The 241300-nt window shown below is 43.2% G+C and overlaps 1 protein-coding gene and 2 pseudogenes across 6 annotated transcripts; 2 read left to right on the top strand and 1 right to left on the bottom strand.

Annotated features, from left to right (window-relative positions):
* The first annotated feature begins 61227 nt into the window (after positions 1-61227).
* Positions 61228-195716, top strand: AMOTL1 (angiomotin like 1). 6 transcript variants are annotated; one of them, XM_019737546.2, is made up of 14 exons: positions 61228-61359; positions 71695-71745; positions 123760-123909; positions 127792-128719; positions 142093-142384; positions 149761-149905; positions 151095-151184; positions 170655-170800; positions 174526-174675; positions 179928-180118; positions 184731-184856; positions 185477-185703; positions 188572-188835; positions 189778-195716. In XM_019737546.2, the coding sequence occupies exons 1-14, from the start codon at positions 61275-61277 to the stop codon at positions 189882-189884; spliced, it is 2952 nt and encodes a 983-aa protein (XP_019593105.1). In that variant the 5' UTR covers positions 61228-61274; the 3' UTR covers positions 189885-195716. The 6 variants fall into 6 exon arrangements, with proteins under 6 accessions (XP_019593105.1, XP_074191686.1, XP_074191685.1 ...); XM_074335584.1 differs by having other exon boundaries at positions 61251-61355; XM_074335585.1 differs by lacking the exon at positions 71695-71745 and having other exon boundaries at positions 61249-61359.
* LOC109450308 (small nuclear ribonucleoprotein E) lies at positions 84554-84841 on the top strand (annotated as a pseudogene).
* Positions 195717-224548: 28832 nt separating the features above from the next.
* Positions 224549-224896, bottom strand: LOC109450326 (testis-expressed protein 30; annotated as a pseudogene).
* Between the last annotated feature and the right edge of the window lie 16404 nt (positions 224897-241300).

Raw genomic sequence — 241300 nt, 5'->3', positions numbered from 1 at the left:
GCGTAAGCATACACAGGCACACACACCAGGAGCTCAGCAAATGCAACACGCAGCAGATAGAATTTTGAGATTGCCTCTGCGATTCCTATTTTTGGTTTCCATGCTTTAGTGTAATCCTCTCCCTTTGAGCTGTGGGGGGGCCGGGGGGGGGGAACTGTGACTTGCTTCTGACCCATAGAATATAATACAATGAAGGGAGTTTGCAGTCCCTAATCAGTTGACTTTAAGTTAATCAAAGAAGTGATTATTCTGGGCTGGTCCAACCTAGTCAGGTGAGCCTTTAAAAGAGGGTCTAGAGGTCAGAGACTCATTCTTTCCTGCTGGCCTTGAAGAAACGTGATGCATGAGTTCTGCAGTTGCAAATAACTGAATTCTGCCAACAACCACACGAGCTTGGAAGAGGACCCCAAGCCTCAAGATGAGCCCCAGGCCTGGGTGACATGTCGATTACATCTTCATGAGGTCCTGAGCAGAGGACTCAGTTATACCATGCCCGGACTTCTGATATACGGAAACTTTTAAGTTTTAAGCTATTAGGTCTGTGGTTATTTGTTACGCAACGATGGAAAACTAGTACAGAAGGTGAGACTGGCTATTCAATTCCCTATTCAAGTCCTTCTCTGCCCACCTTTCTCCTTTGAATGACAACCAGCACTGTCTTTCAGATCTGATCTGTAATGACACGAATCCAATTGTCTAGACGGATCCAAAGAGGTCAGTTACCTATATTCCTACTTCTTACTTTTCATCCTTGAGCCTTTTACTTCAATGCAAATTTATGAAAATCATTACTCAGCTCTTCTTGTCATGGAATTGGTAGCTTGTCATAAAGAATATCTCAGCCACTAGCAGCAGTGAGGAGAGAGGTGGGAGAGGAAGATATTTAGGACTGCCTGGTCCCAAGGATTAAAACCCATGTGAAATTATACTGGCCCTGACACAGAACGTGAGCATAAGACTTACTGATGGGACTTTCCTCATCGCTTCATAGACAGGAAATTAGACGAAGATTCTGCTTTGGCAGGAAGAACCCTGGCTCACTGCCACACCTCTTTACCCAGGTCACTCCCCCACTGGCCAGAGTCCAGCAGGTTCCTGGCCATTCGGCACTTTTCTGGAAAACCTGAAGGCTAAGAGGCTTAAGATTTGGGTGTTAGGCCTGTTGAATCCTCTAGTATCCAGCCCAGTTGTAAAAGACTATTAATATATGACACCCACCTACCATTTTACAGTTTCCAAATTGCTTTAAGCTCCATTTATCATTTGGTTCTCTCAACAGCCCTGGAAACAGCGCAGTTGTCAACCCCATTTACAAATGAGAAAACCGAGGCTCAGAGAAGCTAAATGACCTGCCCAAGATCACACAGCTCAGTGAGACATGCCCCAGGTCGCCCAGGTGCCAGGCACTGTGCTGTGCTCTGGAGATGCGGCAGTGAACAGGGCAGGCATGGCCCCGAGCCATCAAATAAACAGCCACAGAAATAATTAGTTAGTTCAAATGTGATTACGGAGGAAACATGCAAAGTTCTGTGCGAGTTTATTAGAGGAATCTCTAACCTAGTTTCGAGAGCTGGGAACATTTCTTCTGAGGGATAACATTTCAGCTAAGATTTGAAAGCCAAAAGTTGTAACCAGAAGAAGATTGGCAGTGGTGATAGCATTCCAGGCAGAAGGCATAGCCTGGCACCTTCATGGAAGATAACAATCTATTAATACGGCTGAAGGGTAGGAAAAGGGAGGCGTGGGACAAGAAGAGGCTGGGAAGGCAGGCAGGGGCCAGACCACGAAGTGCTTTGAAGTTCTGGTTCAAGATTTTTGCCGTGATTCAAAGAGCAATGGGAAGCCTTGATGGTGTTTAGCCAGGGAAGTCACATATTCAGATTGTATTTTTTAAATATCACACCGCCTGCCATGCAGGAAATAGATTGCAGGTCAAGGAGGGGAGGAGTGGAAACGGAGACAAATGAGGAGCTACTGCCATAGTCCAAGCAAAGGATATGGTTAGTGTAACAGCAATGGACATGCAGGGAAGAGGATGGCTATGGTGGTGGCGAGGGAGAAACAGAGATCAAAGGTTTCCCTCGTTCCATGGTGTTCATTACCTCCCAGGCTTAGGCTTCTTGTGTTTGCTTTCCTTCTTACAGAACAAAGGCAACACCGGGCCCTTCCACATAGAAGCTGGAACACAAAGGAAACACAGCCAGGCCTCAACTTAGTCAAAAGCTCTTAGAAATCAATTCAACTTTATTTTTTTATTAAAAAAAATTTTTTTTTTCAACTCAACTTTAAAAGCTCCTCAAATATCCCATTGTTAAGGATTCCCACAGTATCAGGAAAGCAGGCAGAATGTTTCCACTTGATGCTCACCTGTTTGATCAGACTCTGAAGAAGACGTTGAACTTCTCCCCGGGCAGGAAAAATAAATAACTTGTTAGATAACAAGAATGGATAAATGTCATGTTACATAAAATGCTCAAAATACTATGTTGAGGTTAAGCCTTTTGGTTTTACCAGTTTCTGAAGCCCAAGGCTGCTGCTCTTGACAGTGATAAGAGAATTATTTAGAATTTTTAAAAAGTTGTTCTTAACTTTTCTCCTCAAAATTCTGGGGAAGACAGAGTTTGTAAATAAAAAGTCAGGACAATCTTAAGAGTGACAGACTAGAAAGAAAGGAATTAGGAATTCAATTCATGTCTGCTGTCTTGTCAGGTCTTGAAGAGTGATATAGTAAAAAAATACATGGGCTTTGGAATCTGAGATGGGCTCAGATCCTGCTTCTTTCATTTCTTCGGTGCACGATGTTGAGTATCTGAGTCAACCTTTCAGTGGCAGAACTGATAAAAACCGGTAGAATCCTTTACTTCACGGGTTATAATGAAAAGTAAGACGATGCATTCAAAACCAACATAGTACCTGGCACAGAGTAAAAGTTCAACAAATGGTAACAACAATGTTGTCAGTAGGCTTATCCTCAAAGGAAACCATGCTTTTTGGTACGGTTTGACTCTTTGGTGATGAAAGGAAAATTAGTAGCAATAACGGAAAAAATAATTCCAATGTGAAATTGAGGGCTCATAAAATAAGAGGCTTGGTTTTAAAAAAATCAACAAACATTGATTGAATATCTGCTATGTGCTAATCATTTTGCACGGTGATGTGAGAGACCTAAAGAGACACATACAGACGAGTGGGTGGGACATAAAGTAAAGACCTAGAGAAGAAGCCCAGTTGAATCTAAGTCGGCTAAGTTGCCGGGGAGGATGGAGAAGGTGGGTGATCTCATAAATGAGATTGCTATTGGGCAGGGGTGGCCAGGCTGGGACAATGGCTGGCAGGGTCGAAATGACAAGACCCACTCTCCCCATGTCTGAATGCAATCCCTAACTGCTAGTTCAGAAAAAAAAAAATTTTAAAAAAATGGAAGAACATTTTTTTTCTGAGCAATTAAGAGTTGTTTTGGAATGGGTCAGAATAAACTATGGCAGCTTTAGGATATGTGAGATTACTGCTTTGACATGTACTTGCAAAGCCAGAGTCATTTGTCCTATATCTAAAAAGTATAACTCAATGAGTTTTCAACAATAAAGAAAATCTGCTTTAGAAATAGCCGCCAGAGAAACTCAGCTTGAACAGACCCCACTGTGAGAGATTTGAGGGTTCCAACCAATTTTCAATTCAACTTAAAGTCACGAGTACTTTCTGAATATCAACTCTGTGCCTGTAGGTTACGATGCTCTGTTGTTGAAAATCTCATGGGCTGTGGAGGGGACAGGCGTGTGAACAAAATTAATTATGTGAACAAACAAATTGGGAAACAGAGCCAGAGTACAGCATCAAGATGTGTTTTAGGTTCAGAGGTCGTATAGAGGAGGGGTGATGTTGGAGGAGGGGGAGAGGGGTGTCAGAGGCGGGTTTGAAGGCAGAACAGTAGGATTCAACAAAAGGATGGGGAACATGGACGTATGAAATGACATTCAGGAACTTATAAGCAGTGGGAAAGCTTTTTAGTTTGATATAGTCCCACTCATTTATTTTAGCTTTTACATCCCTTGCCTTTGAGGTCAAATGCATAAAATCTTCTTTGAACCCACGATCTGTAAGTTTAATAGCTATGCTTTCTTCTATGCAGTTTATTGTTTCAGGTCTTATGTTTAGGTCTTCGATCCATTTTGAGGTAATTTTGGTACATGGTGACAGATACCATTCTAGTTTCATTCTTTTGCACATGGCTTTCCAATTTTTCCAGCACCATTTATTAAAGGGGATTTCTTTTCTCCATTGCATGTTTTTGGCTCCTTTGTCAAAAATTATCTGTCCATATTTATATGGGTTTATTTCTGGGTTTTCAATTCCATCCCGTTGGTCTGTGAGTCTGGGAAAGATGAAATACTGCCATTTGCGACAACCTGGATGAATCTTGAGATTATTGTGCTAAGCGAAATAGTTGAAAAAGTTGAGAAATAGACAGAAAAAGTTGAGAATCATATGACTTCACTGATATGTGGGATATAAAACTGAAAGCAACTAGGGAACAAGACAAACAAATAAATAAAAACTCATAGACACAGGCAACAGTTTGGTGGTTACCAGAGGGTAAGGGGGAGGACGGATGGTAGAAGAGGGTAAAGGGGATCAAATATATGGTGATGGAAGGAGAACTGACTCTGGGTGGTGAGCACACAACGTGATATATATATAGATGATGTAATACAGAATTGTACACTTGAAACCTATGTGATGTTACTAACCATTATGACCCCAATAAATTTAATTAAAAAAATAAAATTATAAGCAGTGGGGAACTCAAAATGGGCCTAACCTTAGGGCTGACCCAGCTCACATGTGGAGAAAGCCATGGCCAACCACCACGATTTCTGATTTACAGGACATTGAGCCAATTCTGTCCCAAATACCTCCTCACCATTACTCAGTGCATCTACTTTGAGCTCAAAGTTTTGATCCTTCTCCAAAAAACAGACACATATTTTAGATCGTTGCCACTCATTCACACTTGAGTGAGGGTGAGTTCCATGTGTTTTATCAAGAGAAGGTTTAAGATATTTAAAGAACAAGAATGTCCGAGTCCCCAACTAGAAACGTTGTTATGTTCAGCTCCTCCCTCTCTCTCACTCCCATTAACTTGAAAAATGTTGCTCCGTAAGGCCAGCTACTCATAATCACTCACATATTTGAAAATTTTCAAAGCTGCTGGCTTTTTTAATGATGCTAACTTGGCTATATTTGGTGTCAATTACATTTTATTTTTCTAGGACACATTAGTAAGAACCTCTGGCAAATATCAAAATGAATTGCCTAATCTGAATATTAGCCAGAGTTGGCCTTTAGCTGCAATCTGTTTCTTTCTTTCAGAAACAGCATTCTGAGAAAGACAAAGAAAAAGACTGTGTCTTCTTTCTTCACTTAAAAAAAATTAAATGTACCTGGAAACGCATAAACTGGGCTCCAATTCTTACCGTGTCTCAGGTACAGATTCTCAGAGGAGATTGTGTGCCTATCTCTATTAATTGCTTATTGTTACTATGTGAGTTCTCCTCCATGCCAATACACATTCTGTGACTCGCCAGGTATTGTATGTTATTGTTCTTGGCAAAATACTTTGTTCCATTACTCTCCTGCCCCGAGGCGGAGAGGACAGAAGGATTTCTAGAAGGACCTGGCAATTGAATTACTCCATATAAGTGTGGAAGGTTCTGGGAATAGGAAAAGCATGAAATGGAGGTAGCCCTTCCGTAAGATGTTCAGTGGAACCAAATATTGAAGTTTTGGGGAGACAGGAGCTTTGGGAAGTACAAAATCTCAGCAAGCTTGATCGTGTCTGAGAAGTGGCTGCTGGCGTTATTGCCAGCTTCAGAGAGGGTCTCAGAGAAGGGACTATAAGCTGGCTATAGGTGCCTCTGGAGATGGCCATGCATTTGTCTAATTATGAAAGAGAACATACTGAGATATGGTAGAATGAGTGTCAGGGCAAGAATGAGAGGAACTGATTTTCAATAGCAGATCCAGAGGGTCTAAAGCTATCAGGCCAAGGAAGGTGCCTCCTGGTTTTCAATAGTGGCATGCTGAGGAAAGGGCAGCAGGAGCAGGCTGAGAGAAGCAGCTGTGTTTCTCTCTGGGACTAAGGGAAGGTAGCAGGATGCACAGACAAAAGGGCAGGGCCTCGAAGCAGTCACACACTTGACTCTAATGCTGCTGCTATTTGCATCCTGTAAAACCTCATTCTGGGAGGAAATATCTCAAGATGATTATACACTTCAAACCCCAAAAAGAATCCCTTTGAGGAACTTGATCCTCACCCAGGGGTCCTAGTGACAGGGACATCATATATAGAAGATGGGGTGTTGGTGGGGAAAAGGCATCCATCATGTGCTTTATTACTCCAGGTGGCATCACTGACTTTAGAGAAACTCCCACAATTGTTCAGGACTTAAGGGAAAATCACTGGGATTCTAATGGATAAGGTTAAGGAAATCCTTCAGGATGATCTCAGTGGTCTCAGGGGTACCTGGCAGGAACGGGGACAACATAGTTGAAAGAGAATAGAGTGATGACATTGGAAACTAAGATATTTTTTCAAGTATATAAATAATAAAAGAAAGTTTGCACAATGTCCACGGAGAGTGAAGAGGAATGGAATATGTCACACAGAAGGAACCGGAAAAAATAGCAGCAGCTTTTGGTCCCACTGTCCTCTCCTTTCTAGACCATCTTACACTCTGCCATCCAAGTGATAGCCCTAAGATACACATCTGGCCATGCCACTTCCTACAAAAGGCTATTCAATGGCTCTAGTCATTCCCGTTCAGGAAAGTTTACCCTCCTAGCATAACCTGTGGGCCCTCACTGATGAGATCCCTGCCTTCTTTTCCAGCCTGAACTCCTTACTTATTACCCACTGACCCACCCCCACCATGACCCTTTTACCCTTTGCTCTGTTCTTACTGAACTGTTTACCTCCAAAATCCAGGCTCTTTAAAGACTCTTCTCTTGGCCTGGAATATCTTCTTTTTTTTTTTTTTTTTTTTTTCAAGTCATCAAGACTAAATGCAAGAGCCTTCCAGGAAGACTCACTCAAGGAGAATGAATTACTACACCCCTGTCCCTACTTGCTCCTTCTACGCAACCACTCTACCCAGTAAAGCTGATGCTTATTAGTAATTGCGGATTTAAATTTCATGGGTTTAAATGCAATCCAGCAATTGGAATATCCATGACATATCAGAACTTGCTCATTTTGCTGAGGCACCAGTTTGTATTCTACAGGCTGGGAGGCAGGTTTCTACAAGGTGGTTCCTTACCTAGTGAGGCAATCTAGTCAGCCACCTAGAATTACCTCTCAAAGTGACTTGTCCTCCCTGCTTATCGTCATGTGGGCAATCATCTCCTGGGGAGATAGAAAACTGTGTTTACCCCAACCTTACACGTATGCCATCCCTGTCCCAGAGAATCCTGCCCCTCCTTCCTCGCCTGGATTATTCCTGGTTACTCATCAAGGCTTGGCTCAAGTATTCATTCCTCTTTGGGCCTTTTCTGACCCCCCAACCCTTAGCCTCCCAGGCCAGGTGGGGGCCTCTCCTGTGTCCCTTAGCTTTCACAATCACTGCCCTTATCATACAAATTGATTTATAGAGCTTTCTCTCCACTCAATAGCAAGTTTCTTTGGGGCAGGAAATAGCCAGGTGGAAGAAAAATCCTAAGAACTTGCTCCTTTTTACATTTAACAAAGGAGGATTCTAAATTACTCGCGGTTCTGTAATTTGTACATAACTCTTACGGTCACATTCATCACCGATCATTATTAATTTTTCTTGCCCTTATTTTTGTACTTATTTACTAAGGTTTATTGGATTTTATTCTGATTATAAACATAATTCATACTCCTGGTTTGAAAACTGGAAAGCATTCACAATTACATAGATACAGTAAAATTCCCACAGAATCACCAATGAAGGCCTGCTATTGACGTGATTCCTCAATTAATCAAACACTTAACTGAGCACCTATCATAGGCCACTTAGTGTCAGAACACCTAGGTCCAAACCAGCCCTTGACCTCTGTGTCCTCACTTTCTTTATTTGTAAAATGTTCATTCTCACAACTATTCCATGAAGTATTATTATTCTTATATGAGCAAACTGGGACTCAGATGTTTCTTAGCTTGTAAGTGCCAGGTCCTGGGATTAGCACCAAGGTCAAAGCCGATGCCTGCTGGCCCCACCCACTCTCAGAGTCTTTACCTTCTATCACCTCTTATTTCTGGCACTCCCGACTCCCCCAATTTAGCCCCTATGAACTGCTACTCTGCTGGGGTGGAAGATAATTCTTCCAGCTCTTCCCCTGACCAGTTCCTATTCAGCAGTTGCCTCTTCCAAGAAGCCTGCCCTGATCCTCAGAATGAGTGTCCTTGCTTTGAGTTTTCATAGCTTCCTTATCCATACTTCTCTCCAAGCAATGATCAGTTGGCTATTTTCTTAGCCGTCTCAGTAATTCTCTCAGTGCCACCTCCAACAGAGACCCCTGACGGCATCACTCCACTGCTACTAGTAAAACCCGTGGTCAAGCTGTCACCATCTCTGCTTTTGCTCTCCTATAGTCAGTCCATTCTCTACTTGGCAGTCAGAAGAAGCTTTCTAGGTGTAAATGAGAGTAGATCACTCTGCTGCTTAAAACCCTCTATTGCAGGGTCATGCAAACTATAATAAGTGGGCCAATCTGGCCCTTCTTGTGCTTTTATAAGTAAAGTTTTATTGAAACACAGCCATACTCATTTATCTGTGTATTATCAATGACTGCTTTTGTACCGCAGCAGCAGAGTTGAGTAGTTGCCACAGAGACCCTTTGACCTGCAAGGACCACAGTATTTACTATCTAGCTCTTTACAGAAAAACTCTGCCAACCCCTGTTCTATTGGCATCTCATTTGTTTGGGCTATCTATCGTTACATAACAACCCTTCCCCCCCAAACTTAGTGGCTGGAAACAACAACAATCCCTTATTTTGCTCATGAATCTATGATTTGGGTATGACTCACAGGAACAATACTTCTCTGTTCCACGGAGGGTCAGCTAGGTGGCTTGACTGGGGTGAAGGATCCACTTCTTGAATGGCCCACTCACATGGCTGACATGTTGATACTGCCCATTGTCTGGGAGCTCAGCTGGGGCTCTTGCTCTAGAACCTCTGTTCCTCTCTATGTGGGCCTCTCCGTGGGGGCTGTTTGGATTTCCTCATAGCATGGGTTCCAAGAGTAAGTATTCTAAGAGACAGGAAGTAGAAGCTGCCAGTCTCTTGAGATCTGGGTGCAGACACTGGCACAGCATCACGTCTGCTGAATTCTACTGGTCAAGGAGCCACAGATTCAAGAGGAGGAGATATAGATGCCTGGCTTCTCAATGGAATCATATATAGATTAAATCAAAGCTCTCCATGAGCTGACCACTGCCTCCCATTCTAATATCATCTCTGTACACTCCCCCTTTACTCACTTTGCTCCAGCCACACTGGTCTTCTTGCTGCCCCTCAAACATGTGGAACAGGTTACATCTTGGCCTTTGTCCTGGGTCTCCCTTCAGGTTAATCCCGCTGGTATCCTCCTGTCGGCTCCTTCTCATCACTCAGCGCTCAGCTCTATTGTCATCTCCTCAGAGCTGCCTTCTTCCACCTTCTTATCTAACAGTCCTACCCCAGTTGCTCTCTCTTGAACGTATTACCTTGTTTTTTCTTCTTAATACTTATTAATATCTGAAGTTCTCTTGTTTCTTACCATGTGTTATTTGTTTATATGCTTACTGTCAGCTTTCCCACTCCCACAATAAAATGTAGAGGCCCTCAAGGCAGAGAGCCTGCGGTGTGTTTTGCTGTATCCCCGTCACCCAGAACAGTCTGGTTCAAAGGATGCACTCGACAAAAATGTGTTGACACAATGATTGTCTCCCTGACTATATTGTGAACCCCTTAAGAGCAGGGGCCATGAAGTCTGATGCAGTCCTTGACATACCGTGGGTGATCATGAAGTGACTGTTGAATGAATCCCTGAGGCTTGAGTGTCCTTGAACCAGAAATGGGACATTCAGAGCTATGTATCAACTCCCCCTTACAGATTAAGCTGTAGAAACAGGCTTCAAAGAGTCTCTCTGCCACTTGCTCAAATATTGTAGCTCACAGCACACCCTCTCTCCACCTTCCGTCTCTCCCTTCTTAGCTTTCCCTACCTCCATCTCTTAATCTTGAATGGCTCTGAGGCTCCTCGGAGGCCATGGATCTAACCTAGAGCCTCACTACGTGCTGAAGCTCAGGGTGGGCAACAGGCTTTTGTTAGAGCCCATGAGACTTTCAGGTACCTCAGTTGGTCCTGAGCACTTTCTGAGCATTTGGGTCTGCTTCAGGTGGTCCCAAGATGAGCTTGTAACTTAGACCTCTGACTAAGGCCAGAAATGGGGCCCTAAGGCTTAGAAGGTGAGAGTTCCAGTGCTTAACAATGAGTAGCTATTCTCAACCAACATTTATTGAGTGCATGAGTGAATGCTAGGGACAACCCTGCCCCCACTCTGGTCACATTCTCTATTCTGAGGTTAAATGTAGAAGGTAGAGGCCTGGCCCCTGGTATGAGTCCTAGGCTAATGGCTGTTCCTCTTCTGCCTGGCCCTTGCAATGACAAGGCCTGGCCCCTCCTGTGTCTCCTCCTTTCCACCCTTAGACACAAGCACCCAGCCTTCTCCTCTCTATATTGCTCCTTGGGCTGGGGACAGTGAACTCTACTGCTGCACACCTCGGAAAAGAAAGACACCCACGCACATGTGCACATTCTGGAAAAAGAGACACAAAACGGGCCAGAAGATCACTCTAGCCTCTTGCTCCAAGAGAACAGTTTCTTTCTCCTTAGAAAAATGTACTTACTAAGGCATGAAGTAGAAGGAGCATGGCAATTCCATTTAAAATAAAACCCTTCTCAATTATCATATTTCAAATTGGAATCACGTCCTTCCCCACCCCCCGGTCCCCGAGTCCCTGCCCCGTTGCACTTTACTCTGTGTGAAGACGCAGTGGGGAAATGTGAATTCCACTGATTAAAAGGAGCCTGTGATGGGCCTGCCACCAGCTAGTTCTGAAAGGACACATCCAATTAAAACAGACAACATTTTCAAAGACCCCAGTCAGGCATTTCGTCTCCTCAGCACTTTCTCCAACATGTCAGTGTTACCTGCGGCAGTTCTTTCTTTTTTTTTTTTTCTCTCCCCTGATATAAAATTTAGGTCAGTAACTGCATAATCCACAAAAACATCCCTGGCTGCCTCCTCTCCCTCCTCCCACCTCTGGAGTTGTATGTTTGGAAATGACCCAAATGCTTCCCCCAGCTGACTTCAGTGTTTTGGGTGAGAACTCGGCCCAGGAATGCTGGGTGGCTGTGGGCTCACTGCATACAAGACATGTAATGAGAAAAGGGTCTGAAAGTTGGTTGTGTGATTCCATAATGAAATCAAGCCATGCTCCCAGCCAAGGGGTTAGCTGAGCTCTCTCATGGTGACATTAAATTCTATGCCCTACCCTGAAAAGCAATGATGTGGCCTCAGGAAAAGCATGGGCCTTCTCTGGGCCCTGTGTTTCATCCATATAAGGAGGCAAGATGGCTGGATGTCTACGCTGCCCCTTGTTGCTTTCATGCCCACACTTCTTCGCTTCCACAGAGCCTTTTGGAGACAGAAGCTCTCTCAAGGGTGCAGGTCCCTGCCACTAATCAGCTCAGTGTGAATCTGTGTCCACTTGTTTCTCTGGATGCCTCTGTGAGAATGTCCAGATGCCAGGGTGATGGAGAGATGGGTGTCTGAAAAGAGGAGCCCCACTCAGCCAAATGAGGCGAGTGAACTGGCTTCATTCCCGTGCTTTAGCTGGGATACGCATTGTGCTGGCTGTAGAGACAGCACTGTTTTCTGAAATCAGAAAGTAAACTCTGTGCTTGGAGAAGTGAGGGACCAGAAGGCTGGCCAGAGCAGGTCCAGGGGAAGAGGACCTAGAAATGTTTTCTCACACTCTGCCTGTCTCCGCCAGCCTGCCCCATACAAGAAACTTCTCGCATTTGCCAGGTGAGCTTGAGAAACTCTTTTCATTCTATATTTTTCCGTGGGAGAAAATAGGGAAGACAGACAGGAACAGCCAGCCTGATTTTGTCTCACAGGCCATCTGGCCTAGTACTGCAGCCTCTAGATGGCACATGGGGACACAGCGAGGTAGGCTATGGTCAGTTAATCCTCAGTTGGGTCACACACAGTTACAGGGACACGCAGCTACTGGAAAGATCTTAGGCATTATTTAGTTCATCCTCTCCATTTTGCAGATGAGAAAACTGAGGCCCAGACAGAGGAGGAGACTTTCCATGTTTATACAGAGAGTTGCTGGTAGAGTTGGTGGACCAGGGACTCCTAACTGCCAGACTCAATTAATCTCCATTATCTTATGGCCTTCATCCTCTCCTAGTTTTCATCTTCCCTGCTTGAAAATCAATTCAACCAGTGTTTATGGAACACCTGCCTTGTTCCAGTCACTGGGGAAGGCACTGGAGACACAGAACTGAATAAGCTATAGACTCTGACCTCAAGAAGTTCACTGTGTACGAGGGGACAGATTTCTGCAGAGAAGTAAGCACAGGTCAGCATGATAAAACTTTACCTGAGCTCCTGGAGCACATATACCTCCCTCAGTAATAGCACTGTCTACGTTGAATTATAAGTGACATCCACTCAATACTGAGATCTTGGAAGACAAACACTGATTTATTAATTTTGTATTTCCAATGCCCAAGACAGTCTAATACATGGTGGGTGCTTAATAATGAGTAAATGTTTCACTTAAACACAGTAATTTTGCAAGTTATTTAACATTCTTATGCCTCAGTTTCCTCACGTATAGAATAGGGATAAGTATTTTATTTTTCAACTCTGGTGAACTAGTTTGTGTTAGAATAATACAATCTCTTGCTAAAAATAACTATAAAAACAGAAATATGTATATATATTTAAGACATAATAAATATATGTACATATTTCTTAAAAGGTATTGGCAGGAACAAGGAAGAAAAGTAAAAAGAGAAGGTAGCCCAACATCTGCAGCCCATTTGCCCCTCAAGGTATTTGCTGATTTCTAAGTAGTAACAAAGAGGCCAAGAAGCTGAGCAGCAAATGATGGCTAAAGAGTGGAGCAGTTAAGCAGAGTTAAGTAGTCGTTCAGATTTGGGAAGTTAAAAATTGGAATCAAGGGCCCACCAGGGTGGAGAGACCCTGATAAACACACGGAAAGGTGACAAACACCCTAGGAGCAAAGATGAATTGGAAATGCCAGTCATGGCAGACAGAGGCGCTCTTTAAATCAGCTTAGTCTCAGAATCAATTAACCTGATCTGCTCTCCTAACTGCCTTCAGAATCTAAAGTAAACTCTCTCTGGAGAAAGATAATGTCATCCAGAACCTTGAAATATATCTACCATTTTCCATTCAGAGTTACTTGCATTCAATCCCAAATCATCAGACACACCAGGAATCAAGAACAAAAAAGGATCAAAACCAAGAGAAAAACTGACAAGAGAAACAGACCGGTAGGAGATCCAGCTGTTGGCATTAACAGACGTAGAGTTTAATATATAAAATGGGTGTAACAATAGTACCTACTAAAGGAATTAATACATGTTTGATGCTCGCAATAATGTGTGGTGCATAGTAAGCCTAAAATAAGTGCTTGTTAAATATAAGAGAAATATTTTGGGAATCATGGGGATTCTATTGGGGGGAATAGCAATCATTCTGTGACTTCTGTGAATACAAGTAAGGTGAGGCCCCTGGCTTCAAGACGCTCACCATTGGATGAAGACAGAAATTTCTCAATATAGGAGGATTTTTCAAGGTTATTCTCAAGAGGATAAAGAAAGAAAAAAAGAAAAACCATGATATCCTGGGCCAATGGATCTAAGTAGATAGAATAGAGTGGTAAATAACATGCAGGCACTGTGGCCAGGGAGAGGGCCAGCTGGAGTCTGAAGCGTCCCCAAAGTCTTTGGGGATTATTGGTAGGGATCATCTTCCATTTTTGAGGCAGCTATGACTGTTAACAGCATCCCCTCTTTTACAATAGAAAACAGGCCCAGAGAGGTTAAGGGAACCACCCTGGGTCAAAGTGGAGTTGGCGCTGGGATCAGGACAGCCTCCTGACTGCCATCGAGTGCTCTTCTCCCTTCTCCATTACGGCACTGGTCTTTCAGAATGTGGGACTCCATGCCAAGGTGAAGGAAGGACACATGTAACAAGAATCTCTCCAATTGTTTTTCTCTGTATCCTCCCTGGCATCCTAGACCCAGCTTCTAAAAGGCTGCAGACCGAGACTGCTTTCCATCTGAGGGTGAGCAGATGGGAGGAGCTCTGCCTGAGCCCCGTTTCCAAGCAGGAACTCGTCCAGAACAGGACACATGACTGTTCCAGAGGCTGGGTGTTATAGACATTGACCCTCTGCAGGCAACTTACTCCAGTTTCATAGGCTGTTCCCTCAGCCGTCTGTGGTAACACAGACCTGGGCCCTGGAGCTTTCCTCACTAGCTTGCTGCTTGCAGCAATGGACAGAACATTACTGCAGATTAAAGGTCCCCGAGGCCGGGAGTCTCCCCTCTTTCCTGGCCATTAGTTGTAACTGTCTCTATTTGCTCTTGGTTTGTTCACCTGGAAACAAAGCAAAAAGAATAAAGGCTCTGTTCAGGGAGCTGTGCCCCAAGGGAAGACAGGACAGCTCACCACAGTGCCATGGCGCCCCTGGCCAGGGTAAGAGCAATATGCCCCCAAATGGCGTTTGTAGGATGTGAAGCCTATTTTGAGTAGATGCCTACTGTATCTGTGAGATAATCTCCCTGTGGGGCGGCCAATCCCAAGTGCTTTTGGATGGTAAAATGTTAAGCAGAGGGCCGAGCTGGAGGCAGATCTCCTGGGATGGCAGGGGTGGGTGGCTTCAGGGTGGGCGGATGGAAAGGAAGAGTCATCCTGCCTCTATTTCTGAGATGCCAGTAATAGGAGACAGAGGAACATGAGAAATGCCATATGAGGTCACACACATGATCCACTCGTGCCAGACTCTCTCTGACATTTGTACCTAGGGACTTGCTGGCCATGAAGCCATCTCATGAGTCGATGGTGCTTTCCCACACAGTCTGGAAGAGGGGAAGGCCAGGCGAGGATTCTGGCTTTGAATCCCAGCCTCACTGCTTCCCTACTGTGTGCCGTGAACCTTAACCTCTGTGAGTTTCAACTTCCATCCTGTACCATGAGTATTATGATACTTGCCCTGCCGACCTCATAGAATTTTTTCTGAGGGGGAAAAAAATACTTGTGCAAAAGCATTTGGTAAACTGTAAACCCGTGGTGTGGTCTGCAGACCAGCTGCCTGTCTACAAACCATTTGTTACTAATTTCACAGAGAAGCTTGTGCCAGAATGTAAATCAATGGTCACTAAACACACAGTTTAATCCAGAGGAGAGCTTGTTTATAATAAGCCTCCCTTGTTGAAAGAAGCAGGGCTGGGGCAAGTTTCTTATCCCATTGCAGATCTGCACTCTGAGTAGCACTGCCGTAAACACTGTATCTCTCATCTTAAATACCTATGCCCCAGCTACTCTTCTCTCCCTCAGCCCCGCCAGCCTATCCACCTGTCGAACACCTACTCATTTCTCAAGATGCAGCCCAAGCATCTCTTACACGTATCCTTTCGTTAAAGCCGATCCCTTCCTCCTTGAGCCTCCACTGTACAGCAATGAGGAATGCAGTGTCTGTCCCCTGATGAAGCTGTGACATTCTTGAGGTCATATTCATCTCTGAGTCCAGAGACTGGCGTAGAGGAGATGCTCAGTGTGTATTTGTTGAATAAATGAAAGTTAAAAAATAAGAGGTGTTGCTACTTCTCTGCCTATTTCTTGGGTGGGTGCCGTGACATCTGTGAAAGAGTCTGAACAGGCTCCAGGTGAGGTGGTTGAGATGCAGTCCTCCCTCGAGGCTGGGAGATACATGAGGCAGTAACCTTTTGGGATTGAAAGATTCTATGGAGCTTTATTCGTTCAACACAATCATTAGTCACTTGCCCTGTGCCAGGCATGACATGAGGCGTTAGGGACACAAGTATGGATTAAATGCAGTACCTGCTCTCCAGAACCTGCAAGACATATGTTGATATTAGCTTACAGAACGTGGCGTAAGGCCTGTCTCTGATGCCTGGAGGTCCTCTACTGGTGCGTCCATCTCTTGATGTTGGGCTAGCTGAGTTCTTTGTTGTCTCGGTGTTAATAATAAGGAGTTGATCAATGTCTTGCTTTTTGAAGAATCCCTCAGGGCCTCACGTGTAGGTGAGGAAGACGATGCTATTTAGAAGGCAGAAGGAAGAGGTAAGGGTCCAGCAAAGGCAAAAAGAAAAAAAAAAAAGAAGGGATAGACAAGAGAGGCTCAGCCTAATTTTCAACCCAGACCATGCTCTCCCTGGATCTACGTGTCTGTCCCTGGTCCTATCTCTAGATGTAGTCCCTGCACTTGTTGGTCCCTCCCTCTTTTGGGCCACCTCCCTCTGTATACAGTTTATATCATTGTGGCACTTACTAAGCTCCTTTGTAATTATTTGTTTATATTTCTGCTTCTCTTCCTAGGCTGAGAGCTCCATGAGGCACAGACCAATTTCATACTTTTTATCTTTCACCTAGAATGTGTATTTCTTGAATACTTGAATAATTATCCATTTATACAAATGAAGACGCAGGTTCAGAAATACTGTGTCTCGCCTTCTGTCACAGGGAGAGCCAGGACACTAGCCACACCCAGGAGGACAGCCCTGAGGACTATAATTAGAAAGCCACTATTCTAAATCGACTTTCCTGTTCCGAGAAGTAGAAACTGAGGCCTCAAGGGTATGATGACCTAGGATGTGCAAGTTTGAAAATAATGGCAAAGTGGGGTCCTGCATCAAGTTTCCTAGTCTCTAGAAAACTGGAAGTCATTCTTGACATCTTCCCCTTCACGAGTCACCCTATATTCAAATGATTACTAAATCCAATGGATTCTGCTTCCTTAAAACCTTTCATTTCTCTCTATCGCCATTGTCGTTGAATCCATTCAGTCCCTCGACAGCCTTTTGTTTTGTTTTTCTTTATGTTTTCTTTTTGTTTGTTTGTTCTCATTTTTTCTCAGCAGCCTTTTAATGACTCATCTTACCCACTAATGTCCCCTGCCATTTATCCTCTATACTTCAGCCAGAGTGCTCTTTCTAGAATGCAAACCCAATCAGGCCCCTTCCCTTATTGAAATCTTCCTGTGGTTCCTAGTGTCCCAGGAATAAATCTAAAGCCTTAACTTAATGTCATTTTCATTTGACTCCTCACCTCTCCTGCTTCTTCTCACCATTCAACCCCCACACTCGGGCAGTTTCCCAGGCTGCCTTCTCTGTGCCCCACTCCAGCCTTTAAAACCCTCTCACTCTGCTCTGGAGTTCCTAATTTCAGTTCTGAGGACTTGAAACAAGATCTTTCTCTGACCAGTACCTTCAGTTTCATTAACCGGTTGCACATCTGCCTGGCTTTGGTTATTATTTCAGACTCACCCTGATGCCTCTGACAACCTCTATGGGTTGGTCCAACAGCCCCCCCCCACCCCTATTTTCATTCCCCCCCCACTTTGTGAGCTGCTCCGGCCCCCAAGTTGCCAGTCTGGAGCTGATCATTTCAGCTCCCACACTCCTAAAAAGGCGATCAGATAGAATGAGTGAGTGATGAATTAATGAATTTCCCTACTTTCTCTCCTACTTCCTGCTCAGTCACCCATGGTCCTCAACCTATGTTACGGTTCTTAGATAAGTCCTGCTGCAGCTCCCCTCACCCTAGGCCTCGTCTCCCTGAAGTGGTCCATTCTCCAAAATAATCTCAGCCTTTGTTCTCTATCTCCAAGTCAAAATTTCCCCCATCAGGGTGGCTGATATGGAGAAAGGATACAGGCAGGGGCCTCAAGAGGTGTGCAGTTTAGTTCCAGCCTTGTCCCTTAACTCCTGTGGAGCTAAAGTTTCTCTTTCCAGAGCTGTGTGAGGCTCACTAAGATTATAAACGTAATAGATAGCCATTTGTATAAAAGCTCAAGGCCCAGATGAATCAAGAGGCCAATATTGCAATATAGGTGGCACAGCATGATGGCTTGGATTGGTGAAGAGGCCTTGAAAGGGAACAGATAAGAAAGACATTTGAGAGTCAGACCTGGCTGATTGGCTTTGGTGAGTGAAGGTGAGGGAGGAGTCAGGGATGACACTTAGGTTTCTAGGTTGGGCAATTGGAGTAATTTTCTTATGACAAACAATTACAGTCTTGTGCCTTATCTGCTTTCTAGCATGAAAGCATCTTAGATCAAGAAATTCAGAATCACAAGAATTTACTGAATACTGGCTACGTGTCAGACAACTCCATATCCCATTCATTCCTCACAACAGTCCAAAGAGGTTAATACTATTCTCAGAGCAGGTGTTAATATCCCCATTTTATACCTAATGAAACCAAGCTCAAAACTTGTTCACGATCACAGAACTAAACGGCAGAACCAGATTCAATGCTAGGTTTCTTGAACCTAAAACTGTATTGCTGCTCCTTGTAGACCACGGCAATGTAACTGACCAGGGGCCCTGACCCCTTCACTGATTCCCTTTCTTTCTTCTACTTATTGGAATGCTGGGAACACAGAGATAGGCTCAGGGGCGTGGGACTTAAACCAAGGTGAGGAGAGCTGTCTTTGATAGAGACATAGACCTCACAAAAAGCTTTGGGGGCTCCCCCGGCAGGGAGCCAGCATGCCACTGTGTCTGAAGACAGAAATGAGCATCTTTCAAAAGGACACATAAGCTTTATCCAAATAAACATGCATGGGAAGGGAGCGGAGGGGAGCAGTCATTACCTCTAAAATGTGCTTCAGTTTGCCCATCATGCATTAGATTCCATTCAAACTCAATATAAAAAGTTCCTAGGGGTGAGAAAGATGGGCAGTTCCCAGCTTCCAGTCCTTTCTGTTGAGGTCACGTTGATGAGTGGCTTGTCGGCATGGCATTAGAGCATGACTGGCATTCCTCTTTTAGGCTAACGGGGAGGGGTCTAGACCTGTCCCAACAGCTATGGGTGAAGATTCTTAACCCTCTCACCTGCGGAAGAGACTGTGGCAGGCTTGTGCAGACAGATTCAGGCAGACCCCAGGCAGCTCCTGAAATGAGCCCTAGGTACCCAGGGGATGGCTCAGAAGTCCTCCTTTTCTAAGGAATCACCCACAGCACCGTCTCTCAGTCCCAGCTCCCTCCCACACACTCAACTCCCTGCAGCCCTTGAGAATCCCCCCACCCCCACCAGCTGGTCTCCTAGCTAGGAGTTCCTTAGCCTTTGCGAGCCTGTGTGCCCTGTCTTCATTTCCACTTGGTTCTAAAGGGATCCAGTGGTAGCAGCTCTAGCCCTGTAGCAGCCACGCACCAGCTTCACTTCACAGCTCCAGCCTCAGTTTCCTTAGCTGTAAACTAAGGGAAATGACAACGCCTACCCCGCCCATCTCACCGGCCTGTTGTGAAGACGCAATGAGATCATCTAAGTGAAAGTGTTTCGCAAATTCTAAGCTGTGGTTATGCTCATCATTATCAGTATTATTATGTTCACTGACTAGTTTGGGGCCAGAGATCCAGGGAACATATCCAGGTGGAGTCTGGAGACCATTTGCAGGAACTAACCCACAAGGGGCAGGGGGAGGCTGATCAAAATGTCCCTGACTGCCATTTCAAGGATAGAGAGAGAAGGGGGCTGCTGTACTTTCAGAGGAGTATATACAATGTAGCGTTTGTGTGCTGCTTCTGGAGGGAGAGCTGTAATAGAAACTCCGCTGTAATTAGTTCCCTGCCCACCCCATGCTGCTGAGTGAGGTTTATGTTCTGAGGAACAGCACCTGCACTCCCAGCTGACGCTAATTGGTTCTCAGCACAAGTTTGGCTCCTCAGTAGAAGCACTAAATGGCTGGGAAGAGCTCATATCTCCGAGGCTCCCAGAATGGGACCCACAAAGGAGAGAGGCTCAGAACAAGTCTCATGTCCCCAGAGTTCCTTTCTTAGGGCTGGCTCCACCTTAACCACTGGAAAAAGTTCCATCGATACAGCATGTAAGGTTCCCAGTATAAGAGGACTTAGAAATCCAACTAATTCCATAGTTTGTGGGGCCAGCTCTATGAGCCACACCAACTTGGGTAGATTTGAGAATCAATTCAAAGCAGCTTTATGTTCAAGTCCAAGCATGAGTCAGGTTCTAGGGTAAGACACACCTGGACTCAAATTCTAAGTCATCCACTTGTATATTGGAAAATTCTAAAACAGTTTTCTTTTTTGCCAAATGGTAAAAAAAAAAAGAATAGTGTTAACCTCTTTGGACTGTTGTGAGGAATGAATGGGATATAGAGTTGCCTGACACGTAGCCAGTATTCAGTAAATTCTTGTGATTCTGAATTTCTTGATCTAAGATGCTTTCATGCTAGAAGACAGATAAGGCACAAGACTGTAATTGTTTGTCATAAGAAAATTACTCCAATTGCCCAAGCTAGAAACCTAAATGTCATCCCTGACTCCTCCCTCACCTTCATTCACCAAAGCCAATCAGCCAGGTCTGACTCTCAAATGTCTTTCTTATCTGTTCCCTTTCAAGGCCTCTTCACCAATCCAAGCCATTATGCTGTGCCACCTATATTGCAATATTGGCCTCTTGATGGATCAGTTTATTCATCAAAGATATGCACACAATCAGACAGTTAGAGCTGATCATACGAGACAAGCAGTATTCCCAGAAGAAACAAAATGTGGTCCTGGGCAGCACTGCCCTAGGTCAGCATGCCATTTCAAATAGTCTTGAAACTGCTACACATGGCTTGGCTTCTGAACTTCTGGTGTAAGAGCCCCTTCATAATCTGGTTCCTGCCTTTCTCTCAGGCTTTCTTTCTTGATTCTCCCTCACATGGCACTTTGCACATCCATCAAACAGAATTGTTTGCTATTAGCTGGACAAGCCATGCTCTCTCTTTGCACATATACTCTTCCAACTGCTTTCCCTAGCTGTTTTATTGAGATATAATTGACGTATAGCACTATATAAGTTTAAGGTGTACAACATAATGATTTGACTTACATATATTGTGATATTATTACAATAACTTTCGTTAACATCCATCATTTCATATAGAGAAAAAGAAAAAAAAAAGATTTTTTTTCCCTTGTGATAAGAACTCTTAGGATCTACTCTCTTAACAGCTTCTCTTATTACCTTCCACCTTCTGTACCCACAAAAATCCTACTAGTCCTTTGGATTCAGCTGAGATTTTACTTCCTCTGGGAGTGAAAGCCCCTCTGGCTTCACCTACTCTCCTCCCCGACCCCACACCCCCACCTCAAAACCTCAAGGATAGATTAGGTTCTCTTCCCCTAAGCTTCCAGGATATCCTTTTCTTTCATAGCACTTGTTGAGGAGGCAAAAAAAGGTTAATAAAACCTGAAGGGGGACTGCCCAGGCTCATCCCCTAGAAATAAATCAAAGATGTCCAAACCTTCCTAAAAAAGGAGATAAGACCCTAACCAGAGTAATATGGTTTTGACATCTGCGCAAACTGTTGAAACCTGTCCATTACTTGAACTCTAGGCTCATTATAATACAATTAAAATAAAATGAATATTAAGGCTTGCCCCTCCCCTCCCCCATGGGTGTTTCTGTATGCATTCTGGGTAAGAGCATGAGCAGAAAGAAACTAGTTATATAACGAACACATGTCAATCAAATGACCTCAGTCTATATGTCACATCTCCTGCTGTAAGAACATTTACCTACCTTTTCCTATATAAGAAAAAGCTAACCTAAAGTTAGGTGCAATTGTCTGCCCCGGCAACTTCTATGCCGGCATCTTTCTTCTTGAATAAACTTCCTTGCTCTCCTCATTTTAGGCTGAGTTTGTGAATTTTTTCACTCTTTGTGAGTGACCAGGGGTTAATTCCAATGATACAACACTTGTCACACTCAGTGATCATCAATTTCTTTGCTTATTGGTCTTCTCCTGTAGATGGTGAGCCCTTTGAGGACAAGGAGAGACCTTTGTGGTCTTTGCATACCACCCTCAGAGTGGTGCCTAGCACAGGCACAGGTGCTGCTAACCGTGTCTCATGATACCACTGATCTTGGGGAAGAGCACAGTTCTAGAATTACTGCAAAGGGCTGCCTTCTTGAGCTGCCTTAGAGCTTCTGCTTATTTTTATAACCAGAGGTTAGTGGACCACAGTGACCTACTGTGAGTTTACAGCCCAAATTACTTCTCCAAGGCAGTCCCATCTGGCATTGGATGGGTTTGAGGCTGCATTTCAGTCTTTGTAACACAGGGTCTATTTTGAATTTGCCCCTGTATCTGGGGCATAGAGCTAAGGATTTTCCAAGGTTCCCTTCTCAAATTGGTGAGATTGCTGAAGTCTGCTTAAGGTCTCAGCCTCTTATCCAACACTTCCACTTGGCTGCTCGGCGACTTCATGCTACTTGTGAATGGACAAATACTTTGAGAAGAAAAGCATCTCAGATTGTCCCACTCACTCTTTTGTACTCTTTTTTTTTCCATCCCTTTATTCCTGGCTCTCTTTGGTCGTCCTAAACTTCAATTTTTGCCAAAAGTTTTACTTAGCCACCTCTTTTTGTTTGGCTTCTGGGTCTCTCATCCTAAACTGAATGAGTTGGCAAATTCGTGGAGAGGAAAAGCAACAGTGAATGTCAGGGTCACCTCAAGGAATTTCTTCTTTTCTTAGAGACATTGGCCCCTCAAATCCTGGCTTCCATGGTCACATTCTAATGCCTTCAGCCATTTTTAAAATCTGGCTTTTCTGTGGTTTGTTTGTCAGTGGGAAGTTTGGCCTGTTGCAAATTTGTCTGACGCAGCTCATACTGTTGAAAGCAGTCAGTTGGGGGCTGGCCTGGTGACTCAGGTGGTTGGAGTGCCTTGCTCCTAAGGCCGAGGTCACGGGTTCTATTCCCACATGGGCCAGTGAGCTATGCCCCCTACAGCTAAGCCTGTGAACAACAGCTCTTCCTGGAGCTGGACTGCCTTGAGCAGCCGGAGATCGTTGTGGGCGTTCGGCGAACCTGACTGCCTCAGCCATAGAGAGCACAAGGCTCATAATACCAGCATGGGCTAGGGAGCTGTGTCCTACACAACTAGACTGAGAAACAACGGCTTGAACCAGAGTGAGGGGGAAGGTGGAAGAAGGGAAAGAAAAAAAGAAAGTAATCTTTTATTTCTCCTTTTTATTATTATTTTTATTTCATTTAAAGGTGGTTTTCACCTAAAGAGAAATTCTAGATGGGTTTTAAGATGATAACAATTTATCTGAATTATTACATAATAAAGGTTTGTTATAAAGCAAATTCAACTATATGCACTTGAGGTTAGAAAGAGAAAACAATCATCTAAATGTTGTGGGCAATTCTGCTTAACAAACCATTCTACTTAATAAAGGTGTGCTCCAGAAGGAATGTGAGATGGGAGACATAAATCTCATGTTCCCTCAGTAACCTCCAGTGCAAGCTCCTTGCTGTACTGAATGTGATTTTTATAATAAAGACAGTACAACGTTTGTCTAAAAGCCAGCCAGCTGACTCAGCTGAATAAATGGCGGTTTACTTCTGTACAGGTTGCAACTGTCATGTTTGTTGGAATTTGAAAAGTAGTATTTCAGTCTCCAAAATGATACCTTAGAAGGGATTTTCTATGCTACTTTGAATTCTACTCAATTTTTACCTTGCTTGCTAACTCTCAAGGTATCTCTCTGTGTCAAATTTAACTCAACCCATGGGGCACCAATTTTTCTGCTCTAATTACCGCATGGGCCCAGTGCTGAAGAAAATAACCTTTATGGGAGAAGGGGTATCATGTCCTTCTAGAAGTTTGAGAGGTGGCAGCCGCCAAAGAAGACAAAAATCCAAAGGCACTTCCTGTTCCCATGTCAACATGGTCTCTGGAACCGAAGAAAAGCAGCTGAAATCTGTCATAATCTTAGTTCCCCATGTTTATCTTTTTCATATCTTCAGCATCTTTTCGTTGGGTGATTAAAATGAAAATGGCTTTTCTGGACCAGCGGAGAACCTCGAAGGTTGGGAAGTGGCCGTGCTAAAGCCCATGGGCAGGGTGCTGAAATGTCTGTGACCCACTGTAAGAGGGAGGGGAGGGAAAGAAGCTTCAGCGGGAAGCGTGGGACTCATCAAGTTTTTCCTTAAGATTTGTGGACATGTATTATAATTCTATAAAATTTTACTTAAATAATAGAATTTGATAAGTTGTTTCAGATGAGAGTGAGTCCCTTATGCATGATGCAAAATGAGGAAATTTGCTTTTCTTTGAGAAGGAGGTGGGAGAATAATGAGGGTGGGAAGGACAGGGGGTAACAGCCAGCAAGATGGAGAGAGGCTAGGACCAGGTAGGTGGTACTCCAAGCGAGAGATGCTGAAGGAGGTTTGAAGAAAGAAGTTTTGTAATGTCCCCTATAAAGCTCTTGTATTAATGTGCTAAGGCTGCCATAATAAAATACGACCACCTGGGTGGCTTAAACAACAGAATGTATTGTCTCACAGTTCTGAAGGCTAGAAGTTTGAGACTAAGGTATCAGTAGGGTTGGTTCCTTCTGAGGGCTGTGAAGAAGACTGTTCCATGCTTCTCCCCTAGCTTCTGGGGATTTGCTGGAAATCTTCGGCATGAAACCAAAGGTCTTTATGAATTTGATTAAATTTAGCTTTAAATCCTAGCTCTAGAAATCATATCTCTCTTTCTCACTATCTATCCTTCAGAGACCTAGTCTTTCCCTGATAAACAGCAACCCCTGAGGCAGCAGAAGACAGTAGCCCAGACCTGACTAATGGTTACTTGGTCCAGACCTGTGGCAGGCTAAAGATCTAAGTTATGCTTCAGTTCCTGAGCCCTAAGGTGGAACAACCCCCTGGCTACTTTCCCATAAAACCAGACAGAGGGACACTGGAACAAACCTCAGAACTGTCCTCAAGACCTGTAGAAATGAGTTAATCCCCTTACCAGCTCCCAGAATGACCCTGAACTCCCTAACCCACAGTGTCTTGTGATTTTGCCCTATGTAATCTATAACCTCCACACCATTGGGGAGTTTGGGCTTTTGGGTTTTTGAGCATTAGTTTCCCATTCTTCTGTAGGGCACCATTCACCAATAACATAGCCAGACTTTCTGCACGGCAGATCTTGGTGTTTAGTTACATTGGCTCTGCTGGCACCGGATGGATAAACTCTTTCTGTTCGTTCTTTGAATGATTAGATCCCCACAACAAAGCTTACTCTCATTAAAGTTGACCAGAAAATTGATTAGTTTTATCAGGAATGCTCACTTCTTCTCCAAAGTAGATTCCAAATTACATCAATCAAAAAGGTTTGGTCCTAGACCAGATTTAAAATGATTTTTTCGTGCTCGCTTCGGCAGCACATATACTAAAATGATTTTTTCCTTATATAGGGGTTTTCACCTATTTGGCCGGGGCTAACATCCGGGCTGCATCTCAATGGCACCCATTTCACAGGTACTTCTCCACCTCCTCTGCCCTCAGAGTCGGCCCGGTGCTTATATCTTTCATAGAGGCAGCTCCTGCCCAGAGATGGGAATTATTTTCCTCTCACAAAATTCAGACTTCTCGAGATCCTGTGCATTCCTGCCTCTTTCTCTTACCTTACCTCAGTCCATCTCCTTTTGTCTCACTCTTTTCCATCCACACTGACCTCCTTTCTGTTCTTCAAATCTGTGAAGCTCTTTGCTGTTTGGGGGTCTGTGCACTTGCTGTTCCCTGTGCCAACATCGTTCTGCAGAGCTGGCTCCTCCCCACTCAGGGCTCAGTTCCAATGACACCTCCTCACAGAAGCTGATCCTATCCAAATTCCCCTCCATCATTTACTCCTGTTTACTTTCTTCCCAGCACCTATTATCTGCCTTTACCTTTTCCTTTTCTCTTCTCTGTCTCCCCTACCAGATTGTTAGATGCATGTGGGCAAGAAACTTGTCTGTCCACTGCAGTATCCAAGGGTCTGGCACAAGAGATGATTGGTGAATGTTCAATAAATATGGTGGTGGATGTTGAACAAATATATGGAGAAGCTGTGGCTCAGAGTAGTTGAGTAATTTGCATAAGATAATGCAGCATTAAGTGGTGGAATCAGAAAACTAGTTTGACTCACTCCAAAGCCCCTACTCTTTACTACTCTTCTCTGTCTTCTTTATTTCTTAAGCTTGGGGGTCCTCAATACTACTTTGTTTTAAACATCTATGGGCCTGACCACGTAAGTGCTAATTTCTCTGGACCCAGAGGCCACAAGTTCCTTCTGCTGCTGTGTGTCCCTGGACAGCCCTTAAATGCCCAATTTTCTCTGAGCTGGTCCTTCCAAAGCACAAGATACTCAGGCCATCCCCAAAGCATCTCTTCTTCCCCACCTTAGTAGCCTTTCATTCCACACTCATGCAACAGTCATTCAACACCTACTCCGGGCCAGGCTGTTTTGGGAGCTGCTTCTTTCAATTAGGGCTTTCTGTTACTGCACTGCCTCAGCTTATTTCCTTCTCAGTTTCTCTAAAACAGAAATAAATCAATAACCTCTTCTATCTTTTCTCTCCATTAGCCTCTTCCCTGCGGGGTCTCAGGCCAGGGCCTGGTCCTGTCCCTGAGGTGGGTGCTAGCTAATAATCCACCCTAGCTCAGGAGAAGCATTAGCATTTCAAGAGTGCTGTGGTTACACCCACTCATCACAGCACCTGAGGCTCAAATCTGAATAGATTTTTGAGGTAAACGATTTCCTGTGTTATGTCTCCATATAAGGTGCCTGGCATGTTACAGACTCATAAACCCTGTGGCAAAATCTCCCCAATCTCTCTCTGTAAACTGAAACCCAGATATGAACGGGGGCAGATTGGACCTGCATTGCCTTGCCTTTACTCAGATGTTAGTCCAGGACAAATCTAAAATTAGCCCCACCCCCTCCTGGTGCTAAAACAGCTGGAGCAACATGGGGCCAGTTACTTTTAGAAACCATCCCTGTGGGGCTTAGAGCTAAGCAACAGAAACAGGTGATGGAAACTGGGCCCAGAACCTGCAAGGCAGGAAAGAAGAGCCGGGTCACATTCAGAAGCTGAGATCAGAATGCCAGATCCAGGGACCAGGGCTGCAAATCCAGACTGATGTTGTGGTCAGGGTCAGATCAAGGAGAATAAGCACAAAAGCAAGCTAGAGCTGCCCACAGCTCTATTGCAAGCTGAGGTAGGGTGGGCGTGTGGGGAGCAGGGAGGGAAGGGAGCGGATGTTTATTAGGTACACACTGTGTACCAGTTGCTTTATATATGGTGTCTCCTTGAGTCTCAGTGGTAGGTTCTATTCTTTTGCCTCTTTTACAGTTAACTAACTGGAATGTCAGAGATGTTCAGTAACTTAGCCCACGTCACACAGCCAGGAAATGGCAAAGCAGGGATTCAAACCATAGCCTATTTATCATAACACCTGGCACTTTCCTCTCTGCTGCTTCCAGAAATAGCAGAAGGGAGATTTCAAATCTAGCCACAGCCCATGAGGCTAGATGACCAAGTTGCCTCACCAATATTTCTTACCCTGAGTCATGTCCTAATTTCCTGGGGCACTTTGACAAAAATACCAATGCTTGAATATCATCACCCAGAGGTTCTGAGATAACTCTTCTGTGCAAGGCCTAAGAATAGGTATTTTACCTTCTGGGAGTTTCTGGTGTGTTCCCTGGGTCAAGAACTAGGCTCAGTGCTTTGTTGTTGATCAGTTCCCCTGGGGCAAGCTGGGGAAAGGGTGGTGACAAATGTTTATGCCCAACTCACCTGGGTTCCACACCAGCCAGGCAGGCCACCTGGCCAGCAACGGCACAGGTCTGCAGCCATTCTCTGGTGGAGGGTGGTCTTCTCAAATTCTGAAGTCAGGTAAAGAGTTCAAACAGCATTAAAATCACAGAGAGCAGAGGCCAGGATCCAGGGGACTCAGAAAAGCAGACATTTTCAAAGAAGTGAGGCATAGAATCAGCCTCATCTATCATTCTAAGGTGCCACTGTGCCCCTTTCTCCAACTTGCTATGGAAAACCAACTGGCAGGGCTGCACCAAGAAGCACGAAGTACAGGTGAGTCCACCTCTGATTGCACTCAGGTGTGTCTGTCCTGGCACACTTAACTCACAGCTTCTATGCAGTTTAATACTTGATTATGTATGTTCGGTGTCCTTTTAATTTCTAATTGTTTCATATTTAATTGCTTCAAATCCTGCTTTCTCTGAACTCTACTGGAGGGTAAGGGCTGTGTCATATAGAAGACAGAAGATGAAATCTGAAAAACCTGTGATAGTCCTGGTTGGGACATCTTATAGGTCCTCTTAACTGTACGCAGTTGACCCTTGAGCATCTTGGGGGTTAGGGGTGCTGACCCGTTGAGTCAAAAATCTGCATGTAACTTTCGACACTACAGCCATCCCTTAGCATCGGCGGATTCAATCAACCACAGATTGAAAAATGTACTTTCCATATGTGGTTGTGAATCCACGGTTGGGAAACTGAAGTTGGGAATGTGAAAATACTGGTTTTGACCCACGGTTGGTTGAATCTGTGCATGCAAAACCTGGGGATACGAAGGGCTGACTGTATTTATTGAAAAAAAAATCTGTGTATAAATGGACCTATACAATTCAAACCTGTGTTGTTCAAGGGTCAGTTGTATTGGCGTCATCTTGGGAATTTTAAAAAGTACTAATGCCTGGATCTCAATCCCTGAGAATGTGATTTAATTGGTCTGGGGTATGGTATGAACATCGTGACTTTACCAAGCTGCCCAGAAAATTCTAATATGCACCCAAGGTTGAAATTAAAAATTTGAAAGATAACAAAAAGGTACGTGAAAAAAATTGTAATAATGGTTATATTAGAATGGGGGGAAATGAGGTAATTTGATTTATTTTATTTTTGCTAATATGTGTTCTCTATTTGTTTCTCTAAATTGGTTACATAATTTTTAAAAGTAAAACTAAAACAAATATGAAACTCGATTAGATAGTTCTAAGTTGTCTACTTTTTCAGGGATAGACCACTGATGATAACATGTACCAAGTCTGATCAGACAGTATCCTCACTCACTTACCAAAGATTTTTGAGAGCATGCTGTATGCCACATAATAGACACTGGACATGTAAGAGACAGTTTCACAAACACAAACCTGGGTCTCATGAAGTTTTCATCTAATGGAGAAGATTAACCATCAAATAAGTGAATACAGTGCTCTGACTTCAAGAGATGTTCTATCCTGTTTCCCCGAAAATAAGACCTAGCCAGACAATCAGCTCTAATGCATCTTTTGGAGCAAAAATTAATATGACTCAGTCTAATTTTATAGTAAAATAATTTTATAGTAAAATAAGACTGTGTCTTTAATATAATATAATATAATATAATATAATATAATATAATAATAAATATAATAAATACCGGGTCTTATTTTACTATAATATAAGACTGTGTCAATATAATATAATATAATATAATATAATATAATATAATATAATATATACTGGGTCTTATATTAATTTTGGCTCCAAAAGACGCATTAGAGCTGATTGTCCGGCTAGGTCTTATTTTCAGGGAAATGGGGTAGAAGGTACGAACTGCTGAGTATTACACATTGTTATGTAAATAACTATAAGAGAAATTGCAAATATCTGGCTTACACTGCCCCTTCTGTGTCCAAGGCAGACATATGTGATAAAACAATATATGATTTTAAAAAGTTGCTTATTGATTATGTCACCCTTTTCTGTTGAAGCTCTGTACCCTTTTCAATATTACCAATCAATCTGAGGTGGCACTTGAAATGAAACTTATTTAGTATCCTAGGAAAGAGCTTGTTGAAGTTAAGTAGATGACTCGAAAGGTAATTGAATCTGGTATGGCCAAGTAGGTCCTATTGGACCATACCTCTTACAGATAGCAACTTTAAACTCTGGATAAAATACAAGAACGACTAGTTGAAGGTACTGGAGAGAGAAGAAAAACAGAAACCAGAAGAGACTGAAGCACTGGAAAAACAGACTGGCCTGGGTGAGTTTCCTGAGTTGCAGCTTTTAGCTTAAGAATAGGGCCCTGCCTGTGATATGCAGAGCAACTCTGCCCAGATCTCTGGCCAACTCCTGAACCACATATGCAAGAGGCCAATTTTAAGAAGCTTCAGTTAGAAGAGCTGAATTGAAATCCCAGCTGCTACAGGGGAGATAGGGTTTTGCAACTTGAGGTCAGCTACTTAAAAGGCCTGAATAAAGAAATGTCAGTACTCATCAGAAGAGCATAATAGAATCCAGACTTTCTACAACATATCATTCATAATCAGGATACAATTTATTCAACTTACAATGAAACAGGAAAACATGACTCATTTCAAAGAGAAAAAACAATCAACAGAGACCAAATCTGAAATCACCTAGATGATGGAATTAGCAGACAAGAATTTTAAAGAAGTTATAGATATACTCAAGTATGTAATGGAAAATATGTTCATAATGAAAATATAGAAAATCTTAGATGATAAATAAACTATAAAAAAGAACTAAATGAAAATATAAAAACTGAAAAACAAATAGCTGAAATAAAAATTCAGTGGACATATTTAAAAGCAGAAAGAGCAAAAAGTCAGTGAAAGTAGTCAACAGAAATGATCCAAACTGAGGAACAGAGATTTAATAAATGTACGGAGACTCATAGATCTTTGCAATACCAAAAAGTTTCATTATATACATATATATGTATATAATGAAACTGGAGTCCCAGAAGATTTTATATTATATACATATACACACAGAGGGTGCCAAAAAAATGTATACACATTTTAAGAAAGGAAAAAACTGTATGAAAATTGTAATACTCAATACCAATAACAAAAGATGAATACAAGTCACGTTTGACTTCTGAGAATACAAGAGGTGCTCCAAGTAGTTACCATCAGCATAATTTTAATACAGTCTTTTTCTTTCTTAAAATGTGTATACATATTTTTTGGCACCATGTGTGTGTGCGCGCGTGTGTATATACATACAGATATATGTATATATATATATATATCTGGAGTCCCAGAAGGTTAGGAGAAAGAGAAAGAATGACATAGAAAAGTATTTGACTAAATAATGGGTGAAAAGTTCATTCATTTGGTAAAAAATTTAAAGTCTAAACAGACTCTTAAACCTCAATAAAGCAAAATTAATATAGAAAACAAACAGGATAAAAGTAAAAGTATTTAGGCATATCAGTCTAACTGCTGAAAATCAATTACAAGGAAAATCAATAAAACAATGCTGAGAGAAGTTAAAGATGTATAAATAGAGAGATATACTAAATTAATGGATTGAAAGACTCAATGTTGTTGAGCTGTCAATTACAAAATTGATTTATAGATTCAGTACAATCCTAACCATACTCCTACTATGTTTTTTAGTCAAAATTGACAAGCTGATTCTAAAATTTCTATAGACATGCAAAGAATTTAGAATACTCAAGAAGTCTTGATAAAAGAACTCAAGTTTGTAGATTTACACTGTTTGACTTCAAGACTTACCCTAAAGCTACAATAATCAAGACAGTGTGGTACTGACAGAGGATTAACAGAGTGACAGAATAAAGAATCGAGAAATAGACCCACACTTACACATTTATTTTATTTTCGACAAAAGTGTCAAAGCAACCCAACTGGGAAAGGAAAGTCTTTTCAACAAATGGTGGTGAAATAACTACATATTTATATGGAAAAAAAATTAACCTTGCCCAATATCATACTATCCACAAAAATCAATTAGTGATGGACCATAGACCTGGAGAAAAGATCTAAAACTATAAAACTTCTAGAAGAAAACATGGGAGAATCTTTTCATGACTGAGGGAAGACAAAAACCAAAAAAGAAATTAGACTTACTCAAAATTAAACTTCTGGTCATCAGAAGAAACCTTATTAAGAAAATGTATAGGCAAGCCACAGGGCAGGAGAAAATACTTGCAAAATGTGTCTGACAAAGAACTGTATCCTAGATATACTAAAACTCCTAAAACCCATGAATAAAATGACAAACAACTCAACTTAAAAATGGCCAAAAGATTTGAACAGAAGATAGTAAATGAATGGTTGATAAGCACATGAAAAAACATTCAACAGCTTTAGTAATTAAGGATATGCAAATGATGAGATACCACATACATTATCTTCATGGATGGTATTAGGAGGACAACAGATGTTGGAACAATGTAAATCAACTAAAACTTTTAAACATTGTTGGTAGGAGGGGAAAATGGTATGAGAACATTGGAAACAATATTTGTAAACAAATACTGAACTCTGGTTAATAACATTGAAGTATTTAGGGGGAATGTATTAATATCTGCAGCTTACTTAAGAACACAATAAGAAAAGTAATTAAATGAGTTGCTGGATGGATAGAGGAATGGTTATAGAATCAATATATGATAAAGCAAATATAATAAAAAATGTCAACTGAAGAAATACATGAGTATATTGGTGTTCACTGTGAAATTCTTTCAATGCATCTCTTAAGTTTGAAAATTTTGTGATAGAATGTTGAAAACAAAAGATAATTGAAGGTACTTGGCAGATTGCCCATTACATGGAGTCTTGCCTTAGGAAAGGACATTAGGGTCTAGCTGATGTATAGGGGATCAGGGTAGGCAAAGGAGGCTTTCTGGGTGCAGAAACTGCTTTTCTTTGTTCTACTCTAACTTTGGCAAGGAACCTGGAGGCTGAGGCAAAGCAAAGAGCCAAGTTCCTCCTGCATTCCATAAGATTCGATGGCTGTGCTCTCTGTAATTGCCTTGTTTACCAGAGGGTGACTTTAAGAGTTCTCACCGGGGGCCGGCCCGGTGGCTCGGGCGGTTGGAGCTCCGTGCTCCTGACTCCGAGGGCTGCCGGTTGGATTCCCACATGGGCCAGTGGGCTCTCAGCCACGGGGTTGCCGGTTCAATTCCTCGAGTCCCGCAAGGGATGGTGGGCTCTGCCCCCTGCAACTAAGATTGAGCACGGCACCTTGAGCTGAGCTGCCATCTCAACCACAAGGTTGCCAGTTCAATTCCTCGAGTCCCGCAAGGGATGGTGGGCTCTGCCCCCTGCAACTAAGATTGAGCACGGCACCTTGAGCTGAGCTGCCATCTCAACCACAAGGTTGCCAGTTCAATTCCTCGAGTCCCGCAAGGGATGGTGGGCAGCGCCCCCTGCAACTAAAAAATTGAACACGGCACCTTGAGCTGAGCTGCCGCTGAGCTCCCGGATGGCTCAGTTTGTTGGAGCCTGTCCTCTCAACCACATGGTTGCCGGTTCGACTCCCGCAAGGGATGGTGGGCTGTGCCCCCTGCAACTAGCAACGGCAACTGGACGTGGAGCTGAGCTGCGTCCTCCACAACTGGGACTGAAGGGACAACAACTTGAAGCTGAACAGAGCCCCCTCAACTAAGATTGAAAGGACAACAATTTGACCATTGTTCCCCAATAAAGTCCTGTTCCCCTTCCCCAATTAAAAAAAAAAAAAAAAAAAAGTAACATTTAAAAAAAAAAAAAAGTTCTCACCATATCTGTTCTAGAAATTGAACAGCAAGAGGCTGCCTGCCACTGTTTACTCTACCTACTGAGCGCCTACTGTGGGCTACTCTCTGTGCTAGGCTTTGAGGATACTATGATGAAGTGAATAAAAATGGCCCCTGCTCTTTTATTGATCTTACTATTGATTAAACTTTGTTCCTCTTCTACTTTTATCATTATTTACACCCTGACCAGAAGACTTGCAAGTTCCTTTTATAAGCCATGTTGACATTTCTTAAATCTCTGAATTCAAAAACCCCCTTCTAATGTTGAAACTGCATACCTCTATCTAAACAGAAAGAGATGTTTTTTCTTGTTTGACTCTCTCTATTTGACACAAGAAGATCCCAAAGTCTCAAAACAGCTCAGCAAGAAACTGAACACATGCCTGTTGACCTAAAGTCCCCGTATACTCTGCTGAAGTAGAGGTGTGAGGGAAAGGGCGCTGGGTCACTAAGCTTGATGTCTGTCTGCCCCACTTTCAACAAAGGTCACACGCATTATCATTCTTTGCGCTGGCACCACAGCCAGAAATCCTGCCCAAAGTGTAGCCCAAGGTTGTGGCATTAGGGAGAGGTGCCTGGCTTCGTGGATAGCTTGACGTGACTTTGAATCCCTGGTTATAAATCCAATTGCTCCAGCCTCCCCTTTAACATACAAAAGAGAAAATTCCTTACTTAAACATCTCTTGTCCTAAAGCATCTTGGGAAAGGTGAGCATGTTTTGAGCTGATATGACATTAGCTCATAATATTATAAATGACCCCAAATTGGTTAAGTGGTACTTTTTATATTCAATAAAAAGAAAATAAAAATCAGTTGCCTTCTTAGAAAGGCTGTCACAATTTCTTTCCATACATTGACTGATCCCCTGTGCTTACCTGACTACCTTCTCTGCAAAGACTGTCACCTGTTTGTGACCTTTGTATGCTTATAAATCTACCAGCTCTGAAAAATTCTTAGCAAGGTGATCATTTTCAGCTTCTTATGCCCCTTGTCCAGACTGAAATAACTTTGCTTCTTTTCTCTTCCCCCTTCCTGCAAAAATTTATCTCTCAGGAATTTAAATACCTGTTTTCTCTCCCTAGAAGCTGTTTTTCAGACAGTTGGGATTCCTGGGAGACAATGATACGACTCAGGAACTAAGTCGTAAGTGGTTTTTCTACCCCGGTGCCGCCCGGTTCAGGCGATTGGTGCTTCAGGACTTTCTGAAGCTCTTTGAAAACAACAGGGCTAGTCAGATTCCAGTGATTTACCTTCTGGAGGCTGAGCGTGTCTGGGCAGCGGCTGCATAATTTGGATGGAGTCATCACTGATGAGGCAGAGTTGGCTCAGCAGGGGAGCACTCATTGCTCTTTTAAACTCCACAGCACTCAGGATGAAGTCACCTTTCTTCTTTTAAAACCAACAGATTTGCCCTCTGAGTCCCTGTCACTTCTGTTAGAAGTTGGTGTTTTTTTCCACTGCCGATCACTGGAACCTTCTCTCAGGTAAGGAAGCTCTTATTTAGTGGGTTTCCATCCAGGAAAGCTTGATTTGAGGGGGAGTTTTTTGGCATGTCTGGGTAAAGTTGGAGTCAGGTTAAGAGACAATCGATTGTCTGAGGAGTACGGCTGGTTCCCAGGCAGCTGATGTCTACCTGGTGGGCTGGCAGGACCTGGGCTGGGTGAGCAGGGCTCAGGGGCAGTGGCGAGTTCTCACAGTGGGCATGGAAACTGAATCTGGGCTTGGTTTCAAGTGCCTGTTCTAAGAGTTGTGTAACCAGCAAGTTGGTGAAGCACCTACAGGTGGTCTCCTCTGGGTTGGGGCTGTCTTACCCCTTTGTCTTCCTACCTACTGGCTTTGTGTTTTGGGTGGAATTCTCATAGGGTCTCATGACAAAAGTTGAGGTGCCGAAATGCAGTAGCTCTCCGGAGAGCCTTCGTGTGCTTATTTGCTGGCTTGAATACTTCCCGTCTTCCTCGGAGTATAGAAGGAGGCAATCTTGTCCTGACATGCAGGCACCTTGTGTAAACAATGGCTGTGCTGCTATGTGGGGCAGAAATGTGCAAACACGTCTTCGTGCCTGTCCATACAAGTTCTAAGAAAATGAACATGAGTTTGTATGTGTGTGTGTGTGCAGGCAGATCTGAGGTCCTAGGGATACCTCCCTGCAACGTTTTCTGTGAGTTATATGAGTCATGGTCGCCGATTGAATCATATATCTCTTATTAGCTTTGAAAAGCTCAATAAAGACATCTTGGTTATGACAGAGGGGCCTACGGGGTGATAAATGGCTTTTGGAGAGAGTTGAACCACTGTGAAGTGAAAACATTGAGAACTGTAAAGCCCTTTATTAGCTGACACAAAACCCTACTACATAGCATTCAGTTCGTTCATGCTTAACGTCTGAAGGGAGCAAGAATCTCATTAGACAAGAGATGCTTGTTTTGTTTTAAATGCAATTACATACTGCCTGCCAGCGTTTGTTGACACGTTCACCTCATACTTGGCTTGTCCAGAATTCATTCTTACCTGAAATCTGCTTCCCCCTTCTGTGTTCCTAGCTCAGTAAAAAGCACCTGGTTGTCAATAACAGATTTCTGGACTTCACCTTTGACCCCTCTTTTGTCCTCACATTCCCTCATCTAGTTTGGCAACACATCCCGCAGATTCTGCCTCTATGTTGTCTCTCAAATCCATGCATTCTCCCACTTCCATGGCTATTTTCCTAACTAAGTTCTTATCATCTTTTCCCAGGAGGTTTCCAGAAACCTCCCATCCAGGCTTCCTCTCTTCAGTCTTACTATCCTGGTGCAGCCAGGCGATTCCACAATGATTAATCAGCACCAGTAGAATCCAATCAATCACTCATCTGCTGATTCTGTCTTCTTCATATCCCTCAAATTTTTCACATCTATCCATCCCACAACTACTACCTTGGTCCAACCCACCAACACTCTTTGTTTGAGTTATTGCAATAGCCTTTTAGTTGACTTCTCTGCGACTAGGCTCACTCCCTTCCCAATATAAGATGTTTTGAGCTTCTTATCTTCCCAAGCTTTTAAAGGACTTTCTCTCTCTCTCTCTCTCTCTCTCTCTCTCTCTCTCTCTCTCCATTTTTTTTACAAGAGCAGAACTTGAAACACCTGTTTCCCTATCACGTTTAGAGGCATCAGCATTTTTACGACTTTTGTAGATACTTCAAGGAGGGAAGCAGAGAGAATGGGGGCTGGCAGGGGATGGGTATTGCAGTGGGAAGATGGCCTGAGGAATGCATGAAGTTCAGGCCTTGGAACCAGGCAGGTCTACATTTGAATCCCAGTTCCTCCACTTCCTAGTGTGGCCTTGACCAGATGGCTACACCGTCTGGAGACACATTTTCCTGAACTGTGAAATGGAAATAAGAATGTCTACTTTTCTGGGTGAAGACAAGAGTTAAATGAGAACATTTATGAAATGCTCTGAAACATAGCAATTAAGAATGCTTAGTTCCTCTCCTTCTTCCCTTTTTTTTTTTTTTAAGATTTTATTGGGGAAGGGGAACAGGACTTTATTAGAAAACAGTGTGTACTTCTTCCAGGACTTTTTTCCAAGTCAAGTTGTTGTCCTTTCAGTCTTAGTTGTGGAGGGTGCAGCTCAGCTCCAGGTTCAGTTGCCGTTTTCTAGTTGCAGGGGGCACAGCCCACCATCCCTTGCGGGAGTCGAACAGGCAACCTTGTGGTTGAGAGGACGCGTTCCAACCAACTGAGCCATCCAGGAGCTCAGCAGCAGCTCAGCTCAAGGTGCTGTGTTCAATTGTAGTTGCAGGGGGTGGAGCCCACCATCCCCTGTGAGACTCGAGACTTGAGTTGAACCGGCAACCTTGTGGTTGAGAGCCCACTGGCCCATATGGGAATCAAACCGGCAGCCTTCGGAGTTAGGAGCACAGAGCTCCAACCGCCTGAGCCACCGGGCTGGCCCCTTCCCTTCCCTTCCCTTCCCTTCCCTTCCCTTCCCTTCCCTTCCCTTCCCTTCCCTTCCCTTCCCTTCCCTTCTCTTTTAAGGCTTATAATCTCTAATCATCACATATCTTGTAAGTATATATGTGTGTATGTATAATTATCTGTTTTTGTCATGGTAGCAAGAAAGAGTGGCAAAAAAATACACAGAACTCTCTTAAGGAATTTGCAGTTTACTTAAGATGGTAAAGCAAACCCAAATAGTATATAAACACCTATAAAACAAGCATTGTGCCATTGTCATGTGGACAGTACCGCTGAGTACATAAGCAGGGAGGACTTGAGTAAACCGGTCTGCGAATACCTGCAGACAGAGTGTAAATAGATCTACATCAGGGAAATTCAGATTTAGGCTTTTTGAGGACTTAAAAATCATTGACCTCTCTGATGATGAAATAAAACTTCCCAGAAGGTTTTATACTTTTAGGGTGACTGAAGGACATACAGATTAGTGCTTATGTGAATTTACTCATTCATTCATTCATCAAGTATTTATTGATTACTGATTCTGTGCCAGGTCCTATATTATACAATTTCTTTACTATTCTTCCATGGGACATGGATGAGTTAATTCTCCTCCTCTTGAATTGGGGCTAGACTTAGGGACTTGTTTGACCAATAGAATAAGGACATTTGGGGACACCCAAATAAGTTCTAAGAAGCTTTGCTGCTTCCTCCTGAATTTCTTGGCCCACTTACTCTGGGGAAGCCAGGGAAAACAAAGAAACCCTGATTTGCAGTGTTTTCCCATTGTCATGGTAAAAATACTTCCTCTCATTATGGCTGATTTCAAGCTACCAAAGTGACAACACTGAACGCAGGTTGGCAAGAAATACAGAGAATCAGCTCTTACATGTTGGTACAAGCAAGCCCCAGCACATGACTGCCAATTACTCTGAGACCACCATACTGAGAGAAAGTCCAAGCTAGCTGGGTGGGGAGGCTGCATGGGGAGAAGACCAACCAGCCCCAGATTTTCCAGCATTCACATTTAGACTCCAGGAAAGAAGCCTTCAGATGACCCCAGACCCAGCCACTGACTGCACCTGTATGAGAGCCCCTGCGTGAGAACTGCTCAGCTCAGCCCTGTCAACCCACAGAACCCTGAGAGAGAATCACAATGTTTGGAGGTAGTTTGCTATGCAACAATAGATAACTGGAACAAGGTGGTGTCTGCTTTACTCAAAAGCCCATCTGGATCAAGCCCCCAGAGGGTTTGGAAGAGTAGAGGAATCTATCCAGACAGTTCTTAGTTCTTGCACATTTTCAGGCCTTAGACCACTAAGGAAGAAAATACTTTAGTTTAAACAGCCTGAGAAAGAGACTTGATTATGTTACTAATTTTACCCTTTTGAAGTCAGACAATTAAGTTTGCAACTCATCCTAGAAAAAGTGCTACGTACCTCATTGCTGAATATCACCACGGTCATCTTCAAAGTACTCCCCTTGGGAAACTGTTCACCAGCACCAGCACCTAGTCCATCCTTCAAAGCAATTTTGGAACTCTTTTTTGGAATGGCCATCAGAGCTGTCATCGTATTACCCTTGATGTCCTGAATGTCACTAAAATGTCTTCCTTTCAATATTTCCTTTATCTTCAGGTAAAGAAAGAAGTCATTGGGGCCAGGTCACATGAGTAGGGAGCGTGTTCCAATATAGTTATTTGTTTACTGGCTGAAAACTCCCTCACAGACAGTGCTGTGTGAGCTGGTGCATTGTTGTGCTGCAAGAGCCATAAATTGTTGGCAAAAAGTTCAGGTCGTCTAACTTTTTCACACAGCCTTTTCAGCACTTCCAAATAGTAAACTTGGTTAACTGTTTGTAAAGTTGGTACAAATTAATAATGAATAGTCCCTCTGATATAAAAAAATGTTAGCAACATCGTTGCAACAAGTTCACGAACTTAATTGTCAGACCTCGTAAGATTAAATCAGTGAAAAAATTCTCTTACATACACACACACACACACACACACACACACACACAAGCTCACGCTCTTCTCTCATCTGCCTCCCTCACCTATTCACGGAGCTGTATTCATGTAGAGCTCTACTGGAAGATCTTACCTGTTCTTTTTACCCTGCTTCCTCCTCCACATGGAATTTGTTGGGGAAAACAGGCAGAACAGAAAAAGTGTGAAGTCAAGGAAGTGCCCAGTGGAAAGCTACTGAGACCCCTAGGAAAGAGCCCCAAAGAGGAGGATTTAAAATAGCTTTAGGGAAGACACATGGATTAGCAGTTAGAGCACGAGTTTTGAAATCAGATGACCTGGGTTCCAATCTGGATTCTGACATTTTTTAGTTGGCTGACCTTCAAAAGTGTCTAGACATCTCTCTATTCAGTTTCTTCACCTTTAAAATCTGAATCACAATGCCATCTCACAAAGTTCTCATGAAGATTAAGTGAGATGATATTTGTTGAGTGCTTAACTTTGCGTAACTGCCCCCACAATCAAGATACAAAACTGTATCATCACCACAAGTCTTTCTTGTACTACCCCTTTGTATCTACCCCCATCCCTAACCCTTTGAAAGCATTAACTGTTGTCCATCTATATAATTTTATTTCAGGAGTGCTGTATAAATGGAATCATGCAGTATAAGATTGACTTTTTCCACTCAGCATAAGTATTTTGAGATCCATCCAAGTTGTTGCATGTATCAATACTTGGTTCTTTTTTACTGCTGAGTAATATTGCACAGTACCACAGTTTATTTAACTATTCACCCATTTACCTGTTGGAGGACATTTGGATAGTTTCCAGTTTGAGCACTTGTGTGCAAGTTTCTGCATGAACATCAATTATCATTTTTCTGGGATAAATGCTCAAAAGTGCAGTATCTAAGTTTTTATGGTAAGTCCGTTTCTGGTTTTAAAATGAACTGCCAAACTATTTTCCAGAGTGGCCGTAACCTTTTGCATTACAACCAGCAGTGTATGAATAATGGAGGGTCTCTGCATCCTTGTCAGAATGTGGTGTTATCACTGTTTTATTTTAGCCATTCTAATAGGCAGGTAGCAATATCTCATTGTGATTTTATAATAATTTGCATTCCCCTAATGGCTAATGGTGTTGAACATCTTTTCATATGCTTGTATGCCATCTGTATATTTTCTTCAGTGAAGTGTCTGTTAATGACTTTTGCCCATATTCTAATTGGATTGTTTGTTTTTTCACTGTTGAGTTTTGTGAGTTCTTTATATATTCTAGATAAACATCCTTTTTCAGATGTGTAGTTTACAAATATTATCTTGCGCTCTGTAAAGTTTTACTTTATCCTCTAAATAGGATCTTTCATGGAGCAAAAGTTTTACATTTTAATGAAGTCCAGTTTATCCATTTTTTCCCTTTATGGATTGTTCTTTTAGTGCAAAGTATGTTTTCCTTAGTCCTAGTTCTCAAAGATTTTCTTTTATTTTTTTCTAAAAGATTTACAGTTTTACATTTAAGTCTGTAATCCATTTTGAGATAATATTTGTATAAGGTATCAGGTTTAAGTCAAAGTTCTTTTTTTTTCCCCAGTTGCTGTAGTACCATTTGTTTAAAAGGCTATCTCTCCTTCACTGAATTGGTTTTGAACCTTTGTCAAAAATCAGTTGGGTGTGTTTATGTGATTCTATCTATGGGATTTCCATTCTATTCCATTGATCCATATGTCTCTGACTGACAATGCCACACCATCTAGATTACTATATCATACACTGTATAGCAGCTATACATTAAACTATACATCAGGCAGAGTGATTCCTCCCATGTTAGTGTTCTTTCTCAAAATTGCTTTGGTTATACTCAGGACTTTCACTTTCCATATACATTTTATAAAATGCTTGTCTATGTCTACAAAAACCTTGCTGGGATTTTGATATAAATCCTGTTAAACATGTAGTTTAATTTGAGAGACATGACATCTTTACGATGGAGTCTTCCAGTCCTTAAACATGAAAAATTTCTGCCATTATTCAAGTCTTCTTTAGTTTCTTTCATCAGCATGTTGTGATTTTCATCATGAAAGTTCTGTACATATTTTGTTAGATTTATAGCTAAGTATTTTATTTTCTTTGGAACAATTGAAAATGGTATGACATTATTAAATTTCATTTTTCATGTGTACATTTAGTACATAGAAATGCAATTTATTTCTTTTCTTTATTCCCCAGCTTTCTGGAGCTGTGATTGACAAATAAGCACTGTATATATTTACGGTGTACAACATGCTGTTTTGATATACATATACATTGTGAAATGGTTACCATAATCAAGCTAATTAACATATCCATCGGCTCACCATGTGTGTTTCGCATGTGATTGTGTGTGTTGAGAACATTTGCGAGAGCTTACTCAAGATCTTACTCTCTTAGCAAATTTCAAGTGTACAATGCATTATTATTAACTATAGTCACATGCTATACATTAGGTCTCCAGAATTCATTCATCTTATAACTAAAAATTTGTACCTTTTAATCAATCTCCCCAAAATGCAATTAATTTTTGTGTGTTGATGTTAAATTCTGCAATTGTGCTGAACGCATTTATTAGCTGCAGTTTTTCTTTTTTTAGATTTGTCAGAATTGTCTATATAATCATGTCATCTGAAAATGGAGATAATTTTAATTTTCCCTTTCCATCTTATGACTTTTATTTCTTTTTCTTGCCATATTGTGCTGGCTAGAACTTTCAGTACTATGTTGAGTAAGAGTGGTGAGAGCAGACATCTTTGCCTTATTCCCAGTCTTAGAGAATAAGTATTCAGGCTTTTTTTCACCATTAAGTAAGATAAGTGTAGATTTTTCACACATGATCTTGATCAAGTTGAGTAAATTTCTGTCTATACTTTATTTGCTGAAAATTTATATCATGAATGCATGTTGGGTCTTTTAAAATGTTTTTTCTGTATCCATTGATATGATCACATAATTTTTCATCTCTAGCTTATTGCTAAGGTGGATTACATTTGAGTGATTTTTAAATATCAAACAAACTTTGCATATCTGGACTAAATTCCACTTGGTCATGATATATTATTTTTAATAAAGTACTGCTGGATTCAATTTACTAATATTTTATTGAGAATTTTTACATCTCAGTTCGTAAGAGTTAATGATTTATAGTTCTCCCTTTTTTGTACTGTCTTTGTCTGATTTTGGGAGCAGGGTAATACTAGCCTCATAAAATGAGTTACAAAGTGATTCCTTGTCTTCTTTTTGGGGGAAAAGATTGTGTAAAATTCATATTAATTCTTCTTTAAATACTTGGTAAAATTCTCCGGTGAAATCACTTGGACCTAGAGATTTCTTTTTCAGGAGCTTTTTATTAGGTTGGTGCAAAGGTAATTGTGGTTTTTGCAATTATTTTTAACTTTTTAAACCACAATTACTTTTTCACCAACCTAATAATTATAAATTCAAACCCTTTAATGATTGTAAAACTATTCAGATTATCTCTTTCATCTTGGCTGAGTTTTCATTGTTTATGGTTTCAAGGCATTATTTCTTTGAAGTTAAATTTAACAGTAGAATGTTGTTCATAGATTTTCTTATTATCCTTTTAATGTCTACAGTATCTGTAACAATATCTCCAGTTTCATTCTTGATGTTAGTAATCAGTGTCTTCTTTCTTTTTATCTTTATCAATCTAGCTAGAGGTTTATTGATATCATTGAGTTTTTTTCCTATGACAACCAGCTCTTTGTTTCACTGATTTTCTCTATCATGTTCCTTTTTTCAGTTTCATTTATTTCTGCTGTTATGTTTTTTATTTCCTTCCTATCTGGTGAGTTGTTTTATTTCTGCTATTGTGTATTTAAACTTTATATTTTGCATCTGGTTCTTTTATATAACTTCTATTTTTGATGAGATTTTATATTTTTTCATTTGTTTCAAGAGAATTTGTAATTGTTTAAGTATTTTTAGAATGGCTGCTTTAAAATCCTTGTCAGATAATTCCAACATCTCATTCACCTCAGTGCTGGAATTGGTTAACTGTCTTTTCTCATGCAAGTTGTGTTTTTCCTGGTTCTTGGAATGATGAGTGCTTTCTAATTGTACTTTGGACATTTGGGATATCGTTAGGAGACTCCTGACCATACTTAAATATTTTATTTTTGTAGGCAGTCACAGTATTTAGATTTAGAGTGTCAGTCCTGGCCTACTTTTGTGAGCTATAGTTCCAGTGACAGTTTGTTTTCAGAGTTCTTGCAATACTAATATGGGGTTCCTGGTGCTATTTGGGTTCCTTCTTTGTTACTACAAGTGCTTCCTGGGATGCTTGGTGGGTATGGGGCAGGTAATGGATCCTCACCCAGGCTCTGCTGATACTATCCCTAAGGATGAATTGGCTCATCTGTTGTCTCAGGGACCCTTCTGATGATGGTGCAAATGGGGACCACTGCTATTCTATTCTGTATGGAGTGGGGATCCAGCTGATGTTGACATTGAGGAAGGTAAGTCTTGCCAACAGGTGTGGGGGCAGGGAATGAGTTAGGCTGCTCTACTGTTGTTCCTGCTGCAGGGAGATGGGTCTCTTGGTCCTATCACTGCCCTGCTTGGGGACCAGGGGATGTATCTACCCACTAGGTCTCTGCTGGGCTCACCTTTTCTCTGCCCTTTGTCCAAACAGAGAAAGCTGTTCTTGCTTGCTTTTTAAACATTCTATGCCTGTTGGTGGTGTCGGATTGTAGGCCTCTGTGGTTCCTAGTATGGGATATATGGAAGATAAAAAGAAAACCTAGGTATCTCAAGTCCTGAGGTCCCTAACCAGTCAGCCTTCGTCTCTCTACCTTTTAGGGGCCTTTTAGGATTTTCTATCAAGTTATTTCCAGGGTATTTAGTTAAATTTAGAGGATATGAACAGGGAGAAATGTGTCTATAATATCTTATCCAACAATAAACTTCTATAATTAAAAAATGGGAATATCCACACAACTTCTGGGGGGGGGGGCAGGGGAGAGAAGAAATGTGGGAAAGGAAGTCTAGCCATAGTAGATATTCAAGCATGTTCCAACGTACAATAATTAAAATACTGGTGCAACACTAGAGAGATCAATGGAAAAGCATAAACAGTCAAGAAATAGACACAACAAACATGGCAATGTAGCATTTCAACCTTGTGGCATTGGGAGAAGACTGCCATTTGGAGAGGAAAATAGAGCTGGATCCCTATCTCTAAATAAAATCCAGATTAATGAAAACATATATTAATATTCAACAATAAAAATAATTTTAAGTGAGTAAATTATTTAATAATCTTGAAGTAGGAAAGACCTTCCTAAGTATGGTACCAAACCCAGAAACTGTACAGAAAAAGACTATATAATAATTACATGAAATATTAAAACTATATGATAAAAACAGTATAAATGAAATCAAAACACAAATGACAAATGGAAAAAGTCATTACATTATCTATGTAACATAGCAAAATATATTTTGCTTAAAATTAAAATAATACACTCAATAAGAAAAAAAAATTAGTAAAAATAGGCCACGTACATGAACAGACTGTTCAGAAGGGAAAAAAAAAATAACCAATAAACATAAGAAAGAAAAATAAACTCACAATTTAAGAAGAATAAATTAAAAATGAGAGATCTTTCTTTTTATTATTGAAAACATTACAAACTTAATAAACATGCATTATAAAAATTGTATATATAAAGTACATGATGTTAAATGAATTTTTCCTTCATTTGAAATCATAGTCCTAAGCTTGAAATCTCCACTGTTTCTCTAGAAGTATCTCTATTAAAAGTCTGAGATTTCTTCAAGCCCTTTCTCTATATGATTAAAAGCGTGTGTGTGTATGTATGTGTGTGTGTGTGTGTGTCTGTGTGTCTACTTCTTTCTTTTACACCAATTGTATCCTAAAGAATGTATGAATTTTACATTAGAGAATATGCCAAATTGCCATTTAAAAGCTGTATCAATTTTTATTCTTCTACCAAAGAGTGAGACTACCTATTTCTTGAAAGAATCACTACTTCTTGATGTTAAGCAATCTTTTAAAACAATTTGGCAATATGATAAGTAAAAAAAAGTCAGCATTGTTTTTTTTTGTTTTGTTTTTTGTGTTTGTGTGTGTGTGTGTGTGTGTGTGTGTGTGTGTGTGTGTGTGTGTTTAATCAAAGTTTATTGGGGTGACAATTGTTAGTAAATTTACATAGATTTCAGGTGTGCAATTCTGTAATACATTATCTATATCTCACATTGTATGTTCACCACCCAGAGTCAGTTCTCTTTCCATCACCATATATTAGACTCCATTTACCCTCTTCTAGAGCCCCCCCCTTACCCTCTGGTAACCACTAGATTATTGTCTATGTCTACGAGTTTTTGTTTCTTCATTTGTTTGTCTTGTTCTTTTGTTGTTTTCAGTTTTATATACCACATATCAGTGAAATCATTTGGTTCTCTACTTTTTCTGCCTGACTTATTTTGCTTAGCATTATAATCTCAAGATCCATCCATGTTGTCACAAATGGTCCTGTTTCATCTTTTCTTACCGCCGAATAGTATTCCATTGTGTACATATGTCACAAATTCTTTATCCATTCATCTATCGAAGAACATTTTGGTTGTTTCCATGTCTTGGCCACCGTAAACAAAGCTGCAATGAACATTGGAGCACACATGTCTTTATCTCTAAATGTTTTCAGATTTTTGGGTAGATACCCAGGAGAGGGATTGCTGGGTCATATGGTAATTCTATTCATAATTTTTTGAGGAACCTCCACACTGCCTTCCATAGCAGCTGCACCAATCTGCATTCCCACCAACAGTGTATGAGGGTTCCCTTTTTTCCACAGCCTCTCCAACACTTGTTACTATTTGTCTTGTTGATAATAGCCATTCTAAGTGGGATGAGGTGACATCTCATTGTGGTTTTTATTTGCATTTCTCTGATGATTAGTGATGTTGAGCATTTCTTCATTTGTATATTTGCCATTTGTATGTCCTCTTTGCAGAAATGTCTCTTCAGGTCCTCTGCCCATTTTTCAATTGGGTTGTTTGTTTTTTGTTGTTGAGTTGTATGAGTTCCTTGTATATTTTGGATATTAGCCCCTTATTGGAGACATTCTTTGCAAAAATCTCCCATTCAGTTGGTTGCCTCTTTATTTTGTCGATGGTTTCTTTCGCTGTGCAGAAGCTTTTAAGTTTGATATAGTCCCATTCATTTATTTTAGCTTTTACTTCCATTGCCTTTGGAGTCAAATTCATAAAATGCTCTTTGAACCCAAGGTCCATAAGTTTAGTACCTATGTTTTCTTCTATGCAGTTTGTTGTTTCAGGTCTTATGCTTAGGTCTTTGATCCATTTTGAATTAATTTTGGTACATGGTGACAGATAGCAGTCCAGTTTCATTCTTTTGCACATGGCTTTCCAATTCTCCCATCATCATTTATTGAAGAGGCTGTCTTTTCTCCATTGTATGTGTTTTGCTTCTTTGTCAAAAATTATCTGTCCATATTTATGTGGGTTTATTTTTGGGTTCTCAATTCTATTCCATTGGTCTATGTGTCTGTTTTTCTGCCAATACCATGCTGTTTTGATTATTGTAGCCCTGTAGTACAAGCTAAAGTCAGGGAGTGTGATACATCCAGCATGTTCTTTTTTCTTAGGATTGCTTTGGTTATTTGGGGTCTTTTGTTGTTCCGTACAAATCTGATAATTTTTTGTTCTATTTCTTTAAAAAATGCCATTGGGACTTTGATGGGATTGCATTGAATCTGTATATTGCTTTGGGTAATATGGCCATTTTAACTATATTGATTCTTCCAATCCATGAGCACGGTATGTCTTTCCATTTCTTTGTGTCTTCTTCAATTTCTTTTAAAAATGTCTTATAGTTTCAGCATATAGATCTTTCACATCCTCGGTTAAGTTTATTCCTAGGTATTTTATTCTTTTTGTTACAATTGCAAAAGGAATTGGTTTTTTTAAATTTCTTTTTCTGAGATTTCATTGTCAGTATATAGGAATGCAATGGACTTTTGTACATTGATTTTGTAGCCAGCTACTTTACTGTATTCGTTGATTGTTTCTAATAGCTTTTTGGTGGAGTCTTTAGGGTTTTCTATGTATAGCATCATGTCATCTGCAAAGAGTGACAATTTAACTTCTTCATTCCCATTTGGATGCCTTTTATTTCTTTCTCTTGCCTGATTGCTCTGGCGAGGACTTCCAACACTATGTTGAAAAGCAGAGGTGATAGGGGACAGCCTTGTTGTGCTCCTGGACATAGAACAAAGGGCTTCAGTTTTTCACCATTAATTATGAGATTAGCTGAGGGTTTGTCACATATGGTCTTTATTATGTTAAGGTATTTTCCTTCTATGCCTATTTTATTAAGTGTTTTAATCATAAATGGATGTTGTCAAATGCTTTTTATTGATTGATTTATTTATTTTTTAAATTTATTGGGGTGACAATTGTTAGTAAAATTACATAGACTTCAGGTGTACAATTCTGTATTACATCATCTATAAATCCCATTGTGTGTTCACCACCCAGAGTCAGTTCTCCTTCCATCACCATATATTTGATCCCCCTTACCCTCATCTCCCACCCCCCACCCTGCTTACCCTCTGGTAACCACTAAACTATTGTCTGTGTGTATGAGTTTTTGTTTCTCATTTTTTTGTCTTGTTCTTTTGTCAAATGCTTTTTCTGCATCAATTGATATAATCATATGATTTTTGTATCACATTGATGGATTATATATACTGTGAAATAGGAAATCACTTTTAAAAAATAGCCAATTACCCAATACTATTTATGAATAGTCTATCCTTTAGTCCCAGTGACTTGAAATGCCAGTTTTTTCATATACTAAATGAATTTCATCGATTAGTTTTTGAACATTTGATTCTAATCAAGCAAATAATTTATTACAGCAACAAGATCACACTGTTTTAGTTACTTTGGTTTTATCATTTACTGTATTACCTGGGAAAGTAAGTACTCTCTCAAAACCTGCCACTATTTTTCTTTATCAAAAATTTCTAGGCTAATAACCAAGATACATTAGTAAGAGAAAAAGCCAACTACAGAAAAAAGAAAACATATGTGTGTGTTTGTGTATGTATGCGTGTGTGTTTTTGTGTATATTAATATACACATATAAATATATATGTGCATACACATGTATTTGTATATATAAATATATGTGCATATACAAATATATGTATATGCATAGTTGCATGTATATATATACATATATATATATATATGTATTTTTTTTTTTTTTTTGCATAGGCATAGACAATTTTGGAAGGGCATACAAGGAACTATAATAGTTACCTCTAGGGAGTGGGGCTGTTGGGGATTCTATGAGTAAGACTTACTTTTTACTTTAAATCTTTCCCTACTTTTTATATATTCTTTAAAAACAAATATGCATTTCTTTTTATCATTAAAAATAGTACATGATTTTCTCTGCCAGAAACCCAAAGCTGTACAAGGTCATCTCCTGTGTATCTGTGTTTCTCAATTGTGGCTGCACATTAGAATTACTTGAGATTTTAAGAAATTCAGATAGATGTCCAGGGACCTGCCTTCAGAGATTCTGATTTCATATGTCTGGGAGAGGGCATTGGCATCAACATATTTTAAATGTAATCCCAAGTGGCTGTAATGTGCAGTCATGGTTGAGAAGCACTGCTATAGATGACATAAGGCTTAAAAGAGTCCCCAGAAGGCCACTGTGATGAGGTCTTTTCAGAATAATTACTTGGGAATGCAATCCAAAATAATCCATCACTTCTCTGTCAGGCTAAGTGTTGGCATGAGACTGAGTGCAAACAAGTCCAGAGCAGAGTGGTGGAAAGAGCTTTGCTCACATGTGTGTGACAGCTTCTATCTCTGTGGTAGGCCTTATTGTTGAAAGGCATAGGCTCACTTCAGAACATACGGGATTCTTGTAAACTAGTCATGACCTAAGAGATACAAGAATCTCATGGAAAACCAAAACAGGCAAAGCAGCTGTGTCTCAGAAGCCCAGAATGTGGTTGGTACTGGAAGGTTCCAACAGAACTCCAGGAACCAACGTTATTTGGAGACCTTCCCATAGGAGGCTTTCAAAATTTTTTTCATCTGGAGAATTGCTTTGTTAAAATGAAATGGCAGGGCCGGCCCGGTGGCTCAGGCAGTTAGAGCTCCGTGCTCCTAACTCCGAAGGCTGCCGGTTCGATTCCCACATGGGCCAGTGGGCTCCCAACCACAAGGCTGCCAGTTCAATTCCTCGAGTCCAGCAAGGGATGGTGGGCTCTGCCCCCTGCAACTAAGATTGAACACGGCTCCCGGATGGCTCAGTTGGTTGGAATATGTCCTCTCCACCACAAGGTTGCCGGTTCGACTCCCGAAAGGGATGGTGGGCTGTGCCCCCTGCAACTAGAAAACGGCAACTGGACCTGGAGCTGAGCTGCACCCTCCACAACTAAGATTGAAAGGACAACAACTTGACTTGGAGAAAAGTCCTGAAAGTGCACACTGTTCCCCAATAAAGTCCTGTTCCCCTTCCCCAATAAAATCTAAAAAAAAAAAAAAAAAAAGAAATGGCTTTTGGAAGGCTGAGCTGGAAAACAGATTGAAGAGGAACCTAAAGACACCTGCAGATTGACCGGAAGGAAACCCAATATTTTTGTTGCTCTCTCTGCTTCTTTTGTGTCTTCTTCTGATGTTTCTCTTCATCAGCTGACTAATTCTGCCTCTATATTCCTGACAGGATCTGATTGGTCCAGCTGATCTGTCCCTGGATGGGTGGGATTCTCCACACAGGGTGACTACATAAAGGTATCAAATGATTCATAGAATCATATACCCACCCTTGGGCAGCTGGGCCAGAGAGACAGTGGGGAGCAGTAAGTGCATAAAGCTGCCTTGGGATTGCATGAGGAAGGTGTGGGCAAGGCATTTCCCATACAATGGGGTGGAAAGAACATCCACCATGATTAACCTGTCCGGCCAACCACTAAGTCAGCCCTGAATGAATTGGAGGATGGTTTGTAACGGGTTGTGAAACTGCTCAAATTCAAGCAAAGATGCTAAGGGAAAATCTGTCAGGAATATATACGTGGCTCTTGCACTCTGAACATCTCCAAAGATTTTCCCTGGCTCTATGAATTTGGGCTTTTAAAAAATATTAACAGTCAGTCAAGGAGTTCAAGTGAATGGGATTCATTTTCCTTTGAGATGTGATCTGTGCCAGATGTGACTATTAAGCACTTGAGGTACGGCTCGTACAAATTGACGTGTGCTGTGAGTGAAAATACACACCGGAGTTTGAAGCCTTGATGTAAAAAAAGAAATCTAACATTCTCATTACTAATTTTTATATTGATTACATGTTGAAATACTATTTTAGATATAGTGGAGTAAATAAAATATATTATTAAAATTAATTCCCCCGCATTACTTTTCTTAAAGGTGACTATTAGAAAATTTGAAATTATTTATGTGGCTCACATTATTTTTCTAATGGACAGCTGGGTTAGATGGTGACTCTGATATTTTCCCCTGCACAGGTGTGGCTGTAAGTATCTGTGTGTGACCTGTGGAGCCCACATCAGTATCCTATTCTTGGTTCATTATCATAGCTGTGGCAGTTTATCTTATTCTGGCTCTTCTCTTTGCCTCAGAGGCTGCAGCCCAATTCCTTTTCTCAAGTAGAACGACTTAATTCTCTCTTGTGGTTTTCCAGCATTCCACACCCAGGAGGCATTGTTTATGGCTCTGCCGCAACAAGTCCTTACAGAACTTTTCTTTGACTCTCTGACTCTGCTACTCTTTCCTGCCTAGTTTTATTTTTCCCTTCCATTCTAGGACTGACACACTGCAAATGTTTCACATGTGCAGTCTTACCCACTTTTCACACATCCTTTTCCAGGGAAGTGTGTTCTAGCCAGCAGCCTTCCTTTGGGGGACGAATGACTGCTTCCTAACACCTCATCAGAGTTCATCCTGTTTCCCCATGGAATGAAGTTTGCGGATGGGACTAAGGCACTTCCAGAAGTGTATCTGCTTCAAGAGTTAATAATGATGATAATAAAAACAACTGCTATTGCCATGTATTGAATTTTATTACTGGCCAGGATCTGTACTAGGTACATGACTGGTGTTTTCATTTAATCCTTACAGCAAGTCCACAAAAGCGTGTGCTTTGATCCCCTATTACAGATGGGAAAAATTAGGCTCAGCATTACATACATTGCTCACAGATCACTGCTAGGAAATTGTGGACCTGGGATTTAAATCTCAATCTGTCCCCAAAGTCCTTGCTCTTACCCACTCTGTTTATACTGTCTCCCATATGTTATGTCACCTCCCACACTGGTCAACTCCAAGTTGGAATTCAGTGCTACATGGCAAGGGATATCTATAAGCAAACTTGCTGAATGATGACAATGCTCTGCATTGTCCACTGTTTTGGTGATGCTCCAGTTGACATTTGGTAGTAACAAAACTCCATTAAAGATGGAATGATGGTCTTTATGAGCCCTATTTTACACACTAGGAAAATCTGAGCTTCAGGGAGATGAAGCGATTTGTCCAGGGTCACTAAATGAAGAAACTATTCCAAGCCAGGTGAGAACACAGTTTTTTTGAAATATTTATTTTCCTTTTTATTTGCTTATCCATGTGTACTTGGGTGTTGTGTTGCTGGGTGGCAGAATATAGTGACAAATGTTTTGTTATGATTGCTGATTTAACCCTGAGTTATGTGAAGAGTTTGCTGGTGCAGAGTCATTTGAGTTTTTCAGCTATAGGTATGTCAGTCTCATTCATTCCACAAGCATTGCTTAATCCCAAGTCTGGCTAGGCACTGTGTGGAAGGAAAGGGTGGATAAAATATGACTTTGTCAGGAGGAGACTACCTTCTAATGGACACAACAATCGTCTTGTAAAGAGAGTATTACCTTCCAATGGAAAAGCAGTGTCTTAAATTTCTGAGAAGCACAAAGGGAGCAAGAAATGATTCTGTCAGGGAAAGTTGCGTGTTGGACTTCTGAGCTTTGTCTCGATGGACTGACTTACAGATTAAAAGCCTGAGTCACTGAGAGTTCTGCGAAGGACCGAAGGACCTCGTAATTTTATAACTTCATTATGTTTCCTAAAAATGTGCTTGTTGCCACACTTTCTTAGAGTAGTAGCATGAATTACTTATTGGTATACTTAAAATAGTATCACCAATGAGTTCCACAGTAGCCAATTTGAAATAATGGTTTTCAAGTTCCTGAAATTTTCCAATGTTACAAAGCTGCTAGGAATTCTTTGAAAAAATAAGAAGCCCAGAATAATCATGTCAACTTTCTGAACATCAGCCATTTCAGTCAGAGGAAGACTCTGCCTCTAGCATTGCATGTCCTTCTGTTTATGTGACGAGGCATCTTCTTTTATGGTGGATACTTAGAGCATTCTACTCTTCTCTTTCAATCAAATTTAATAGTTTGATGTTTTAAGTGCTATGGAATTTTATCACTTGAATATTAAGAGCCCAGATGTATATTGTGATGTGTTAGGTGTTTGGACTATTTGGAGCTGGAAGGAAATGAACTTTCCAAGTTTAGAAATTGAAACTCATCAGAGCCAAACCCTTGGGGCAGCCCAAGAGGAGACTGTCTTCTCTTCTTCTGTGGTCCACAAGGTCACTGATAATTGGGTTTTTCTGATGACTGGTATTATCAGGCAAGACCTAGTGCAGTGGACTGAATGTTCGTGTTCCCTCAAAATTCATATGTTGAATTCTTAACCCCAATACAATGGTGTTATGAAGTGGGGCCTTTGGCAGGTAATTATGTCATGGGGAGGGGTGCTCATGAATGAGATTAGTATGCTAGTCAAAGGGACCCCAGAGCGCTTTCTAGCTCTCCTTCCATGTAATGATGCAATGAGAAGCCAGCAATCTCAACCCAGAGTTCTGGCCAGCATCTGACCATGCTGGCACCCTAATCTTGGACTTTCCAGCCTCAAGAACTGTGAAAATAAGTTTCTGTTGTTTATAAGCCACCCAGTCTGTGGTGCCTCCCAAATGGACAAAGACACCTAGAGCCTACATAACGTCGATCCTAGCCAGAAATTCCCAGTTGAGAAGGAAGATCCCTTCATGTTACCTCTTCCCTCTTGCGCTTCAATTTAGTTGTTTGGTTTGTTTCCTGGGTGTGATGAGATCGATTTACACTCTTGTAACCAAGATGGAATGTTCTTTTTGATTCCTTACTCACTGCAGAAGAAGGTCCTTATGTGCAAGTCTGGGAGAGTATCAGAAGTGGGGTAGAATCTTGATATTCCTGGAATAATATCTCTCTTTCAAGTAGCCTTTGAAGAACCGAACAAGGGGCAGGAGGCCCTGGAACAGTTTAGCAGCACTGAGGGTTGTTGGTGAACATCAATAATTTGTTGAGAATTTTAAATGAATTGCTTGACAGAAGTGTTCACAAATGTAATGGGCTGTCTGGGGAGAAAGTGAGCTCTTTCTCGCTGGTAGTATTTAAGTATAGGCTGTGTAGGCATATGCTGGGGAGTCATGTATGAATCAAGGGTTGGACTAAAGGACCTAAGATCCCTTCCAACTTCCCGATTCTATTATTTGCATATCCTTGGATTCCCTTGTGCATGCGTCGATTCTTGCACTTAATGCATTGTTCTGTCATGATATATCCAGATATGTGTCTCCCCCACAAGGTTGAAAACTCCTTCAAGGAAAGGCAATAATTATCCTTTTCTATACCCAGCAATTAGTACAGTGACTAGTGCATATGAGACAGCAGGTAACTATGTATCAAATGAATGAATGAATTCATTTTGTATATCTATGTCTCCCTATAGTTATATATATCTTGCTTTATAGTAGAAGTTTTCAGTGAATGGACTTGCTTGCTGTGAGAATATTCATATTCCTTAGAACTCATCGTTGCTTGAATACCTGAATGATGGCATATGCCATCTGATTCCTCAAACATGGCACTTCTAGTTCATTCCTTCCTTCTCTATAGTTGGAGTTATATCATGGCAGTTAAGGCAGAATCAAATTATGGCCAGGGTTCTTCTGAATTTAGATTCCTAGATCAAGGCCCCACTGCCAGAAATGAGCCTGGAGGTGCTGGTGTGTGACTCGGCTGCATTAGGTGGGCAGGTGTCTCCTGCGTAGCTTCATTCCAAGCTGGGAGAGGGATGCAGGTGTATGAGGACGGGGGTTCTAGTCGCATGCTGGGCAGAGGAACAGATATACAAACTGAAGTGGGAGTGTAAGTGGGAGAATCTCAGCAAGTTAGACTGGATGAGAAGGTCAGAATGGGGCCAGGAAGCAGAGGCAGATTGGGTGTGGCTTGTAGGTGGAGAAATTTCCAAAGAAGCAGAGAGGATGGGTGAGGTTGCAACAGAGAATACTTCCCAAAGGGACGGGCTAACCTGAAATATGCTTGTGCTAAACACCATCATTTACTCCTGTGTGCGTTTCTTCGACAAATGTATACGGAGTGCTTACCTTGTGACAGGCACTGTATGAATGCTAGGGATACAAATAAGTAGGATCTCTGCTCTTGAGAATATAAATTATGAACTAAACTCTAGAGACATATTAACACATAATCGCAGTACAGTGTGATACATGCTGTAATGGAGTAAGCACACGGAAATCTGCAGGGAGCATGTAGCCAAATCTAAGATGAGATGTGAAAGGAGAAGTTGTAGTTAGCACTGTGAGGCAGGAAGAACAATCTTGCTGGTGCTCAAGGCACGGCTGAATATACAAAAGACCAAACAGAGGCGCTTATTCAGGGATTGCAAATACTTTGCTATTGTTGGACCTTATATGCCTTGTTAAATGGTCCAGACTTTCTCCAGGGATTGATGAAGCACTGGAGTATTTTCATCAAGGAGTGACGTGATCAGATTTGCACTTTAAAAATATTAGTACTACAAGAAAACGTGGAGCATGGTTTGGAAGAAAGAGAGACCAAAGCCCCACTAAAGTCACTGCAGTATCTCAGTGAGAGAGGATAGTGGCTGAACTAAGACTGAGGCAATGACAACAGAGAGCAGTATATGCATTCTTGAGACATTTGGAAGTTAGAATGGATGAAGCTTGGTGATTGACTGGATGTGAGATGTAATCTCTCAATCAAGGAAGGCCAGTTTCTGGCACAGGTGGCCGGGGAGATGGCTCGCTCTAGAGGCAGCTCTGAAAAGAGAGGCGGATGTGTCAGTTTAAGGAGAGCTCCGGTCATCAGGTAGTCATAGAGCTAACCCTCCTGAAGTCCAGTGGAACATTCGGCTCACACCACTCTCTCAGGGTAGACAGGTTTCCTTTGGGAGCTTTATGATATCTAATATCTGACTAGGGTCCTTACCCAGCTGGTTATTATCACTTATTCATCCATTCAATCAACCAATATTTATTAAATATGAATTATGTATTCATAGTATCCTAGTATTCCATAGATCCCAGTGTCCAACTCTGCGAGTGGCTTAGTTCTCTCTCCCTCTCTCCCCCACCTTTTCTTTGCTATTTATTTTATTTTTCAGCTGTTGATGTATATTTGACAAATAATGTTGTATGATATTTAGAGTGTACATGGTGGATATATATATATATATATATATGTATATATATGTATACATATACATATATATGTACATACCATATACATATATGGTATATATATATATATATATATATATATATATATATATATATATATACCATATTTTGCCATGTATAATGCACACTTTTGTGTCCAAATTTGTGAGGGAAAAATAACGATGTGCATTATACATGGGTAGTATTAATTCTGTTTTGCTGAAAGTTTGGGCCAAAAACTTGGGTGTGCATTATACACAGGAACGCACTATAGATGGCAAAATAAGGTATGGGTACATTGTGAAATGATTCCTCTCATCTAGTTGGCACGTCCATCACCTCACATGTTTATCTTTTTTCTAGTAGAACTTATAAATTCTACATTTTAAACAAATTTCAATTACACAATGCAGCATTATCAACTGTAGTCATCCTATTATACATTAGATCCTCAGACCTTATTCACCTTACAATTGTAAGTTTGTACCCTTTTACCAATCTCCCTATTTCTCCCATGCCCCAGCCCCTGGAAACCACTTTTCCACTCTTCGTTTCTATGAGTTCTGCGAGCATGTTTTGTTCTAATGAAGCTCTGCCTCTAGCCTCAATCAGCCACCTCTCACATACTGAGGCTGATGTCTCAGTTTGCTAATAGATAAATATTGCAGATTTTTCAGCTCACTGATGTGGGTGGAGGGGTTGCCTTTGTGTGTAAAAGCATATTATTATAGGCTGCAAGTCGTGAAAGACCGAACAGGCCTTTGACAACATCTAGTCCCAATTCCTTCATCTAAAATTGAGGAAATTAAGCCCAGAGAGAGTAAAGTGGTTTGCCTGAAGTGACCTGGATAGTGCCAGAGTTCAAATCTGGATTTCTTGATAAATCCAGTGTTTTCACTTTGGCATTGTGCTATGTCCATTCTGATGTAGGGTTCTTCTAAAACTTTGGGGTACTTGGATTGAACACAAATCCCCGGTGAGCCAGTATGTGATAGAGTGCAGTACAATCTTTTTACCTCCTGGTATTTTACTAGAGATTTTTGATTGTTTGTTACAACTCCCAAGAGTACGAGACTTCTCTAGGCAGACAGCCAAAAAGTCAGTTTGCCATGTCTGCAGTCGGGCAGGCTGTGCAGGAGCCTGCGAGGCAACTTTGAACAGCATTCTGGAGACCAAATCCAGCCAGGTGCTCTGATTACAACAAATGATAATGGCTGCCCATCCTAATTAGGCAGACAGGATTTCTGCCATGTAGATGTTCCACTTGCTGTGTTTGCAGATTAGGTCCATCAGTCATGTTCAATTATTCAGCCACATTTAAGAACCTGCTACACGCAGAGCGTTAGGAAGACCTGCTTGTAATATGGGCAGAAGTTTAACCATGAGTTGTAATCTTCCCAGATACAGTTTATAGATAGACATTCTCCAGGCTGGACTTGGGGATAGCCAGTGAGTTGACCTTTTTAGGAGAGCCAAAGGCCCTTGGGACACATGACCTTTTATCACAGTTTTCAAGAGGAAATGAAAATTAGTTTCCATGGTCCTTATTGGCCCTGGAAGTTTCGTTTAAAATAATATTTATTATATACTTTTTTCAGACTATAAAAGGAATGTATGTGTATTGTGGAAAATGCAGGAAATTACAAAGAAAATTAAAAGCACTCATATTTCCAATACAATGGTAGCTACTTCAAACTTTTTAATTCAACGTTTTTCCAGTCTCTTTTTCGGGCATGTATAGTGTATATACCTATTTAAAGAAATTGAGATCCCACTGTATCCTACCCTGAAATTCTAGGAGTCTACAAAACATGCAGAACTAAACACAGTAAGTTCTTTGCTCAAAGCCTAGCATGTGATAGTTCCCCATAAACATTTGTTAATTGACGGAGAGGGAAACCATGGTTCCTGTACTTGAGCAGCCTCATTGGAAGATCTCTCACACACAGGCCATGCCTGAATCTTGACAACAATATTTGCATACTAAAGAAATATAATAAACTAGAAACTGACTACTTTCCTTCAAGGTAGCCTCCCCTTCCCAGGAGAGCATCAATAGTAATTCATCTCTATTGTTTGTGCTCGTATTTATTTTAGGAGGTTCCATTTGATCTGAGAGCTGCACATACAAGAGACTTGCTGGAAGCATGGACCTCAGTGAAAAATGGCCTTTGGAAGAAGGAGCCTGGTTGTCTCATGCTGGAATTCATCATTATGCCAACACCAGAGTGGGTATGGCTGCTTTTGATGTCCCTGATACACGTGGTACTCTTCAATCCCTGCACTCATTGTGTCAACCCAGCTGTACTCAGTAGATGCTCAGTGCCGTCTGTCATTTCAAAAGCAGGCGGTTAGAGAGGCGAGGGCATGGACGTTGGAATAAGGCAGACCTGGGGTCAGATCCTGAGTATCCTATTTTCAAGTTATGTGGCCTTGAGAAAATCTATTGTGTCTTCAGCTCTAAAGGAGAGTAAGAATGCCTACTTCGTAGGGTTGTGATAAGGACCATGAGTTAAGTTTTCAACAGGCTTTCCCACTCCTGCCAACCCCCCCCCATCATACATGTTATTGTTCGAGCTACCATGTATGGCTTTAGAAAAACTATTTCTCACTTCCTATTCCCATAGTTGCATTAATTTTTTTCTCTCTCTTTAGTTTCTTCTTCATGGACTTGGACTTTGATAGAATTTTGACTTGGATAAAAGTCAAACACATTATAGGAAATTCTGGATAAGTTGTTTGATATGGCCAGAAAATATTTTCTAGGCTCCAGAGTTTCATGAACAACTCTGGGCTTCCTGTGACTAAAGTGATGGTGTCAGAGTTTCAGTAACAGATGTGATTGATCAAAGTCTTCCTTGATATGCTTGTGTCTCATGCAATTTCATCTCACATTTCGTGCTTGTCCTTTCCAAGCTGAGGTGTGAAATTCAAGAGTCAGAAAAACTAGCAGGGTTTGCAGGTTGAAGTTAATAAAACACTCAACATGAACCTATGTCGTTCAGATTAATAAAATAAAATGCATGGATGTGAGAGCCTAACCTTACACATCCAGAAGATAACATCTTGCAAATCTGTTTCCTGGGAGCCAGTGGGGCCTAAGCCACTGGGCCAACATGGGGAATTTACTTTAAAAATTACTCTCTAATTAATCAGTAAAGCTCTATTTTTGTCAAACAAAGCTATAAGAATCTCTCACTCACTTCTCAAGGATACTATAGGATTCATTGAATGATTTTGAATGACCTATCTATTGTAAATAAATGTTGCTCTTTAAGGATGGAGTGTAATTGTTAATGTTATTTCATAATTGATGAAGACACAAGATGTTAAATATTTAATTAAATGATGATACCAATGTTATCATGTCCCAAGATTGGATTTCGATTCCAGAAATGCTTTTACTTTTGCACCAAGAGCATGTTTTGTTCTAATGAAGCTCTGCCTCTAGCCTCAATCAGCCACCTCTCACATACTGAGGCTGATGTCTCAGTTTGCTAATAGATAAATATTGCAGATTTTTCAGCTCACTGATGTGGGTGGAGGGGTTGCCTTTGTGTGTAAAAGCATATTATTATAGGCTGCAAGTCGTGAAAGACCGAACAGGCCTTTGACAACATCTAGTCCCAATTCCTTCATCTAAAATTGAGGAAATTAAGCCCAGAGAGAGTAAAGTGGTTTGCCTGAAGTGACCTGGATAGTGCCAGAGTCAGCGCTCAAATCTGGATTTCTTGATAAATCCAGTGTTTTCACTTTGGCATTGTGCTATGTCCATTCTGATGTAGGGTTCTTCTAAAACTTTGGGGTACTTGGATTGAACACAAATCCCCGGTGAGCCAGTATGTGATAGAGTGCAGTACAATCTTTTTACCTCCTGGTATTTTACTAGAGATTTTTGATTGTTTGTTACAACTCCCAAGAGTACGAGACTTCTCTAGGCAGACAGCCAAAAAGTCAGTTTGCCATGTCTGCAGTCGGGCAGGCTGTGCAGGAGCCTGCGAGGCAACTTTGAACAGCATTCTGGAGACCAAATCCAGCCAGGTGCTCTGATTACAACAAATGATAATGGCTGCCCATCCTAATTAGGCAGACAGGATTTCTGCCATGTAGATGTTCCACTTGCTGTGTTTGCAGATTAGGTCCATCAGTCATGTTCAATTATTCAGCCACATTTAAGAACCTGCTACACGCAGAGCGTTAGGAAGACCTGCTTGTAATATGGGCAGAAGTTTAACCATGAGTTGTAATCTTCCCAGATACAGTTTATAGATAGACATTCTCCAGGCTGGACTTGGGGATAGCCAGTGAGTTGACTTTTTTAGGAGAGCCAAAGGCCCTTGGGACACATGACCTTTTATCACAGTTTTCAAGAGGAAATGAAAATTAGTTTCCATGGTCCTTATTGGCCCTGGAAGTTTCGTTTAAAATAATATTTATTATATACTTTTTTCAGACTATAAAAGGAATGTATGTGTATTGTGGAAAATGCAGGAAATTACAAAGAAAATTAAAAGCACTCATATTTCCAATACAATGGTAGCTACTTCAAACTTTTTAATTCAACGTTTTTCCAGTCTCTTTTTCGGGCATGTATAGTGTATATACCTATTTATTTTTAAGAAATTGAGATCCCACTGTATCCTACCCTGAAATTCTAGGAGTCTACAAAACATGCAGAACTAAACACAGTAAGTTCTTTGCTCAAAGCCTAGCATGTGATAGTTCCCCATAAACATTTGTTAATTGACGGAGAGGGAAACCATGGTTCCTGTACTTGAGCAGCCTCATTGGAAGATCTCTCACACACAGGCCATGCCTGAATCTTGACAACAATATTTGCATACTAAAGAAATATAATAAACTAGAAACTGACTACTTTCCTTCAAGGTAGCCTCCCCTTCCCAGGAGAGCATCAATAGTAATTCATCTCTATTGTTTGTGCTCGTATTTATTTTAGGAGGTTCCATTTGATCTGAGAGCTGCACATACAAGAGACTTGCTGGAAGCATGGACCTCAGTGAAAAATGGCCTTTGGAAGAAGGAGCCTGGTTGTCTCATGCTGGAATTCATCATTATGCCAACACCAGAGTGGGTATGGCTGCTTTTGATGTCCCTGATACACGTGGTACTCTTCAATCCCTGCACTCATTGTGTCAACCCAGCTGTACTCAGTAGATGCCCAGTGCCGTCTGTCATTTCAAAAGCAGGCGGTTAGAGAGGCGAGGGCATGGACGTTGGAATAAGGCAGACCTGGGGTCAGATCCTGAGTATCCTATTTTCAAGTTATGTGGCCTTGAGAAAATCTATTGTGTCTTCAGCTCTAAAGGAGAGTAAGAATGCCTACTTCGTAGGGTTGTGATAAGGACCATGAGTAATGTAAGCTGTCATTTACTTAGCCCTTACTCTAGCCAGGGGGGAGGTTAGTCACATATCTTTGAGTACCTAACCTGTGTTAAGTACTGTGTTTCTGTTTATCTGGTCCCCTCCCCTCCCCTCTCCTTTCCTCTCCTCTCCTTTCCTCTCCACAGCCCTGCGAGGATTAAAGTTGAGGATAATGCAATCAATATAAACAGAGTAGGTCAGCTCACCTTCCCTTCTTTTTCTTTGTCCTAGCATCTGATTAATGCAACTCAGCATTAAATAGTGGGGATATTGTGACTGTCCTAGAGTGGAGCATAAATGTAAAAACTATAATCCTGACACACACCTATCCTGGTCTGAATGCGAGGTCCCTTCTCAGTGCTGCCACAGAACTTGCAGGTTCCCATGTCCCAGCACTTAGCACACTGTCCTGTGATTCTCTATGTCCTCGATGGCCTGTGAGAGTCTTGGGACAGATGTCTGGTTTTAGTCACTGTTGCATCCCTTACACAAATAGCCTGGCAAATACTTGATGTATATTTAATGGCTGGGTGACTTGATGAATGAATGAGTGGATGAATGAATGAATGAATCAGGGGAAGGACCACATCTTCTGCATCGCTCTGATTTCACTGAGTACATTTTTGGGCTGTGGCAACCCCAGTGGTCACACGACTGCTTTTGGCACCATAACCTAGGCGATAGAATCATCCATCATAGAATTCTAGAACTGAAAGAAGCCTTAGTGATCAGTGTGACAAAGGGGTGGCTAGAAACTGCTTATTGTGACCAGTTCCAAGCACTACCACATCCCTTCATGAGTTCACTGTCATGTCTCCACAATCTTTGGGGGCATGGCTGGCTAGTAGGAAGGGGACACAGACCTGTGTCTAGATCTGCCTAATGGGAGGACACTGCTCTTGGGTAAGTGATGAGCTCGTGGGGCTGATAGAGGAGCTTAGGTCTGGTAGGCAACAGATACCATGATATCTGGCCCCAGTTGAGACAATCAGTCTGTGATGATTGAGGTGTCAAAGAAAGAGTGGGTAGTGTTGCCATATGTGGGTGAAACACTAACACAAGGAGTCAATATGGCTGAAATTTGAAAATCCTGTGGGCAGCTGGTATTAGGATGGTTCTCAGAGGTCTGGGCCGGGGTTCAGGGAAAGGGCTCCAGTCCTAAGAGGATGTGGCAGTGTGCCCAAATGGGAACCTGGTGAAATCTTGAGTGAAATGAAGAAACCAGCCCTCAGAAATGAAGTAGAAGCCCTGCTGTGCCAGACCTAAGTCAGAATTGGATGAATTACAAAAAAATATTTGTAACCATTTATTAGGTAGATACATTATACTAGACATTATGCTAAGCCTTTTTTGTATAGATATAGATTGTCTCAATTCATTCTTATAACAAGCTTAATCTCATTTTGCGAAGAAATTGAGCCTGAAGAGGCTGAAAAACTTGTGCAAGGTCATTCAACTGGTAAATGGCCGAGTGGAAATTTGAACCTAGGTCTGCCTAACCCCAAGCTACCGTAGGCTGTTGCCCCTCAATTCATCCTCCAAAACTCCCTAGTCTGCCTTATCAGTTTAAGGCTCTGGTGGTCCAGTTACAGATTCTAATTGCTGGTTATTTCATTGTCATAGTAGAAAACAGAACTAGATCTGAGCAGGGTTGGAAAATAAACAGTGCTGTCGCAATGTGTGGATTATCATCCAAGACCCTCCTACGGCTTTAGCTAATGCCAAAGCCATGACCCACCTGCTTTCCTTCACACCCCACACCCGTGTCCCACCTCTCCCACCACTGGCTGGTACCAGCTGTACCATCTCTGAGGCCCAATGTGGGCTGATGGGGTTGACATTTCTAGTGAAGTCCCAGGGAAAGTCCTGGAAGTGTCCAGACCCCGGGGTTTTGTTCTTGGCTTCATGGAGTCCTCCGAGAACTGTGATATCTGCCAGGGAGGCTCAGTCATCCTGGTGAGTCACAGGCCTTGAGGCAGGGCCAGATCCCTGCAACATCTGCCTTTGTGTTGTCCTCAGAGCATCTCAGGCTGCTGTGAGTGTGGGACAGCCTCCAGGAAGCTGCCTGGGGAGAACCCAGGAGATCTGGGGGTGATATGGAGTTTCTGGAGGAAAGTCCCTCTGCCACTCCTGCTTCCTACACTCCCAAAAATACCCTCAAGGGCCTGGGCCAGTGGTTTTGCAAACGTATTTTTAAGGTCTGGAAAACATTTTTCAAGTAAAATTGTAGGCAGTGCCTGACACACAAAACTGGCCCGCGTTGGGCCAGAGCCCCATTTCTGATTGTCACTTTGCAAGCTGATGTGGCTGCTCCTTCGATTCACCAGCTGCCGCATCGTATGGGTGGGTATTGGTGCTGAAAGGGAGGCCTCCGCAGCCCTTCTCAGTGAATCCACAAAACACTTCTTTCTGTTACGGATGTGCTCACTCAGCTGTTTGGGAATCCTGCTGTCATCCACTCTTCCCAGGGGACTGAACCTGCTTAAGCTCCTCATTAGGGGAGAGGAGGGAAGTCTGGGAAACAACCTGGCGGTCGGGCCAGGTGCGTCTAGAAAGTCAGCGGTGCTGTTCAGAGTAAGGGTATAAAAACAGGAAGGAACAGATTTCCTTTCTGGTGACTCTCAAGGTCAGGGGGAGTTTTAAAACATCAGGAAGGAAGGAAGGACCTTTTTCTGAGAGCAGTCTGTGTGCCAAGCACTGCCATGGACATTATTTCATTTTATTCAAATCTTCATCGAAATCTTGTCAAGCAGTTATTATTATCTGCATTTTGCAGATGAGGAAACTGAGTCTTGGAATGGCAAAAGAACTAAGCCAAGCTCATTCAGCACAGGCCAGCAGAGCTCATGTTCAAACTCAGATTTTCATACCCCTCAGAACAAACTCAGAGCTATGCTCTGTCCATTTCAATCTCTGTCAGTTTAAAAAAAAAAAAAAGCAACATTTTGGCATCCACCTTCCTGTGAAGCTTGATTCTTTTTGTCTAGTTCTTTTGCATAAGGTATAGTGAAAAGGACTGATACAATGGAATCTGTTATCCATGATCTCCTATTGGCATTTTGTTTTAAACACGTTTCATTTTACAGAGGAGACCGCAGTCCGGGCAGGTTTGGAAACATATCAAAGATTAGTGGCAGAACTCAGGCTGGAACGCAGGCGTCTGCTTCTCCTTCCAGCATCTATATGCACTATGCTGACTGTTAAGGCCTTAGCTTCTCGGAAAAACCATTTTACTATGAAAGAAGAGAGGCCCCTATGCAGCCAAGAAGACTATTTGCAGTCCCCCAAAGAAGCGATTCCCTTTCAGGCCTCTGTCCAGGAAACTGGGGTGGAAAATTTGAGATCAGGGTAGTCTCTGCAACTCAGCAGAAACTCACATTTCATCCTATGGATTTCTTTTTTTAATAGTTCAGTCATAGATTTCAATTGCAGCTAATGTTTTTGCACTTAATCCTAACACAGGGTATTTTGTCTGATTTCACCCAGCAGATCCAGCCAAGTGTGAGTTGGAAGTGTATGATTTTCCTCTGCAGGGCCCTTTTTCTGTGTGTATTTTTGGAAACGGTTCTTTATTCTGACTCATATCCACATACACCTTCCAGTAGCTTCCTGGCTCAGCCAGAGTTTATTTCCTTTGATATGATGTTGAGTGAAGAGTCTTTTAAATCTTCATCTCTAGTCCATAGATGGGAACAGGAATTCTAGGGGGCTGGATGGATCCAATTTGTTTATAAAACACCTCGCTATTGTTAATAGCATGTACTGCATTGGCATTTGAATTTTTCAGAGAACACAGTCAGCATTTTTACCCAAATTAATCCTTGGCTTCCTGTCAAACTTAATATCATATCATCTCTTGGCCTGTATTGTTTCTGCTAAAGAAAATTATTTTTTTTTAGGTGATATGGTTAACTTTTCTTCCTATAGAGCCCATTTCTTTCTTCTGGAAGTTGTAAAAAAACTTAAAGCAGTTATCTGTGGCTTGATTTTTTTATTTAAGGGAAATCAAGCCGCTATGTTGTTTTGTTTCTCCCTTTCAACAAGGATTGTGAAAATGTAGGGTTGTGCTAAAATAAAAGAATATTAAACCCTAAGAGGAGCAGAAATGTTCTTTTGGCCAATTTAGCCCTGGAACTAATGTGACCAATTAAGTACAATTTCCTTTTTGATAAAACCATATGGATGGACATGCATTTGTCCTTGATGTCCTCTGCTGGCTTGTCCTAAGAGGAGGCAGATAAGAGACAAGGTAATAGAAAAGAGCCATGCTGTGCTCAGGCAGCCATGGCCCCACTCCTTCCTCCTATATCAGCCCTTCCTATGCTCCCCAGGGAGAGGAGGGGAGGAGGGGCAAGCACTGCTTCTCCACTTGCTCTGCTATTAACTAGCAGAGGGCCTCCAGTAGACAGGAGGCTACCTGCAGCGAAGCTGAACCAAGAGCAATGCCAGGAAGGAGAGGAAGGCAGAGGGAAGGCTCAGGACGCTTCTTTCTGTTTTTCATGCTTGAAATTGGTGACCTCCCAGGGGTTGGGGTTAGGAAGATTGTACACAGATCCTAGTGGCCTCTGGCTACCATTCTAACTTGTTATTATGGTGTCTGTGTAACTCTTTTTTATAAAGGGAATTGATAACATAACTTAGCTGAAAAAACAAAATGAAAAACTTCTCCCTATGTGGCTTTGAGCCCCTCTCCCATTCCTTGGAGGAAGAAGCCAAGAAAAGGACTCATCTCCTTCTCTTTTCTACTGACTAAGGAGCTGTGTATCCCCTGGGGACTCTGGAGTCCATAAAGGCTGGCTGGGGCCCAAAGCAGGGGCCCTCTGTGTGGCCTTTCTTCCAAGCAGAGCCTGCAGCCTTTGCAGTAGAGGCCGGCTAGGGGCTGAAGGCATGCCTGGACTCCTGCACTGGCCCACAGCAGTCCCTTCACATTAAGCAGAATATCAGTGATGGGGCTTGTACTAAGAATGCCTCTTCCAGCCTCCCCAGAAAGTATTTGGAGTGTGTTCTCAGTTCTAGAAATGGAGCAGAATGCCTTTGATCCTAGAGTTATACCCAATATTGCTATGTGACCGTACTTCAATTACCGAGGAACGGAGGTCCTGATTGAGTTTTCCAGATAACTGAAGCATAACCCTTGAAATGCCTAAATTTTGTTCCAAATTTTACCATTTTCTAATAGCTGATAAGACTTTTTCCCCCTATGGCTTTTTGTACATTTTTGCCCTACTGAACAGAAAATAGTCACATCCCAGCTTATGACTAAAGTTGGACCAACTTTTCATTTAGTAATGTATTGCCTTTAATTTGGAATCTGTAATAGGATGTCCAACTTGTTTAACCAATTCATAAACACATTTGAATATGCCTAAAGAAAACTCTGCCACGACCACATGAAGCTGTGCATGAGGTTTCAGTTTGGAGATGGAGACGGGGATAGGATGGGAAAGAGAATTTTCTGTTTTTTCCTTTACTTTGAATATATATTATTTGCTTATATAATAAAAATTAATTTAGAATTCTATATTAGATTACAATATAATAGATATAATTACACATAGTAATATATATATATATATATATATATATATATATATATATAAGCTAGGGGTTGGGTTCTCAGGCTAGCTTCCCCAAACCTGTTCAACTCATGATGTAGCAGGGCAATAGTAAAAGTGGACATTAGACATTAGCCCTCCCCTTCTCCCCCCCCCGCCCCCCCCCCCCCCGTGTTATCTGTTTCTATGGAAAACCTGAGCTCCAGGAATATTTCACCCTGAGCCCCAGAAATATTTCTTCCTTGCTGCTTTCTCCCCACATGTCCCACTCTCTAATAAAAACTGCCCTAGAAATAGGAGGAGGGACTTCCTTTTCCTGTCTGCAGGGGCCACGGCAGAAGGAGGCTCACTCTTTTCCGAGGGCAGTCAAAAGAGGGACTCAAGCCCTCTAAGTAGGAGAGAAAGGAACATATACTGAGCATGCGCTGTGTGCCAGGTACTGCACTTGGTCTGTTTCATCCTTTACCTGTGTTGCTTCTCCTGACAATCCAATGAGATAGGTATTATTGTCAGGAACTTGATGCTCTGAGAGTCTTAGTGACATACCTGAGTGTGCCTCTGATGACAGACAGAGCTGAGAGTCCAGCCTATACACTTGTGCACTGTCCTTTAAACTGAGTCTCCCTCCAACAGAACCATTTCTTTATAAGAGGGCTATTAAAGTTAAATATGGCTGGGCACTTTAGACATTGCCTAAGGGTCAGTAAGGACCTCTGTCATGCAATTCCTTATTAGAAGGTGAGCGCCTTGAGCGCAGCAACCTGTTCTGATTACCTATGTGTCTGCAGCGCCTAGCATCATCTTGGAAGCACGGGAAATCCTCCGTAAATACTTGTATGATTAACAGGAAATATTACTGTTTGCTCTGCTTGGCTTCCTAAGATAGAAAATTAGAATCATATATTTAAAACAATTTTCAGCAGCAAGTATTGAAACCAGAAAAATATTTTCTCATTGACCTTCAGTTGATTAGGAAATTCAAATAATGAAAGTGCTGTAAGGAAAGTTCCTGGCTTACCTGTCACCTATGTATGGGAACAAAGTGAAGGGGAGTCCACTGTGAGTGAGTTAGAAGAGCTGGGCAGGCTGCAGAACTAATCACCAGGTGGAACATTTGTAATGCTGTTCCTACGGGGGATATCTGGTGCCAGCTCCATATGACCAACTCATAGAACACAGACTGAAAGTCAGGGACAGTGTAACATTGCCCTTAACTTGAAGCATACTCTATGGTTAATGACTCCTTTGGCAACTCAAAGTTATTAAAGAAAAAAAGAGCCAATTTTCCCAGTTGTGAAAGGAGTGCACCATCCAATAATAACTAATACTTACTTGATCTTCTCAATGTGACAGCCTCTCTTCTAGGAGCTCTAAGTGGTTTAGTTCATTGCACTCTCATCATAATCTTAAGAGTTAGGTATGATTATTATCTCCATGTTTACATAAAATTGAGGCTGGCAGAAATTAAATTACTAGTTAATAGTGGAGCCGGTATTAGAATCAAGGTCTGGCTGACTCTAAAGCCCTCTGTAGACTGTCCAAAGGCTAGTTAGTTGCCTCTGAATGATGGGGAAATGAAAGAGACAGATCCTGCAGAAAGTGCATCTGAGCCCATCCACTCATGGGATCAGTGGGTCAAAAGCTGCTATCAGGACCAAGAACTGACTATTGGAATTGACAATGCCAAGGCCAAACCTTGACCTTGACAAGAGCTATTTTGGGTAAATGATGAGCTAGAAGCCTTTAAGAGCAAAAGGAACAAGTGGACACAATGAGTATAGACAATTCTTTTAATGAATTTTGTTGTAAAGGGCAGCTGGGAATTGAGAATGGTAGCTGGAGAGAGGTAGAATCAAGAAAGGAATTTTCTTTTAAAGACAGATACACAGTAGCATGGTATATACTGATGAGAATGATCTAGGAGAAGGAAAACATTAATTTAGGTTGCAAGGGGGAAAAGTCACTTGAGAGGGCATAGGATTTGATCCACATTGGAGGAGCTGACCTCAGATGGAGTACAGATAGTTCCATCCACAGTAACAGAAGAGCAGGAGAGTAAGTAAACCAGGCATACACAGAGCGATTGCTGCGCTGTCCTAAGCTCCAGTTAAGGTTAGTGGTCATGAATTGAAAATAAGACCAGGCCGCATGATGGTGTGCTTCTCCAATTGTGTTTAGCTGGGTGCTGGCAGAGAGAGAAGAACGTGAGAAATCATGAAGAACGATTTTATCAGGGGTATGGTTTTTCCAAGGATGTAACATGGAGAGAGAGGGGCACAGATCCGAGTAGATATATAAAAGAGAAATAATAATGATGAAGCTGGAAGCTAAGGTGGATATAGGAGGAAGGAAGATCATAAGGAGAGTAAGGAACAGAGAAAAGGTTATGGGATAAGTAAATTATAGGAACAGCTAGGGTCAAAGGGACATTGAATTAAGGTAATAGAGAGAATAAGCTGGAAAGTTAGGAGGCAGTGATTGGAGAGTGGAATGCTTGACATTGAGATTTTGGATGGTGTCACTATGAGAGCAGAGAGCTGAGGTAGCTAGAGGTCAAGGATGGGAAAGGATACTGAAGAGCTGAGAGACTACAGTATGAGAAGAGTCCATTAAGTAGATTCAGAAATAAGAATTGTCATGGGAATGGTATTGGGGAAAGTGACAGTGAGCCAGATACAATATCTTCAAGGAATGAGTAGAATAACCAAGGATCTGTAGACAAGGAGAGCCCGGGTTTGATCAGAGTAAGAAATTGAAAGAAACATTCAGACAAGAGGCTGAGGATAATGGGGATTTTGCTGGTGATGGTCATGAATTCCTGAAGACAAATGGGAGGGTTCTACGAGGTGGGAGGGGTGGTGTGATGCAAACATTCACCCAAGCACATTCGCTTCTTGAATTTAGGAGCTGGAGGGTGGGGGGGAGGGGAGGGCAGAGGTAGGTAGGGTAGGCAGCTCAAAAGTGGTTGCTTCAGTGGGGCAGGACAGCCCCACCCTGCTTCACCATGAGCTATGCTGTCTAGAGTGGCTTCTTTCTGTCCTCCAAGGTAATTTGTAAACCCAGAGATGGCTGAGTGTTTACAGAATTACAGCACTTTGGCACAGATCTGGGGGCCCTCAGGCTGCAGCAGCTGGTGATTTGATCACTTTGAGACTATAGATGGCCCCCAAGAGGTTGCCCAGACTGTTGACTCCAACTGTCGGTCTTCCAGGACAAGGATAGAGAAGGGACAACCATTTTCCATGTTTGCTCCTACATTCCTTTTACCTCTTCCTGGCATTAGTGTGGTTTCTGTCTCTGGAGCACATCCCAAAAGCCCAGGGCCCTCCCAGGCAGGGCAGTCAGTCAGTCCTGGGGGGAAATGCGTAATGCAACGGCCCAAGTTTTTCAGGCCACTGCCCCAGAGAGAGTCCCACATCGGACATGAATGACTTAGGACCGACAACTCCGACTCTCAGACCATAGCCTCTCTTTCTACATTATATGTTTGAAACTGCTTAACTCTTGACATAGTAGAAGGAGCAGAGCTCTGCTCTCCTCACACAGACAGACACCCCCCCTCATAGGGCTGAGCAGTCATCCATAAGTTACTTAGTTTCTGAGGCTCAGTTTCCTTGCCTGTGAAATGGAGACATTCCTTTCCCTGCTTGAACCAGGCCGTGTCTTAAGGGAAAGAAATATTGTTTGGACTGAAGTTAGAATTCAGGTTCATAAAGAAGGAGGGGGCTGAGGGCATTTGAGGATCGTCCTCCCCTGCTCTCTGCATTAAAGCTCTAAAAATCCTTCATCTCCCCATGAGAAACACAGAACAAATGATCTCCCCAGCATCCGAGTAGGACAGACGTAATACAAAAAAAGCAGGAATCGTTTTGTAACTGGTTATGCTCTGATTTTTAATAAATGGGGGTGGGAGAGGACACCCTCCAACCGGGAGTTGGGAGGCAGCGCGCGAGCCTCTGCCGAGCGTGACGGCCGCGGTCGCCTAGCAACTGGCGGCGGGGGATGAGCGCGGGGCGCCGGGCCGGGGAAGCGCGGGGAACTGGCCTCCGCCGCCGCCGCCGCGCACCCCCTGATGCCTCCTGGACCCGCCGGGAAACTTTGGGACTTCTCAGCGCTGGGCGTCGGCGCCAGGGCCGGCGGACGCAGCGATGCGCCCCGAGGGCTGAGGGCACAGGATGAGGTCGCAGCCCGCCGCGCTGGCCCGGGGAGCCGCAAGGTCGCACCTGGGGAAAGTTAGCGCGCACCTGCCCGCGCCCGAAAGACGCACGGTCCCTGGGCCGAATTGCCCCTGGGGTTTCTTGGACCATTCTTTATCCTCTGTGGGTCTGGCGCCCCGAACGCCCTGTGGCCCCGGGTTCACAGATGCTGATGGCTGGGAGAGAGAAACCCGCGCTTTTCTTAGGGACCTGCGCGGTCATTGACGCTTAATCGATTCGCCCTGAATGGTTGCGATTCTATTTTTTTTTTTTCTGTTTTTCTTCTTTCTCCAGACAGTGAGTTTGTGGAAGCCTCTCCCGCGCCCTATAACCCGGAGGAGTTAGGTAAGTCTGCCCCTTCGCCTATCTTCTCGAATTCCTCACGGAAACCGCGAGTTTTGGGGGGTGCCCAGACGAAATCAGCCGGAGGGGCGGAGGGAAAGAGCCAGAGGTCACTTCCCGGGCCGTACGTTCCCTTCCACGCGAAAACTGACTGGCCTTTTCTCGGAGCGTGTGCTCTGGAGTGGCGGGGAAAGTGTCAGTTGTGCAGCGAGAGGGGAGCGAGGTCGGCGGGCCAGGTCAGTGATACTGCTCCGAGGAGCGCGGCCCAGCAAACTTCCCAACCTGGGGCCTCGGTAAGCACTGAGACTCATCCTGCCTGGAGGATGCGGCGGTGGCTGGTTCTCCCGTGCCAAGTACTTTGCACGAAAAGGACATCGTATAGGTAGTCTTAACCTGAATTTAATGAAGTCAAGGACCAAAAAAACGGCGTCCCAGTAATTAAACTCCAAGACCTGGAAGCTGCATCCCTTCCTGGTTTCTATTCCTTGTTTATCCTGGGAACAGGGCATTTCATCCTCCCATGCTTGTGCTTCTAAGTGGAGATTTGTGGTCCGTGAACCACTGACACTTATCAAAGACAGACTTCCTTATGTGAGGAGAAGGAAATTTGCATTGTCAGGATCCCTTTAAGTATTTCTCACTTAGTGGGTTGTGGTTGGGTTAATTTCTTTCTTCTTCCTCTTTTTTCCCCCCTTTTTTCTCACTCTCTGATTTAGTTTAGCTGCTGACAGCCTGGGCTATCAAGTCTGCCCTTGCTGTTCTCTTATCATCAGCTTAAAAATCTTACCTTCCTACCACGAAGGACAGCTGTTTAAAAATGTTTATTCACGGTATCCTTCTCAGCCTTGGGTGCTTTGTTTCCGGTCAGCCTCTCGTCCTGGGAGGTATGTCTTCATCAAGTCCCATACCACCTGAAGTAAAATTCCACCTCAGCAACAACTTTCATTCATTTCCAGAGCACCCAAAATAGGTCTGGATTAAGGGTGGCATTCGAAAGTGGGGAAGAAGAGTACCTTGTTTATTCAGAAGATGTGTTTCTGGCAAGTTGTGAGGCATTCCCATCTCTGTAAATGGAATCATAAATGCATGAGCAAAACTAGCCTTTAAAGGCATGCTATGGTGAATCCTTTTATGAAATGGAAGTGACATCTAACCCATAGTTTTGCATGAAGTGATTTGTTAAGAGGGCAAATTCTTGGTGATCTGCTCCATGGGTGTATAATTGTATACAAACGACACCAGCATTGGCACTCCTCAGTGTGACAGAAGCTGTTTGGTCCTCGTAAATTACAGATAAGCATAAGCAGTGGCAGGATGAGGATTCCTTGCTCTGAGAAACCGTCTAACTACTAAAACATTTGCATTTACAGAATGATTTACGCACCAGAAGGGCCCAGGTTTTTGACCCTCTTCCATTCCCATCTCTCTCTGGGACTAACAGACAGGACTGCCCAGCTGAGGCACGGATAAATAGGGGGACCCCTTGTTCTCTTCAGCTCCTCTGGGTGAAAAGCCCAGTTTCTCATGAGAAGATGAAACTGTTATAGGAACCATGGGTCTCTAGGCTTCCAAGGTGATAGGGAATATAAAATACAAGTCTGAGAGTCTGAGACCAGGGGTCCAGCCCTCACTTCCTTAGTAGATGTTAACTAGCCTGTCTTCTCATCTTCAAGAAGCTGGATTGTGCCAGGTGACCTCTGAGGTGTTGTCCAGTTCTAGCCTCCTGAGATGCTGTGAGGGGCCCGAAACCAAAGGAGATCCATAGCTATTGGGTATTTATTATTTATATTCAAGTGCCATGCTGCTGGTTACACGATGTCTCCAAAGGGTTATTCTCTCAGACAGAGCAGCTAACTGGATGATACTGCATTGATTCCATGCTATTCAGGTCAAAGAGGGAACTGGCATTTCTCCCTTGGAAAGAATCATGATAGTTTTGGTGCTTTTCTTAGACACAGCAGGAAAAATGCCTCTTATAGCAGTGAATGAGCTTGTCAAGCAGTCATCCTTTCCGGAGCATAGATGAGCACAGATTCACTCCTCTAGCTAGAATATAAGGATAGAGGTAAGTCATAAAAACTTAGTTTGAATTCTATTACTGCACTTACTTGTGACCTTGGGCAGGTGACTAAAGTACTCTGAGTCTCATCAACCCATTTGGAGACCTTGCATAGATGTTGCAATGTGACATGTACAGTCTTAGCAGCATGTGTTGTATGTGCAAGTATTCAGGAAGTGCTTGTTGTTGTTATTGTATTATTATTATTATTTATTTAAAAGACATTTATTTCCTATGCATGAAGGATGGAATAGCTCTTATCAATTGTCCTACCTAGTAACCAAAGCCATCTTTATTTCTACAAATTTCTTTGCAATATATCTAGTCTCCAGAAACAGATGCTCGGGCATGATTATCCGGTCAATTGAATTATTTAGTGATTTATCCCTGGAGCAGCATATGGAATGGTTTTTCATCTGAGGTCTTTGGTGACAATCCCATTGCTTTTTTGTGGTATGATCGGTCGTTTGTTTCACCTCCAGATTTTCATATCAGTCTCCAGATGAACAATAACTGGCTCCTTAGGGAATTTATTCTTAGTGTTGCAGCAAGATCATGTAATGAAATTACGTTGCAAAAAAGGGGAGGGTTTGAAAAAGCAATAGAAAAAGGAGTGTGCCTTTGGATGAATGCTTCATTGAAGGCTGCCCATGACGGAGAGTTCAGAAAGGTACTGTCTCTTCTGTAGTAGTACCATTTTCTGAGGAGGCAAAGCCCACACCTCTCCATAGCCTTTCTGTAGTCCCATCCACAGTTAGATGTGAGGGCCGTCTGAGGAGGTAAGAGAGAATGCATGCAGAGTTGGGATAAACCCAGATGTGACCATGTCTGCCCCTGTCTAATAGTCTTTAACAACTCCCTGCTACCCAGAGGATAGATATTTGGTTTGGCATAGGAGAACCTCCATGATCTGTCTTATCCCCATCCACTATCACCTCCTACGTATGTTGAACTGTGAAGCAATCCTCTAAATTCAGCTCTGTTCCCTTTATCTGCAGACCCTTCCTCCCCTTTCTCACTTCCTCCTGCGCCTGGCTCTTACCCCTCCTTCAGTGCTAAGCCCATGGGTCACGTCCTGCTAATGGTTCTTCACCCTGCACACTAAAATCAGAAGAACTGTGAAAAGTCCTGGTACCAGTTCCTAATCCTGACCAACTACATCAGAATCCTTGGAGTGTGGTCCCAAGCATCAGTGTTTTGTTGTTGTTGTTGGTGGTGGTGTGTGTGTGTGTGTGTGTGTGTGTGTGTGTGTTTTAACTCACATCTCACGTGATTCCAATGGGTAGCCAGCGTTGTGAGCAACTGCCTTAGATTTGGCCCTCTCATTCTTCTTGGTCAATCCAACAGTCAGCACAGTGCGCTGTGCACGTAAATCTTCCATAAATGCTTGTTGTAGAAGTGAGTGAGGGAGGGAGTCACCCCAGGATGCTGTCTTGTCATAGTTATATATCTCTAAGATTGGCCTCTCTGCTTGTCGTGACAGTGCCTCGGGGACTGAATCCTTTGACCTGTGAGCGATATTCGTCTTCTTTGTTCATTCTTTGGGATTACCCAGTGTATTTTTTAATCTTCCTTAAAAATTGAAGTTTTAAAACCCTTTTTTAGGATAAGACAAGTACGTGCTTATTTTAGAAAATGTGGATATTAGAAAGAATGGGGGAAATGTCCACTCTCACCATCCAAAACCAGGCAGGTCCCTTGTTTCCTTAAGTTTTCCTAGTTTGTTGCCCTTTGGGGGTCGCTTGACCGCTGGCATGCTTCAGTGCGTTTAGTTGCTACTCTCTGTGCTCAGACCCTGTGACGTTTCCTCTGAGGGCTGGAAAGGAGCGCTCATGAGCATAGGATTCTTGGGGTTCACCAGAGCTAACTCTTGCAGGCCAGTATACCACGAGAAAGGGTTTTCTTGTGCTTTTCTTGCCTTCCTCATTCAAACAGGACATATTGGTTTTATTTAAATAAATGATCACATTTGTGTAACATCTTTAAAATAATAACTTAAGTGTTTGCCAGCTCATCCCCTTGCCCTCCTGAAATATGAGATGAGACGTCACACTGGATAATAGTATTTGTGTCTGTCAGAGTGCATCTGCTTGTAAATATAAAATCCATCAGGAGAGGCTAACTGCTATAACAAACAAATGCAAACATCAGTGACTTAACAAGATAAAGGCAGTGTGTCTTGCTTGTGTTATAGCTTAGTGCTCGGTTGTCAGAGGGCTCTGCTCCATGTGGTAACTGAGGGAACCAAGCTTCTTCTATCCTCTGGCTCCACTGTCTTCTAGAGCATCAGGATCTAGAATCTTCCTTCACTGGATGCTTTGCATCTATGTGGCAGAAAGGTGGATAAAGTGAGCCAGGAAAAGGTATGCTCACTCTTGGTTGTCTCAGCCTGAAGGTAACATACTCACTTACCCTCATATTCCAAAGGTGAGAACTAGTCACATAGCCTCAGCCAGATGGAAGGAGGCTGGGAAATATAGTCTAGCGATGTGCCAGGAAGAAGAGGAGAACACATACATTGGTGATGACTGGCAATCTTACAAGTCATATTTCTTTTATTGCTCAAACCACAATGACTGAACCTCATTCTGGCCATGTAGGAGATTGGTCTTTGTAATAATACCAGTTTGGCTGCTATAACAGAGGCCAAAACGACAGGGACTTAAAAAAGATATAAGTTAATTTCTCTCTGACTTAGATCATAAGCATGTCCAGTACTGGTTATTGGTGGCTTTGTGATGCTCTGATTTCCTCAAATACGGCTTCCACACAGTGGTCTAATGTAACTGCTTCAGATCCCAATGTCACAGCCATATTCTAGTCCATAGGAAAGAGAGAAGAAAAGTAGAGAGCACAACCTGAAAACTGTGCACATAATTTCTCGTATATTCCTTTGGCCTGAACTCAAGTCAGTCAGATGGCCATACCTAGCTTTAAGAAGGCTGGAGAATTTGGGTGGGGGTAAGTGGAGTCTGTTACCAGAAGAATGATTGGGTCGGGTGCAGGGAGAAAGAGATGCTTGATAACTAGTAATCTTCTTAACAAGTTATAAGAAGCATATCTTAGTGGTTAAGAGCGTGGACTCAGAGTCATACTATGTGGGTTTGAATTTTGGTCTACCTCTTACTTGCTTTCTGACCTTGGGCAAGTCACTTAAACCGTATCTCTGTTTACTAATCTATAAAATCATGTGCCAGCTATTTTCTGATACTCTTCCAGACCCACTCACCACCCTTCACCTGTCTGCTTAGTGCCTTGGAAAACATACTTTTGGGAACGTATCCTTTGGCTTCCAGTTGGATTTGGCCAGTAAGAGGCACTGGCAGGATATGGAAGAGTGGGAAGAGAGATGTCTCTGTGCTTATTCCCTTCCCTTCAGGCCGTGAGATAATATGGCTGTATTATCCGAGGCCACAGTTCTTCTAGAGTCGCCCCCTCTTATAACATCAGATCTTGCTGGATTCTGGAACCTCCCCTTCTGACTTAGGGGTGGTAGCAGCTCCCCACTGTGGCTAGCCCCAGGCGCTTCTCTATCTCTTGTTTTTTCTTTACCCCTGCCCTTCACAGTCTTGTCAGCAGTCCCTTCACCAGACTTTCTTTAGTCACTCCTTTTGAGCATGCCATCCATTTCCTGATAGAGCCGTGACTGATATGACTGGGATGGTAATAGTACCAGCTTCAGACCATGGTCAGGAGGAACAAATGCATTTTAGGAGGAGTGCGCAAATGAAATAGCCATGAAATGTTTACTATGTTTTCATGTTGCTAGGCAAGTGCTCTGATACCTTCAAACATGGTCAAAACCTGAGAGATTTAGTTTTTATATATAATAAGTTAAATAATATTGCCATTCATCTCCTCTTCCTCACTCCGTGTTGGGAGGATGTGTCAGTGTCAAGATTCAAGAGTTATGGACAAATCTGTTTTAAGTAAAATGTATCCTGCATCCAAAGTCTCTTTACTTCCATTACATAAGGATGATTAAGGAGAAAGGTTCTAGACCTAAAATTCACCTACTTGGTGCTGGGTACTTGACGTGTATAAACAGCCCACCCAGCTTCCCAGCTTGGCGTTTAAATCATGTCACCCCAAATACATTGATTTCCGAGGATGTGCCTGCCCATATTATTAAGAAATCAAGTCTTTCTTTAAGGCTTCTCTGTAATTTTACATCCAAGAAATCTCAGGGGTGGCCGTTTGCCTCCACAGCGTCCGTTCTGGCTGCTCTAGCCTTTTGCCAGGAGAGCTGGAATTCAGAGACACCTGACTGAGGCCAGTGGACAACAGGGTAACTACTCCAAGTCCTCTCTTCTCCAGAAACCGGTGACCACACGCTGCTGGCCCTCACTGCTGCTACCCTGCTCACACCAGAACCCGCAGGCTCAGCATTCGCTTGCTGGGGTCCTAACTGGTTTCCCAGTGTCCTGCCCTCTGCTGGTTGCAATGACTGAGAACACTATTTCCTGCATAGTCTTTCAGGCTCAGCGTGGACCCAGATCCTTCTAATTACCACACGAGTCTAGTACCACGGAGGATCTGGGATCAGGTTGGCTACCTGCCGAGCCCGGAGCCAGTTTCCAAACAGCCAGGGCCATGCACCCCACCCCTAGGTCCAGCCCAGATCTCTCCAGCCTTCAAAGCCTATCTTTCCTGCCTTCCTCCTCCCCCAGCCCCGAACAGACCTTCCGAGAGGAAAGGAGTTTTCACCCCAGTTTAACTTTTTCTCACGATGGTTGACAGTGGAAAATTCAATTCCCTCCACAGGAAACCTCACCCTGCTGCAGGGGTGTGGTCTGGTGTCCTGGCTGTAACAACACAATCACAGAATAGTTCACTATTGTTATAACTCCCTAAATCTGGGCGACTCAGTCTCTTCTATTATTGATATACCATGATGGGTATATCAGCTCCTTTCATCCTCAGAACAACTCAGTGAAGCAGAAGAAATTATTTTCACTTTATGAAGGACCAAATAGGCTCAGAGAGGTTAAACTATCTGTCCAGTGTCATACAGCTAGTTAGACGCAAAGCTTAGATTCAAAACATAATTTCTGGTTCCAGAGCCAATCTCAGTTTCCTGGGGAGGAGAACAGATAAGTTGCCCTCCTCCCAGGGAGATGTGGTTGTGGATTGAATAAAATAACATGTGAAAGTAGCTAACACAGAGCCCTGGCTGTTCAGTACATAGTTGTTGAATGAATGAATGAATGAATGAATGAATGAATGAGTGGTAGGTACTCAAAACCATATATGTAAAGATATACACATATATGTATATGTATGGTTTATTAAATTAGACCATCATGTAGTGATCAATACGCTCCAAAGGAGTTTTCTGTAACGGTATCTGAAGCAACAACCAGAAAAACTCCTCCTAGCTTCCTTTATTCACTTCCTGCTCTGTCCGCTCCGTGTTACACTGTGGAGTCCCTGGGGACAGTAAACCTCTTACGGTTTCCTGATGGCGGCGCAGACACTATTTCTAAAGGAAACTAAACCTTTGCAGCAGCATAATGTGGGCCAGGCCAGTGGAAGCCTGGAGAGAAATATGAAAGCATAGCTAAGAGCAGGTGAACTCAGGCTCACGTGTAAAATTTACCCCCAAATGTTTGTTTGCGAAGTGATACTACGAATTGCCCAGGAGGTGAAGTTTTATTTCGGGGAGAGAATGGAGTTGGGAGCGAGAAGGGAGTAGGAAAGGGAAAATGACAATAAATTCTGGGGGATAAGTGCTTATCTACTTCAGCTAAAACAAAGAAGAAAGAAGAAGGAAGGAGATATGGAATTGTGGGATAAAATACACATGCGCGCGCACACAGATATGCACACGAGACAATAGAAAGGGCATTTTCCTTGCCAATGAGATGTTTTCACTAGAAATATGTGTATAGGACTGTGTCAAGTTATTTCTGCATTAAACAGAAGCACCGCTGCCTAGAAATGATGATATTTCATCACTTGTTAAGGACTACTGGCGTCTAAAGAGTCTTAAATAACCAGCTTGATCTGTTCCAAAGTACTATGATTATGGTTTCTGGGTCACGTTCTTGCTGGATGGTCATTCTGGAATATGTCCTGTTTTTGTTTCTCTCACATCAGTTTATCTCAGGGTGGGCACATTAAAATGATCTCTCTCTCTCTCTCTCTCTCTCTCTCTCTCTCTCTCCCCCCCCCATCCCCTTCCGCTTTTGTCTTTCCCCTCCTCTTTTCCCTCCCTCTGTCTCTCTCCCCGCCCTATTTCTGTTTCCCTATGTCAGTGTTCTCCCCCTTCCTCCCCTTGCTCCCTCCTTGCTTTTCCCATCTTAAGTTGTAATATGGACAGAAAAGGCAGTGCTTGCCTTCCTTTCCGGCAGGGCTCTCAGCCAGAAAATGGAACAGGTCAAATTATAAAAGAGGATACAAAAATAAGGCTCTTTGGCAAAATGAGGAAACAGATGTCCAGGGGTGGTTTTGCTGTCTCTAGCTGTGTGCTAGCTGCTGAAACACTCTCCTTACAAGGTTGTTCGATATGGATGCTCCTCATCGTGGCACATATGTGTGGTTATTTTCATGTCCAACACGTGTATATATTTATCTCTGCTTAATTCTCCTCTCCCTGTGACCTTTGTACCCCCAAATCCGGAGTTGGCAAGATTACTGATCACCTGGTAGCAAGATTTATTTTCAACCTTTTCTCACAGGGTTTTTTTTTTTTTAAGACTACTGGGAAGAGTGGACATTGTAGCTGCTTTTGGGTCACTGTTTAGTAGTCAATAGTTTATGGAAACTTCAGGTTCTTAAGAAAATAGAGAAGGGACCTGTGTGTGCAGAACCTGGTCTGAAACGAACCCTATGGAAAGTTTGAGGTTGCAGGGGGGCGAATGAAGAAGGTCTGTTGCCGGAATTTCTAACCTGCCAGGGCCCCTTTCTTTCTGTTCCCCAAAGGTTTGCTATATACTGACTGTTGACCAAAAAGAAAGGTCAATGATTGTGGCCCTTGGGTTGACCAGCCAGAGAATTTAGACTATCTCCTTCTTAAAAAAACATATTTTTCTTTTGGCTCTAAAAGCCATTTTTCTCCCAAACTCAAAAGAGGGTTTCGAGATTCTGAACATTTGCTATGGACGAAGGGAATGTGGCAGGAGTTTTACTTCCCTGTCAGTGTGGGTTAACCTCCTGTGACCACCTGCCCCTTCCACCTCCAGTGGTTCCCCTTGTTGTGTAGGAGTGTACCAGGCATAAATGAGTTAGCACGTCTAAAGCACTTTGAACGGTGCCTGGCAGATGACCAGCATTTAATAAACATTATCCGTTCCTGCTTTCCTTTTTTCCTGTCTTCCCCCACTGCTTTATCACTCTCAAGTATGTCTTCCTTCCTTCCCTGAACTCATGGTATTTCTCCTCCTCTATTCTGTTCATCTAGTGACACCGAAAGAAGCAAAAAGGGAAAAGAAAATCAACCCCCAAAATAGAAAGCTAGAGTCACCACAAGCCCAGCTTAGAAAAAAGCATCTCCTCCAAGGGGATGAAGAGCAGAGACAGTGTTTCCAATTTAGTGAGTAGATAGATGCAAGCTAGATTGCAATCCCCATTTCCCCTGACTCATTTACTCTATCTGCCCAGCACTTTTGTGCAGGGAACAGCTTATACAACTGAACATGCTAGCCCTGATTCTCCATTCCCAGGAATTCATTCTCATGAATATTGCTTCCTTTTTCTGGGAACTCTTTCAGTGTTGTGCGAATACTGAAAAGGCTTAATTCTCCTATGATGAACTCTTTAAAAATAAATTCCCCCCCAATTTTTTTACATGATAAGGTTTATTCTCCCTAAGTTCTGATCTGAATAAAAACTATATCTAAAACGTGCAATACTTATGCCAATAGTTAAATAAAATTTACTTACTCCAGTTCAAAGGGCCTTATTAATTGCATCATAATAAAAAGAGCTAATATTTGTTGAGTGCTTTTCACGTATTAGTTATCTTGATAAGAACTTTGTTAGTCATCTCAAAACAATCTTGTGAGGTGTAGATACTCTCGTTTCCCTCACTTTACAGATGGGCAACTGAAGCTTAGACAAGTTAAATAACTTGCCAAGTCACACCTGGTTAGTGGTGGAGCCGGGACTTGAACCCAGCTCTGTCCTCTACTGCTAGGATTTTTAACCACAATTCTCAATTCCAGAGCGAGTTACCAGAACCCAAACTCCTGATTCTCAGTGGCAGATTCTTGGCAGAACCATAATTTACAAACAGGTCTATTTGACTATAAAACTATGGGCTGACCTGTTTACAATACTGCCTGCAATTTGCCACACATTGCAAGCTAGACTTGGGGAGGTGAGGGTGAATGAAACACAGTCCCTCCTTCAAAGAATTGTTAACCTAACTGGGGGATAAAGACCAACTAACAGAAAAATTTACAGTGTGGAGCTCTAGCACCTTCAGGCCGATGGGCACTTACTGACAGTGTGACCTTATGCAGGTTATCTAACCTCTCTGCCTTCAGTTTCCTCATCTGTGATATGGGAATGTAAATACTTGATAGGGTTATTGGAAAGGATTCAATGAGATAATGGAAGTAAAGTGTTTCACACATAGTTGGGACTCCATGAGTGGTTGCAATTATTATGGTGAGAGCTGTAAGGGAAGTATGCAAGGAGGGCATGGGACCCCAGAGAACAGGAAACTGACTCAATCATGGAGGTCGAGGGGAGGTCAGGCAGGCTTCCTGAGGGAGCGCCATCCTTCTCAGCCTGACCTGAAAGAGCAAAGGCACAGGGCATGAACAGCATCAGGTCTGCCTTAGAACACCTGGCAGCTGCCACAGTCAACTCCTTCTAGGGTCCGCCTAACTGAGGGCTGAATAATAGAGTGCGTGACGCCGAATCTCCTCCCTCATACCAGCCCACGTTTAGCATGGGTACTCTACAGAATGGGACTCTAACCTCATTATCTCCTTCCTCAAATGCTGCACATGTCCTCACGGCTCAAGGAGTCTGTCTCACTCTTAAAAGGCCCTGACATTTGGCTCAGTGGGGTTCGATGGGACAAAGCTGTTATACCACGCTCATTTGAATTTCACTCCTTTTTGCATTAGTGTCATCAGCATGGTTTGTATTAGTACCAGCTCCTTGGAGCTGACATTCCACACTGTTTACCAAATGAGAGACTGAGGAATCCTCTAAAGCAGGTATAGGGACATAACCCAATGTAGGCAAGTATTGTCAGAATTAGCAAACAAAAATAGAGGATACCCAGTTGTCACGCGGGTGGCATGTGGGGTCTCTGGTCCCGCTCCCCACATAAGAACGCAGGATGTGTTGAGGCCAAAAAGGAACACCCATGGAGCCATAGATAGGGGAGTCATACCACTATGGTCTCACTGGCGGCTGGGTTGGAGACACAGGAGGCAGGAGCCACACTATCCGCAACCTGTCATCCACTTCTCTCTGCCAACCAACCTCACTTGCTAGCAATCCGCTTCTCTGCAATCCACAATCCACACTCCGCCGCTTGCTAGCTCAGCTACCATCTTCTTGCTAGCCCCCATTTGCTGCTAGCGTAGCCACGGTGGTCACACCAGTGGCCAGTGGCTCACTGGTTACAGCTGACGGCCAACTAGCCACAGCTGATGGCCATGCAATCACAGTTGATGGCCATTCACTACCTGAGCCAGCACCTTTCCACGTGAGGCCGAGAGCCTGGAAACTGCACTCCTGGCTCTGTCCCCACACCAGTTACATTTGAATTTCAGGTTAAAAGCAAATGATTGTGTTTAGTATATGTGTGTCCCCTGCAACATTTGGGACATACTATACTGAAAAAATTTGTTGCTTAGCTAATCCAAATCCAGCTAGGTGTTTTACCTGGCAGCCCCAGGTGTGGGAGCAGCATCTGGGCATGCTCTGCTCTTTGCTTTGGATTTCAGCTTGCTCTGTTAGGAGGTGTGGCAAAGCACAGCTCTGTTCCTATCATCAGGTATTCATGCCCCATCGGACTCCATTTAGGTGCTCCAGGAGTTGAACCGGCAACCTGTGGTTGAGAGCCCACTGGCCCATGTGGGAATCGGACCGTCAGCCTTCGGAGTTAGGAGCATGGAGCTCTAACCGCCTGAGCCACCAGGCTGGCTCCTGATATTTTCTATTATGTTCTATTTTATTTATTTAAAATGCTGGTTAACCTGTTCAATTGATTTCCACTAATGGGTTGCCAACTACCATTTGAAAAACGATGCTCTAGAGTGTTATTCAACAAATATGGAATAAGTCTGTCTGTTCCTCCTTTCTTTCTGAAAGTTCCCGAAATATTTGAAGATGGCTATCAAATTGTGTCTTAATCGTCTCTTCTCCATGCTAGGTATCTTTCTTAATATGCTCTGGTGCCTCCATCTGTTCCCATCCTGCTCGATATCTGCTGAGTGCCTTACAGTTGAGGAAAGTTTCCCTTTAACCTGGCACTAAGAACTGAGCACACGACCTTACAGATAGCTTGACCAATACTTGGTGTAGTGGGGTCATCAGATCCTTTGATCTCAACCTCCCATCCAAGTGAATATCACTCCATGAATCAATACACATTGGGTGTGGTTATTTAATTATTTTAAATTTGCCTAAAATATCTAATCTAGTCCATCCCCGTTTTATCTATAAGAGTATCTGGAGATATTTTTCTTCATTGGGGCAGAGGAACTCAAATCAAGATGCCCATCATTCAGGAAGTAGCTTTCTGAGGTAGCATGTGGGTTAGTGCGGTCTTTGTCGGCTTCCACCATGGTGTACCGTGGCCAGGGCCAAAAAGTGCAGAAGGTGATGGTGCATTCCATCAACCTCATCTTCAGATACTTGCAAAATACGTCTCAGATTCAGGTGTGGTGTTATGAGCAAGTAAATATGCAAATAGAGGGCTGTATCATTGGTTTTGATGAGTATATGAACCTCGTATTAGGTGATGCAGAAGAGATTCATTCTAAAACAAAGTCAAGAAAACAGCTGGGTCAGATCATGCTAAAAGAAGATAGTATTACTCTGCTCCAAGTGTCTCCAACTAGAAATGACTAATGAAGTGAGAAATTGTTGAGAAGGCAATACAGTTTGTGTTTTTTAGGTGTCCTTTGTGGGGAGTCTAGTTCTTAAACATTTATTCATATTGCTTTGATTACCCTTATGTTATTACTAGATGACAATAAATGCTGTGGGATTATTTTTATTAAAAATTAAAAAGATGGCCATCATTCACGTTTCCTGGACCAATTAAATATTCCAAACTCAAGACACGTAAACGAAAAGAAACTGTGTCTAGCACAGCAATAATTAAAACTCCTCTAAAATGACTATATTTTGAAAGAAAATGGATAACAAGTGAGTGATCATAGGTAATAATTATGGAGTGTGTGCTGCATGCTAAGCCCTGTGCTGGGGGCTTTACATGCAATTTGACTCATGACTTTCTCACAACCCTTCGAGGTACATACTATTGTAACTACTACTTATTAAAAGAAAAGCCTTAGTAAAGTCAAGTAATTTAGCCAATCATATAACTACTGAGTGGCATAGGGGGAGTTGATTCCAGGTCCACCTGACTCCTTAGCCTGTGTTTTAAAATACTTCATTGTGCCTCACGGATTGGAAACCACCTCTTGTGGTTTAGAAAGAGGCAATGCATGTAACATGCCTAACATAGTGCCTTTGTGGGGGCTTAATAGATCTTACTCCCTGCCATCAGGGAAGGGAAGGACTTGGTAACAAGTTCAGGTTCCTAGCAGCCCCCAGGAGTCTGGAAACTGTCTCCATCCATCACTAACTGCACTAGGGTCAGGCCTCGGGAGGGCTTTGCAGCGGTGCTCTACGGTCTGGAGCCGGGGGAGCATTTCTCTTGTCCAGGCAAGCTGGGAGGGGGAACTGCTCACTTGGGAGGCACGGTAATGCAGTGGTTCAAAGCAAGAGCTCTGCTCTGAAAACAGGCTTGAATCCTGGCTCTGTCACTCATGAACCACATGATCTCGGGAAATTCACATAACCTCACCTAGACTCTTTTCCTCATGTATGAAACATGGATGATAATACCGACTTTGCAGGGTGATATGTACCGACGAAATGAGATAATGTATGAAATCAGCCGGCACAGAGCAGACACTATTCTGTACATGCTAGTTCAAGACTGAAAACTGGATTTTGATCATTCCTCTGCAATCTCTCTTGTGTGTTCCCTCATTTAGGTTGGGATTCGGAGTACATAGACATGTAGGTTCTCCAAATGTCCCACACCAGTGGTTCTCAAAGTGTGGTCTGTGGACCAGCGGCATCAACATCGTCTGGGAACTTGTTAGAAATGCAATTCTTGGGCCCCACCCTGACCTACTGAATCAGAAACTCTGGGGTGGGACCCAGCAGTCTGTTTTAACAAGCTCTTCAGATGCTGATGCAGCTCAAGTTTAAGAACATGGCCCTACTGGGTCTTCCCCTGTTCTAACTGAAGATCCTGGGTCCTCCCCTGTTCTCCATGGGACTCAGCTGAAGCTTCTGGAGAGATTGTATCTTTTGTGTAGATACTGTGACCAAATACATAGACTGTGGAGTTTACTTTCAGGTTGTTTTCTATTTGATCCTTTTATTTTACTTATTCCAAACTGGTCATTTTCCGATGTTCCTTTTCTCTTCCACTTGACTTGAAACTCATACTGTATATACCTTATGTTATGAAGGTTGACTAGAAAGGGACCATTCCTGGACACCACATAAGGGAGACCGGTAACATTCCTCAGGAACTCTTCCTGGGCCTGTCCTTGGACCCTCAGTACTGGATACCCGCAGGTCCTCTCCCTTTGCCTCCGTGAAGTTCCTTACACTCATTGAGCTCTTTCCTGCTTCAGGATATTTGCACGTGCTGTTTGCTCTGCTGAAATGCTCTTCTCCTTTTGCACTGCCTTGGAGAAGCCTTCCCTCCCCCGTCCCCCCAAGTAGCTACCGCTCTCCCTCATTAGTCTCTGTTATTGTACCGTTCCTTTGCTTCATCACATATAAACAAATTTGTAATTATAGATTTATTTATATACGTTTTAGTAAGACAGATCCCATACCAGGGTGTTCATGCACCTAGAGGAGTGTCTTGTCATTCAAGTAATCAATAATATTTTTTGAATGAACCATTGCAACACTCTCTTGGCTCTGCCTTCTTTCAAACTCTATTGTACTTTGAGTTAATCCTTTCAGTTAGTCCTTCTGTGTAAGACTTAGTTTTTTCTAGTTATTCCTAATTATTTCCCTCTACCCTAGACTTTGTGAAGACTCTGTTCTGCATCGTGTAATGCTGGCTCCATCACTGACACACAATAAATACTTTATGATTTCAGGATGGATAGCTAATCATTTAAGATGTGAATTTTTAACTCCTTCCCCCACTATGAGTTTATGCTGTAAAACAAATTTTTCTCTTGGATTGAACCATCCAAAACAGCTAAAGCAATTAGGAATGGTGAGAGCTTCCCCACTTCTCTGTCTTTGGCATTTAAAGTACAAGACATGCTGGTTTGGGTGCATTTTTAGAAAAAGAAGAACTAGAACCGATGTATAGGTTGTGGAGGGACCATTCTTCTCACTGTTCTTTCTAGCTATGGACAGAAAGGGCACATTTTCAGAATAAAATACCTAAGCATCCTTTTCAGAATAGCGACTATCAGGGATCTTAAGTATGAACATTCTGATCTAAGTTATCTCCAGTTATTGTGACGATCCTTGTTTTTAATAGTGATTTTATGTTGCCGTTATGTTAGAAACTCAGTATGATGCCAGTTTTAGAAAAAAACAAAAAAACGTGTCTATATCATCATTGGAAATAAGAGAGTTAAACATGATTAGTTTTTTGTTCATGAAAAGAGGAAAAGGAAGAAACTGCCATCGCATGATAGATATGCTGTAGGACAAGTAAAACTGAGACTACTTCCTATCAATATGCACTCGGTTTCACCTAACAACTCAATGGAATGGTCAATATGGTTACCATGTTTCCCCGAAAATAAGACCTAGCTGGACAATCAGCTCTAATGTGTCTTTTGGAGCAAAAATTAGTATAAGACTTGGTCTTATTTTACTATAAGACCGGGTATAATATAATATAATATAACATAATATAATACCAAGTCTTATATTAATTTTTGCTCCAAAAGATGCATTAGAGCTGATTGTCTGGCTAGGTCTTATTTTCCGAAAAACACCGTAGAAGCTTGGGAGTCTAAAAACTGGGAAACATCAATTACTCAACTCAGTGGTTCTTAACCAGGGGCAATTTTGACCCATAAGAGTTATTTGGCAGTGTCTGGAGGCGTAATCAGTTGCCACACTTGGGCTAGAGGTCGGCAAGGGTTGCAATCTGCAGTTGGTAGATAGAAGCCATCGATGTCGCTAAACATCCTCTGGTGAACAGAGCAGTCCCTCACAAGGATTGTCAGCCCTCAATGTCAGTAGTGCCAAGGCTGAGAACCCTTGAAATAATCAACCCCAAAGTATGAGATTGAAATACTCCGAAGGTTTTTGTAGTAAAAGTAGCAAATAATAATTAGAATGATTATCATTTATTAAATACCTGCTATATTCCAGGCTCTTTATATTCACAGCTACGCAGTGTCCCAGTCAGAATCTGACCTCAAATTTGTTTGGGGCCAATGTCTCTCCTCTTCCTCTTTAGCAATTTGATGTAGGTGCATTTTCCCTGGACCAAATCACATCTACTCTCTGTTTCTTATGTTTTATATAGATCGAATTATGTGTTTAGAGCATATTAGGCAATATGCTCACGGAGAAAGCCATGAGGCAAGAAGAGACTGGTGTGTCACTATGGGTGTGAAGCTAAAGGCATCCAGACAAACAGGCCTCCAGATCCATAACTTACTAATTGAGCCAAACGCCTGTGTAGGATGGTAGCACAGAGCCTGGCCCTTTTTAGGTTGTTAGGAAATTTTTTCATAATCAACCGAGTCTTTGGGTAAGCTTCAAATGGAGCAGGGTTTCTAGATAATCTATTCTAATACATTTAAATTCTCCTAGCAGCAGTTTCCTGATCTCTAAGGCACCAGAAATTTTCACTGCAGAGGTGTTATCTTCTACTTGACCTTCACAACTTCCTCCTCTTGCTTTTCACTCTTTCATTCTTAGTGTGGCCTGGCAAAGGCTCATCCCTTGCCCCCACCTCTCTTCACAGCTATATTCTCATGGCACCCTCTACGTTAGGTACTCCCACTATTCCCTGAATTATGCTCCTGTCAACGGTTTGCTGAATTAGGGCAGGACATGTGTCAGAATCTCCAGCAGAGGCATGTGTCATGTGAAAAAGCTTATTTGAGAACATGATTTCATATTTGGAAACGAGCAGGAAAAAAAATACAACTATTGTCTTTGTAAAACAGAGGACTGAAAGGAAAGCTTAGAAAAATCTTCTAGCCTGATGATAACATAGGGGTTTATCATATCTGGGGTTGGTGTGACCACTTTATGTTTATGAAAGAAGAGACTCAAGGAAAGGGTGTTGAGAAGCATGGCAATGTGTACTTTCTTTCTCGTGCCCACGCCTTTGCTAGTAATATCCTTCTCTCAGCACGTGGATTTCTTGGAACCTCCCCACTACCACCATGCAAAATCAGTCACTCCTCTGTGTTCCCACCATGCTTTAACCTCTAATATGTCAGCCATCAACCTTTACCTTTATCATATTAAGCTCTGATGTAATAAATGCTACTGAAAGAGACTTGCAAGAGCCCCGTACCCTCAGTGAGCCAGTTGGAGACCTTAGTCCGTGGCCTTCAAATGTCAGTGTGCCAGGGGTCACTTAGACTGGCTTCTAGGACTCCACCCTTAGAGATTCTGAACCTCTAGAATTTGGAGGTGGGGATATCAGGCATGTACCATTTTATGTGTTTTGGTTTATAAATCAATCTTTGGGAAACACTACAGAACTTGGGCTTAAAAAATATCCTCACATGTTCTAGAAGCAAAACAAACATTTTGATTAAGACGTTCTGGTCGCATTCAGTCATTGGTTTGTTCAGGCATTAATCAAGAACTACTACTTGCAGTGTGCCTCGTCCTGGGTGATGCTGTGCGGTAGCTATCCCTTTTGTGGCCGTGCCTGTCCATTCTCCTTTTGCCACTTGCTATTTCCTTCCTAGCAAACTCAGGCCCATTCTTAGGACTCATCCCAGTCAAAGGAGTAACTGATAAAAGGACTTTGAAGGTGTATTTGCTGGGTGCAGAGGAGAAGAGGCTAGGTCTTATTTTCGGGGAAACACAGTAAAAGCTTGGGAGTCTAAAAACTGGGAAACATCAATTACTCAACTCAGTGGGAAGGGGGGGGGAGAGGAAATTTGCATTTTTATAGAAATTTAAAATTCCTTGGTGTTTCAAATCATTGGAGGAGAAGGGAAGCATTTCTTTTGAATTTCTATTGTCTGCTCAGCACTTGACATATATTATTTAATCCTCACAATAAGTCAATGAGGTAAGTATAATTATTCCTATTTCACGGAGGAGGAAGCTGAGGCTCTTGTTAGGTTACTGTCCATAGTTGGAAATAGGTGGAACCAGGACTAGAACACAGGACTTACTCTAAAGGCCAAGCTCATTCTCCTCTATCTGGATGTCTGTTACCTCACTCTTCTGGCCTCTGTGCTTGTCTGGAATGTCCTGCATCGTGGTACCTGCCCTGTTTGGAGACAGTTCTCTGAGCTATCTCTAAAAGCACTGAAAGTCTTCTATCACCTTCTTAACTTTCCTAGGGGTGAGTAAAAGACAACCTGGGTCACTTTAGAAAGGATGCTGACCTTTAGAGTGACAATATAGATCCAAAGAAAACACAGATGCTGACTGTTTCACTACCTGGCTGCTAGTAAAGCTACATTCAGCTTCTATCATAAACATACCTCCTTTCTATTCAACCACATGTTGGAATCTCCACCCAAATATACTGTAAAGTGTTATTGATGATCTCTTGCTAGTCAAATCCAAAGTCTTTTTCTTAGGCCTTAGTTCCTGAACAATAGATTCAGATATATTTGATGTAGAAGATTATTCATTTTCCATATTTGATGTAGTGATGATTAATAGTGAAGAAAGTAAGGTACCGGGCCTCCAGCAGGTTTTTCTGCCTGTGCTGCCATGAATTTGACTCTTGTGTTATACTGTGGTACCAATTTGAAGAGTCTAGGATACGTTCGCCTGATTGAATCAGAAGATCCTTGAGCCCACAAACTGCACCTGTCCCTTCATCAGAAGTCTAGGGATCTGTAGCACTTGAAAGAGGGACCATCTTAAAACTTTCTCTGGCTTCCATGCCTTTAAACCTGCCCAGCTCTCTGCTCCTTCAGCCTCTTCTTCTTCTTCCTTCTTTCCCTAAGTTTTCTTTGTGGTTATTCTCCAGGTAAACTGATATCCACAGCTCCATCTCTTTTATTCTCTATACCTCTGTTTTCAACTTCTCACCCAGGCTGTTGTTTCTTGTTGCCTCTTGCCCAAAGGACATTAAGTGTCTCAACAGCTTTCTCAGGTTAGTTCTCCCTCTCAACTCCACTCTTCCATCATTGGTCCAATGACCCATTCTTCCTATGACCCGGCTTCAAAATCTGGGTGAACTTGGTTACTTTGTTCTTCCTCCCAGGATAGCCATCTAGTTAATAAAAAGAGTAAAATCTTGCTTCAAAGATTCGGTATCTTTTTTCATTGTATTCGGTATCTTCAAAGATTTGGTATCTACATGGTATCTCTTCCTTTCCACCTCCTTTGCCCCAACCTCACAAGGCATTGTTTCCTGCAACTATTAATAGTTCCCAGATTCTATCTTATAGGGCTATTGGAGGGTTGGTTGAAATAATAGCAAGTATATGTTGAGTGTTTGTATGCATTGTGTTAAGTATTCTACATTTGTTACTTTATTCAGTTCTTACAACCACCCTATGAGGTTTCCTGCTATTTTCATCATCTTGCAAATGAGGAAACTGAGATTTAGAGAAGTTAGATGGCTTGCCCAAGGTCACACAGCTAGTGAGTGGTTACTCAACTCATGCCTGTCTTTTTCCTGTGGATGCTTGTAACTGGTAAATTCTGCTGCCTCCTAGTATATATAGCATGATATCTAATAGAGGACAATTAATAAATGTTTCCTTCCTTCTTTCCCTCTTTTTTCTCTCCATTACCTCTTCCCCAGTCTATGCTGAAATGCTAGCTGTATCTGAGCTCCACCACCCTTCAGCCTCTCCTTTCTTCTGCAGCCACACCTTCTCTCCACCCTTAGAGATTCTGAACCTCTAGAATTTGGAGGTGGGGATATCAGGCATGTACCATTTTATGTGTTTTGGTTTATAAATCAATCTTTGGGAAGCGCTACATAACTTGGGCTTAAAAAATATCCTTACATGTTCTAGAAGCAAACCAAACATTTTGATTAAGACGTTCTGGTCGCATTCAGTCATTGGTTTGTTCAGGCATTAATCAAGAACTACTACTTGCAGTGTGCCTCGTCCTGGGTGATGCTGTGCGGTAGCTATCCCTTTTGTGGCCGCGCCTGTCCATTCTCCTTTTGCCACTTGCTATTTCCTTCCTAGCAAACTCAGGCCCATTCTTAGGGCTCATCCCAGTCAAAGGAGTAGCTGATAAAAGGACTTTGAATGTGTATTTGCTGGGTGCAGAGGAGAAGAGGCTAGGTCTTATTTTCGGAGAAACACGGTAGAAGCTTGGGAGTCTAAAAACTGGGAAACATCAATTACTCAACTCAGTGGGAAGGGGAGGGGGGAGAGGAAATTTGCATTTTTATAGAAATTTAAAATTCCTTGGTGTTTCAAATCATTGGAGGAGAAGGGAAGCATTTCTTTTGAATTTCTATTGTCTGCTCAGCACTTGACATATATTATTTAATCCTCACAATAAGTCAATGAGGTAAGTATAATTATTCCTATTTCACGGAGGAGGAAGCTGAGGCTCTTGTTAGGTTACTCTCCATAGTTGGAAATAGGTGGAACCAGGACTAGAACACAGGACTTACTCTAAAGGCCAAGCTCATTCTCCTCTATCTGGATGTCTGTTACCTCACTCTTCTGGCCTCTGTGCTTGTCTGGAATGTCCTGCATTGTGGTACCTGCCCTGTTTGGAGACAGTTCTCTGAGCTATCTCTAAAAGCACTGAAAGTCTTCTATCACCTTCTTAACTTTCCTAGGGGTGAGTAAAAGACAACCTGGGTCACTTTAGAAAGGATGCTGACCTTTAGAGTGAGAATATAGATCCAAAGAAAACACAGATGCTGACTGTTTCACTACCTGGCTGCTAGTAAAGCTACATTCAGCTTCTATCATAAACATACCTCCTTTCTATTCAACCACATGTTGGACTCTCCAACCAAATATACTGTAAAGTGTTATTGATGATCTCTTGCTAGTCAAATCCAAAGTCTTTTTCTTAGGCCTTAGTTCCTGAACAATAGATTCAGATATATTTGATGTAGAAGATTATTCATTTTCCATATTTGATGTAGTGATGATTAATAGTGAAGAAAGTAAGGTACCGGGCCTCCAGCAGGTTTTTCTGCCTGTGCTGCCATGAATTTGACTCTTGTGTTATACTGTGGTACCAATTTGAAGAGTCTAGGATAGGTTCGCCTGATTGAATCAGAAGATCCTTGAGCCCACAAACTGCACCTGTCCCTTCATCAGAAGTCTAGGGATCTGTAGCACTTGAAAGAGGGACCATCTTAAAACTTTCTCTGGCTTCCATGCCTTTAAACCTGCCCAGTTCTCTGCTCCTTCAGCCTCTTCTTCTTCTTCCTTCTTTCCCTAAGTTTTCTTTGTGGTTATTCTCCAGGTAAACTGATATCCACAACTTCATCTCTTTTATTCTCTACACCTCTGTTTTCAACTTCTCACCCAGCCTGTTGTTTCTTGTTGCCTCTTGCCCAAAGGACATTAAGTGTCTCAACAGCTTTCTCAGATTAGTTCTCCCTCTCAACTCCATTCTTCCATCATTGGTCCAATGACCCATTCTTCCTATGACCCGACTTCAAAATCTGGGTGAACTTGGTTACTTTGTTCTTCCTCCCAGGATAGCCATCTAGTTAATAAAAAGAGTAAAATCTTGCTTCAAAGATTCGGTATCTTTTTTCATTGTATTCGGTATCTTCAAAGATTTGGTATCTGCATGGTATCTCTTCCTTTCCACCTCCTTTGCCCCAACCTCACAAGGCATTGTTTCCTGCAACTATTAATATTTCCCAGATTCTATCTTATAGGGCTATTGGAGGGTTGGTTGAAATAATAGCAAGTATATGTTGAGTGTTTGTATGCATTGTGTTAAGTATTCTACATTTGTTACTTTATTCAGTTCTTACAACCACCCTATGAGGTTTCCTGCTATTTTCATCATCTTGCAAATGAGGAAACTGAGATTTAGAGAAGTTAGATGGCTTGCCCAAGGTCACATAGATAGTGAGTGGTTACTCAACTCATGCCTGTCTTTTTCCTGTGGATGCTTGTAACTGGTAAATTCTGCTGCCTCCTAGTATATATAGCATGATATCTAATAGAGGACAATTAATAAATGTTTCCTTCCTTCTTTCCCTCTTTTTTCTCTCCATTACCTCTTCCCCAGTCTATGCTGAAATGCTAGCTGTATCTGAGCTCCACCACCCTTCAGCCTCTCCTTTCTTCTGCAGCCACACCTTCTCTCCACCTTTTCCAGGCATCTCCAATACTTAGATCTCCCAAGTTGTTGCTTTCTTGTTTCGTTTGCATATCTTGTCTTCTTAACTAGATATTAGGTTAATGCAAAAGTAATTGCGGTTTTTGCAATTATTTTTAACCCTTTAAACTGCAATTACTTTTGTACCAACCTAATAATAAATCTTTGAAGGGCTCCTTAGCTGCTTCTTTTATGTGCTATCAAATACTAGGATACTTGACTTTAAATAGATTAGGTATTTGGTAAATAATTGTTAAATGACTGGATTTGAGCTTTATCTTGAGAAGAGAAGAATAGGCTGGAATTAGAAGGACACACAACCCACCAGGATTAAGTGGAGGGATAAAACTGCTGGCTGACTATTTAGGTAGTTGCCACACATTTGGTCCAGTGAAAATGCAAGGGTAGGAGAGAAGCACCAGAGGCCAGTATATACTGACTCTCCTATTAACATCTTCCACAGCAACTGCCCTATTGACCTGACCTTTCATCCTCTGAGCAGCAGAGCTGGCCGCTGAAAGCTAGGGAGAAATGTTATGGTGGGACAGTTCCTGGTCTCCAAATCAAGCCTCCGGAAGTCTGCCAAGTATAATTGAGTATAATGGAATGGGTGAATAGTGTTAGTGCAGCCTGATTTAAGAGGTGGGGAAGAACCAGCAATATTTTCCTAGAGTCACTTTCTTTTCCTACACTGGGGCAGGTAACGGCCTGGGGGTTTGTAGCCACAGGATGTACAGTTCTGCCAACACATTTAATAGCTGAGGCTGTAAGATCTGTTTCGGCCCTTCTGCCGGTCAACGGAGCACGTCGAGCAGTTTGTCATCCAATCCCAATGTGTGATGGAAGCTGGGCCCTGGGGAATGCAAAGAGAAAAATGTGGCCACTTTTCACCTGGAGATTCCACTCAAGAAAAATTCCGAAACAGAACATAATCTGGACCTAGAGGGTAGATTGGGAAACCGATTTCGTCGGGAGTTGGCCTGGTGGGAAGGAAGAGAATGTCGAAGAAAGGAGAACTGGTGAGTCTGACATTAATTAAACCACGGCAGGGGACAAAACAAGGGAGGCTATTGCCCTCCTAACTCTCAGAGACACGTCAGCGGGCTCCAGGCTATTTCAGCAGGCAAGCTCGCGGGCCGGGGGAGGGGTGGCGGGAGGCTGGAGACGGGCTCTAGGGCCCAGAGGCTGGGCGCCGGGGCGGGGGTGGAGTGTAGGGTTACAGTGACGAGCCCGGACGACCCTTCCCGACCTGCGCTCGGGGAGCGCGGGCGGCCGCGGGAGCTCGCGGGACGCTCTAGGACCCAGCAGCGGTTGTCGGGTTTGGGGTTGGAAGTGAAGCCCTGGCATTTCTCTTTTCCCTGTGTGAATGGGGCTGATTGTCGCGCGCCGCTTTCCCGCACTGCCCCACGCCATGCCCAACGCGCTGCCCGGCGGCCGCCTTCCCCAGCTGCGAAAGTGAACTAGCCATGATCGCCTCATGTGGAGGGCAAAGTTGCGTCGGGGAACTTGTGAGTCTGCGGTGAAAGGTAACCCACAGTCCCCGATCGGGGTGCAGGGGAGGACGCCTCCGAGTCTCCCAGATCTCCCAGGAGAAGGAGCCAGCCGTCTAGTGCGCCCGGGCCCCTGCTGCTCGGGGCAGGGGGCCCCTCTTCGGGGGCTCGGGCTGAGATCCGCCAAAGAGATCGGGAGAGACTAGGGCAGCGGGTTCCGCGCCAGGGACCGGGAGTGTCCGCAACCAGAATCTTGCTTTCTTACTCAGATTTCCGCCGCCTCCCCCCATTTTTTTTTAAAGAGCAGAGCTCTGTTCCCGCGCCACCCGGCAGGCCCCTTGTATCGGCGGGCCGCGTAACAGAGCTGCGCCGCTCGGCGTCCCATAGAAAACAAGTTGTGCCCTCCCGCCGGGCCCGCGGCCCCGGGGTGCGGGCGCGCCCCCGATGCTGGGGCTGGCCTTTCCGGAGGGGCGCTGCCATATGGCTGCACTCTCAGAGACGCGCCCGCGCGCGGGTCTCCCGATTGCCGAAGGAGGAGGCGGAAGAGGGTGGCGGGTGGCCGCTTCCCTCCGCGCGAGACAAAGGCGCGCACACCCGCCTGCTAGATGGGCTGTGGCGCTCCAGGCGGGACCCTTCCTGCTGGCGGGGGAGTCTCGGCTCTGGCGGGTAGGGCGACGAAGGGGTCGCGCCCGGGACCCCGAAGCTCGGATCGCGTTAGCTGCTACTCTTTCTTTGTTCTCCCTAGCCAAGTTTCTTTGACAGAAACCAGGGAGTTACATCTAGCTCTCCCTTGCCGTTAGTGCTGCCTTTAAAGAAATGAAAAAACATTAAACTTTCCAAGTGGAACTGTTTTTTCTTGGAATGTGACATTTGTGGCAGGAAGGAGATTGGCACGTCGGCCGATGACAGCCGAGCGGAGCCGGGGCCCTGCACTTGGGTAGGGGCCGGCCATAGTCAGCCCCGCTGGAGGACAAGGCGTTGGAACAGACGAACTCCGGCGCGCACCCACCTCGAGGGCCTCTGCCGCCTGGACTGAGCTCGCGGCGCTGAGGCCAAGTTTACCCCCTTGGAACCCCAGCCTGAGAATCCCTACTCCCCGCCCGCAGCTCCTGCGCCTTGCCACGCCCTACTCTCTGGTATCTTGATTGGTGGCTGGGAAGACTTTCCCTTTCCATTTTCGTTTGAAGGTTTTTGCCTTTTGGGCTTTGGTGTTGGTTTACTGTCTCCAAGTGGCAAATGCTTTGGAAAATGCCTGGCTTACGTGTGGATCACCTGGACTGGGGCTTCAGTAGACAGAGGCCCAGATTGTGTGGGCCTCCAGAGGCTTTGCGGTTTGGACCAACATTTTGCTCCCTTGCCATCCTGATACACGGTACTGCTTCTAAAGTCCTTAGTGGTGGTGGAGGGGTAGGCGTGGGTGGGTGTGGGGGTCCCGAGAGCCATTTATGATAGCTGGAGATGCTTTTGACCACTCCAAATAATATTACTTGCCATAAGGGAGTAAAACCAGAATAGAGGGATATTAATAGCTATATTCCAAAAAGTTTTCTTCCTTTTGGGAAAGTAAAAGTCAGGGTTTGAGATGTTGAACAGTCATGGCTCTTTGCTTTCAAAACTGGCCTGTGGGTCCCTGCCACACTGACTGAGATTTCCCCTGGCTGCCCACCACTCCTGGCTGCCCACTCCTGGACTCTGACAGCTCCCTGTGCAGGTCAGACCCAGGTTAATGGTTAGGAGTCTCTCTAGATTGCAACTTCTTGAAGAATCTAGACCAATGTGAAATTTATTTTCCATCACATTGCTCTGAGCATTATAGTGACACTACTATGACCGCTCTTTATGGGAATTATATGGGAACAATACTTAAATACACTTTGAACTGTTTTACAGAGGAGTAGAGGGTTGGAAATCACTAGTTTGACCAGAATGAAAAGGAGTAGGACAGAGAGTAGAGGCTTTAGAGATGCCGCTACTCTCCCTGGTGAGGTGTGGTGTGTGGGGGTGTTTAAGTTTTGGATGGATATGCTTTCGCTTTTGCGAGGTACATTTTTCAAGATAAATAAGGAAACCCTTGTAAACTACAAGTGGATAGGAGGGAGAGAAGGTGCTGCACTTACAACTACACTCGCTTCCCCCTTCTTTTTAAAATGCATCGAAGTCGTGGTCTTTTAGGTTCTGTGCAGATGGTGGAGGGTGAAGAATACTAATGTACAAAAGGGCATGTGGAGATCAAAGCATTTAAAAATACATCTTTTCATGGAAGCTAATGGAGAACTTTCAGTTTAAATGAAATTTTAAAGTGCTGTCGTTAAGAAAGCACATGAATGCAGAAATATGAGTGATTTTATGGGAAGGTACTCTGCTGATTAGACTGAGAGTGTCTGCCCTTGGCTAGTTAATCCGGAAGCTTCTGTGGGTAGAGCTCTGCTTTTTTTTTTTTTTTTTTTAACTGTCCACCCCTGTGGGGAAGTGTGGACCCAGAGCCTGGGGAAAGATGGCTGAACTAATTGAAATTAGATGGTAGTGTGGCTGGTTAAGAGTTCTGTTGAAAAGTACAGCCCCTAGGTACCAGTGCTGTGTTTCTTCATAGTAATTTGTGGAAGTGCTTTGAAAATGAGAAAGTATTACAGTACTCCCTTATCCTCCAGTGGATGCCTAAAACTTCAGATGCTACTGAACCCTATGTATACTATGTTTTATCCTATACGTACATATCTGTGATAAAGTTTAATTTATAAATGAGGCACAGTAAGAGATTAACAACAGTTAACTTATGAAATAGAACAATTATAACAATATAATATAATGAAAGTTGTGTGAATTGCTTTGAGGTCGTTATTAAGTAAAATAAGGGTGACTGGAACACAAGCACTGCAATACCAGGACAGTCCATCTGATAACTGAGCTAAGTGACTAATGGGCAGGTCGTGTATACACTGGACAAAGGGATGATTCACGTCCTGGGCAGGATGGAGTGGGATTGACTTGAGATTTTATCATGCTGATCAGAACAGCGGGAAATTTTAAACTTGTGAATTGTTTATTTCCAGAATTTTCTGTTTAATATTTTCAGAATGTGGTTGACCCAGGTTGACTGAAACTGCGGAAAGCAAACCCGCAGACTACTGTATATAACATAGGGCTTTTAAGAAAAAATAATGACTATGAAACAAGGGAATTGCTAGTGAAAATTGTAAAAATCTGACTTTCCAGGTCAGTAAATTAAAAGGAAATAGCTTTGTAAGACCTGTTAGTAGTTCTGATATTGCAAAATTCTCCCATAGTAGTCCCTCTCCCCAGTGTGGCTCTCTGCATTTTAAATGCATATGGAAGCTCAGGTAAGGAAGCTTTCTAGTGTTTTGAATAATTTTTCTCCTCCTATTTTTTCATTAATTTTGGTAGGTTCTTATGTCCCAGAATTTACTAAGCAATAGAATACTTGAAAAGCAAGGGGTAACTTGGAGGTCAAGTAAGAGGACATATTTGATTATAAGGTTTGTTGAAATAGTCTGAGGTTATTGAGGTTTTTGTTTGTTTGCTTAGCAATTAAAAAAAATTGTTGGTTTGATTTTGTTTTGTCTTGGAGGAAAGGCAAAATTTAAATCTGGGCCATTTGTGGGTAGGTCAGTGCATTGCTTTTGCTGACGGGAAACTATGCCTGGGCTTGTTTGTGTGTTGGCACCACGCTGAGTTCTCCAACTTGGGAGGCCCCTTGGCCTCAGTTCTTGTGAAACCTTAGGGTATATTCATTCCAGGCACTTAGGACAGGAATCCTGGACTCCGGAAGAGGCAAAGGGGCTCACACATTAGGCATTGTTTTTCCTTATATGAGGGGGTGGGGAAAATAACTCTAAGGTGTGATCAAACAATACATTGAATGTTTAAATTAAAAAACTTATTACAGTAAAAGACACATTGCCATTAATCCCCCTCAAAATACTCCCGCTTGTTTCGAACACACTTATCCCATTGCTCTTGCCACTTTCTGAAGCAGTTCTGGACGTCCCCTTTCGTGGATGTTTTTAGTTGAGCTGTTATGGCTGCCTCGATGTCCTGAAAAATTTTGACTTTGGGGAAGAGCCAGAAGTCGCAGAAGTCGCACGGTGCCACATCTGGTGAATAAGGTGGATGAGGACACACCGTAATGTTTTTATTTGACAGAAATTGCCATGTACCAGAAGCCATGTGTGACACGGAGCGTTGTCATGATGGAGGATGATTTACATCACACTTTAAAACACACCTCCCAACTGTGGTTCACACTTGACTGACTGCACTGAACAAGTTGCAACTTGTCACCCACTGTTACTAAGGTTTGATGCTCCATTTCCCATATTGAAGACCTCTGCCTTTCTGTTGAATGGCACTCAGCAGCACCATTCACTGTATTTTTTTATCGCACCATGTATAGCCCTGTTAAGACCCTGGAGAATTCGATTTAAGCTTTTAGAAAATGAAGTCGTATAGTCCTGCTGTGTATGTTTAAATTTGTGTTTGGGACCTTACTGGCCAGTACTGAAGCTATAGACACCTCTTTTTTGTTTGTTTTGTTTTAAGTAAAATGCCTATAGTGTGAGCTCTTTTCTTTTTTTAAATAAACTTTTTGTCTTAAAATGATAATTGCTTTATGTGAAGTTGCAAAAACAGTAGAGAGGTCCTGTGTTTTCTTTACCCCATAGGTAACATCTTATATTACCATATATTATACAATAATGGAACCAGGAAACTGACATTGGTACAATCCAGAGCATATTGAGATTTCACCAGTTTTACATGCACGCGTTTGTGTTTGTGCGTGTATACTTCTGTACAGTTATTTTTTCACGTGTAGATTCCTGTAGCCATCACCACAGTGAAAATACAGAACTACTCCAGCACCTCAAGGATCTCCCTTCTGGCACCCCTTTATAGTCACTTCTCTCTCTAAACCCTGGTAACCACTGATCTATTCTCTATCTCTGTAATTTTGAGAGTGTTACATAAGTAAAATTACATGTCGTATGTGACCTTTTGAGATTTTTTTCATTCAGCATAATACCCTTGAGATCCACCCAAGCTATTGCATTATTAATAGTTTAGTCTATGGTGTGAACGTACCACAGTGTGTTTAACCATCTGCCTATTGAAGGACATTTAGGTTTCTAGTTTTTGGCTCCTAAAATTAGAGAAGTGCCAAGAGTGTGATTACTGGATTTTGTATGGTAAGTGTATATTTAGTTTTTTAAGAAATTGCCAAACTGTTTTCCAGAGTGCCTGTAGTATTTTACGTTCCCACCACCAATGTATATGAGAGATCCATTTTCTCTGCATCCTCACCAGTGTTTATTATTCTAGCTGTTCCATTAAGTGTTTTAATTTGCATTCCCTAACGGCTAATGATGTTGAATATCTTTTCATGTGCTTATTTGCCATCTGTATATCCTCTTTGGTGAAATGTTTGCTTATGTCTTTTGCCCTTGTTCTAACTGGATATATATTTTTTTTACTATTGAGCTTTGAGACTTCTTTATATATTTTAGATACTAATCCTTTGTCAGATGTGTGGCTTCCACACATATTTTTTCAGTGTGTTATTTGTCTTTTCATCCTTATAACAGGATCTTTTACAGGAAAAAAGTTTTGAATTTTGATAAAAGTCTAATTTATTGATCTTTTTTTCCTTGTGGATTATGCTTTTGGTGTCACATCTAAGAACAGTTTGCCTAGGTCTATATCCCAAAGGTTTTGTCCTATATTTTCTTAGGAGTTTCTTAAAACTTTCTTACATTTTCATAGTTGTATGTTTTATAGTCAAATTGTAGTTCACTTTTACTGTCATAAGAATTTGTGTCTTGGTATTGATCTATTAGGTGTTTATTATGTGTTTAGTGCTATGGAAGCTCACAGATGAATCAGGCATAGTTCCTACTCTTAAGAGCACACTAATTAGTGGGGTCATGTGGATATTTCCATGTGTTAAGTGCCATAATAGAGACAGTGTGATGAACGCTGAGTAGAGAGGGCTTGCTTTGATCCAGGTGGTCAGGCCAGCCTTCCCTTGGCATGTTGCCTGAGCACAGCGGGAGTAAAATTGGTTCTTGCCTTTGATCCAGTATTTGGATATCTTTATTGCCACAAATTCTTCAGTGTGGGTTACCCTGGTTCAGCACATGCTGAAGGACTTGGGGTAAACTGAGTGGTTGAAGACTTTTTTAAAATAGCATGTGGCGTCATAGCTTGAATAATTGAAGATGCTATACTTAAAACTCAATAACATAAAGGGTATGAATACGATTGAATAGATTTACAGTTTGAATATGTATGAAAATGTAAAAGGAGATAGTATTTTGGATTCTTGAGGAACAAACAAACAGGGTTTGCTTCCTGGTCCCACCTCTTCCTTGCTGTGTAACCTCGTGGAATTAGACTTGCTGAAGCCTCAGGACTAAAATAGAGACAGTAATAGTTCTTACTTCGTGGAGTTACATGAGGGTGAAATGAAATATAGCCCTGAGCACAATGCTGGGCACACTGAAAACTTCAATAAATGCTGGTAATAATGATAATAATAATTTTTATTATTATTATTATTAAAATAGCAGAGAGACATGTTGTGTGTTTTCTCATATGTCTCCTTTCTCTGAGAAACTGGAATCCTAGTTCTTATTCATAGAAGATTACCTTTTCATACTTGGGAACACTGTATCATGTACCAAATTTTTCCTGAATGAGGTTAGAAGCCAGGATGATACTCTCTATTCACTGCCTATAAAATATACCTTTTTCCCCACTTATAAACCAAGATTTGCTGAATAAAGAACAATTTCCTCTCTACCCAGACCACAGGAGGTGGCAGGAAGTGTGTCTGCTGTTGTGAGCTAGTTCAGAGTTTATAGTGCTTCTTCCTGGAGGTACAGTAAGCTAGGACTGATGTCACCAGGACATGTCGCAAACTTCACAAGTGGCAGCTCCCTTTCCTTTCTCTTGACGACCAAGTTGTTTGTTTCGCAAGGGAAATGGATGTACAATTTTAGATCAGTGGTTCTCAAACGTTGGTGAGTGGCTGGGCTAGCAGCTTTGAATGCCTTCCAAACAGATGTTTTGGAGACACATTGATGTCTAGCTGTAATAATGACCAAAGAAGAGCTCGGGGCTAGAAAATCATTTGAGCAGATGCTGGGCTTTCGAGATTCAGCTCGTGGTAGTAGCTGAATCTATTTTATTTTATTTTTTTAAGTTCTAGGCCTGCTCTGTCCACAGTAACCACTAGCCACATGTGGCTATTTAAATTAAATAAAACTAAAAATTCAGGTTCCCTGTCATACTAGCCACAATCGAAGTACTTAAGAGCCATTTCCATCATTGCAGTAAGTTCCATTGGCCAGTGCTGTTCTAGAGAGAGACTAGCCCTGTTTGTCTGACAGCAACATTCCTGGGTTTCATATGATAGAACAGTGACACATTTCTTAGTGAAATATACCACTTCTCCCTTGGAAGTCTGGTGTGGACCTGATGGGGAGGAAATACCAAAGGGTGACGGCTCTATCAGCTCGTACCTCATTTTGCCACTTCTATTTTTAGAGGCTCATTGCATTTGGAAGGTGGGTGGGCAAGGCATCTGAGTTATGCTGGGGACGGAGCTCACCAGGTTAGCACGCTGTGATGAAGCAGTATTTACTGTTTCTAGGGATGTTTGAGGCTTTGGTTCCGTTCATGGGATTCTCCCGGGAATCTGGTCCTTGAGAGAAGCAAACAGAAATGCTAGGGTGGCTTTAGCACTAAGAGGCTCTTCCTGGCCTCCTGGAGCGGCTCTGAGGCCAGCCTGGACGCTTGCACTTGGGTGTTGTTCCACTGTTGAACCAGCCTTTGTCAAGGAGAGGCTGGCCTCGTTCGTCTCACCAGTTTAGGCTTGCTCAGATACCACTCCACACTGCATCATCTTAACTGTTGCCTCCTTTGAAAATATTCTGTGAACTGTAAAGTTCCTTTCTTTACGTCTCCCATATCCAGGCAGTCACCAGGTCCTTGTAGCTGACTTCCAAAATACTTGCATACTTTCCCTTCCATTGCATGTCTCTACAACCCAACTATTTTAAGCACTCATTACCTATCTCTGGACTATTATGATAGCCACAGAGCAGGTCTTCCCATTTCTGTTCTCTCATACCTCTTCTGATCTACTCCTTCCTTCTTCTTTTCCCCTCCTTCCCTCCTTCCCTCCACTCTTCTCAACAGGCAGAGCAAGACAAGGGTGGTAGATATCTTGTCTTCCCATCTTTGCTTCCTTTGTGGGAGGGGGGGCTTTGCACATCCTGTGTCCCTGCGCCAGGGGGGAAGGGAGGCATCTCACATTCAGCTGCTGCCTCTTAGCTGTAAGGGCTGCTCTATATGGTGTGACCTAGGAATGTGACGCCCGAAAGCAAGTGTAAGACAGGCCTGTCCCTTCCTGACATGAGCTGTACTCTAAAGGCTGAGAACCAAGTTTCTTGTTAGAAATCCCCTCTGTTTGGGGGATTTGGGGAGAGGAGAGAACATGCAATTCTCTTGGGAAGGTCCTGTGTCCTGAGGGACTAGTCCATAAATATCACTGTAACTAGGTTGATTGCTAACCCTGGTCATGTGGGAAAGGTTGAAAGATATAAGGGCAGACAAGATTGCCTCTCTGATCTGTTTTGAGGAATGGGGGAGAAAGAGGAAGAAAAACAGAAAAAGAGACTAAGAAACGTGCTTTTTCAGAATTATGGAAACTATTGGAGGTAGTACCTAGGGGACAGCAGTAAATTCATTGCAGAACACATGTAGCACCAATGTAGTTTCTGAAAAGAGAAATGGTCTAGTGTTCCTTTGCCTAGGAGAGTAAAAGGAAATGTATTCTGATATCACAACAAGATTAAACTAAGACACCTGGGGAAGTAGTGTCACCATCACAAAACCATTTGTACAAAGGTAGAAGATAGAGGGAGTGTCAGATAATAAGCAAGAGGTTTGTTACAGGACACAATCCTGTCCAATTTACCTTCCCATGGTCGTAACTGACCTGGTAGATCAAAAGTGAGTGCTGGTGACATGAAAGTGGTGAATATATTTACTTCAGCTTACTCTTAGACTTGATTCTGTAAGCTATTCATCAAAAAAATTAAGAATATAAGGTCTAAAAAAGTCTACTCTGAGATATGGATTATCTTAGTCTTGAGCATAAAGATAAAATTTCCAAAATTCTGAAGTTTCTTCCTTTTAACTTTCTCCAGGAATTGAAGGGAAAAACAAAACAAAACAACCCCCCCCAAAAAAAAACATATAAATACCGATATTTATATTTGAATAGCATTTATTAAGTAACTAAGATCACTTTATTAGTTTAGGAACATAAAATGGGTTATGTGTAATTAAGCTTGCTCATAAATGAACAGATTTTGTAGTATTAAATTTAATAGTTTACTTAGGCAGCAATCACAAATATTCTATTTGAATTTATTTGAAATATTTTCCATTTCTGTTGAAGACGGCACATGTTCAACATGAGGGAACGTGGCATTTCTTAGTTTTGGACAGAATATAAATCAGGCAAAAATTTGGGTACAGAAACAGTCACTGTTGAATGAGTAACTGGACTGTGCAAGTCAATACTGAGGTGGAGAATTTGGCAAGGATGCCATCAAAGGATACAGGTCCTCCATCTGACGTTTGAGGGTCTGGCACATGCCTGGCTCTGGACTAAATGTGTATCACTTAATGTGGTCCTGTCCATACATATCACTAAATGTACATCACTTAATATATATACATTGTATGCATATATCACTTAATGTGGTCCTGGCTGATGGTGGGACGTGGGCCTAACAGGCTAGTTGTGATGTGTTCATCTGTGGAGCTTTATAGTTAAGACACCAGAGCCGAAATGTGGATTCACTTTCCACCTGTGCCACTTACTGGCTTGATAATTTTGGGCAAATTACTTAACCTCTCTGTTAAGTAGTTTCCTTATAATGTTAAACAGGGATAATAATAACACCTATGTCATTAAGTCATTATAAGAAGTCACAAGTATTAAGTCAGTAAAAACATGGAAAGTGCTAAGCACAATCTCTGACACGCTGAAAGAGTTCTGTGGTAACTCTTTTCGTTGTTCCACTCACTGGTGCTGTGTAACAAATGGCCTCAAAGCCTAGTGGCTCCAAACAGCCATTTTATTATGCTAACAGATTCTGTCGGTCTGGACTTCAGGTAGGGCACAGTAGAGATGGCGTCTTTCTGCTCCACTGTGCCTGGGACTTCAGGTGAGAAGGGGACTGGGGGGGACTGGATGGTTTAGGATTGGATTACCTGGAGTCGTCTTCATTCCCATGTCTGGTACCAGGGCTGGGATGACTCGAAGGCTGGGTCTGGCAGACTGGACCACCTACCAGTGGCCTTTCCAGGCGGCTTGACTTCCTGACAGCATCAGGCTAGTCAGAATTCTTACATGGGGGCTCAGGGCCCCAGCTGGGAGTATTCCAGCAAACAAGATAGAAACTGCATCGCCTTTTATGATCTCAGCGTAGAAGTCACAGAGAGTTACTTCTGTCATTCTTTATTGGTCAATGGACTTAAAAGCCTGCCTAAATTCAAGGGGGGTCGTGGTGGTAGTGATGGAAACCCAGCTTTCTATAAGAGTGTCAATGAATTTGCAGACATGTACAGAGGGTGCCAAAAATATATGTATACATACTTTAAGAAAGAAGAAACCTGTATTAATTGTAATACTCAACATATACTGATAACAGAAGATGAATACAAGTCACGTTTGACTTCTTGCAATTACAAGAGCTGCTCAAAGTTGTTACTGTCAGCGTCCAGACACTTCTGATCACGGCGAACTACTGCTTGAGCATAGAAAAAACATCTCTTAAAATGTGTATACATTTTTTTGGCACCCCCAGTATTAAATTGCTGTAATCATCATCATCATCATGTTATTATTATTAAGATAAAGTATTAAAAATGTAGCACACAGTAAATCCTCAGCATATGGACCATCTAGAGAGTACATTGTTCTGGAGATGTGAATTTTCTAGTTAAAGGTAAATATTTTTGATAGGCAGTTTTTCTGCCAGATTGATTCTCCCCCACCACACACACGCCTCTTGCCTTGTGTAACTTTTTCTTGATGGTTTGGGATCATCCTTATAATTTTCAATTAATGTGATGTGTTCTTTGAGTTGGGGGTGGGAGAGAGAAGCTTGTAGGTAATATAAATATTTCCCGAGAGTGACTCGCTTTTTTGTGTAAGCACCACAGTTTTCTTCTAAGAGGATGCTTTTCTATCCATACCCAAGATTATGATTCTAAAATAGATAGTAACTGAAGGTACAAAATAATGATAGAAATCGTGTAGAAGTTCATTTGGATGCTCTGTGAGTGAGTGGTACTGGGTGATACACTTGAAAGCCTTATTATGTTTTTTGCATTTTCCATTCTGGAAAGATTTTGGGCTATGAGAACCCTGGCACTTGCTGGGTAGATGTGAGTCAGCACCCACAGAGTAGAGTCATCAGCACTGTAAAACAGCTCAGGCGATAGAAGCTGCTCTGGACTGAGTTCTCAAAAAGTCACCTTTTTTAAAAAAGGGTGTTCCAATTCACAGACTTCTTTTCATTGGTTGTATCTAGCCTTTTAATGCCCATAGCTTAATTTGCAGCCTTAATGACCTCCATGGAAAATACTTACATTTACAGTCCAGTTGATTATTTTGCTCATTAAAAAAAAACCAGCAGCCTTTTTGGCCAGAGTCTCTATCTTCCAGTAATTTGCCGAAATGACCAACACAGAGGGAAAGAGGAGAGGTTCCCGCTCCGTGTTCTCTAGGCCTTTTAGAAAACATGGAGTTGCTCCTTTGGCCACATACGTGCGAATCTACGAGAAAGGGGAATGGGGACTGTTCACAAAGGAATGCCCCACACACGTTACCATGGCAAAACTGGAAGAGTTTACAGTATTACCCAGCATGTGGTTGGCACTGTTGTAAACAAATAAGTTAAGGGCAAGATTCTTGCCAAGAGAATTAATGTACGTATTGAGCATATTAAGCACTCTTGAAGAGCCGGGACAGCTTCCTAAACGTGTGAAGGAAAATGATCAAAAATAGAAGAAACCCAAAGAGAAAAAGTTACCTGGTTTCAACTGAAGCACCAGCCTGCGGCACACAGAGAAATACACTCTGTGAGAACCAACGGAAAGGAGCCTGAGCTGCTGGAACCCAGTCCCTAGGAATTTATGGCACGATAAGTGTAAAAAAATACAAGACCTCTGTACTGTTAAAAATATTTCTCTTAATTGAGTAGAAGTATGGTGTCTCCTCCCCCAAAGAAACATTTCAAGAAAACTTTGTGTCCTGAAAACAAACAAACAAACAAACAAACAAACAAACACAATAGTAGCCTTTTACTTCAGCTCTTTTTCACTAAGAACTTGCTCTTAGAAAAATCTCAGCAGCTCAGAACTGTGGCATAAATCTAACAGCTGAGTCTGATAGGGTGGGTGAATCAGTATTGTACTGATCTATAAATACTGTCCTGTCACTTTTCTTTTGATTTTTCCTAATTTCTTTCTTTCCCTACCTCCCCCCCTTTTTTTAAAAAAATACTGTATTTTAAATCATAATTTAAAAGTCACAATCCTTGGCTTGTGGTGCACTGTCATTTTTGGTCTCTGGAGAAAGTGACAACCAGTCTGAGAACTGGAAGTGGGCAGGAACGATGCAGGTCTTAGCCCTAAAGGCTTCTCTATTTGTTGGAAAGGAGCATGGCGCCTGGGTGGAACTGCGGGAAGCTCGGGTGGCTGGAATTGCGACTGACGTGCCTGGCAAGGACCTGGTCAGATTCAGCAGGTTCTCCCATATGAGGGAGAAAAACCACCAAGTGGGGAGCATGTCAGGGGGTCATCTGATACATGTTCTGTGGTGACAGCGTGGGTTTTGTCTACATTAGCCTTTCAGTTTTCCCTTCGATTTGAGTGAGTTGTACAATCTGGAGAGAACAGGGAAAATTTCATGCTAATTATGCATTATTGTTTGCAAAGTCTGCCTTATTTAATCTTGTAGAAAAAAGGACTTAGAAATCTATGATCTGTTGTTTGCTCTTTCAGTTTAAGAAATTAAAAAAAAAACCTCAGACTCTTAACTTCGTTTATCAACTATGAATCTCCATCAGACAAAATGTAAGGCTCATCAGCATAGCAGATTTGGAACCGTTCACGTTGATGATCTTTGTGCTGATTTGGACCTGAGATTCAAATCTCCAGAAATATTACATTATGTACCGGTTACATTGATTCAAACTCCCCCCCCCCCCCCCAGTGAATTATTGTAAATCACTTTTGAAACTCTTGACTTGGAGGAATTAATTATTCAGTTATCGGCTGCAGTGAGTATTAGAGAAAATGTTATGATGGCTTCTTCTAGTCAACTGTTAGACTATATACCTTGAACTAAGGTCTGCCATTTTTATTCTTCTATTTTTCATCTTATTGGCCAGGCCATTATGAGACTCACTGTTTCGGGGATGAAAATAGCCGTTAAATTGCCCCACGTGTTATGATCCTGAGGGACTAGACTTTCTCTCACTTTGGTAGTACAGGGTCAGTTTTTCCTCCATTGTCAGTAAAAGGGATAGATTGCACCACAGGAGACTCAGAGAAGAGATTTAGAGTCCACACCTTGACCTCCATCCTATTATACCACAGGTGAAAGGAAAGTTATGGAACAAAGGTGCCAAGGAGAGGAGAGGCTGTTTCCTTATTTGTAATGCTTAGTACAGAAGGCAATTTTGCCTCTTCCCCCACTCCCAGTAGCTGCCCTATTGTCCTTCTGACTGAGTGTGGATCTTCCTCAGTAGCTGGGGGTATTCAGGTTAGAGTCCCAATACTTTCTCCAACTCCTCGTAGCCCTTGACCTACATGCCAAGGTAGCCAGACAAGTTAGGAATTTTGCAGAACCTTTGGATAACACCATGTATTTTTATTTTGTTTTTTGATGGTAGGACCAAGAACATTGAGCTTCTTATCAGAGAAACTTGTATTTTAAGACGATCCTTATTTCAAATTCTTGGAAAATAGAAAATGTAATTTTAGTTTAGTTTGTCAGTCAGCCAAACAGTCTGACCTAAAAAGCTCTAAAAGCCTTCATCTCTGATCTGCTTGAGAATCTTGCTGCTGTTTTTTAAAAGCTCACTAGTTTGCTGTTTTTTTTAAAAGCTCACTGATGCTCTCTTAAAAGTGAGTTTTACAACAGTGACTCGTGTTCCATTTCCCCATTCTCATAAAAAGAAGCTAGAATTTACTGAGCACTTCCTACGTGCTGGAACCCTTTATAGCCCTTCCTATGGTCTCTTAATCTTCATAATAGCCTTACGTCGTAGGTCCTAATATTACCCCCATTTACTGAGAAGGTAACGGGCACCAAGAAGTTAACTCGTTTGCTCAAGTTCACATAGCTAATAAATGGTAGCTATGGTAGAGCCTGGATTCTTACAGTGTTTTAAGAATCAGATTTGCCAAAACAGAACAAAAAAACCAAGGCACATCCTTTCTTTTCATTTAGCAGATATTTTCTCCGCTACCTTTTTTATTCTCTAAATCTTTCTAATATTCCAGGCTTTTAGCTTGACAACACCATTTTCTTTTCAGTCATCACATCTTAACATCCTTCCCTTTGTCCAAGGATGGCCTGACTTCCTGCTGGGCAAGTTATTTCAATTTCTTTTCTCCTCACCTCCTAAAAGTAGTCTCATGGAGCCTTTTTGCTAGTGAAATAGCAATTATAGATTTTATTCCCTTTTATAAAAATTTCTCAAGGTTAAGAAGATGCAATCAGTGCAGGTGTTGTCTGGAGGGACTACTATCTGTCTTCACATGCATTTTCTTTAATCAACGGGGTCCGTTCATCTGACAAATAGTGTTCAAACAATGCTTTACATCAAAGGACCTCTGTGTGCCTTCAAGTTTCACAGATTTCTGGGGACTGTGGGCATCGTACTTTGCCTGGACAGGGAGGTAACTCATCCTCAGTTATAACTGATTTGTAGCCATTTTCATCTTCAAGTTCTTAGGTTTTATAGCTTTTGCTCCCTTCCCCGTAGAAGAGGCTATGTCATATAGAGCAGTGTTTCTCAAAGTGTGGTCTGTGGAACCCTAGAGGTTTCTGAGCCCTAAAAACTGTCTTCATAAAAATACTAAGACATACGCACCTTTTTTACCACATGGACATTTTGTTGATAGTCTATACTTGAAATGTTTCCATGTATGGAAGATTTGCATAATTCAGAGAACCATTTTTTTCCAAATGACTAATATATGATGTTACAAAATCCTGCCTGGGTAACGAAAGCTCCCTTCAAAGTGAAAGATGGACTAATTGATTTTAATGTAGTAGGACGTGGAGGTGGACCCATGAAAAGGTCCCTGATAAAGTTTTGTATTTCACATTGCAACTGCCTCTAAGAAATTGCCACTTGTTGAGTTTTGGTGTAGTTTCAAAGAATAGTCACAATTATCTGAAATGGCTATTAAAATACTCTTCCTTTTTCCAACTACATATTTGAATGAGGCCAGATTTCCTTTCTCTACTTTAACTAAAAATCATATAGACTAGATTGTCAGCAGAAGCAAATATGAGAACCCAGCTGTCTTCTATTAATCCAGACATAAAGAAATTTGTAAAATTATAAAACAATACTCTTCTCACTGCTTTTTGTGTTAGAAATGAATTATTTTCTATAAAGATACTTTATGTAACTTATAATGGGTTTATTGTTATTTTTAAATGAATTAAAATATTTTTTGATGTTTTTCAATTTTAATTTCTAATACAGTAAATATTGATAGATATGGCCCACATGCTCATTTGGTCCTCAGTAATTTTTAGGGGTGTAAAGGGGTTCTATAACCAAAAATTTGAGCACTGTTGGTATAGTGGTAAAGCCCATAGACTCTGGAGTGAGAATAGCTTGAATCCTAGTTTTGCCCTTTACTAATTGTGTGACTTTAGGCAAGTTACTCTCAGTGCCTTAGTTTCCTCATCTGGAGAAATGAGGAAATCATCATAGGTTATTACGAGGATTAAATGAATTGATGTGAATTACTCAGAACAGTGCCCTTCACATAGAAAATTCTCAAGGCGTTTGGTTACTTTTATTTACCCCTTTCAAGGCCCCCAGCTGATTTTCCTCCAGAAAATTTTCTTTTGCAGCACATTTTCCTCTATTTTCCCTCTCAGCATCATGGTTGATTATAAATTAGGGGTTCTAACACTTATTTGTAGCGAACTCTATACAATTAGTGTTGTGCACTTTCTAGACCCAGGGAGAAGCTCTGTAGCTCATGACAGATTCTTTTAAAGGGTACCCATAATCCAAAATAAGCAGGCCGAAGAGGGCAAAGAGATAAATGTAACTCTTACACACAGTCCTAGAGCCAGGATGTGTGCTCCCGGATGAACAGGAACGCAAACACTGGTATCCCTGCTCGCCACTGCACGTGACCTTGAGCCTACCTGTGTCACTCCGTTTGTGCAGTTGGTCAGTGGTCTGCTGTAGACATCTACCTGCCTCACTAGCTTGTCAAATGTGGGTCCCTGTACCAGGCACTATCTTTTGCCTATCATTTGCCTGTGGCAGATGCTCGATGTCATGTATCTTTGTGGGATGACTGGAGGAATGGATGAATGAACGAATGAGTTTGCTGCTGATCACATTCACAGAACCATGACCCTTTGGAACTCGGAGGAGTTATGAGGAACCCAGACACTATCACACATATCTAGGTATTTAAAAATATCACTGGAATTCTGTGGGATGCTTTGGAATCGTCAAAATCTAGTTTGCATCTCAGCCTTACAGCCGTGAGCTGTGTGACCCAGGAGCAGGTCATTCCTGTTTTTGTTTAGGTGAACAGGAGATAAAGAAACCTAATTCTCAGAGATAAGAGGATTACCTGAGATAACGTTTGTATCATGTCCTGCTCAATAGTGTTACTTTCTATGCCTTCCTTTCCTATAATTAGCTTGCTGCTTATATGACGGGAGGGTAGTTAGCCGTGTCATTTTTGAGTTTCAGGTCTAGCAAGCATTGATCATTTCCGGTAGGCAGTCTCACAGGCTTTTTTCTTATCATGTTGAAGTAGACGTATTTTGGTATAATTGCGTTGCTTTTGTATCTTTATAACAATATTTTAGATGTAACAGGAGTAGCCATGTTCCCTTTATCAGTCATTCAGATTAGCAATTATGTCATGTAGGGCATTTAAAACTATTGCCTTCCAATTTGAATTGATTAAAGTCACTAATGTACACAAAGAATTGTTCATTTTATCAAGGGTCAGTGCAGGTTTGTTTGTCTTAGAAAAAGTGTCTCTTTTACTTATTCATCATTATTTGGATTCATCAAATCCAACGCATTTTGGCTAAAAATATGATTGATGTATGAAATTTCAGTTTACCACAACTTTTTAGGCGTGCCATTTAAGAGCTTAGGTGGCAGAGAAGTGCAAGCTTCCCAAACCGGACTCTGCATTCAAATCACCCATGAACTGTGGCCCCCCCGAATCCATGTCTGGTCCACACTGTGGAGAGCCTGATGTTACAGGTCTGACGTGGCTTGGAAGTGACATTTTTAACATATTCCACAAGTGACTGACACACCACAGGTTTGGGATTCATTATTAAAGTGGCGACACCATCCTGAAAATAGTATGCAGCCACATGGAAGGGAGGAGGGAGGGTGGCTTCATCAATCGCCTTGGGGTTCTGGTGATTGGCAGGGAGTGTGCTATGATTACTTTAAGCTTTTATAAGAAATGACACAAAATAGTTTTGGCTCCTTCTCTGCCTCATCTATGCAGGGAAGGAAACTTTTCCAGTATCTTTCCCCATTATCCACAAGCAACCAGATTTCATTAAAACTCCCCTAATGTTAATGTAAGAAATTCGGCAGGAAAAGAGGATTTAGGATTCTGTGTGTATTACTGAGGGACCTTCAGAAGGCAGAATGGCATAGTAAAAAGAACCTTCTTGTTAGAGGGGCTGTGCTACTGGCTAGTTCTGTGACTTTGGGCATCACTTAACCACTGTGAGCCTTGTATCCCTAGCTACAAAATGGAGATAGGGTGGTGATAATTAAAATCATGATAATTTTTATATCATCCCTGCATTTATAGGTCCTCAATAAATGGCAGCTCCTACCATTATTGATTACACTCTTATTAGTAAAGGGATGTTTAGATTCTTGGGAAATATTGGGGTTTTTTGAGCCAATCTTGACTTGCGGGCGAGTGTGATGAGAAGACATGTCCTCATCCCATGAGAATCCCAGTCCCTATGAGATGCTGCTGCCTGACAGACATCTCGCTGTCACCCAGCTGCAATAATATGCACTAATAAGACCTGGAAAGTTGCAGGAATAGGTGGCAGGCCAGAAGTGTCTGAACTGCTCTGCTCTTTCCTCAGTGTGGGTGAGAGAGGGAGCAGTGTGGGTGCATTCATGTTGTCATTTTATGTCTTGGTGCTTATTTGAAGGCTTTTCATCCTGTTTGTCTTCCTTTGTTCAAAAAACGTTGAGTGCTTACTGTCTGCATACAGTAATAGAAAGATGTTTAAGCACTGGAGCTTCAACACTAGTAATAACTGTTCTTTCTTAGTGGGAACATAATGTGTGCCAGGGCCACTCAGAAGAATACCTTTGTGGTCCTGAGATAGGTATAAACAAATGGGATATATTTAAAGATTATTTAAATTTCAATTATTTCATTAATATAGGGCTTATTTATCATAACTTGTCTGAGTAAGTTCTAGAGATCTATACAGCATAGAGCCTGTAGCTAACAATATTGTATTGTATACATAAAATGTGCTAAGATGGTAGATCTTATATTAAAGTGTTCTTACCACACACACACAAATAATAAACAGGATGGGAGGAAACTTTAGGATTTGGTGGCTATGTCGGTGGTCTTAATGGTGGTGATGGTTGCACGAGTTAATACTTATCCCCAGACTCATCGAGTCGTATACATTAAATATGTACAGCTTTTTACATGTCAATCATAAGCGGTTTAAAAAAATCTTATCTGAGAAAAAGAATCTCTGGAGTCTAGGTACTTCTAGTTTTAGATAACTTAAGTACCAAATGTATCAACATGAAATACGAACTTTGATTATTTTTTTGTACAATTTGAGTCAAGATACTAGGTTGGTACAAAAGTAATTGCGGTTTTTGCCATTATTTTTTACCTTTTAAGCCACAATTACTTTTGCACCAACCTAATATTTAAGTAACCCTGGGATTTTATGTTAAAATCCACATTTAAAAAATTATTACCTCTTTATAGGTACAGCCCTTTTTGTTACGGATACTCTCATTGTGGACTCCCTGTGACTCTGTGTGATAGGTAGGACTGGGATGGCTGCTTTTTATATTTTTATTTTTATTTTTTTTTAACGTGAGAGAGTGCATATCCTGAGAGGTGTCCAGGTTCTACTCCTGGAAGGAAGAGGGAGCCGAGGGCTGCACAGAGGGCACAGCCCTAGGGCTCAGGGCCCGCCTGCCTGGGCTGAGGAGGGGGAAAGAACACCTTTCTCTAAATGCGAGTTTGTGTTCAAGCTATAAAATCCCTGTGATGCCATTTCTAACATCGTGTACAAAGCCCCTGCAGGAACTGTATCATAGCACACCTGTAATTAGCCTCTTTTAGCAATAGGTGACTGTCTCTCTCAATCTCCCTTCTCCCCCGCCAGTAGCTTTTACCAGCTTCAGTCGCGGAAGTTTGAAAGAGACAAACTTGCCTTTTATTTAAGCTCTGTAGAGTTAAGAATGTGTTTGTCACTGGGTATTTAAAAATGAATCTTAATTCCGTTAACATATATTTATTGAGGGCTCATTTTGTGCTAGAAACTACTAGGTACTGTGAACCTATGCAGGTGGTTCATTGAGTCAATAAATATGTATTGAGTGCTCATTATGATCTTATTTCTGCTAGAAATGAGATACAAAGGTGAATAAGACATGGTCCCTGCTGTTAATCAACTTACGGGTTAATGGGGGAGGAAAACAACCTAAATGTGGAGGCAATTTAATATGTTGTAGCATGAATATGCATGGAATGAGGTGAGAGCGCAGATGAGTGGCATACATATAAAAAGGGGCGTGGCATATATGGAGGAGGGATAGATAACTTTCTGTCATAGAGCTTGAAGAAAAGATGTGCAGTCAGTGTACGTATTTTAACATTTAAGGTGTGCCAAAGTAAGAGTTTCCTCGATTCATAAGGGGAGAAAGGCCCCCAGATGGAGAACCTTTGGGGGAACTGCAAGTATTTCTCTAGGGTTTGTGCAAAGGCAGTAGATACGGGTTACTATAATTAAGAGCAGATTGTGCTAAGTCATGTAGTCCTTGATACAAACAATACTGTGTTCCTAAAATGGGGCTCAAACAATTAATTTTTTTGATGTCTCTGTGAGAACTGTCAGAAGTTCTTGATTGCAAGCAGCACAAAGTGACTTTGGTTAACTTAAGCAAAAAAAGCAATTTGTAGGAAGTATATTGGGCAGCTCACAAATTAATGGGAAGGCTCAAAAAATGGGCAGGGATTTAGGTGAAGAAGAAAGATATACCGGGAGCCCATTCAGGGGTATGGGCTTGTGTCAGGAGGACGGGGCCACCCTGGACACCACTGCTGTTGCTGGACTCCTGGTGATAGTGTTAGCACAGATAATGTACCAGTACCCTTTGTCTTTGTGTCATTTCCTCAAGATTCAGAGTCTTTGTTTGGAACATCCATTTGACTGAGCTTAATTAGGTCATCTTAATTGCCAGAACAGGGAGGGGACATTTTGGCTTCTGTAATGGGAGGTAGAACCTACCCCCAAGGCTTACATAATGAGTACAGGGTTCCCTAACGCTGAAGGTATTTAATTAGAGGCAAATGACTATCAGGAATATGGTGGGTAGTAGTTAGAAGCTGAACCACCCAATTTCTGTATTATTTTCCAGTTCTGTAGTGTTATGAAAATAGTGTGCTAATGCTTTTAAAAAGCTCTTGTAAATACTGGATTCTGGGTCTGTAGGAGCAGCTTTATCCTCCTCTTTACTGGTGCCCAAGCTACACTGAGCTCTCATTCCTTCATGGGAGGAAACACTTTCATGACTCAGTCCCTTTGCTTCTCCATTTCCATGTTGCACTGGTCTTTCCTCAGCAGCACCCTCCGCTCACCCCACAGCAGATTAACGTACATCCTCCTCACATGTCTCTTTTCTTCTCATCGTTTCAGCTCTGTATCACCTCCCTCAGTCAACAGGTAGTGATGAATTAACTCCTGAGCTTCAAAGCATTGCGTCTCTTTAATAGAGCACTTACTGTGCATTGAAATTTGGGTGCACATTCGTCTCCAGAACCAAATCTTAATATCGGAGGGCTAAGGACAGTCTTACTCATTTCTTCGTGTTTATAGCTCTTAGCACAGTGCCCTGTTGAACTCAATTGTTACTTTAAAGGTTAAGCATGCATTCTGCATTTTGGTTCACACTGATAATATCAGAGATATTTCTAAAAATAAACAATACAAAGTTGAACTTCACACAACTTTAGATAAAGTTATTCACCACAAGACGTTTGGAGAGCCGGCATTCCACTTTGAGAGAGTCTAAATTAAATAGGTATGTGTGTTATTTATTTTACTTGTTTTCTACTCTAGATGGATTAGTCCTGGGATTACAATTCAAGTTTGGGGTCCAGGAAGACCATACCATGTAGAGTTGGGAATCCTCGAAACCTCCCCTCACCCCACTCTTCCCCAGCTCCATCTTGGGTTTCACGTATTGGTTCCTTGGGGAAAGAGAGTGAGAAAGCACCTTCCAGTGTGTGTTCTCAGTTTAGTCGTAGAGCTTTCTGTTTCTTTTTTAAAAAATGTGTGTGTTGCATGCAGGTGTTCATAGAGGAGGGTGCCAAGACCTCTCTGCTTCACTCAGGTCTCAGCTTCCTGGAGTGTGAACTGTCTAACACATATGAGCTAGCTTGGTTTCACATGAGGACTTGGAAACAGACTAGCCCTTATTTTTCACATACTAGTCATGGAGTCTTCAGGCCCCTTCTAAACCTTGTTTCTAAGGCATCTGTCTCCCTGAGCAGAGTATTCCACTCTTTGGAAAACCCTGCCAGAATCAGAAGGCTTGGTTGGTTACATTTAACTTGGAGGTCACTGGCACACTCAGCAAATTCCTTAGCTCGTTGAAAGGGAAGGTAGAAGCCACAGAATTGTTTCTTGCTGTGGTTGAAATCTCTGTTATAAAGTTATAGGAGGTTATTCTAATCTAGACCATGAAATTGTTTTTAAATGCATCAGGAGGTTTTGGGTTACATGGAAAGAGCAGAAGGTTGTACACTTTGGTGAAGTAACACCTGAGAGTTGCTTTGCAGTTAATGGAGGCTTTGAGGAATGGGCCTCTGGCCTGTAGACCTCAGAGCACCACTGTCAGCTGCAAAAAGGAGAGTACATGCTCCCTCATCATTGGGAACAAGGAGCTGCAAGGAATCAGAGACTGGCTTTGTAGGGGTCTTTGACCTTTTCTTTGAACTAACTTGGTAGTGAGACCATCCCAGAGGACAATGCCATATGCTCCATCAGCCAGCAAGTAGTAAGAGAGTGTATACCATATATACTGCTTGCAGAAAGAAGCAAGGACACATATGGTGCCTGTCTTCAGGCTTTCCCAGGGCAGTCACACCAACCTATATGAAATGACTACTGCAAGATACTAGGCAGTTGATATGTGAGTGCTGAGTTGTATGCTTCAGATCATAATTGCAGTGGCAGTTGAGGGCAGGAAGGCCAATGTAGGGGGCATGTGTTGTAGAGGAAGTACTGAAGAGGAAAATTTACTTGAGTGAACTTGATAGTAGTTAGAGGGGACTGTGCAGCTAGAGGATGGCCTTCTTAGCTGGGATTTGGAGAATGAGGGTGATGTGTTCTCAGATGCTGAAGTGAGACTGACAACAGCTAAAGGACAGACCTAATTATAGACTGCCTTGAAAACCAAACAAAATTGGAACTCAAAACTATAGCCAAGATGGTTGTATGCAAGCGAGTGGCATGCTGGAAATGGAATTTAAGATCAGATGATTTCCCAGCTGTGTGCGTGTTGGATGATAGTGGGGTGACAGTTTGAATGTCCTCCAGTGTTTACACCTGAAGGAGACTTCTGAGCCTGTTACATTGGCCTGTTTATGGATTGAAGATCTGATCTTAGGGAAATATGAGGTGTCATCAAACAATACGGTGAATATTTAAATTAAAATTTATTATAGTAAAAGACACATTGCCATTAAGCCCTCTCAAAATATTCCCCCTCGCTTCAAACACATTTATCCCATCATCCTTGCCACTTTCATAAGCGGTTCTGGAATTCCTCTTTCAGGAGTATCTTTGGTTGTGCTGTCCATGACAAAGGAGCATTGTCATTATGGAAGATGATTTACATCACACTTTTAAACACACCTGCTCTCAACCGTAGCTCACACCCAACTGACTGCACTGAACAAGTCGAAACTTGTCACACACTGTTACTAAGTTTCAATTCACAGCTTCCCGTTATAAAGATCCCTGCCTTCCTGTTGGATGGCACTTGGCAGCAGCATTCACCGTACTTTTTGACCACAACAGAAAGGCTCTGTGTCACCTTCGCTTCTGGTATATGGCAATTTCTGTAAAATAAAAACATCAAAGTGTGTCCTCATCCACCTTATTTACTGGATCTGGCAACGTGTGACTTCTGGCTCTTTGCCAAAGTCAAAATGACCATGAAAGGTAAATGTTTTTAATTGATTCAGGACATTGAGGCAGCCATGACAGTGCAACTAAAGGCACAAAAGAGGACTTCCAGAACTGCTTCAGAAGGTGGTAAGAATGATGGGATAAGTGTGTTTGAAACGAAGGGGAGTATTTTGAGGGGGGTTAATGGCAATGTGTCTTTTACGGTAAGAATTTTTTAAAATTTAAACAGTCACCATATTTATTGATCACACCTCGTAACTAGTTACGGTGGAGGTGAAGCAGATGAACAGGGCATCTGCATTCTTGTGCCTCTTGTCTCCCCTAGAAAACTCACTTCATTTTGCCTTAATTCATTTTTCCTTCAATAATGAGGCCCTTTGTTACCCCTATTACTGAGGAAGGGGAATAAAAAGTCTTATTCAGGGTCACATTACCTAAAGGCCTCCGGACAGTTACAAAGAAAGTAACAGCATAAAACCATACTGGGAAGGAAGTTTTCTGTGCTTTAGAAGTTAGCCAAAAGCGGTCATGCTCATAGAGAGAGAAGCAAAGGATTCTTCTTGTTGACAAATGACACGCAGATTTCGTAAAGAAAAAGGAACCATTCTTGGTTTAATGGGTCATAGTCAACAGAAGGCAGGAATGTTGAACCCTCCCACTAAAATTTCACCCTTTGTCGAGTGCGGCCCAAACAGATCTCCAGCTTTGCTTCAGGGCTGGAGGCCTAGGAGCAGCAGTTGTCCTCCCCAGAGGGAGACTCTGCAGAGAGCTGACTCCTTTACGCTGACCTTAGCCTGTTTTCCATTGCTTTCGCCACTCTCCCCGTGCAGACCGAAGCTGTGTGAATGATCGTTCTCAGACAAGGCACTGGTTTGAAAGAAGCAGGTGATCAAAAGTTTACTAAGTCCAGAGAACCTTATTTGGAAATAATATTTTTGAAGCCCCAGAAGCAACTGCATGATGTATTACACACTGATGAGCCAGCAGAATCTTTGACTGGCGGTGGACTCCCCTAAAAACTGGACTGTTCCTCAACCCTCGGGCTGGAGCCAGGCCTGCAGGGGCAGCGGGGTGGGAATGGTGTTCTGAGACTCCAGTGATTTCTTCCCTCTCTTGCTCCCAGGGAAGGAGAACTGCTAACGGAGAAAACAGTACGCCCCTTATGTCATGTGTTTACTTCCAGTTTCTTATTTCAGGTGCCCTTGAGACCTTGTTGGTTAGACCAGGTACCCTGCATTTTGCATCAGAAAATAAACTCAATTTGTGCTAGACGTTCCTAGTGAAGATTCTGGGCTAAAATAGGAAAGGAAGAGTTATGGATGTGTGGGATTAGAGATAAGGCCTAGCTCACAGTTTTGCCCAGGAATCTGATGCAAACCGTGGGATACACATTGTCATGTTACCTTGACTTACAAGTGAGAAGGTAAAACGATTCCCTGAGGGTGTGTCAGTGCTGGGATAGCTCAGATGGTTGTCTCTTGGCTTAGTGGAGTGAATGATCCCCAGGCGTGTCTGTCTACAAGATCCATTCTGATCAAGTCTTCTCCGTTCTTTCTTCAGCTCTAAAGAGAATGGGAGCAGCAGTGAGAATGTCACTCTCAGTGAATGTGTGGGCCACCAGGTGTGTGCAAAAGAAGACATCTTAAGTGATTGTTGATGTGTAGTTGGGCATCTGTCCTTCAGTCTGCATGGGTGTGCGAATGCATGCGTGTGTGAGAGTGTGTGTGCGTGTGTGTGTGTGTGTGTGTGTGTGTGTGTAGTGCATTAGTTCTTTCAACATTATGAAAGGAGGCATATCGTTGGTGCCCTTTGTGCTCAGCCCCCCTTCAAGGACCGCTCTCTGTAAAGTGTTCTGTGACCTGGAGCCCTTGCACCTCCTCTCACTTGGCCGGCCACTGTATCGAGTGTGAAAAGGCGATTTATACCAGGGTTTGTAGTGACTAGGAATGGCTTAGTGCAGGGGTTCTTCACTGGGCTGCATATTGCAAGCATTTATCTACACACACACACACACACCCTCACACTCCTTTATATGTGTGTGCACATGCATGTATCTTTTCAGTTAGGCCTCAGTTTTGTTAGCGGTTCGCTCTCTGTTATCACTTAAAATTCTTAGTCATGTGACTAGAGCGTGTCTCCCAAAGTTGTCATATGCTGGATATTCCTGACCCCTGTAATATGCACATACCGTTCCTGAGCCAGACCTCCCGGAAGAAAGCACCACACTTTCTTTTCTTCAAGTGTATGGGTCCTCAACACCTCTCTGACTCTGATTTGGTGGGGAGCGGGACTCGTGGTGCACAAAGGTGTTTGTGTGTGTGTTTTCTTTTTTCCTATGTTCACTGGCTTAGGGCTTCTCACTGTGGCTGCACATGGGTGTCATTTGAGGAGCTTTATAAAGTATAGATGTTTGGACGCTATCCCTGGTGATCCAACTGAACAGCTCTGGGTAAGGCCTGGCTACTGGGATTTTAAATGTTCCCGGGTAACTCTAATGTATGGCCAAGGTTGCACCTAGCCCCTCTCCAATTTTCCATCAACATTTTCCACCTGCCTGAAGCAGAAGCCAGGTCAGGATTTGCCTTTGGATCTCAGCCATTACAATTCCTAATTTTAGCCTTAGACTTTCAGGTTTATAGATGTAGAGGGTGAGGCAAAGAAACGGACTGGGTTTCTTTCCAGGGTAGTCCTTTCAGGTTGGCCAAAAAGAGATCGCTGACAGATACTTGCCACACGGAACTGTAATTTTAGACTGGTCTTCATATAATATGTCATTCATACTTGGTTTATATTCATCTTTAAGATGAAAGTCACAACTACATTATTTATTCTAACTTTATAAGATAAAAAGTCCAGTCGTCAAAATCTTTTTTCTCTAGTCCAAACATGCCTATGACACATGACAGCCCACATACAAATACTATTTCATGTGTTGAGGTTAAAAAAAAAACAACTCAGAAAGACGATGAGTAAATTCCCATCTTAAGGCCTCTCAGAATAATTAGTTACTTACTGCTGGCCTATTCCTTGTGAGAAATGGGTAGATAACACACCTAGCAAGAAATTTCAAATCACTAATTTGATGTGATTGTGGCAAAACATTATTTTTCTTCTAATGGAATGATCTTTTGAGCAAGGATTTTGATTAAGAACAACAACACATGACTCTTTTCCCAGGGTAAACTAAGTTACTTTTGCCAAAAATAGCCTTAAACTGGGTCCCCACACAGAGAAATCAGTGCAGAGAGAGGAGACAGCCGGGCCCATCGTGCTGTGTGTTCCCACGATGTTGGGTGTGCGCTATCAATGTTGTGGTAGTGGTATCTCATGTTTGGTGACTGGGATTGAATATAGTGTCACGTTTAATTGGAGCAGGAAGCACACTCCGGTTTGTGTGAAGCAGATAAACTGGAGCCAAAAGGCCAGTGGTTGGCAGAGGGCCAGAACCCATGACCCTGGCTCCACGCTGCCACACAAGGCTCCGGAAGCCTTAGAGGGAGGCTGAGTGCTCTGTCCTGGGCTGGGACACACTCCTGCTAACAGATGGTCTGGCAAAATGACCACCCCTCTCTCGTATCTTTTATATATTCCAAGAGTCAGTTGCCCTTCCCATCTCAGTGTCCCTTTTCTGGCCTCTTCACTTCCCTCTTTTCTGTCCCTCTTCTTGCCTGTTCCGAACTTGATGACTTGTCCAGTTCTGCAGAGGACTTGATTTTTGTTGGTGGCCGTACTGTCCTTGGAACTGGGTTGTGTCAAAGCATCCATGCCTTTGCTCAGTGTGTCTTGAAGATTGTTATTTTGACCTCATGAGTCATTTTGGTGGGTGGCTAGAATGGTGGTGATGCTGAATAGTAGTGTTGGAATTTTATGAATCAAAAAGACAGAGCTCCCACAGCAAGTTGAAATGTGAGGGAATGCCTCGTGGGCCTATGTGAGTCAAATAGGGAGGAGGGAGTGGAAAACTTTTTTGGCGCTACTACACGCTTTGCTTTTTTTCCGCCCCACAGATCCCCCTCCTGCCTGCTACAGTCCCAGTAGTCCAGTCCAGATTCTAGAAGACCCCAATTACTTTTTCCCAGACTTTCCGCTCTATTCTGGGAGGCATGAAGCATCTGTTTTGACGGTGGAGGCAAACAGTACCATCAGGGAAAAAGTTGGTAAGTTCTTTTACTGGCACTTGTGTTGGAAAAGCAAAATGATCTTGTGTGTTTCATTTTTAGCTGTTTTGCATAATTTTTTTCTCTATCATTTTAAAAACCAGCATACGGGATTACTGGTTGTCTCTTTATTGAAAGGTACCTTATTTTTAATGTTTGTGCTATGGTGTTAATACACTGTTTCACTGTAATATGTGATTCTCAACAGAGAGAGTTCCTAGGTTATGTAGGAAGTTCAGAATTATACCATTTATTCCCTAACTTTTTTCTAATTCCTAAATGTGTTTTTGTACTCTCTCCCAGAATCTTTCATTTCTTTTTTCCTTCTCTACTTTATTTTAATCTTTTCTGGAAATAATTCAGAGGTTCAGAAGAAATTCAGAACTATAGTAGGGAGGGAATTCCTTCCGTTGTAAAGATTTCCTGCCTATTTTTGAGGGCATTTGAGATTGGTAAAACTGAGGAAATCTTTAAAACCACTTTAGGGAAGGATCTCAGGGAATGTGCTTATGAAAAGTGAATTTAATAGTTTTCATGATCGATGAGACCCCATTCCTTTTATTAGTCATCTAAAAAATTATTTTCCTTTGGAAATGTGTATTTATTTTATTTGTAGTTTTATTCAAAAAATGTTGGTTTTTATTTGAATTTGCTTGTTCATTAAGCCTTTCAGATCAGTTACCCTGAGAGTAAGGACTAGTCCTCTTTACTCTTCTTCTGCCATCACCTGTCATAGTCCCTGAATATAACAGGTTTTCAGTCAGTATTTGCAGAGTGCATGATGGCCCAGTTCAACCCACATTCATCTCTCTTTCCTTGAATTTGTTCATTGCTCATTACAATTATTTGGGAGTTCATCTTGTGTGGACTTGCAGTGATCTGTTTTTACTGTGTACAATTTTTTTCTGTGGAACTTTGGAGTTACATTCTCTAAAGGTAAGGAATAAGTCTGAATTTTCTCTACATGCATTCCTGTGAGGCAGATACGAAGTCTGTCCGTTTTACAGAGCAGAGAGGATCAGAGAAGCCAAGTAATTTACTTGCCTGAGGTCACAGAGGTATGGTTTTGGGGAGACAGGGAGAGCGATGTGATCAGAGTTGAGCTTCAGGAACCAGTCTGTAAAGTTCTTTAATTTACTCGACAATTACATCCTAAAGGCCTTCTGTGGTTCAGGGTTGTGTTGTAGGCACTAGGGCACAGTGTGTAAATGTAACAGATGAAACTCTCTGCCCTGTGGTTCTTGAATTCTAGTAGAGAAGACAGATAATAAAAACAGTGTGTATTGAAAGAAGACGCTGGAGGCAAGAGATACTAGGTGGCTTTTCAGGACATCTAAGCAACTGGTAAGGAGAGCTAGAACCAGAGGGTGGTGGGGAGCATGGATGCTAAGGCTGCAGTGTTTAAAAAAAAGACAGTAAACCTAATGACATGTGTCTATATATACATGTATATGGGTGAGTATGCGTATATTTATATATCTTGTAAGCATATCGCACCACCTTTATTTTTTCCTCATTTCACTGAGGACTGAGAAAAACTAGCTTGGCAGTTGATTAAATGTATGGAGCAAAGGAGACAAAAAGGTCAAAAGTGAATCTGAAATTTCTATCCGAATGACTCATGATGAGAATGCCATTTATATGGGGGAAAGGCAACCCTGGGGAAGAAAGACAGTTTGAGGTGTTCTATATCTATAATATATATGAAAACGCAGAGCCATCATTGCATGGAATTGAAGGCTGCTAAGAGGTGATCTAGTTCAGCTCCCTCAGTTTACAGGCGAGCAGATTGAGCTAGAAGAGAGCAAGTGATTTGCTTGAGATCATGCTGGTAGTAAGTGGTAGAATTTTTACTATTACAATGCTATATAGTATCCTCAGTACACTATTTGCTGGTACTGTTGTGAAATGGGGAAATTTTTATATTTCTTGGAGCTCATGTAGGTATTTTACTGGTTAAATCTTTGATCCCCCTCACTGGGCCGTGCACTAGGGAGACCCAGATAAGAAGGTATGATCCTTGCCTTTAAGGAGTTTAGAGTCTTGTGTAAATAAAGAATTGCCATCTATTGTGATAATTACTCTAATGAGATATGTACAAATGGAGGGGAGACATCGGAGAAGAAGGCTTAAGCCTGCTGGGCTGCAGCAGAATAGGTTTTACTCAGAAGGTAGCTTTGGGAGCTATCACGTGAAGATGTCCAGGCGTTTCCAGGAGGACATGGTGAGATGCATCTTTCTAGGCAGAGAGATGAATGCAAGCGAAGACCTAGAGGCCAGAGAGCAAGCATGTCTGGGAACTGTGTGTTCTTAGGTATTGCTGGAGCCTAAACTTTAAGGGGTTGCCATTGAGGGCAGGGTGTTGGTGGCATGAAGTGTTGCTGGCTGGTAAGGCAGTACCTGCTACACCTATAATTAATTACTGAGGGAGTTTGTGCAGAGGACTGATATGATTAGGTTTTCCTATTTGAACAATCTTTCAGGTTAATGTGGAAGATAGGTTGGGGGTCTGAGGGGTGGGCTTGGAAGTGGGAATGAGACTAGTGTCGGAGAAATAGATAAGGAGGCTGGGTATGAGGCATTGAGGGCTTGTAATAGCATGAGATGAACACAGATTTTGTTGTGGAATGAGTCAGATCCTGGCTCTCCCTCTTCCTACCTCTGTGACCTCTGTGATTTACCTTCTCTAAACCATTCTCCTTTATCTGTAAGATTAGGGGAATTAATATCTGCCTCATATGACTATATATGGAATAAATGAAATAATATATGGAGACAATTTAGTACAATGTCTGGCATATCATCTGCACCTCAGATATAGTTCTTGTGGTTTATTGTGGTTATTAATAATCAACCTTGGGATTGGCACGGGAATAAGGAGAGTTGGGAGAGATGTTTAAGAGGTAGAATTGATTACCGACTGGATGTTGGGTGTAAGGGAAAGGAAAGAATTTTGGGAAACTCCCAGGTTTCTGGCTTGGCAAAGTGTAGACAAGGCAGGTATATGGGGGTTGGTTGGGTGGGTAAGTGTTGAGGGTTTAGGAAGACACGTTGAGTTTGAAAAATTCGTGGGCCATCGGCTGACAGTTATAGATGTGTGGGTCATGGATCAGTAATTGAAAAAGAGCAGTGGATGTGATGCCCAGGAGATTCTGTTGAGTGAGGGTGGAAGAGCACTCAGGGCAGAGCTGTGGGAAACACCAGAATGTAAGGGCCAGGTGGAGAAAAGGGAGTCAGAAGGAGTGGACAGAGGCAGGAGCCAGACCCAGGACGGGGGTGACCTGGCTGCCAAAGTTAGGGGAACATTTCAAGAAGTGGGCAATCAACATGCCAAATGCCTCAGGAAGTAATGTGCAAGCTGGAACATTCTCACTGGGCTTGGTTACTAATCAGAGCAATAGGGAGGGCAGTGGATGGAGTGTTTGGAAAGTAGAGACTGCAGTGTAGATTGCTTACGGAGGATAATAAAAAGAGAAGGGAAGGAGAGAGGCAGGGTTGCAGTTGGAGGTATATGAAGGGCCATGAAAAAGTGGTTTATTTTTGTTTGGTTTTGGTTTTTGCTTGTATTTTTTTTTTTTTTTTAAATGGGAAAGACTTGGCATGTTTATATGAAGAGACGGTGTTAGTGGGAAGATTAAAGGAAAGGGAGGGGTTGAAGGACGGAGCAAGGCCTAGGAGGAAGCAGGAAGAGCAGTAGAGACACTTTGAATTGGAGAAACACTTCCATGAGAAACTGCCGGGTACGTGGTGGTGGTGGTGGTGTATTTGAAATCGTTTCTTTAAATGTGACCATAGTTAGAATGTTAATTATTCATCACGTACTTACAGACCTATATTCCTGGGGAACAGCCTGATACCTTTTCTCCTGTGCTTATCTTTCAGTTGAGGAGCCTCTTTGTAACTTCCACTCCCCAAACTTCCTGAGGATCTCAGAGGTGGAAATGAGAGGTTCCGAGGATGCGGCAGCTGGAACAGTATTACAGCGGCTGATCCAGGAACAACTGCGGTATGGCACCCCGACTGAGAACATGAACTTGCTGGCCATTCAGCACCAGGCCACAGGGAGTGCAGGTCCAGCCCACCCTACAAACAGCTTTTCTTCCACGGAAAACCTCACTCAAGAAGACCCACAAATGGTCTACCAGTCGGCACGCCAGGAACCGCAGGGTCAAGAACACCAGGTGGACAATACGGTGATGGAGAAACAGGTCCGGTCCACGCAGCCTCAGCAAAACAACGAGGAACTGCCCACTTATGAGGAGGCCAAAGCACAGTCCCAGTTCTTTAGGGGGCAGCAGCAGCAGCAACAGCCGCCGCCGCAGGGGGGCGTAAGTCATGGCTACTACATGACCGGGGGCACCAGTCAGAAGTCCCGGACTGAGGGGAGACCCACGGTGAACCGTGCCAATAGTGGACAAGCGCATAAGGACGAGGCCCTGAAAGAACTCAAGCAGGGCCACGTCCGCTCTCTCAGTGAGAGAATCATGCAGCTGTCACTGGAGAGGAATGGTGCTAAGCAACACCTCCCTGGCTCAGGGAATGGAAAGGGGTTCAAGACAGGAGGCGGGCCTTCCTCAGCCCAGCCTACAGGTAAAGTGCTGGACCCCCGTGGTCCTCCACCCGAGTACCCCTTCAAGACCAAGCAAATGATGTCCCCGGTCAGCAAGACCCAGGAGCATGGACTTTTCTACAGCGACCAGCACCCGGGGATGCTCCACGAGATGGTCAAGCCTTACCCTGCTCCCCAGCCTGCGAGGACAGAAGTGGCTGTCCTGAGGTACCAGCCACCCCCAGAGTATGGGGTAACGAGGTGATTATCGAACCTAGAGGTTTCATTTGGCTTTTTAAAATTCAGCAGTCATGTTTGTAGCACTGGTTGTTTTCAAGGCATGTTAGATTGTTGTCATCAGTGTTCTTTTTTTCTGTGCGTAATATTTAGTAAGCTACTTTTTGGCCAAAATATGTGGAGCGAAACGAAACAGAGGGCATTTGGGGATTTATGAGTTTAGGGGAGGAGCCTCAGTTGTTGGCTGTCCCTGGGAGCTCTGCCAAATGGCCAGGCAAAACAGCAGTTTTCCTGGCTGGCTTTGTGGAGAGCATCCAAACTCCTGGAACATATTATTACCACGGGATTTTATAGAGTCTTTCTTCATTGTAGATTTTAAAGGAAAATGTAGTCTGAATGCTAAAATGGAGGAGTTAAAGGGACTGTAGAAATCATACTGTCCCACCCCCTTATTCAACAGATGACAAGCTAAAGCCTGGAGAGATTAATAAATTTCCACAGTACATAACTCTGAGGCAGCTGGAACTTGGCTCAAGTATCCTGTCAAAATCTTTTCCCTCCGTTACCCTGATTTCTCTTCTGACTGATTGATAGACTCAGCACCACTTACTGAATATGTGTCCTATGCAGCCCTGTACCAGCTACAGTCCTTTCTCTTAAGGACAACCTTACAGCATTGTCTCCAGGGAAACCAGCGTATGCATACATCATTGCAGTACAGTGTGCTATTTTTGGATAGAAGTGCGCAGAGCGCTAGGGGACCAGACTGAGGATAGTATGACTCGCAACTGCAGGGACCAGGGAGAGCTTCGTAGAGGAGGTGACATTTGAGTTGGGTCTCCAAGAATAAACAAGAGTTGTGGGTTACAGCTGAAGTAGAAGGATGTACCGTGCAAAGGGAATGTCATTTGTTTAGATAAAAAGTTTAGGAGGTTTTGTCTGGAATGAGCTGCAGTAATGCGAAGCACTGACAGGATAGGATGTGGTAAGAAGTGGCAGAAGATGTGTTTGGACAGGAACGTTGAGACCAGTGCATGAAGGTCTTTGAGTGTCAGACTCAGGAGTTTAGACTTGATCCATCAACAGTTGGGAAAACCAGTGTTTCTAAGTAGAGACTGTTGATGTTTAACAGGCAGTGATGTTCAGTGGCAGTGAAGGAGGAACTGGAGGAAAGGGCGAGTGGAGGCTCCGAGGCCCTGGGCAGACTGAGTGGTCCAGGTAGAATGGGTGAGGGGGGCCTCGGTTTGAGGCCAGAGCGTAGGGGAGCATTACGTGCTAAGAGAGGAAGGGAAATAGAACTGACAGGATTTAGAGATTGATTAGATATGGAGGTTGAGGAATAGGGCAGTTAGAAATAAAGCAACTGGAAATCAAGCTCTCAAGAGAGAAATTGGGTCTGAAGGTACAAGTGTGGGATTTGCCAGCTTCGGGAGGTTTCCAAACTTGCCTGAGGAGAGCATGGAGCATGAGAAGAGAAGGCAAGTGGCCACTGCCTATTATTGGATATGTCTGCATTTGCACAAAGGGTGTTATTGATCTGTTTCTACATCGAATGAGCTGAGATTTCCCCGTGCAACCCCATGTGTGCAGGGCATATGTTGGTTTACCTCTTCTGAAAAAGAAGTGACTGGGCCTTGGCAGAGAGAGAGCTGACTGACACATGTCCCTCCATTAGGCTGGGAATGCCAGCACTGAAACCGTATACCATCATTCAGACCTCTGACAGGCAGTAGGACTCATTCTTCCCTGCGCATAGTCAGACCCCACTGGAGAATCCAAGATGGGGCCCCCGGGGCTCTTATTCTTACCCTTTTATGGTTCCGTAAGCCAAAGGAGAAATTTAAATTAAAAACTATTAGGCTTGAAGAGGGGAAAAAAAAAAGTCTTCAAATCTCTGGTATTTGTGCCACATTGATTAACCAGAATTGTTTCAAATAATCCATGCTGTTGATCCCAGAGTCATATCAGAGTTTGGTTTGTGATAATTCCTGTTTTTTCCTGAATGTTTAACTCAGCCTCTAGAGCTTGACAGAAGGTGAAAATATCCCCAAGTGAAGTCTCCATCCTTTTGACTTTACTGTTTGTTAAATGGCAATGCACAATGTGCATCATTTTGCTTTTTGTGCCTTGGCAGTAGGTGTGACATAAGGTAGGAGACATGGGAAGGGGAGGAGGGAAACACTTCTTGGAGGTTTGCTGAGTTATTTGTGGAAGGTGTCATTTGTCTCAAATTTGTGACGTCAAAAAGAAGAAATGTATGAGGGATGAGAGCCGATTGCCAGGTTTGGCAGCTGGATTGACGTGACACATCAAAACGTCCCAGGATACACAACAGACAGGCCATTGAGGCTGGGCCCCAGAACTATAAGGCCCCTTTGTGAGCCTGGCCATGACGAGCCAGCATGGCTCCCGCGGCACAGCCCGTGGCTGACAGGGTAAACAGAGTTGCATCCACACCAGCCCTGCTTCAGACATATTCCACGTGGCCTGAACGCCAAAGTTTGGATCTGAAACTCAGCAGTGTGTGTGACGTTCAAATTATCTTTGACCCAAAAGATGAGCAGGACTCTTTCCAATTTTACTGACACATTCCCGTGAGCTTAAAGGGTGATCTGTCATTAATAGTGAAGGTTTAGAAAGCTGCAGGCTGTTGGGTCTGTATATCATAGACTACTGGACGAGAAGGAGAGGCCTCTGAGTGAGTTCCCTGAGTCCATCTCCTTGCCTCGTGCTGCAAAAATGGACTCAGTATGTTGCAAATATTCAGTGGTTTGATCCAACCCATTATGTTGTTGAGACTTGCCTGCTTTTCGCCTAGAGACAGAAAGATCGAAAGAGACAAGCGAGACAGATCTTAGAGCTTAGGACAAGAGGAGTAAGAACTTGGAGTGCTTGCCTTCATTGCTGATTCACCATAGCGTACAAATTCTCTCACCTGCTCTGATCTGCTAAAGATGGAGATGTGTGGTGGATTGTTACAAAGCACGTTAGACTTCTTTCATGGGAAACCCCTCGGAGAGGCCATCAGTCAAGGCTTGCCCTTTGTCCTGGGTGAGTTAGTGAAGCTGGTGGAGATGCAGGGACTAAGGTGGGACTTACTGGGGTAGCTGGTGGGGCCCTCCAGGGAACATGAGCCAGCTGAGGATAAAGGCTCTGGTTTTGTTTCTGCTCCGTCTTCCTTTTCCTTCAAACTGAAATGGAGACGGGTAGAAATAGAAAAGGTGAGAATGGAACAAGTTGTTCCATGGAAAATTGTGCTTAAAAAAAAAAAAGACAAGCATTTGGATGTTAATTCTGACTCACTTCGTAAAAACAGAGTACTTCTGGAAGCCGCGACTTGGCTTAATGGAAGTGAATGCATGAATGAATACCGGTGGATGATCTGATTTTTATTAAAGCAGTTTGGAGTACATTAGTCAAGTACATGTTTGTTTTCCAAAGAAGTCTGTCCATGTTTCCAAAAGTGAGAACTAAAGATGCTATAAAATTACTTAAAATATCCTTTCTTAATGTAACCACTCTTAACAATTTTCCTATACAAATTAATTTTTTCACGTTATAGATTATATTCAGTTTAGTATCTTAGCTTTTATTAGATAGTGTTTTATCATGTTTTTTATACAATATTGGTTTCCATAACGATCCTTTTTACTGCTGCTTAATATTTCATGAAGTATATAATTTGCTTCACTTTATAAAGAATGTTATGAGCACCATCGTGCATGACAGATTTTCCATATTTTGGTTTAGTTCTTTAGGATCATTATTTAGAATTGAAATTATTGGGTAAATTGTAGTGAGCATTTCATGACTTCTGATACCAGATAACTTGGTAAAAATATTACAGTGCCTGTTTCACTGTTCTTTGATCAATGTAAGTCATTATAATCAGAAATTTTGCTAATTTAATAGGCAAATAGTGTTAACTTCTTATTTTAATTGTAGTTATTAGCTAGGTTAAATTCTGAGAGGGTATATTTTAGTGGTTAGATTTATTTGATCTTGAAAATTGGTTCTTTGTGTTTCCTGTTCATATGCTTTTTATATTTTAATGGATTCAGAGTAAACTAAAATCTGTTTTCACTAACACTTGCTCTGATTTTCCAGTTTCGAGAATTCCATTTTCACCCTTAGTGGGTGACAGTGGAGCAGAGGTGGGTGGTGGTGGTGGCAGTAGGACTACACTGTCTGGTGCCTACTGTGTGCCAGGCACTTGGTGTGGCTTATCCTCCTTCACAGCAGTCCTAAGGGGTACATACTGTTAACACCCCACTTTTATATATGATAAAAACTTTGGCTTGGAGAGAGAGAGAGGTTAAAGTAACTTAGTCACGGGCGCCAGCTGGGAAATGCAGAAGCCAGTGCACACCTGGGTCTCTTTGCCACACGTTGCACATCCCGTTCGGTCACACCGTGCGTCTGTGTGTCTGCTGTATATTACAGTGCAGCAAAGATTTACATTTTTACTCGGTGTCACTTTTCTGGTGAATTTCTAATCAGGTGTATATCTCTCACCTGGTGTACATACAGCCTATGCTCTGCTCACCTCTGTTGTTTTAGGACCAGAAGACTGAGTGAGTATTCCAGACTCTGGGAGGAGGATCCCGCAGATATCCTTTTTCTTCCATATCCTGGAAGACTATAGGAGCAGACTTAACCCTGCCGACAGCTCCAGGCTGTGAGCTTAGTCTGTCTTGGGTTTGCTTGCATTTGGAAGTGGGAACCTGGAAGAGTGTTGCCTTGGCCTGTTTTTAGCAGAATGTTTCAGTTATGGACGATAAGTGATGTTTTAATGATTAATTTTTATGCTTCTGGCAGCATCAGTTTGGAAAATGTGACTCTTGTTGGTGAAAAGAGCATTTTTTTCCACTCTCTGAGCCTGTCCACTGCCTTTTTGCCCTTTATCTTGGCGGAATCTTACCTGTTCAGCATAGGGGGTTTCATTTACCAGCTGACCGGAAGCAGAGAAGAGTGGAATTGTTTATTATTAATAGTTTATTCATCTATTAATACATGAATTTGATTTCTAGTATGTAGGTAGATACAAAGCATGATATGGTGGCGTTTGACCCAGCCCTTCTGTCCTAAGCTGATAAAAACATCATCTTCTAAGATGACGTCAGAGGAAGAGGTGCTATGGCTGTCTCTCCACAGAGCGTGCTCGCTCCCTTCTCTTCACGGGCAGCCAGCATCACCACCATCCTTCCCATCAGTGCAGGGGCCTTGCAGTTTCCTGCATTAACGGAAGGAGCCTATGGTGCGACCAATCCCCCAAATCGCTCACATTTTCCTTAAAAATATGCGCCGTGCATTTCCCCCGAGAAAACCTTTTGGATTGATTTTATTTAAGATAGAGTCAAAGTTACTGACATTCTCTTGAGAACAAATGACGGTGCAGGGAAGAGGGAGGGAGCAAAGTGGGGCAGAGCCCAAGAGCACATGTGGCAAATTAAAGAGCGAGAACGCCTCTCCCCAAGAAACCCATGTCAGTCCGACAGTGCAGCCAGAGTGCAGATTAAAACATGAGCCAGCATAAAGATATGTGCTAAAGAGCAGGTCGTAGTCTTGGTGGGCTTGAGGTTTGGAATGTGCCGTAGTACAAGAAAGAATGTTTGGTGGTCCCATCTTGCTTTGAGTTGGAAAAGGCTGGAGGAAAAAGGAGAATTTTTGGAGTAAGTGTATGTTTCCAAAATTGTGAATTATGATTTGCAGTTTATATAGTCGTGAAAATGAATTGCTGTGTGGGACCAAAAGGTAAGCCAGACCCACATCTATTGGATTAAAAAGTATGCGTGGTCCTAAACAAAAATGAGGTTGAGAGGCCTTATTTAAATTCCATCAGCTAAACATGTGTTTTGAATACCAGCATTAGATCTCCGGAGTTTCTCCAATTTTTAAGCTGAATTATGGCTGGATGAGCCAAGTAAAATGCCCTGTTTATCCTGAGAAACAACCCTGCTGTATGGGAATTTCAAAAGGCAAGGGTCAAGTTCAGGTTACTTTCTCAGGAAACCTAACACAATTCCAGCTGTAAGGCATTAAAATGAGTGACTTCTCCAAACAAGAGGATTATCTATATCCATCCTGCATAGTCATAATTATGACTTTAGTTTACCCAAGAGTGGAGTCTTAATTTGAACATTTGGGAGAGTCTTATGGTATCTGCACAACTAAAGGGGTCAAGTTGGGAAGGCAGTATGTTTAGGAAAAGATTTGAGGGGGGTTCGAATTCTGGCTTTTCCACATTGTGGCAAATTTTGTAAATTCTTTGAGCCTGACTTTCCTTATCTGCCACTTGTTATAGCTGAGTTTTCCTAAAACTGACTTGCTTCCTGACATAAATAAAACATGTGCATTGTAGACAATTTAGAAATATAGATAACTCCCACTCCCCCACCCCCTAAAAAAGAAAAAGAAGGAAAATAGAAATTACCCACAGTCCCATTACCCAAAGAAAACCACTGTTAGAACCACTGTTCACTATGTTGCTTTGCGGGTCAGAAAATTATAAGAAAATACTCTTAAGTTGGAAAGCTCTGTATAAATAGGAGGTACTTTTATTGGGCAAGAAATTGTAAAATTTGAACTTCTTCACAGCCAAGACGCCCTTTATTTCATCTCATTTTTCAATTGTTTTATTTCATTTTGTTTACTTTTTCTGATTATCAAAATAATAATGCTGATATTTTGCCTATCTTTATTTTTCAAATTTCCTATAATGTACATGTATTACTTAGATAATGAAATGTCTTTTTTTCTAAGTAGCTATATATATTTACTGTAGAAATTATATAAAAAACAGAAAAATATGAGGAGTAAAAAAAGGAAAAACCCATAAACCCATCACCTGCAGATAGTCACTCTGACCTTTCGTCATAGTTCCTTCTAGTCATTTTTCTCTGCATTGTTTTTCACACAGATGAAATCCTAATATGTGTCAGATCTTGAGAATTTAAAAAAAATCTTTGCCTAGGAGCTCAGTAAAAGCTTGTTGAACTGAATTGTTAATGTTGATAAACTGAAAAAAGTTGTTTTGATTTTATTTGTCTATTAATGTTTGCTTTGGGAAGTATATTTGGCTGCTTGCATTTTCTCTTTTGAATTACTTAATCACATCCTTTATCTATTTATCCATTGAGGTTTCTTTGCCCGTCATGTTTTGAAAAATTCTTGTCTATCACACAAGCCATATTTATTTAATGTTAGCATGATTGCCTAATTGTAGCTAGGCATATAGTTTAACATATTGAATATAGCGTGCTGTTCACCACTGATGCTTGGGGACATATGGACAACGGAGTAGGGACTGCTGGTCTGTTTGTCTGACTTGCTTTGATGCTCAGTGGATTCTGGAATTCTCTCCAAAATGAGGCCTTTTGGTGTTTCATGTATGAGCAATATGGTCTAGAGCAGTGCTGTCCAATAGAAATATAATGTGAACCACATGCCTAATTAAAAATTTTCTAGCAGCCACATTTTGAAAAAGTTAAAAGAAGCAGGTGAAAATAATTTTAAAACATTTTAGTTAATCCATTTAAAAACATTTTTAAAACATGTTTTAGTTAACCCATTATAATCAAAATTACCACTTCAATAGGTAATCAACATAAAAAACTATTAATGAGCTTTTAGTTCATTTAGTGGCTGTGGCTGCTGTTTTGGATAGCACAGGTCTAGAAGGAAGTGAGAATCTGTGTCCGAGAGAGAGTGTCCTGCCACATATGGACATCACCTTGTGCTCTTGTTCTGTTGCATTGTAAGAAAACTCTTCTGAACTGGAAGATTCTGTGGTGCTGGAGTATGCTTTGACTCCTCATCGAGGCTTTAAGATTAGGGACTGTGATTCTCACCCCATAGGGTTTGAAGCGTAAGGGACACCCAAGGATGGTGCTTCTTGCCTTTCTCATAACACTCATTAGCAGTGTGTGATCAAATAATAGAGGCTAACAGGTATTAAATACTTTCCTAAAGATAGACGCTATCTGTGTAATGCTTTATATGCATTATTTCATTAATGCTTACAACAACTCTGTGAGGGAGATACTATTACTATCACCATTTAAAAGTGAAGAAATTAAAAACTTGCCCATGGTTACATGGCTAGAAAGAAGCAGAACCAGAAAAAAGAGACCCCCATATTAAGGAACAGTGCTGGTGTGACCACACTCAGTGCTAGGCTCTGTATTGGGGCCATGGGATACAAATGATAATAATTATAGTAATTGTGATAACAGCTAACATTAGTCCAGTATTTACTTTGTGCCGGGTTCAAAGCCGTTTTTTTGTTTTTTGTTTCCCCACTTTGTAAAGACTGAGATCTCTGGTTTGTGAATCCTCTGAGCCTTAGCTTGCATACTTTAAAAATAGGATGATACATGGCATGAGAGCAGTGAATGCCCAAATTTGTGAGAATTAAATGACACAGTAGATGTAAAGAGCTACGTGGCACATTTACATACAGTTATAATGTAAATACATAAGTTAAAATAAGCATATATATTAAGTCTTGTTATATATAAAGAGGGGCAAATGGACCGTTGATTAGATGTCACCAATAACCTTCTTTCCCTATTCCGAATACCATCATCACTTTAGTTTTGAGCTGCATTTTGTGACCCCAAATACATAAGAAGAAGGCAGTGGCACAGAGCTTTGTTATTATATTGGCAACGTCATGATTTGAGATTCTACCTACCAGTATATTATCCAGAACAAATCTAAATACCAGAGGTCTCTTCCTTAATAATACAGTGTTGAAGGTTTAGCCTTTCTTTGAAAGTGCCTCTTCTAACTTGCTCTTGGGCTTAGGGGCCAAATCAATTAACAAAAATTTAATTAGTATTAACTTAGTATAAGTCATAATTTTCTACCCTCAAAAACCAGGCGTGCTAATAATTAGGGAGAAAAGACACACATGTTTGAAAAATGAAATAATATGACATTTAAATAAAATTCACGAGAACAAAACCCATGACATCAGGCAGTGGTGGTAGATTGTCAAGAATGTGATTCAGGCAAGGTTGTAAGTTCAGAGGAAAGAAATGGGTGCGAATTCTGTGGTTGGGCTATGCGCAGGCAGCATGGTCCAAGTCTCTGACAACGGAGGGCCAGCCTACAGAGCTTCTCTATATTACCCCTGTTTTGTCTCATAGATACGGCTCTTTAGATGCTTTGATTCCTGTTTTTAATACATCACTATGTACTTGGGGAGAAAAGGCTTTTTCAGTCCTTCTTTGATGCATTTAAATAACTGGTCAGTTTGATGGTAGATGGAAGAAAGGTTACTTTCTATGGTGTTCCAAGGCTCATTCGATCCCTTGAGCAAGGACCAGGACGTGTCGGTAGTACCTGCCTCGTTTTTTGTGAGGATTAAGCAAAGTGATGAAATGCGGTGTCTGGTAGGTAGCAGAGACCCTCAATAAATGTTAGTTAAAAATGCTTTCGGTAGATAAGACCTTCACCTGCGGAAGATAATAATGTTCAAAATAAGTAACAGTCCAAGAGAACAACTCAGGAAGTTTCCCGCCTTTACACTTCCCCTGAGGCTGCTCGAGCCTACAAAAAGTTCTGATACTTTTGTGTTAGGGTGTGAATCACGGACGTGGTGGTGGCTCAGACTGGGCCACACAGGAACCCAGGATCAGAGGACCAAAGGGCGCTGCCTTTCCTCCCTGCTTTCACTAGTACAGGAAAACAGTGACCTGCATGGACCCTGGAATCAAAAAGCCTGGGCTTAGAGCTCCTTTATGTTCCTATTGTCTCCGTTATATTTTGCAAGTTACTTACCATCCCATGCCTTTTTTTCTCATCTATCTAGAGAGACTGACAATGATACCTATTTTGTAAAACAATTATAAAGGTTAAAATGAGATGATGCATGCAGCAGTTCATATTGCTGCTGGAATGTAAAAAGTGCTCAATGGATGTTGACTGTAACAGAAAAATGTTATTGGACTTCTCATGAATGCCACACTCAGTACTAGGCTCTGTACTGGGACCCTGGGATACAAATGATAATAATTACAGTAATGGTGATAATAGCTAACATTAGTCCAGTGTTTCCTTTGTGCCAGGCTTTATACATATTAACTCCTAAGTCCTTAACGATGACCTAAGTGGCATATAGTCCCAGGAAACCGAGACACATGATATGGAATAAGGTAGCTCTCTGATTTCACAATCTAACACGGGAAATGGGCTCACAGATAGACAATTATGGCATAGAATGCTATTCGCAGGTAGTTTCTCAATAAACAATAGTTCCCATCCCTTTTCCCCTTTTCTCTGTATCTCCATTGCTATGAAGTATTTATCCTAATGATGGCCAGTCAGTAGCCTTCTCTTTGGAAGCTGAGGATAAGTTGTATCATAACACTCGTATGACCATATGTGAAATTTTTCTATTTTCTCCTAACACTCTTTCCCCCTCATTTACACTAAGCACAAATCTGGCTGTACAGATCTTAGAGCCCACCAACCCCACCTGGCTGAGTAGTGGGGCCCAGGAGTAGAGGTTTGCTGTTCTGCCTGCACCTCATCCATTGTAATGTGGTGTTGGTGTTTATTGAATATGTAACCGAGTTATTTGTGCGACCAGTGTTCTCTGTTTAATAGAAGACTTCCCGTTTTGAAAAGGCCTACTCTTTCTTGTCCCTTAAGCTTGGCGAACACCCTTGTCTTGCAGTGCCGCTCAGGTAGCTAGTCACCATCATGGATGACTTAGGCTGGCGTTAATAAGGCACTTCCTTTTTGCTATATAACGGAGAAGATGAGCTCATCATTGACCATAAGTGAGTTCCATATCCCAGAGTTCACTAGATATTAAAAGAAAGAAGCCCCAGCCCAAAGCTGCTTGGGTCAAAGGGAATCCCTTATGCTTTGGAAAACGGGACTGTAGGCTCCTGTGGACCCCTTAGCTCCGAGGAGACCATCACATCTATCCCTTGCTTTGAATGAAGTGTGAAGGGAGTATTTAGGAGGTGGGAATGGGTGTCTGCCTTTGAATTGAGGCAGTGTAATTTGTGGTATTTTGTCTCTTGCCAAGGTAATCTCTTTCCATGAAAAATGTACTGTAGGATTTAACCAGCCTGCAAGAATACACTTACTCAGTAACAGATCTGTGGTTCTTCTTGGGTCCATGCCTGCTAGGAGTACCAGTAATTGGGTGAAAGCTGGGCGTTGTGAATGGCACTCCGGGGCATTTCACTCTTGGGATAGAGTTGGACCTCATACACTCAGGATGACACATATTCACATACACTTCAGTATTGAAGGGGCCCAAATTCATCCAAGTACAGAAATGTTTAACTTCTAAAGAGATGCCCAGGTCATCATGTAATAGGTGTGGAGAGGGAGGGAGGAGAGATGGTTTTCACCTCCCCACTGACAGCATTTCTATCTGAAATCTGAGGATGGCTGGAAGGGGGAGCTCACTTAAGGAAAAAAGAATCACATTGAGCTCCATGGTTCTCCACCTTGCCTTGGGGAACTTAGATCTGGTTATTTTCACATGAAATGGAAGGGGCTTCTGGGTTGAAGGCATAAGGAAATCTAGTAGGGAAATATCTCCTAAGCTCAGATGGAGCCTCTGATATTAGCTACCAAAGCGAGGCCTGTGGTTAGTTATTCTGTTAGGTACTGCTGGGTTTATTCTGAGGTCATCTTTATGAATGTCTGTATATCCTTATAGGGAGGGCTAAGATGACCCTTGTCAAGTTGTCTTCTAGAGTTTGACATTTAACTGCCAGGAGTTGGCATTCAGAGGAATCCTGGCTACAAGAAATGCTTACGGAATGAGAGATGGAGGCTGACAGGGTCTAGAAACATGCCAGCAAGTATACTTAAAAGGAAAAATGTAAGGCGAAGCAACCTCCTGGGAAAAATGGGAGTAGCTCTGAAAGCTTTGACTATGGATGGTCATGAGTAATGGGAGGTGACACAGGTAACTTACAGATTAGAAGTAGCTGAATTTCTAGAGGACTTATTTAGCCCTTTGAGGCAGAATGTTGATGATTTGGGGGTTGCTGATAATTATTAGCACCCCAGTTCCCAGATTGAGACCTAAAGGCTGAGGGGGTCAACAAGGAAACTAGTTTTCCTAAGTCTGAAGAAGTGAGACAGCTGTGGTTGGAGAACTACATACCAAGACTATGTTTGCTGTCTTTACCTGTAGAAATTGTTCGGAGGCCTTGGCTTAGGCTGAAAGAAAATACATTGGTTCTTATAAAACTGGTTAACAGAATAGTGAGGAAGGAATTACTAGGGAGTGGAGGCAGGAGATGGAAATTCATAATTTAAATGTAGGAGCTACTACCTGGAATTTGAACCATCAAGTGACACTTGTATGTGTTCTTTGTAATGTGGCTAAAATCAGACTGATTTCCAGACCTCTTCACCCCAGCAAATCAAAACACAAAATATAAAAGTTCCTTCCCCAAGATTTTTCCCCTTTCTTTAAATGGTATCCCTGTTTATTTGTGATTTGTGTAGAACCCAAAATCGAAGAATAATTTTTAATTTTTCTCACTTTTCCCTTCCCCATCCGTAATATATACAAAACCTATCCCAAATCCATCTGTTATTTCTCTTCTGCTACGTCCCCGTGGACCTTCCTTAGTTCCCACCGAGACCACACGTAGGCCTTCTCACCGGTCACCTTTCTTCCATTCTTGCCACTGTATGTACCGTCTACATACATTAGTCAGGTAAAGGCAGCTTCTCCACTGGCCTCCGTTTACACCCTGAGGGAATGGCTTGGCTTACAAAGGCTTGGGCCATCTAGCTGTGACTGCTTTTGCTGGCTATGGTTTGTATCAGTTGGCTTTCTTCTGCTACTTGACCTTGCCCATGCTAAATCCTGATTCCCCTATCTGCATGCTTCTTTTTCCCACTTCTCTACTTTCTCCCCCCAATAAACAATAGTTCCCCCTCAATAAACAATAGTGAAACCCCTGGTTCCTTCTTGCCTGTCATTCAGACTTCAACATCTGCTTCTCAGAGACTCTTACCTTGACCTGTCAGCATGAACCTGCCCCTCAGTCATTCACTGTCACGTCTCTCTACTTTGTTCTTTGGAGAGTACTCATTGCTTTTCCATACCTGGCTTTGTTTGTTTCTTGTTTGATGGCTTGCCTGTCTCTCTCCCTAAGAATGTGAACTACATGAGAGCAGAGGCCCTGTCTGTCTTGTTCGCTCTACTCCAATGACCAGAACTGATTCAAAGGGAGACATTTAATGTCTGTGGACTGAGGCACTGAACCTGTCGTACTCAGCCCAGCATTGGAAAGTGCATTGATGACCTCTGGTAGTGGAAGCCATCGATAGTGGATATATCGCTGGGGCTTCCTTCCTTCTCCACCATTTCCCTGGGGTCTGATTACTGGTCTGTTTCCTTGCAGCCGCCCATGCCAACTGCCTTTCCCATCAACCGTGCAGCAGCACAGCCCGATGTCCTCCCAGAACTCCTCCGTCAGCGGGCCTCTGCATTCCACCTCCTTGCCGCTTCCACTTCCGGTGACCCTGGCAGCTCCACAGCCCCCACCTGCCGCCTCCCCCAGCCAGCAGCTTGGTCCAGATGCATTTGCAATTGTGGAGCGAGCCCAGCAGATGGTGGAGATACTAACAGAGGAGAACCGGGTGCTTCACCAGGAACTTCAGGGTTACTATGACAATGCTGACAAGCTCCACAAGGTATGTGACTTCCCTAGGGAAGAAGAGGGAGAAGGTTCTCTAGAACGGACAGAATTCTTTACCTTTTTGTGGGGGGCTTGAGTCACTGACTCACTCGCCAACATTTAACTAGACCCCTTGTTATGTCAGGTACTGCGTAAGGCCCTAAGGAGACAAAAATAAACATGACACAGTGCCCGCCTTGGAGGAGCTTACGGTCCCCAAGGGGAGAGTTGCCTATGCTGATACCTGCAATAGAATGTCGGGTGCTACAGGAGGTACAGCAGAGGTGGGCCTGAGAGTCAGAGCGTTGCCCCAGGTGGGCAGTGTGGAAGAGGGAACACCGAGAGTAACACAGTGGAATGAGTTGAGAGACAGGTTTTCCGTTAAATCTGGGAATCTCGGACAGGAACCTTATGACTGTCATGCTTGTTTCGTTAGCTGGTCTCTGCAAAAAGCAGTGTTGTCTCAATGCAGGGGAGAGTATAGTTACTGCGTGCTCTCTCCATGCTTGTGACTTATCAGGTGGGAAGATGCTGCGTAATTCCAGCCTGTGAAGTTATTATGGGAATATGAGGATGTATGGCAGCCATCATTCTTAGGGCTTTATGCTGAGAGCCAAAGTTGATAAGAAAACATCCAGCAAGAGTGAACTGTTGCGGGCAGTGATTTGATGATGACTCACACGTCAGCACCTGAAATGCGTCAGGTAGAATAGAAAAGGTGCGGGTGAGGGGGCAAAGGTAATAGGTGTTCTAAGGCCACAGGGCACTCGAGTTTCCTTTCTGGAGGCAAGGAGGCACGTGTGGTAGAAGGGATCTTATGAGTCTGATTGCCTGGTTCTGTCCTGGGCAATCAGGGGCGTTTGCCAAGAAGAAGGGTAGGAATATAAACCCTGCGTGACCACAGGAGCCTTGTCACTTGGTTCCTTATGACAGTTAATGCTCCTGGCTGGCCATTTAGTGTTCCCCATTAGTACTGCTCTCTCAGGTCAAGCCAAGTCTTTTTGCTGGTCAGAGTTTCAGAACAGTCGGCCCTCCTGCTTTCCTGAGGGCTGGCAATACATCGCTGGGAGCAGTGGTGTGATGGTAGGAATGTTCACAGAATCTGCCTGAGCACGTTTATGCAGAACTTTCACTGAAAAGGTCTGGAGCTCCCGGGAGTCAAGACCAGACTTGGCTCAGAGAGCTCTGGCTGCCTTTATTCGAGGGGGTGGGAATGATAGCCAGAAACAGACGGGCTGCCTAAAGATTGCAGACGCACTCCCACCCCAGTCACATCTTTATGATGTAGGTGATGTTGGATCTGCCGGCAGTTTCTGGGTGTGGGCTGGGATTGTATCTCGTGAAGCTGAAGAGTGGAAACACGGACCAGGGAGAGGCAAAAAGTTTTACAAAGAGGATAGTTTATTAGAGGCGGGAGAAGAGGTTGCAGCTCCCGAGCTGGAGGGGGTCCCGAATGGGGGGTGCCCCATGACTGAGGCAAAAGCTCTTAACTTTTTATACCTTCCCTTGCCTGCTTGGGGAAGGGGAGCTGTTTGAAGAAGGGAATTGACGCCTTCTAATGAAATTTGTCTACCAGGATTGTTCTGCTTGCCCATCCTAAAGGAATTAGCAAAGTAACCCACTCTTACCTATCAGATCTGTTCCATTTGTCAGGCCAAAACGAATTTTATGATTAATCTCAAGGCCTTGTCACATTATGTCCTGGAGCGAAGGAGTGATTTCAAAACCTGAAGTTTCGGGATATGGCTGTCTTTGTTTATTCCACCAGGGACCTCCCTGTCTACCTAGGGACATGTTAACTCTCCTGTATCATTTAGAAGTTGGGAAACAAGTGTGCTGTTTCCTGGCCTTGGCTGTAAGTCACTGCTCAGGCCCACGCTTGCCTTGGACACCTCCCCGGGCAGCTTCTTTCCAGGTATGGTCTGAAAATTGGAAAGGACCAACTCAGCACTTCTGGGAAATAAGTAGTTCTTTCTTCTCTCCCTAATGGAGCTCTGTGGCAGACATGTCCAGGGATTATGCAGACCACCCCCCTGAGGGCAGAGTTTGGTTCTGGGTCTTTTCCCATGGATGTTTTTGAATAGTTACATGGAGGGTGTAGAAATTGGGAGGTCTTGTTCTTCTCTATTGACTTAGTAACATATACTTTGTTGACCTGCCAGATGCATCTCTTTTTTTATGTTGACGCATATTTCTATTTTGATAAACAAAAATCAATCTCCCAGTGACTCATTTTCCCTGCACAAAGGAACGATTCTTAAAGTTTGTGGCCAAAAGGGTTTTGGTGACTTCTGAAGAAGGAGAAAAATGAAAAGCCGTTTGCCTTCTGGAACCCAAAACTCCTTCAGTCCCTTGAATATCATAGATGGTTCTATAGATAGTACATTTCGTTGATCTGTCGTATGTCACACTGGAATTGTCAATGTCAAAACTCCGATTTTTGGGCCGGCCCAGTGGCTCAGGCGGTTAGAGCTCCGTGCTCCTAACTCTGAAGGCTGCCGGTTCGATTCCCACATGGGCCAGTGGGCTCTCAACCACAAGGTTGCCAGTTCAATTTCTCGAGTCCCGCAAGGGATGGTGGGCTCTGCCCCCTGCAACTAAGATTGAACAGGGCACCTTGAGCTGAGCTGCCTGCCGGATGGCTCAGTTGTTGGTTGGAGCACGTCCTCTCAACCACAAGGTTTCCGGTTAGACTCCCGCAAGGGATGGTGGGCTGTGCCCCCTGCAACTAAAAACCGCAACTGGACCTGGAGCTGAGCTGCGCCCTCCACAACTAAGACTGAAAGGACAACAACTTGAAGCTGAACGTTCAGAACCCTCCACAACTAAGAGTCAAAGGACAACAATTTGACCATTGTTCCCCAATAAAGTCCTGTTCCCCTTCCCCAATAAAATCTTTAAAAAAACAATAAAAAACAAAAACTCCGATTTTGACGATTGCTTGCCATTCGCATCGCTCGTTCCGTAACCGTTCTCCACAACTAGGACCAGGAGACAGAAGAGCTGCACGAGCTCTGTGACTTAGCATTTCGTGGCTTGTGCTCCCGAGGTCATCCTAGTCCAAAGCCTTCCCTCAACGTCAGCCTCACTGCTCAGTTGTCTCCCAGCAGCTGCTTGAGCCTTAGGTCTGGGGAGAGGACTGTCGGGTGAGTGATGACTTTGCTTCTCAGGGATGAGGACCCCCACTTTGGGTGGAACCACTGTACTGCGTCATAGGATGTGGCTGCCCTGTGCCAGCAATAACATCCAATCTGGGATCCTCATGCCCTGGGACCACTCGCAGAGAACCAAAAATAGATGAGTTTTTAATTGCAGGGCTTCACTTGTGTGTACTGTGCCAGGGACACCGTAGAAAGAACGACTAACTCAGAGACCGCCAAAGCACAGCCTAGACAGCAAGACCCTGTTTCCAGAGGCAGGAGGTGGTGAATATCACTATTAGTGTTGGAATGAGGGTCAAGAACCCCCAGAAAGAGCGGTTGTTTTGCAGTATTTCCTTTTGGTCACTCATTTTGCTTCTCTTTCCTCCTAGTTTCCCTGAAACATAATTAATGGACAGAGTTTCCAGCAGGGCCAGACTGTGGGCTGTTGAGCGGGTTGGCCTCAGAAGCCATCCGAGCATAGGCGGACATTGGAAGGGAAAGGGCTTGAAGGCATTTGAAGGCGTTTACGGTTTCTGCTGGCTTGCTTTAGTGAAGACCCTCTTCTTTTGCCAGGACAACAGCGGTGGCTTTGATTGGGCAGTCTGTGACTTAGACAGCAGGCCTGTCGTTGGCCCTCTGGGTCCCTGAGTTATGCACAGGAAGGTGCTCAGGGAAACAAGCCAGCATCTAGAGCTTGGAATGGCTGAGATTGTCTCAGGGCTCTTCCCTGCCCATTTGCCCCAGGCGGCTGGGTTTTCCACTCTGCTCAGAGTTCTGCTTCTGGGACAGTGAGTGGTTCTCTGTGAGTTCAGGGGCTCTTAACGGCCTGGACTAGAGGGTTCTTGACACCTGGACTGGAATAGAGGACGGGCGCTGTGAAGGCAAACCTAGTATTCTCTTCATACACTCACACTCAGAGCCTGCACTGGCTCAGATGGTTTTCATGTCAAGGCCAGCCTGTCCAACCTTCTCTTCTTCTTAAAGATGCTCTGGACTTGGGCGGATAAGAAGAGGGTGTGGTTCTCATTCCGAAGGAGTGTGCAATCAGAAATCACAGAGCTTCGTGTCCTTGAATAGAGGTCATTCATTTCTTACTTGAATGCTTCCAGAGAAGAGAAGCTCGCCACTGGGCATACTGCATTCCTGGAAATTCCTAAGTTAGGAAATTCTTAAGTTGAATCAAAATCTGATCTCTTTAACTTCCTACATTTAGTCGTCGTTCTGTCCTCTGTCACCACACTGAAGGAAACTAGTCTGTCTCCATCATCACAGCTGTCATTTCTCATAGGAAATACCTTATCCTGAACTAAGACTCTTACCCTTTCTCTCTTAGTACCTATAAGCACATAACCACATCCCAATTCTTGTTTTAGTGTTTGAAATTGTAAACTACGCTGTCAGAGGGATCCTGCAGTTTCCTTTTATAGTGTGCAGAGGGAAGTTCTTTTAATGAAAGGAGAAAATCCAAGCTCAGGTGTGGTTTATCAGTTGAGGAAAGCGACCTAGTTGTTGTGGGCTTGAAGCTCTCTCTCACGGTGGATGGTGGATGCCTCAGGCTTTAGGGTCCTCTCAGCTTCCTAGCTACAAGGTGATGCCCTTCTGTCTTGTAGGAAGTGTCCCTGTGGCATGCCCATCTGTCTGAAAACAAAGGCCGCCTTTCATAGATGAAATTCGCATAGAAATGGGGGTATGTTTTGGAGCCATCTCTTTGAAAACAAAATTAAAAGGAAGGAACCTAATTTATGGTAGAAGTATGAACAGGTTTCAGGACATGCTGTTCTCTCTGCTGCCACATTACTGACAGTTCATAATCTCTTTTAAAGAAACAGAAAGGCCTTGTTGAACTGAAGGGACCGTGGAAGATCCCATCTGGTATTAGGATGCCTTGAAGATAGTAACGTGGTACCGACAGGAGCCTTGGTGTTCTCTGCTCTGCCCTGGTTGGCTGCTACTAAGCAGAAGCCCTGATGCTCTCCAGACTTTTCATTGGCCTCTTCTGAGACGTGTCTTGGCTCCATGGTAACCTCTGGAGGCACCGACCACGTTCTCTCTCCTTTTTTAAGTTTTTGGCTTCCTGGCTGTGGCGCCACTGGCTTCAGTCTCTCTCACTGGTTCTCCTGCCCCACCTTCTCCCACACTGTTGATGCCCCCCGTCCTTGGCCCTCTAATCTGTTGATCTCCCTAAGTGGTCTCCACTATGTGCCTTCATCTGTCATCTGTATGCAGTACCACAGCTGCGCTCCTGACTTTCAGACCTGTATCTCCACCTCCTAACTGGAAATCCTTGCCAAGATATTCGGTTGGCTCCTTAGACCACACTATCTCCGAAACCAAACTGGTTTTCTCTCTTTGGTAATCCCATTTCTCTTGTGTTCATCCATCTTGGTTAAGTCTTATTACTCCATCTTCTAAGCTTTGAGTGTCTATGTACTTTTCTTTCTTTCTCCCTTCACGTCCAGACCAGTCACTAAGACCTGTTGATTCTACTCTTCAGAGTCTTTGGAGTTTGTCCTTTTAGTTGTCCTAGTTCACACTGTTGTCACCTGTCACTGAATTGTTTACAGTAGTTTCTTACCTGGACTTCTTTTCTCCTGCCTTGTCTCCCCACCCACCACCCTCCAACCCCAGCCGTCAGTTTGATCTTTATAAAACCTCAGGTAAGCTCATGCTGCCCTTCTACTAATACGGTGGTATGTCCTGCCTGGCCCTCCCACCCCCGTGATTCTCCCTTGCCCATAAAGTCCCTCCTTTTGTTTCTAACCTCTGCCACTTGCGCCTTGCTTGCTCTCACCGCCTGGGCTACCTGTCGTGTCAGAGACACGCACTTTCTTTCATGGCTTTTTCTTGGCTCGTGCCCTAGCTTCTACCTAGGATGCCAAGGCCCTTTGGCCTTTTCTTTTCTGCTTGGCAAATTCCTGTTCACCCTTCGTTTTAAATGGAATTTTCTGTAAAGTTTTTGTTAAAGGAACTCCTTCTCACCCCTGAAAAATTACTTTGTCTCTAGGCTGTCAATAGCGTTACCACACCACACCCCTTGTCACATTGCGTTATAGAAGTGTATGTGTCTGGGTACAGGCCAACGCTAGACCACTTTCTGGTTTTTAGGAGCTCCTTACTTATTTCTGTATCCTTGGCACCCAGACAAATAGTAAGTGTACAATAGATATCTGTTAGGATATGTTTTATTTGTAGGAGTCTCAGCAGGAACTTTCTGATCTGGACAATTGGGTTTCAGGCAAATGGTGTGCCTGGCTCATGGTGACTCAGTCTCCTCTGAAGACCGAAAACATGGTGCAGTTCTCTTCGTGCCCAGTGCGGGGCGCTAGTGCTCTCAACGCTGCCCACTTTGCCTCTGATTCTGACTACTGGCTGCAGTTCATCAGGTTTCTATGTTTGCATACACTCTTTCTCCTTTCTCCTGCATTTATGTTGCACAGCAATATAATGGGATTTATCTACTTTGATATTTACTTCAAAAATACAATTATATTAGACTCCTGTTATCATGATTACAGCTACTTGTTATAGATTTATATATGCTGTAGTTTAAAGGCTCTCCCAGTTACAGCTCTTTATTTAGTGAAGTACAAAAAACAAAACAAAAAAAGAAACCCAAAAACAAAAAATGGTTTTAGTCCCACATCTTACCATTCCTTCATATAAAGAGGTTTTCTGTGGTACATTTGTTTACAATTAGATACAAGTCCGTTTGTCTTTTATAGGGATACTTTTATAGAAAAGGGGGTAAAAATGCACAAAGGTGCGTCTCCGTCAGTGGGTGTTTGTTTCTCTCGGGCTGGGTGGGAAGGTCTCTAGAGGAGCGCCAAGCGTGAGATCTGGAGATACGGATTCTAGTTGTGGGCCTTTAGTTTTTCTGTCCTTTTATATTTTCCCTTACGTTAACCAAGAATAATAATACTAGTTATAAAATACCAGACAGGATATAAGAGGTTTAAGTTGTATTCAAGTTCACCCCTTTCTGCTACTTCTACAGAGGAGTTTTTCCAAGGTGACATCAGATGATCCAGCCAGACGTGTGAGCCTGCTTAGCCCCTTAGAGGGCAAATGGAGGGAGGTTGGAGGTAGGGGGAGGGAATTGGTTACACGGTTTGGGAGACATGAAACTGAAGATGCAGAAAAGGCTGTATTGACAATATAACCGTCACACTTAGAATGTCAAAGAGTCAGTGTCACTAAAGTGCCGATGTAAATGCCAGAGGGCCACTTTCATGCCATTTCTTTGTTTTAGTTTGAAAAAGAACTTCAGAGAATTTCGGAAGCCTATGAGAGTCTGGTCAAGTCCACCACCAAGCGAGAGTCACTGGACAAGGCTATGAGAAACAGGCTAGAAGGCGAGATTCGAAGACTTCATGATTTCAACAGAGACCTCCGAGGCACGTCAGGTTCCATTCATGCTCTCTCTACCCCAGACTACCCGTGTAGCTCACAGCCTAACATCAGGTCCAGATTGTGGTGGATAATCTTGTAAATTCCAACCACCTGAGGAAAGGGCGCTCAAAGAACAGACTTGTTCTTTGCTGCCTTGTCGATTGTAGGTCGCAGCATTGAGCCTGAAAAGTGACAACCTCTGGGAGAAGTGAGGGCGTATGTGTGTAGCTCCTCTTTGCTTAAAAAGTACTTAACAGTGACTCGTGACTCTGTGAATGGGAATGTTTGAAAAGACCTGTGTTGGGTGCACAGCCCTTCCCACATCAAGCCGAGTCATTTGGTAGCATTCTTTGAAAGCCAACACTTAACACTTGCTAGGTGTTATATAGAAGACAAATGTAGACATATGTCTTTCTTAGGGAAAAACAAAGGCCCACAGTTGTGGAAAAAGTAGATAGATTCCCCGAAAGCTAGATGCCACCTGCTGCAGGATCTTGGCAACCTCCAACATGCAAAATGATTTAACCCATAAAATTTACCTTCACTTTCAGTCAGCCACGCCACTTTTCAGTTGCTTCATAGGTCAAAATACTCAATGTACTGATAATTTCCAGTAGTTAGATCCTACCTTTTCTGTTACTGCCAACCCTTTTGTATTGCAGTTTCTTATACTTTCAATAAAGACTTGTTAAGCTGAATTAGCTAATCAAATAAATGAAGATGAAGATTTACCAAGTGGTTTGAGCAACCACTAGAACTAACTAGAATCTTCATCAGTTGGGTCATTTTGACCTTTTTAAGGTACAGATAGTAGTCACTGGCTAAAGCAGAGGGCTGACGACCACGGTTAGGCTAGGACTGGGTCTGAGGCCAAAGAGACTCAACCACTTTGCAGGGACTTCAGATCAGAGGTTCACTGGGCTCGCAGGCAGCAAAGCGTGTTTTTCTTAGAACCTGTTCTTAGCTGCCTCCTGCTGGTACATGCCTTGGCATTCGGTTGCATAAAAGCACAGCGTGGCATCTCAGGACTCTTCTTGTGATATTTTGGAAGGTATTGTTCCTCTCCAAACGTTCAGTTGGGCTCCTGCCTGAACCTCTCTTTATACCCTGCTCTTGGCTCCCAGGTCATTTCTCACTTGATGATGACTTAGATCCATACGCATTTCTCTGTAATCTTTTCCTCTTTGTGCACAGATCGACTGGAGACGGCCAACAGACAGCTGTCCAGCAGGGAGTACGATGGGCACGACGACAGAGCGGCAGAGAGCCTTTATGCTTCTCAGAGTGAGTCTTCACGTTGATCCATCCCAAAGCTGGTATTTTTAAAAACTGGGGGCCTAGGAAAAGAATCGTGCTCATTTTAAGTAGGCTTTGTGCTGTGTGCTTTTTGTTTTTTAATTTACTGTGTAAGCTGTTGGGCCTCCTACATCTGCCTGAGACAAAGCCAAAGTTGATCCGTATTATTTCAGTAATGTTTATTCTGACCTTCTGACTCGTGTCACCTACATGATCACATATCTCCATATGTGATGCTTGGTTCCAAAAGCCATGGAGCCCATTTCAGCCAGGAATACAATGAAGAGTGGCTTCCTGTGCCTCAAGATTTATTGGGACAATATTATATTAATTTCACCAAAGGCAAATGATAGAATCAAATGGGTTTGGAAGAACCATTGGTGAAGGTTTGAATTTCTGAAAATTCATTGTGCAAGTCATAAATGTAAAACTCCAACGGTCTTTTTTTTAAGCTGTTCAGAAAATTGAATTCATTTCTATATCATCATTCTCAACAACATTGGGAGTTAATGTCTCACAAGCTAACGACAATGTGAACCACAAAAGGTCATTTATCGACACTGGCCATCCGTTGTATAATGGTGCTATTCTGATGCCTGGATCCCTCAGTACAGCCCTACGTTTTCAAGGCTGGGAAATAATTGCTTAAATTTTCAGTTTCCAATACTGTTCGGCTGGAGTGAAACTCCTTTGCTTCCCCCAAATTTACTCATGATTATACTCCAGTTATTAGTCACAGTTTCATTTTTTAAATTCTGTTTTGGCAAGTGGACACTAGCACTGTGTAGGCCTTTTGCCTCGGAGCCTTTGTGGTCTTGCAGTAGGTAAATTGGCCTGTGCTCCAGATTCACTTAAAAGGCTGTATCAGCATCTTGAATTATTTACTTTCCTAACAGAATTGATCTCTTCTTATGAGTGCAGGATTTACCATCTTGTCTGAGTTTTCGTTTGACAAATGACTCATCTGTACTATTTGCATTTAGAATTTTGACACCTGATTTTGGATGATTATTTGCCGAGGTAGAGTAAATATCTTTGTGGCAGTTATGTCAGCAGTGTCACTGCTGATTCTCTGCCTTCTTGTCAGGGCATATTGTTTTGTCACTTAGTTCAGGTCAAAATAGAAAAGCCAATTAGTTTAATCTGATGGGCATTTGTTCTAGCCTCCTAGCCCAGGCTGGGCTGATGGAATAATAGGGTTTGGTGTTGTGTGAGTTCAGAAATGTTTCTGAAGACTTCAGCCTTCTGGCTGAAAGCTAAAACATCAATAATGCAGGCAAAGAGGCCCTTCCAGCTTTACAGGCAATGATTTGTTCTGTGCGAACATGCTGCGTTGTGTTCCAAAGGCATAAATAAGAGAGTCCAGAGGCATTTTGCAACTGCTTATAGGTGTCTCAGTGTTGACATGTGATATAATTGAATCTAGGCAAATCATTTGAAGCAGGTTTCCTAACAGTAGTATTTTTCAGTACCTAGTGTTTACACGCTTTGTGCCTTCATCACGCTTTATAATTATTTGCATTAGCTTTTCCTCTCCTGGTGTGGCCAAGAGATGGATTTGAGATTTTTTTTTTAATTATAGTGTTTTTTTATTTTGCAGAAGATTTTTTAAAATTAACTATATTTATGCCTTTTTAGATTTTATATCATGCTTAGAAATGCTTTTTCCCACTCCAGGATTATAAAAGTATTCACCTATGTCTTCTTTGAAATATGTTTATGATTTCATTGTTTGCAAGGCTTATATTTTAGAAGCTAGTTAAGGAGGCACAGTGGAAGAGAAACTCATGAGGGACTAACCTGGAGGCAAGGAGACTAGTTAGCAGATACGTTATTATCTGGGCAAGAGAGGTCCAGGTCCTAAACTAAGACAGAAGTAGTAATGGAGAGTAGGGGACAGATAAGCAAATGGCAAATTAGGACTTGGTGACCAATTGAACAATGCAGTGAGAGAGAAAGGAGTGTGACTAGAGCAACTAGATGAAGGGTCACCCTTTACCAATAAAAAGCAGAAGGAGCAGGTTGGGATTCCATAATGAGGTAAAGTTTGAGCGTGTTGAGTCCTCTCGCACCACGGCCCATCGCTAAGTGAGCAGATGTAACAGAAGGTGCAGACATACCCAGAAGGCTAGCGGTGGATGGTGCTGTCAGGCTTTCATTTCAGCATGTGGGTACAGAATGGCAGGCATGAATTACTACCTGTCTTCGTAGTTATTAATGTGTTTCATTCTCTGTATATGCTTTTGAAACTCTATTATTGGAATACTTTTCAAATGCCTAGTCATCAGAATTCTAAGCATTGTGTACTCACGAGGAGCCATCCTTTTCAAATGAGTCTTTTGAGATTCTAGCATTTGGCTCAGGGAAAGGCAAGACTGCATAGCAGATAGTGCTGATTTCTCTGGATAATGCCTCCCACGGAGCTAAAGCTCAATTGGGAAGCCCCTGACAACCACCTTGACCAGTGGAAAAGTTAGAGGGAAGGGGAAAGGAGAGAATAACATGTCTGACTTGTTTGCTGGGTGCTCGTGTTGAAGCCAGGAGTCCAGGTCCAAGAACAGCCAATGCACTCTTGCAGTACGAGGCCTTCTGTAAAGCTATCTCCGTTGATGGAAAGGCAAGGTCCTTCCTGGCCTGATTGCTGAATGTTCCTGCTGCCCAGGGTAGTTTTCCTTTAAAGACTGAACTCTGCCCTTTAGTTGGAGCCCGATGAAGGCCTTGGTGGACTGCCTGGGCAGTGCCACTTAGCTCTACAGGTTGAGATGAATAATAAACAGGGTGACTATTATGCTCTTCTCGGTCATGAGATCAGTCTATATTAAAGAATCTCACTGAATTAAGTGAGAAAAGCTTAGGACTTTGATGACTGTGAGGAATTGTTTTCTCTATCCCATCACGGTGTTGTGTTGTTCTCATTGGGGGAATTGAGAGGTTTGTTTGTTGTTTTTCTGGTTTTGCTTGCTTATTTTTTCAAATGTTTTTGTAGCGAAATTGCTCCTGAAAAACAGGACATCTAGCCTATTCCTGTTTGGTCTGGCTGTGTGACACTGGGGCTTCTTTGTCCTTTAACTTTTTAACTCACTGAGATTTCTGGTGTTTCTATTCATTTATTTGTCTTGCACATGTACCCACAGATACACATGTGCACGTACATACATGAGTATACACACACACACACAACCGTTAGGCCACCATCTGCCAAAGGCAGAGCCCTGGGGACAACCGTCGTCATTCTTAGCTCTGTCCTCTCAGTAAGTGAAACTTTTAAATCATTTCTTTCTGAAAATAGATAGCCCTGCACAATTTCCATCATAATTAGGCCAGAAAGCCAAAAATAATATTAGATGTGGGGAAACTAGGTGGGCAGAGATGATCTTCTTACGTTGTTGGGCTAAGTGGGAGCCAATTAGCTCTGTATGCTGTGTTATTCCAGGATAAAACCAAGTTACGTTCTGGGATGCCCTAGAATTTATCTCCACCCCTCTGGGTTCTTTAGGCCCTGAGGGTTTAAGCCCATCAGGTTAAACTTCAGTCTATGTGAGTTAGCGTCTGGCCATTAAATGGTATCTCTCTCTAAGAAAAAAAGATTTTTTTAAACATTCAATTATTCGTTTAAATTGATGAGTAATGGATATCAATGAGTATATGGATTTGATTTCCCTTGTAATCCCCATGGGTTTAAAAATTGACAAAGATTTATTGGACCACCTGTTTTAAAAATAATAATCATTTACCATTTTCAGTGTGTCTTGTAATCATCACCTTACCCTGGAATCTTATTTTAGGTACTTTGATTTTCTCTTACAGAATGTAAAAGAGACTAAAATAATTTCCTTAAAAAAAAGTCCCGTTAGCTTCTGTCTTTCCTATAAGGGTTCGTGTGAAACACAAAGCAGAAGTTACAGTGATATAAACATTAATTCTGTTGACTCACACACAGCGTCAGATTGTTCTGAATCCTCGCTGGGTTTCATCACCTCATGCTGTGGGTTCCTGTCAGGCTTCGTTAGGAAGGACAGGTTAGATGTGGTCACGTAGGGGCACACTGGCTTACCTCCTCTGCGCCTGCCAGCGCTTGCAGCTCCTCCTGACTCAGTGCCAAACTCCTACTACACAGCTTTTTCTCTGTCTACATTCCGTACAGGCACCATTTATTTGCATGGATCTCCTCCACTAGAGGGGAGAACCATAGGCATTCTTTACCAATACACATCCCCAGCCATCACTAAAACCCCTGGACTCTTTAGGTAACTAGCATTCAATAAATGTTTGCTGAGGGAATGAATAAAAGTGGAAAGTCCTTGTTAAAATAGACTTGAAATCCTCCTTATGCAGCATCAGTATTAAAATATTCTTTTAGCCTAATGTCTCCCAGTCGTGTTGGGAGATAACCCAGGCTATCCTTGGTTATTTCAAGGTATTGAGCAAAATTATTAAAAGAAATACAGGTAACCCCTGTATAACACGGTTGTTAGGTTCCTAAAAAATGTCATGTTATGCAAATCTGTGTTATGCAAATCTGTTAAACAAAACAAAGAACTAGTACAAAAATGGGGGTTAGTTTCCAAAAATTTAGAAAACATACTATTATACTTTTATAATTAAGAGAAATAGCTTTATTAAAGCAATTTTCACCAAAAATATAACATATTAATATGTATTAAATAATGTTTTCTTCGTCGTCACTACTAAGCACCATTAATTGAGGGTGTTTTCTTTTTGACAAGATATCATCATCTGAACTTTCTTCAGCATTATCTGGACTTCTATTCTGTACTTTTTGCAAAAAAATCTGTTATTTTAGATTGCTTGCTTTTAGCTGAGAGATCTTTATAAATTTCGTTATATGGTGCTAAGCACTTGTGACATTCTCTCTTAAACTTTGTCCTTCTTTCAGTGGAAGGATCTTCATTTAGGAAATTCTGCAGTCAAATCTGATACGACATCCATGCTCGAATGACAAATTTCAAATGAGATATCTTTTGCTCTTAAAAGCTCTTATTATGTTCCGTGTTGTTCAGGGATTTCCCTAATTTCGAATGAGATATCTTTTGCTCTTAAAAGCTCTTATTGGGGCCGGCCCAGTGGCTCAGGCAGTTAGAGCTCCATGCTCCTAACTCGGAAGGCTGCCGGTCTGATTCCCACATGGGCCAGTGGGCTCTCAACCACAAGGCTGCCAGTTCAACTCCTCGGGTCCCGCAAGGGATGGTGGGCTCCGCCCCCTGCAACTAAGATTGAACACAGCACCTTGAGCTGAGCTGCCTCCCGAATGGCTCAGTTGGTTGGAGTGCATCCTCTCAACCACAAGGTTGCCAGTTCAATTCCTCGACTCCTGCAAGGGATGGTGGGCAGCACCCCCTGCAACTAAGATTGAACACGGCACCATGAGCTGAACTGCGGCTGAGCTCCCAGTGGCTCAGTTGGTTGGAGCGAGTCCTCTCAACCACAAGGTTGCCGGTTCGACTCCCGCAAGGGATGGTGGGCTGTGCCCCCTGCAACTAGCAACGGCAACTAGACCTGGAGCTGAGCTGCGCCCTCCACAACTAAGACTGAAAGGACAATAACTTGAAGCTGAACGGCACCCTCCACAACTAAGATTGAAAGGACAACAACTTGACTTGGAAAAAAGAAGTCCTGGAAGTACACACTGTTCCCCAATAAAGTCCTGTAAGAAAAAAAAAGCTCTTATTACGCGCCATGTTATTTGGGGATTTCTCTAATTCTCAAACCATGTTAGAGTGAAACGGTGTCCTAGGATGCTGTGTTGTGCGAGGGTTTCCCCAGTTCTCGAACCGTGTTATAGAAGTGCCGTGTTATACAGGGGTTACCTGTACTATCAGAATAGAAGCAACTTAATAATGCTTGATTTTTTTTTTTTTTTTTTGCCTACCTTGTTCCTTCCTTTCTTCCTTTTTTGTTTTTTGCTTGTTTGTTTGTTTTTTCCAAGTAGTTGGTTATCCAGGTAAAGGGAATCTTTCACTATTAGGAATCGTAGTATTTTTCATGAAAATTGGTATAGTTAATGTCTTGTTCCCTTGATGCCTTCCCTTTTACTCTGACATAGATAAGTTGGAGGTGACAGTTGGCTGTGGTATGTAAAGATTTTTGTAGCAATCGGCCAGATGCTCACACTGACCAATCCTTAGATGGTGCCAGACACCACAGACCAGCACCTGGGCAAAGGGGACGGAATTGCCCGTAAAGCCTGCCAAGGTGGCATCAATTAAATCAAGAAAATTTTCTTGCCCTAAATTAACTGATTCTCCTTAAAGGTGAACCCTACATTTCATAGGACTGTACAATTCTAAAAATATAAGGTTTTGTAGGCACAGCTTCAAACAAATAATTTTCGGTCAGTTGCTCCTTCTTCTAATTCCTGGGCTCGCACCAACATGCTCAGTGATTCTGAAGTTAGATGCCTAATCTCACTGCACCTCCATTTCCTCTAACGAAACAGGAATAAAGCCCTTAATTCAGCCAACAGAGCTCTGAGGAATAACCAATGATAGGAAGTGTGAAGAAGACTTTATAAAAGACATTTATTCTGCAACACTTCTTCCTGCCTCCCTCCATCCAGTTTAGCACACACCTTGCCTGGAAGGACCTGCCAGTACTCACGATGGGGGAATGGTCCATGCTCCTTCCCGCAGCGTGCCTGCGTGGCTCACGGAGCCTTGCTGAATTGGGGAAGCAGAGCATGTGAGTGCTTAAGTCACTTGATCAATCTTGACAGGCAGTACTGAGACACTTCAAACCTATGTGACAACCAGAAGTGCACCCAAGCTGTGGGCATCTGTTTATGTTCAATCAAATCTCCCCAAGTGTAAAAATTAGCATTACTCAACGGAGGCTGATTTTCTGTGCTTAAAGAACCAGAGCTGATTGAAGAACTGTCTCCTGGTTATGTGTTGATGTCTGGTCTCTAGCAGGTGAACGTGGGTTACAATTTATTTATTTGCTTGGTGTTCCTGTTTGGAGACTGAAAAGTCAAGTGTCCTAAACTTTATTACAGCCCACGTTTCTTGCATTACGCAGCCAGACGGATGGATGGACGGAATAAGCACAGGCTGAAAAACATACTGAAATCCATTTGCATTTCATGTGCCATCAGAGAGCCCTCACTTTCCCTGACATTTCAGAACCAGGAAATCCACATTGAGCTCAAATGAAATGGCAGTTGCTCAGAGAAATCTTGAGATAGGCTCAGGTCTTCCTATGATATAATCCCCCAACACCCTATACTTTTTCCTTTTTAAACACTCATTGCAACTGTATGTAAGTAACTGTTTGGTGATCATGTTTTGTCTTTCCTTACTAAACTGTATGCACCGTGAGGGCAGGGGCCCTGTCTGTCATCCTCACCTCTGTAGACCCAGGTCATTGTGTTTCCAGCACCTGGCACTTAAAGACATTTAATAAGTATTTGTTGGATTTTCAATGAAATGATGATCATTTATTCAAACAGTTATTGGCTACCTCCTGTGAACTAACTGTTCTAGGCCACGATTCCACAAAATTCGTCTGTAAAGAGCCACAACTAAACTCTGTCCCTGTAGTCGAAAGCCACCATAGATGATCTATAAACAAATGGGCGCGACTGAGTTCCAGTGAAACTATTTACGAAATCAGGCTGTGGGCTAGACTTGGCCTGTAGGCCATGGTTTGCTGACCTCTGTTCTCGGCAGTAGTCATGGGAGGGAAGAAAAAGAAAGAACCTCAGCAAAAGGGGGATGGTAAGTGAAGAACTCAAGAAGTATTCCCTAGATCGTACTGTGTAAATTGCCCTAATTTATAAATCAGGACGTAATTATTATTTTCCTTCCTGGTAGAGTTTTACAGTCATCACAACTCGCCTAATCAGGTGAGCATGATTATTTTCATGTCAGGTAAACAGCCACATACAAATGTAGTCACAGACCTTAGTTACCCAGCGGGATCTAAAATTAGCTCCTGACGGAGATGGTGCTGAGCAGGAGCAGCCCTGTGGTTAGCCATGGCAGTTAACTGCCTGGATAGTGCGGTGTCAGGGGTGCCTCCATCCCAGCAGTGCCGTACATCAACCTTAGGCATCTTCCTGTGAGATGAGGTCTGCAGATCTTAGGTCTCAGGGCTGGAGAGGACCTTCAAGGTCCCAAGTCTGGTCACCAGCAATGCATATGTCCTCTGAACTGGAGATCATTAAGAGGCCATCTGATTGCCATTGTGAGTGACAGTGTCTCCAGAGGCTTTGGATCTGATGGTTAAGTTTATCCTCAGGTGGAGTTGCATGTTTGTTCCCCTTCAGGTTCTGGTTCAGGCCAGCCTGGATGTGGTCATTTAACAACAGTAACAGCTGCCAACCCTAATCAAGTACTTACTGTGAGCCAAGCCCTATGCCAGCCTCTATAGGAGTATTGTCTCCTTAATCTTCCAAACAACCCTGTGAGGTGGATTCTGCAGGTACTTAACAGATGAGGACACTGAGGCACAGGCAGGTGAAGTAACTTGTCCTGGTCATACAAGCTGGTGAGTGGAGCAGACAGGTTTTGAACCCAGGGCCTTCTGACTCTGGAGCCTAAACTCATACTGAACAGCTGTTCAGAAGCCACTTCCTGTATATCGGAAGGTGGAGAGAGGTGACAGTGGTGGACTCCCCGGATTTTAGAGCTCATTTCGCGTGGCCTCCATGCTTCACTAACAAAGAAACTGCAACCAAGAGCAATCAAATGGTTTGCTCAAGGCCCCACAGATGTTCAGTGGTTAAACCACAATGAGAATTGGGACCTCCTTTTTCTTATTTTTCCCTTCCCCTTCTCTAAAAGTCATCTCTGTTGACTCTGCAGGTGATGAAAGATTTCACATTTTTACCCCAAGAAGAATACGGGATAGTGTGAACATAAATAATTCTTGTACTAGAAGTCTTCTTTGGTTGCAAATTATTAGCCCAGTACTGTGACTTAGTAATTATCCAGCTCTTCGCAAGTGTGTTCCAACTACTGGAATTCACATTCTGTGCTTCTGATTTCTGCATCTATTTTTGAACCAAAACCAATTATAATAAAAGGCCTTGTTTAATAATCCAGTATATCTCTTCAGGTGTAAAAATAAAAAAATGTTGAAACCAGAATAGAGCTTGGAGTATTAAAAAAAGTTTTTTCTCAAAATGTCTATGAAATTAAACCGTTTGTTCTCTGGATGATAAAAATAAAAAGTAAGCAAAATACAATGAGTAACTGTGGTGTAGTTTCTTACAGTTAGTTTTTGAAACTATTTTTGGTTCACGGATTGTAGTGGGAGGGGTTGCAGAAGTCAAAGGAAGGAAGAAAAATGTAATTGCAAAAAACACATTTCTTTCTCCCTGATCAATCCTGGAATGAACCACTTCTTTCCCCACATATAACAATTTCCCCAGGATAAACGTCCATCGTTGGGCGGGGTTGTGGTGTTAAGCCATATTTGCCATTCAAAAGACCCATTTTAAAAACATAGTTTTATATGTACATATTATAATGTTGCCTTAATGCCGTGATTAAAAAACAAACATAGGTGTCTAATAATATATATGCCTATAAATATCTAGGCATTTATGTAGGTATAAATACCTAAGATCATTTTTATACCTATATTTACAATAGCTATGTGTACAATATAAACAATATATACAATAAAACGTACACATTCTCAGTGTACAGTGTTATGAAATGTAACAGACTCCACAGTCAAGACATAGCACGGCAGAGCCTGTAGGTTTCTTCCTTTCCTCTCCAAGTGAGCTGGCACTCCCCACCACTGTCTGCCCACGTTCACTTTCACTACCTTCAGATCACTGCTCTTGGTATTATGTCCAGGTTTTGTGGTTGTTTCCTGCACAGGGAGCCAAATCATCTAGTAGGGACTTACTTCGTCATACCTGGAAATAGAAGTGTCTGTCATTCATCTTTTTATATTAAAAGTAAGCAGAAAAAGGACTTCCATTCTGTGGTGGTTATAGAAAACGTGAGTCTTTAGGTTTGGTTTATAATTGATTCACAAATATGTATATAGTCAAAATCAGATGCCCTGTGCCTCCCATATTTATGTGGCATTATTCATTCATTGCCTAATTTGTTATTAGGCTGTCGGCAGTGACAGAGAAGTAGCAGTACATTTTTATTTCAGGTAAAAAAATAATAATAAAGCAGAGGGTCAAACAGTATATATGGAAGATGAACTGGATGAATGGGTGTATATTTAGTCAAGCAAGTTTATAAGTTACGTATGTAATAAACTTAGGTAGGTTACAAAAAATACTATGAATTATACCAAAAAGTGCAAGTACAGTTTCTGGAATTAAAATGCAACAGAAACAATGACTAGATTAGAGAAAATTATATTTATGAGAGCTTAAGCTGGTATTCAAATATTTTACCAAATCATACCTGAGATATTGTACTTTTGGTGCTACACACTCACCTTGGGGCCTGAATACTAACGAGCAATAGGTAAACTCCATGGGTAACAAAAAATATAGTAAGTATGTGAAGACTGAAATGTATTGTTTTCCTCTACTAGACCAATAGAAGATTTTGTGGTTAGGATTTGTTCCTTTCCAGTGATAAGTATCTGAAAACTATCACTTTAAAATTTTATTTTAAAGATTGAGTTTGAGTTTGAACATGTATCAGTAGCATCGTCTTATTCAATAAACTGTTGCCTACACTTGTCATATCTCTTCACACATGAAACACTTCTGCTCGCTTAGATTCTTCAAATCCTACAGAGATAGAAGAGTTTAGACACATTATGAAGTAATCCCGTTAGGAAGGAGGAGACACAGTTCTCAGCCACTGTACTTGGAATACAAGACAGAATATGGCCAGGACTCATTACAGAACCACTGCCTCCCACCCCAGAGTATACTTGTATGTGCAGGTGCTCCCGTACAGGAGAGAGCTGTGGAGATCTCTTATTGAACGAGTCAGAAGAACTTCATGCAGTGTGTAGCCTGTAGGATGGGCCTTGAAAACTAATTAGTCTTTTAGAGTAATTTTGCTGCCATAGTATACTATGTAAAAGGAAAAATTTCTGTTTTCCTTTTAAATTTGGGCAACAAAAATTTGAATAAATCCTTCACACTTCAAGCATTGTCTCACTTTCTCATATTGATTCTTCTCTCCGAAAGATTTCTTCCCTACATTTGAACAACAGCCATTGCTATCAATCTTTGTCTGTAATGTCTGAACCAGTGCCTTTGAAACTCAGAACTCTCGTTTAAAAGATAGCTTACTTGGAAACCCAAAGTGTAAAATGCACGAAATTTGAAAAACATTTCTACTTGTGACAGGGGTGCATTTTTCAGCCCCACCCCCTTCCTATTTGGCCCCAACATCCCTTTTCCCCCTCCCCATCCTCTCTCTCTCCCCCAGGGTCCTGCAGAACAGAATGTGGTTTAAACTCCTGTTCTTAATTTTCCTTACTGCAGAATCCATTTAAAACCAGTTCACTCTCTCAGCCATTTAAGACAAGCCCTCATTGGAGTGTTCCTATGTGTTAAAAGACCTATTTGGCCGCCCACTCACAATCTCTGTCTCCGGTTGCTTGGTGGAACCATGGCAACCTGCAGTGGCTTACAGGGACTGCATAGGACTCAAGACCCTTTCCTGAAATAACAAGGCTAGTTACCTGAGGAACTTTATCAGAAAATTTTAAAAAGACAGGGAAAAGCCAGATCAGTGGCTTATGGGGTTAGTTTTGTATGTTACTTTTTCATTTCTGAATTAATGAGTGTGGCTTCTAACGGTAGATCATCTCTCTCACATTGTTTTGCAGCAAGTAAGCCACATGCGAGTAGATTATGTTTGTATGATGTAAACAGTGCTCTGTTTGGATTATATTTTGGGGGGTCTCTTTCTGAATTCATCAGTTTGACTTGTAAACTGGGGTGAGGGAGTAAGGGTAGATGTTAAGAATGAGCTGAGTAGAGAATATCTTTGAGGCAGAATAAATCTAAATCTAAATAGTTTTGCAAATAGTGAGGTAAATGAAATACCTTTCTATTATCTTCCCACTCCCACAACCTCAGAAAAAAGAAATTACTTTTGGTGTCAACAAGAGCTTCCAAACGGATCTGACTCTTCAGTTGCCCCATAGAGTGTAGCTGCCCCTTGGCATGGAATCCTCCCCAGCATTTGTTCTGTATTTCAGGATACAGTGACAGGGAACTCAGGGCCGAAGTATCCTTGAGGAAGAAGGAACAGGAGGAGAAATTTGGGTAGGGATAATATGGCAAATAAGACATCTTTGCATAAAAGGAGACCATTCATCAGCATTGTGGAGAAGTTTCTAGTTCCCAGAATTAATGCCATTCTTGTTGGTCACCATTGTCCTCAGGCATCGTCATTTTATTAGGTTGGTGCAAAAGTAATTGTGGTTTTAAAGGTTAAAAATAATTGCAAAAACCGTAATTACTTTTGAACCAACCTAATACCAAGTCTTCTTGAGGGAGAGGGAGTAGAGATGTAAGGAAAGATGAGTAAGTGTCTCAGTAATCTTTTTATTACAAAAAGAAAAACCTGCTTGAGCTAGCTTAAGCCCAAATATAAGGACTGTTTTTTAAGTACATATGTGTGTGGTAGAGCTCCCAGGCAGAACATGCAGGCCGGCCTCATAGGGCCAGGGGCCAGGGCTGGTGTGTCTGAGAATTAAGGTTTGGTTTGTGTTTAGGGGTCTGTCTGTCTGTCTGTGTGTCTCTGAAGCCCTCTCTCCTTTGTACCATACACTCTCATCCTCCTTTCTACATCCGTCTGCTTGATTCTTCATTTTCTACAGTACGGCTTTGTCTGTCTTTCCAGAGCACATACTGAAATATGGCTGCTGGCCTAAGAGCTACCCTGGAAAATAAGACCTAGCCAAACAATCAACTAATGCGTCTTTTGGAGCAAAAATTAATATAAGACCTTATATTATATTATGTTATATAAGACCAGGTCGTATATTATAGTAAAATAAGACTGGGTCTTATATTAATTTTTGCTCCAAAAGACGCATTAGAGCTGATTGTCCGGCTGGGTCTTATGTTTGGGGAAACACAGTAGGTGGCTGGCTTGACTGCATCCCTGCATCTCCCAGGTTCCTCAGACGGGAGACTCTGATTGGCCTAGCTTGGGTCACGTGGCCCTTCAGGTTTGATCCTGTCAAACTGGAGTGGTGGGCAGGGGCAGATGAGAAGGGCTTTGTAATCCAGACATGGCAAGCTGCCAGAACTTAGCTTTGTGGATGGAGGACTGTGGTAGACAGCTCTTCAAAACTGAGTCTTGTCTGAGTGGACACTCTGAAAGTTGTCTACTCCATAGAGAGTTCCAGGTTAGAAAGCACTTGCCTCTTGCAGGCCCTCTCCCAGTGAATCTCCTGTGCCGACATGGGGCCCCTGCTATAGCATGCAGACGGCCTGGGCACTGTCAGCCACATCCCTCTCACCCTCCTTCCTCAGCCTCTCCTTTGTCTGTGGCCTCTTCTCTAGTTACGACCTTTAAGCTCTCTTCACTCGGAGAGGCCCAGAGACTATACTCCTGAAATCAGTCTCATCGGTCAAAACGAGACTTCTAGTCATTGGCATTTTAGAGAAGGTTAACTGGATTGTGCCTGCCTCCTCTGCCTTTAACTCTGTCACCACCACTCCCTCCTCCCACACCAAGGCAATAAAGTACCCTCCTTGAGAAATGCCAGGGAAATAACTGCAGGATCAGATGCCAGAATGGGCTAGTTGTGCATTGCTATGTGAGCACATGGGATTTGGAACTTGAACAGAATTAGCTTGTTCTGTGTTTAGGTCTACACACACACACACACACACACACACACACAATCTAGGATAGATGTAAATCCCCAAAGAAACAGCCAGTTAGGGTGTCAAACCTTGGTTCCAGCTGAAAGAAGAGGGAGAGGAAGACCTATCGTTTTTACCTTCCAAGCATTCCAGTGAGTTAGTCACCACTTGGTCAAGCTGGCAGCAGCTGGACTCCTCTGCCCCTCCAGCAATACTGAGCTGAAGGAAAAACTCATCAAAAACCCATTAGACCACGAAAGGCCTAGAAATTCATTCCAACTTGAGAAGGGCCAGGTTACAGCTTTGCTCTCTTCATAAGCTCCAGCTTTAAGTTGGAACACTGAATTAAAAACTAGCAGCACAGCTCACGGTGCCCTGACATTCCCCCGTGAGACCCTACACACATGCCCAGCCCTCAGTATTTATTGACAGGTTACTAGGGTCAACATCCCATGATTCAGCCAGAAGTTAAGCTTAGTACTCAAATGGTAATTGCAGAAACAGTTTCAACAGACTGACCACTTTGGACCTTACCCAGAACTGGCAAAGGAAACAGTAAGATGCAAAGGGGGCATCTTTGAATTATTGGGCCCATTTCTAGTTTCCATCTACTTCTATTCTTTCTTTAAGCAAAGAGACTAACCCACTGCAACTACCATTTGATCTTGTACAAGTATCAGCTCATGGTGCTTCAGAATTATCAGTTGTCAGATCTCCATTTATGAATATTAAATGAAGTTCTGTTGTCAAGTCCAAGGCAGAGTACCTAGGACATGATAAGCCTCCAGTAATATGTGTTAGCTCTTGTTATTTAAGTGTCTGTTACGTGCCAAACACGGTGATAGGTATTTTACAGATAGTCATTCTAATCCTCAAAATATCATTGCAAAATCGATCGTTAGTTCCACTTGAGGAGATGAAGTCTCAGAGAGGTGAAGCCACGTGTCCGGGTGAACCAGTAGTGAAGGTGCCAGAATCAAACCAGGTCAGCCTGGCTACAAAGCCTGTGCCATCACTGTGCTTTCCAGAGTAAACAGTGTATGAGCAGACATCTCTGTGTAAATGGGACCGGAGCCATCAGGCTAAACAACTCCCTGCTCCACGCAGCCCAGGGTAATTCATATCCATTGAGTAAACACCATTCTGGGCAAGAGTTCCCTTGTGTCAACTTGCCTGTTCTAGGAATTCTCAGTATATACATTGGAGCCCAACCAAAAATTCATTGTGAGGCTGGTCTTTCTTGAGATCCCTCCCAAGCCTCCCAAGGGGCTTAGCTAATAAAACTGAAGGGACCTTCCTACGAGGTGGTTTCACTCAGGGGACTCTCCCTTGATATCTCCCAAGAGATGACTTGTTAGAATGGCTGTAGTATATGTCAGTCCCGAAGTCTCCAGGGAGTTACAGGGCACCGTTACCCCACCTTGTTGGCTCCCTGCTTTGACACCCCATCCTCCCTGCCCCCAGCCTGATTAGATGTCGTGTGTTCTCATAACGCCCCATGAAATCACCTGAGAGCAACTTGTCACATTGCCTTTACCTACCTACCTCCTTGCCTCTCTTCCAGCCCGGCTGAGAGCAGAATGCTACGTCCTGCTTGCTGTGTAGCCCCAGAATCTATCACACTTTTTGGGACAACAACGGTAACCACAGCGTTATCGTCATTGACATTTATTAGGTACTTACTCTGTGCATTTTGAAGTAGGTACTGTTGTGATCGTCACTTTAAAGGCAGGGAAACTGCAGCACAAAGAAGGGCTTTAGCTTCCCGAGTCACAAAACTGTAAGTGGTAGAGCTGGATATGAACCCAGGCAGCTTGATTCTAGATTCCCCCCCCCTTTTAACCAGTACTCTGTGCTGTTTCCACGTACTAGGAGATGCTTAATTAATTGACACTTGCAGATGGAGACATATGTGGGTATAATTGCTGTGTTTTGAGAAACGCGATATGACCCGTGACAAACTGAACTCTGCAATCAAGAGGTGTTACAGTGGAGCTCTTCTGTGCTTCCTGCTTCTGTTACTCTGCAGTTCCTCATCTCTCTGCTGCCTGCACAGGGGAGGCAGCGTACAGCTTGTGAGCGTGGGTTAGATGCAGATGCAAGTTCTGGTCCTACCATTGATGAACGCCACTTCTGGGGGCACATTATTTATGCCTCCTTAGTGTCAGTTTCCTCAGCTGGAAAATGAAATTAATAATGGTGCCCACCTCATACAGCAAACTTAAAGGACGTAGTAACATCGAGGGAATAATAGAACACACCATTTTGAAGCACAGTCATTCAGCAAACAGGTGTAGTTGTTATCACCATTGTCAGGAATGCCATTTAAAAAACTTTATTGAGAGCTCTACTTCCTATCAGTGGACAAGGAGATCTGAGCCAGGGTGGGCGATACTAAGTGATATGGCTGTAGCCTGAAGTCTAAGATCACAAAACTCAGGACAGATTTTGACCTATGAGTGCCAGAGGCCCGCAAAGTGTTGCAGAGCTGATGGAGTCTTCATCCGATACCCACATCTCACTTGTGTTCACTGTGAGGTTCCGGGAGCCTGGGCAGAGAAGGAAACTGGGGGTGTCCATGGTTGGTACCAGCCATCTGATGCCTGGTGGCCTCACGGGTGGAGTGGAGAGCTGTCAGGAGATCACGAGAATACCAAATACAGTAGTACCTCGGTTTTCGAACGTCTCTGCTGACAAACATTTCGGCTTACGAACGCCATAGATTTTATTGATCTATGGTATCATTAGATAGTAAAATTCATGCTAAATTTGCAGTTTTAGGGGTTGATTTTAAAGGTCTGGAATGGATTAATCCATTTTTGCATTACTTTCTATGGGGAAACCGCACCTCGGTTTTCGAATGTTTCAGAACTCGAACAGTCTTCCGGAACGGATTACGTTCCAAAACCAAGTACCACTGTACTATAATAACAGCGAAAAAGAGTTGCCATTTATTGCATAGTTGGCAATGAACTTCACACACTATAGAGATTCATTCATTCATTCAACAATATTCATTGAGCCAGGCAATATTATAGGCTCAGGGAATCAATAATGACTAAAACAGATGAAGTCCTAGATATGTAGGTCCTTTTGTTATACTTTATATGCATCAACAGTCATCAAAATAACACTGTGATGTAGATGTCAGCAGTCCCATTTGATGGATGAGGGAACTGAGGTTATATACCGCACCTCAGAGCTGGAAAGTGATGAACCTAGGATTTGAGTCCAATTCTTTCTGACGCCGAAGACCATTCTTACGCCACAATATGACACTGCCTATAGGAAATAGCAAACTCTGGACTCCTGTGTGAGTGTGTGTGTGTGTGTGTGTGTTGGAGGGGAGAGGTATTTGTTAATTCAGAAATCAAAATAGCTGTCGTAGTGATACATCAATATTTGTGAGCATCGATTTGCAAACTGCAAGAAACTGGTTGTGGCCTTTAGTCTTGAGCTCAGCCTATCATTTTACTGCTCCTGGTCAAAATCGATGTCCTTGGCTGCCCTCAACGAAGGCAAGAATTTTTACATTTAGGTTGATAAACAGGGAGAAGCTCTGAGATCCGGTGGTTCATTCCCAGACACGCCTGCTGAGTAACTCCTGGGTGCCCTCCAGAGCCTAGACAAGGCCAGTGGGCACCGTGCCCATTGAGATGTTGTCTAAGCCCAGGAAATTGGTGCTCAAATAGCAGTGACTCTGCACAGAAAGAGTGAAATGCACTGGTCCGTTCAGGGCTGTGGATCGTGGGGCCCAGAGCCAGTGGGCTGCTACTGACCCATTTGTTTAGGCCTTTCGCATGCCTGTTCCCCATGGACTGGTAAGGAAGTTTCAGGGGCAGCATTTCAAATGCCACCGAAATGGAGAAAGGGGGAGGGCAGTTGGACATGGCAGTGGGGCATAAAGAGCCCAAAAGTAATGCTCTGTTCTAGGTCGGGATCTTGGTGGCCTCATTTTGTTTCCAGGGGACGCCACTGTTTCCAGGCAACAGAGCCACTACTTAGCTTTACAAGGCTATTCATTCAGTTTGTCAGTTCTGAAGCTGTTCCATTGCAGTCCGATCCCATTGACATAAGCTCACAATTCAAGGGCAGTGCAGTCAAGCGGGAAGGATGTTGCAGTGGGACATCAGGAGACCCGGATTCTGGCCCTGGCTCTGCCCCAGCTGGCGGGGGGACATTGGACAACTGCCTTCGCTCCTGGGTTTTCCTTTCCTTTTCTCTAAAGCAAAGGGAGTGGAACTGGATGGTGACGTTTCCTATGATCTCTTCCGGCTCTACAATTGTGAGTTTGTTAACTGGGTATTTGCAGCCTCAAAGTGTCTTTTTTATTCTCATGCCCTGTTTTCAAAACCACATTTTCTGCTCCTTAAGCACAGCGTTCTTTCTATTGCTTCAGTGCCCATAGGGCTGGTCCTTACTATTTGATAGCTGTTGTTAACATTAATGAATGACTGCATGAGGAAGTCATGAATGAATGAAGCCACTGTCACATGCTGGTGTGGCTTCCAGACTTTGGTGCTCTGTGTTGTGAGGATTGTGCTAACCAAGTATGAGGCATTCGATGGTGTGAACACATAGAAATCAATTTCTAGCTATTGTTGCCGCTGCTCTTGTTTTAAGTATATGCCTTGTTTTCTAAAAATATAGAATAGTGCGCATAGGGTTTTGTAACCAACTACCTTTGGTCAATAATGAAGATTTTTTTCCTCATGTCACTAAAATTCACTTATTTAATTTTAACGGTGATATCCTATTCTATTGTAGAGCTTACAGTAGTTTATTCAACCAATCCCTTAGTCTTATAGATTAAGTCCACTCAAGTTTTTCCATATTATAAATAACACATCTAAATATTCTAATTTATTTATAAAATGAAATGTATTGCTTTTGTAAGAAGAAAAATGTTTTTGATAAATAGTACTGATCCCATGACACTATTGGCCCTGCCTGCTTAAGTAAAATGGCAGACGCATCGTAGGAAGGTAGTGTGGAAGCGCTGAGTACAAGGCAGCCTTTGTTTTCCACGTGCAACGAGACAGGATCACCGTCAGTTAAATTGTCATGGAATGAGAGGAAAGCAGTTTTCCTAAATCCAGAGCAATTTCCCTTCTTTTTCTTCAACAGAACTAGGGGAAAATGTGGGGCCGGGTCATATGGGAAGAGGATGCAGCCGGAAGTGGGAGGCCTGGGTGGAAGCTCCCGTCTGCTTCTGGTCTCAGACCAAGAGCTTAAACTTCTGGACCTTGGTGTATTTTTCTATGAATGAGAATATTAGTACTGTGGTTGGTATTGCCTGCCCTTTCATCACTGGCTTGGAAGATGGAAACATAAGGGTGGTTGTGAGCATAAAATGAACTCGTAGGTAAAAAGTTAATTTGAAGCATTAAAGTAAATGTCGTACAGAAGTGAGTTGTTGGAATAGGGGGCCACTGGTGCTCTGTGTACCATTCCTCTGTGGAACTGTGGCCTGGATGTCTCCAGAGTTCACAGTGATTTTTGAGAAATTCCTTACCTCACATGCCACCCCTGTTAAGAGGGAGCAAAAGCAGTAATTCAACCCTCTGCTCTTCGCGTGCTTTTTATTTTTAATCCTTGCCAGATGCAGCCTGGCAGTGAGCCCAGAGGGTGAGTGCTTTCTGATAGAGGTGGTTTTGTTCTCGTCTTCCTTCTAGACAAAGAATTCTTGAAGGAAAAGGAGAAGTTAGAAATGGAGTTAGCAGCAGTGAGGACGGCGAGTGAGGACCACAGGAGGCACATTGAGATCCTGGACCAGGCTTTGAGCAACGCCCAGGCCCGGGTCATCAAGCTGGAAGAGGAGGTGAGATGGAGGTGGGGGTGGGGGCGCGCGGGGCGGAGCCCTGAGGGCCCCCATGTCCGTTTCCTCACCTAGCAACTTGAACTGGAGCCAACGCCAAGGAGTTGTGTCAGGGGAAGGGAAGTAGGAGACCTCCCAAATAAAAAGTCATGAAAACAGACTTGCTTCAAGCCAGAGCCAGCCAGGCAAAGTATGAAAAGCATACGTGAATACCATCAACTAAGAGTTTACTTTTAGCCTAAAACCCAGCCTACAGCCCAATGGTTGGCCAGTGTGCAGGGCTAGAAAGAAATGGAAGGACTGGAAACCACTGGTACCTGTAGAGAAAAGAGACTGACAACGTAAAAAGAAATTGTTCAATTGCTCTGTCTTTGGGCTCTTAATTGAGTTAAAAAGTCAAAAGTCCTCTGATGGGGGTATGGTAGGGGTGGCGTTCAGCAAACCTGTCTCCAGTCGCTAGAAGTTGGCTCAGCCATGCAATGACCCTTCCCACCCAGGAAATTTTGATCCCACTCAAGTATTAATGGACTTAGTGATTTCTGATGAAATCAATCCTTGAAATTTTTTTGCGAGGTAGACTTTTCCTTTCAACCTGACTGTGAAAGTGGAATGACCACTTAAGAGGTCCAAGCTAGGGCATTCAGACTGTAGACAGTGTCAGAGCAGGAGGAAGAGATAGGCAGGAGCCACCTGGAAAGTAGAAATCCAAAGTCTGGAAGACACAGAACCCAGACAGTCTATACGAAACGCTTAGCTTGGTGCCTGACATGCAGAAAACAAGATTGTTATTAAGCCAGCTGTTGCTGCTATTGAAAATAAAAAGCTGTTTATTCCTTCAGAAAACTACCTGGATGCCAGGTAACTCAGTGTCCCAGCAAACTTCAAGTTCACGATTAAAGCAGCTAAAGGGGAGGATTGTTAAGTTGATAAGCGTCTTGTATCAAGAATCAAGACCCCTTATTACTGTTATAACTGAAATCGCTTACTGAAGCTCCTCCGTGTGTGGAGCAAAGGAAAATTATAATTTTTAAAATCTTTTTTGTTTCAATATTTCCATGAAAGTAAAAGTTGTGAACTCCTTGAAGATAGGTTCTTTATGATCACCATTATGGATCTTTTCTTGTCATTATGTTTATAGCAGATCTTGGTTTGATTGTGTCTCTCCAAAATGTCTCATGTGTTTGGCTTCTGGTATCACTCCTTGTTCTTAATTAAAGTTTCTCTTGAAGGGCCTTACTCAGTCTAAATGGCTCATATTATGTGTTTACCGTAACTTCCCATGAAAGAGCTTGGACACTAGACCCAGACTGGTGTGAGTTAGAATCCAGACCCCTGGACGGACCTATCAGCTCTGTGACCTTGAACAGTCATTTCACCTCTATAGTCCTCAGTTTCCCTTTTTACTATTATTGGGAGGATTACATGAGATACTGCGTGTAAAGCACAAAGCTTGGCCTGGCGGTGCTTCAAAATTAATTACTGTTATTATTAATCGTCCTCATCATAATATACTCCTTGCTAGACTTAAGGCTGATACAAAGGTGAATGAGAGAAATCCATGCCTTCAAGATTATTGTAGTTGATTAGAGATAATATTCATTCATTCAGCTAACAAATATTTATTGAGTACCTACTGAATGCCAGGTACTGTCCAGGTATTGGAGACACACTGTGCAATCTGCCCAACAGGGGCCAAAACAGACAAGTCTCGTGGCTTTTATACTCTAGTGGTTACACACTTAGAAAATTGTGTACAGCCTAGGATGTAGTAAGTGGTATACGAATGGTAGTCACAAAGTATTTGCTCAGATGAGGCTTTTAGCATAGGATCCTACAGTTAGTAGGTGCTCAAGTGTCTGTTAAACTGAATCAAACAATCAAAAGTACAGTGAATGAAAGGACCAGAAGAAAACTGACCCCAAGAGCAAGTATAAAAAAGGCTGTAAAGTTGCTGTTTCCCACCTCCACCTCCGATGAAAGATCAGAAGCACCTCCTCCATTGTAGTCCTGAGTTTTGGCTAGGATATAGGCATAGCTCATGGCAGCCTGCTTGCTGAGTCAGAAACCACCCTTCCCAGTAAGCTCCCACAGCACTCGTAAGTTCCAACAGTGCAATCGGGGGTTGAACTCGGGATCTGAGTCACCTGCAAGGCGTCTGCACACCGGGTGCAGGATGACAGGAAAGAGTATCTGGTGTCTTCTCACTTGGTACCAGAGAAGTAAATGCCTCAGCCTGATTTTTGGCACCAGCCAGTTCCCAGAAGGTTAGGAAGGTGCCTGGGATTCATGAACAAGGGCCAAACTCCTAATTGGGAGAAAACAAAGTCTGAGGGTCAGAATTAGCAGTTGTTGATCAGGATTCTCAGTCCTTACCTGATGTGACATTTACTTAAATCATTTTTACCTTAATTTCCACCTCCTCAGTTATTGTGTTGAGTGTTCCTGTCTCTTCAGGCCTGTCAACTACTCATCTAGAAAGGCTCTGAAGTCTTTAGGAGGAAGTTACTCTACAAATATCTATAATAAATTTTTATATTTACTTACACATATACAATGGGTATGCATATATAATACATACACAGTTCTCTAAATTAACAAATAATTTGTAGTTATAGAAAATTTGAAAAATATAGAAGAGAATAAAGAAAATGAGAAGCTACTATTCTGCCATACAGATAAACATAGTTAATGCTTTTAAGTATTTCAGTCTTTTTTCATAGATAGGTAAATAGATAGACAGATAGACAGACAGATATAGTTGTGATAATGTACGAGATCTGACAATTAAGTTTGCAAACTCATCCTAGAAAAAGTGTTACATACCTCACTGCTGAATATCACTAGAGTCACCTTCGAAGTACTCCCCTTGGGAAGCTATGCATTGATGCCAGTTCCTAGTCTACCTTTCAAAGTAATTTTGGAACTCTTTTTCTGGAATGGCCATCAGAGCTGTTGTCCATACTAGCCTTGATGTCCTGAATGTCATCAAAATGTCTTCCTTTCACTATTTCCTTTGTCTTCGGGTAAAGAAGGAAGTCACTGGGGGCCAGATCAGGTGAGTAGGGAGGGTGTTCCAATACAGTTATTTGTTCACTGGCTAAAAACTCCCTCACAGACAGTGCTGTGTGAGCTGGTGCAGTGTCGTGATGCAAGAGCCATGAATTGTTGGCGAAAAGTTCAGGTCGTCTAACTTTTTCATACAGCCTTTTCAGCACTTCCAAATAGTAAACTTGGTTAACTGTCCAGTTGGTACAAATTCTTAATGAATAATCCCTCTGATATCAAAAAAGTTTAGCAGCAACATTGCAACAAGTTCTCAAACTTAATTGTCAGACCTCGTATATAATTTTTTTTCTGGATTTTTCTGTTAACATTATAGAATAAGGATTTCCTCAAAACATTAGCAATAGGGATTTCCTTAAAGACTCTTAATCTCATTTCCAATGCCAGCAAATGCCATAATTGCTAAGCAATAACCAAGGATTGAGCTCAGCGCTATACATAACTGAAAGCAGGTGCCCCCAGTAAGGTCTTCAGTTCCAAGCATCCCAATGCTTTGGGTATAACTGGTGACCGTTGACTAAACCTTTTCTGTCCCAGCACATCTGAGTGATAGGGGTAGGGAGGGTATATGCACCAGTAGTTTAAGTAGGATCTCCAGGTAGTCTGACCCCCCACCTCCGCCCCAGCTTTGAGAATCACTGTGCTCCTTTTTCCTCTCTGCTCAGTTACGAGAGAAACAAGCCTATGTTGAGAAAGTTGAGAAGCTGCAGCAGGCCCTGACCCAGCTGCAGTCTGCATGTGAAAAGCGAGAGCAGATGGAGCGGAGACTGCGGACCTGGCTGGAGAGAGAGCTGGATGCACTGAGAACCCAGCAGGTGAGGGGCTGGGGGTGGGGCCGACAGAAGAATCCCACATGTTCCTTCAGCAAGCGTTCTGGAGCAGAGCACCTGCATGGCCCAGGCTGTCTGCTGAGGATGCAGAGGTAAATGAGAGCTCCCTGCCCTAGGGAAGCAGCACAGCAGCCAGTGGAGGGGCCAGGCAGTCCAATCACTGGAGTGACAGACATCCTTACAGAAAGTGGTGACCCCTGGGGGCTGGGCATCGGGGAATGTGGCTTTAGATGGCTTCACAGAGGAGGACATTGAGTTGGACTTTGAAAGATGAGTTTGCTGGGGGTTCCGGGGGGAAGCACATCAAAGGTAGAGGAAGAGACCGTGTAAAGGTGAAAGGCGTGACACGGCATGGCAGGTTCAGGACAGCTGGCTGTAGCTAGCTGGGGGACAATGCCCAGTGAGGTGCTGGGGCAGAGGAGAAGGCCCGTTTGTGGAAGACAGTTGGTCAAGTTGAGAGTGGACTTTTTCCTGTGGTCCCCAGAGCCAACGACTGGGAGTTTTACACTGGAGAGGAATGTGGAACAAAGGATTGGGGGAAGAGGCTTCTGGTGGTGTCAGGAGCATCTGGAGGGGTGGATGGTGAAGTCAGGGAGGCCGGCTTGAGGGCTGCTGGTATCATTGTGGGGGAGCTAGTAACGGGATGAAATTAGCAGGACATGATCAGCGGTGAGTTTTCAGAGGTAAAGCAAAGGAAGGAGTTCGGGACTATCCCTGGAATATAATATTGGCCATAAACTCCTAGTTCTCCTGTTTCTCCTTCTTTCTCCTGGTAACAGCTGTTAATGTAACTCAGCTACAAATAAGCTTGGGGTAAAACACCCCAGCCCAGGGTCCACGCGCACCTGGGCAAGGGGATAAGTCCTGCAGGACAGCTCTGCAGCCGGACTGGGCTCAGGCCAATCAAAAGCTCCTGGCTCCAGAGAGCTCCTAGGCTTTTGTGTCATCAACCAGGGAGGTGGGCAAAGCCCCCACTGCAGCTGATGAAGGGTGTGCCCTATGTTGGGAACCAGGCGAATTCCAGACAGGGCTCCATGGAATTATCTACTGGATAGGGCATAGTGGTTGTGGTTGAAACACTTGAAAACACTTGAAAGCGTCTACTCAGGCCAGCCCAGCCCTTTCTCATGGCAGGCGCACACAGTTCCCTCTGGGTATGTGTACTTGGCTGGAGAAGGAGGTGTTAGTGAGATTGCCCAGAAAATTAAGAAACCCACCCGGCCTCCCACCATCTTGGCTTGGTTGATGGCTCGTAAGGAAGGGTGAGTCTGTCTCTGGACTTTTGTACATTCCCTGGTTGATGACACAAGAGCCCACTTGTGGTCCACCCTTCAGCTGTTCTCTGTTGTGCAGTTATTGAGATCTGAACCTCTGCAGCCAGAGGGCAGGCTTCTCTGGTGCCTGGTACCATGCTCGCACCCGGTGGATACATAACAAATCTTTGCCTGACAAAATGGGCACATCTCAACACTTAGAGCCAAAAAGGTTTGTTTCCAGTTAATGTGTCACCCATATCCTATAGTAAGAATACTTATTTTGGGACCTTCTATTTTGAGTGCTATGAAACCGGACTCAATTCCATTATCCTTGTTTATCAGGAAAAAATGTGAAGTTAGAATTATTTGAATAATATCTCTATTGCCCCAGAGGACCACTCACAGTATACACACTCAGACCCATGCACATTCACACCCACTATTTCCTCAGATCGGCAAAAACAACATTCCTGCTATGCATAAAGGCCACTGGCAGATTTAAACATACCTGCGGAAGACAGAAGTTTCAGAATTGAGGCTCCGCTAGGAAAGTACTCGGCTTGCATTTTGAATTTGGTTTGGGGGCGCTGATAGCAGATCCCCAGCTGTTTAGGGCTGGCATGAGGCCAAAGAGAGGGGAGATCATCTTTAGAGTTACACAGAACTGTAACTCGGCATCGCTTTAAAAGTAGTATAGTTTTGTTTTGTTTTGTTTTGCTTTTTAATGTGTGTGATAATCCATCTCCTAGGATACGAAAGACACTTAGGAATTTCCCTGTCACTTTTGCCTACTCGTTAAAAAGATTAGTATTATTTTTATTTTTTCCCTTAATCCCTCTTTATCCTGTCATTTTACCAGTGAGCATACATTATTCGACACACAGAAAAGGTAAAGAATTTTACTACAAGTAAATCCACCCCAAAGCCTAGAGTTTCTGACTAGTTCCATGGGATAGATATTATAAAGTTTGGTCAGATTGCTGCCTGGAGTCCGTGGACTCGCGTGGTGAGCACAGCCCTGCCGGTCCTCAGCAGGGATGCCTGCAGCCACCTGTCGTGCACTCCAGAGGTGGGGTCACCCGAGAATGTCAGCCTTTCTGCGAAAGGTGTCAGGGGCCCCTCTGCCCAGCTTCCTCCTCATTCACTCTCTAGCAGCTCCTGCATTCGCCTGTCCTAGACGTGGCCAGTTCACACTGCACCCTGCTCCTCTCCTCTCCCAGGCATTGCTCTGACCCCTTTAGAAAGCACACTGAGGTCCCACTATAACAAAGCTCCTTGTCATCTCCTCCCACTCCAGAAAGCCGCTTTCCACAGGGAATTATCCTAAGGGACCACTGAGAGAGTAGCTTAGAGCACTGAGTAAGTCAGTACCCCACGCAAGGGCTTTCCCCTTAGACTGACACCAGGGCACAGCTGGACCGCTCCACCCACACCCTTCACCACACAGAGCCCCCAGGTGAGCTCCAGAGCGAGGTGCCCTGGAACCTTCCAGAAAGCGGGTAGACTGGAGGTGAGCAGAGTGACATGGAATCGTGAATGGATTCAGAGCATGGGCTCCAGGGTTAGATGAACCAGGGTTGAATCCTGCCTGCTCCTCCTGCTAGAAAAGTGACCTTGAGTAAGTAAGCTTTCTGAGCCTCAGCGCCCTTATCTCTAAATGAGGTCAAATAAGTGATACTGACCTTATACTTTTAAATGCAAATAAGGAAATGTGCACAAAGGGCTTACATAGTGCCTGGCACGTAGCAGTTGATTAAGGAAGAATACTATCATTGCTGTTCTTACTATCATCCTTGCCTTGAGTCGTTTGAAGGCTTAGGGCATTTGGTACCCTCTCCCAGATTCCTCCCTTACTCCAGCTTTTCTATTCTGCTGACAAACGTGACAGAAATGTGGCTGATTGAGAAGGGGGACACTAGGACCCTAGAAAAGAGCACCTTCTCATGAACAGGTGCTTGTTAGTGTGAGTCATCTCCCTCCACCTCGGGAGGTGAGGGAGTACTTATGTCTCAGAGGCTGGGGGAAGTGAAAGGGAAATAAAGGTAAGAGAGAGGGAAATTCACACTTAAGAACTCACAATTTTATCTGTCTTGCAAGGAGCTCAAAATAATTTTCACATCTTACTTGCACAGTAGTCCTATGAGGTAGAAGAGTGAAGGGGGGATGTCCTTGAAGAGGAAAAATGAGGCACAGGGCAGTCAGCCCAAGGTCATTAGCTAATTAGGACGTTCCTCCCAGGTAAACACATTGAGGGCAAGGATTTTACCTATACGTCTCACGGTGGTACCCCCAGCATATGGTACATGCTCAGTAAATATTTGTTGACAAGTGAAGAAGCAGCAGAAGCTGGCCGGTCTGATGCTCAGTCTGTTTTTCTGGCCGGCTTACTTACCTGTGAGACCGTGCCATGTCTGCATGCTTGAACGTTGAAATGCATGCATTTATTGAATAACCCTTAATGACCTGAATTAGCTGCTCTATGAAGCATTATCATGATCTCATTTGAGGTCAAGAGGATTCTGAAAAATTAAGCTAGTTGAGATGGCAACGTAAGGGATTTTGATAGAAACTGACTAACATAAATGGCAGCTTAGTGAGGCTGTGGGATCTTTTTCTTGGAAAATGTCTAAAACGGGAGCTTCTCATCTCAATGGACTGGTTTATTTGTCCACCTACTTGAAGCCAGTGCCTGGCCAGAGGGTGTGGGAGGGGTCAGTGATTTCCTGTGTAGTGGGATGGGGCCAGGTACATGCCTTCCGCTCTACTGTTGCTTAATGTTGCTCACTGACAAGACCCTAGAATAATTTGTATTTTTAGCTTTAAAAAATTGAATAGAAACATTTGGTTTACAAAAGTCCACGGGCCCATTTGCTTTTTTCTGTCTGGTCGGATTAGAGTCCATCAGAGCAGCTCAGATGCCCAGCTGTTGCTCTAGGTAATTTATGTGGTTTGGGGTAAAGCGTTCGGGTACCTCTCACCTTGTAACCAGCTCTGCATTTAAAATTTGTGATCCCTGGAAAACGTGAGGGGAATGTATTTCCCGGGACATAGAATAGCTGGGATGAAATCATTCTCCCCTAAAGTCAGAACTTCCTCCAAACGCCATCATCCTCAAAGTCATGCTGTTTAGAGGAAGTAGCATATACCTAAGTAAAAAGGGAAACAATCTGAAATGTGAGTATCCTTAGTTTGTAAGCAGTCGTGATAACACAACTACTTTATTTCCTATCTTAAGACATAGATGAAAAGACAGGGCTTAAAAATGAGCTTGATTTGCATTAGAGGATTTCTGGTAGCACTTTACTTTGTTTAGCCCTTTAAAATTTATTAAATGCTTTCATATGCATTATTTGATTCTCAGGCTTGTACGCAGGGCAGGTACTAATGTCTCAGTTTCCCAGATAAGAGCACTGCAGCCCATAGAGCACATGAAGGCATCTCACTGCCCCTTCCTTTGCCTTTACATCATATTTCCGAGCTTCGGGGGGAAACAAACAACTGGAATCACTTCCGTGAACACTGGAGAAAGTGCCCAAGACTTAGTTCCTATTGTTACGCTTGGTATACGTTAACTGCAGGACATTGAACAAGCCACTTCCTGTCACACAGAGCTGTATGGCCAGACAGACCCGCGTTTGAATCCTGACCCTACGACTGATTAGCTCAGAGACGTTGAATAGTTCATTTAACCTCCCAGAAGCTCAGTTTTTTCCCCTGTAAGAATGGGATGATATTATCTGTTTCATAGAGCTCCTTGAGACTTCAATGAGCTGGAGGAATTTGGTAGCGTGGAGTTAGGAGCCCCTGAATTTGGTCATCCCTGCAGGAGAGGGAGCAAAAGCGTGATGATAATGTGTGTGCCTGTGCTGATGGTGAAGCCTGTGTGCTGTCTGTGGGGAACTACGCAGACAGACACGGTTTATATGGTCTGCTTCAGAGCCCCATTTCAGCATCAGCTGTTAACTTCTCCTGCTTCTCCAGAAACATGGAAACGGCTCGCCAGCCAGCATGCCTGAATACAATGCCCCGGCCCTCATGGAACTTGTGAGGGAGAAGGAGGAGCGGATCCTGGCCCTGGAGGCCGACATGACCAAGTGGGAGCAGAAGTACCTGGAGGAGAGCACCATCCGCCACTTTGCCATGAATGCCGCAGCCACGGCCGCAGCAGAGAGGTGAGGCCGCAGCCGAGAGGCCCACAGGGGGATTCATTCTGTCACGTAAGGGACCTCCATCCACACAGTGGGAGTATGTGTTCTTCAAGAGTGATGTTGTGAACGTCTTTTTTATGCTCCTTTCTAACAGTGGGCATGTATCAGGGGCCAGACAAGAAGAATACATAATCCTCGTAACAGCCCTGAGAGGAAGAACTATTATTACCCTCATGTTGCAGGTGAAGAAATGAGGCTTAGAGAGGTGCAGTGGTTTATTCCCTGTCACCCTGGTAGTAAGTGGTGGGACCACATGTCAAAGTGAGATTTGTCTGACTTAAAGCCTGACCTCAGTTGCCTTGAAATTGTTTTCTGTTGCTGTCAGTTATTATCGCTATGGCTTTCTTTCCTTTCTGTAGGCACACAGCCTTATTCTTCCTTTAAAAATCAGCTCAGAATGCTCAGTCATTCCCAAAGTAATTCTGTGAAGCTATACTCTTGTCTGAGTAAGCAGATAGTCCCATTTGACCACTGGAGCTCACCTGCGTGCGTGACTGCTGCACTGGCTTGAGTGCCTGTGCGTTCTATCGGTCAAGTCTCTCACTGCCTCTCCCTTGCACCCCACATTCCACCAGTTTGCTTTTTGCCCATAAGCTATATTGGGCAGAGTTGTTTGGAATTCACTAAAATTTAGGGTCAGTATATTTGAAGGAGATCCTCAAATTTCAAAGGAGCATCTACTGTGTTTCCCCAAAAATAAGACCTAGCCGGACAATCAGCTCTAATGCGCCTTTTGGAGCAAAAATTAATATAAGACCTGGTCTTGTTTTACTATAATATAAGACCCAGTCTTACATAATGTAATATAAGACCGGGTCTTATATTAGTTTTTGTTCCAAAAGACGCATTACAGCTGATTGTCCGGCTAGGTCTTATTTTCGGAGAAACACAGTATGAAACTGGACTCAATAAGGGCTGTTGTTGTACCATTTGGGATTGTTGCACTTGATTCAGGTGAAAGGAGCAAACACTCAGGATGCACCCTAATCTTACAGTCTGCCCCACGTTTCCTTGGGATGGTTCTTCTTTAATGAGGAAGAGAAGGCCCATTGGGGTGGAGAGGGCATACTTCATAAGCCATTCATGGGCTCTCGTGCTCGTTACTCAAGCACAGAAGCACCGCTAGCAGCGCGCTCAGATGTTGCCTTCAGGAACTGGGAGAGAGAGCAGTGCCATGCATACAAGATGCTTCCACTGGGGGCCACAGCACATTCACACCTAGAGAGATCCGCGGACTCATGTGGGAAATGACCATTTTGAGGTCATTTCCTTGTGCTCAAATGTTATTTATGCATGTCTGTGCTGTGAGGGAAAACCACCCACAGTAGTCCATGTGAGTGAGCCCCCGGGAGTGGGAATAGGCATTTGAGATGTGCATTGTGTGGGGAAAGCTCCAGAGTCATGACGGAGAGGTGGAGGAGGTGGCAGCCTCCAGTTCAGCCCTTGCACTGTATGGGTGAGAACAGGGAAGCTCTTAGAAACATTTCTTGGTATTTGCATAATTGCGATGTTTTTATTTTCAGCTTTTTGTTTTGTGAGGTAATAAGTAAATCACCTCTCGATTCTGAGGAAGAGAACAAACCATCGTGAAGTTACAGAGGGATTTGGCTTTTTTTGCTAACTTTGGTTTGAGCCATAGCTGTCAGTGATGCCCTGGGAATTGTCACTCGTGTGGTTTATTAAGGGGGAGAACACTGCACAGGGAGGCAGGGCACCCACATTCAAGGCTTCTCCCGCTATCGCTGACTACAGACGTGTGATTCTGCAAACGCCTTTCTCAGTGTCACTACTTTCAGACATTTCTGAAACGGAAATTATAATTCTTGGCTGGTGACAACCAGGGAACCAGACCCTATTCCGCTGGCCGAGCCCACTGAAGCCCCAATAGCAATGTAAACATTTCACTTTGGAAGCATGACACGGGGGGCCTTCATGTGTCATTGTCGTCTCAGCTCCTATTGACTTATCAGATTAGATGCATATTTGGGATCCTGGGCCCTAAGAGGATGACTAGGCCTGGAATGTAAAATCAGAAGTGGGGGGGAATGAACATATCTGAAGTGCTAGACCCCTGTCGTGCGTACAGGAGGGGGATGGTGGGGGCATGGGAAGAACCAGCCAGCCCACACACCATCCATCACTCACACTACGCTAGCCCAGCCTTGTTTGTCATCCTTTGTGCAAGAGGAAACGTCTCTTGCCCTCAGAGAATAGTCCTGTGGGATTCACCTAGCCCTGTTCTCTTCCTCGGCCCTGTTTGGAGTCCTGTACGGACGGGTGAATGGAAGGGAAGGGAAAGGAAAGGGAAGGAAGGAAGGAAGGAAGGAAGGAAGGAAGGAAGGAAGGAAGGAAGGGGGCCCTTTCCAGCACTCCTCCTTTCCCCCCTTCTTCACTTCCACATGTATTTATTGAGCATCTAATAATTCTACGCGAACTACCTTCCCCCTTACTGACCACTCCTTCCCACAGTCTTGAGAAAAATCAGGGTTTTAGCTCCAATCTTAATGTTCTTTTCAAAGAAAACCTCTGTAATTTCAACATTGCTTTTCCGTTGATAGAAAGAGAGAAAAGGAAAATGAAGAATTTTTGAGAAAGGTCCAAATTCTGAGCTCTTGTCTAGATGCTAAATGGCTGCATGTGAATTGGTAAAAGTGAGTATCTCCAGCCATTAGTTTTATATCTTTTCAGCCACTACTGCTTACTTCACATTTATGAGCAATGATTTTTAAACAAAGAACATGATTTTTGTATACCAACTGACTGCCATTGTGGTGTGTTTGGGCACCATTGATCATTCTCTGAGAGGTTGGACCTATTTTTTATGGCTTAGAAACGTTGTACACATTTCAAAGCAATGTAGTACATATTTTTTCAGAGTCTCGTGTTTTTACTTTCTAAGTTGTTTTCACCTAATTGTGCCTGCTGTCCTTACGTGGCAGTATAAACATGAAATTTTACACTTGGTTTGGGCTCTGAAACGGAAATTATAATTCTTGGCTGGTGACAACCAGGGAACCAGACCCCATTCCACTGGCCGAGCACACTGAAGCCCCAGTAGCAATATAAACGTTACTTTTATGTTGTAAAAGTAAATTGGTGGAAAACGTTTCTCCAGCCATAATTCCTATGTTAATGATTTTTTGTGCACTGTAGGGTACATTTATAATTTTGCCAGTATGTTTAAAGCATTTTGCTTGTTTTCTACATTGTTTGGCTTTATGATTTATTTTTAGCTGTGATTTGCACTTAAGCCACATTTTCTCATGTGCCCACTTGACTGGTTTATTTTATCTATGAGCATCTTTGCCGAGGCCTCCTTCCCCAAAACACAGGAAACTGCAGGAGTGTAGAGTGACATTGGAGGCATGGACACTGGAGTCATAAATATCTGGATTTGAATCCATTTCCACCTTCATTAATTGGGTATTCTTGCAATGTCACCTAACCTGTTTGTTCATCTGCAAAATGAGGATAATAATACCTTTGCACAAGTTCCTGTGAGAACTAAGTGAGATATTATGTGTAACGTGCTTTCCCCAGTCCCCAGCGTGAAGGAAGTGCTCATTCCTTGATAGCTGTCGTTAAAAGAGATGAAAGAAGGGGCTCTTTTTTGCTGTTTTTCAATGTTCTAGGAAAGAGCTGTAAGATTTTAAGTGTGAGTGTAACATTGGAATAAGACGTTAAAAGAGACGAGACATATTTGGCTGGATCATTTCTTCTTAATTTAGCATTCACTGATCAGAGATATTTTTCTGCCTTTCAGTCTACGACATACTCACACTACACTAGCCCAGCCTTGTTTGTCATCCTTCGTGCAAGAGGAAATGTCTCTTTCACTTAGACGGCACACTTATTTTATTTACCAATCATTAATTAGGAGTGATTAAATTGCCAAAACCAGTGGCAGGAATCGTTCTCTTTGACCAGTTGCTTTCCGTCAAACACTTCCTACCAGCTACCTGTGTCTGTCTCTCCCTAACTCCACCTCCTGGACCTGATTTTCCAAGGACAGGGTCACGCTGAGCAGACCTGAATCCTAGGCAAGGGCCAGTAAAACAGGAAGTGAGCTAGAAGGCGGACGTGAAGGAAGATTTCAGCTCAGGTCTCTCTGTCCAAGAGGACCAGTGTCAAGTGTTTACTGAGTCTCCATTTTACTGTAAAATACTGAAACAGCTACTATGTGAGTGAGAAATAGAAGTAAAACTTTAACTCAGAGTGAAAAAGGCAAGAAGGATAAGTAAGTGAAAGAGTAGCAGCATGTAGACACTAACGCATGCAATTAACAAATGCAGTAGTCGCATCCACGTGTCAGTAGGTGTGTATATTCATAGTATGCCACAGAGCTCGGTATACATGGTCGTTCGTAGAAGGGGCAGGGAATTTTTATTTTGGATTTTATTTTGTTTTTCTTAGATACCGTCTTAATTCTGTCGAGTCTGAGGGCGAGAGATGGCCAGGACTTATTAGGAGAGGGAAAGCGGGTGAAGGAGATGCAGAGAGATACTGGTAGTGTGGTGCTCTGGGGTGCCTCCCGTGTGCATCCGCGTCATTCTCTGTGTGTGTCCTGTGTTTCCAGGGACACCACGATCATCAACCACTCGAGGAACGGCAGCTACGGCGAGAGCTCGCTGGAGGCCCACATCTGGCAGGAGGAGGAGGAGGTGGTGCAGGCCACCAAACGGTGTCAGGACATGGAGTACACGTAAGGGACAGCCCCGTGCGCAACTCCACGCCGGCCCCTCACCTCAGTGACCAACGTTTGCGCTCCCTCGCCAGCCCTTTCCCGTTCTGGACAGCTAATAGGCTCAGCGAATTCCTATTCTCCAGGTTGTGAAAAGGACTCACACCTGTTTTCTGATTCTCGTTTTTGGCCTTCAGGGGGAAAACTTATCTTCTCCCAGGAAACTACCTTTGAGTTCTTTTTCTCAGAAAATAGGAAATTGATTTTGGGGGAAAGCTCAGCCTGTGTAAGGTGTCAGAGTTGCTGTGCTTCCTGCTGCTCTGCAGTCCCCGCAGCCGGGGATCCTAGCCCCTCTGAGCTGGTCCCTGCTGGGCGGCCACAGTCATTCTAACTGTATGTCCTCAGGTTCCCAGGACGTCCCAGACTCTCCTGAGAGTCCAGAGAAGGTACACCCTTTTGATCTACTACAAAAGATCCGTCTTGTACGATTTGCAGGTTATAAATGTTTGAAGACTTAACTGCGCTTCACTCTCCATCCCGATTTATCTTTCAAATCTCTGGGGCAGCCTAAGAGAAGCATGTCCAGTTTTTCTAGCCAAATGTCTACCGGTTGTGACTGTTTTGCTTTGTTGGTTCTACAGCATTAAAAATCTCCACGCCAAAATCATAGAGAAGGACGCAATGATTAAGGTTCTGCAGCAACGATCCCGTAAAGATGCCGGGAAGACGGACTCCTCGAGCCTGCGACCAGCCCGCTCCGTCCCATCCATTGCTGCGGCCACCGGGACACACTCTCGCCAGACCTCTCTTACCAGCAGTCAGTTAGCTGAGGAGAAGAAGGAAGAGAGGACCTGGAAGGGGAGCATAGGTGAGCCCCACACCTCCTTCAGGCGAGGGTCTGGAAAGCAAGAGGTGCACAAACATTGAGAGGCCACCTCATCTGGTAGAAAGAGCCCTGACACTTTTGAGATATGTGGCTCATGGGACACAGAAATGTCACTAACTAGCTCCAAGTCTCAGTTTACTCATCTGTGAAATGGGGTGGATAATCAATCATACTTTGGATGTGGAAATTACATGAAGTGTGTGGAAGCTAAGGCTATACCACCAGAGTAACTATTAGGCATGGCTTGACTCACATAATGATTATCGTTATTGTTGAAAGTTGAGGTAACCGTTACAACATAAAATGTTCTAATGGGAAAAGCCTAGAGATGTCAGGCCTCTGAACTTGGCTGTGCCCCAGACCAGTTGTAAGACTGCTGCCCCTCTGCTTCTGTGTCTAGAAAACCAGGGTAATGTCTGCCTTGTTATCTCATGGGGCCGTGGTGAGGGCAAAATGAGATAATGAGGAGAAAGCACTTTGGAAGAAGTATGCTTGAGCATTGGAGCTTGGTGGTGGTGGCTCTTGTTGTATTGTTGTTGCACAGGCAGAATTTTGAGGAGAATTCAGCAGATGTGGTCTTAGCCACGAATGGGTTTCCCAGGGCGAGGCCCGGCTGGTTGGTGGGGCTGTCTGAGTCTGGAGAGGAAGCACGCAGCGCCACCCGGCACGCAGGCAGCATTCCCAGACACACGTCCTCCGCTTTCTTCCCCTGCACTCGGACAACTCCAGGGGTCTCGCCCTCCTTTGATGCATTTCTCCGGGTCAGAGTGTGTTTTGTTTATCTGCAGAGCCGAGAGCCAGGTTTTGTCAGCACAGAACCCCAGAGGAGGCTGGCTGCTTTGTGCCAAAGGGGATAAGAGCTTCCAGTATGAACCTGACAGAGTTGGGGGGATCAAAGGCACCCAGCCAGAATCTCTGTTTGAACTCCCTCCACGGGTCGCTTCAGCAGCCCCTGCCCTCCAAGGAAATACACTTCAAAGAGGACATGTGTGGACAGCAGCTGGGATCATCAAAGACCCTGCCACGGACACTTAGCTCCCCACCCGTTCGAGAGCCTGGGAGGCGATGCTCAGACAGGCCTGATAAAGCAGTCTGAAATGTGCTCAGACCATTGGTGACATCCAGCCAGGCAGGCATTTCTCTAGTGTCCACGCCTGTATCTTCCCAGCATTCACATGTCTACACCAGGCCTGGGAGCTTGAAGACCTCGTGTGTAGGTAGAATTGCTGTGTTCTCGGTGCTGGTATTCCTCCCATTGTTGTCATTGTAATTGGTGTCCACATCTGACAAAAACAGGGGCCCTCTGAGGGGCCCGGCAGAGGCACATATTCACAGGCCACTTCACAGTTCCCAGAATGTTTCCAATCTCTTGTCTGATGACTCTGGAAGGAGGTAGAGGTGACAGTGTCTATGTTCCTGGTGGCTCAGGGGCTCCCAGGTGAGATGACAGGCTAGTGACTTAGTTCCACAAGAATATCCTTGTCAGACGGTGGAGTTCTGACAGGCGGCTGAGGAGGTGGGAAGAACCCAGGCTGGACTTAAAGTCAGGCACAGCTGGGTTTGAATCTCATTTCTGCTACTTAGAAGTTAATTTCTCTGAGCTTCCATTTCCCTTTCTGTAAAACAGAGGAGAACACCGAGCCTGTCTCATTGGACGGTTGGGAAATACAAAGTGAGATGATGTGCGTGAAGCACCTAGCCGAAGACCCTGGCCACTCAAAGTGTGGTCCATGGACCAATAGCAGGGGCATCACATAGGAGCCTGTTAGAGAAGCAGAGTCTCAGGCCCCACCCACTGAATCGAATTGTCCATTTCACAGTGTATCCAAGTAACTGACAGGCACTTTGCATTTGAGCAGCACTGCTGTAGACAAACTGAAATGCTCTGTGTTGAGTTATGAATGGGCACCTGGAAACAGCCCTGTTGAGGATGCTTTATGAATTGCTGGTGAGGTAAGATACGTGAACAAGTAGTTGGCTGTGCTCACCACAGTGTCTATAGGCTAGTGTTGTGGCGTGTTGTGAATGTGTGCCGAATTTCACTATTTAAAAATAAAGTTGTTCTCCTGTCCAGCTTTGTTGGAAGACACTGAGGAAAAGGACAGCACTGTCCATCATGCGTCCCTTTCTCTAGCCAGCACGCCCTCCCCTCCAACAGCCTCTCTACTCTCGGGGTGAGGGGGAAGACGTGGCTAAGTGGCCCTTTCCAGGAGCCCAGCTGGCTTCCTGCTTCTTGAGGACATGGCTCTTCCCTGCAGGCGTCTCTTTTAGGGAATAACGTGCACGGCTCAGTGTTCTGACCTGGAAGCATGCTTGTTTTTGAACCTAATATCAGGAGTGGGGTGGAATTGTGGGCCATTCAGAAACCAGCAGGCCAGTGGGACCATGTCTAGGACCAGGGATGCCTTCAGTTCTGCAGCACACACCACTGCTCAAGGCTCGCCCTCCCGGACCGCACTGGGGAAAGCAAGCATCATCTCTAGATAGCCTTGCAGACATGCCCCCAACTCCTCAACACTGGCTAGTGGGCACCTCTTACCTTCCTGAGAATAATTTTATTCTACTATTTACCATATTTTAATCAGTTTACTTGACAGCTGCTCCTCCCCTCAAAAAAGATAAACGAACTATAAATTTTTAGGGAGGGGACAAGGTCTTTCTTTTTTGTGTTTTAAATTTCCTCAGTGCTTCTCAGTTAATCCACATAGTAAATGCTCATAATGCATTTGGTGAATGACTCAGGGAATGAATGAAACAATCCTCAGTCAAGAAGGAAATGATCTTCCCCACGAGGGTGTTTTGTTTTGTTTTTAAAGAATGGCGTTGAAAACAGCTGTCTTTCTGCCCTAGGGCTGCTGCTGGGCAAGGAGCACCTTGAACACGCGTCCACCCCCGTGCTCCCCACCCCACCTGCGGCAGCACTGTCCCCCACATCGGCCAGCAGCGCTCACGCCAAGACAAGCAGCAGGGACAGCAGTACCCAGACGGATAAGGGCGCTGAGCTCTTCTGGCCCAGCATGGCCTCCCTGCCCAGCCGCGGCAGGCTGAGCGGGACCCCTTCCAACAGCCCCGTCCTGAAACACCCAGCGGCCAAAGGGACTGCAGAGAAACTGGGTGAGAGGTCCCACCTCCTTTCACACTATGGAAAACCGTAGAGTTCTCTGGCCTGAGAGAGGGAGCCTGTTGTTGAGCAGTGCAGGGAGCAGGGGCCCCAATTAGCTCTCAATTGATGGATTTTCTTGTCTTTTATGATGATGGTGACCCTTAATGCACTTAGGCTACGTGGGCTCTTATGGGAATAAAATGTATGTAGACACTCCTCACCTCCTAATGTATTACTATTTAAAACAGTACACAACTTGGCCTTTGATGATATGCTTTGTGACTAGCCCTTACCCAGAAGGGGTGGAAATAGGTGCTCCAAGGGATGTTGGGGAGCTAGTACCAGGCACCAGGTACATCGGAGTCATGGTGTACACAGACAGTGGCCTTCAAGGTGCTTACTCGGCAAGGATTGGGGGGTGGGAACATGTCCGGACTGAAGGAGAAGGCAGAGGAGGGGAACTAGTGGCACAGCACGCAGGCCAGTACTAGTGAGTCACTTTAAAACATTTAAGAGATGACAGCTTGGGAGGAGTGAGCTTTCGATAAGTCCAGAAGCGTCCAGGGGGAAAAAGAGACTTGGCTTTGTCCTGGGGACCAATCTCACTCATGGGAATAGCCCTCTTCAGGAATTCTTCTGAGGGGCTGAGGGCTGTTGGGGGCATACATTAACTGTTTCTTCCAAGGGAGTTCTTTATGTTCATCCAACAAAACAGAGAAGTAAACACTGCATTGTCATTTTATTGAGATTTAATTCCTAAAACTCACTTTTCCACGGAAAGCACGGAACACAGGTATAGTACCTGGCTCCCCCATGGGCCGGTTTATGTGGTCTTTCCAACATACAGCGGTGGTGGGTGGTGGTATTGGAAATGGTTCCATTTTAGAGAGAACTGGTAAGACCCATGCCCCTCCTGAGGAGCTGGCTGCTGATATTACCCTTCTGTTTGGCAGAGAGCTCTCCTGGCCACGGGAAGTCACCTGACCACAAAGGCCGAGTGAGCTGCTTGCTCCACAAGCCCGAGTTCCCTGATGGGGAGATGATGGAAGTTCTCATCTAACGCTGCCATCCCTGCTGAATCTTGTAACGGGACATTGACAAGCAAACAAGGAACGTGGCAAAGAGGGAGAAGAAAGATCAAGAAGGTTGTGGATGGAAAATCAAGAATGACTTGAACTGATAAAGATTTCACATTAGTAAGAACACTTTTGAATAAATGTTTTTTTTAAAAAAATCAGGAGACCTACATGAGTGAAGATGAAGAGAGGGTTATGGATTTTTATTGCATACGATGTCAGAGAGGTGATGCATGTAGGTTCAGAAACAAACAAGAAATAGGAAATGGAATTTTTCATTGTACAGAAAACGTATCCCGTGGGGAGGGTCTGTGTATACCCCTTCTCTGGTTATAAACAGATAAACCCAAACATGGATCGTCCTTGGAATACCCCCATTCTCCTTGCCTCTTAGCATCTTTTGTTTAAGAAGAACCTCCTAGAAATCTTGGAGAGCCCATTTGGGCATAATGTGCCATCCAGGGGGTGTCCCATGAAAGGGTGTGGGTGTGACAACGAGAAGAAATATCCAGGCGTGACGAGGAATGTAAAACACGGTCCTCATCTAATTACCTGCTTGATTGGGATTTTCAGGAGATGATGGGGCTTCTTAGCTTTTGTGGATTCAGCAGTATTTTCTAAACGGGATGGGGGCTCTGGGATTTGCTACTCATCCTCCCTCACTTCCCCGACTTCATTTCTGTCTCTGCTTCATTCTCTTTTAACTTTATTCTTTTTTTCCTTCTTTTTTTTTTTTTTTTTTTTCCTTTTTAAGTAAGACGTGGCAGTATAGTTCTGGGATTTATTACAGCAGTATCTGAACTATCACCATTCCTGCTGTGTTTAATAGTGACCAGTGGGACAAAGCCAAAGGCTGGCTCCCTGGCTGCTTCCTCTACCCTTGAGTAGTTGGGCTGCAGCTGTTAATTACATTCTGCCTGTGGACTAGGTAAGCTTTGACCAGGTGGAAGATCCACGGTCCGTGTGACATCTTGCATTACGATCATAGATATTCACAGCCCTGGCTTTTTTCTCTCTCACGTCAGCTCTCTTGCACGGAGCTTGGTGTTTCCACTCCATTGCTCTGTTGGGATAAAAATAAGACTTTCAGGATGGCACTCCAGGAAACAAATGACACTTGACTTGGTGGCCTCCAGAATCTCAGCAGTCCCCTGGTACACGTTCTAGTATTTGTGGCTCACGAGCATGTGCCCCCCTCCTCACCCTCGCGCTCCTCTGGTCACTGTTGATGAGCACACAGATACCCGTGACTGACAGTGCGTGTGTGTTAACACAGCAGTTTTTCTCCATCCTGAACTTGCTTTGTAACCCCAACAGGCCAGTATACATATAGTGTGGTCAGGTTTTTCTATGTTTCAGTTTCGGTCAAGTTGTCCAAAGTAAGATGGCAATACCATGTCAAAGAGCTAGGAGTGAGTGAGGTATGGGTCCCTTATCACTGTGTGTGTGTGACAGTTCATTTCTAACTCCTCAGAAGACACTTTCTTTACAGATCTAGGAGGTGTTGGATCAGAGCAGAGGAGTTGACCAGCCTGTCAGATGTTCTGGCAGGATCCTGATATCTTTCTCCCTCCAGGTCAGCTGGATGTGTGTTATTCCATGCATGCTTAGTTAAGGGAAAGGGGACGGGGCGGGGGGCGGGGGGAGAAGCCCTGGGTCTGAGATTTTTTCAAGTCCCACCCCAGTGAAGCCCTAGACACAACACTGCTCAGGAAATTTGGCTTGGGTCGCTTATTTGAGGGTTGGTCTTTGGAGTGTAACCTGGGTGGAGTTACAGCCTCCCCAAACTGAGGAGCTAGAAGGATGACAGAGGTGACAGCTAGAGAAGGGGAGGGAGGAAACCAGTGGCTATGCTCAGAGGGACCTCAGAGCTGTCCAGTGTGACAGAGGAGGCAGGAACGGACTCTCCCCAGGCTCTGCTCTGCGGTGGGCACTGAGCGCTATGCTTCATGCTTGTCGCCTCCTTCAGTCCCAGGTAAGCGTCACTGAGTATTGTGTAGCCGGGGAAACTGGCGGGGCTGCAGGGTCCGAGGAGCTTGCTGAACGCCCTGGGGTGTGGGAGCGAGCCCCGAGGCACCGTTAATGAAGAAATGGATCGTGTAGGTGCAGGAGTAGAGGGTTCCCTTCACTTTTTATGGGTGGCGAGGTTCAATAGATGGCAACTGATTCTCTTACGGACAGTTTGACCCCCAATTAGTGTTAGGTATTTACCAGGAAGTAAAAAAAAAGTTTCCAGAACCAGGAGGGCAAGTCACCTCTGCCCGTCCCCTTGCCCATGTCTGGGCCACCAAACTTGGGCTGTCTCCCCTAGAAGAGGGAGAGAGCGAGAGCCACAGCCTGGTTTCCCCCAGACCTCATCTTTGAGCTCCGGCACAAGGCTGGCACGCTGTCCTCGGTCCCCTGAGTTGCCAGGCATGTTCATTGTTAGAATGCAAGCACACACACCACCACATTTCGGTTGTGCCGTGATCTTTGTCAATCTTGTTTTCTTCTTACCTGCTAAGACTTTTCTATAAAAAAAGGGGTCTATAGCTTTAAGAAGTCTTCTTTATAGGAGATTTCCTGCCGTGCCAGAGCCCCTGACACTTTTCATCTTCATAGCTTTCTCGAAGCCTTGCTTGCATGTAGGAGAAAGGGATTGCCAATACTGAGCACCCACTCTGTGTTCTGGGCAGTTTACAATATATTATCTCATTTGATTTTCACAAAAATAGTAGTAGCTCTATTTTTTTAGTGCTGACCGTATGCGAGCACTGTGGTAAATACCTTTTAAGGAGTCCTCAAGCCACCTGGGAGCCAGGGCAAGTTTTTTTATCCTTATTTCACTAGAGGAAACTGGGGCTTGGGAAGATTAAATCCCTTCCCAAAGCCTCCCAGCCAGGAGAAGCTGGGATCTGAACCAAGGGTTTGGATCCCAAAGGGCTGTGCCTTTGTCACAGGTTGGACGGCCTCTGATGTGGGGATACTGTCTATGGGTGCCACGTCTATCCTGTCTCTGAGACGTGCGCGCGCGCACACGCACAGCTGCCCTTCTCTCGGGAGCTAAGAAACAGGACTAAAGCCCAGAACTCCTGGATTTGCCCATAAACACCAGGCACAGATGGAGATTTTGTGTTCCATTTAAACATCCATTTAAAACATACTGGCACATTGTCCAGAGGCCTAGACATCTTCAGAACTTCCCAGTGTTGTCTTAATGATGGAACTTGCAGGTCCTATCTCGGCGTGCAGGATAAAGGCTTTGGCTTTGTGAGAAGACAAGGCCAGAGTAATTCTGCTTCCTCCTTGAACGTGTTGTCTGGCAGCTTTATTATATGCTGCCCAGGGTTTATTATATGGACCAGGGGGTGTTGCTGGATTTGGCAACTAATTTCAGAGCACATACAGAATCTTTCTTTGCTTAGCATTTTCTTCGCTCAGCTTTTCTTCTGTTTCCCAGAGGTTGGTAGCCAATGGTGGTGCTGAGTTCAGCCTGTTCTGAGCAGGCACACAGGACAGGGGTGCCGTGTCCGTCCCAGGGCTCTAGGCAGAGAGTGGCGGGGGCTGGGGGGCCTTCTTTCTTTAGTCCTTCCAGGCTTGCTGTTTGGAGCTCGTGTATGAATTGAACTGCACAGGGCTTGGGTTGGATATCAAGACAGTTGCTCCAAATGTGTTCTGAACCTGGAACAGAGAATTCAGGTGTTCCGATACTCAGGGAAGAGGCTGTCGGGATGCCCCCCTACAGAGAAGCCAGTCATCTGTCCCGGGTTTGCCTTCCGCCACCTGTATCCTCCTGATGCAGTGGCTGAAGCACCTGTATGCTGAGTGCTGGCGGAATGGGAAAATTCTCCCTGTCCGGCCACCTTCTGAGTCCTGCAGACTGATGTACACACAGGCGTCAGACTGGGTTCCCAGAAGGAGCGAAGACTAGATTGGGGGTTTAAAAGGTTTTCAAGACAGGGGACTCACACTTATGCTGCAGAGAGCTATGCTGGGCAAAGAAGTGTATTTTCCAAAAGCAAAGTCCTATTCCATGTCTGCATGGGCACCGGTGGGGCGTGTATCTGTGTGCTCCGAGTGACCTTGCAGGCCTTACGGGCAGGAAAACCATGGTCGTGGTAAGTGAGAGCCCACGGTTGTTCTTAAATGGTAGTGGTTTTGTGGAGCCAGAGAGCATCCAGCCCACAATTGGCTTCTTCATATCCCCAAACCTGAGGCAGCCGTGGTATACACTTCATAAACGTTGGTTTTCTTTTCTCCTTTCTTGTTAATTAATCAGTGTGTTTAAAATATCTTCATTCAGTGTGAGGATTGTTTAATGGGTTTGCCTCTGACGTGTGGCTCCATGGGAGATGGGCAGAGTAATTAAGACATTACCAAAAGCTGATCAGCTGGGAGCATGTAAAGGTCAGCATTTCAGTAAATGGATTTCTTCTGGAACCAATGAGCATTTTTTTTCTCCTTTTAAGTAGTATACCTTTTTCTCATTTAGTAATTTAATGGTATATAAATATGTGTATATGTAAGTGCATACCTGTGAGGTGTGGCAATAGGGTTGTGTGTCGAGTTTCTTTTCTTAATATCCAGAAGATCCAAGTGTTTCATCTCACCCCACCTTCCTTAAATGGTGGCCCTTTGGGAGACTCTATATTGATCACGGCAGTGCTGCCCAACTAGAAACATTTTGCCAACGATTCTATATTGGAACGACCTTCGGGACCTAGCACATTCCTTTGATTATCCTTAAAGATGAGAAATCCTCATCCTTTGAGAATGGAATTAAGTTTGGAAATAATCCCAAGTCATTCACTCAGTTGGATAAGTAAAGATGTGTGATTAAGGTAAGTCACACCATTTTAGCTTTAAAATACAAAAGAAAACAAACAAAAAAACGCTAAGATGTTTCTTAGAATGAGTCTTTGGACTCCTAGAGCCTCTCAAAGTGACCACTTCTAAGGAGGACATTTGTCACTAGTACATGTAACTTCTAGTGGATTCGTTTTTAAAAATCTTCTCTCACCATGCCCTGTATGTGTTCACATCTCTGCACACACACAGATATAGGTGCATATTAGTTAGTGTAAACCTCTAGTAGGTACCCTGTAAAGCCGTGTTATCCTTAGTGCATGTTATTGTCATGTTATGCTCTGACTGAAGTGTTTGTCATGAAACTTTTGCTTCTCTACAGCATTAAAATATTGTTCTCAATATAATGAAGTATAAATACGGCATTTTCTTGTACCAGCTCCCGAAGTTTTGCTGCCCAGTGGTGTGTTTACATGTGGTTTTGCCTAGGATTCTGTTCCCATATAGACACCTGTAAGTATTTATTACAAAACAGAATGTAAGCAAATTTATCCACAGTGGTTTTCTTTGAGTTAAGGTGTTTTTCCCTTTTGCGGAGGGACAGTGGAACCTCCTCCTCAACGAGGCACTTACAGAACCTGTGAAATTCTGTGACACAAGGGCACCTGCCCGTACCAACCTCAGCCAAAGCTAGAACAGCCCTCTGTGCCACCACGCTATGGCCTGCTGTGTGTGTGTGTGTGTGTGTGTGTGTGTGTGTGTGTGTGTGTGTGTGTGCTTGGTGGCAGTGTGCTGTGTGCTCCCAGAGGACTCTGGTGTAACATTTTGGCATCTTCGTCTTACTAGTCTATATTGAAGGGGGTGTACAGAGCTGCACAGCCAGATGGGTCTGTGTACAGCGTGGGGAGAATCAAGAACACGGCGTAAGCCCCACAGCAAATATTGATACTGTTGGTCAGCCAAAGATTTTCCTATTCTTTGCTGCTTAAATGTGTGCCTTAATATTGTATATAATAAATGGATAAAATAGCTCTTCTTTCCCTCACGTTTGCTCTTTTCTTTCCCAAAGAACTTACACACTGGGTGCTCAAGAAATGTTTGTTGAACTTCATTTCGTTTTATTGCTCCCAGGCAACCTCACTAGCAGTTTTGCTTCCAGAGGCATCCGGTCCCCCCTTTGTGGGCCTCGCTTACACCAACACACGCTCTTAATTTTGAGGAGATGAGTCATCCAGACCACTGGAATTTGTTGTCTACCCACTCCTGGCTCCCCCAGACAAGGAAAGAGGAAATGCAGGGAGGCTGGGCCCCGGGAGACAGTATCACTTTGATCTCATCTGAGTGTCCTCTTTTGGGGTTCCTGGGTCCAGAGCCTGCCAGTGACCACTGTCACTCAGGAATTAACCCAATCATTCTGAGCCCAGAGTCAGACATGCACCTCAAGATGGGCATGGGAGATGCAGCTGCCTTGTTAGTGTCTTAGGGTCACAGGAAAGGAGGGAGACTTTGGCATAAAGGGGTCATGTGGTAAACTGGTCAAATTCCGTGACTGAAGCAGCAGGACTGAAGAAACCCTGTGAGAGCCCCCAACTGAAGCCTTCTCCCAAGGGAAGTGACCTCCCAAGGGGAACTGTTGGGGAGGAGGCGGTGCCCTCTTTATTCTCTGGTCATGCCTCTTTCAGCAGAAGCCTCCCGCCTCACTAAACCCCTGGACCTTGCATAGGGATTGCTTCCTAAGTGTGAGCCCAGGGAGAGATAGGGACGCACCTCCAGTCCCCCAGGACTGGCTGGTGTGATTTACATGCATTACCTCCTTTAGTCTTCACAACAGCCTAGTCATCCCCACTTGAAAGACAAGGAAACTGAGGCTCATACAACTTTGGGCAAGTAACATGCGAAAGACGGCAAAGCGGTGTTTGAAGCCAGTCTACCCGACGCGGAGCCCGTACATTTGCAGTGGTTGCTAGAGGCAACAGAGCTCAAGCTCCTGTCTGCTTGGGTTTTTACCTGTCCTACCTTCTATCCAAAGGAATTCTCTGCAGGGACCCCGAGATCTCTGCACACATGCGGATGTGATTCGTGTAGCATAAAGGACAAACTGCAGCTCCCGAACCCACACCCCCATCACCACTCCAGGAAGACAGCTGGAGGACCTCATTGCCTTTTGGGCTCAGCTGAAGACCCTTCTGAGCCAGTGTCCACCTCTGCCATCTCCCTGTCCTGACCCAGTGCTTGCAGCTTATGTGAGGTGCCCCCAAGCTCTGGCCCTTCTCTTGCCTCCATGTGCACCAGAGGAGAGAAAGCCACACCCTCAGCAGCTCTACGTAGTTCCTCCAAGGGGTCACCATCTGTGGTTGAAACCTGAAGGAATGCTGGCCTCTGTCCTGAGGTCCTGGGCCGGGACCTCCGTGAACTAAAGCGGGTAACAGTGCCTTTTAGATTGCTTAGGTTCTTACCAGGAGTCAGGTCCCAAATGAGAAATGGATCAGGAGCTCTGAAACTCCTTTCTTAAAAATATGTTCTGTGCTGATGAAATGAAAGGTTTCTGTCATTAAAGAATGTTGCCGTTCTACTGTTTCCATCCCCCTTGAATCAAGCACCACCATGTGTTTCTCCAATGCGCTTTTTTTACCGGCCCTATTCCTGGCAGGCAGATATCGATACAATGGTCCAGGCGAGCCTGCACCCTCTTGACTAGTCTGTCAGCCTCAGAACTTCCTGTACGGGGCCCAGAAGGAGGCCCTTCCCATCTGGTGTGGGTTTCTGTCAAAGGGCTGCTCTTCCCAAGGTCTTGGTATGAATATAGAGACTACAGGGCTCACAGCCTACATTGTCCGTAATTTGGAGTAAAATAATGTGTCAGTCTTATGGCTAGAAACTAAAAACACTTAACTTTGCATCCGGATTGGTTTCACCCCTTGACTGTTGGAGGGAGAGAGGACCTAGCATTTACTGAATTGACTTTGGAAGCGTACTTTCCCTTAACAACCCCTGAGGTGGGTGTTATCATAAATCTTCACCTCTGAGTTTTAGATGAGGAAACAGGCTCGTGAGAAATGCAGTGACACGGGCTCGACTGTCCAACCCAGACCTACTCATTTCTAAGTCCCCATTTTCTCCACATACTCTATTGTGGCCTTTGACTTTTTGTCTTTGGTTTTAATGGCTTGTCTGCTTGTTTGTAATAGTTCTAAAGAGAATTGATCGGCAAATGGATAACTGAAAAAGAAACCACTTTTAAGGCTCTTTTTGAAAATGTGGTATTTCCAGAAGAAGGCCTGTGTTGGTCAGACAGACTGGCTCAAAGCCTCTGGTCCATGTGTAAGATACAGACTTAATGCAGAGTGGCTTGACTGTTCATTATCACCGGGCTTACCTGGTGGGCAGCCGGGGAGAGGGACCCAAAGGCAGACACTCGCAGGGTCCACTCTCAGGGTGGGGTCTTGCTCTTATTTTTCCTCAGATATATTCTGAAACCACAGCACTCGTTTTTCAGAGATGCTGAGGGTAAAAACGGAAGGGCCTTTGTTTTTCAATCAAATGAGGTCCTTGATTGTACCTGACGGACCTCTCTATATGTGGGGTTCCCAGTCACTTAAAACTTATATGGCCCCAGTCCAAACCTGGTGTCGTCCCTACCACACTCACTGCTCTGCTTGCTGTCCCATCCTATGCTGGTCACCTCTGCTAGGAACCCAAGTCATCTTGGGCTCCTGCCTCCCTCTTCCTCTTGGCTAGTCCTTCACCTGTTCCTGTCCTCTCCTCCTTCCCACGCTGTTTCCACCCTCACAGCCGCATATCTCACTTGGACAGTTGCAGTCGCCTCCTGCCTCCCATCTTACCCCACTCCATCCTTGACACAGACACCAGAGAAACAAGAGTAATAACTGACATTTATTTATTGTCACTGTGCACCCAACACTCCTGTGATCCTCTTGTATAAGGACATTGAATTCGTGCAATCACTCTGAGGCCAGCAATATTAGCATATCCTCATTTGACTGATGGAGAAACTGAGAGGCAGAGAAGTCTCTTCCTCAAGATTCTAGAGCTTGTGAGTGGCAGGGCTGGGATCCAAACCCAGGCAGACTGGCCCCAGAGACTCTAGGCCACACTGTTCCCCCTTTCTAAAGCGTGTCTGATCACATCACCCCACCCCCCGAGGGAAACAACAACAAAAATCATAGCTTCCTGTGGCCTTCAGGATAAAGTTCAAACTGCTAATAAGACATTTATGTCATACGCAGTCTGGCCTTGGCCCCTTCTCCAGCTGGTTTCTCTCTACTTCTCGTTCCACCCCTGCTCTCAAGTCTCTCTGGAACCACCACTGTGCCCTGAATCTGCTCTGTGGGCTTCAGTTTCGGCTCCTGCCCACTGGTCCCTTGTCTGGGAGTGCCCTCTTGTCTGTCTCTCCAAGTCCTGTGCATTCTTTAAGGTGAAGCTGAAATGTCACTTTTCTCAGGGAGTCTTTCCAGATCACCAGGGTCAAAATTAATTGCCTGTCTTCCATTATTAGCTGAACCACCTTGAGAAAGTTGCCTAACTCTGAACTTCTCATTTGTAAGATGCCATGTCTGTTTCTTCATGAATGTGAACCCTGCACCCAGTACTTTGCATGATACATCATGAGTGCTGGAGTATTTGATGACTGAACGAGTCAACCCTAAGGATTTAAAGGGAGAAGAGTTATAATGTGCCTGCACATAGTAGGCCGTCCACCAATGACAGCCCTGAGCATCATAGCATCTTCCAGCCCATGCCTCCTATTACAGTGAATGACACACCCAAGTGTCCGTCAGCTCATCCGTCTGGGGTAAGAACCCTATCTTGTATCCAGAGCAGATGCTCATTAAAATTTGAGCTAAATGTGAATTATCCTAAGTTGCTTATTGCATGTTTAGTGATTGTTTTCAGGGACCCTAAAGTTAAATCGTATTTAAAACTTATGCAAGTAATGCACGTGTGTTATAAAAACAAACACAAGATACAGAGTGTACAAAGAAGCCACACCCTCCTCTAAATCCCTAGCAGGAACCATTGTTAACAGTTGTATACAGCTAAATAGATAGATATGTAGATATGTATGAAAGCATATTCATTTTTAAAATAAGATCATGCTATTTTACACAACTTGCATTTTTTACTCAACAGTAGCTCCTCAGCAGATTTCTGTACCAGCACATGTGGATCTATCGCACTCCTTTCTGTGGCTGTGCAGTGTTCCTGAGTATGGAAGAGGGGGAGTTTACTGAAATCCATCCACCCAGCTCCCCCACAGTTTGCGCCAGCAGTTAAGGGATTGCTAAGAGTATGTGGAAGCTGGGGAGATACTCGGTTTTTCTGCTAAGAAAGAGACCAAACTATGCAATATATGTCAGGCGAGGCCTAATGCTGTCCCCCATCTCCTCCAGTGCATCGCAACATTTCCAATTGCCTGTCCAAGCACAAATTAGTCATTAATGTCATGATGAAGTTGGGATCCGAAGGACGTGACAGTGCCATGGCCCCAGCTGATGGCTCAGGCCCAGCCTGCCCTGTTTGTATCCAGAAAACCTGTCAGCTCTCTAACTGAGGGGCTGATTGTCCACCCAACGTCCTAACTCTTGGCGTGAAGAAGAACCCATTTTCCTGGCATAACCCAAGTCAGTGCTAGCCCCAGGCTGACTTTGTCCAGGATGTTGACGACATTGATCCTTCCCTTGTCCTCAGCACTTTCATTTTGCAGAATGTCTATCAGATTTTTATAAATATTTAGCTTGAGGAATAGCCTGTAAACAGAAGCCCAGTTTGTGATTCACTTATCAGGTTATCACTGAAAATTCATTATGTTCCCAGAACATTTCAGATCCTGGGGGGCTGAGGTGAACTGACCACCTACTGTGTGCCAAGATTTTGCATCAGTTAATGCATTCGATCCTCAAGACATCAAGTACAGAGAGATTCAGAGAGGTTAAATAAACGACTCAAGGTCCACACTTCCCTGAGTAAGTGGCAGGATGGTGTTTGAGCCTAGGCTTGGGTGACTTAAAAGTCAAGATTTTCCCCACTATGTCATGCAGCCTCCGTGTTTAGATCTAACTGAGGTCACAACACAAGTACAATTTACTCCTTGCTCGTCCTTGCTGGGGCATGTACACCAAGGTCCTTGGACAGCTCTGTTAAGACCCTACCACCCTCAGCGTTTGGACAGAATCTGGCTGGTGGTGCCCAGCCATGCGCTGCAGGTCCAACTCCAAGGAGGCCGTGTGGACAGCCCGTCCCGGTGCCAGCGTCTGCCTCTGTCTGGGGACTCCACCATTGTTTGCATGTGGCAGTCTCATAGTTGGGACGGTTTTAGAGAGCTCAGACTGAATCCTTTCCCCCTTCTGCTATCTCTAAGAGCTCCCTGCCCTCCCCTGCTCCCCTCCCCCCAAGCAGGGGCCATCTACTGTCGTGTCCCAGCCTTTCCAGAAGAACCACTGACTGACAGGGACCCCACACAGTAGCCAGTGGAGTTTCCTGCCCTCCTCTCTTGCCGGTCTATTTACTTTCTCAGTATAATTTTACGGCGAAGAAAGGCAGTTGGAGGCAGTAATCAGAGTATCTTTGTTTTTAAAAAATTTTAAGTGTCAATAATTGAAAATGTTTTAATTTAAAATTTTTAGTTTAAATATTTAGATGTCAACAGATTAATACAATACAATACAATACAATATACAATACAATACAATACAATACAATACAATACAATTTATGTCTTTGTAAATAAAAACCCCCTTTCCCATTTCCTTCTTTTGCCTCACACTCCTCTTCCCCACTTAATTCACGAACTCCAGCTTGGGCACATGTCAGGTATGTACAACTGATGTACATTAGTCATAACAAGAGGTAAGAACCAGTAAATGCAAAGGCAGCCACTGCTCAAGCCATGTGTGCCTCTCAGTCAAGACCATCCTAGTGTCCTGGAGGGGAAGATGAATGTCCACTGTTAGGGCTTCTGGTAGCGAACAAACAAAGGACACCACCACCCACATCTGTTTCGGTAAAGCAATACTGGCCATTGAATGAGTGGCCAATACATGTGAAATCTCTACTTAGCAACATCTCCACCTTGTGCATAATGCCTTTCTTCTAAAGAGCCTAAGTATGTCTTTCGTACTATTAACATGGTCTAGAGACGGCTACCATGATTCCTTTTTATACAGCTGGGAGAAGCCAAGACAGAAAACTGGAGCACTTTCTCAAGGTCACGGTGAAATGCCAGCAGAGCCAGATTGGAGCTAGGCCCTCCTGCATCCTTCTTAACACCTTCTGGGCAGAGTGCCATCTATGCTGATGCTGTGTAGGCTTCAGGCCTTTTCAGAGCCCTGCACCCTTCCTTGCCCAGGGATCAATACACTGAGAAATGATGGGTGTGGTGTGGATTAGTCGGGCAGTCACCGAAGAAGAGCCTTACGTCTGACTTGTCTAAAGAGCCAAGAGACTCTTCAAAGGCACTGTTCTGGGCAGAGGAGTTAGGATTTCTCCCAGTTGCAGAGCCAGGAGGGTTGGGCCCAGCATTATGAGATTATAGCAGAAAAGGCTTGGGGACTCTTCCTTTGACAGCCTCAGAACCCTATGACCTGACAGCAGGGATGAGGTGAGAATGGCCATGGTGGCTGTATGGTGGATGACAACAGACAGGGGGACCTTTCCCAGGGATGAGAGAGCTGATGGCAAATGCTGGTCCCTTTCACCTTTGAGAGATAGGGTTGGAGAGATGACACTCACCACAGTGTTGTGGAGACCACATGTAGCAGCTGGTTCTTCAGGATTCTCACTATGTTAAGAATATACACAACATCACAAATAACTCATAATAGGCTTTGTCTCTTCAAGTGAAAATGGCAAGGTTCTAGAAGCGCATGAGGGACTGGAAATACTGCTGCTGCTGTGACCACTTTGGAAAATAAACTCTGCCACACTGGGTATATGCCAGATCCAGTATCCGAAATCACACACATTTTCTCATTTTATTCTCCTCTCTCCCTATGAGGGAGGTATTATCCTGCCCATTTTACATATCAAGCAATTGAGGCGATGTTAAGTGGTCTGCCTAAAATCATGCACCAAGCAGCGATGGAGCTGGATTCCATGTGCAAGCCCATGACCCCAAGGCCTTTTTCCCTCTCCCTGCTGCCGCTTCAACCATGGGAACGAAAGCACGAAGACAGATTAATTCAAAGGTCATTGCTCTGCTCTGGAATGTTGTCACCACTAAAAAGGGCAGGCAATTTGTGAGCCGATTTATGAGCTGGATAAAAGGCTGAATCAACAGATCTTGTGGACCAATTGAATCCATGCGGTATCTGCATCATACTAGATGCTATATGACAGACATTTCTGTGGTCATCCATCATTGCAAAGCACTGCAAATACCAAGGAGTCAGATAATAGTTACCACTCACCAAATGCCAGGCTCTGTGCTAAGCACTTATGTGCATTAGCTAATTTAGTATTCACAAGAAACCTATAGACAGGTATTATTATTATTATTACTGTTAGGCTTAAAGGCATTAATTAATATTGTATAGAGAGGACCCTACCTCCAAGAGGTCCCCCACCTCCCCGCCATGAATCCTGTCCCCATCCAGTGACATAATAACATGAAGAGATTAATTGATGGCCTCCCCTCTTAGTGACCATAGAGTCATACTGGTAGGAATGGAAACCAGCTCCTCTATTTACTAGCTGTGTGAGCTTGAGCCAGTCACTTACCCTTTCAGTGCTTCAGTGTCCTCATCTACAACATAAGCATACAGTCACTTTCTCATAGAGGTCCCTAGCAGGAGTACCAGACAAGCCTGGACAGTGTTCAGTGCAGGCACAGAGAAAGCACTCGATGGCTGCCAGCTATTGTTATGAGCTGGAAGCTGGTGCCCAAGGCTCCTTGGGATTAACTCGCAGACTGTGAGTTCTCACAGTCCAGGGATCTGTGCTGTTTGCTGCAAATAGCCAGGAAGCTACTTTATTACACTTGTCTTGCTGGGATGGAGGTCAGTTCATCTGCCCAGCCACATGCAGGCATAAACCAACCAATGAAAAGGGAGTGAGGTTGGGGTGCAGAGGGAGGAATTTGCAGTCTCATGGATGCTGGAAAGTGCAGAGAGCTGGCCCCAAACCCAGGGGTGACCCTGATGAGGGCCTACACAGCTGTGTCCCAGTGAGGACAGGAGGCCCTGGATTTGGGCTTACGTGCTTCTGGTTAGCCCAGGACCCACAACAAGGAAGAAGGAGCCACCTGCAATTGTCAGCATCATTCTTAGACAAACCCACTTCTGCTTTAAGAAGAAAGGAAGGGAGTTCTCTGGTTGTACACAGGGAGGCACAACATAGGAGGGACCTGCCTTAGACTTTGAATTAGGTCTTTTTTTTTTTTTTTTTTTTTTACCAGCCCCTCTACAGAGTCTTCTGTCACATGGAGAAGGGTCCTGGGTGGGTTATCATCCTGCTACTACTGATAAAACTACATGGAGAGGCTTTTCCTAAGACCAGCAGGCAAATGACTGCAAGGAATCAGCCCACAACCAGAATGGAGGGCCAGAGTGGCCCAAAAGGGCTTTATAGGCTGCATAAAATCTCCCGTGGCTACTTTTGGAAGAATGAAGAGCCAAGACTCCAAAGCTTCCGGACAGCCCTGCTCTTTGACTTATACGCTGTGGGGGACACCCACTGTTCCATTGCCTAGAGAGCCCAGCACCACTCCCGCCCCTCTTCTAGGACACTAACCACATGGTTAGATGGGAGCTGCTATCCATACACAGGCCACACAATGCCTTTCTGCTCCCGACAGGCCCAGGCCGGTTCTTTCATAGCTCCTCCTCCTCACCTCAGATGACACAGACATTTGTGTTGGACTAGTCAGTCTCAAAGTCCCCTCCCCGCCCTCCCGAAGCCAGCATTCTGCATTCCCTCCATGCAGACCTTTTCAGCTTGCCCCAGGCTGCACTCCTGCTCTGGTGGTAGAGCTGAGTGGGGTCAGGTGGGCAGGTGCCAGCATTATGTTAGCAGGGCTGAGAAAGAATTGAGCGGAGAGGAGCAATGGGGAACATCCTGGCTGAGCTCCTGCCCATGTTTTTTATTTTGTTTTTTAAGATTTTTATTAAAACCTAAGATAACATACAATATTATATCAATTTCAGGGGTACACCATAGTTGTTCAACATTTATATACCTAAAGAAGTGATCACCATGATAAGTCCAGCAACCATCTGATACCGTACCATAGTATCACGATATAATTGACTATATTCCCCATGCTGTACATTACATCCCCATGACTTATTTGTTTTATACCTGGAAATTTGAACTGCTTATTCCCCTTCACCTTTTCTCCCTCTTTTTTAATTCTTCAATTACAGTTAACATTCAATATTATTTTGTATTAATTTCAGGTGTACAGCATATGGTTAGACAATTATATAATTTAAGAAGTGATCCCCTGACTAGTCTAGTTCCCACCTGACACTATACATAGTTCTTACCATACCATTGACTATATTCTCGATGCTTTACTTTACATCCCCATGACTATTTTGGAACTATTAATTTGTGCTTCTTAATCCCTTCACTTTTTTCGCCCTGTCCCATAACCCCCCTCCCATCTTTCACCCTGATAAATCTATTACCCATCTGACACCATACTTAGTTATTACAGTATTATTGACAATATCGCTTATACTATACCCTACATCCCCATGGTTACTGTAACAACCAATTTATACTTCTTAAACTCTTCCTCATTTTCACCCAAGCTCTCAACACCCCGCCTATCTGGCAACCATTAAAAGATTCTCTGTATCTATGAGTGTGTTTCTGTATTATTTGTGTGGTTATTTTGTTCTTTGGATTCCACATAAAAGCAAAATCACATTGCATCTGTTTTTCTCTGTCTGACATACTTAACTCAGCACAATACCCTCCAGGTCCATCCATGCCACTGCAGATGGCAAGAACCCATTCCTATCCATGGCAGAGCAATATATATATATCACCTACTCTTTATCCATTCGTCCATCGTAGGACACCCGGGCTGCCTCCACATCCTGGCCATTGTAAACAATGCTGCAATAAACATATGGGTGTACATGTCCCCTCAAAGTAGCATTTTGGGTTTCTTCAGATAAATACCCAGAAGTGGGATTACTGGGTCCTTCTTTATCTCTTGTTATAGCCTTTGTTTTACAGTCTATTTTGTCTGGTATAAATATTGCTACCACAGATTTTTTTATTTCTTTCCATTTCCATTTTCATGACAATCTTTTTCCATACCTTTGCTTTCTGTGTGTGTCTTCAATCTGAAGTGAGTCTCTTGTAGGCAGTATATGTAAGGGTTTTGTTTTCTTATCCATTCAGCCCTTCTATATCTGTTGAAGGGAGCATTTAATCCATTTACATTGAAAGCAGTTGTTGATAGATATGTAGCTATTGCCATTTTATTCATATTTTTATCTTTTTTTTCTCCCTTCTTAAAGAAGTCCCTCTGACTTGTAGTACTGGTTTGGTGGTGATGGACTCCTTTAGCTTTTACTTGTCTGGGAAGCTCTTTATCTGTCATTCAATTTTAAATGATAACCTTGCTGGGTAGAGTAATCTTGGTTGTAGATCCTTACTTTTCATCACTTGGAATATTTCCTGCCAATCCCTTCTGGCCTGCAAAGTTTCTGTTGAGAAATCAGCTGACAATCATATGGGAGCTCCATTATAACTTATTAGTAGCCTTTCTTTTGCTGCTTTTAGGATTCTCTCTTTGTCTTTAACCTTTGCCATTTTAATTATAATGTGTCTTGGTGTGGGCCTGTTTGGGTTCATCTTGTTTGGGACTCTCTGTGCTTTCTGGCCTTGTATGTCTATTTCCTTTGCCAAATTAGGAGAGCTTTCAATCATTATTTCTTCAAATACATTCTCAATCCCTTACTTTCTCTCTTCTCCGTCTGGTACACCTATGGTACAAATGTTGTTATGCTTGATGTTATCCCAGAGGTCTCTTAAACTACCCTCATTTTTTTTTTTAATTCTTTTTTTCCTTTTGCAGTTCCAATTGGGTGTTTTCTGCTACCTTGTCTTCCAATTTGTTGATTCCATCTTCTGCTTCATCTACTCTGATGGTGATTCCTTCTAGTGCCTTCATATCAGTTATTGTATTCTTCACTATGGACTGGTTCATTTTTATGATTTCTATGTCTTTTTTTAATGCTTGCTATCTCTGTGTTGAAGTTCTCACTAAGTTCCTTGAGCATCCTTATAACCAGTGTTTTGAACTCTGTCTCTGGTAAGTTGCTTGCCTCCATTTTGTTTAGTTCTTTTTCTGGAGTTTTCTCCTAGTCTTTCATTTGGAATGGATTTCTTTGCTTCCTCATTTTGGCTGCCTGTCTGTTTGTTTCTATGTATTAGGTAGGTCTGCTACATCTCTTGCTGGGTGGCTTTGTGTAGTAGGTGTCCTATGGGTCCCTGCACAGCCTCCCTAGTCAACTGCTTCAGGCGCTGCAGGAGTGTCCCTTATGTGGGTTGTGTATGCCCTCTTGCTATAGTTGAAACTTCATTGCTATTGACAGACCAGTGGGTGGGAATGACCCTCAGGCTCGGCTCGTTGGCTATGGGATTTGGCCACATTCACAGCTTACAGGCTGCTGTGTGGGGGCTTACCACATTGATCGGGATTTGCCCCAGTGGGACTCTGGTGCTTGTTGAGATCACACTTTGTGTGTGCCACTTATGGGGCTAATTGGGCAGTGCTCTGCTGTGCTCTGAAGCCAACCTCTAAATATGTTCATTCTGGGGCCTCTTGGGAAGGGCTCCAGTGCAGGCCCAGGTCACCCACTGTCTGTGACCAGCAGGGACTACCTGGTAAGAGCTACAGAATGACCCATGGTTGGTCACTGCCTGTGCTGGACCTGGAGGCATATGAGAGAGGCCATGCTGTGAACTGAGGATGCCACCAGCAACTGGGGCTGAGGTAGCTCCACCAAAAGCCAGGACACAACAAGGCCTGCTGCTGCCTGCTGCCAATTGCTGGTTGCGACTCCCATAAGGTTCAGCACTGATAAATCTTCCCATGGTACAGAATTGGGTGTGGCAGAGTCTCAGTGAGTCAGCAGGGTGGAGCTGCAGAGCTCACCAGACCAATCAGATTCAGATTTGACCGAAAGCATAGGGGGTGAGCTCAACACAGAAAAGATGGCATCGGCCTGCCAGGGTCAGGAGAGGAGGACTCCACGCAGGAAAAATACCAACTGTCCTCCAGGCCTCCCCTCCAGGCCACACACCTCAGTCTGCCCTCTGTTTGTCTCCGATTCTCCCGAGTCAGCGTCCCGCCACTGGAGCCCAGAGTGAGCACCTGCAAGTGAGTGAATTTGTGTGTAGGCCTTTTAAGAGGACATTTCAGTTTTCCGTAGCTTTCTATCCCACCTGGATGGTCAAAATCCCCACTGTTTGTCACAGCCAGATGTTGTGGGAGCCCCTCTTCCAGGCACCAGTGCTCCTGGCTGGGGAGCCTGGTGTGAGGCTGGGGCTTCTTGCTCCTCTGTGGGGAAGCTCCATGGCTGAGATATCCCTCCCAATTTTCATCCGCCACACGGAGATATGGGGACAGCCTGTTTTGTATCTCTGCCCATCCTACAAGTCTCACCTCGGCTTCTTCTTTATATCCTTAGTTATAAAACTTCTGTTCAGCCAGACTTTGGATGGTTCTCCAGGTTGATTATTCTATAATTTAGTTGTAATTTTCATGTGTTCATGGGATGAGGCAGGCACAATGTTTACTCCGCCATCTTGGCTTGTTCTCCTTGCCGTGGTTTTCATCGTCCCCTATCAAGGCACAATCCTGTCCTTCTGGTGACTTAGTAATTTGGTTATGTGAGTCAAAACATCTCTCCTCTTGCCCAAGCTGGAGATTTGGATTCCCTTGGTTTCCCATTACTCAGAGTCCTGGGTAATGCAAGCACGGAAGACTCATGACTTAGCCAAGGCCACTTGCCTCCCATGCCCCACAGTAAGGATAGTTAGAAAGTACATACCATGGCCTCACCCCTCAGGCTTCCTAAAAGCTTCCTTCCAAACCAGACTGTTGTGTGTAGTCTCTATGGACCCCACTGCTGTAAGACCTGCTAAGGCAACACTCCAATGGTTCCAAGTAAGAGAATGCCCCTCCCATCTTTCTATATTATCAACTCCACAGGCTTTCTTGTAGCTAGCTAAATATTTGGTTTTGTTCCTTTCCTTTCCTTTTTGAAAAACAAAAATCAACATTAAAGACCATAGATATGCCTGCATTTAAAACACAGCCTTCTTGATGGGAGTCCTGTGACAAGAAATGATCCCTTACTTCCTTTGGTGGTGCATTTCAAGTGGGAGTTTTACAAAACTTCTGTTTACACCCAGGTCTCCAAGAATACATCAATTTCATGTTCAGAAAATCTGTCACTCCCTTTTCTACCTCCTTTGAACATCACCAGCATCTCCCCCAGGAGAGCAAAGTGTGGGCTTTTTGCCTTTCTGACATTTGTCTGCTTGTTCATTTTTTTTTTTTTTTTAATCTTTCATCTTTCCCACAAGGATTCCAGGCAGCTAACAGCAAAGTACACACACACACAGAATGGTTAATAAAATAAAAACAGGAGCCCCTTGATAGTTGTAATCTCAAAGTCCCAGTTTCAGCTATTCTTTGGTAATGCTGAAGATCAGTGGTGTAGGATAATTTTGAAATCCCTTGAAATTTAGCTGCTCAGCCTCAGTCCCATTCCTGGGAGGCAGGACAGCCCTCATGCTGCATAGTCAATAAAGCATTGCAGGCCCTTCCCCATCCCTCCCCCGCTCCGTCTCCAAAGCCAGCAGCACTCTCCTCTACGATATAGATAAAGCATGCCCCCCCCATCCAACTCACCTGCCCACTTGATTCATAAGGCCTATCCAAGGCCGTGCTGATGCCCATGGGGGCAGGTGTGTTGATAAATTTCAATGTGTTGTTTCTCTCTTACCCTGTCCCTAGTTTGTTTGATAGTCAGATATACCTTCAAAAAAAAAAAAAAAAAATTCTAAATGACAAATACCCATAGTTCCTCCTCCCAACTAGAAGGCTCCCAAAGTGCCCCTTCTGAGTCTGGGATTTTACCCTACTTCCAAGGTAATAAGCTAGTCTGGTGTTATTTCATGGATGCTGGCAGAAGACATGACACTCCTGGTCAGAGACAAAGGACTTTGTTATTCATGGCACAGAAAGCAGAGTGAGTATCATGTAGGGACCAGTCTCCCTTGCCCCAAGTCACACAGGGCAATGCAGAAGGTCCATGCATTGGATCTGCACCGCTGAGGATCACTGAACTTGAACAAGCCACCCCTTTTACAGAGTGGTAAGCAAGCCTATTCTTTGTCCACAGAGAGACATTACCTCATCCGTCAAGTGTGCTTATTGCAAATACAACCTTGAAAAACAGTCTGGGCAAAGAGCAGTCAGGGCATTGCATTCTTGGCATACCTCGTAGGAATGTGCAGGGGAAGCTCAGAGCCCAGGATGGATCTCTCTCTCTCATTACCCTCCCTGTTAAAAATTTGTGGTGGGATGTCTGAATGGGCCTTGATGAGAATGAGGCCCACTCTGCCCAGCTGCCCAAGCTCCTAGGGCTGCAACCCGGACTGCTAAGTGTTTCTCAGCTCTAGGTCTGACTTCCTCATTCCCAGCCTAGCCCTCTGGGTCCACCTCTCTGACTGCAGACCTGACATCCAATAGCAATGATGGAAGGTAAACTTTGTGGAGCCTTGACCACCTGACATCATGCCAAGTCCTCTTGTGTGTTATTTCATTTAATCCTCACAACAACCTTTGAATAATTGTGACCTCCCCCCACACATATCTGAGATCTGACAATTAAGTTCACGAACTTATCTTAGAAAAAGTGTTACATATCTCATTGCTGAATATCACTTCAAAGTTCTCCCCTTGGGAAACTTTGCACTGACGCCTGCACCTAGTCCACCCTTCAAAGCAATTTTGGAGCTCTTTTTCTGGAATGGCCATCAGAGCTGTCATCGTATTACCCTTCATGTCCTTTCAATATTTCCTTTATCTTCGGGTAAAAAAAGAAGTCATTGGGGGCCAGATCAGGTGAGTAGAGAGGGTGTTCCAATACAGTTATTTGTTTACTGGCTAAAAACTCCTTCACAGACAGTGCCCTGTGAGCTGGTGCGTTGTTAAGATGCAAGAGCTCCTTCGGGACCATTTTTGCACACACCTTTCTCATGTCAAGATTTTCAGTTAAGATTTTCCTGTTTATCTACCGATGTTTACTTGGTCTGCTATGTTTCTCACTGTCAGTTGACAATTTTGACACACAATTCAATGAATTTTTGCAATGTTTTCATCAGTTCTGCTCATTATTGGCTGCCCTGACCTCTCATCATCAGTGACGTGTTCTCTCACCTCAGAAAAACATTTCATCTATTTGTACACTGCCGTTTTCTTCATGGCATTATTCCCATAAACTTGGGCTAAGCTGTCCCAGATTTCACTTCCACTCTTGCCAAGTTTAACGAGAAATTTAATGTTTGTTGCTCTAATTCAAGCTCAGACATTCGCGTGACAGCACACAAAAACACACAACAATAATGAACGCCACTCAGCACGACACCACCAAATATTGACATAAAAACAGCTGTGAGACACTAATATATCAAGGTTATGAAACCTTACCGAGCTGTTTGTACAGTGCTGCCAATGGGCACGCATGGTGGCAAGTTTGCGAACTTAATTGTCAGAACTCGTACACATACCATTTACAGATGAACAAACGGAGGGTCAGAGAAGCTAAGGAACTTATTGCTTGTTCATCACCAGATAGTAAGTGATGAAGCCAAGATTTGGCCTCTGGTCTGGCTGGCTCCAGAATCCATGCTTTTCTCACTCCATTCGTGCTTCTGTTCCTTTCCTGGTCAATAAGAAACGAATATTTTTTTTCTTTTAATTTTCTGTCCTTCCTTCCTTCTTTCCTTCCTTCCTTCCTTCCTTCCTTCCTTCCTTCCTTCCTTCCTTTCTTTTTTGCTTTTTTCCTTTCCTTTTCTTTTTTTGCAAATTCTTCTTCACTAAAGAGCATCGTCCTCTGACCTCCAGCTTCTATCCCTACCCCAAGGCTTGGCTGGGATTTAGCAGGCTCTCAGTAGGTTTTGGAATTAGCCTGAGCAAAGGTGCATAAGGAGTCCAACGGAGCAGGAACAGCCCTCAAGACTGATCTTCTGGGCTTCTGGAACAGCCCATCATGTCTCTACTTTCTTATAGATAGAGGCATGACTGCAGCCATGCTGAAGGCTCAAATAGTATCTTTTGTAAGTCACAAGAAATGCAACCGTCTCTCAAAACGTTCCATCACCATTTGATGGAAAACTGTGATTAGAAATATACACATTAGGGTGAGGCCTAGGTGCATGTTACCTTCTGCAATTGGATATTGTGTAACCTGTGCAACCATACTGGTCAGGCTGAGTCACACAGACCTGGCTCTACACTGGTTCTGCCATTTCAGAGTGATCTAGCTAAGTGATCTTGGGCAGGTCACTGGATTCTCTGAGGCTCAGTTGCTAATGGAATAGAGGCAGTATTGTCCCCCATCCAACTTGTTCACAGGTTGGAAAGAAATGTCACTTAAAACTGAGAGGGAGAGCTTTTGCTCTAAAATAAGATGGAAATATTAAAACTCAGAGCCTGGAGCCTTGTCCCAGGCGGATATGCAACCCTCCGTGCCTCCCCACCCAGCCACAAGTAGGATAATGGGAATCCTTTTAAAGTCTTTACGTGTTTTTCTTGTCACAGTAGAAAAAGAGTTGGGCTAGTAATTGAGTCCTGTCTTCCGATTCCTCTGCGCCTCCCTTTTCAGTGACGTTTTTTCTATAAATCCTATCCCACCCCCTCCCTGCTCCTCTTCCACTCGCCTATTGTTTCTTCCTCCTGTTCAAGCCGACTTTCAGAAAATGACTGGCAAGGCTTAATGAATCTTTGGAAATTTGCTTTTAAATAACTAGGTTAAAAAATGAATCTAATCAGTACATTCTGACCTCAGGTAAAGGTATGTTGGAGCCAGTGTCTGTATATGACATGAAAATATCACCAAGAAGTTGGCCATCTGTTCCACCTTCAAAAAGCATGTAACTGAAGGAAATGACCTGGTGTCAGAGCTCGCTTCTCTAACAACAGCCCCCTCTAGCGGCCCGACATGGGAATGGCCGCCCTTCTCTCGGATCCCAACGTGAAAATTCTGTTACTCCAATGCCAGCTCCTGGCTTCTGTCCAACCCTTTATACAGTCATGGCAATAAGATGAGAGATTATTTGGGCCTAGCAGTCATTCTCTGATGTCTGAAAGGCAAGAACGTCACCCAGAGCCCAGGACTCTGGGCCCAGTTTGGTCATTAGCTGGGGCACATCTCCAAGGTTCAGTTTCCTTATCTGTAAAATGAGATTAATGGTGCATGGTATCCGTCTCTCACAGGACTGTTATGACGATCCAACGAGACAGTAAAGAACTAAAGAGATGAAAGCTCTTTGAGAACTGCATCCATAAGTAAATGTAGTGATGATTCTGATTGGCTGTCCAATTACAATAGCCACTAACCAACTATGACTATTTAAATTTAATCGATTAAAATGAAAAATTCAGTGCCTGAAGCCACACTAGCCACCTTGCAAGTGCTCAGTAGCCACATGTGTTAGTGGCTACCACATTAGAGCATGCAGATCTAGAACACTTCTATCTCACAGAAGGTTCTATCGGACAGCCCTGAAGTCTAGCAAATTGATTTGAAGAACAACCTTTACATTCCCCAGTTCTGTTCTGCTTCTTGAAGAAGAAAGTGCTTTAGCAGGAGGAAGACAGCTAGATCATAATCAGCTGGGGTATACTTTATCCAGGCATTAATTGCCTAAATAATTTAAACTTCTCAGCCCTGTGTGTTAAATACAAAATAATTATTCATTTACAGATAAGGAAATGAGGCAAGGCCAGAGTGCTTAGTTCACTGGCCGTAGGACACACAGCCAGGAATTACTTGAGCTAGAATTTGAACTAGGTTTAATGCCAGCATCTATGCTCTTTTCCGTAGTATTGTGCCAGCTTTCCGTAGTATTGTGCCAGCTTTCTGCTGCTCTCATCTAGCTGAACTGGCTCCTAGAAGATGTATGCAATAGTGCCAATTCAGATGACCAAAATATATTTCTCACATATCTTTGATTTTCTTCCACTCTTCCTGGCTCACAGCTCCTAACGTCCGTGGAATTTCCTGGGAACATTTGTTGTTGTATTTGGTCTCTTGTCCTCAGTTCCTGAAATCAGAGCTGTAAAGGTGAGATGGGTATCTTGCTATTCATATGTTGCTTCAGATAGAAATCCAAGTCATTTCCTTCACAGTATTCTAATACTATACGAAATATATTTGTATCCAAGGAGAAATAATCATAGAGATGAACTATTCTAGGGTGATCCAGTTCTTTGTGTATTGGATACTCTGCAGGTATGTTTGCCATAGTTCTTTTTCTCATCCCTCCAGCTTGTGTTAAGCTGATGGATCTTCACAGCAGTGTGTCTTTGTTCATAAAGATCAAAAGACTTATATACGTCACTAAAGCCACGTCTACCAAGCAGATGAAGTAATAAATATCTTTTATTTAACATTAGGTGATCTTTGAACTGTGAACGATCTTCATTATTTATTGTTTTGAGCTCTGAAATGTGAAGATTTCTGACTCTTTCCAAATGTTCAAGTTGAATTTGTTGATGAATACTGATCACAGTTACCTCCCTCACTGTCATCTTTTCCTTCCCCAACTGTTAGTGGATGGCGTGGAAAGCTACTTGAGACTCCTGACTATGGCTAATGATGTCAAAAGCCTGAAGTTCATGTTCCTTTTCCCCATTCCTCCACCTCCCCCCAACCCACTCTGGCTGCCATTCTGTGGAAAAGAGAGATCTCTGTGTTGCAGTGCTCCTGAACTCTGTGCGATTCCCCCTGAAAGCCAGGACTTTTCTTGCCCCTCAGACATCCTTCTTTCCCTGGAGCAACCCAGCCTTATTCATTCCAAGGATGCCAGGCTCACAGAGGTTTAGAGAGTCTGATCATTCACTGGTGGGCTCTTGTTTTCTGGTCCCCTTGCTTCTGTGATAATGGCTGGTGCCATTACTGAAAATCAGTGCTTTCAGATACCACTGTAACAAATTACCATAAACTTAGTGGCTTAAAGCATCACCCATTTACTCTCTTACAGTTTTGGAGGTCAGAAGTCTAAAATCAAGGTGCCTTTTCCACCTTCTAGAGGTTGCTTGAATTCATTGGCTCATGGGCCCTGCTTTTGTTGTCATATTTATTTTCCTCTGCTTCCATTGTCACGTAACCTTGTCTGACTCTGGTCTTCCTGCCTTCCTCTTATGACCCTTGTGATTACATTGGGCCACCAGGATAATCTAGGATAATTTCCCCTATCTCAAGATCTTTAAATTAATCTTAATAGTGTCTTTTGCCAAGGTAAATTTATTTGAATTTATATTCATAAATTCCATAGATTAGAACATGAGCGTGTTTTTGGGGGGAGGGAGGCATTATTCAGCCAACCACAGATTCCACACAGCTGCTGCACCCTCGTCCACTGCTGTGAAGATCACCCCGTGCCCCCTCCATTGTCCACTGGTGGATGAGCCCAATTGGTTCTTCTGGAAAGGCCAGTTCCACCCCTCCACAATCACTCCCTGCCTGGCTCTCAAAGTATGGCTCTTTCAGTTCCCACCAGTATGTTCAACTGTTTGCAAAAATGGCTTCCAAGCTCAGATACACATTTGTCCCCAAGACTATGATGGGGTGTTGAGCTGGGGTGCAGACTCACATTTCCATTCATATATTCCAGAATTATGGAAGAGACTGGAATCCAGTATGTCTTAATGTGTGTGTGTGTGTGTGTGTGTGTGTGTGTGTGTGTGTGTGTATAAACCCTCTGACTTAAAATGACCAGTTATGCTTCTTTCAAGATGCCAGTGTTGTCATGGTGACCAGAGGCTAGTGAGGGAAATTCTCTCAACCTCTTTTCGATTCCCCACCCCTCTGTACATTTTCTTAGCAAATCACCATTGCATTCATTTATGGATATTTCAGAGGTACTCTCTTACCTAAATAAAATCCTCTTTCTGCTTTCTGGGAATGGGCAACTCTGTGGCTAGCGAGTCCAGCCTCCAGGACTGATAGGGCACAAGTTAGCACATCGTGACCTGCCTCCTCCGGGCAAACGAAGAAGGAATCTGCTGATGTCCTCTCACTGAATAAATAATAAGCATCCTGCCCTGTCTCTGCATGCTGTGAGTATCAATGCCTGCAACAGGGAAAGATGGAAGGAGGGATTGAGAGAGGGCCATGCTGATCCAAGGCCCAGAGGGGGCAGGAGCCACTGAACCCACTTGTTAGACCCTCTCTTCTGCACCCCTTTCCAAGATAACACATCAAGCCTCATGATCACATACCCCAGTACCCCCTACCACCATGGTCTGACATCCAACCAAGGCCCAAGAAGTGGACTGGAAGCAGTGAGGTATAATATAAGATCTAGGCTGGAAAGATGTGACTTTGTTACGGCCATGTGACCCCAGGCAGTGCAATCTCCCAATCACAGCTTCCCCATCTGTAAACTGGTATCAAGACCTCTGCCCTGCATGCTTTGTGGGAACCTTGTGAGGATCGGATCACTGGTGTGAAAGTGCTTTCTGAACTTGGTGTGGGACTGCAAATATGATGACGACGACGATGACGATGACGACGATGATGATAAAATTGGAATAATGTGGTATGTAGCCTTTTCAGACTGGTTTCTGTCAATAAGCACTTAGGGTTCCTCCGTGTCTTCCCATGGCTTGATAGCTCCCTTCTTTTTGTGGCTGAGTTATTTATATTCTACTGCATGGATGTATCCCTCTTTGTTTAGCCATTCACCTATTGAAGGACATCTTGGTTGCTTCCAAGTTTAAAGCTGCTATAAATATTTATGTGCAGGTTTAGTGTGGATACAAGTTTTCATCTCATTTGGGTAAATATCTAGAGGCACAAAGATTGCTGGATCCTATGATAAGCTTACGTTTTGCTTTGTACAAAACTGCCAGACTGTCTTCCAAAGTGGCTGTACCATTTTGCATTCTCACCAGCAATGAATGAGAGTTCCTGTTGTGCCACATACTTACAAGCGTCTGCTGTTGTCAGTGTTTGGATTTTAGTCATTCTAATAGGTCTGTAGTGGTATCTTGTTTTAATTTGCAATTCCCTAATGACATATGATAGTGGGCAATTTTTTTTCCATATGTTCATTTGCCATCCATATGTCTTTTTGGTGAGATGTCTGTTTATATTTTTTGGCCATTTAAAAATTAGATTGTTTTTGTATTGTTGAGTTTTAAGAGTTCTTTGTGTATTTTTGGATAATAGTCTTTTATCAGATATGTGTTTTGCAGAGATTTTCTCCCAGTCTGTGCTTGTAGTTTTAATTCTCTTAGCAGCGTCTTTAGGAGAGCAGAAGTTTTTCATTTTAATGAAGTCCAACTTATCATTTTTTTCTTCATGGATTGTGCTTTTGGTTTTGTATCTAAAAGTCATTGCCAAACCCAAGAACACCTAGATTTTCTTCTATGTTATCTTCTAGAAATATTATAGTTTTGCATTTTACATTTAGGTCTATGATCCATTCTGAGTTAGTTTTAGTGAAAGATGTAAATTCTATGTCTAGATTCTTTTTTTTTTTTTTTGCCTGTAGATATTTGGTTGTTCCGGCATCATTTGTTCAAAAGACTATCCTTTCTTCATTGAACTGCCTTTGCTTTTTTTTCAAAGCTTAGTTGACTACATTTTTGTTACTTTATTTCTAGCCTATCTATTCTGTTCCATTGATCTATTCATCTGTTCTGGCATGAATGCCACACTGTCTTGATCACTGTGGCTTTATAGTAAGTCTTAAGGCAGGGTAGTGTCAGTCCTCCAACTTTGTCCTTCAGTACTATGTTGGTTATTCTCAGGCTTTCCCTTTCTATGTAAACTTCAGAGTCAGTTTGTTGCTACCCACATATACCTGGCTAACATTTTGATTGAGACTGCATTAAATCTATACATCCAATTTGGAAGTCCTGACATTATTGTGTCTTCCTATCCATTAACATGTAATATCTTTCCATTTATTTAGTTTTTTGATTTCTACTATCAGTGTACGGTGGTTTTCCTCATATAACTTGATATAAATTTTATTAGATTAATAACTATTTTAAATGTTTTGGTGCTAATGTAAATGGTCTTATATTTTTAATGTTAAATTCCAGTCATTCATTGCTGGTATACAGGGAAGCAATTGGCTTAGTATTCTGTGAGCTTGCCATAATCACTTTTTAGTTTCAGGAGGGATTTTTTTGTTGTTGATTCTTTGGAATTTTCTACACAGACAATCATATCATCTGCGAACAAAGATAGTTTTATTTCTTCTTTATCAGTCTATATACCTTTTATTTTTTTCCTGCTTTATTATATTAGCTAGCTCTTACAATACAATATTGAAAGGATTGGTGAGAGGGGACATTCTTTTTTTGTTTCTGAATATAGGGGAAGAGCATTTAGTTTCTCATTTTTACATATGATATTAGCTGCAGGTTTTTGGTAGATATTCTTTATCAAGTTGAGGAGGGTCTCTTCTATACCTAGTTTTCTAAGACTTTTTATCATGAATGGGTGCTGGATTTTGTCAAATGTTTTTTCTGAATCTATTATTATAATTATATGATTTTTCTTTTTCAGCTTGTTGATGTGATGGATTATATTAGTTGACTTTGGAATGTTGAACCAGCTTTGCATACCACTTGGCTGTGGTATATTATTTTTTTTATACTTTGTTGGATTCAATTTGCTAATATTTTGTTGAGGATTTTTGCATCTATGTTCATTTTTTAAAAGCTCACCTGGTAAGCCCAATATACAGTTTGAATGAGAGACATTGACATAGAGAAATACTTAGCCATGTCTTCTGAGAGGCATATTCTGGGATGTTTGTTGCAGTATTACTTGTAATAGCAAAATATTGGAAACCACAAAAATGTCCGTTAATAGAGAACTTGCTGAATCAACTATGGTACCTTCGTACTATGGAATACTGGCAATTAAAATGTATTGGGTAGATTTATACATACTGACTTGTCAAGATGTCTGGAAGATACTTGTAGGTGAAAAGCACAAGTTGTAAACAATTGATAGTATAATTCTATTTTTATTTATTTCCTCAAAATTTTATGTTTCTCCATGTTCACAGTTATGTGAGGGCATAGAGAAAGGCCTGGAAGGATTCATACCAAATTGATTACTCTGGGAAGGGTGGTGAGATTAAGTTGGGGTTAAAGAGGACATTCTCATTTTCTTTATTGCTTAGAATGTTTACAGTGAAAATATATTAGTATAAAATTTGTGCACTGATATATATTTTAAAATTAAATTGGCACTTACTAATTCTCCCAGGTACTGTAAAAATTCCAAAATGAATAATACATGGTCCCTGTCCTGAAGAGTTTATAATCTGATAAGAGAGATAGACCTCTAAAAACAAGAACAATAAAATATTATATATACATACTATGATGGAAATCTTTATAGGTCTCAGTGGGAGCTTAAAGGAGGAAAGAATCGATTCTATCTTTGGGTAGATGGTAGGGATGAGAAGAAGCATCATAGAGGTAGCAATCCTTGAGCTGTCTTAAAAAATGAGTCATATTAAATGAATTAAACCAGGAGGCCATTAGACTGAGGTGACTCTAATGCCGTGGCAGCCTAAGTAAGCAAACCAAAATCTAAGCCTGTAAATGCCTCAAGGTTATAAAATCAAAACCTAAGGACAACCAATCACAAACAGCAAAATAGGCTTTAAGCTATAGCCAATCAATTATTTCCTTACTTTGCTTCTACCTTTGCTCTATAAAAGTCTCTTCCCAGCTCCTGTTGGTAGAGCATGCCCAACCACTTCTGGTTTGGCAATGCCCGATTCAAATCAGTACACGCTCAAATCATCTCTTAAAATTTTAATATGCCTCAGTTTATCTTTTAACAGTAGATAGTTGCCAGGCCACTGGGGTGTGGAGATGAAGTGGAAAGGTAAAGATTGGGAGGGAGGCCGGATGGGAATTCTAGGCAGAGGGAACCTTATGAACAAAGGCAAGGAGACATGCTTGGTGTCTTTGGGGATTGTGTGACCAAGCCAAATGTTCAAAAAAGGTAACACAGAAGACAAGACTGAAGAGGGAAGTACAGAGCTTGGAGCACAGAGAGTATGCCTTCATGTTTAGAGTATTACCAGGAGAGGGGCGTTATGTACCACGCGCAGTGTTGGGTTTGCGTCTCCTTCAGACCAACATGCAGAGAGATCCTCAGGAGAAAGTGGGTTCTGTGACTGTGGAGCCAACTAGACTTGTTCTAAATCCAGCTCGCTCACTGCAGGGCTGTGTAATAGTTCTCAAATTACACCCGGCCCTCAGTCTCCTCATTTCTGAAGTAAAAATAGGTATATCTCCTTCGCAGGGCCCTTGTGTATAGAACATGTGACATAAAATAAGGAGCACCCAGCCTGATACAGCAGAAGAGCAGCAAATGAGTCCCCTCACTTTCCTCTCCCAACTTCCTCCTGTTCTCCCCATAGGCAGGGCACTCCTGCACGCAGACCCTCCTCCATTCCCCCCCACCCCACCCAGTTCAAGAACAGGAGGCCAGAGAAGAGTGCCACCCCCCACAGGGGGTGTGGGAAAGGGCCCCCGGAGTGGCCAGGATTTCCTGAGTCTGGGGATGAGAAGCTGGGGCAAAGGAGTTCCAGGCCAGCTTCCTGACCCTAACCCCACTCCCCCTGGGAGCTCCAGTTTCTCCTCTCTGGCTATTTCTGGGAACTGTGCCTGTAAATATTTCTCTCTGGATTTATCTGTGCTTTCAAAACCTCTGAATTAAAACATTCTACATGACTGTGAACTAAGAACCCAGCTGGCTCCTTGTTTAAAGGTCGCCTTAAAATATTTCCTTTTCTCTGAAAAAATTCAGCTTTTCTCTGAACACTGTGTCCCTAAGCATACTCCTGGGCACTTGCCTCCATGTCATACTTTTCAAAGTGCCTTTGGCTTCTAACAAAACCCCACAAAGTAGCCGGGGCAGGTATCACCAGCCCCAGTTAACAGAGGAAGAAACTGAATTTCAGAGAATTTGTGTTTTTTCAGAGAGTGTCAGTGGGTGAAATGAGATCAGTTCATGGTTCTTTCCCTCCGTGTGGGACAACACCTGGACCCACAGAGCCAGGTGGCAATGGGGACAGACACCCTTCTGGGCAGCTGTAGAGCAAAGGGAGCCCAAACTTGGGAGGCAGACAATGCAGGGGTGTCAGATCTGACTCCATAATCTGTGTGGTCCTGGACAAAATGCTCTCTACGGCTCAGTTCTCTCTTTATGAAATGGGAACAATGCCCTGTGCCTAACTCATGGAGTTGTATAAAAACTAAACAAGACGAACCCAATGAGAGTGCTCGCAAAATATGTGAAACCACTTTTATCAAGGGAAGAAGATGGTTTGGGTTATTGCCAATGCCACTATTATTAGTAACAGCTATTTTGCTGGCCAGTTGGAGGACGGAATGTATGCAGAGAGACCAGTTCGGTGCCTGGTACACAGTAGGTACTCGGGAAATGGCAGTTATTCTCCTTATGTACTTTGGCTTAGTAACTTCCCATTTGGCTTCCAGTTTTATGTCTCCAGGACCAATTGAGGATGCCTGTCATCCACTGGAGACAGACTGGTCTGGATCTCCCAGGGTAGGTCAACAGAGAAACTGACAATTTATCTGGTCAGTAGAGCAGCGATCCACACCTCTGACTCTACAGAGAGACCAGCTGACCTGAGACCAGGTCAACTGGGCTCAAAGGGAGTTCTCCCAGCCTCAGAATTCTTAAGAGAAATAATGATCCCATTCAGTTACTCAGGATTTATGGGACATCTCTGTTCTTAGTGCATCTCCTTCCGCCCCGCCTGCAGATCTTATTGTGGCTTCTTGGCTTCTGTGACTTGGTGAACAGGGACAGGGGAAGTGACCAAAATATAGAGCCATTCCTCTGGCATAAATGGCTTTTGCTATTTTGGGAGACTTTGAAATTTGGGCTTAAACGAGGCTCTGGAACTCACTGGAATTTTCCCTATTCATGCCCCAATTAGCAGGGACAATAAAGAGTTGTTTCTGTTTGTGCCTCCTCATAGCCAAGCTGGAGGCATCCATAAACAAACTGGTAAAGTGATTCTGCTGGATTTTGAATGGGCCTGTTCTCTTGACATTGGTATTAAAGGACTGAAGTACATTCATTCAACGCACATTTATTGGGCCCTACTTTGAGCTAGACATTAAGCTGGGTTCTGGTAATACACTAATAAAAACTGCGTTTTCCATATTAAGGAATTTATAGTTTATTAGGGAAAGCCAGTAAGTAGCTAGACAAGGACAATTCAGTGGGACAGGGGCTCCAGAAACATGGGAAAGAGATGTTTTACTCAATTTTGGAGTGTGTGTCAGGGAAGTCTTAAGGGAAGAGTGAGAAAGAAGATGTTAAAGATAAAATCCAATGGAACATTTAAGCTATAAGTGGAGCTAAAAGGAGCTACAGGGGAAACTTGAGCAGCAGCAGTGAAAACAGGAAAAAATGGAACAGATAAGCCAGGAAGGAAAGAAAATCAAAGGGTGAAGTGGTCAATAGAGAGATACAAACTGAAAAGTACCTATGAGATTTAGCCGTCAGGTCGATGGAAATACCTAAGAGCAAGTTCACTGGATGGTGAGGGTGAAACACAGACCTCGGGGTTATAGATGGAGTGGGATGTCAGTATCCATCCCTTGTTCAAGAAATCTGGCTGGAAACAAGGCAATATCTTGAATCTGGGTAAATACAATATATGGACAGACATTGTCCTATTCTGTTCTTGTTTGTGAAAATTTATAATACGAATTTTATTGTATTGGCTGAAGGAAAGGAGGGCAAAAAAGCCGTGGCTAAGACTGTGCAGAAGGTTTGTTTGTTGGTTGGTTGGTTGGTTGGTTTGTTTGTTTGTTTTAATGAGAGAGGCTTGAACATACTTAAATTCTGGTCAGAAGATGTGGATAGAAAGGAAGGAATAGAAGGATGACTAAGGGAGAAGAAGGGAAAAGGAGGTAGCATCACAACCACAAATAGAATGATTTGTCTTAATGGGCAGAAGAGACCCTTCTTTTGAGAATGGAGGAAAGAGGAGGGGAGGTGTGCATATACAGACCAATTTGTTAAGGATGGGAACCAGAAATGTATGGAGACCCTCGATGGTCTTTACTTTCTCAATCAAGTAAAGGCAAGGTTGCTCAGTGAAAATGATGGCCAGAGGAAAATTCTAGAACAGCTATTGGAGGACCGAAAAAGGCAGAGCAAGTGCAGGTGTGTGGTTTTGAATTTCACAAAGACATTCTTCCAAAGCACTCCCGGACCTGCATCTAGCCCTGAATTCTGCATAGCCCGGGAGAAGTGGTGATCTTGTCATTTGCACCAACATTTTGTGTGTGATGGCTGTGTCCTGGCACTGAGCTGCTAATTAGGGCCAGTAGTGGTTAGTCGTCTCTTCCACACTGTGCACTTAGAATGGCCACCTTTAAATCTACCAGGTTCCTGGCTTTTCTACACCCCTGGGGCTGTCAGATGAGCCTTCCAAGCCAAGCTCGTACCTGTCAGTTCAATTCTGCCCCAAATCCAGCTTGACCGATTTTGTCCACAGAATGGAGAGCTGTCGGCCTAATCTAGCCCAATAAATTAGTTCTGTGAAGAGACTGATTCACGTTCTCCCCAGGGTTGCAAGCCAGTCAGCACTGTGATCCAGGAATGGTGACCAGTGTGAGGAGAACAGCAAGGCCAGATGGCGTTCTGGGTGATCTAACTGCTGTCTTCTTAGAGAGAGGCTTTGGTTTCCTGCTACCAGATTTACTACCATCTTTATTTTCACAACACATTTCCTTGGAATGATTCAAAGTGCTTGTGGAATCTGTTTTGTTTATATAGTGCATGTCCACAAAGAACCTTTGCACACATGTTTCTCTCTTGTTTGGTCATCATCTTGACCATCGTGTGAAACAGGCAGACCAAGACATGTTCTCTTCATTTAAAAGATGAGGAGACTGAGTCCTTAGGAGATTAAGTGACTTGTCTAATCTGAGCTCGAACAGCTAGTAGGCAGTAATCCCTGAACCCAGTTTTCTTGACTCCGGTCTAGTGTTCCCTCAAATATACCATGTGGCTTCCTAAATGGACATGAAAGCTCCTCCAAACCAAATGACCTGAACCCGAGAAAGTCCTCATTTTATTTCACTGTAACAAAATGCAAATGTTTATTTTTTTTCAAAACTTAACTATTCAATGAAAATAAATATTTAGACAATCTTCAGTATTTGTGCATCATCTTTATAGAACTATGCTTTCAAAAAACACTTTGTAAAAGACACCCATTTCACAATTAAAACTGTATTAAACACTTGAAACTAATAAAAAAAGTAAAACAAACAAAAAGTGTATTAAAAATGGGAGAACATTAAACAACATTAAATTAGTAGGAAACATATGGCATAATGCCGAGAGTCATGCTATTCTTTATCAAATTAATTATTTGATAAAGATAAAAAATAACACGGCTTTTAACTATAGACAATTATTTCTTGTCCATTTCAGTGATTTCCTGGATCCCAAACAAAATCTGTGTGTTTATTTCTTTGAAAACATCATTCGCTGACTGTCCTTTCACTGCCATGGAATGATTTGCCTTCTCAATCCAGTAGATTTTATTAGGAGTTTGCATTTTCTGTGCCACTTTCTCCAACTAGTTCTCCAAGGAAAACACCTGCAAGTTTATATTCTCCTGAGGCCTTTAGGTCTCTCAAAACTGATTAACATGCCTTAATTCTATGTACAATATTGAGGCCTTTACAGGTAAACCTCAAGCAAAAAACAAAACAAAACAAATACATGAGATGCAAGATCAGATGCCAGTGACATCAAAAGAGGAAGATGCATATCTCCTGATGCTCCATGTGTAAGAATTATTCCCTGTGTTAAGCTCTTGTTAGGTACCAGACAGGGTCTAGCAACTTATTTACAAAAAGAATTTTTAATTTAGCCTCTGCATGACTCATTTTCACTGCTGAATGACAAACTTAAAGTACATTACATCTGAGAAGCAAAGAATACAAGATGTGATCAAAAAGTACAGTGAATGTTTAAATTAAATAAATAAAAAAAGAATGTATTACAGTAAAAGACACATTGCCATTATCCCCGTCAAAATACTCCCCCTTGCTTTAAACACACTTATCTCATCATCCTTGCCACTTTCTGAAGCAGTTCTGGAAGTCCTTTTCGTGAGTGTCTTTAGTTGCACTGTTGTCCTTGATGTCTTGAATCGATTCAAAAAGTTTACCTTTCATGGTCAGTGTGTCCTCATCCACCTTATTCACAGGGTCTGGCACTGTGCAACTTCTGGCTCTTCCCCAAAATCAAAATGACCTTGAAAGGTAAATGTTTTGAATCGATTCAGGACATTGAGGCAGCCACCACAGCACAACTAAAGACACTCATGAAAGAGGACTTCCAGAACTGCTTCCAAAAGTGGCAGTCATGATGGGAGAAGTGTGTTCGAAGAGAGGGGGTGTATTTTGGGGGAGATTAATGGTAATGTGTCTTTTACTGTAATAAATTCTTTTTAATCTAAACATTCACCATACTCGTATTGTTTGATCACACCTCGCATCTCCTGGGGAAGGGAAATTGGCTGGGAGCATCTAACCACCCTCACTCCCTTCAGAGAGCTAACTACCACTGAGAAAGTCCTCGTTTTTGTCTGAAATGCTCTTTGCTCTCCTGGAAAGCATCTCTCTTGCTGCTATTTGACCTAATTTCCTCGGGCTTAGGTCTCAGTGGGAAAGAGGAAGCCCTTAGGACAAGAAAACAAGAAATTTCTTCCCTGCAGCTCAACTCTGGGTCACCATCTGCTCCCCTGACCCCATGACCCGTGATTCCCTGGAGAGCTTCAGATGGGTCAGACCAGTCATGGGCGATGGGGTTTTTCGCTTTTTTTTTTTTGCAGGGACCATCTGTGATAAGAGATTGTCTCTGATTTTTTGCATGAACTCAACACCAACTATGGATAAGAACCTTTTTTACTTCGTTCACATAATCCTTTTCTCCTTGAGGTAAATACGGTAACAACCTTTCTGGCCTGCCCTCATCCCTGCCTTGATGTGGGGAATCTGGATGAATGGCAGGGCTCTGTCACCATAAGGGTTTGGCCTTATGGTGACAGAGAAGGACACTGTCTTTTCCTTGGAACAGATGTTGGCATCTGGCAACATACCCCACCACATTCAACGTTTTCAGCCTCCCACATTCAAGGTGGTCAGCTCGACTGTGGAGAGGAAAGGCAGGAATTGAATGCTGCTGATTTTGTGTACAACCTCTCTGATCTCCGACTTCTCCCAAACACACACACTATTTGCTCTCTGGCTCAAAAAGCCCAAGAGAGGGAGGCTCTGGTTTCTGGAGCAGGTTGGTGGGGGTCTAAAGGGATACCTGAGATTGGTTATAGGCCTGAATGCCTGGTGCATGACAATCCTGGTTAGCAGCTGACTGGTCCTGTGGTAAGGCTGGAGAGAATCAGCGCTCAGGCCCCAGCCAGAGCCTGCAGTGTCGTTGCCATAGCAACCAGTCCCTACAGCTGTGAAGAAAACCCAGGTCTCCTTCTACACAGGCCAGGAGGAAGGCAGCAGCAGAGCTGGACCCTGGCTCCAATCCTCTGTTTCACTCCCATCTCTGTCCTTATCTCTAAGTCTGGTGGCTTAGACGACAGCAATTTATTTCCTCACAGTTCTTGGAAGACCAAGATCAAGGTTCTGGCCAAATTAGTTCTGGGTAAGAGCCATTTTCCTGGCTTGTAGAAGGCTACTTTCTTGCTGTATCCTCACATGGCCTTTCCTTGGTGCACACACTTGGGAACAGAGAGACAGAAATTCAACATATGAACCTGGGGGGACACAAACATTCAGTCCATAAATAGTCCTTTACTATCCTAGTCCATTCAGGCTAGGGAGTGAAATGTGTGTGGGGGAGACTTGTCTTCTATCATACAAACTTACAATTACTCGGATTTTATTGAGAACATTTTGCTAAAGGTTAAAAAATGTCAGCTTTAAAAATAAAACCTGATTGTAGTCATTTATTCATTTTTATATACATAGCAAAGACCTTAATATGTATCTGGGTGAAAGAGAAAGTGTTCCATCTTAGGTCATGCATCCTTCCTATGGAAAGACACTTTAGCACAGGATATGAAGGGAAAACAGGGAAATTGTCCCCCTCGTCAAATTAATTGAATATAGCTGATTTCACCTCGACTCCCTTTCTTCTAAGAGGCCTGGCAGTGAGTGGCAACTTACATGAGCCACAGTAAAAAGCAACTGGGCAGAAAACTCCAGGGTCAGTGGCAAACTTGTAGTCAAGGAGATTTAGTATTCTGAATCTGGGGACCAGTGAGGCCTGCTGCAATCCCATTTCTGCTTATGGTGTTAGCAGTGGGGTTTATTACCCACTGGATGCTGCCCCTTCCTGGCTCTGGGATCTGTGCCTTCCCTGCCTTACCCTTGCTCTCTCAGAGCAGGAGGGAAGAAAACCAGGAGTGAGTGTGAAGGGGGCCCATCCCCAAACCCAGCAGGTGTGATGTCTAACTGGGGGCCATGCTGAGCCCAGGTAACTGGAATGACCTCCACTGTCAGCTAGGCTTGCCCAGGTGAGATCTCCTCCCCCCGGCAATGACTGACTCAGTCATTCCACCAGGATTTCTTGAACCTCTGTTATGCAGTAGCACTGGGGCTGGTATTAGCTGAATGCACAGAGCCTATTCTCAAGCGTTCATAGTCTAGAGAGAGAGACAAGTCCGTAAGCAATGTAATACAGTGCAGAAATATACTCAGCAGGAACAAAGGGAAGGAAGGGGCAACCAACCGGAGAGAAGACTGCCAGGAAGAGGCGACCCCCTGATAGGAATCTTCGGAGAGGGAAAGGCATTTCAGAAAGAGCAGAAGTAGAGCAGAAAATAACATCATGGTGTGTTACTGTGGTACATCTAAATACAACAAAGTGACTTGTTGAGAGTGACTGAACTCTCTGAGGAACAAGAACCATGACTACTTTTCTATACAATGTGTGTCACACCTATATACACAACCCCAAACTATAAAATGTTCCCCCAAATGCCCACCCTACTGGAAGCCTGTCCAGGAGAAATCATTCAAGCCGACCAAGTGCTCCCAGTTATCCCAGGGTCTTGTCTCCTCCCGGAGGCTTGATTTACCCATGGTCTCTGTCCTCCCGCTCACTCCACTGGCCTGAGCATTGCAAGCAGGCAAGGTTAGCCTGGTATTTGATCCTGGCGGTGGCTTTCTAGGCTGCCTAGGCCGCCCTGTATCCTGTGCGATGGTGCCCCCTGCAGGCACACAAGGAAGGTGCCCTGATTCCACCAAGCACCCTGCTGTTTGTCAGTCTGTCTCATCTGTTGCTGACAGATTCAGTGGCTTTGCCCTGGCCTATGGCTGAGATGCGACCGATGTCTCTGTTAATGGCTTTACAGAATCACATCTGCAAGGAAGTAAGTGTGTGGTTTCTCCAAGTAACTCAGGGGCTACCGCAGGGAGTGACCAGGAGGCCCTGGGTACCCCATCCCTCAGCCAGCACTGCTCTGTCTTTCCTATTACATTCAGCTCCACATAAAGCTTCAACTGAAAACCACAGCTCTGCTGTGGAGTTGGAAGGATTTTACAAGCTTCCCTGATGCTAGACAGAAGAGGATCCACTTCTGAGCTGAGGGCTGCTTGGAAGGCTTACTTTCATCTCTATTCCTGTCCTTCTCCTATCCCTGTCCTCTTCACCCTGCTGCATTCATCCCTGCCAATTCCTTATTATTTATAAACACTTTATTTTAGGAATACCAAATAGCCTCAGAGCCTCACTGTGGTGCTTAAGGTTGAAAACTTTCCATTCATCATTTCTGTGGAACTGTTTAATACCAACTTACACGTGGTTTATATCAGTGGTTCTCAAACTTGAGTAAGCATCAGAGTCACCTGCAGGGCTTGTAGAAACACTCAGATTACTGGGCCCTACTCTTAGTTTCTGATTCATTACATCTGAGGTGGAGGATACAGAATTTGCATTTCTATCAAGTTCCCAGACCACACCTTTGAGAACCAGTAGTTTATATGAATACAATCTAAAATTTGCACAAATCATGCCTGAGGTATGAAGAATGCAGATGAACTTAAGAACTCAAGGAAAAGGTGACACTAAGTAGCGGATGGAAACTTTGCTCAGCTGGAGGTAGGCCCCCAAAATGACGGACACGGTGAGTGAGAAGGGGGATGTCATGCAGGGTCTCTGCTCCCGTTCCCTGCACAAGAATGCAAGATATGGTGAGGCCAAAAAGGAACACCCACAGAGCCATAGATAGGGGAGTCACACCACTATATTCTCGCTGGTGGCTGGGTTGGAGACACAGGAGGCAGGAGCCACACAATCCGCAATGTGCTAACTGCTTCTCTGCCAACTGCTTCTCTGCCTGCCAACCAACCAACCAACCAACCAACCAACCAACCAACCAACCAACCAACGTAGCCACGGCAGTTATATCAGTGGCTAATGGCTAACTGGTAACAGCTGATGGCCATCTACTACCCGAGGCAGCACCTTTCCACGTGAGGTCAAGAGCCTGCAAACTGCTCTCTGGGACTCTGTCCCCACAGGGGGTTAATAGAGAGAGGGATGCTGGGGTAGGAGGTGAGGTTAAAGATTCCATGTAATATATAGAAAGTCCCCGCTCAACTCCTTTCACACTGTAGGGACTCAAATTATGTTAGGTCCCATATCCTTATTGAAAATTATATAGAGCTAAAGGGGATTTTAAAATATTGTCATGCATGTTCATTCATTGACTTGTTCATTAAGTATTTGTGTCCACTACTTTCAGAGCACAATGTGGGGACATTGTGGATACACTGAACCAGTTATCTTGCCTGCCTTTGAGCTTCCTACAGTAGGTGAGCCAAATGAACACACACAATAGGGGGTGGCAGAGAAGGCAGTGGTGGTGGAGGTGGTGGTGGTGAATGTGACGGTGGAAGTGACGTGGTGGCGGTACTAGTAATATCTTTCTCTACCAGGCTCTACCTGAGTGCAGACATAGGGGTAAGCACTTTCAATACCTTATTTACTCTCTCACAACACTAACAGACAGGCACTATTATTCCTATTTTATAGATGTCGGGCCCAACTTGTCCATGGTCCACAGCTCAAAATTAACTGGCAAAGCAAGATTCACACTCAGGTCTGTCTCACTAAGAACTCCCAAGCCCTTCACCACCAGTCTGTGCAGCACCAGATGTTTGCTATGGGCACCAGGCCTTGAATTTTGTCAGGGGAAAAAGATGTGGTTAGGTCAAGTCTCCCAGAGGATGTACTTCTATTTGAGCCATGACCATGATGGGCAAGGTGGAGGAAACCTCTCCAACAAAAAAGCAGTGTTCAGAGTTTGAGACTTAAGCCTGCTTAGTGAAAACTGCCATTTTTTAGAGAGTCAAAAGTTTAAAGAATGTCGACGTCGCTAGGCTGCCCAGACAGACTGTCCAGAGAGACACTGGGAGTCTGCTTCAGGCATGATAAGTGAGGTTCCTGGGAAAGTGGAAAGGAGCTGAAATTGGCCAAACGACAGCTGTACTCCCACGAAGAGCATCCATCAAAACGAAGGCAGTCTTGGAAAAGTCTGGAATTCAGAGTCATAGGAGGGACTGTGGGGGCATCAGCCAAAGAAAATTATAATTTAAAAATACTCTGGAGAGCTGTTTCTAAAAGGTATATTCCACAGATGGAATTGCTGAAGCACTTCCATATTTGTAAATGGAAATTCAGTTACTATGGCTGCCTAACGAGCCACCCTAACTTAGTGACATAAAGCAACTATTATGCTCACAGAGTCTGTGGGTCAGGAATTTGGACAAGGCATAGCAGGGACAGCTTGTCTTTGCTCCCTGGTGGCCTCAGCTGAATGACTCAAAAGCTTAGGACTTAAAATCAGTTAAAGGTTTATTCTTATACACGTTGGGTTGATGTTGGCTGAGGGCCTCATTTCCTCTCCACAGGAGCATGTGACCTCTGCTGGTTTAGTTTTGGGCTTCCTAGGGGCTGGGCACCACGGGTGAACATCCTAAGAGAGAGAGAGAACCAGGTAGAAAACGTCACTTTGTGTGATTTGGTCTTAGAAGTCATTCACTACCACATGTGTTTTGCAAGCCAGCTACAAAAGCCAGCCCAGGTTCCAGGTCCCATGGTAAGATTCTGGAAAATATGTGGGACTGGAAATATTGCTTTGATGAACTTTGGAAAATGCAATCTGTCACAACAAACAAAAGAAGTAGACTCTACACTAAAATCAATCTATAAACATACTTTAGACTTCTCTGTGACTCGACCTAGCTGTGGGCTCATAAGCTGGTATCCTACAGACTACACATTCCGACTACTGCTTACATTTTTGTATTTAGCCTGCATGAGACTCAAGAGCACAGATAGTCTTGAAAACTCAGAAGTTCTAGCAATATGAGCTGAAATTCTTGCATGTCAATAATCTGAGTAGCAGTATCAGCTGTTCCATTTAAACCAAGCATGTCCCCCCACTTTATCTATTCACTACAAACCCTATCACTTGGATGTGTTCCTTGGTGAAATAGGCATTTCAGCCTATTTTATTGTGTCTGGTCCCCGCAGATGTGGACTTTATGATCCTTGGCATAGAAGATTTGTCTGCCCCTCGTCTAACCACCTAGGGTAACTAGCAGAAGAGATCAGGTCTAAGGTTAAGCTTCAAAAGCATGAATATAGGTGAAACCATTCCTTTTAATACACATTTGAATTGGCTACCATGTCTGCTTGTGTTTGTCCTAAATTGTCTCCCTGAGACCTGGTAATAAAAACATTATTTGCTCTTAGCTCTAATTGTCTTGGATTTGAACAAAGATCTGAGGAGCATTGGGGTCTTGAAGGCACAGAGTTTACAAGACCTTTGTGTTTCCAGAGCTAAAGGAATGTCAGTAGGTAAGCCTAGAGTAAGGCTTTCTTATCCTGGGATCAGGGATTACAGAGTCTGTAAACCCCTGAAATTATAATACATAATTGTGTGGATTATGCGGAGAAAGAGCACATATTTGTATCGGTTTCTCAAAGAGTCCCTAATCCCAAAGGGAAGGGAACGCTGAGCTCGGGGCAGGCAAGCAGCTAGTAGGGCAGGAACACAGGCCCAGAAGCTTGTGCAAACTTGCCTGAAGCTTCTCTGATCAAGGTCACCAGTAATGTCCATGTTGTTAACCCAAGGTCAGTTCTCAGCCCCCACTCCCCTAGCCCCACTTGACCTATCAGACAGCTGGCCAATGGATCATTCCTCATCCTTGAAATGCTTCCTTCATCTGGCTTCCACAATTTCAAATTCTCCTGGATTTGTTCTGCCTCACTGGCTGCTGCTTCTTCATTTTCTTTGCTGGGTCCACATCTTCTCCCTGACTTCTAATCTTTGGAAGGTCCTGGGGCTTTTCTCTTCTCTGTGAGCATTCACTTCCTTGGTGATATTATCTAGTCCCATGGATTTAAATAACACCTATATCTGAATGTTCCCAAATCCTCTCTATTTATGTCTATTATATCTTTCATCTTAACCTTTTTTCAGAAGGCCATACACAGAGACCTAGCTGCCTACTTTACAGCATGACATGGATGATTTAAAAGGGATCTCAAACTTTCCAAACTGAACTCTTGTTCCCCCTGCTGCCCCCTTCCCCGACCAATTTCTCCCCAAGGCTTCCACCTATAGTGCAGGAATCCGGAACCCTCTCTTACCTCAGGTGGCACTGCACGCTTCCCTGAATCTTTCCTGCTTGAGATTCAGGTCTGCCACAATCAGATCAGGGAACCAGAGATCACCAGGCCAGTCCACAGTTATTAAAGGTGGACAGGGAAAAAGAAAAAACAAACTTCCCTGGGTTCCACAAAGTGGACCCCAAATGAGGGTCATTGACATGTGGCTAAGGACCGGACCACCTTACTGGAAATCTCAGCCATGGCCGTCTCCCAGAGGAAGCTTGAGGAACAGAAACACACGAGATGTGTGCCTGCAGGTTGCATTTGTTTTAGGAGAAGCCTAGTGGGGGTCGTGCAGGACATGAAAGTTGTAAAGGCAGAATATGAACAGACCAAGAGTAACATAATTTGAAGGAGGCTCAGGCTGAGCAGGAGACAGGTGGCAGTTCCCCCAAGAGATGGAGTGGAGGTCCTTCATGGGGTGCTGGCACCTCATGCAATTATTCTATTAATGACCTGCAACAAAAGAAAGGAAAAGGCCCTGATGTGTGCCCCCATGCACATATTTACCTAGGTTTCTCAAAACATTCAGAGATGAGCATTGTTTATAAATTGCTTTAAAGGAACAGATGACAGGTTGGAAACTATCATTGTTATTATTTCTGATTCGCTGTGTAGTTCTGCTGTTTATAAATTATATACACGGTCTGAGAGGCAGCTGTTTCCTGTAAAGCAACGCCTCCCTGAAAGCACACGCAGTTTCCCCCAGGCCAGCTGACGGCAGAGGAGAAATAGGATGCCCAACGTGTTTCCCTTTCCTCAGGGCTCCTTTCTACACATGCCCAGGCCCCGTGGCTCTAGATTTTGACATTTAGGAATCAGGTAAAGGATCTATCTTTCCAGAATGTCTTTCCTGATGTCCTGCTGGATTTCTCCCTCTTCTCCACTCTGTTAGCACTTTATCCAGCCTTCCACTAAAATTCTCATGATTTTCTACCCTTTATATAGTTGCTTTTTGTGCCTATACTTTCTCTCTTCTTAGAATTTGGTGTTGTGGAGGGCAAGAGCTGTATTTGATTCATCTTTGATTCTCTGGCATTTACCAAAGTGCCTCCCACCCACAGGTGCTCAATAAATGTTTAGTAAATAAAAGAATGAACGGGAAAAATTAAGGCAGAGGTGTTCCAATACAGTTATTTGTTTATCTAACAGTGCTCATGGTAGAGATAACTACCATTTTGAATGTTTACTATGTCTCGGAGTTTAAGCTAACAACTTTATATCTGATTCTAAAGCCAGACAAAATATGAAATCGGACAATTAAGTTCGTGAACTCGTCCTAGAAAAAGTGCTATAAACCTCATTGCTGAATATCACTATGGTCACCTTTGTATAGGAGAAGGTCACCTTTGAAGTACTCCCCTTGGGAAGCTATGCACTGATATCAGCACCTAGTCCACCCTTCAAAGCAGTTCTGGAACCCTTTTTCTGGAATGGCCATCAGAGCTGTCATTGTATTACCTTTGATGTCCAGAATGTCATCAAAATGTCTTCCTTTCAATATTTCCTTTATCTTCGAGTAAAGAAAGAAGTCATTGGGGACCAGATCAGGTGAGTAGGGAGGGTGTTCCAATACAGTTATTTGTTTATTGGCTAAGAACTCCCTCACAGACAGTGCCCTGTGAGCTGGTGCATTGTCGTGATGCAAGAGCCATGAATTGTTGGCGAAAAGTTCAGGTCGTTTTCATCTTTTTTCGCAGCCTTTTCAGCACTTCCAAATAGTAAACTTGGTTAAGTGTTTGTTCAGTTGGTACAAATTCATAACGAATAATCCCTCTGATATCAAGAAAAAGGTTAGAAATATCGTTGCAACCAGTTCGCAAACTTAGCTACCAGCCTACATGGCACGATATGAAGATTCCTTAAAGCTTTCTACCAGCCTGTTTGAAATGCCCACCAGGAGTTTTCACATAGGATACACTGAAAGGCAAAATTTCAAAGGCAAAATTGTTCATGGGAAACACATCATATTAAGATGAACAAATTAACTTTGACTCAGAACTTATTAATTTTTTAATTAATTGTCTTAGTCCATTCAGGCTGCTATACCAAAATACCTTAGACCAGATAGCTTATAAACATGAGAAATTCATTTCTCACAGTTCTAAAGGCTAAAAGTCCATGGCCTAATTGAGAAAAGCAAATTGAGTTTAATGGAGAATTCAAGTAAAGAAAGAGATGGGATTCTGGGGCGGTCAAGTTATGTCTGTATCCAAGTGAATGACTCATAATCACATCAATTCCACTGCCCCTCAGGCCCCCTTTCTCTGAACTGAGAGAATTAGAACGGATGGGTATTTTTCATGGAACATTATCTCCACATAAACTAAGATTGTTATTAATCTCCCTTCATGCTTTAGCAATGGGAAACTGACAGCTCCTTCCTTTCTATAAGGACTAAAGTAGATGAAAGGGGAGTTTAAATGATGCCCTCGCATTGCAGGACACATGCATTTCTCTCTTTTTCAGAGCAAGAAACGCCTGGCGAAGAAATGTGCTTTGTAGTAACAGCGGGCACCAGGGTGGGGTGGGCCAGCAACGTCAACTTCCCTTCTGAGTTCACATTTAGCTCCACCAAGGGCAGTGGGCTAGGTGGCCTCCTGCCTTTCTCAAAGCATCTGCTACGGAATTAACTGCTTGACAAGGAAGGTAGCAAAGAAGATATTATTGCACTAAATACTAAGGATATGAGCCACTAACATTTGTAAAGAACTTTGCATTTCACTACATTCTCACATCATCCTGAGAGCAAGCTGCCATCCACCCCATGTGACAGCTGAGGAAACCCAGGCCCAGTCCCCATGGTCTATGATCTTGCTGAAGGTCGCCCTGTTTGGATGTGCTAGGGTGAGAACTTGAACCCAAATACACAAAATCGTGCTCCTCACTACTGGAGATTTGTCAGGGTTATAGGAAACAAAGGAGGAAAGTGATAGTTAAGGACCTGAGATTATGAATTAAGCATTGTCCCACAGTCATTCATAACATAATAAATAACTGCATTGCTCTTTTTCTCATGGACCCAGGATATGAAGAGACAAACGGAAACTGACTGTAAATTGGATTTTTGGTATGGCTTGCTTGTTTTCTTTATTTGCTTGTTTTTGTGGAGGAGAGGATGATGTGTAGTAACTTACCCTATTCAAGCAAGTGAAAATCAAATATTGAGCACCCATTTTTTTTCAAGTGGGAGAAAGTGAGAATAAGTAACACAAAGCCTCTAAGAGAGGCCAGAAGCTCCTAATCTAGTGTGGGAGAGAGTTACACCCATGAGATCTTTAGTATACCTATAAAGAAAATGCCGTGGAAAAGTGGAAGGGGAATTGCTGATTGCACCTGTGGGGATCTGGGAAGGTTCCTGATAGATTTAAGCTGGACCAGGAGAATGGGCATAATTTGGAAAGACAGTGTGGGAAGGGGACATGGCAGCTGAGGGAGAAAGAACAGTGTGAGTGAGAGGGCAAGAAGCTAAATAGTGCTGGAACATTTGAGAAACTGCAAGGAGGCCACATAGGGGCTGAGGGAAATGGTGGTTATTATCTTGAACAACAAAATTTGCACAATTATTTAGGAAGTGGGAAAATGCCAAGTGAGGTTTAGAGTGGCCACAAGTAACAAACATTGACTTCCTTAGAAGACTGTTTCTAAAACAGCGCAATTCGCAGAATCAGAGCCTGCAAAGTTGCAAGGAGGTAGAGGGGTCGTCTCACCCCCTTCCCACCACGCAGCACTTAAGCCCGATCATTCCGTAACATACTTGCAAACATTCAGCCTCCACGCTCACCGCTCACCGCCGCCAGAAGGCGCCTCTGCACCCTGATGATTGCCCGCAGAAAATGCTTCCTCCCACCGCGCTGAAGTCTGTCTAGATGCAAGCCCATCAAGGCTCATTCCCGTCCACACAACAGCCTCCTCCACAGATGAATACAGGCCTCCAACCCCTCCTAGCTAAACCCTGAATCTTCTCTTGTCTGCAGTAAATGTAGGGTTCCTTCAACAGTTTCCATTCACCAGTTCTCCTCTGAACACCTTCATTTACTTCTTCTAAAGTCCAGCTTTGCCCTTTGACACCCGGTCTCCCTACCGCACCTTGTGTGTCAGTGTGCATGCCTTTAGGCACTGGGAACACAGTAGTGAAGAAAACAGGCCGCTTGTAGATATGAGGGGTGGGAGAAGGTGGGGTGTGGAGAGAACTAAGGTTTATTGATCATTTTCTATGTACCAGGCATTATGGAAAGAGCTTTACATGTGTTTTGTCTTGTTCTTACAAAATGGGTTCTTTAACCCCGTTTTGCAAATCAGCAAACTGAGCCTCAGGGAGATGAAATGGTGCAACCAAAGTCAAGTAAGTGGCACAGCTGGGATTCAAACACACCTCTGTCTGACCCCAGACAGGCAGACAGCTATGTTAGACTAGCACTGTGTCCTAAACGTCTTTGAATATCCACACACGTAGGAGGTGCTCAGTGGTAATGACCATCTTTTGAAGGCACTGACTATTATAAGCAAAACACATTCTAGATGTATTTCCTCCATATATTTTATTTCTTTCTTTCGCTTTCTCTCTCTTTTTCTTTTTTCCTGCTTCAGAACTGCAAACTTCTCCATGTGAGCGATCTTTCACTTTTCCTGGTCGGCTGCCTTGGTGCGCTCAGGCTTCTGACAGCCTGTTAAATAAGTATGTTCTGTCTTCACATGTTTTATGAGCTTTTTCCAATGACCCAGCGCAGGAGGTAATAGGAGGATGGATGTAGTGATATTCATCCAGGGCTGATGGATGTGCCTGTAGCCTTCAGTAATTTTCAAGTGGAACTAAAATTGAAATTCAAGAGAAACACTTGTTTTTTCTCTCTCTGATTTATTTGGCCTTGGTAAAACAACTCCCTCCTGCTCAGCTTGGCCAGTGTCCTCAGGTACATAATCAGCTCCTGTGGGCCCTGGACTGGAGCCCCTTTGTATGGTGACAAGAAAGCCAGGATGAGCCCAACCCTCTCTGTCCCCATCACCTGCCTCCTCTCGCTTCTCATGTGAGTCTCAGTAAATAAAAAAGTGGTAAAACATGTCAGCTCAGAGTATCACTTTCCTCTTGAGACTCTCATGCTTGGCTTCTCTGTCTAAAGAACATTTTCTACCTTTAAGTTCAAGCACAGTCTCTTTGGCAACTCGATGAACTTTGCTTTTTGCCTAAATTGAGAATTGTCTTCCTCCAGAAAAGAGAGAAGGATGGAAAGAAAGGAATTGAGAGGGACAGGAGGAGAGGAACTAACATTTGCTGGACACCTAGGCTTTTTACATGTATAATATCATTTAAATTCCCACAGAAATTATTGTTCTCAGGGTACATACCAGTGAAGAAGTGGCAGTATTGCCCTAAATCATGGTGTTGGTAAAAGGCGGAGATGGAAAGGGGAAGGCTCTATCTTGGAGATGTTTGTTGAGTGTGAGGTGTTTGTGGACCAAGAGTGGAGATGCTCAACAGACAGTCAGAAATCAGGGCAAGAGCTCTGGAAGTAGATGTGGGCTGGAGATGCAGTTATGGGCTCAGTGACATAAACCTGTACCATGCTTTCTGAAATTGCTTAACCCACGTGGAACAAACTGCTTCCCATCTCTCCCCAACCTCCACACCCACAATCCCCCAAGTGCAGAATTTTCAAAACCCAGGGGACAGTGACTTTGTTATTCTATGTGGGTCTTCCTCAGAATGTTAACGGTGGAGGAGCAGCTGAGGGTAACAGGCAGGAAGGGCTTAAATGGAAGAGACTATGAAATAGAAGGAAGAAGGTGAGGTTAACACTGTGGACGACCCACATACAGAATTCTCAGAAATGGAGGCAGCAAGGGAACAATAAGGTAGCTGCAGCTGGGGTCTGCTCCCTGGCACCCCCTGTTACCCTGTCCCGCTGGTCACAGAAGGACTTTGAGCAACTGCCCAAGCCTCTTCAGCACAGCACTGCTCAAATCCTCTGACTTTATTACAGTATTGTTCACAGTGGGGAGGGGAGGCAGAAAGGAAATAGAAAAAAGAAATAAAATGAACAGCCAGTCGAGAGGTGATTGCTTGCATAAATTATTGTGACTTTTACTGGTGGTGGGCCAGCTCTCTGAAAAAAACCAAGGTCTTGATTTGTAGTGTTTGTCAATTTCCATGGTGTAAATTCTACCATTATGGATAATTTCAAGCTACTTATGACATTATAAGTAGCTTACAATATTCTTCAATATTGAATAAGTAGCTCTTACAAGATGTAATTATTAAATACCAGATGATTCCAGAACACCACGGAGTCTTGCACTTAGCCATTAAGAAAAATGAATTAGAACCACACTGGTTATCTTGGAAATATTTCTGTAAAATAGTGTTGAGTAAGAATAACAAAGTCAGAGAATTATGTCATTATGATCCCATATATGTGAAACAAACAATGCCTGTGTGTGTGTGTGTGTGTGTGTGTGTGTGTGTGTGTGTGAGAGAGAGAGAGAGAGAGAGAGAGAGAGAGACAGAGAGAGAGAGAGACAGAGAGACAGAGACAGAGAATATGAGCACAGAGAAAAATGTGGACGATACACACTAGGTTGTGACCATGGGTTGCCTGGTGGGTGGTTGTGTGGAAGAAGTAAGAGAAGAGAGAAAAAGGAAAACAAGAAACAAAGTAAAACACTAAGTCTTTTCATCCTTTTTTTTTTTTAAAAAAAAGCACACATAATATATGAGACATAATTACATTTATTTTATGTGAAATTAAATATATGTATTAAAAATTTTGTTAACAGAGGCAAAAGCAATGCAAATAAGGTCAGTGGTGAACAGTATATATAAACTGACAGATGATGAGACTTTTACACAATAATTATTAAGGAGGAAGAATAAATAATGCATCAATAAAATAATACATTATGTTTAAAAAATTCTCACTAGGGACAATGTGGATTCTGTTTGGGAAATGAGGGGAAGGTAAGAAGGGAAGTCCGAAGGGAGGAAGTCTGTCATCTGGTGCACGTTGACCTGTGTTCACAGTGAGCACCAGGCAGGAAGGGATCCACACGCAGATGGTTGCTCTCCTGGAGAAATAGTAAGACAAACCCTGCCCTTCCCTGCCCTAAGGTGACCACAAAGTCAACCCTGGGGCAGAGAGGAGGGTTCCTATCACCCAAGCGATCCAAACTTACTAGAAAATAACTTTTACAACACTTCTATATGAACTATAACATTATATAAAAATACATTTGTGGATATAAAAAAATGAATCCACACAGTCACAGAATCACTAAATTCAAGAGCTGAACTTTTTTCTTTTTGACGAGATCACACATCATTTATTATATTTAGAAGGTAGCACAACAAAAATGAATCAACAAAAAAGATAAAGAATAACTAAAGTTATAAGAGGAACATATTAAGAGTGAGCTGTGTTTGGTGAATTACATCAGTTTCCCAGCCATTTTGCCAGAACTCATCAGACTGATGCAAATGTGCCTTATCTGTGCCGAGATATGTAGATTTATCTACCTTTTTCTAGAAACACACTCACATATTACACACTTTTTTCCTACTGATAGCAAGAATTGTTTCATGGCGGGGAAATGGGAAAAAATAGTTGTTATATGTGAATGCTTGGGAACCATTTTCATAAAGGATAGGAGCTGAACTTTTTGGAACGAATCACTTAGGTACCTTAATGCAGCAGCAATAAAATTTTTTCCCTGACATTAGAACATTTTCCCAAGATGAGAAACAGATATCCCAAGAACTTTGGGCTCCACTGTGGATCTAGAATTCCCATACAATATTTAATTAGTTTAGCTCTGGCCAAGCTACTCTGGGATTTAACCCATAAGTCAGCTTGAAGAATGCTTCAGTGTGGGTTAAAAATACATTCAGAACCTATACAGTTTCCTAACACGATAGGGCACCTTATGCTTGGTGTTCTGAAAGTGTGCTATAAATACCAGAGCTGTTTGAATCAGGAGGGAAAGGCAGAGGGCTGAGCTCGGTTTCCAGCCTTGCCAAGGAAAACGTATCATCTGCCCTGGGGCCTGGGCAGTCCCTTCTCAATGTGCTTTCTTAGAGAGTCGTGAATGCAGCCACAACTGCATGCCACTTCCTGGATCATGGAGAAGCAATTGGGATGGTGAAAGCTTCATGCAGTGTGACAATTTGGAATAGACTGAGGAAAACAGATTATGTGCATGTACGTATGTGTACATGTGCATGTATGTGTACACACAGGTGTGTGTAGAATAGACAGATAGCAAGTGTGCATGTGTGCTTGACTGTAAAAGCATTTCATCACAACTCTTTGAGCCCAGACTAGCCCATTAACACCTACCTGCCCTGATACCTGGGTAAAAACACAGAATGCAATGTAGATAAAATGACTGTTATGTGTAATGTTACATGCTGGGAACTTGAAATGCGTAGCATGCAGTTTCTCTTTTATAGAGAGAAAAATACAGCGCACTGGAGGGATAAGACAAAAGCACAAATAAAGTTTTTTTTATAAAAGATAGAATATACATGTTAATATTTATGTTGTATCAGAACCAATGACATCCATTTCTTAGTATAAATAAAGAGAAAATACAAAATG

Source organism: Rhinolophus sinicus, linkage group LG06, assembly GCF_036562045.2.
Source record: "Rhinolophus sinicus isolate RSC01 linkage group LG06, ASM3656204v1, whole genome shotgun sequence".
NCBI lineage: Eukaryota > Metazoa > Chordata > Mammalia > Chiroptera > Rhinolophidae > Rhinolophus > Rhinolophus sinicus.
Note: the sequence above shows the minus strand (reverse complement) of the source record. Positions and strands in the feature narration are given on the sequence as shown.

Bases quoted from the DNA above. Each gene is read 5' to 3' on its own strand.
- AMOTL1 (XM_019737546.2), top strand. From the start codon at position 61,275: ATGGACCTCAGTGAAAAATGGCCTTTGGAAGAAGGAGCCTGGTTGTCT. The intron at 71,746-123,759 runs GTAAGTCTGCCC...TCCGCCCCACAG, and splicing joins CTATAACCCGGAGGAGTTAG to ATCCCCCTCCTGCCTGCTAC. The intron at 174,676-179,927 runs GTGAGGGGCTGG...CTGCTTCTCCAG, and splicing joins ATGCACTGAGAACCCAGCAG to AAACATGGAAACGGCTCGCC.